The 252,930-nt window shown below is 44.5% G+C and overlaps 2 protein-coding genes across 2 annotated transcripts; both read right to left on the reverse strand.

Moving 5' to 3' along the window:
• Window positions 1-55,486: 55,486 nt before the first annotated feature.
• On the reverse strand, window positions 55,487-242,857 carry OTUD7A (OTU deubiquitinase 7A; the record flags this gene model as incomplete). Its single annotated transcript, XM_082617045.1, has 13 exons — window positions 242,778-242,857; window positions 225,010-225,104; window positions 223,309-223,463; window positions 160,109-160,291; window positions 146,705-146,923; window positions 106,191-106,292; window positions 102,650-102,777; window positions 101,808-101,920; window positions 81,051-81,178; window positions 78,813-78,962; window positions 58,294-58,408; window positions 58,035-58,119; window positions 55,487-56,926 (listed from the first exon to the last, which is right to left on the reverse strand). Exons 3-13 carry the CDS (start codon window positions 223,457-223,459, stop codon window positions 55,487-55,489), a joined length of 2,814 nt encoding a protein of 937 aa, XP_082473171.1. The 5' UTR covers window positions 223,460-223,463; window positions 225,010-225,104; window positions 242,778-242,857.
• LOC309802250 (melanoma-associated antigen B4-like) lies at window positions 112,784-113,863 on the reverse strand (the record flags this gene model as incomplete). Its single annotated transcript, XM_082617682.1, has 1 exon — window positions 112,784-113,863. The coding sequence occupies exon 1, from the start codon at window positions 113,852-113,854 to the stop codon at window positions 112,784-112,786; it is 1,071 nt and encodes a 356-aa protein (XP_082473808.1). The 5' UTR covers window positions 113,855-113,863.
• Window positions 242,858-252,930: the final 10,073 nt, after the last annotated feature.

Raw genomic sequence — 252,930 nt, forward strand, 5'->3', positions numbered from 1 at the left:
TGGAGGTGACTCACATAAAGGTTAAAATTCCAAAGGAACTTCCTCAAAAATTTACACATAGAATTACCATATGATCCAGCAATTCCATTTCTGGATATACACCCAAAAGAATTGAAAGCAGGGAATCGAACAGATATTTGTACACCAACACCCAGAGCAGAATTATTCACAATAGTCAAAAGGTGGAAGCAACCCAAATGCCCATCAACTGATGAATGGATAAACAAAATGTGGTATATTCATGAGATGGAATATTTATTCAGCCTTAACAAGAAAGGATATTCTGAGGTATGCTACAACATGGATGAACTTTGAAAACATTATGCTTAGTGGAATAAGCTAGACACAAAAAGATAAAATATTATATGATTCTACTTACATGAGGCACCTAGAGTATGGAGACAAAAAATAGAATGGCAGTTGCCAGGGGCTGAGGGGAGAATAGGGAGTTGTTTAATGGGTACAGAGTTTCAATTTAGGAAGATGAAATACTTCTGGAGTTGGATGGTGATGAGGGTTGCACAACAATGTGAATGTACTAATGCCACTGAACTGTACACTTAAAAATGGTTAAAGTAGTAAATTTTATGTTATGTTTATTTTACCATAATTAAAAAAAAAGAAACACATACACAATACAGAATGGTATCCAATCCAGGATCACCTATTGCATCTGATTATTATGGCCACTGTATCTCTTTTAATATAGCAAAAGTCATTTTTTTTTTTAAATACAATACTTACTTGTTGAAGTATTGTCCTGCAGAATTTCCCACTTTCTGATTTTGTGTTATTGCTTCCTTGTGCTGTCATTTGTCTGGTTCCTCTCTTTATTTCCTGTAAACTGGAATTAATATCTAATGGTTGATAGATCTACATAAAGTATTTTTTGGCTAGAATAAATAATGACCCTTGATCTTGTGTACTTCAGATTATATCACCATTGAAGACACACAATCTCATTGAAGATTAGTAAACCACTAGCAAAACTCAGATTAATTTCTCACTTAGGGTGGTGACAGCTTGATTCCTCCATTGTACAGTTACTCTTGAATCTAGGAAGTAACCCGTGTAGTGTTGCTTTGCACCTGTGTGACCCTTAACAATTATTAACATAACGGTTTAACCTCGAAGGATAATCCTCGTTTACAAGGGTTTGCCGATTTACGCTTTTTCTAATCCTACATTTTTCCTCCATCCTATAAAGTAGAGCACGCCCTCATCAACTGGGACTATTTGGTTACCACCAGAAAAGCAGAATAAATCTTTAATTTTTTTCGTTCTAGTCGGGAGAGGTTTGAAATAATGGTCCCTTCCCATACAGAGGTGTTATCATACTGTAGGATAAATGTCTTTACCTTTTAGTTCTGTGTGTGAGCAAACGCCACAATTAATTCAATTAATTTCTGAGACTGCGTTAGCTTTTTAATAATCTGCTGTGTGAACAATGAGGCATGGCTTCGTTGAACCACTGTCATGTCGTAGAAAAATGCCAGATACCTCAAAGCCACACGGGGGCTCCCGAGAGGCCAGCCAGCTCTACACATGTGCTTTGGATTCTGATCTTCTTTAGAAGGTACGCAGGACGTTCCTCCAGATCCAGCTGTTGTGTCCGGCCACGCAGGTGTCGAGACCATTCTTGGTCCCCGGAGCGGCAGGGGGTGAGCGCTCTCTCTGCGGGGATCTCGGGGATAAACAGGAGGCACCCCACGTTCACTTCCGTCCTCTCAGCGGGAGTTCAGGGGCGCCTGCATCAGCCCGCTTTACCGCTGACCACTAGAGGGCCATTTAAACATTTATTAAACAGTAAAAGTTTGTGTGCACAGAATCGGAAATGAAACACAATTTTGAGAGTAGTATAAAGCTTTACCAAAAAAAATTATGGGACAAAAATTTAAATACAAAATATAAGTCTTGGAACAAGTTAAAAGAGTCTTATTACTTTGAAAAGATTTAGAAAAAGGTTATTGCTCAACTGCCCGGCTAGCTCAGTCGGTAGAGCATGGGACTCTTAATCCCAGGGTCGTGGGTTCGAGCCCCACGTTGGGCGGTTGCTTTTCTATGTATTTTCCAATTCGCTATTACTTCATATGGTCCATAATAATTGAACTCAATCTGGAGGATCTTACTTTCAAACAATTCAACACATAACTGACTTCAATCCAGAGTTACTTATTTTCAAACAATTCAACACATTAAAAACTATTAAGACTGAACAAGTTAAAAAGAGGGAACAATAAAACTAGAAAACAATTTCATATTATAAATACACAGTTAAAGGTTATCTGTGTATAAAAATATTTGTTACTGAGTGGTCTATTTGAAGGTCAGTCGAATGCCAAAGGTTAGGAGATAGAAGGCATGAAAAATTAATGAAATTGTAGGGTTCATAAATATTGCTGAAGTGATCTCTGTCAAAATGTTTGAAATGTGTAATTTTAACTTTATGCTCTGCGATACTGAAAATTAGTTTGGAGATCAGCTCTGATTCACAGGGTTTACTATGCACATTAATTTCATATCTTTGATTTCCTCTAAGTAATTTACTTTGTGCATTTGGGAAGGGCTAGTGATTATTATGGGCTGTTTAAACCACTGTAAGATTGTTTTAGTGAGGATAGCTATTGTGAACAGACATAGGAGTTTCGTAATCCTTTTTTTCTAAGTCAGTGATCCAAACTGAGCATTTTTACTGTAGCAATTTTGCAGTCTCAAAACATATTCAATATCCTGTGATAAACCATAATGGAAAGTAATATAAAAAAGAATGTGTATGTATGTGTGCACGTGTGTGTGTAACTGAATACTTTGCTGTACAACAGAAATTAACACAACATTGTAAATCAACTCTACCTCAATAAAAAAAACCATGTCTCAAAGCAAGTAATTATTTTTTCCTTCCTATGTTTTCCTAAAAGAACTCAATTTCTTAGGGCAAAACTTTGCTTCTACGTTCACAGCTGAAAATTCTTTCCTTGCTTAAATATTTCCTGTCATTCCCAGCAATTCTCAAACATTCTCCACAATTACCATATGTTATTATCAATTCAAGATACTATTTCAGACTTTGGAAGAAACACATGGAAAATTTTGCAATCGAAAATGAAGACCCCTAAATACTTCTATTATTACAAAGGAATATTTAATCTCTAGGTGATGGGAGGTGAAGTAGAATTTTTAAAAAGGCAAACTCTGTCAGAGAAAAATCAAACTGGTAAATTGATGAGAAGTCAATGAAGATATATTTACTTTTAAATATATATCCATTTTGAATTGAAGGTCAGTGTTATGGGTTGAATTTGTGTCCCCCTGATATTCGTATGTTGGAGTTCTAACCCCTAGTACTTCAGAATGTGACCTTATTTGGAAATAGGGCTGTTGCAGATGTAATTAGTTAAGATGAGGTCATATCAGAGTAGAATGCACGCTTAATCCAATATGACTTGTGTCTTTATAGAAGGGGGAAATATGGACACAGGCAGGCACCCAGAAATGCACATTTGGACACATGGGAAAATGCAACATGAAATAAAGGCAGAGATCAGAGTGATGTGTTTATAAGCCAGGGAATGCCAAAGATTGCCAGCAAACAACCAAAAGCTAGGTGAAAATCCTGGAACAGATTCTCCCTCAGGGCCCTCAGAAAAAACCAGCCTTACCAACACCTTGATCTTGGACTTCTAGCCTCCAGAATTGTGAGACAATACATTTGTTGTTTAAGCCATCCAGTTTGTGGTATTTTGTTATGGTAGCCCCAGGAAACTAATGCAATCAGTGTTCTATGGGGGAGGGTGATTTTAAATTTATTTTAGTATACGTTATATTAAGTAGTTGCCATCATCTCCATTTTATTTCAAACTTATATTAAATAGTTGTCATCATCTTCATTTCATTTCCTTTCAAACTTATATTAAGTAGTTGTCATCATCTTCATTTCCTTTCCTTTCATTTCCAAAGCTGTAGGAAAAGCAATGGTTTGTTTAGATGTGGACCTAAATTCAGCTCAAGTGAGGACGTTATGATCACAGCTCCTTCAGAAGTAACATTTAGAAATAAGTGCAATCTCAAACTATATTTTCTTATAGTTGGCTGGTGATTTATTATGTTGGCTAATGATTTATAATTGTCTGTACTAAAATAATATATTCAAAGATACATTAAGTTAAACACATTTTATTCTCCCATCGAACTCATATTTGGAGGCTTTATATTCAATTATTCAGTAAATAAATCACTTTAAGAAAGTGTGCTAATTCTCAGTGGTCCAGTTTCTTCGACAAATAAATGGCAAGAAAAAGAGTGACAGAGTGAACTCAATCAAATGAAATACATGGACCATGTTTGGATCCTGATTTGAACCAACCAATCATAAGATTATAATGTGACATACACAATACAATCATTAGATTGTATTGGACAATCCTGGGAATTTGAACACTGACTGGATACTTGAAGATATTAAGGAAGCATTTATTTTTAAATGTAATAATGGTATTGTGTTTTTAAAAAGCCCTTATCATTTAGAGATATGTACTCACTTGTTTAGAAATGAAATAGACATATTTGGAATTTGTGTGTATTTATTTTGTTGGGGGAGGAATAATTGGATACCAACGGGGTAGTACCTTTGCTGGGGAAAGGGGCAGATGAGGGACTGAAGTAGGAAAGGGACTTTTCACTATCTTCATTTTTATATTAAAATTTTTTGAGTTATTGAATTTTGAATTATTTTGAAATATTTTGTACTCAAAACGTTAAAAAAAGAAGTGTACTTCAGGGTTTTGGTGTGGTGGTGTGGTCACAAAGAGACCCTTGCCCCTTCTTTTGATGCTCTAAGCAGTACAGACCAGATGCTGTACAGACAATGGAGTGAGGGTTCTCTGGGGGTTTCTGTGGTCAAAGAAGGGGTTGTGTTAAGGGAAGATTGAAGGAGAAGTTGGTGTCAGATAAATGGAGAGGTGTCTGGAATTCACGGGGTGCATAGCATGTTGGGGGGGCGGGTTAGAAAAGGCACTGATGAGACAAGTATAAAGCCTGGAGGACGGCTGGGGACTGTTTGTGGAAGGACTTCAAATGCCAAGCTAAAGACTTTGGGATTTATCCTCCTTAATGTTTCTTAAGCACCAATTCACTGTTCAGCACCACATTAAGCCTTTCCATGCAATTCTTACAGTAAACCAATTGAAAGGTACTATTATTCTTCCCATTTTGCAGCTGAGCAAACTACACACTTTCTGAACAGGGGAACTGACATGAGGAAATTCATTTGTGTGTATATTCAGTAATAGCTCAAAGAAACTAGGTGATAAAAATTTGCACAAATAGGGCAGGTGCAGAACCCCGACCTCGGTATCGTAGGGTATTATTCACGTTGGCCTCTTTCGGAGGTGGGCTGAACTCCATTATCTCGAAAAGCCAGACTTCGACTCCCCCCAGCCTGCCTTGTGTCTCCCTCTCCGTCCTCATTTCAGCAGGACCGGGGCTGGAGAAGGGGAGGAGCAGGACCCGACAGATGGCCGTCAGTCCCACCAAATAAACTGGCAGTGAGCTTGCTAAACAACGAAACTTCTAGACGCAGACTCCATTACCTACCCTCTTCCGGCCAGACTGCTGACCCTAAAGCTTTCCTAGGCAGATACTAGTCGAGATGTTATTGAAAGTAGGCTTCAGAGGTAGCCTTTTCTCTCAGGCCATTTCAAAGCCCACATCTTTGTGGTCCTATATTGCCTAAGGGCCTCCGAAACTGGGCCTTTCCCATTCTTATATTGCGGGTGAGACGCCGCCTCCCTTCCCATCGCCCCAGCAACACACAAAATCAAATTTAAGCTTTAAAAATCCCAGGCATCCCGGGGGTGGGGGAGGGGAAGAAGCCGCCGCCCCTCCCCCACCTCGCGGCGCCTCAAGTGCCTTGGAGCTACCAATCCTGGCTTGCCCCGGGACGGCGCCGGCTTAGAGGCATGTGCGCAGCGGGCTGCCATTGGCTGGAGCAGCGGCTGCGCGGGTCGCGATGCTGTCGGCTCCGCGGGTGCTGGTAAATCCGGCCCAGGATGTAGAGATGGCGGTGCCTGACGGCGCGTGTGACGCGGAGTTGGGTGGGATAGAAAGTAGAGGGCAGTAGTCGGGGGAGGTAGGAGAAGGAGGAGGCGGCTGCGAATTGCTTACAGATGGCTCCGAAGCATGACCTGAAGCCTAAATTCCAGGAGGGTGAGTCTGAGCCCCTGGGGAAAAGGCGTCTAACTGCGTGTAAAGGGAGAGGGAGAAGAATTGTAATAGGGGAGGGGCAGACGCGAGTCCTAGCAGCCTCTCTGCTCCAGCAACCGCCGCTCAGCCATTGGCGGGCGCAGCAGCGGGCCCCTCCCCAAAGCGAGCAACTGTCAGTGAGCCACCGGTAAGTGGTCCCGCTCAGCCATTGGTGGGCGCCACAGTGGGCCTCGCCCCCTCCCTTCTTCTCTATAAAAGGAGCGGGAATTTGGATCGAGGTAAAATGGGGTTTTTTTTTTGAGATGCTTGTCTGCCATCTTTTGGGTCGGCTGGCTTTCTGATTAAAATTGTTATTCCTTGTTCCAACAACTCAGCACCCGATTTATTGGCCTGTCTTGCGGCGAGCAGAACAAGGCTGGGCTCGGTAGCAGGCGCAGGAGAGGGAGGCAGGCGGGCTGGGGTGGTTGAGGTTCGGGGACCGGGGGCGGCAAGGGCTGCGCTGCGAGGAGGCAGCGGGCAGGTCTTTGTGCGGGGAACGCGCATTGAGGCGGGTTATTTCGGTGCGTCATGCGGAGAAAATGCCTTGTGAAGCGAAAGCGTTAGGCAGGCGTTAGAGTAGCAGAGGGAGCCGTTGCCGCGTGGCAAAGCCTTAGTGCAGTGTTCGTTGTTCTGAGGAAGAAGGCCTGGAGAAAGTAGCCTATTGCAGGGAGGCGACGGGTGCGCCAAGGTGGCCGTTAGGGGAAGAGATGTGGCATGAGGGAGGGGAGGGAGCGGCGGCGGTTTCGGGCGCCGGTGCGGGGCCCTCCGGCTGCGGAGGGTGGCCAACGGCTGGTGCTCCGGGGGCGACCTCGAGCCCCGAGGTGGTCGCGCTCGGTGGAGCCTCCGGGCTGCGGCTGGGGGGGTGGGCTTCGCGCCTGGGGGCGGGAGAACTGCGTTGTAAAACGGCCGCTGCAAGATGGCCATCCCATCTTGGCTGCCAACGCCTTGATCCCCCGGCTCCCAGCCGCAGACGCCGCTTTAGGGCAGATGCAGCGCCCCCTTCTTCCACCGCCACCGTCCGGGGACCGGTTCCCCGGTGCTTACCCCAAAGAGGTGGGTGGGGACAGGAGAGAAAAAGCGCTAGCGTCTGGGTCGGCTTTGTGTTGCCCGAAGGCATCCCTTTGCTTTCTGAAAAGCCGAATGCCAAGATCCTATGGGAATGTGAGTGCGCTCTTGCTGTGCAGTTGCTTGTAAAACAATAAATAAAAACTACCTTAATGGTATTCTGTTTCCATTTATAGGTCCCATGGCCTTGGTGTCATCTGTTAAGTACAGCAGTTGTTTGACTAATTGCAATAATATGTGATTAACAGTGATTCGAAAGTTGAGTTTTTATAGCCTTTGATCGACATGCCTTGGCTGACGGTAGAACTTGATTTCCAGTGGAAGGCAGCTCTTTAATTTTCACAATTAACGCATCTATTAATTTATATTAAAGTGGAGGCTTAATAGTAAACTAAAATGGAAGTAAAATTTTGTAAGGCAAGCAAGAACATTTTAAAATTCCCATTCATTATTATGGGTGTATGTGTTAGTTACAATGGATGTCGAGACGTCTGCAAAAAGTTGTAGGGATTTTCAAACTTTAATGTGCGTTAGAATTACTTTGAGTCATGTACACAAAACACAATTATACTGTAACTTTATGGAATATTTAAGAGGTTTCCAAGGGTGTTTCTGCTATAACTGACTCTTAATACCTGCTTTCTCCCACCCTGAGAAGTTGTGTGAGTTCTATGGATTGCTTTTGTCTTTTTTTTTTTTAAACTAGATGTTTTACAGCAGGGATTCTTAATCTAGGGTCAGTGTTTATAATTCAGAAGATCCGTGAACTTGGACGGGAAAAAGTTTTTTTCTATTGTCTCGCTAAAATTTAGTGTTTCAGTTATGAATGTAGATTCCCTCCCCCACAAAAAAAGCAAAGAAAACCCGGGGCTTCCCTGGTGGTCCAGTGGTAAAGAATCAGCTTTCCAGTGCAGGGGACGCTGGTTCCATCCCTGGTGGGGGAACTAAGATCCCACATTCCGCTGGGCAGCTAAGTCAGCGCGCCAGAACTACTGAGCTTGCGCTCCTCAACTACAGAGCCCACGTGCTCTGGAGCCCGCATGCATGCCACAACTAGAGAGAGAAAACCAGCATGCCACAACTAGAGAGGAGCCCGCGCACCACAATGAAGAGTGCGTGCCGCAACTAAGACCCAATGCAACCAAAAAAACAAAAAAAGAAAAAAAAGAAAAAAATAAAATAAAATAAAAGTAAAAAAACAAAAAAACCCACAGTAGTATTAGCTGTATGTTTTCACATCCCAGCGTTACAGTTGTGGGAGATACATTCAGATGTAATGTATGCTCTTCATTACTTCAGAATTGTGGTAGTTATTGGATCAGCAGCTAAATGTTTACATCAGTTAAGGAGCTCATATGATACCATAGAACGTATTTTAAATGTTTTGAAAACTATTTCAGTACAGTCGGTTTCCTCTGTAATACTGTTTTACGTGTTTGTAGAAAAATTCTGCGAAAAGGCCCAAAGGCTTAATCAGACTGAAGGGACCATGGTGCAAAAAATTAATCCCCACTGTAGGACATCAAAGGAGAATCACCCAGGTCTGGGACAGTTAAGGATGGCTTTCTGGAGGAAGTGCTTTAGTTCTAAACTAGAGGGATGGTAGAGTGAGAGGAGATAATAGTGAAGGAGAATCCATGTGCTGCTATAGTGGTGAATTAGATAAGAGTAGGAACCAATGTATCTGCAAGATTTAATTAATTTTTGGCTGCATCCGGTCTTTGTTGCTCCGTGTGGGCTTTCTCTAGTTGCGGTGTGCGGGCTTCTCACTGTGGTGGCTTCTCTTGTTGTGGACCACGGGCTCTAGGTGCATAGGCTTCAGTAGTTGTGGCACTCTGGCTCAGTAGTTGTGGAGCATGGGCTTAGTTGCTTTGCGGCATGTGGGATCTTCCTAGACCAGGGCTCGAACCCGTGTCCCCTGCATTGGCAGGCGGATTTTTAACCACTGTGCCACCAGGAAAGCCCCTCTGTAAGATTCTGAATCTACCCAAGAATCTGCAGTTACCATCACTTTCCAGACATGTTTTCTACTCGTGTCAAAGTTGTATAACCATCTTTAGGAAATTATAATTAGTTATTTATAAGACATTTTCAGAGAATATCTTGTAAGGAAAAAGGAATATTCTGTTGCAACTAAAAATTGTACTAAATCACTGCAGAAGAATTGAGCTTCTGTAATGGTGGGAATATGAATGATCAGAAATAGTTTTTTTCATGATTCTTTTAAACTTGAAAGTTTTTCTTAATTTAATAATGATACAACATATGTTATAAGCAATTTTTAAGCACAGTGACTGGTTTGCAGCAGACTTGGTCTTCCACTTGAAATGTTAAAGCATAAGGTAAAGAAGACTATTGGGCATCTAGCCCATTGTCAGGGGGAAGACTCTTTTGGCTTGTCAGGAGACTGACTGATGCTGGACTTTGAGTAATGTTCCCAGTAAGCAAACCAGTGGGAGGGTGGGGAATTAGAATCTCATCACCCTTGAATTTGAGACCATTGGGCAAAATTACCTTTATAGTTTGATACTAGCAAGGATTAAGGTTTAAAAAAACATATCTGAGACAGTGGTTTGCTCCTTCCCCAATTAACAGTGTTTCCACTTCCGTGAAAAAATAGGCATTTGTTATCTTGGCTCATACTCCTCAACTTACTGTATATTTTTTCTACAGGATGTTAGGGCCAGGTAGCTAGAATGGAGGTCAAAGGGTCTTAGCGTCAGTGCAGTTGTCTTTGGCGGCAGCAGCCGAAAGGAGGGAGAGGGGAGTAAGGCTACTTTCAGGGTGCTTTAAAGAGTACCTGGAGAGTTAAATAAGGCACAGCAGCTGGTGCTGCTGCTTAGGCCCTAAACTTATCTACATCCCCGTGGTCTCATTCTTGTCCACAGTATTCAGCAATGGCTCCAGCCCAGCTTTCTCTTGAGCTCCAGACATATGTACTCAACTGCTTACTAGATGGCTCCAGTTTGGACATCCCGTAGCCACTGTAACTTATTCCAAAACTGATCTGAAACCCCCTCCCTCCATTTCCTTTTCTGATTAATGCTCCCACCACGCTGAAAGTCAGTTTAAACTGTTTCTGCTTTGGCTTAGCTGTCCTCACTGCTTTTGATTCATACCTATTTCTGTTCTATCCCTGTTGGGAAAAGTCTTTGGTCTCCCTGTTTTCAGTCTCCACTTTAAGTTCTGCATAGGCCTAGCAGCCTCAGGCAGTGGTTTCTCAGAGTGGACCACTGCACAAGAATTTATATCATGTTTCTTCTATGCTTTTGTACCAGTTGTTTTCCTCAGCTTGGGCCCTTCCCTGTGACCTTCCCAAGTAGCTTATCAGTCACTCTTCTTATCGTTTATGAGAACAGTTAAAATATGGAATCCAGTAAATTGTGTAAAACTATTTGGTTACATATCAGTGTCACCCGTACTGCTCTATATTCTCTTCAGAACTGAGCTAGTAGGCTATTTTAATTTTAGAGCTAAAAGAGCTGACTGTGTTGGCACTTCTGTTACCTCTGGGTCTGTTGAAACCAAGTGGACTGAAAATAATGTGAGAAATCTATTTCTTCTACAATCAAATGATATTTTGAGGTACTGCCAAGAATTGCCTGCCTGATGTGTCTGATGAGCCGGGATGTCTTCCAGATCTTATTCCAGTCCCTAACATTTTATTTAGTCTTGCAAGTCTTAATGGTAGGTTCAACATAGAGTGTAAGTTCCAAAGGTTAGCATCCTTGTCTGGTTTGTTGTTGTTGTTTATTGAAGCAGCCCAATACCCAAGCATCATTGACCACACTGAAGGCATGAACATAGTGGGACCTCTTTAAAAATAAATAGCTGTATCTGATGCACATTGAAGTTTTTATGTATAGAAAGCTGTATCTGATGCACATTGAAGTTTTTATGTATAGAATGTTTTTCTTAGTTTAATCGGTTTAAAAGAGTTGGAGGCAGAGAAAGAATAAGTAGAGCATAAGGTCTTAAAACTTCTTTAAATCCCAGATGTATATTGAAAAATAAACCAACCCTGCCAGTAGATAGCTATAGTAGATTTTATTTGCTTAGCAGGTTATACATGATTTGACGATTTAAATAGGTTGATATCCTAATTGTTTTTAGTCGTTTACATTAGATGCTAAGGTTTTTTTGTTATATTCAAGTTTGATCTGAAGTGTTGATGGATACATTTCCTTACTCACTTGCCTAATTTTTTGAGAAATATCGTAGTACAAGTGTGATGGCTCTCCCAGATGTGAGTATTCTTAAATATGAAGAGAAGTCACAACTAACCCAGTACTTCTTTTTTCTTTTTTACTTTTACAGGTGAGAGAGTGCTGTGCTTTCATGGGCCTCTTCTTTATGAAACTTGGGTTAGCCAAAAAGTTCATTCGGTTTTCCTGTAAGCTGGCTCTAGTAGCACTTAGTTGTCTTTAACTTCATTCAAAACAACTTTGTTAGATTGTATTGTGACAGCTGTTATATCAGCGTGCATTTAAAAAAACTTATCAAAATTGGTGAATTTTTGTGTGGCCATTTTAATATTGAAGATGGAAAAAAAAAGCAACATTTTCAGCATATTATGCTTTATTATTTCAAGAAAGGTAAAAATGCAACTGAAATGCAAAAAAAGATTTGTGCAGTGTGTGGAGAAGGTGCTGTGACTGATCGAACATGTCAAAAGTGGTTTGCGAAGTTTCATGCTGGAGATTTCTTGCTGGACGATGCTCCACAGTCTGGTAGACCAGTTGAAGTTGATAGCGATCAAATTGAGACATTCACTGAGAACCATCAACATTATACCACGCGGAGATAGCCGACATACTCAAAATACCCAGATCAAGCGTTGAAAATCATTTGTACCAGCTTGGTTATGTCAATCGCTTTGATGTTTGGGTTCCCCATAAGTTAAGCCAGCGGTCCCCAACCTTTTTGGCACCAGGGACCGGTTTCGTGGAAGACAATTTTTCCACAGATGGACAAGGGTGGGGGGTGGGGTGCGGCAGCGGGGATAGTTCAGGCTGTAATGTGGGCAATGGGGAGCGATGGAGAGCGGCAGATGAAGCTTCACTAGCTTGCCTGCCGCTCACCTCCTGCTGTGCGGCCTGGTTCCTAACAGGCTGCTCACTGGTACCAGTCCGCGGCCTGGGGGTTGGGGACCCCCGAGTTAAGCAGAAAAAAAAACAAAACCTTCTTGACCATATTTCCACATGCGATTCTCTACTTAAACGTAACAAAAACAATCCATTTTTAAAACAAATTGTGACGGGTGATGAAAAGTGGATACTGTACAATAATGTGGAACAGAAGAGATCGTGGGGCAAGCGAAATGAACCACCACCAACCACACCAAAGGCCGGTCTTCATCCAAAGAAGGTGATGTGTATATGGTGAAATTGGAAGGGAGTCCTCTATTATGAGCTCCTTCTGGAAAACAAAACGATTAATTCCAACAAATACTGCTCCCAGTTAGACCAACTGAAAGCAGCACTTGACGAAAAGCGTCCGGAATTAGTCAACAGAAAATGCATAGTCTTCCATCAGGATACCGCAAGACCGCACGTTTCTTTGATGACCAGGCAAAAACTGTTATATCTTGGCTGGGAAGTTCTGATTCATCGGCCGTATTCACCAGACATTGCACTTTCGGATTTCCATTTATTTTGGTTTTTACAAAATTCTCTTAACAGAAAAAAATTTCAATTCCCGGGAAGACTGTAAAAGGCACCTGGAACAGTTCTTTGCTCAAAAAGATAAAAGTTTTGGGAAGATGGAATTATGAGTTGCCTGAAAAATGGCACAAGGTAGTGGAACAAAATGGTAAATACGTTGTTCAATAAAATTCTCAGTGAAAATGAAAAATGTGTCTTTTATTTTTACTTAAAAACCAAAGGAACTTTTTAGTCGTTGGACAATACCAGATTTCAATGGTTGGTAGCTTTAGTGAGAGCTGCCTTTTTCATAGATTCATAGTTCCTCATCTTCTCTTTATGGGTGTCTTAACTGCTTGCTTAGTGGGTCACATAAAGCATTGCTATCCTGCCATTCATCTTACTGACCTGCTAAAGGTCCAGTAGTTGGAAAGAGCATTTGAGGGGAAAGATAGAAGATTGACTATTTATGGGAGCAAGATAAGCTTTGTGTAATTAATGACTTGTGAGAAAATACTACCAAAGTCAATTTTATTTGCAAATATAATATGCTGAGTAAGCACTGAGTAGTTATGTTAAAGGTAAAAGCTAACATTTAAAATGAGTACATTTAACTTCTGTTTGTTGGATTGTCTGGCAAAGTTTGAATCCTGGGGGTTCCCTTTCCCTTTTCTCTGTATTAATGTTGTGCTCAGGTAATAAAAACTAATTTTACATTTAGCTAAAGATAAATGGGATAATGCATTACCAAGTCAAAAATGGTTTTAGTATTTTGTTTCTGGTAACTTTTTTAGCACAAATATTTAAGATGCATCAACATTTTTTAACAGTTGTAGTTTTTAAAAAAATGAGCAGTACACTAAATAGAATAATATTTAGTTAAAGGCAATTTCTACATATGTTCTTGGTGAATAGTTTATGTCTGTGAAAATAGCCTTAATGATTGTAAAGTGTTGGGCTTCCTTGGTGGTGCAGTGGCTTAGAATCCTCTTGCCAATGCGGGGGACATGAGTTCAAGCCCTGGTCCGGGAAGATCCCACATGCCGTGGAGCAACTAAGCCGCCTGTGTGCCACTACTACTGAGCCGGTGCTCTAGAGCCTGAGAGCCACAACTACTGAAGCCCGCGCACAGTAACGAAGACCCACGAAGACCTAATGCAGCCAAAAATAAAATTAAATTTAAAAAAAGGACTGTAAAAGTGTTGGTGTGACTAGATAACCATTTTCAGTACTTTTTACTTTTTTTTTTTCTTTTTTTTTTTAGTCCACACTGCAAGGCATGCAGGATCTTCCCCGACTAGGGATCAAACCCATGCCCCCCTGCATTGGGAACATGGAGTCTTAACCACTGGACCACCAGGAAGTCCCTATTTTTTACTTGTTTTGAATACATAGATGTATGTTTTTAAAGTTCTAAAATGGCTGAAATTGGATTAATGGAGATGGTCAAGAACTTTATGTGTGTGTACATATATCTTAATGCTGTAATACCGATACAGTTTATAAGTCTATTTTAAGTCCTATTGATCATTTGTATCCTTGAATGTTATTTTTGTTGTATCAACTTCTGACAAACTCTACCAGACTGGCAGATTTTTCTGCTCTGGCAGCAGAAACACTCTAGTGAACAATTTAAAATGGCTATTGGAATATCTTAAACTATTGTGGTTCTCTTGGTTTGCCTCTGATAAAAACTTTCTTTTTAAAGATTTTTTTGATGTGGACGATTTTTAAAGTTTTTACTGAATTTGTTACAACATTGCTTCTGTTCTATGTTTTGTGTTTTTTTTGGTTGTGAGGCATGTGGGATCTTAACTCTCCGACCAGGGATCAAACCCACACCCCCTGCACTGGAAGGCGAAGCCTTAACCACTGGACTGCCAGGGAAGTCCCCATGATAAAAGCTTTTAAATCCAAAACGAGATAGTCATCACTTTTTCATAGTTAATGATACTTCCTCTAATAATTCAGTCTAATTTGTTTGACTGCAACCCCTATGGAAAACTGTATGGCAGTTCCTCAAAACATTAAACATAGAATTACCATATACTCCAACAATCTCACTTCTGGATGTACATCCAAAAGAATTGAAAACAGGATCTCAAAGAGATATTTGTGCATCTTTGTTCACTGCAACATTATTCACAATATCCAAGTGTTGGAACTAACACAGTATTGTGAAGCAATTATACTCCAATAAAGATCTATTAAAAAAAAGTCTGTCAACAGGAGTGGGTAAAGAAAACGTGGTCTATACATATAATAGAATACTTTTCAGTCTTAAAAAGGAAGGAAATTCTGACACATGCTACAACATGGATGAACCTTGAGGACATTATGCTAAGTGAAATAAGCCAGTCACAGAAAGACAAATACAGTATCATTCTACTTGTATCAATATAAGGGATCTAAAATAGTAAACTTGTGAGCAGAAGGTAGAATGCTGATTTCCAGGGGTTAATGGGAGGGGAAGTGAGGAGCTGTATAGAATTGCCAGATGAGAAAATCCTAGAGACCCTTGTACAATAATGTGGGCAGAGTTAACAATACTATATGCTTAAAAATGTTTAAGATAGTAAACATTATGTTACATGTTTTTACCACAGTTTAAGAAAGTCAGCTTCCTTGGATATTTGTACAACATGCATAGGGATGAAAATGTAAAAATCTTTTTTAGATGTTAAGATATCTAAGTATTTGGTAGAGTTAACTATGTTTTTGGATCGGAAGTCTCAGTATTTTCAATTCTCCATAAACTGATCTATAGATTTAATGTAACCTTAATCACAAAAGCAGCAGTTTTTGGTTTTTTTGGTGGAACTTGAGAAGCTGATTCTAAATTTTGTATGGAAATGGCAACGACCAAAAATAGCCAAGATAGTCTTAAAGAAGTATTAGAGGAAAGTGGGAAGTTTTCAAATTTACTATAAAACTAAAATAATACAATGTGTTACTGGCAAGACTGGCTGTGTAATTTTCAGGACCCAGTGTAAAATGAAAATGTGAGGCCTTTCAAGAATTCCAAGACATTAGTAGGCGAATATTAAATCAAGTGCTGGGCTCTTCTGAGCATGGGGCCCTGAGCAGCTGCATTGGTGGCAAGCCCATGAATTCGTCCTGATTATTGGCTCAAAAATATAAAATAAACCAATGGATCAAAATAAAAACCCAGAAACAGGCCCAGGCACATGAGCTCATTTGACTTACGACAAAAGGTGGCCCTGCAGGAGCAATGGGGAAAGGACAGTCTTTTCAGTATATACTGAGGAGAGAAAAATCCAAGTGCATAAAAGTGTAGGCTTGAAAAGATGAAAAAGTCCTTAAAAAAGGAAGGAAATTCTAACACATGCTATAACATGAATGAACCTTGAGGACATGATGCTATGTGAAATAAGACAGATGCAAAAGGACAAGTAGAGTATGATTGCACTTACACGAGGTACTTAGAGTAGTCAAATTCATAGAGACAGAAAGGAGAATGGCTTCTACCAGGGCCTGGGGGGAAGGGGGATGGTGAATTATTATTTTATGGGTACAGAGTTTCAGTTTGAGAATATGAAAAATTCTGGAAATGAGTGGTGCTGATGGTTGCAGAATAGTGTGAATGAACTTAATAATATGGTAAATACCATGTTATATATATTTTAACAATGAAAAAGAAAGATGAAAAGCAAATAATATAGCTGTAGAAGAAAATATAGAAGAATAACTTCATGATCTTGGCCTAGAGAAAGGTCTTTTAAGCAAGATTCAAAAGACACTAATGATAAAGAAAATGTTTGATGGCTTTGATTCATTTAAATTAAGGAACTTTTCTTTATCAGTGATACCATTAAAAGAGAGAAACATTAAGTCACAGAGTGGAAGAAGATATTTGCAACACATGTAACCAGCAAGGGGCTCATATCCAGAATATATAAAGTACATCTAAAAATCAGTATGAAAAATATAGAACAGCAAGTAAAATGGAAAAATGGGCAGGTATTTCCAAAGAGAGGGCATCCAAATGGACAATAAACATATACATGTCCTTTAACCATGCAAGTTAAAATCACAACAAACTAGCTCCACACAACAAGACTGGCAACGGCAGGGGTTGGTAAGGGTGTGAAATCACAGGAACTCTTAACACTGCTGGCTGTAATCACTTTGGAGAATGGTGTGCCAGTGTCTTCTAAGCTGAAGATTTGCACACCCACGAGCCTGCAGTTCCTCTAGGAGCTACTTACTTACTAGCATGTGTGTGTGTTGCAGCCAAAGACATACGCAAGTATGTTCTTAGCAATATGTTGATCATAGCCTCTGCCATGGACTGAATGTGTCCCCCAGATCCATACGTTGAAACTCAATCCCCAATGTGATGGTATTTGGAAGTGGGGCCTTTGGGAGGTCATGACGGTGGGGCCCTCATGTGGGATTAGTGACCTTATACAAGAGACACCAGAGTTTCTCTCTCTCTGCCATGTGAGATCACACGGGAAGACAGCCATCTTTAAATCACGAAGATGTCTAGATGGCTTTCACCAGAACCCGACCTCTGACCATGCAGTCTCCCTCATCTTGGACTTCCCACCTCCAGAACTGTGCAAAATAAATGTTGGTTTAGCCACCCAGTCTATGGTATTTTTGTTATAGCAGTCCCCAAATGGAAACAATGCAAATGTCCATCCATAGTGTAATGGGCTAAAAAAGAAAGCATATTCATACACTGAATTCTATATAGCAGGAATAGAATGAACTACAGATGCATCCAGCAACGGTGTTAAATCTTCAAAGTACATAATATTGAGAGAAAGAAGGTTGATCTAAAGCTGTGCATACACTGCTTGATTCCATTGATAGACGTTACAGAGACACGCAGCTCTCACTATCATCGCTGGACGCAAGGACGCCTGGTCAACTATAAAACCATTTCAGGAAGGGCTTCCTGCGAATGCCTGGGGGCAGAAATCCAGGCAGGGGGCAGGGGGCAAGGAGGTACCGCTGGGATGTATTTGACAGGTGGTGACACAGGGGTTTGCTTGGCAATAATTTGCTTAGTTGAACACATATTTTAAACATTTTTTCTGGATGTATATTCACAATAAAGAGGAAAAATAGAAATTAGAGCAAGTATGAAAACCCTTTCATGTAGTATTACTGGAGGGGGATGTGGAACCAGACTTTTTTCCTGGTTCTTTTGTGTATTTGATGACCTCTTCCCTACCCCGCCCCCCTCGTCATCCTCCAGCATTAAGAGGAGCTCCTGTGCTAGGAGAGTGGACCCTCCTGACCTCTGCTCCCTCATCGCTGCTGCCCAGGCAGGCCCGGCCTTTGGCCCACAGAAGACGCTCTGTGCTGGCCAGCTGACCAGGCCCAGCTCTCTTCCTTAGGGATGTACTTTCTTGCTTCTTCGTAGGCAAGGTCATTCTTTTTTGTTTGTTTGTTTTTAATTTCTTCCCCTTGGTTTAAAAAAAAAATTTTTTTTTTAATCTTTAAATTTTTTTTGACAAGTCCATTTTATTTGGATGCCAGGTGTTGTAGATTTTACCAGGTTGTAGGCTTGATATTTTTGTATTCTGAGAAATATTCTTGAGCTTTTTTCTGAGATGCAATAAAGTTACTTAGAAGTTGTTTGATCTTCTATGGTCTTACTTTTGTGATTTGTCAGGTGAGTTTGGAACTGTGCTCAGTCTAGATCTAAGAGTCTGGGTTAACCCCTGAGCACTCTTTCCCGATACCCAGTGAATCTGAGGTTCCAGTCTGGCCGGTGGAACCCCAAGTGGGCACAGGGTACTGGTCTCTCCCCACTTACGGCACTCTTCACAGGCACGTGTGAGTACTCTGCAGCTCGCCAGGGTTCTCTCTTGGCAGTTGTCTCTGTTTAGGTCCTCTGTCCTAAAACTCTAGCTTCCTTTATCTCCCTGGATGTCCATCTCCATCTCCTGAACTTGGGGGGCCCTCTGTATTCATCCAGGAAGCCCCCGGTGTGCTCTGCAGCCCATAAACCTCTCAGGCAGGGAGCAGGGCTCACCCCATCCATTTCCCATCTCCCAGGGACCACCATCCTTCCTCACCCAATGTCCTGTTTTTCATTGAGCTTGTCTGGTTGTGTTGGTAGTTTGGGGAGGAAGGGTAAATCTGGTAAATCTGCAACTGCATCCTGGGTGCACCAATGGAGGTTGGGCCGTACCCCAGGTGGGACAGGAGAGAAGGTTCTGAGCACAGGGCTGGCAGGCAGAGGCCTCAGAATTTCTCTCTGCTGTCTCTTTTCTCAGGCAGGAGCTGGGCAGGGAGGAGGCCTGAGGAGAGAGGAGATTGCAGGGGAGAGTAGAGAGCCGGTGGATCAGGGGATCCTGTGGGATGTCTAGCAGCACGGTGGCTGAGAAGCCCCTCAATGGGATGGCGAGGCGAGCCCCAGCTGGCTCTGGCTTTCAAGCCCCGTGCTGTGGCTCACGCCTAGGTGGGGTGACCAGGTCCTCGCTTTTGATCATAAGGGAAACGTGATCCCCTGGGTTCACCCCACTGAGATTCCCCTCCATAACCTTTCTTTGAAAGGTGCCCTTCTTGGGCCCTGGTGCTGGGCCAATCCATCCAAGGCCAGCCTTGCTTGTCTGCGCAGGGCCTGGCACCCTCTTGGCCTTGGTCCTGCAGGCCTCTCTATTTCACAAGCCTGAGAATAACCCATTTGTTTGGGAAGAGCCAGAAACCCTCAACAATTCTCTGTCCCGAAATTCTCAAGAACGACGTGTTTGTTTTAACTTGAGGAACATGAGCCTCCGCCTGGAAAATCTAAGTGACCTCAGCAACTGTGCCCTCAACACCAGTAAAGATATTCAAATGAACTGAGCGGACCACCCCACCTTCACCTTTCTCAACTTCATCAGGATGTGCAGAAGCAGGAGACAGCCCCACAGGGGCCTCTGGCCTCTGCTGGTGGTGGCCTGGCTTCTTGTCCTCAGTGCCTCCACGACATGGGACAGGGCCCAGCCCCTCCTCTCCCTGGACCAACTCGTCCGGCCACCCGTCTCCTTAGAACACACAAGAGGCCCAGTCACCCCGCTCCAGGCCAAGACAGCTGTCCTCTCGGGGTCTCCCTCTGCCTGAGCACGTGCAGGGCACGTGCACGTGCCGCTTTTTGTCCTCCTTACTTCACCGGCCTCTGGAGGAGGAAGAGGAGCCTCCTCTGCCCATCGTCGGCCGCCCCGCAGGCACTGGGGCTGTGACAGCCCAATGCCCTGGTCAGCTCTGGCCTCTGTGGGTGAGTGTGCTTGGTTTCTTCCTGCCTCAGGTCAGGGGTGGGTATGCCCAGCCAGCCTGGGGGCTTGGATTCTAGAGGCTTCAAGGGCCCCAGGAAACGTCAACTCAAAGACACACCCACACTGGGCACTCAGCCTGCAAGATCTTCCCGAGCCCTTGGCCTGGACGTAGCCCGGCCCCTGCCTGGTTGGAGGAGGGCCAACACTGACCAATGTCTTGGGCACTGGGCCGTGGACGTTGGCCCCAGGCCAGTCCCCGGCAGCCGAGGTGTGGCCACCCCAGCTGCTCCTGCCCCTTCCGCAGGGGCTGCTGTTTGCCACCCACTGGCTCTTAGCTGTCCTCCACCGTGCAGGGTCCCCAGACAGCTAGGAGCCACATCCCCTCACCTTTCTTTTCTGATCACATGCTCTATGCAGGGAAGATTCTATAGGCACTAAGGGAAGATGGAGCCAGGACCAATAAGTCCTACTGCAGAGAGATTATGTCTGTCGGAGATGGAAGGCCAGTTATCATCATGACCGCTGGTGCTGACATTCATGGAGCCAGGGGTACCATGCACAGGCTCAGTGCCTTGCAGCCATGATCTTGCCTCAGCTGGCAACTTGATTACCCCCATCCTACAGATGCGGAATGTGGCTCAGAGAGTTCATCGTCTTGCTCAAGCTCACACAGCTAGACACAAGGCTGCTGACATGGTAAAATGCCAGATCAGTCTCAGCAAGGGAGAGGAGGTGGCCTTGAGCTAGGCTCTGGGGATGGGGATGGGCTCTTAGATGGAGGACAGAGGAAAGGCAGAGAACAAACAGCACAGACAAATCGGGGTGCTGGCCACCCACTGAGCCTGGACCTGTGGGGTGGCAGCGGCAGGATGAGCTCAGAGCCGGGTCCTCCCGGGTTGCAGCAGTGTGGAAGGGATTCTACTAGGGAGTGACACCCTCCATAGGGCTGGATCTGCCAGGGCCTGAAGCTGGTTAACGACAAGAAATAAAAAACAGGTTTGTGGGTGAGTCAGCGGCTGGGAGCACATGGAGAAACAGGCTTCTTGGAGGTCTTCCCTCGGCCCTGCAGACTGTGCAGCTGCCCAGGCCTGCCTGCCGGCCCTGGACCACAGTGCTGGCCCGAGGACCAGAGGAAGCAAGTTTGCTTGGGCCCGCTGGGCACCTTCCTGTACCCATCCACCCTCGCTGTTGTGTCTAGAGTGCCGGCGGGGGTCGAGGAGGGGGCACTGGCCAAGGCTACATCTGAAACCTTGTTCCCAACCACAGACAGGGCAGGTCGGTCGGAAAATATTCCTCTCCTGAGACATCACAGCTCCGCCTCTTTGAATCACCCAGCCACTTCCTTCCTGAGTGTATCTTACACACTCTGGCTGAGGGAGGGGATGGGTGTGTGGTGTTGTTGCTTGTTTTAATTTTTTGTCTATGTCTTTTTCCTTTGTGAGTTGCATGCTAGGAGGGTGAGGTTGGTTCTAAGAGGTCTTTGTCACTGTAAGGGACGTTGGGGATGACTTGGGTTTTCTTTGCAAGTTAAAAACCTCTGCTGGTGAGAATGAGAAGGAAGGAGGGTCTCCTTAGGGCCACACATAAGGACCTTCATGTGTACAGGTAAGGCAGGTGAGGAACGTGGAAGATCCGGGAAGCTGGGGTATTGGCCGTGGTCTTGGAGTCGAGGTTTTCTGCCTCCTAAGTCCAAGCGCTTTCCTGCCTCCTAAGTCCAAGCGCTTTCCTGGACATCCACGGGCAATGTCAACATGCCCTCCAGTGCCTGTGGCGGCCAGCCACACCTCTCCTCAAACTTCAGAGCCTGCGCTAAAAACATCTGCTGCCTGTTTCCTGAAAAGCCAAGGGAACTTTGGCTTGTTAGTTTTTCTTTCTCTTTAGGTAAACAGAATAAAAGAGAGTTTCTCAAACTTTCTTGGCTGTGACTCACAGGAGATAATACAATTCACATAGCAACCCCATACACACACGAGTGTACACATGTATATATGCATGTGTGTATAATGTGTGTACATGTGTATACAAAATACAAACATTTAGCTATAATGGATACAATTTTCATAAGAAACACTCTCTGTATGTGCCCCACATTCACCCTACCTGTGATACACGCACATTTTCTGTATAGATGCATGTAAACATACATAAATGTGTATCTGTAACTGATGCAAATTTTAGGAAACAACATCAACTCACCCTAAGTGTGATATACTTGATGTGTGATCCAATCCATTTTCCGCTGGCCACCTCCCACTGATCTATGTCCACACATCAGTGGGTCACAGTCGATGCTTGGCAGGCAGTGAAAAGGAAGGAGTTGTGTGTGTGGGGCCCCACAGTCCCGCACCCAGTCCCCAGGCACCTGCGCTCCATGCAGTCAGGTGCATGGGTGTTTCGGACCTGAGGGCAGGAATGTTTGCCCCTGCCCATGGGGCAGGCCTGGGAGCGCTACCCCAGACTCGGGATTTCCTAGGGGGCCAAGTGTTTGGGGGGGTCCAGGTAGGAGGAACTTGAGGCCACACCTCCAAAGACAGGCACCCACGTGGCCACATGCGGCACTTGCTGCCCCTCCGAGCGAGCCCTGTTTCTTCTAAATGTGGGTGGTGGTGATAATGATCAAAGCACAGCCAGCTCACCTCGTGTGGCAGGAGGTGCTCAGGGTGGAGGTGCTTCTTCCTAATCACGTGGGGATGAGAGGCCTGGTGGCCCTGCCCACCGCAGTGGGTGGGAGGAGTTGAAGGTGAGGGCAGTGTCAGTTCACCCAGGTGCTCCCTGTGTGTGTGTGTGGCGGGGGTGGGGGGAGGATGGGGGGACCCAAGAGGCTGTTCAGAGAGACTTTGTCCATGGTTCCTGTGAGCTCCACGTGGCTGTGGAGCCCCTTTATTCCACGCCAGATGACAATGATGCCCATCTGAGAAAGTGCCCATGGAGCCCTTTCTCATGGGCACTTTCTTGCAGGGCTCTGCGGCCAGCGATGAAACTAGGTATCCAGACACGACCTTCCCGCAGCTCAGGTCCACCCGGGCTGCAGGGACCACAGATGCAAGCCTGCTGCAGGCCGGTCTCATGGGGGGTTAAGCAACCATGGAGGGGGGCGGTGTGGGGGCTTCAGGGCGCAGGCTGCCCCCCCACCAGCTCAGCCAGACGTGTGGGCTCCAGCCCTGTTTCCCAGCCATCCATGGTGTACTGGTGTTCCCCTGGGACCTGACATTGAGTGTGGGCAAGGGTGAGAGGCGGTGAATGTTTATTATCTTTCCATGGAAAGACAGTCACTGGGCCAGATTAGAGATATACCCAACCGTTTAACGGCCCCCAGAGCTGCTGCGAGATTTTACACCATAATTGCCCAGAGTGACTTCATGCACGGAGAGGATCTGCTGGTCAGAGGGGCTTGGCAGGTGACCCTGGTGGGGAATGTGGGTGGGGCAGCTATCTTCCTTCATGCTGGGGTTTGCTCTGGGTGCCTCTGCAGCCATCTCCAGCTCCCCTTGTAAGGGAAGCTCCCCTTGCTTTAGAGCCCGAGTATCTGTGGGATGGGGTGCAGCCCAGAAAACAGAACTGGCAGGAGGCAAGCCTGGGGTCCTTTTTCTATGTCAGCCCTGCTCCCTGCTGGTGCTTCCTCCCACTACTGTTGCCACGTTTAGCAAATAAAAATACAAACTCTCCAGTTATATTTGAATTTGAAATAAACAATGAATACATTTTTAGTATCAGCATGGCCCCAATGTTGCATGGGTGTCCTGTATTTGTCAATTCTACCTCCTAGACCTTGGGCTCCATGGTTGGACCTTTGAACCCGAAGTCTGTAGGGGCTGGGGCTGATACTGCAGGCCTGAGGCAGCCAGGACAGTCCACCAGACAGCAGAGACCTTGTGCAAAGGGCATATGTGGAAAGAACGGGTCAGAGGAGTGAGATCCTGAAGGCCCTGAACAGAGCCTGAGAGACAGAAGCTGTGCGTGTTCCGAGCCCACGAGCCCTCATGTGGATGGCTGTGATCTCCACTCAAGCTCACTGGAAAGGGTCTCTGTTCCCCAAACCCTGTCCCTCACCAGCCCCTGACCTTGCAGTGGGGTATTGGTCCCCAGAGGCTTCCCCTGGGGGAACAGAGAAGGCTTGCTCAGCTGGCCCCTGTGCCCCCTATATCTGAGGAGCTGGGGCTCTCTAGCAGTCCTGGGGGCACCCCATGTCCATCACGTCCTGACCCCTGGAACCACAGGACATGAGACTGAAGAGAAAAGGGAAGATTGGGTGTGAGAGGTATGTCCCAGGGATAAACACAGCCCCAGTAGAAAGGCCTGGGTCTTTCCTGCTCCCACACCCAGGCCAGGTAACTTGCTTTTCTTTCACTAACAGCTTAGCCTTAAAGAAAAGGAGGGCCCTAGAACCCTAGCTTCAGCTGGAGGAGGGATATTAGCAGTACAGCCCAGCTAAGAAGAATTCTGTATTAGGGTGTGGGGCCAAAGGCCATTTAGTAATTGTATTACTCAGGAACTTTTTTTTTTTTTTGTAATTGCTTGAAGATACAGTTCAAATTAGCTTAAACAGAAAGAGGAAATTTATTGGCTGTGTAACAGGATTACTAGCTTCAGGCATAGTTGGATCCAGGAGCTCACATTGCATCCATAGTCAACATGTCAACCTCTCTGTACATAATTCTATTCTGGCCCCCATCCTCCTTTCGCTTCTTCCTGCAGCCAGCTCCCCCACATGGTCAGAGTGTCAAGCTGGCCATCAACAGCTCCATTTAGACAAGCTAGAGCCTCACAGCAGAGAACTCAAGTCCTTAAGGCCACTCTGATTGGTCCCCTTGGTTGTACGCCCAGCCCAGGTGGACCCCTGTGCTAGGGAGGCAGAGCTTGGCCAGCCCAGGGTCATATGCCCACTCCTGTGAGGGCAAGACGGAAGAGTAAGTTGGGCAGAGAGGGCAGTGTGTTCCCCTGCTAAATTCTCTGCTTACCATCCTAGTGCTTGTGTTTCCAGCAGGGACCTCGCCTCGAGAGGAGAGGGGTGGTCCGTATGAGAGTGGATTCAGCTAACCCTAGTCATTTTACCCAAAACTTTGCTAATGTGACGTTTAACAAGCCAATCAGAAGGCTGTGCATTTATGTCGTTGACAGGTGACTCGGGCAGGGCCTGGGGAATGAGCCAGCCTCCTGCCAGAGCAGAGTGTAGGCAGAGTTGGTCCTTGGGGCTCAGGCCCTTTGGATGGAGACTTCTGTTGCCGAACATCTGGTCTCCCTCTGCTTCCAGTTTCTTGGGAGGTGACACTGCTAACTCCCTCACAGTCAAGGGTCATGTGACTGGTGGTGGCTGTGCACTGTGAGTGGAATGCTGTCTGTGACATCCAGGGCGAGGCATGATTCTCCAGGCCTTCTCCCTCTTCCATACACATTGACCAGATAGGAGGTCTTGAGGGGCGACAGAGCCACAGGGTGGGTGCAGCTTGGAGGGCTACCTGCCACTTGGTTAATCACATCCCTGAGAGTGGTCCAGATCTGAAGTGTACTGTGTGTGAGAAATAAACGTACAGAAGTGAAATAAACCTTTGCTGTGCTCAGACTCTAAGATCTGGGGCTGTTTGTTGCTGCAGCACAGGGTGACCTCTCCTGACAAATACACCTTGACAGTCTTTTGGACAATTTGAGACCTTGCTTTGCTCTGAGATGGTCCCAGTCTGTTCATCCTTTCAGTCTCTCAGGATCTACACGCCTGCCTTCCTTCTTCTCTATCAAATATTCCTGGCTGGCTGATGGGGTGATCATTTGAGCTAAGGTCTGAATGGCCTATGCGGGTTAATCTTGCCCATCCAACATTCTCTCAACCTTAAACTCTAACCAAACTGAGCATCCTCCGGAGTCCTCTCCCTGGGATCTTTGCTGTCCGGGGCCTTTCCCTCCTGTTCCTGCCATGGGGCCTCGCTGCCCGCTTGGATGGGTGCGGTCATACCAATCCCTTCATACCGGCTCGTATCAGGCTCCTGGACGACCTTCCCCAGGAGGTCCATGCGGACCCCAGCCTGGACTCTCCTGCAGGCTGAGCTTGTGGCTTCATCTTGGAACCACGTCTGTGCTCGCCTGCCTCTCGACATACTGGGGCTCCTGGAGGGGAGGCGGGGTCCAGCCTGGCCCCCGGCGCCCAGGGACCTTCACCTGCGCACGGACCTCACTTTAGCAGAACTGTCGATGCGAGTTAAGGGCACTAAGACGCCTCCTCCCGCCCAGCTCGCGGCTTCGTGACGGGGTGGGGAGTGGAGGTGCAGAACGCCTGGGGACACACTGAACCCCGCCGCTCGCTCAGTCGCCCCTTCTGTGGCACTTGCGGCCGCCCACAGGCAAGGCAGCGGTTGACCTAACCTCGCCGACATTTCCTGTCCCGGGAAACGCCCCGCTGAGAGAGCGGAAAGCTCAAGTCTGGGCGAGCGCGGCGCCGAGGTCACGGTGACCTGCCAGGGAGGGCGGTACCTGCGGCCCGACGGGGAGACGCCCGCGCCCCCAGGCCCTCTGCCACCCCTGCGCCCCCCCGCGCCCTCAGGTCCTCCGCCGCCTCCGCGTGCCCCTGCGCCCCAGCCACCGCGACCTTCCGCGACCCCGCGGCGCCGGCCCTGCTGCGCTGCTCCCCTGCCCTAGCGCACTGCCAAACCGCGCACCCGGCCTCAGGTAAACCCAGAGCCTATTTTTAAACCTGGAAGCTGGCTGGAGACCAGTTTGCAAAGACAAACCTTTAATAGAAAGAGGTCCATGAATGAAAGAAAAAGCAAGGCACGTCAGTGTGGGGACTAGTCAGTGGCCACAGAAAACCCTTAGTGTCTTTTCTGTGGTTCCAGCGACGGGGCAGCTAATTCCCACATAATACCATTTGCTGAACACTTGCCTGTACTGGGAGAGGCGCGGGTGATGATAGTGATGGCCGCTCCTGTTTACTGCTTGAGTACGTGCTGTGTGCCAGGCGCATCGCCAGCCACTTTATGTACATTGTCTCAGGGGTTATCCCAACAACTTTTTTTTACTGAAGCATAAATTCGTCAGTCCAAGGCACTTACATCTTCACACAGCAGGAGATTCAGACTTACCCATCTTCAATTTCGACATCAATGCACTCTTCCCAGTCACTATGGTTGTGTGGCAAACCATCCCCAAACTTAGTGGCTTAACAATGACATTTATTTTGCTTATGAATCTGCAAAATAAATTCCCCTGGGGCTCAGCAGGGAGCGCTGTTTCGAAAACACCCTCCTGCCCCCAGGAGGCATTCTGCCAGGACAGAAATTTTTCTTTGGCCAGAGCCACCTAGGCTTGGCTGGAGGTGGGCAGGGGGGAGGGTGGGGGATGGAGGAGGGATGTCAGGGGCTGCCAGGGCCTGTGGAGCCGCTCTCTTCCTTCATTCTGTGCCCTTAGATTGGAGAGAACAGAGATCAGGAGGTGAGATCTACAAAGAACAAAGGATCCAGTCTGGTTATCCAGAGTTACTAGGCCATTAAATTAGACAGGACGAATTTAATTAATTAGGCTGACTTAGAAAGGGGGACACATTGGTACCCAGGACTTCTTCATAACGTGGCTCACAGCCGGGTCTTCCATTGCCAGTGCCCTTGGCATCTCTCCTACAGGTCCCAGTCCAGGGTGCTGTGATTTACGCTCAACCTCAATGACCCCAGCTGGCCTGGGGCAGATGCAGGAAGGGATGGGGCTCTGAGAGGCCCAACTGGAGGCCCACAGCTGGGAGGAGGATGCCAGTCCCTGGCCCCTGGCCTGCAAGGATGAGTCTCATCATAGAATAGGCCTTCGTTTTATTTATCAAGACTCGATATTTTTTTTTCTCTTCTAACTCATTTACTTTTGTTTTTATCCTTGTGCATGCCCCAAAACACAGTCCTCACGTCTTATTTCCCTTTTTTGAAGACATCTCATTTCTATTCATTCCTTCTTGCTTGATTATAGAGCAGGTGGTGGCCATGTCCTGGGAGTTTGGGCAGTTTTCTCATCATTCCTGTCTATATTAATTGCAGTTTCCATTTCTTCTGTCACACAACATTTATCTAGGAGAGTGTTTTTATTTTCAGTTTCCAGTGGGTAGATTTTTAGGGTTGAGGTATGATTTGCATTTTAAAAATTAAACAAGTTATTAACTTGTACATTTATTGCACTGAGGTTTTAGGACTTCCGCACACTTTCTGCCTTTTGGTATTTATTGAGATTTTCCTCTATGGCCCAATATGTAATCATTTTTTATAAATATTTCTTGACTGCTGGGAAGGAAAGTGGTCTTTTTAAAAATAAAATTTGATGTAGATATGGCTCACGGGTCACCAGCCTCTGACCAGAAAGTAATAGGCAAGTCCTTCTTATACCTAAATTATACCCAAACTATGAAGACACAGTGCTCCCCCATGTCCCATTGCCAAGGACACAGACCTCTGCAGAAAATGGCCTGTCTTCCCATAACAGTGGAAAGATTGATGGGGTCCATCAGTTCTAAGCCACACTTTGTCACCTGGACCAAGCAGAACTCCCCTTGGGCCCCAGTCTGACCTCCAAGACTGTCCTCAAAGGTTAGGTGACCTCTGACTATAATCCCATGGCTCAGACATTTTCCACATTGCTCCAGAAACTTCTATTCCTCAGCTCCTGCCCTCACTCTCAACACCAAGAGCTCAAACCCAGTCGAGGCACCCGGGAAGGGGCATCTGCCATGGTGTCCCCTCTACTCCATGCACTCACCAGTCCCCCGCAAAGGTTCCTGTTCCTGAAATAAACTCCTCCATTAAAAAAAGTGAAAAGTTCACGTGACCACGGATGTCTCTGAACAAAGCTTTATGGTGCTGAAAGGAGAGGTGGGGGTTGATTCCGAATCACTGCTGCTGATTTTGCAGCCTGTATCAATACTTTATTTTTATTGCCAATTAATATTCTGTTGTATAGATATACCAGATTTTATTTATCCACTCTTCAATTGATGGATATTTAGTTTGTTTGCCTATTACGAATAAGGCTGTTGTGAACATCAGTGTATAAGTATTTATGTCGGCATATGTTTTCATTTTTCTTGGGAATAGACCTAGGAGTGGAATTGTTGGGCCATACAGGATCTCTATCCTTAACCATTTTAAAAACTGCCAGACCATTTTCCAAAGTGGTGGCATGATTTTACCTTCATGCCAGCAGTGTATGAGGGTTCTGATTTCTCCACATCCTTGCCAGCAATTGTTGTGATCTTTCATTCTAGTCAGATCTAGTCTGTTAAGTGTGAAGTGATATCTAATTGTGGATTTGATTTGTATTTCCCTGATGGTTAATGATGTTGAGCATCTTTTATGTCTTGCTTGTTGAAATATCTGTTCATTTTTAATTGGGTTATTTGCCCATTTTTAGTTGGGTTATTTGACTTTTTGTTGTTGAGATGTCATAGTTCTTTATGTATCCTAAATGCAAGTTCCTTATCAGATATATGATCTGCAATTTTTCCCCTCCCATTTTGTGGGTTGTCCTCTTACTTTTTTGTGTCCTTTGAAGCACAAAATTATTTAATTTTGTGAAGTGCAATTTATCTATTTTTTTCTTTTGTTGTCTTTGCTTTTGGTGTCTTATCTAGCCTAACCCAAGGTAATGAAGATTTATTTCTATTTCCTACGAAAAGTTTTATAGTCTTAGGTGTTTCATTTAGTTCTATGATTCATTTTGAGTTAGTTTTTTGTATGGTGTGAAATCTCAACAACAAAAGGGCCTTCAGCTGATTGGATGAGTCCCATCCATATTATGGAGGGTAATCTTCTTTACTCAGGATCCACTGATTTAAATGTTAATCACATCTAAAAGATATATTTATACACATATATATATATAAATATATATATATTTATAGATAGATATAAATATCTATCTATCTATAGAGAGATACTTGTTGTAAGGTATTGACTCATGCAATTACAGAGGCTGTTACAGAGAAGTTCCATGATCTCTCATCTACAAGTTAGAGACCCAGGAAAGTAGGTCATGTAGTTTGAAGTTCCAAGAGCTGAGAGCTCTAGTCCAAGGCTGAAGGCCTGGGGACCAGCAGCACTGAAGGCAAGAAAAGATCAATGCCCCAGCTCATGCAGTCAGGCAGAGAGCCAGTGAAACCTTCCTCTGCCTCTTTGTTCTATCAGATCCTCGCCATATTGGATGATGCCTACCCAAACTGGGGAGGACCATCTGCTTTGCTCAGGCTCCCAATTCAAATGCTAAAAATCTCTTCCAAAAACACCCTCGCAGGTACACTCAGAAGTAACGTTTAGCCAGAGATAGGAGCATCCTATTGATCTTGGATGGCCTTGGCCTGCAGTGGCTTGAAGAAGGATTTCAGTTCCCGGCCAGAGATTGAACTCACAGGCCGAGGCAGTGAGAGTGCTGAATCCTAGCCACTAGACCAGTGGCCAGTGACAAGGCCCTGGCCTGTATGGCTTTGCAGAAAATGAATTTCCACAGAGAAACAGAAAGTAGTGAAACAGGTAAAGTGTTTATTAGGAGGAAAAAGAGTATGTGTGGATAGACAAATGGTAGGGCTCAGAGAGAGAGAGCTGCGCCCTCATGGTAGTTTGAATCACTTATATGGGGCATTTCTTCTGGGCTTCATGTGGCCAATCATCTTGTTTTGCCTCATTCTGAGTCCGTATTTGGTTTATCTCAGGGTCCTCGCATGTGTGCACGTGCATCACTTAGCCAAGATGGATTCTAGTGAAGAGGCCTATGGGTAAGTTGACATCACTCCCCTTTTGACCTCTAAGGAGCCTTTCTGTGCATGTATGGTTGGGAAGGTCTCCTTGACCTTGAGAATGAGAAATATGTGGTTTCTATCTTATATCTGGGCAAGGCTCAGCTCCTCTCTCACTCCTGCTATTTTGGAGTATCTGTCCACAGGGGACAAACCCCAGCTGCTCAGCATGGGACACATCTATCTCCTGCCTCACTGTGGCCAAGTCAAGGTGACACATACAGTTAATCATCACAATTTTCATTCATTTCCATGTATTTTAAAATTTCCAGTGAGATTTCCTCTTTGATGCATGGGTTATTTAGAAGTGTGTTGTGTAACTTTCAGTGTTTATAGATTTTTCTGTTGTGTTTTTGGCATTGAGGTCTAGTCTGATTCCATCTTGGTCATAGGACATCCTCTGTACGACTGTCTGCAAGTTTTAAAAGAGCAGATCGTTCATCTGCCCAACTCCTCGTTCTTCAAATGTGACCAGAGACGCCTGTTCTATAGGAGGAGGTTTCAGGTCCACAGGGTGGGAAGCAGCATTGTCTTCTTGAGGTCCAAGAGCTGTCATTGTGTCCTTTCTAAGTGGCCTCCAGACAGTGCTGGGTGAATGCAGAACCCTGGATGGTGGGGCCCAGGTGAAGGGTCTGATCATCCATGTGGGGCCTGAACCCACCGGTATCAGGACGGGGCTGCTATACCACACGGTGTATCAGACTCAGGCTTGGTCTGCGCCACCAGCCCACACTCAGCAGTGAATTCAGGAGTGGAGGGAGCTCAGCCTGAGTCACTGACCTGGGACCTGGGACCCTTTGCTGCAGTGCTTGCGCCTGGACAAAAGTCTCCTCGAGCAACAGAATACCAAGAAACTATAAGGGACTAAAAATAACTGTGTGCATGTGCAGTTGGGGCAAATTATGGGCAACAAGATACAAAGAGACCAAAAAAACCCCCAACTGCCACTTCTGAAGAGCCGGGAGCAAAAACAGGGTGTGGGGAGCAAAAGCAGAGTACTGCGCATGCCCCCTGCACACAGCACCACCAAGGGGGTGGGCAGATCACCTAAGCCACCCCTCCAGCCTGACCTTGGACACACCCCTTCCCTCACCCCATATTAGGAATCAGCTCGCCCGTCCCCCAGCCCCAGCGAGGGAGCTAGCAAAGGAAACTGTTACTTGTTCTCGCTCGTCCCTGCTGCAATAGGGGCCCCAGTAAAGTCTTGCCTGAATTTCTTGTCTGGCCTCTGATCAATTTCTATTGATTAAGGAGGCCAAGATCCCTGGTCCGTAACAATTGGGTGGCACCCACCCACAGGCCCCCAGGCAGCAGAAGGCACTCTGGGTCCTGGCTGGAGGCCTCCGCTACCCTCTAGGTCTGCAGGTGGGTCCCAGACCCCGATGGCCTAGGAATCCCACTTGTGGCCGCCTCCAGTCCTGGGTGGCTGGGTGGCTTGGCCCAGACAGAGGTATGGAACGTGAGACACAGAAGACAGGCTTGGTTATGGAGCCAACTTTGGGAGGGATGAACCAGAGCTTGAGGGGATAAAGATGGAGGTTGAGGAATCACGCTTAAGCTGGGCCCCACATTGACTCTGCTTGTCTTCTAAGTACAAGAAAATGCCGCTCTTCCCGCCCTAGTCCAGGAGCAGCTTGCCCTCGCCAGCTGCCTCCTGCTCCTCTGGCTGGCGGGTCAGCAGGGAGATGGGACCCGGTGCTCCTCTCAGCCTGGTCCTGGGTGAGGCGAGTTCGGTGGGCATCAACACTGCCTCATCTGGTGCTGAGTGTCTCTCCAGCTCCCCCCAACCCCCGCCCCCAGGGTGGTGTGGGAACAGGTGGCACTTGTCACCTCTCTGGGGCACCCTGGCTCTGCTCCTTTGGCCCCCACTGGGGCATGTGGCTGAGGTTGGTGGCTGCAAGGCTAGTATCTGGCCACTCTTGGCTCTGCCTGCCTCCACGTGCTGTGACACCAGCAGTGTCACTCAACATGTGTTTGCACACAACTGACTCAGTGCTTCTGTCTGGAGGATTGTATCCTGCAAGGTACTCGAAATTGAGTGAAGACAAATGACAAAGTTGGGCTTGTGACCAAAGAAACACCTACTGCTCACTAAATGGCACAGTTTCAGCCTAGGATTGTCCACTCACACAGTGGCCCATGTCCGCTGCCGTAAGGCGGGATTCTGCTTTCGATGCTGACTTTGATGTGTGCACAGTCAGCTCCCACGGGTGTGGAAGCGCTTGCCCAGGCATCCTTCTCCAGGCTCACGTGGGCCTGGACACTCGGGCAGCATATGAGCTCTGCAGGCTACGGCTGTTGCCTGGGTGTCAGACCCCAACTCCCTGCATCACTATTTCCTTTACCTAAATCAGGATTCCATCCCCCTTTTTTTTTTTTTTTTTTTGCGGTACGCGGGCCTCTCACTGTCGTGGCCTTTCCCGTTGCGGAGCACAGGCTCCAGACGCGCAGGCTCAGTGGCCATGGCTCACGGGCCCAGCCGCTCTGCGGCATTCGGGATCCTCCCAGACCGGGGCACTAACCCGTGTCCCCTGCATCAGCAGCGGACTCTCAACCACTGTGCCACCAGGGAAGCCCCCATCCCTTTTAAGTCTGCTTTCCATGTCCTTCTATCATGCATGTTTAAAATCCATTCACAGTTTTATCAAAACATCTCTTTGGGAAAAAGTGAGCCTGGCATGAGCTGCTTGGGAATTTCCTGTTTATTTACTGGGGCTTCCAGACATACCTGGACTCCTGTCCCACATGGCATGGCCAGCAGCCGCTTTGGGCTGAGGAGCCATCTGGACCAGAGCTAAGAGCGACTCACCTCAAACTTCCCACCCCAGTGGCCCCTGCCCATGGTGGACCCCAGGCTGCTGCAGAGGAAGGCACCAGGTGGTTCCAGGCCAGAAGGAAACCCCCACAGGATGCCTTCCAGCAGGAGAGGGGTACCTGCAGGATCTCAGCCTGCAACGGAGCAGGCCTGTTTCCCCCTCTTAGCCTCCCTTGGGCAGAACTGGGGGGACAGCTGTGGAGGAAAAATTGTGCCCCCCCCATGGTCACAATGTGTGCACAGGAGACGCACAGACCCACAGATACCTCACCTTTGCAGACATGCTGCCAGGCACAGACACACACACACACACACACACACACACACACAGAGGCACTCACTCTGCTCAGCCAAGGCCTCCTGTACACTCATCTCCTCTTCTGTGGAGGCTGCATCAGAGCCAGGCTTGCAGCTGCCCTTCCAGGCCCGAGACCAGGGAGCCTCTTCTCTCAAGGGCCAGCAAGGCTGTCAGATGCACCAGCTTCACACCCACGTCCACGCTGGGAGCAGGGAGAGGGTTGGCCCCTTCCCCACCTGCTGCTGCTCTCATTGCAGAGGCCTCCAGAGCTCTGTCTCAGACCCTGCTGTTCTGCTCTGCCCATTGGCCCATTTCTCAGACTCGAGTAGGTGAATTCCCATAGTCAGGAAGGAGTAGCCTCCGTGTTCCAGGGCTGCGGAGGTCTGAGCACTAGATGGTCCCTCCGAACATGGAGCTGAGGGGCCCCTCAGCCAGTGCATCCTGGGCCACCCAGCCCTCTTTCCCCCAGCCCCTCCAAGCCCACTTGGCCAGCAGGTCTGTCACAAGGCCACGCCCTCCGGTGATGGGTGACCAGGAGTGATGGGTTCCCTGCTTTCCTTTCCTTTCTCCCAGATTTGCTTCCCCCTCAAGAGCAGGTCCACGACTCAGGGGAGTCAGACATGGGATCATGAATTCTGGTGATGGAGTTTTCATGATGGTTTAATGTCAGCATAAGTGTTGAGGGCCTTTCTCCCACCTCTGTGCCCAGATAGTTGAAGGGGACATCTGTCCCTCAGGAGTTGCTAGGCTGGGCTTGCCAGAGAAAATCCTTGATGCCCACATGCTGTGGACTCAAAGTTTATGTGGCAGCCCTGCTCCCCCTAATTCTTATGTTAAATCCTAATCTCCAACGTGATGGTATGAGGAGGTGGGGCCTTTGGGAGGTGATTAGGTCATGAGGGTGGGCCCTTCATGAATGGGATTAGTGTTCTTATAAGAGACCTCAGAGAGCTCCCTTGTACCTCCTGCCAGATGAGGACCCAGGGAGACGTTGGCCATATACGAACCAGGAAGTGGGCTCTCACCACGCATGAACCTGCCAGCACCTTGACTTTGGACTCCCAGCCTCCAGAACTGTGAGAAATAAATATCTGTTGTTTATAAGCCACCCAGGCTATGGTATTCTGTTGTAGCAGCCCAAATGCACTCCTACACCAGTTGAATTTGAATGGAAAGTCAATGGAAAATTGTTTTTAGTGTATGTCCCAAATAGCGCATGGGACATACTTATACTAAAAATTGTATTCATTGTTTATCAGAAATTGAGATTTAACTGGTATCCTATATTTTATGTTTTCTTTCTAAACCTGGCCACCCTGCCCAGACTCTTCTATCTGAGGCTCGCGTTCCCTTCACGAAGCAGCTGACTGGAGGGTGCCATGCAGGCCTCTTCCTGCAGGACCAGCCCTGAGAGGAGGTGGCTCCTGGTGGGCCCTCTCCCAGTGTCAGTCCTCCCAGCCCTGCTGGGCTTCATCTTGCCCAGCTTGCCCTCCCCACTCTGTCCCGCCCTGGGCCTCCTGGGCCTTGCCTCCGGTGCTCTTGAAAGGTGCCCACCCCAGGCATTCCTCCTGCCCCTGCCGGGCCTCTGGTCCTTCACCCTCTCCGTGCTTCTCCCCCAGCAGAGGTTCACTGAGTACTTTCTCAGCTCCAGGCCAGGCAGAGGGGGAAGGGGGGAGGGGGGTGGGGGTAGCCGGACCACAGGGCCCTGCCCTCAGGAGCCTGAGTGCCAGGGTGGAGGCTAGGTACTGGGAAGCATTCCAGGGCTCTGCCCCTGGTGATGAGCTGCCAGCAGATATGTTTCCTGGTAAGGGCTTGCTTCTGCGTTTGCAGAAGGCCGTCTTCTTGCTGTGCCCTCCCTGGTGGGGGGGGGTGCGGGGAGGGGGGAGAGAGAGGAAGAAGAAGCTCTCTGGCCTCTCCTTATAAAGACATTAATCCCATCACAAGGCTCCCCCTCATGACCTAATCACCTTCCACAGGTGCCACCTCCAAACACCATCATATTTCAACATATGAATTTTGAGGGGGACACAAATATTCTGTCTATAACCATCTATAACAGAAGGCAAAGACAGGGACTTCCCTGGTGGTCCAGTGAGTAAGACTCCGTGCTCGCAATGCAGGGGGCCTGGGTTCGATATCTGGTCGGGGGAACTATATCCCACATGCATGCCTCAACTAAGAGTTCACATGCGGCAACTAAGGAGCCCGCGTGCCACAACGAAGATCCCGCGTGCTGCAACTAAGATCCAGTGCAGCCAAAATAAATAAATAAATATTTTTAAAAAAGCATGGAGAAGGATGTCCATTTGCAGCATCCTATGCCAAAATAAAAAAAAAAAAAAAAAAGAAAGTAAAGACAAAGGAGCCTTATAACTATTACCAGACAGCTTTCGCAGGACGTGGGTCACGAGCAAGTGTTCCTCACAGCCAGGTTCTGCCCAGGAGCCCTCTGCCCTCGCCTTACTCACTGTTTTCTCTGTCTACTCTTCAGCATCTGGGAGCTCAGCACACCTGCAGGAGTGGGTACCCAACGGGTTTCATCCATGATCACAGAGCACCTGCAATATGGATACCAGAATAACAACACCTGTGGCAGTGGATAATCACAAGCGTTAACCAAATGGGGAAGATCCCCAGCATTCTTGGGGGGTTATTGTTGGTGGAGAGGTGCCTTAAAAATATTCAATGGGATGGCCAGCATCAAAAAATCGAGAAACAATAAATGCTGGAGAGGGTGTGGAGAAAAGGGAACCCTCTTGCACTGCTGGTGGGAATGTGAATTGGTACAGCCACTATGGAGAACAGTATGGAGGTTCCTTAAAAAACTAAAAATAGAACTACCATATGACCCAGCAATCCCACTACTGGGCATATACCCTGAGAAAACCATAATTCAAAAAGAGTCATGTACCACAATGTTCATTGCAGCTCTATTTACAATAGCCAGGACATGGAAGCAACCTAAGTGTCTATCATCGGATGAATGGATAAAGAAGATGTGGCACATATATACAATGGAATATTACTCAGCCATACAAAGAGACGAAATTGAGCTATTTGTAATGAGGTGGATAGACCTAGAGTCTGTCATACAGAGTGAAGTAAGTCAGAAAGAGAAGGACAAATACCGTATGCTAACACATATATATGGAATTTAAGAAAAAAAAATGTCATGAAGAACCTAGGGGTAAAACAGGAATAAAGACACAGACCTACTTGAGAATGGACTTGAGGATATGGGGAGGGGGAAGGGTAAGCTGTGACAAAGCGAGAGAGAGGCATGGACATATACACTACCAAACGTAAGGTAGATAGCTAGTGGGAAGCAGCCGCAGAGCACAGGGAGATCAGCTCGGTGCTTTGTGACCGCCTGGAGGGGTGGGATAGGGAGGGTGGGAGGGAGGGAGACGCAAGAGGGAACAGATGTATATGTATAACTGATTCGCTTTGATATAAAGCAGAAACTAATAAAAAATATTCAATGGGGTCCTAACCTTGAGACCATTAAAACCACTTTTGAAGCATTTTCCTCTGGAGGCAGTGGTTTGTGATTATATCTATTGCATCTCTCTTTGAGGCATCCAGAAAAGGATTTTTTTAACACATGGTGTCAAAAAATCTAACTGATGGAATTGATTATCTTTAAATAAAAAGTTGTTTTTGAAGTGAATGTTTTTTGGTATCATTATTCATTTCTATTTCCCAGCAGGGAAATGGATGGATTGGGCATTTCCCCAATCACTTGTCGGTGGCAAAGAGACTGGGCTTTATTTTATCATAAACAAAATGTTGTGTTGAGTCCAAACTTCTGATTTAGTTACTGTTGGGTGCACCATAGTTATTGTCGGGTGTGATCACAGATCACAAACTGCAGCAAAATCTAGAACTACAGAATCAACCGGTCTTGGATTTCAAAGGAGAAGTAAGTGGTGGATTTGCTAAAGACAATTTGCAGAGTATTTTGTCCCCTTCTGAGTAAAGGAAACAACACGATGAAAACCCTGTTGTGGGTTTCCTGGCCCTCCTGACATCTCAGGAGAGGAGAGCTTGGGAGACCATCCTTCTCAGCCTCCCCAGAGCCTCAGGCCCTGCGTGGAGGCCCCGACAGCCAGGGGGCAGCGCTGGGCTGCTTGTGGCTCCAACGCCCCTGCTCGGTCTGTCTGCTGGCGGGGCGCGGCTGCCGCAGGCAGGCTGGTTACCTTCCCTCTGCCCCAGAAGCAAATACAAAAGTCACCCGTAGTCTCCAGCTGGATTGCGTGTGAAGGGCAGAATTAATACATTTACTACTGTTGAAGTTTAAAATGATTAATCAACAGATTTAGAATTAGTCCCAGATCCAAAGGGCACGTGAGTCCGCCATTTGGGTCAGTGTAATTTACGCTGCCCAGGACGTATAGCCTTCTTCCTTTTATGGCTTCAAATCTATCTACAGAAAACAAAAAGCAGCTAAAAGCCTTCCAAGACTGAGTCGAAGGAAAAAAATTTACTCCCTGCACTTTCTTATCATCATATGGTCTCTGTTTACAACTTAAATGCAGCTTTGCACACCGTAAGGACAAAGCCAAAAGTCCTGCGAATGCAGCAAAGCCTTTTTTTTAGAAGCACAGGAGCCACCAACCACTCATCAAAAGACATCTCCAGATGCAGTTTCGTTGACATTAGTATTTGTTGTGCCCAGAACGTGTGGCCTCCTCTGGCTCTGACATCCCCTTAGTAACACTGCTGTTGGCCCGTCTCACAGGGTGGACACAGTGACTGGACAGGTGTCACGGTCATCACAGGACAGCAGACCTCCTTTGATTGCACTGCACTTTATTGCATTTTTTACAATTGAAGGTTGGTGGCAATCCTGTGTTGAGCAAGTCTATACGCACCATTTTCCCAACAGCATTTCTCGCTTCGTGTCTCTGTCAAAGTTTGGTAATTCTGGCAATATTTCAAACTTTTTCATTATTATTATATTGTTATGCTGATCTGTGATCAGGGATCTTTGATGTTGCCTTCTGAGGGTTCAGATGATGGTTAGTAGTTTTTAGAAATAAAGTATTTTTAAATTAAGGTATGTATATTGTTTTTTAAAAGACATATGCTATTGCACACTTAATAGATTACAGTATACTGGGAACATAACTTTTATTTTTTAATGATTTTTAAATTGAAGTATAGTAAATTTACAACATTGTGTTAGTTTCAGGTGTACAGCAAAGTGATTCAGTTATATATATATATATATATATATATATATATATATATATATATATATTCCCTCAGATTCTTTTCCATTATAGGTTATTACAAGATATTGAGTATAGTTCCCTGTGCTATACTGTAGGACCTTGTTGTTTATCTATAGTAGTGTGTATCTGCTAATCCCAAACTCCAGTTTAATCCCTTCCCATCCCTTTCCCCTTTGTTAAGCATAAGTTTGTTTTCTACGTCTGTGAGTGTATTTCTGTTTTGTAAATAAGTTCATTTGTATAATATTTTAAATTCCACATATAAGTGGTATCATATGATATTTGTCTTTGTCTGACTTACTTCACTTAGTATGATAATCTCCAGGTCCATCCATGTCCCTGCAAATGGCATTATTTCATTCTTTTTTATGGCTGAGTAATATTCCATTGTATATATGTACCACCTCTTCTTTACCCATTCATCTGTAGATGGACATTTTGCTGCTTCCATGTCTTGACTATTGTAAACTGTGCTGCAATGAACATTGGGGTGCACGTATCTTTTCCAATTACAGTTTTCTCTGGATATATGCCCAGGAGTGGGATTGCTGGATCATATGGTAGCTCTATTTTTATTTTTTTAAGGAACCTCCATACTGTTCTCCATAGTGGCTGCACCAACTTATATTCCCACCAACAGTGTAGGAGGGTTCCCTTTTCTCCATACCTTCTCCAACATGGGAACATAAGTTTTATATGCATTGGGAAACCAAAAAAATAGTGCAACTCTCTTTATTGTGGTCAGGAAATGACCCTGCAGATCTCCGAGGTCTGCCTTAGACAGAAGGTTCCAGGTGGAGAAGGGAGAAACAGTGGGGGCACTCAAGAGCCAGCCATGGGTGACAGACCTCAGCTGAGTGCTGCTCCTCAGGGCGCCAGCCTCCTCATCCAAATTCTCTTGTCCAGACAACATCCTCTTGGGTCCAGCACCAAGATTTCTCCTTCCTCACGAATCCAAAAACCTCTGGAGCTGGCCAGTTCCTGCTGTGTGCCCATCCTGGGAGGGTCCAGAACTCACTCCGGCATCGTGGCCAGCTATTTTCCAAGATCCTTGGACTGACAGGCAAGAAGCAGTTTGACCCCTTGTTTGTTCACACCCCTGCCATCCTCTGAGTTGCTTGCTTGTCCTTGGGGCTCACCGTTCTCTCCTCCCAGACCCCTTCCTCGGGCTGCCGAGCTTTCCAGAGACAGAGGGCACGAGGCACGGGCGCTCCCAACCCAGGTCCCATGGTGAGTGCTCATTCCAGCAACTGTGCTGCTTTTACTGAGATCTGGAGGTTCAAACATTCAGACCACACATTTGGACCTGATGGATGTCAGGGCTCTGCCAGGGTAGAGGGGGCCCCAGGAAGGCAGGACTGTCCCCACTTCTCTGCCAGGGGGCCTTGGCCACCACCTCAGGGCTCGTTCTAAGGCACCCGTCCTGACAGAATGAGCGTGGGTGCTGGCCTTTGGTCGAAAGTTCAGACAGTGCTGTGCACATCGTGTGTGTTCTGCTCAGACAGGCAGGGGACAGAAGGCAGGGATAGCTGAGTGCAGTGCAGGGAGGGCTGTGCTGTCTTCCTGGGGGCAGCCTGGGCTGGGGTGGGGACTTGCCTTTGGGGCCCCTGTGTGGGGTGTGTGATTGACAGGGGGAGGTGAAGAGGCCAGAGAGGATGGTCTTCTTGGCCCCCTACCTCTAGTCCTGGACAGCGCCACCAGCTGCTGGACACACGGTGTTCCTGAAACCCTCAGCTTCCCCTCTCTCTGCAAGCATGTCCGGGACAAGCACGAACCTCGGGGCCAGTGGTGCTGTCTGCAGCCCATCCGCTGCTTCTTTGCTGTGGGACCTGGGGAGGAGGTTGTTACTCTCTCTGGGCCATGGTTTCTTGGTCCACAAGCTGCAATGGTGATCCTCCCTGTTGGTGGGAGAGTGACCAGGCTGTGCAAGGATGGCCCCAAGTCCCCTGCAGGGGCTCCCCAAAGCCTTCCCCAGTCCTGGGACCCAGGGCTGAAGTTGCCACGGCCATGGGGCCACTGTCCCTGTCCATCCTCTTCCCAGCAGCCTCTACACTAACCGGTTGCTGCCCCCTTTCTGCCTTCTCCCCTCCCCACCCCCCCACCCCCCGGGGCGGGGGGAGGAAGCTGGTCTGTCGTATTCATGGGCGGGTCCCCAGCACTTGTGAGCCCAGCACAAAGCAGGCTCCTGATCAGTGTTTGTGTAAGGAGTGTTCACTCTGCCTGCTGGACAGCTGTTTATCCCCTTCTCTGTCTGATTCAACTCTCAGCTCTCTGAGAAGTCTTCCTTACCTGGCGATCCCTGCTTAGAGCGGAGCTCAGCCCCAGTGCCCCGCTCCCAGCTGCTACCTGGAAAATGCAGAGCAGGTAGTTGCCCCCATTCCCTGGGCGGCTGCTTGCTGGGCTCACCTGGGCACACAGGGGAGGGCTCCTCTTCTGCACGGAGGGAAAATGTGCCGGTCACACCCATGGTCTGGGCCCCCTGGGCATTGGGGAAATCAGACAACAGTTCCGAAGACCAGGAGCCAAACACCCAAGCAAGGAAATGCACACATGTGAGTTTGGCCAGGGCAGAGGGCAGACGGAGCTCAGCCTCCCAGAGAAAGGCGTGTAAAAGCCTGTGTGTGCCGAGAGCCCACATCCACCCAGGCTGCTCCAGGGAGGGGGGTTGTTGGAAGGCCTTGGGGGCTACTGCATGGGCGCCAGAAAAGAAGAACAGGGTATGTTCATGTCTCAGGTAACCAAAACCATTTGCTGGTGGGATTGGAAAACCATACAACCTACTTGGAACACTGTTTGGAAATTTCTAATAAAGTGAAATATACACTCATTTTGTGAGCCAGCAATTTTGCTTCATTTGTATTTATCCAGAAGAAATGAAACTTTATGTACACAAAACATTCATGAAGGCTCATAGTGACTTTATTCATAATAGCCCCAAACTGGAATCAACCTGTCCATTAACAGGAAAGTGTATACACAAATGTGGTACAGTCACAATGCCCAGCAATAAAAAAGTTACAGATGACCGATGCCGATACCAATGTGGGTGAATCCCCCAAACCAGTGGAACAAATGAGAACTGGCACCAAACAGTACATATATTGATTCCCTTTGTATGTCTGTAAGGACAGAGCAAATTTAGAGCAGTCTGGATAAGAGCTGCCTTTGGGGGTGGGGTGCACTCTGTGTGGCAGGGTGTGAGGGTGATGTTCTGCATCTCGACCATGCTGGTTGTGACCAGGGAGTAGACATTTGTCAAAATACACACAACTGTATGTTTGATATTTGTGCCTTTGGTTGTACATAAAATACGCCTCAATAAAACTGATGTTATAAAAAATCACGTTTGGTTTGAAAGAAAAATTCCTTGCTTAAGTAGCCACACTGTAGAGTCACAGCTGTTCATGGACTGGGCAGGTCTGAGCCACTTCACATGTCTGGAGTCCCTTGGCTCCCCTGAGAAAGCCCAGCTGACACTGCACATCCCCTCCAGATCTCCTCCAAGGGGCCTGAGACCTTTCCTGAGGGCAGCTGTGGCCTGCAACTGACAGACGTGTTCTGACAGATGTCTCTTCCCCTGTAACCGCGGAGAGACAGGGATACTTTGATAATTCAGGGTACTCAGCACTGGCTCTGAGTTGTCACTCATTTCTGGTGACTTCAAAATACCACCGTGGTTCCACAGTCAAAGTGGAGGCTTGTGGAGGTCAGGAGACAAAAAAGAGTTTTGTCGCAAGTGCGGCTGCCCATGGTTCTGGTGGGTCTGTAGTCATCTCCCCAGCTTCCAGTGCGTGGTTGGAGGGGTTACACTTGGCAACTGGCTGAGCCCCCACGTCAGTTCTCCCGCCTTGGAGTGGATGCTACTTTGGTAGAAACGGGACAAAAGTGAAAGTCCTGGCACTTCCCCTCCCTACCATGAGAATAAATCAAAGGTGATTAATTTGCATCCTGGAGGAATTGCAGAGATTCGTGGGGCTATCAATGACTTGAGAAGTTTCCTAATGCATCTCTTTATCGTTCCACAGCGTGGGCGCTGATGGGTGGCTTTGGTTCTTCCTGGGCATCTGCAAGGACCACCAGGAACAGTTTGCTCATGTCCGGGGGTGCCTGGGACTCATCCTGTTTTCCTATCACAGCACAGCTGGCAGAGGCCCGGCAGAACACCATGCTGGACCCCACAATTGATGTCCTCATGCAGATTGCACCTGCCTCCCTGAGACACAAAAGAGGGAGAAACCCCCCCATAAATTTTCAGGGGCCCATCCTCTTGACAAAGCTGTGGGGAGACCATGGAGCATTTCAGGACAGCCCAACACAGTGAAAGAGACATATTATACCTAAAAAAAGCAGGCATGACGTTTGCGGAGACTTTCTTGGCCATTTGGGTGTACCCTCCCAAAGGCTTTACCAAGGAACCTGTTAGGTCACCAGGTGTGAGTGGGGCCCCTGAATCTCATCTCCTAATAGACCCAGTGACACTCAGTGTTTGTGGCCAACAGCAATGCTACCAGTGGGCAGACCACCGTGAAGAGCACCAGAGTTCTGGACAAAGCCATGCCCTCCTCTGCATGTGACTATTCTTCTCTCCAAGAAAGAGGTCCTGGCTGCTACTTGGTCCTGGTGGGGACTGAACAGCTGACAGGACATCAGTGGACTACAGTCCTGAGCTCAGTGCATTATGGGCTGAGTGTGATCTGCCCCGCCCTCCCAGGAAGTCAGGTCTATGTGGCTGCAATCTGTCATCTCATGGAGATGGTGTGTGAGAGCCTAAGAAAACCCAGAAGGCACACGCAGTTGCGTGAACAGGTGGCTCAGACCCTGCAACATGTCCTCTTGCTTGTGGCCTCCTCTCCCGCAATCAATACCTCCTGGGAAGTTCCCAGTAACCAAATGGCGGAGGAGGCTTGCTTTCAGGTGGTTCTCTGTGACATGCTGGCTCCAGCTGAGAGCGAGCTATGAGGGCATTACAGCCCCAGTCTCAAGTGTCCCTGGAAGACGGTGGGGAAGGGAAATCATCCCAGTGGACAGAGCTTGAGCAGAACAAATGTTTATCACTTTTCTGGACTGAAAGACGGCCAGAGGAATTCACCTACACTAGTGATTCTTCCCCTCCCCCCACCGCCTTGGGGATATTTGATTGTCACATCCAGGTGGAGAGAGCTACTGGCATCTAGTGAGTAGAGGTCAGCCAGGGACTTGCTGCACATCTTACCATGCACACAGGACTGCCAACAAGAACGATCTGGCCCCAAACATCATGAGTGTCACTGTCGAGGAATTCTGATCCACCCTGATTTATGGGCAGGGACAAATAGTTGACTGGACAGTCAGGAACTTGGAAAGAATAGGATTCAAAGATCGGTGACAAAGAGGTGTGGTGACGAAGGAAGATGTCTGGGGACGGCTCTCCTGGAGCATGGAGATATCATGTCCCATGTTTATGCTCATTAAATGTACCCTGTGCAGAGGAGGCTCTCAGGAATCGGTTGGATGAGATGGCAGGTCCAGTGATGTCAGCCAACCCTTTCTCCAGCCATCTTGATGTTTGCTCAATCGGCCCCAGTACAGAGGGACCCATTTGCAGCGATGGAGGCTGGGGATGAGCGAAGCGACACGATTTCCCCTCCTCAAGGCCAGCCTGGAGGCTGCCCCTGCTGAGATCGAGTGACATTTGGCTGTGGGGAACGGCGCAGAGCCTCCATGTGGTTTCCTCCCTAGGGTGGCCGGTCAGACGTGGCTGGCTGACTGTGCTGGACCCTTTCCGTTATGAAGTAAATTTCCCTCACTGGAATAGATGTGTTCTGGATTCAGGTGTGCCTTCCCTGCCTGCAACACTTCTGCCAAAAACTACAATTCATGGGTTCAAAGGATGCCTCTCTCACCATGATGGAGCTCCACACAGTGTTGCTTCTGCAGAATTTCAGCTTCATGGCTATGGGATCACACACAGGGGCTTCACTCACTGAATATCCAGCTGACCCGGGAGCAGCTGGCCTGATGGAGCTGGGAACGACCCGCTGGAGATTGAGCAATGGTGCTAGCAGGGAGGCAGCTCCTGCAAAGGCAGGAGCTCGGTCTTACAGATGGACCTGATGAGTTGAATCAGCCATGTCCATACGGTGGGGTCTGTCCCATGGCCAGAACACATGGTCTGGGAGTGGGAGTGGCCCTTGTCACCATTTTGCCTCGTAACCAAGAACCTGTGCTTTCCCGCCCCCACCCCGTTCCCAGGGAGGGAGGGCCTCCTCCAGGAGCCACGCAGGGTGTCACTGGTCCGGAGGCTGAGACCCGGCCATGGGGGCTTCTCAGGCCGCCGCCTCAATGCAGAGGAGGGAGCTATTATTTGTCTGGTGATGAACTCTAATCATCAAGGAAACACGGAGCTGCTGCTACACAGAGGGCTTGATCTGTGACCTTCAGGGGACTCTTGGGGGTGCCTTTTATTATATCCATGCCCCCAATAAAAGTTAATGGTCAACTACAGCATCCAACAGGGGGCTTGTGATGATTCAGACCTCTCGGGAATGAAAGTTTGTGTTATTTCATCAGAAATGAAAGATCCCAACAAGCTGAGGCCCTGGCTGAGGGCAAAGGAAACCAGACTCATTCTGGAAGGAGAAAGTCAGGAACGTCAGCCATGGTCCCTGCCAGTGACAGACACGTGGTTTGTCAGTTCTCATTTTCCTCCTTGCTTGGGGTGTGTGTGTGTGTGTGTGTGTGTGTGCGTGCGTGTGCATGTATACAGACAATATATGTATATGTACACACATACACACATACCTATGCATACATGCACATGGGCGTGCATGCACGCCCATGTGCATGCACGCACACACACACACAGAGGACTTGCTCTTTTCTTTTACTTCCAGTATCTCTCAGCGTTGTCCTCGCAACAGTTCGCCACTTGCCAGCTGCAGTTTGTTCTAATTATGTTTTCCCCCCACGGAAGGTCCTGCCGAACCGTGTCCCCCTCAGAGACACCAGCTCCTCCTCCTCAGAGGCCTGCTTCCAGCCCTGGATGCCCCCCACCCCTCATGCTTGTAGCTCATAACCACCTGGCCCCTGAGCTTTGCCCCCAGCCGTGTGATGAGCTTCACTTTCGCCATGCTGCCCCCATGGGCCCTTTTTGTTCTTTGCAGTCTTCTGATCCTTGTTCAACCAAGTCCCCATATTAAATTCTCTCTGTTAAAATAACTGATATGACTTCTGCTTTCCTAAATGATACATGGATTCCATGACTTGCTGGGGATTTAGAGATCCTTCCCTCAAGTCCCTCATTTTACAGAATATACTGAAATTTTATAGAAAACTGAGACCTGGAAAGGGGAGATGCCTTTCTCAAGGTCACTGTAATTTAGGGGCCAGAATTTCTTTCTTCCTGTGCAGGGCTCCCACCACCATCCTGTAAAACCTTTTAAGCACCTCTCAAAGCTGCCGGTGGAGGAGTGTGCTTTTCACGTGGGATTCTCCACCTGTCCTCCAAGAACTAAGCACAGTCTCCTATTTTCTAGCAGAGAAGAATGTCTGAACCAGAAGTGGAAGGTGGAGCCCTGGCTGGACGCTGTCCCAAAGGCCACAGTGCATCCCACAGGCCAGCTGAGCATCTTTCCTCTCCTTCTCCTTGTGTGTCAAGTCCACCCACGGGACAGGCTGGGAGTTGCCCCTGGGTGGCCCTGCAGCTGGGAGCGTGGGTTCTTCCATCAGGCAAATTAGAGCTGGAATCGTGGTTTCGCCACTTACCTTGCCAAACTTCCCTTCTTGTCTACACAACAGGGATTTTGACATCTAACTCGCAGGGTTGTCGCCTGGATAGAATCCCATGATGTCTATGATGTGCCTGAGGTAGAGCATAGCACGTGGTGGCCACCACCACCGCCACCGCCACCACTGCCCCTGCCCCAGCTCCTGGGAGGTGCTCGGCTATGACTGTGCCGGCGGCCCATCGCCTGCCTGGGACAGGCCCGCAGCCCACAGGGAAACAACTTACTTTCTTTTACAGACACCATGCCTCTCCTGCACAGAAAAACATGCGCAAATAAAAATCCACAGTAAAATCCTCTCATTCTCTGTGCCCTCCCAGTTGCCATCTTGCTGACCTCTGGCAAACACACGTTAAGGGAAGCTCTATTGTTTTCATTTTGACAGAAAGTGTCCTGACCATTTAAAAAGGACAGAAACTCTTGTCTTACATAATAAAACTGTGATACCTAGGTTTACATCTCATCTGATTGGAAGAACACTTAAAATAAAAATGGTAAGGATGGACACCTGTTAGAACCTCTTCCTCCGTGCCATAAAACTTTTCTTAGATGGTGTTTTACCAGGGACACTGGAGTGGGTAAATAATTGGACCAGCCAGTGCTTTACAAACATGTTAATTTTATTGAGTAGGCATCAAAGCTTCTCTCCATGTCAAGTAATGGAGAAGCCGTATCACACGGATTACAGAGCTATTGTTACTTGAAATAATCTTTCATAAAAGAAAGAAATGAAATACAGTTCTTCTATAAAAAGTGCAGTAGTAGTCATTACTGGAAGTTTTCCAAAATGAAAGCAAAATTTACTACATATTGCAAAAATTGGTCTAGTGCTTTAATACTTTACAAAGTAACAACCCAACCACCAAAGACAAGCTCTTACAATGGGTTCCTTCTCCAAGGATAGACCAGATGGAAAAGAATATTTGCATTGAATCAGAAAAGGGTTCTGGACAACTTGGTTGAAGTAACAGGGATTTCTGACCCCTTTCTGACTCAATGTTTTCCTTTGTCCATGGTAACAAGTAAACTGGGGAAACAAAGTCATGTATTTCATCCCAAATCAGTCAAATGAACCAGTAAAAGAAAAAAGAAAGGGAAAGAAACAGAGGAACTACATTCACTTGCCAATGCATGTTGGAAGGAACCAAGCAAATACACATCAGCAATCATCAGTTAAAACGAGACACACTGGTCAAAGCTGAGGGTGAATGGGGTTCAGGTTTTGAGTGCAGACTCAGGGGAGCCCCCGTGCCTCTAAGGGCCCTGTAGGTGGTGGAGGGCCCCAGGCTTCCTCGGGGTGCTGAATGATGACTGGCTCTGGGAGGTGGCGTTTGCCTCGTGTACAGGGGCTCTGGGCCACTTGCCCATCTCCAACTGTGCTCACGGTGGCTTTACTAGTTTGGGTCACAAGTTAGTGGGGACAAGCTGCCCCACTCCCACCTACCAAATCATCACTCCAGGGCAGGTGTTTGGATTCCATTCCAGGCAAGCAGGAAAAACTGGACGGGCTGCAGGGCTCCTGCCTTGGAGAAAGTTTTGCGAGGGCCAAGGGAGCAGCCCTGGAAAGGTCGCCCTCTCTGAGCACTGGCCAGGAGCATGTCCGCCACACCCGCGTGTGTCAGGGCAGCAATGAAAGGGGCCTTGTTTATTTGGCAATTCAAGCGAAGGGACACACGCGTGTGGGCTCACTCACTGTCTGCTCGGCAGCTGCCAAGGGAGTGCTACGAGGGAGCTCCTGGCCCACCAAATGGGGAACCCTAAAATATGGCACCCAGAGAAATGACATCAAAACCACGGAAAGGGAAGAAGAGAAGGACAAAGGCTTTTAACCAGGCCACAGTAGGACAAGTGTCCTATAAGAAGCTTGTAACAGTATTTTGCCAACAACTCATAGAGGAAAACACATTTGGCCAAAGGACCTAGAAGTAAACACCAAGGTTAGGTAGTTGGGAAGATCATCCCGCAGGGGTAGGAAGTTCAGAGGGGGAAGCATCCCTCCCCTGCTGGTGGGCGAGGCCACCAGGGGGCCGGGCCGAGGAGGCTGTGTTGTTTGGCTCTGCTATGTCCAGGCTCTGCCCCTGCAGTACACACACACCTGTGACCAAGGGGCGACTGGGGGCCTCCAAATTTGTCAACGCAGTCCCCCCACACCTGTGTGAGCAGCTCCCCTTCCCTGAAGGCCTGCTTTTGGTGACATAAGAACGGGTCCTGCTAGTGGTCAGGCTGATGCCCTTTCCTGGGCAGGGTCATCTGCTGCCACTGAGTTTGCTCTAGGAAGGAAGGCCTATCTCCCTGGAGACACTGTGAAGGCACAGCGTCCTAAGGACCCATTATCAGGGACTCTCCAGATGGTCCAGGCCCATGACGACCTCATGGAGGGGGTGTGATCACGAGAGGTGCCCTGGAGGAAACTGTCTCCACCTCAGCCTGTCCCAGAGGGCCATCTATAAACAGCGGAGTACCTTCTCTATGAGGGAGGGCCCCGGGGCAGGCGTTTACATGGGAGACCCGCCACCATCAGGTCTGGTGCTCACTGCCGCATCCAGCCTTCGTAAACCACAGGCTGGAGAAGCAGCCAGGCTGCTGTATCAGCTAAAATTCTCCCCATTTAGGGGCAAGAGTAGAATCTCGATTTGATAAAGGCTGCAACTGATACTTTTAGGCTTCTTAATAGCTATCAAATTATTGATTTCATTTTCTTTTTTCAACAAGTGTTTATCCAGCACCTAATATATGTCAGGCGCTGTTGTAGGCACCAGGAGTACAGCAGTGAGCAAAACATACAAAAATTCCTGCCCGCGTGGAGCTTACATTCTATGGGGGCTGGAGGGAGGCATACAAGGAATGAATGAATGAATATTTCACATGCAGCCCTCAGGTGGCGATAAATGCACAAGAGGAAGACGCACAGGGAGGCGGCAGGGAGGGTGGGATGTGTCGGCTTATTAAATAACGAAGTCAGGGAGAGCCTCCTTGAGAGGTGACATTGGAAAAAAGACTGGCAGGTAGTGAAGGGTGGCTGAGGGTGGGTGTTGGGAGAGGACATTCCAGGCAGAGGGCATGTGCAAAGGCCCTGGGGCAGGCTTGTGTCACTGGGGCAGAGGTTGGAGAAGTACAGGGGTGGGAGTGGTCTTTGTAAGAACCTAGTTGTTTCTTTAAAGTCATCCTTCAGTGTCTGTTCTATCACAGATGTTCTCAAGGAGCTGGCTCCACTAATTTATCCTCTTTAAAATAATGGGTTGCTTTGGTCTTGAGCATATTCAGCCTATATTTAAAAAGCCAGTGGTACCTCTCATCTTACATTAAAGAACTGATTGTGCGTGTGTGTGTGTGTGTGTGTGTGTGTGTATTCTTGAGATGCTCTCTTGGAGGAATAAAAAAGGATAAGCAATGGGCCTCATTTTGTACATACATAATTAGGGTGGGACTCTTTTTGCAAGCATCAAACAGCAAAAATTGAAATTTCAGCAAATTATTTTGCAAAATAAAATGGAAATAGTAATATTTTAGCCTTGTTTGGAGATTCTGGTTTCTGTGCTGTTCCTGCGGTGATGTGTGTATTAAGTCAGCCGGTGGGGGTGGGGGTGGAGGAGCACGGCATCTTGACGCAACACAGACTACACACGCACTTGTTCCCGAGAGGTCTGTGCAGGGCAGCCCCCTCTCTATTCTCTGCTGGGGGTGGGCATGGAGTGAAGAGGAAGGACTGGTTTTGGGGAACAAAGTTACCCGCGTGACTGCGAACAGACCATCTCGCACATTGCTCGGAGCAATCATGAAAGTCTTCCTGATCAGGGTGCCTCGGAGCGCTCCCTGCAGGCTCCAGGCCTCCTGAGGGGAGTGTGGGGCCCCTTGTCATCATGTGTGCCCTGTGGGTCTCCCGGGGATGAAGCGCCCTGGGCCCAACCCCGTGTCAGCAGATCCACCATTAGAATCATGCTCTGGGCTGCTGGGACCCATGCTGGAGAGTGGATCTGGGCACTAGGGGGGACGAGACAGAAACAGGAATGAAGCTGGGCACCTCTCCCTGCCCTGGAGCCCCACACCAAAGCGGCCCAGTTCTAGTAGCAAGGAGAACTTATAGTTAGGACTGAAGGGCAAGGTGGGGCCCGGAGGTCTCCAGAGAGCCACCGCTTTAAGGCTTTTTGGAAGGGGGTGCCTGCTCCCTGGTGCCAGGGGTGCCAGCTACCACGGGGCCCTTTCTTGGATGTGCCTGCACTCGGATGACAGCAGAACCAGACTCTGGACAGAGGCAATGTCACAGCGGCCGGGGTCTGACAAGGCAGGGCCCGCTCAACCACAACACATGTTTTCTTCTTATTTATTAGAAGCATTGGAACAAAGAAAAAGAAAAAAGCACTCGAGGAACTTAATTTGTAAAGTCCACAACACAATGAGGGAAACTGAATCGTGTCCTAAAGAAAGAAACCCTCCCAAACGTGCATTACTCCACGTCTCTTAGTAAACATGAAAGACACAGAGAATGGAACACATGGTTTGGCAAAGCCTTTTTTTTTTTCCTCGCACAAATTTCCCACCACTGATGGGTACAGCCCTTTTTTCTTAACCAACATGAAATATATTTTGATCGGTTAAGTTTATTTCTGCAAAGTAGAGTAGTTTGAAAAATAAGCTTGTAGTCGCTAAGCGAGGGGGTGAGAGCCACGTAGCCACGGCCCTGCCCCAGAGGCGGTGGGCACTGCCTGGAGGATTTCACACCTCGAGGTGTGCCCCCTGCTATCTTGAGTCACTAAATTCCTGACGGTAAGCTACCAGAATTAATAAATCAAATCACTTTGGAAAACATAAAGTTTGTAAAGTAACAGATCCCAACTTTTCAGAACATCACTGGAGCCACTGGGTGGTGATAGGTAAGAAAAAGGTCCACAGTAACTTAGTGAATAGAAAGTATTCATTTAAGAGGAAAGATGCAGTACCAAAATCCAGGAGCAGAAAACAAATCAAGCTTTCCATGGAAAAAGAAGAGACATTTACACAGTTCCACTTTCAGAGGGGATATGAACAAATAGCAGAAAGCGTTTCACCCCCAAGAGCCCACAGCGGAGCCCCACCCAACCTAAAGTTAGCCCTCCAAGGGGGTAACCCTGTGACAATATAAGGGTGCAAAATATTGCTCTCTGGCATATTCTGAAAATAATATAAAAATAATTTCTATAGTACAGTTTAAACTTGGCTTGTAAAATATCAACATAACACAGCATAAAATCTACAAACAGAATACACTTAAAAACGCCTTCCTTTCACAATATATTATTTTTTAAAAAGTCATATACCCAGGTAACGCAGTTGCAGGAAGTGTGAAGCAAATGACTGAAATAACCTCCACTGGGGTTTAGAAGTATCTGGGATCCTTCTGGAAATGTGCTGTCACTTAAGAGACATCTGACCTTTCCAGAAAGGGAAGTTTGGCCAGGCCAGACCGGCTGGGGAAGGCGGCCCACAGGTGAGGCAGCTGCTCAGACCGTGTCCAGGACCTGTGCCTAGGTGGGGCTCATGGCCTTTCTAGAATCGGGACTGGCCGTCTTCCTTTTCTCTAGCACCCCCAATCCACTTCCTTTCCCCCCCACTCCACAAAGGGCCCCCAAGTCACAGAAGGGCATTAGAGGACCTCTTGACCCACATGTGAGAAACACAGCAGTTTCTAATAGTTCCCATCCAGCCTGATGAACTCATTTCGCCTGAGAGATGTCTGGCCTGGGACCAGGGCTAAAGAGCTCTTGTGAACACTGGGGCGGGGGTGGGTAGCTGGACCAGCACATTTAAGGGAACAGTGGGCTCTCGCAGTTTTTAACACTGTTTAGAGGAAGGATGGATCCAGATCTCTCACAAGAGGAGACGCCTATTTGTAAATGATGTGGACGGAGGGCATCGTACCAGATGGGAGTGACACCTACAGGTGCCCTGCACATGGAGTGGCCGGTGCAGGGGTCTTCCACGTTGTGGGGGGGGGGAGGGGAGGAGCCTGGGGGTGGGGTCTGGGGTTGGATCTCAGGCTCTTATTTATGGCATATATGTCAGATGTGGGTGTGGTGGTGGTGACTCTGAAATCCAAGGAGCTAGAACAGGTCACTGTTTTTTGATATTACCTACAAATTACACTGCCTGGCTTTAAAGGTTTTCCTTTTTCCTCTGGTACTACAAATGTACCATTTTTATTCTCAGTTTGCCTTTTTTTTTTTTCCTTTTTTTTTTAACCTGGCAGAGAGCATGAGAAAGATAAAATATTTGCACAGCCAGTTTTGGAAATTTCTGGTTGGCTGTTTTCATGTTAAAAAAATTAAAAAACAAACACGAGATTACTTTCTGCCTCCTTGACTTCTTGTGCGTATGTATTTGGCTTCTGAATGCACAGGGGAGCATTTTCCAGGCTGGCTGTTCCACCTTCTGTGAGATGCAGGGCAGGAACTGGCGTCTACACGTGAAGCAATATTTATTTCCTGTGACCTCGCAGCTTTGGATGGCAAAGCAGTTGGTCAGTATGACGTGAAGAATCAGTCCAAAAAGCTGCCACAAACCCTCTTGATGAGAGAATTTTTAAAAACTACTTTTTTTTTAACAAAAGAAACCCGAGTAATATGAAGGACATGAATGTTAGTAATTACCACACACTGAAAGTATTGTTTAGCACGAAAAGTAAAACTTTCGAAAAATTTAAGATCCTATTTAATAAATAATTTTAAGGAACCACTTATGTAAACCTTGAATAAATTACTGAAAACTCCACGTGCTGTGGATAATTAAAAACAAAAAGGAATTACTCACAGGAGATACTCAAATTAGTTTATTATATCAATAATTCTTCAAACAAGTAAAAAAAATCCCCTTCCGTATTTTTTTTTTTTTCTTTTTCTGCTCTTTATCTCGGGGGAAAGCATCCTTTCTGGAGAAGGAGAAGCTGGCGCCAATGAAGAGATGGTCTACCTCCTGTGTTTTCTGAAGATACACCCACAGCGAAGCTGGGTGCTTTCTCCTCTCTTTCTTGGGATTATTAGAGGCTATTCTAAGGCTCTCACAGGTTTTAAAGGATTCTTTTGCTAGTGAGGATTTTACCCATCGTATCTGTATTTCTTGGAAACGAGATCTTTCCTTAGTGAGGCAGGTTTAACGCCTCAGTGTCCTTGGCCAAGAATGGTATTCTCCAGAGGTAATCTTGGAAGGAAGACGCTGCATATTGCTGCTCAGAACAGGGTAGCTAAGGACACATTATTTTTTCCTCAAGAAATGTAAGGAGGCACCAAAATAGGGACCGCTCAGGGATGGGGCTGCCCCTCATGTGTTCTGGAGCCACAGTCAGGGTTACCCGAACCCTGCAGAGGGTACCCCGATGGGAGCGGTGCCCCTCCACCTAGCTGATCCCAGATAGATGCGGGTGGAGGTGGAGGTGGGGGTGGGGTTGGGCTTCCTTCCCGGTGGCCCTCAGCCCCTTCCCTCTGGAAAGAGGCGCAGGCCGGGTTTCAGGGCAGCCTAGAGGGGGCTTACACAGTGACCGCAGGGTCAAGTTCTCGCCTCTCTGCTGGGGCACCGATGGTCGCTTCCTAGGGGCCACTCTGGTGACTGAGCATTGTGGAAGTGTCTTCGAAGGAGAAATGTGAGCAGGCTGTCATCTTTGCTCATATATGGTCAACTCCAAATTGTGAGTTCGGAACCTTTCCTTTGGGCCCCAAGGTGTCTTTGGAAAGCTCCTGTCACCTGAGCTGCCCGGCACCGGGAGCGATCGCTACACCTCACCGCGCCCTGCGAGGTAGGTTGTCCGGTGCCCATCCTACAGACGCCCGCGGCTTTTGATGGCAGTGTGAATGTCGCTCGAGCCGGGGACTGTGGGAGGAGGTCTTGCTTATGAGATGGAGCCGTGTATTCCTAAAGGGTCACAGGGACCACCAGGGCGCCAGTGGGGGGCCAACCGCCCTGTCCTCCAGGGGCCCGGGAGGGGCACAGGTGGGAGCCCGAGGCAGAGCCGCCACCGCGGTCCCGGGGCCGCGCGTTTGCTTCGAAACCCTGGGTGGCAACAATCGCACGCAGGTGACCGCTACATGGAAGAGATCAGTCGCCGGGTTAGGGAAAAAAGCCAAAAAAAAAAAAAAAAAAAAAAGGCATGTAAAACACTCCCTTCTAAAAACAAAGGGCTGCAAATTTCTTTATTTCTCTTATTGAAGAACAAAAATACCCTTGCAATGGCTATTGAGTTTCCACAGGTACGAGGCAGATGCTAGCTAGCACACCCACTTCCAACAGTATGACTTGTTTCCTATCCGTCTACTACCTGAGTGGCGTCAGTGTAGGTTCAGGCACCATTAGGAACGTTTGACCAAACACGTACACAGCACGGACAGAGGATCGCCGGCCTCCCGGTGGACCAGGGCGCGGAGGAGACACCAACAGCGTGGAGAGGACAGACCAGCCGGCGGGGCCGCGGCGCGCGCTCAGGGCCGGGCCGCGCGCGCCTCGCGCCGCCGCCGCAGCTCCTCGCGGTAGCAGTACGAGCAGTAGTGCTCGGTCTCTGCGCGTCCGTAGAACGCGCAGTTCTCGCGCTGGCAGCGCCGCTGCGCCGGCCCCGCGCCGGGGCCGCCCCGGCCGCCCTCACCGTTCGATCGCGCGGCCGGCGCGTCGGCGTCGGCAAACTCCAGGCCGTCGCGCGCCGCGCCGAAGCCGTTGGTGTAGGTCTGCGACTTGGGCTCGGCCGCGCCCGCCGCCCCCGCCGCGCCGGGCAGGGTTATTGGGACGGCGCGCGCCAGCGACTCGACCGTGTTGACGGTGCGCAGGGCAGCGGTGCGCGCCGGGCTGTAGCTCTGCGACGACAGCGAGCGGTTCTGCTGCGGGTACGTGGCGCACGGCCGCAGCGCGCCCACGGCCGGGGCGCACGCCTCGTCCCGCGCGCCCGCCGCCTGCACGTGGATGACGCTCTGGCGCCCCGGCGCCGGGGGGCTGCGGCCCGGGACCGGTCCGCTGGCACCCGCGCGTCGCGCGCCGCCGCCGGGGCCCGGGGAGGCCGCGCCGCCCGCCGCTGCCCGCGCCGCCCGCGTGCCCGCCGCCGGCCCGGGGCTCGGGCGCTCCTTGAGCTTGAGCACCAGCTGCGTGGGAGGCCCGGCCGGCGGGCCCGGCGAGGCGCGCTCGGGGCCTGGCGCGCCCTCGGCCTCTGGCCTGCGCGGCGGCCGCTTGGCCGTGGAGGCGGCGGCGGCGGCGGCGGCGTCGCGGCGCCGCTGCTCCTGTTCGGCGCTGAAGCGCTCCTGCGCGCTGGTCAGGTAATAGCCGATCATCTCCTCGTGGAACTGGTGCCGGTGGCTGGTGAGCAGCAGGCCGGCGAATATGAACTTGCGCTCGCCCTGCATGGCGGCGCGCAGGATGTTGAGGCTCAGCTTGACGTCCGTGCTGTACTTCCAGGCGTCGCCGCGGGGCCCGCCGCCCTTGTCGGCCGGCGACGTGCCCGCCGTCTTGTCCGTGGGTGACGGCGTGGTCTTCTCCGAGGGCGACGTGCTGGCCGAGGCGCCCGACTCCTCCTTGCTGCCCTTGCGCGCCTTGGCCTTCTTCTCCTTTCCGCGCTCGGGCGGGTCGCTGTGCTTGCCGTTGGCGGAGTTGGCGCGGCTCATCTTGCCGTGCACCAGGCCGCCCAGGCCGCCCATGTTCTTCTTCAGCTTGATGCCCAGCGTCTTGCTGAAGCTGCCCAGCTTGTTGGCCACAGAGTCCGCGCGGGTCTTGTCCTTGTCCTTGCGCTGCTTCTCCTTCTCCTTGTCCTTGCCATTCTTGCCGTTATTGCTGTTGGAGTTGCTGCACACCGAGTCGCGGTCCGAGTCCAGCGAGTCGGGCAGGGACTGCACGTCCTCCCCCGCCGAGGCCGTCGGGGACTCCGGCTGCGCCAGAGGGGCCTGCAGGGGAGAGGGAGGGCAGGGACGGGAGGAGGTTAGAGATCAGTTGGCCCCACGCGGCCGGTGGAGGCAGACCCCGCCGCCACGGTGTGGCTTCCAGCCTCACTGCCCCAAACCCGAGCTGTGTCCCAGCCTGAGAGTCTCCTGATTCTTGATCTAGACCTGCTGCCTTCACAGCCCTCGTGGGGGCGAGAAAAGAACATCCACAGCCACGTCATGACATACTCCAGGCAGCTGGACTCTGGAGCCAGACTGCCACCCACTGTCACTCATGCCATCAGTAACATGGGGTATCGGGACCTGCCTCAGGGAGCCCTGTGAAGTTTAGATACAGGTAAACGCTGGAGTACAAAGCACTCTGAGCAGTGCCAGTTTGTCCTGGGTACTGTGTGCCGGGCACTGCCCTCCTTGCTTTCCTCATGAAACTTAAAAAATATTCGTTACGAGCCCCACTTTATGGGTAAGTAAATTTATGTCTGGGGAGGACCAATTATTTGTAATTTTTTTTTTTAAACAAATCCCTTTTCCTGGGACTTCACTACTGAGATCACAAAAACATCAGTCAGATACTTAAAGCGAATCCCTCTTAGCATCTGGAGGCAGGGCCAGCATGGGTCCTCCCTGGGGGAGGGGGCCAAGTGGGGCGCCAGCCCCCCTTCTCACAGCCCTCCCCTCCTGGAGGGGAGAAAAAGGGGAGGGGAGAAAAAGGGGAGAGAAGAAAAGGAGGGGGTGCCGAGGAATGGCGCCCTCGGTTCCCTGCCTTTTCCAAGGACCCACGCACAGTTTTATAGTTAATTCCGCTCCGTGGCAGTACATCGTGTTCCGATCTCGGCAAGAGAAAGTTTTGTGTTGTGAGTTGCCTACGGTTTGTTTTCTGAGTGGGCGTGTTTATTCCTGTCGCTCTGGAGAAAGTAAGGGGACAAAACCTCCCCTAGCCGGAGCGCGCGCCTACGTCCAGACTCGCAGGCACACGCGCACAGAGGCTACGCGTTGCAGCCGAGCTGGGGCGGCGGGGCGGCGGGGCCGCGGGCAGGGCTGGGGATGCACTTCGCCTGCCCGCCCCGGGCCGAGTGCGCCTGCCGTCCGTCCCGGCGCGCGCCAGGCTCACCCGGGTCTCAGAGGGGATCCGGATCCACGTCACATTCATGTAGCTGTGCAGAAGGTTCAGTTTGGCTTCTAGCGACAGGATCAGGCTATCGAGAGAGGAACATCTAGTGAGATGCGCCCCAGCTCACCCTCGCGCACCCCGCCTGCGCAGCCAGCCAGCCCCGAGGAGCAGGGGCGCCGTGCCCAGCCCTTCCCTGGGAAGCCCGGAGACAGACCGCCCCGTAGGGCGCCAGGGGAGGGGACACAGGGTAGGGTCTTACTGGGCCAGCCGGGCGTTATCATTGTCGTCTTTCCCCCACTCCCAGTCCTTCCCGGGGTCCACCGCAAAGTGCAGAGGCAACAGCTTGTGCTCTGAATCCGTCAGGGGGATCACGGCTGGAACGCAAAAGAGAGAGACCCGTGCCAGGTGGACGGGAGGCTCGAAGTCCCCGTGACTCCCAGGGAAGACAGGAAAAGGCCACCGAGACCAGGTGTCTCCATGATTGAGGAAACCGAGTGGAGTTGTACACAGGACCTCTACGCCAGGAGGGGTGTTAAGGCCGGAGGTTTCAAACGTACCACGGACAGTTTAAAAAGTTTCCTCTTTATTGTGGACGCTGAAGAGCATTTGGAGACCTGGGCTTGACCTGGGTCAAAAGGCAGGTGCCGTCCTTGGGCAGCAGACAAAAAACAGCTATTACTGCTTCTGTGGTTTCTAAAGAAGGACCCAGGCCAGACAGCGCACTGAGCAAGGTCACCTGGGAGGGGGCTTGGGGCCAGGCCCGCCCATCTCCTCCCAGAGAAGGGGAGCGAGGGCTGCCTGCCCATCTGCTCTGTGTTGCTGCGGGACCCACGGACCCTGTAGCCCTTGCCACAGGGAGCTCGCATCCTGTACTGGGGACAGGATGACAGGTGACATACAGCTCAGGCTGTCAGGTGGTGATAGCGCCCTGAGGGTGAACAGCAGGCTGAGGGAGCTTTGGCTGAGGGAGCTTTGGCAAGCTTTTCTAGGACTGACCAGTGAGCTTTCTGAGGAGGGAACGTGTAGGTGGACAAGGCAGTGAGGAGAGACGGGCTCCTCACTGCACCCAGGGATGGATTCCTCAAAACACACCCCTGCCCTGGGGGAACCTGGGCCCTCCTCAGAAAGGCTGGGCTGGAGGCTGCTGTTTACAGGTTTGTCTGGGATCTGCTGGGAGCTTCTGGGCCTGGTGAGATCAGCTCCCTAGTGACGGGCTTACTCTTGTTGTCAGGGGGAGAGAATGGGAGCCATCCCATTTCCGCCCTCTGGGCAGCAGCCTTGCGTGGGGACTGCACTAAGCTCCCCTGCAGGCCTCACCTGAGCAGCAGGCCCCAGCAGAGTAGCACAGCCTGGGGCTCCGCCAGGCCAGCTGCTATGTTTACTGGAGCTGGGCTCCATGCCAGTGGTTGGTGGAGAGAGCACTGGGTGCTGCCCTGAGTGCTGCCTGGGGAACCAGGCTGCCCAAACGCTGGGGCTGGTACATGTGGGTGCAGGACCTGGTGCACCTTCAGGTGTGACACTCAGACTCTGCTGCGGCCTCCACAGGGAGGTCTCGCCTCCGCTGTCCCACCGGCTTAGGAGGCAGGTGTGGTCGGGCCCCTTTCTAGAGGGGGAAGTGGGCTAGGAGCTGAAAGTTCATGGATGGGGGCCTCCCTATTTCAGGCTTATCCTTGCCTATTCAGGCCCTGGAGCACCTCTCTCCTGCTCCTATGCTGGCGGCCAGATGTTGCCTGTGCCTGATTGAACACATGGGGCCTCCCACACGCTGCTTCCCTTTGGCACCAAGAGCCCCATCTTTGGGGACACTGAGCCCCCAGGCACCACTCCAGGTTTACCCTACCTTCTCCTTACTCCCCCCGCCCCCCGCCATGCTGGTCATGAATCTGGTGTCACTTCCCCAAGATTCATGACAAGGGAGTCATGGCAAAAACAGAAAAGACAAATCAATAAACAATAAATACATAAAATCTACGATTGAATACCGTTAATAATTGATTTTCTGGTAAGAAATCAGAAACATTGACTCAGTGCTGCCCTCCAGTTGCTAAAGACACACAAATAATCCTCTTCCTCCACCCCAGCCCCTAACCCCTCATAAAAGGGAAACCCAGCTTTGCTCCAGATTTTCCTTTTCATCTCGATGTGGCTGGGTGGCACTGTGCTCTGGTTTGGGAGGTCAGGGGCCGCTTGGTCTGCCTAGGCCACAGACTGCTCAGTCCTGCCTTGATGTGGCTGTGACACAGAGGCTGCCCCTCCCTGGGCTGAGCTGCAGGGTAGTCACACCCAGGGAGGGCTGCAGGATAGCTCAGGACCAGCCTCCCTTGGCCCATACCCAGGAGCTAGTCCCATAGTTCCAAGGGTCACCACGACAACAGAGAGAGGGTTGTCCCGGCTTCCCACCCAGGGGTGGGGGCAGGGGGTAGAGGCTTCCTCTGTAGACAGGGCAGCATGGCTCCCTGCAGGGCTTGGTAAAGGCACCCACTCCAGGCGCCATGCAGATGGCCATGCAGATGGCCAAACCAGTGTCCAGGAAACGGGCCCAAGGACTCTTTTAAATAAGCATCCTCTTTGGGTCTTAAAATCAAGCAAATCTGGGAAACATTGTTCTAGAATAATAACCTGTTAGGAGCAGTTTCTGTGGGTGCAGCGTGGGCGATTTTGGGTCTGGCTGTCCACCTTCCCAGGGGAGAGGTGCCTTGAGGGCGCCTGCCCAGGCCCCCACCCTAGCATTAGGAAAGAGCACATGCTTACTCGCACCCATGGGGGAAGCCCTGGGCAATGTGGTTGTGGGGTGGGTGCGCCTTCTCCCCTTCACGCCTTCCTGCCGTGACGCCTTCTGATGATGGCGGCCCTACAATATATCAGGAATGGGCTCCTGACTCCCCACTTGGAGGGGACCTGCCTGCCCATCAGGAACACCTGTTTTAGACTTTATCTGCAGGAGAACCAAACTATCACGTGAAGCCACTGTGATTTTGGTTTATTTGTTTCAGATAAACCAGCTAAAGTAGTACAGCTGTACAGCCCCCCTCAGCCTCCCTACCAAAGGGCTCCTGGAAATTCCTACACTCAGTAGCTGGGCTGGAATGGACTTCCTGGACTCCCCACCCTGACACACAAAGCAGAAGGTTGGAATCACCTGAAGGTGCTAGAGTTTGACCACCCAGCAGGCTCCTCCTGGCAGCCTCTCAGCCTGGATGTCAGAAGGCGTCTTCTGTGCGGAGGGCACAGCTGTGGCCCGCTGGTCAGGGCTGGGGCTGCAGGGCCCAGGAGCCCCACCTGTATCTGTACAGCCTAGGGCGGCCTCGAAAACAGGCCTTCTGTGAGCCTCAGGTACTTCCGTTGCCTCTGCCTCTCACTTTACACACTTTTCCCTGTTGGAAACCTGGCCTCACCCAGTGAGAGGGGGAGTGATGCGGTGACTTGCCTTCTGGTGGCAAATGTCAGGAACAGCAAATACTTTTCAAAATAAACCTGCAACCTTTTTTTTTTTTTTCCCTTTGAAAAAACTCTCTTCTATCTTTTAACCTGGAAACATATAGGCATCATCTCAAACTAGCCTGGACAAAGGATAACCGAAGCAGCAACCAATTTTCGGTACTTATTTTCCAAAAAAGAGTGGAGACCTCTGGTTTCTGTTTGGGATGTAAAAAGCCAAAGGAGCAATGTCCCACCAGTATAATAACAACAAGCTAGACAAACTGCAGATGCACAACTTTCCTTTAACCCGTCTGAGAGCTGAAGTCACAGGCAACTAACTGGCTAGCTACAGGTGGAAAGACAGGTGCCTTTGAGGAGGGATGGACATGAGCTTAATTGGACCCCAATAAGCTGGACCCCACTAAGAAGAATTCAGCTAAAATTGTTAACAAGTTGGTAAAGGAAGGGTGTAGCCTAGTGAAAGAATACAGAACCTTGGGGGCCACAGACATAAGGGAAATTCACAAGAACTTGCAGGCTCCTCTCCATGGGACCTGACCTGGTGCTCACAAAAAGACTGGCCAGAATTCTGAGAAAGTGTCCTTCACGGAACTTTCCCATCTACTAAGGAAGGAACTGCAGAGAGCAGGGCAACACACACTGTTGGTCTTAGGGCACTGGGCCTTTCCAGTCACTCCTTCCCCCCAGATCCCAGGGACACAGCACCCACCTAAGATAGAGGCTTAATCAGAACAACAGAAACATCACCCTTCTGGGCTCTGCCTCCTGCACCCAGGCTAACAAGCTGTGAGTAATAGCAATCTACTGCTAGAAAAGGGGCAAGAATATGGAGAGAGGCCCTCACCGAGGTGAGGCTCAGCACAAAGGTATAGCAGACAATGAGAAATACCAGCCCCACCGTAAACACAAGATATAACTAGAAGAATTTGAAGGCTGGATAACCAGGGCAGCATCAGATCCTGAGTAGGCTGATCCAAACTCCATGCAGCAAAAGGGAAGGAATCAAAACGATATACCTTAGTCTTTATTGCTCTACTCAAGATGGCTAGCTTTCAACAAAACATTTTTGGCATAATAAAAGACAGGAGAAAACCAACACATTGACAAGAGAAAAGACAGGTGACAGAACAAGACAGATATGACACAGGTATCGAAACTATAGGATGTGATTTAAAATAACTGATTAGGGACTTCCCTGGTGGTCCAGTGGTTAAGACTTTGCCTTCCAGTGAAGGGGGTGTGGGTTTGATCCCTGGTCAGGGAGCTAAGATCCCACATGCCTTGTGGCCAAAAAACCAAAACATAAAATAGAAGCAATATTGTAACAAATTTAATAAAGATTAAAAAAAATAAAACAACTGATTAATAAGTTGAAGACTCTAATAGAAAAAGTAGATACCATGCAGAATTTGATGGTTATTTTCAGCAGAGAGTAAGAAAGAGTCAAATCGAAAAGCTAGAAATAAACACAATAATAGAAGTAAAGAATGACTTTGAGGGGCTGATCAGTAGACTTTACACACCTGAGGAAAGAATCTGTGAACAGTAAGATAGGTCAATAGACATTAATCAGATTGAAACAGAAAGAGAAAAAAGGGGGGAGGGTTGCAGAACAGAATACCCAAGATCGGCAGGGCAGTATCAGATAGCACCAGATCTGTGTAAGTGTAATCCCAGAAGGAAAAGAGAGACAGAAGAAAACCAGAAGAGATATTTAAATAAATAATGGCTGACATTATTTATCTAAATATTTCCAAAATGAATGACAAACTCTACCATAGATCAAAGAGGCTAAGAAAAAAACAAGCAGGAAAAACAACAGCAACAAATCTGTATACATAGTATATTCAAACTGCTAAAATCCAAAGACAGAGAAAATCTTAAAGGCAACAGGGGAAGAAGACACATTACATACAGAGAAACAATTCTAAGGATCACAGCAGACCTCTCATGATAAAACAGGTAAGACAGAAGACAATGGAGTTATATCTTTAAAGTGCTGGATGAAAAAACCCTGCTAATCCAGAATTCTATACATAGCAAAAATATCTATGAAGCACGAAGGAGAACTTTCTCAGACAAAAATGAGAAAACTCATCCTCTGTATACCTGCACTAAGAAATGTTAAACGAAATTCTTTAAGGGGAAGAATATGTTCCCAGTAGAAACTTGGATTTACACAAAGAAATGAAAAGTGATGGAAATAGAATAAATGAAAATAAAATTCAGTTTTCTTCCTTTTAATTACTCTAAAAGAGAAGTAAGGCAAAGAGAGCAATAGTGTATTACATGTTTACAGCACATGTAATAGTAAAGAGCTTGATAATAATAGCCCAGAGGATGGGAGGGAGGGGTTGGGAATACATTGTCATGAGATCTGTATACAACGCATGAAGTAGAATGTTACTTGAAAACAGAGTCTCAGTAATTAAAGATGTTCACTGTAAACCCTAGGGAAATCACTAATAATGAAAAATACAGGTATAATAGTAAATCAACAGTGGAGATAAATGGAACCATTAAGAAGCTCAATTAACACCAATGAAAGAAGCGAAAGATCCTTAAAAAACTAAAAATAGAACTATTGGGTTGGCCAAAACGTTCGTTTGGGTTTTTCCATAAGATGTTTGGAAAAACCCAAACGAACGTTTTGGCCAACCCAATACCATATGATCCAGCAATCCCACTCCTGGGTATATATCCGGAGAAAACCATAATTCAAAAAGATACATGCATCTCAATGTTCATAGCAGCACTGTTTGCAATAGCCAAGACATAGAAACAACCAAAATGTCTATCAACAGAAAAATGGATAAAGAAGATGTGGTACATATATACAATGGAATATTAGCCATAAAAAAGAACTAAATAATGCCATTTGCAGCAATATGATAGACCTAGAGATTGTCATACTGAGTGAAGTAAGTCAGAGAAAGACAAATACCATATGATACCACTTATATGTGAAATCTAAAAAAAGGGTACAAATGAACTTATGTACAAAACAGAAATAGAGTTACAGATGTAGAAAACAAATCTTTGGTTATCAGGGGGTAAGGGCAGGGGAGGGATAAATTGGGAGATTGGGATTGACATATACATACTACTATATATAAAATAGAAAACTAATAAGGACCTACTGTACAGCATAGGGAACTCTACTCAATACTCTGTAATGGCTTATATGGGAAAAGAATCTAAAAAAGAGTGGATATATGTATATGTATAACTGATTCACTTTGCTGTACACCTGAACCTAACACAACATTGTAAGTCAACTATACTCCAATAAAAATTAAACAAAAAAGTAAGAAAAAGGAGACAGGGAAAGAGAAAAAAAGAACAAAAAACAGGTGGAACAAATAGAAAAGAGCTACCATTAAATGTAAATAGTTAAAATGTACCAATTAATAAATGACATTGTCAGATTGGATATAAAAGCAAAACTCAAGTATATACTGACTGTAAGAAATCCATTTTAAATATGAAGACATACATAGGTTAAAAGATACTAATAAAAAAAAACTGGAGTGACTCCAGTGCAAGGCCTGTTACCAAAGATATAGATGAACATTACAATTCTCCATGAAGCTATCACAATCCTACATGTGTGCATGGGCTTCAGAGAACATGAAGCAAATACTAACAAAAATGAAAGGAGAAAGACACATTCATGGATGGAGACTGCCACTTTTCCCTTAGGAAACGACAGAACAATTAGAAAATCAGCAAAGATATAGAAAATGAACTATGTCATCAGAGACCTTGAATTAATGGACATTTATGGAACCCAACAACAGCAGAACACTCATTCTTTTCAAGACCCCATGGAATATTCACCAAGGTGGAACATATTCTTAGCCAACCTTCACAGATTTAAAAGAATAGAAATCATAAAAAGTTTGTTCTCAGACCATAACTAAATAAAACTATGTACCCATAACCAAGAAAGATATTTGGAGAATCCTCAACTATTTGCAATTTAAACAGTGTGCTTCTAGATAATCCTATCGGTCCCTAATCCTTGTCCACCGCTGTGATGGTTAATGTTATGTATCAACTTGCCTGGGCTAGGGGATGTCCAGAGAGCTGGGTGTGTCTGGGAGGTGGTCCCGGTAAAGATTAACGTTGGAATTGATAGACTGGGTACAGAGAACTGCCCTCACCAACATGGGCAGGCAGCATCCATGCCATGGAGGGCTCGAATAGCACAAAAGAGCCAAGGAAGGAGGAATTTGCTCTCTTTGAGCTGGGACATTGATCTTCTCATGCCCTCAGGCATCGATGCTACTGGTTCTTGGGCGTTTGGACTCAGACTGAATTACACCACTGGCTTTCCTGGTTCTTAAGCTCGCGGTCGGCAGATGGTAGAACTTGGCCTCCATAATTATGTAAACAAATTCCTATAATATATCTCCTCTTATATATATGTCTATATGTATCCCATAGGTTCTGTTTCTCTGGAGATCCCTAACAGAACCACTAATCTGTTTTCCATCTCTATAATTTTGTCATTTCAAGAATGCTATAGATCTAGAATCATACAGAATACAGTCTTTGGGGATTAGTCTTTTCCCTTCAGCATAATTCCCTTGAGATCCACCCAAGTAATTGCATGAGTCATAGTCATTCATTTTTATTGCTGAGTAGGATTCTGTGGTATAGACAGTATGTTGAACCATGCACCCGGGAAAGACATTTGGGTTGTTTCCAGCTTTTGGATATTACAAATAAAGTGGCTGTAAACATTTGTGTACAGGCTTTTATGGGAACATAACTTTTCATTTTTCTGGGATAAATGCCCAGGATTACAATTGCTAGGTTATATGGTAAGTGAGGTTTACTTTTATAAGAAGCTGCCAAACTGTTTTCCAGAGTGACTGAACCATTTTTACATTCTCACCAGCAATATAGGAGCAATCTGGTTATTCCACATCCTCTCCAGCATTTGGTGTTGTCAATTTTTAAGATTTTAGTCATTCTGATAGGTGTGTAGTGACGTCTTACAGTGGTTCTAATGTTGACCATCTTTTCATGTGCTTATTTGCCATCTGTATATCCTCTTTGGTAAAATGTCTGTTCATGTCTTTTCCCATTTTTTATTTGGATGGTTTGGAGATTTTTTTTTGCTATTGAGTTTTGAGGGTTCTTTGTATATTTTAGATGTAAGTCCTTTGTTGATATGTGGTTTTCAAATATTTTCTCCCAGTCTACAACTTGTCTTTCCTTCTTTCTTCCTTCCCTCCCTTCCTCTCCCCCCTCTCTTTTTCTCTTTCTCTCTTTGCAGAGCAGAGGTCCAAGTTATTAATTTCATCTTTTTTTGATCATTCCAATCCCAAAAGACTGCATTCTCTGTATGATTCCAGTTATGCAGCATGCTGGAAATGACAAAATTCTAGAGATGAAGAACAGATTGGTGGTTCTATTAGTCAGGGATCTCCAGAGACACAGAACAAACAGGACACATATATAAGAACTCCTGGGGCTTCCCTGGTGGCGCAGTGGTTGAGAATCTGCCTGACAATGCAGGGGACACGGGTTCGATCCCTGGTCCGGGAAGAACCCACATGCCATGGAGCAACAAAGCCCGTGTGCCACAACTACTGAGCCTGTGCTCTAGAGCCTGTGAGCCACAACTCCTGAGCCTGCATGCCACAACTACTGAAGCCCGCACGCCTAGAGCCTGTGCTCTGCAACAAGAGAAGCCATCGCAATGAGAAGCCCGCACACCGCAATGAAGAGTAGCCTCCCTGCGCTGCAACTAGAGAAAGCCCGCGCGCAGCAACGAAGACCCAATGCAGCCAAAAATAAATGAATAAAAAAAATAAATTTACATTAAAAAAACCCAACTCTTCACCTACCTCTAGGTCCATAGTTGTGCATTTTACTTTTACTTTATGGTTAATTTTTGAGTTAATTTTTGTATAAATGAGGCTTGGGTTTAAGGTTTTGTTTTTGTTTTTTGCTTATGGATGTCCAATCACTTCATCACCATTTGTTTGAAAAGACTATCCATCCTCTATTGAATTTATTTTGTTTCTCTGTCAAAATCATATTTTGTGGGGTTATTCCTGGGTTCCATATTCTGTTCCATTGATCTCTGTGTCTAACTCTCCGTCAATACCAGGTACTGTGTCACGAGCTCTATATTCATTACTTACAAGTCTTACACCAGCTACAGGATTTTTGCTCCAATTTTACAGAAGAGGAAGTGAAACTCTGGTACATAAGTGACTCCAAGCCAAAGCTGGAGCTGTGATTGAAAAGCAGGTCTGCCTTACTCCACAGTGTGTATTTCGTTTTCCACTACTGTGTCACCCTGCCTTTTTTTGAATTATCTGAAATTAGTAGATCGTGAGCATCTAATCTCGTTCATTCATTCATTTATTCATTCAACATTTAATTGCCTCCCAGGTGTCTTGGTGCTGGAGACACAAAGATGAGAAAGACAGGACATCTGGCTTCAAGACATCCAGGATCTGGCCAGTGAAGAACAGGAGCCTTTGAAAAGTGGTCCTTGTCATCCTCCTCCTCTCCCTGCTCCCACCCCCCACAGTGGCCTTGGCTCTGGCTCACCAGTGCCTGAGAACAACCTCCAGTGGGCCTGACGAGGAGTCCCTGGCTGGGCGAGAACCTTGCATCCTTGTGCCTCTGGGAAAAATCAGACTTGCTTTATGAGGATTTGCTTCATGAGACCTCGAGGTGCAAAGCAATGGCAGCCCTGTCCCCTCCACAAACGCAAGGAAAGTGGTGAGTTCCTGCTCGACGAGCTGCCCATGGCCTCACGCTCCAGACCACCCACTAGGCTCTGATCAGGATGCTTTCTTTCCCACAGACCCTTTCCCCAGAAAGACGTCCCCAGAGACAATTCTCTGAGTGGACTTAGGTTATCAGGAAGCCGGCCATTTCTTCTGGATACATGTCCTCTCATGCATCAGACGCAGCCCTGGGGGATGGTTTTGAGGGGGGCTTCTCGGAGAGCAGAAGCAGGCTGTCGTGCTGGCTGACCAAGAGTTTTCCTCCCCGTGTCCAGGGGGCAGGACAGGTGCCTGGGGCTTTGTTTCCCTTCTCTTCTGCAGGAGGATTGATGAAGGCCGTGTCCTGTTCTGACACCACCCATCAGAAGCCTGCAGGTCCACGGGGAGCCTGGGGCAGCCTGAGGGAAAGACGGCACTTCATATGGAGATGGGGGCTGGGCTGATTCAGGAGTGGGGGAGATGGCGGCTGGGGGTGCTCCTGGGGCCACTCTTTCTGTGGCTTAGACACCCTGGGGAGGCCTGGAGGAGCCTATGTCTGTGCCTCCTGCTCCCTCATCTCTCCAGGCCCCAATTTCCTCATGAAAGACCCTTGGCCAGTTCTTTCCGTGTAGCTGAGCACAGCTGGCATCCCTCTGGAACTGAGTCTCAGGCTCCAGAGCTGATGGTCCTTGGGGTGACACAGGTGTTGGTGGACAACTGGACTCTTGGGCATTTGATCAGCGAGACCCAGCTCTCTGAATTGGCATCCCCCCGCAAGGCCAGGACAGAGCTCATGGCCTTGAAGTTCCACACATGGCTCCTGGTCACATAGGGGCCCTTCGAGATATTCTTGGGTCAAGAACCAACAATGTCAAAGATGACACCCCTTGTCTGGTCCCTAGGCCCTAGGGTGCAGGGTCTGAGCTAAGACTTTGGACGCCCCGAGAGACTCTTCCTCTTCTCCAACAGTGAGGGGCCTTTGCACGTGTGGCCCAGGCCTCCAGGGGCCATGCTCGAGGCTACAGCAGGAGCAGCAAAGGAACGGGGCGAGCAGTCCAGCAAGGCTGCCTGCAGACCACGCGGGGAGGCAAGTTGGCTCTGCACGCCCACGCCGAGTGTCTCTTTTAGTGGCAAACTGCAAGCCTAGAAAGTGGCTTAAGAGGAAGGAGGCTGATTGCAAAGACAGTGCAGGGAATTTGCATTTTTTAGGCACTTTCTGGTTTCTACAAGCCTTCTTGCTACCATGAGTTCATCTGATTCTTATAATGTCCAGTAACAGGTGGGTTGGTACGTAATTCCTCCCATTATTGTATTCAGACAGGTCCACAGATGGGCCAGTTTGATTAGAATACGATGAAGAAGTGATTTTTAAGTAAAAATTTTAGATAGCTATATTAACAAAATTATATTATAAAATCCATTTAAATGGAATATTTAATAATATTCATAGCCTGTTAACACCAATTTCTACTTAATAGGAGATAGGTGCTGTTTATTATAAATCAATCCTGTAAGAAAAAGCACAGTTTGTCGTCAAATAGACTGGAAATGAAATGTCACATTATATGTGGTTCGGGAAATCATAAAATATAGATTGGCATTTAATTTAACTATGAGCTGTGCATAAAATACAGATTGAAGACAGAGTTCATGTCCTGTAGTGTGGGGTTATTCTGTTTGGCTCCACAAAATTCCCAAATTGCTCAGTTCTGTAAACGTGGGGTGTTGTTTCTAAGTGGCAAGAGATAAAGTTTCAGGCTGCTCTTGGCAAAAACTTTTTTTTTTTTTTCAGATATCATATTTTGGGTGTGTTGAGTCTGTTTCCAGTAAATAAACTACAAACTCTGGTGTGATCATCCGTGGATGTCGGTCTCAGCCTTCAGAGCTGACTGACAGCTGCGTGGGCATCACTGTCCAAGCCCCTTGTTCACATCAGCATCCCCTCCTCCGTCTGTGACCAGTTGGCTCTTTAAAGGCTGCAGAACACGGCTCTCTGGGTCACCTGAGCGGGAACCCCTAGGGAAGGCACAGGGACACCGTGAGGGCACCTTGACCCCCATGTGGCCCCTGGATGTGCCCCAGAGGCTCTCAGGCTGTTTGCATTTAGGAGGAAAAGCTATTGAAATCATTACCTTATATATATAAAAAATATATATATATATTTATAAAGAATAGAAACAGATGGTACTAACATCTCCCAGGAAGCGAGGCACCCCTCCCCCACCTTCTCCCATCCTGAAGGTCCCTAAGTCACCAGGTGTGAGTTGCCGTTATATCCCAAGCAAACTTTGGCTTGGGTGCCACTTCCCGGACCTTGTCTCTGGGAGATGCCTGTTCCCTGATTATCACCCTCTTTGGCCAAGTCTCCTTTATGGAAGTCGCACCATCCACCCTACTAACCTGCCCTAGTGACCCTTCACCAGCTGTGACCATTCCCTGGGGATGGTCCTCCTTCCTCAGTGTCCTCCTCTGTCAAGTGGGCACAGAACATGCAGAGGGTCAAGTGTTGCCCTTGGAAAGGACCTAGACCAGGCCTGCACGCAGGAAGTGCCTGCAGGTACTGGCGTGACTGTGGGGTGCAGACTCAGCCCAGGTCTGAGTTTTGCAGCGCCATCTGAGGACGTGGCACAGGGAGGCCACGGGCAGCATGCTGTGGGCATGGGAGGATCCTTCCTGCAAGCTGCAGAACTAGGGTCCAGGTGTCCTGGGGGCAAAGGACTAACATCCTCCCCGTGGAGAAAGCAGGGGACCATCAATCATCTCTGGAAGTTACCACGAAAGTACGGGTAACTCTTATTTACAAAAAGTCCCAAAAGGCACTGGCAAAGCCTTGCCCACTCAGCTTGCCCACACCTGACCAATCCCTCCAGCCCAAGCCTGCCCACTGCAAGCAAGCCCTGCCTTCTCCCCACGGGCACCCCAGCCTGCAGGACACAGCGGAGTTCTTCCTAGAAGCTGGCCAACCTCAGCAGCGGTGGGTGACGGGCGGCGAGGGAGGCAGAAAGAGCTGTAAGGGAGCAGTGGGTTCTTTCGCAACATAGTTTCAACACAGGGAAGGACGAGAGGTTTAAAGGACACCTTATGGAATTTTTAAGCCGCCAGGAGCTTGGACACATTCAGGTGAGACGCACTGGGCCAAGCAGAAGGAAGGGAGTGGTGGGAAGAAGGCAGTCCCATGTCACATCCTACAACACATTTTGTCTCGTTCTGAGGCTCCCAGAACATCGTTTCTCAGATGCAAGAACAAGACAGCTGCTCTCTCTGGGCCTGTGATGACTGTACCTGTCAGCCTCCATCCCAGGGTGCTGGGAGGTCCAGGGTGGGGGGGCACCCTCCACAAGGTGTCCTTTGCTTGGGGCAGGGTGACGGCTCTGCTCGGCAGTGGGGGACCAGCAGGTGCCCTGGGCCTTGATGCTCTGTGTCCCACACCCCTGCCTCCTCCCCAGGTTCCAAGACCACAGGCCTGGTGGCTCGGTCCTGAGCCTGGGCCCAGCTGTGGTCTGAGAGTCTCTTATCTTGGCTTCAGAGAATGATGCCCGGTTCCATCCTAGAAACTGGTGTTACTGTACTTTCTTAGTCCCTCTCCTAGCCGAGCTGAGGGCACAGGCTGGGACTCTGTTTTCTTGTCTGCTGCACTGAAGGAGGGCTGCAGGCAAGAGAACCGATGGGGCCAGCAGGTGCATGACAAAGAGCCCCACCGCCCCCCGGCCCTCCTTCCTAAGGCCTCCAGTCTGAGGACACCAGTCCCTGAGTTTGGGGCACCTGGTAGCGGAGCTTGTTATGGCCACTTATGAGCTGTGTCTGGGGCCCAGCTCACCTGGTGAGACTCAGCTCTGCTCAGACCCATGCCTGAGGCCTGGCTGACCCCGGGAAGGAAGGAATTCAACTCCAAGCTCTTACCATGCCAGGTGTGGGCCGTCCGGTCCTGTCACTGTCACAAGTGTGCTGTCACAGTGAATACTTGTTGAATGAACCTCCCCGTGGCTCAGGCCCGTGTGGGTGTACACAAGAGAGCTGGAGCCCGCCCACAGCCTGTCCCCTGGACCACGGGCCAGCTGCTCATCCCCAGACCCAGACCTTGCTCTCAGATCAGCTGGCACCCACAGCAGGTTTTGGGGGCTCTCGACCATGCATACAGTGGTCCTGCTGTTCTGCTGGGCCTCCCAGTGGGACCACCCCCTCCCCTGGAGAGGAGTTGTGAGACTAGCCACGTTCCAAACATCTGCTGGGACCTGGATCTACAGAGCTTGCAGAATATTACTTTGTAAAAAATCCACCACCAGCTACGACAAGTCCCAGGACCCCCACGCATGAGCTGCTGAGGGGTGGGGAGCTCACACACACTGACTAGGCCCCTGATGGATCTGAACGCAGCATCCGCTGGTCAAGAAGGTGACAATGATGAACTGAACCAGAAATAATGAGAAATATGGCAGTTTCTTATTCATTCCCATGGGCTTGAATAACCTGGTATTCTCATTCTGTCTGAATTGGTTTGCTCGGGCGGCCATAACAGTGGAACACAGAGTGAGGGGCTTAAAGAGTGGACATTTATTCTCTCACAGTCTGGAGGCTGGAATTGCAAGGACAAGGTGTCAGCAGAGTCGTTTCTTTTTGAGGCCTCTCTCCTTGGCTTGCAGGTGACTGTCTTCTCTGTGTCCTCCTGCAATCCCCTCTCTGTGTGTGTCTGTGTCCTAACCTCCTCTTCTTATAAGACCACCAGTCACAGTGGATGAGGGTCCACCCTAATCACCTCATTGTATTTTAATTACTCCTCTGAAGACCCCATCTCCAAATACAGTCGCAGCCTGAGGCCTGGGGGTTAGCTCTTCAACACATGAATTCAGCCCTTACCAACACCTCTCCATGACAAGCCAGGGTACCTGAACTCAGAGAAAGTTCCTGTCACTAGTTCACCAAGGAAACGCAGGATCTCGCCTGATACTTTCCTGCTTTTTATGTTTCCAAGGTGGTGGACCTGAGCTTCCTGCAGAGCTGATGAGGGAGGCTTTCCCAGAGCATCATTATAAATTCATGGACTGAAGCAACTTCATCATGTTTCTGCTCCTTCCAGTGATGGTCCTCACTGTCCCTCTTGTCCTGTGGGAGCCTCGTCCATCAGCCCAGAAGCCCTTCTGACACTACCCTCGTGGTCTTTGAAGATGCCTTGTTTCTTCCAGGGCAAGATGCGATAGGATCTTTGTGTATACTCCCTGCCCCAGATCTGGCCGTGCTCTTAGACACCGGAGTTTGGGGGCAAACAGGACCTGCTTGCAGCAGGGGATGGCGGCAGGGGCTTGCCTGGAACAGAAAGTGAGGAGGCTGCAGGTGGGATGGAGGGGCCTGGTCATCTCCAACATTCCTGAAACACCCCACCTGCCCCGGGGGGCCTGCCTGCCCCACAATGTTGAGAGTGTGGGTGTGTGTGACAACCAGCCCTCTTCCTGTCTTAGCCATGTCGAGTTGGGTTTTGGTGACCTGCGGTCGAAGGGGCTCTAACCTGCAACCAGGAAGCCCTGTGAACGGATGGAAGCCCCGCATGGCAGGGAAGGGCAGGAAGGAAGAGGATGGTTTCCCACTACCTTTCCGCTCACTGAGCATCCGTGGTCCTCGTAGGCAAGGATGCTATGGGGGTGGTGACCTTAGTGTTTGTACAGAGCTCCCTGGGAGGCTCCCTGGGGGCAGAGTGCAACGCAGCTTGAAGGCACAGAGCTGGAGACTTTCTGGAAGGCGGAGTGAAAAGCCCCGGGCCAGGCCGAGGTCTCAGTTCAGCAGGGTCAGAAGGCTCCTGCCCACTTTGGGGTGGGGGGTGGGGGGGTCCTGGCACAGAACCAGGGCTCTAGGAGAGAAAGCCTCTGAGCATGAAACTTCATGGTGGCGTTTAGATGGGAGTGGGGCACAGGAACGTGCCATCAAGTCAGCCGCGAGGCGCCAGGTCTGTCTCTCAGCAGGACCGCCCCCGCCCTGGCTCGTCCTCTTGTGGGGGCGTGGCCACGGCCAGGACCGCAAAGCACATGCGCCACCCTCACCCGGGCAGCCCGGAACCTGACATCCACGGGCGGTACCCAGCGGCCCCGAAAGCAAGGCTGTTTCTCTCTCTGCGTTGAAAGAGAATGGATTTTCTCCTAAGGAGCACCGCACTGATAGCCTCACGCACCACCGCTTTTTAGGGGATTGAGAGCCTAACAGCCAACGTGGTTTATTTCCAGATGAGGACCCAAGTTGGTAAAGAACTCATTTTTGCACTTTTGCCCTTCCCCAGATGAGTGGTCATTGCTGGTGAAATAAAGAGGAGAGTCCAGATGGAACTGCCTGGAAACATCACATCCCCTCCCTGATTCAGAGCTGGCTTACTGAACCCCCACCCACCACCTCACCCCCTTCTTCCTCCACTGCACTGGCTTCTCAGGCTGCTCTGGAGCCGGGAAACTGCAAGTATGGAGCTCAGCCTTAGTAAGATGCCAGCACGAGTTGAGGGAAGGTGTTCTTCCCAACTGAAATGACAAAGTTTCAAGAAGAGAGGCATTTGGTCCAGTCTGGAATACGGATGTGATGCCTGGAGCTGCAGCAACTGTTCTGTGACCATAAGGCTGAAACCACACGATAAAGATGGTGGAGCAGGGAGAGGCTGGAGCCTGAGTACCTGAGAATGTCTAGAGCTGATGAACCAGCCCTGGACCACCTACCTCAGGACTCCCTGTTAGAGAAGCAGCAGCAGCAGCCATTTTCTCCTTTGAGCCCCTTGCAGCCCAATGCTATTCTGAACTATCTTCTTTTGGGGGCTAATATCATGGCCTTCTGTGGTTGCTTCCATTTTCTTGGCATCATAAAAGCTGAGAAGAGAGGCCGAGTCTGTTCCCTGAGCAGGTTCCTGACGTCTTCTCAGCTTCCCCCCACCGTCCTCAACCACCAGGTAACAATGGCAGAATTGCTAGGATCTGGTATTTGCAGAAAGCCCCCAACAGCCTCTACCGTCGGGCTGGAAGGTAGGACAGTGCCCCACAGGAACCCTGGGATAGGCTTCCTCTGGTGATGGCTCCACGGACAATGTCTGCTCTGTTCCTCCTGCCCATGGCAGGTCCTTTCAGGGAGATGCTGGGCACTAATGGTGGCCAGAAAGGGAGCCAGTCAAGGCCTTTAGGTTTATCTTTGAAGCAACATTTAAGGATCAGGGGACAGGCCTGGCTTTGGGACAGGCAATGTCATTCCCAGGGGTGACTGAGGACTTCAGTGTGTGGAAGTGACCATGGTGGTCACTTCATAATTAAGTGGTGATGTCCTTAAATATGTCAAATGAAAAGACACCAACTGGGAGAGTGGGCGGAAAGGAAGAGAAAGGGCAGAGGACAGGGGAGGGGGAAGGGAATGAGGGTGAGGAAGGGGAGGAGAAAGCATTCATTTCCAGGGAGATGGGTGTTATTTTACAGGCAACAGATAAGGGGACAGGCTGGGAGGGCACATGGCGCCCCTCGGGCCACGCAGTGAGGACACGGCAGCACCCAGGCCCAATGCCGTCATGCTCCTATGACATGTGCTTGCTGGGCCACACCAGCAACATGCCAGCCACCCACAAGCAACATCCCTGCATCAGCCCAGCACTTCTGCTCAGGTCTATCTGTCTGTTCTTCTCAGTCAGAATAATTGCTCCCCTGCTGAATGGAGCTCGTGCCTGCTCGGGAAACATCCTGCCTTGTATAGTATGTGGCTTGATGGGGTTGCCTGTCTCCCCTACAAGGTGTTAAGGGCCCCAAGGCAAGGACACTGTCATCTTTGGGTCCCCAAACCTGGATGCAACAGGTGCTTCACTGAATGGGCCCTCAGACCCCCAAACAAATACTGCATGCAGGAACACTGGACTTCAGGCCAGTGGGAGGAGCAGGAAGCAGGGTTGCGCCTACCAGCACCCACCAGCTCAGTGAGGGTGGCATAGGGGATGTGTCGGTAGCAATACTTAAAGCCTCAAAGTCTGCAGAACATTTGTATTCTTTCCCAATGTGTGAGGGCCTGACATGTAGCACAGAGGTTACCCAGCCAGTGGGAGCCGCTTACATGTGCTTTGCTTCTGTTTGTGCGATGGTCTTGAGGACTGAATGGGTCAACGTGCAGCCCTGCACATTGGTCACGTGAGGGCTGTGGAGGCAGGGACCACACTGCTATCAGGAGCAAGCCAGCAGGCGGAGCTGCAGGAGCCCACAACACAACTTCTCAGAACCCACACTGGGACCAGAATCCACTTATGGGAAAAACAAGTTTTAGAGGTGAAACCACCTGCACCTCTGCAACACTCCCTTGCTAGGCGGTAACCCCTCCACATTTGTCCTTTTATTGAAGAGCACCTTCATATTGGCCTTGAAAGCATCCATAAGCAGTATCTGGAAGGCCTGAAAGAAAGCTCAGTGCCTCTGTGAGGAGGGAGCCAGGCTCTGAAGGCCCTGCTCAGCAACTGGAGATGCCAGCCCTGGGACTTTGATCTCTCCCTGACCACAGAGTCTCTGGGAGACTGGATGAGAGGCCCCGCACCTGGCCTGGATCCCTGGTCCTTAGAAGGGCTCTCTTTTAAAAAATTTCTAAATGAAACACAGCCAATTGTATTCAAATTCTCCAAAATTTATACTCGATATGTTAATTGTTTCTAAAATGTTTCACCTTTATATAATGGTTTTATTATTTCACCCTTCTTTTATAGTTTTTTTCAGTTTTTTCTGTACAGTTCTTCTATAGAAGCCGAAGTCCTGAGTTGCCCAGTTAGGAGCCTCTGACCTACTATCCTGATTAAGTTTCTTCTTAATATTCATGGCCAACATCTGGCTTCTAAATGAAAGGCTTTTGGTCTTTTCAATCACTTGCTGATAGCGTGAGGCTGCAGAGAAAGGGCCCTCCTGTCTCTCAAGAGCCGCGGTGAGCTTTGAGAAGAGCTGGAAGCCGTGAGGGAGGTGCCAGCTCTCACTGGCCAAAACGCAGAGAGACAACAGAAAAGGCAAATGGCACCAGGCCTTAATGATGAAACATGTCTTCTATGGCTAAAGTGAGATGTCTGTAAATAGCACAGGAAAAGGACGTGATAGTCCCCTTACAGCCAGTGGCAGCCCTGCTCCCTCTCCTTCTGGACTCACAGCACCACAGGATGAGCCGCCATGGATTTCCTGGGACCACATCCTATGGCAGGGACCCTGAAACTGGTCACTCTTTCCTTCTTTTAGTATCCTGGGAGTTCTCTGTCTAACCAGACGCAGAAGTGAAAAAGGATGAGTTTCCCTTTCTTTGCTCAGTTAGTCACACATCCATCAGCAGTTAACATTCCAAACAAAATCCCACCATTTCCACAGCAGACACATAATGCATTGACTGAAGACAGGCCCCACATGCGTCTATGTGACTGGTGGTTGGAGTTGTGCAGTGCACAGCCTGTGGGCCCAGCCCGGCAAGGCTCTCTGCAGCACTGAAATGGCTCCTGGCAGGAAACTCCCATGTAATGATTTGAATGGAAAAATCCATCTTTTGATTCAAAAGCTTACTTTAGAGCAGAGGCTGGCAAACATTTTCCGTAAAGCGCTCATTAGTAAATATTTTAGTCTTTGCAGGCCACACAGCCTCTGGGGCTGCTTCTCAACTCTGCTGTCAGGGCACAAAAGCAGTAGCCACAGACAATACGTCTTTGAGCAAGTGTGGCTGTGTTCCGATAAAACTTTATTTACAAACAGGCAGTGGGCTGTAATTTGCTGACTCTCTGCACTAGACGGGCTTTTAATTAATTATTTATTTATTTATTAAGTGTAAGTTTATTACTAGTCCAGAGTTTTAATATTTTGATCGTCTGGTTGGTCTAACAAAGTAGACGGGCTTTTAAAAATTACATCTGAGATTAATTACATCCATATAATATATGCGTACATGTGAAAGGGAACCACAGTGAAAGTTATTTAAGGGTGGCTTGATTATTAATTTGCTTCATATTTTAAATTAAAAGTTGTCTGTGGCATTATTTTCTTTTTTAAAAAACAAGTATAATTGATTTACAATGTTGTGTTAGTTTCAGGTGTACAAGCAAAGTGATTCAGTTATACATATATACGTATATATTCTTTTTCAGATTCTTTTTCCTTAGAGGTTATTAGAAAATATTGAGTATAGTGCTATATAGTAGTTCCTTGTTATTCATCTATTTTATATATAATAGTGTGTATATGTTAATCCCAAACTCCTAATTTTTCCCTCCTCCCCTTTCCCCTTTGGTGACCATAAGTTTGTTTTCTGTCTGTGAGTCTGTTTCTGTTTTGTAAATTAGTTCATTTGTATCAATTTTTTTAGATTCCACATATAAGTGATACCGTATGATATTTGTCTTTGTCTGACTTCACTTAGTATAATAATCTAAGTTTCTTAGTATGATAATCTATGATAACGATAATCTAAGTCCATTCCATCCATGATGCTGCAAATGGCATTATTTTCAATGATTTTTTTTTGCATGCATATGGTAGTTTTAGGCAAAACCTATCATTGCTGAGTGCGCTTCCCAGGGAGGTCTCCATATTCCACCTCTTGCCCCTCCCGGCCCACCCCTTCCCCACCTTGCACTGTTAGGTGGCAGCGGGCGTACCTTGTTCTCTCTGCTGGTCTCTCTGCTCCATGGACACAAGGGCAGAGAAATGCGCTTGGTCGTAGGCAAGAACCAGAGGTGAGCAGTGGCATCTGTTGGGAGGCACCTCCAAGGGCAGGTAAATCCCTCCGAAGGGGATTGGAGCAAATGCTGCAGACACAAACAAGGGTGAGGGCATGTGGAGCTGGAGGGGACGTGGACAGCATCCCTCACCATCCTGGGGGAGGTGACAGGGCAGAGGGAAGGGTGGGCGGGCTCAGGCTGCAGCCCCGGGTGTTGTCATCTGTCACCTACTCCACAGCAGAGGGGCCTCCACCCACCTGGCAGGAGTGCCCTGGGAGCTAGGTGATGCTTGCTACCGATGGATGAGGAAGCCCAGGCTCGCAGGGGCCAGGCCCATTAGACCCCAAGTCCTGTACCTGACCAGGGCACCCTGCTCCACCTGCCTCCTTGGGCAGAGTCCTCCTGGCTCGTTTGTCCCTGTCAAGCTGCACTCTAGGAACAAGCAGGGCTGAGGGGATTCTGCTGTGACCTGCGGGCCTGCCTGCTGCCCTGAGTCCCGCCAAGGTGATCAAAACGCCCACCCCAGATGGTCAGCCAGGACGTGTGCTGATGGCCACCTAGAAACCCGTGTTTTCCTGAATGTACTTATTCCTCTCCTGTGTTCACGAAAGCATCTGCATACAGAACAACATATGTGCTGCTTGAGAGCTTATTTGTTCTAGGTTTTGAGAAGCTCAATGAGAGCACTCCAGGCCCAAGTCGTGAGTCAGATGGGAAATGAGGGACGGGGATCAGCTCCTTTAGCAACCGGGACACAGCCTTGTTCATTTCCTTACCAAACGGGGGAAAAAGCCTTAATCCTCACTGAAATACAGTAAATACTGGAAATACCTGCCCTGACACGGCATCTGTTTTTTAATTACAAAGAACCTTTTCTCTTGGCCTCAGACTCAGTGACTCACTGCCCTTCTGTGGCAGGAAAGGACAGTCGACGTCAGGGATGGCTTTGATGAGCTCAGGATTCCTCCCCACCCTCGCTTTGTCTATATCAGTGACCATGGCTCTGCCCGCCTCTCTGCTGAGAGGCAGGATGGGTCCACCTTTGAGAGGGCTGCACCCTCCAGGACAGGTGCAAGGGAAGGAAGTGTGGACCCAGCTCCGTGGGATCTGATGAGTACAGGGAACCCGATGGGAGGCCGGGCTCTGCACCCAGAGAGCTGCAGACCCCGGCAGGCCTGCGTCACTGGGAGTGACCAAGGTACTCCCAGCTCCCTGCCTTCTGTGGTAACCACAGCCACGAGAGGCAGGGCACCATCCTGGCCCCTCCTCTATCCCTCCTTTTCAGAGAGCATGGTGCCCTGTGTGCTCCAGCAGAAAGGCTAGAGGGAGGACACGCGTGGAGCCCTCCCTGCCTGGGTGGACCCTGCTTCCTCAAGGCCTCAGCCGAGGGCGGGGGCGCATTGTGTGGCCTCTCTGGGCTTCGGGCTCGTCGTCTGTAAAGCGGGAGGCAGCGTCTACCCTGGGAGGTGGTGGCCTGGCCGAGGGCGAGGGTGCACGTGACGGGCGGTGCGGCGGGTACCGGCCCTGGGAAGCCCTCCATCCCTTCCTCCTTCTCCCCCAGCCCTGGTCCCATCACAGCCTTGCGGATGACTTTGCATTTTCTGCCTTTCTTGTTTCTTCTTTAAGACCCATGCGAGGGGCAGGAGGGGACTGGAGTGGCGGAGTGGCCAAGTGGCCCTGGGATGAGGCCGGCACTGCTGGAGGGTGTGGGCAACGGGTGGGGCCTGGAGCCCCTCAGGGTTCATCCCCGCCCCCACTCAGCCACATTTCTCCTGCCGTGGACACACAGGGTGGATGGACGGCCAAGAGTAATCTCTCCTGGGAATTCCCTGGCCGTCCAGTGGTTAGGACTCTGCACTTTCACTGCTGAGGGCCCGGGTCCCAATCCCTGGTCGGGGAACTAAGATCCCACAAGCTGTGTGGTGCGGCCAAAAAAAAAAAAAAAAAAAAAAAGATAAAAAAGAAAACAGAGTAATCCCTTCTCTACGGGGAGAAGCAAGAAACATGTGGAGTCGAGGAGAAACGAGGAGAAATAAGATCTTTGTCCAGGCAGAGTAAGGCTCTGTGTCCTTCTGGAGGCTCAGCCATTACGCTGGACTGTCCCTTCCTTACTCGGGATGTTACGCTTTCTGGGTGATGAATAAAATACACCTGTTTCATTCTGCGTAAACTTACCTTCCCCGCCTGAGTCCCTCAGCATCGTATCTGCTACAACGACGATGGGCCTCCTTAATATGTGGGCAAGGACGAAAACGTGGAACTCCTCCAGACTCTCGTACACGGGGTCCTCGGCGTTGTCCATGCTGGGGACACAGCGAAGCAAGCCTGTCACTGGAGCGAGTCGGGACAGGGAGTGGAGGACAAAACACCTCCCTGTGGCCCTTCCCTGCGTGGACCCTGGCCGTCGCGGCCATCTGAGGCCACGGCCCCCCTCCACGCCGCTCGATGTTGGCAAGCACACTGAACCCAGCTCTCCACCCTGACCCTGGGGTGGGTGGTCTCAGGAGAGAAGCCGAGGCAGAGAACCTGGCAACGTGGGCAGCCAGCTCCCTTTACGATGCAGTCTCCCTGGTGGCAGAGGCGCCCAGAGTGTGTGACAACATGGGGGCTGGTTCTCTGGGTGGGTTGACAAGGATGCAGTTGGGGCAAGAGGCATGGTGGCTCCCCCTTGGGTTCGTGCTCACACCCAGCAGCTTAGGCTGAAGCTTTACCCTCAGGGGGGCAGGTATGCCTGGGCACGTCTGATGGGCCGGTGGGTCCACTGCTACCAAGATCTGTGGGCCTTTCTAGGGGATACCCCGACTGAAGATGGTGGTAAGAAGGCTGCCTTGAGCGGTAGTGGAGGGAGTGACAGAATGCCCAACCCAGGCCACTCGGACCCTCCCCAGCCGTCCCCTGGCTCTTCTCCGACGCTCAGGGGAAGAGTGGGCTCCAAAACCTGCATCACTCATGACTGTAGGACATGGGCAGAGAACTGTAGCCTTGATGTCTCTCAACAACCAGGCCAATCCAAAGGGAAGAAGCAGGGAGAGAGGAAGGCCAGTGCCCCGAGGTTGATGGGGCCTCTTGGGCACTCGAATGGGGCGGGGCACCCAGAATTAACTGAGGGTGGTCTATGAGCAGGTGGGGCAGAGTTAGCAAGTGTGGCCCTGCTTGAGAATTCTGGGGTGGGGTGGCCTGGGGAAAGGGTTCTATGTACATAGCGTGCAGCCAACTGCTTGTGTGGCTTCTAAAACAAAGGCTCTGAATCCTTGGGGATGCCTCATAATCACCTGGGGAGTTTTGTTGTTATTGTACCAATAGTTTTTTCTTGTTCTTTTTTTGGTGACTCAATATACCTTATTTTAATACTTAAAAAAAATTGGCAGCACCTAAATGCTCACAAAAAATTTGCAGAGTATAAATAACTTGTTTTTCCTTCGGAGCCATTTGAAAGTAAATTGCCAACCTGAAATCCCATCACCCCGGCAGAACTTTGTGTGCATTTCCTGTGAGTGGGGTTATGTTCCCGCAGATATATTCTCCTACATATCCATTAGAATTGGGAATTCGTCTAATCATGAATGCAACAATGCATGTCACCGTGAAAGACCCCAGTCACCACGTGCCATCTGCCCCAGTTCTGGATGGTATACTGCATTCAGCTGTGGTGTCTCTTTAGCCGTCCTCAGTCTGGAACATTCCTCAGGGTACTTGACGTTCAAGACCCAGGCTGTTTTGAAGACCACAGGCCCAGTATTGTGTAGAATGTCCATGGTCTGGGTGTGTGTTTCCTCACAATCAGAGCAGATTGGGTTACACTGCATCATTCTCGTGGCGTTCAGTTGGGTGGATCTCTCTCGTGGCCATGGGCCAGGCTCCCCCTTGCAGAGCTGCTCACTTCCTCTCCGTAATTAATAAGAATTTTATGGGGAGGAACTTGGAATCTACAGACATATTCCACTCCTCACCAAGCCTTGATACATTTACTGATATCCCTCTGGATTCCAGGCTTCTATTTGATTCACTGGGTTATAATCCATCCATGTGATTATTTTGATGCTCAGATACCCGCCCTGGTCAGTGGGGCTTGTTCAAGTGGGATCTGTGTCTGTGTGACAGCCCCCATCTTTTTTTAGAGCACATCCTTGCTTTCCAGCACAAGAAGATGGTCAAGGTTGTGAACTAAAAACGCCGCCTGCCATTTCAGTAAACAAAGGCTGTTGCAGCCATCAGCCACTACAGGTGCCCTACAGGTGAGCCCTGAGGGAACTCAGGTTGGAAGCAGGATGCCCCCCCGCCCCATCTAGCAGTCAGCTGTGGCAGCCACCCCCGACGGTGCACACTGAGGGGACTCAGGATGAGAAAACACAGGATACTGGCCCCAGAGAGCTGAGGTACATATTGACAGGAATGATTTCAGTGAGCCCAGACTCTTGCATCTTCCCATACACAGAAAAGCACTAAATTCCTTAACTTGAGACGTCTGGTTTTCTTTAATTAACAGTAATCTTTTGATGTTCTGACCACCCGGTCTTTGATACAAAAATGCCTATGTATCCTGGTTCCCCTCCTTCCCTCTTTGGAGCCGTCCCTCAGAGCTACCTGACAGTATGTGTCCCAGGCTTAAGTCCTCAGTTCTGTCCATCGAATAAAACATAACTCTCAACTTTTAGGTTGTGCTTTTTTTTTTTTCAGTCAACAAGATTCATCTTGTATCTCTTCTGCTTCAGCCCTGGATTCAGCCATTTCTCCTGTTTTCTTTTTTTTTTTTTAAGATAGTGGATAATGGTGTTTAGAAGCCAAAATATGATTATTGCTGATGTCATTGCTCCTAGACTCAGTAAGTAGAGCTGGGGAACGCGTGTGTGCATGCGTGTGTACACACCCACATGTGTACACAGACATTTTCATCTGTCATCTATCTATCTATCCATCCATCTATTATCTATCTACCTATCACCTATCTATCTGAAACTTTGAGTCCTCTGATACTCCCAATTCCAATCTAACACCCAGAGTTCATTCTATGTGTAACTCCTTTCTCCAAAAGTGAGAAACCTGGTTTCTACCAATCTTAAGCTATTTCCTTATTTGATCCTGGTATGTAAACAGCCCCCAACCAATGCTGCTTCCCTTCCCCTGAGTTGCCCTCTTCACTCTGTCTGGCTCTGACACCCTGACCTTGGTCTCTGTGTCCTGCCACCCCCCACTCTGCCCACTGCAGGTGCCCACCTTGCTTTGATGAACCTATGGATTTAGGACTGAATTTTTCAGGGAGGGAAGGGAAGTGGAAGAGGAGTGTGTTAAATACATACACACATGCCGAGTCTAACACAGTGCTCTCCGGTGTGCATTTCCAAACATCCTGGGTAGTTATCCTGTCCAGCCACAGCTCAGAGGGTACATGAGGTCAAGGGCTCTGAGCGGGTGCTCGCTCACCCCAGTCACACAGTGAGTGCTCACAGGCAGGTGTATGGCTGAACAAGACAAGCAGCAGCATGGAGAAGACAGAACACAAACTTATAGCCTGCATACTCAAGAGAAAAATACCCCACCAGCTATGCAGAGGGGACCCACAACAACCACGGTGCAATGACTAAGTATTAGGCACCACTGTAGTGGCGTGGCTTTCTGCTCATGCAAAACTCAAAGCAGGGCCATTGTATTTCAAACTGAAAAAACAGCACATATTTATTGAGTACTTGCTACAAGCTGGCACCATGAAAGGCACTGCAGAGGCCCCCAGGTAACATCTGTCCATCCAGCCATCTTTTATCCCTCCATCCACTCATCCACCCACCATCCATCCGTTCACCTGTCCATCCATCCATCCAATCATCCATTTGTCCATCAATTCACCTATCTACCCATCCACCCATCCATTTATCCATCCATCCATCCATCCATCCATCCATCCATCCATCCATCCATCGACCCATCCACCTGCCCACCTGTCTGTCCATCCATCCCAGATCTGTGCTAGGGCTGGAGCATGCAGTTTCACCACATACATCTGGAGGCCTCATGGCCAGACATGGGCAGCAGTGATGGGGGTATAGGCCCAACTGGGAGGGGGTTATGGAGATGAGCCTGGAGCAGAGCGACCTTTCTTCACTCTTGTTTTGGTGTTGAACATGAGAGCCAAAAGTCAACTGTGATTCTGCTCAGTGGCCCAGGAGGTTGCAGAGAGGGTCCCAGCTCTACCCTGGGTGTAGCTGGAGAATCCCAATGTCCTTCCTTACTTGCTCCAGCTCCTTGCTCCCAGGGTGCAGGGAGCAAATTTGAACTGGGTGTGGGTCCTGGTTCTGTGCTCTCCTTTCAAAACCATAGCCATGCCCTTGTGCTTCAAAAGCCTCAGGGGCTATTCCTGTTCATTAAACGCAAGCTGGAACACTGGCTCAACAACTCCTCAGGCTCCTCTGAGGGGCAAATGGGCTCATGACTGGGACAACACTTTGGAACAGTGACCTGCGCATGTGAGTTACTGTGATGGAGCCCGTTGGTAGAAATCAGCTCCAGCAAAACCAGTCCTGAATATTAATGTCCACTTCTCATCCCAAGGCTTCACATCATCTTCCTGTGAGTTTACTGAGCAAATGCTAGATGCGGGATTGTATATAGGATCTCGCCTCTGGGAAAAAACACTTAAAATCCCTAAAATACTTAGTAATTGGTGTTGACTGTTAAGAAGACTAACACGCAATATAACTGCTTCATCCTCACATCTGGGCATGTCTGAGAGCTTCCTCACATGCTCTAGGCCACAACACACCTGTTCCCTCTTCTTCAGTGTGTACCTGGGGAGGGGGAATCAGGAGCATAGGGATACTCCACCCACCCAGTGAAAACCCCCTGAGGAAGACAAGGGGTGACCTGGACAGAGGCTGGGCCAGGCCCCCCCTCCTGGTGGGACCAAGAAGCAAGAGCGGTGGAGTGAGGTCCAGATGGCATGGAAGTCGGTGGCAGGAATGAAAAGGCACAGTGCAGATTTGGGGGTGTCTTGGCTTAAACGGCAGCCACAGCCTTAGAGGCCACCCCAGCAAGAGCCCATGTCATGGACAAGGAAGCCGGTCTGGGCAGCCGGTGGGGTCTTGCCCAAGGGCAGTCACCCGGCCACACAGAGGCACAGCTTGGGTGCAGAGCCCCCAGGACACTTCCCCTGTCCCCCTCCCCAAGGTGAGGTGACCACACCTCCTGTTTTGCTTAGGAAAGTCCTGCTTTATGGGTCACCAATGGCCAGTGGCCACTCTCCCTCCCCAAAATGTACCAGTTTGGATGATAAATTGTAGAGTCATCATCCATGGTGATTATCTATGGTGACATAGTTATCAGTTTCTGGTGTACCCTCCCATCCAAACATATAAGCATACATGGATGGACCTAGAGATTATCATACTAAGCGAAGTAAGTCAGAGAAAGATAAATATCATATGATATCACTTATGTGTGGAATCTAAAAAATGATACAAATGAACTTATTTACAAAACAGAAACAGACCCACAGACATAGAAAACAAACTTATGATTACCAAAGGGGGAAAGGGGGAGTGATAGGAGTTTGGAATTAGCATATACACACTACTATATATAAATCAATAAACAATAAGGACCTACTGTATAGCACAGGGAACTATACTCAGTATCTTGTAATAACCTATAACGGAAAAGAATCTGGAAAAGAATATATATATACGTACAACTGAATCACTTTGCTGTACACCTGAAACCAACACAACATTGTAAATCAACTATATTTCAATAAAAATTTAAAGGATTTAAGCATATATGTGTTTGTATGTGTGTGCATATGTGCACATATATAGGAATATGAATGTATGTGCATATTTAGATTCTATACACATACCCTCTCCCTACCTCTAGGTGAAAGGCAGGGCACTACATGGGCTATTCTGACCCTTGATTTTCCTCTTAACAGTACATCCCAGAGAGGCCTCCGTCATAGTATGTGGGTCTCCTCCCCTCTCACAGCTGCACGGCAGCATTTCTGCCAGTGGTGGGACTCGACCCCTTCTCCCAGGCAGGGTTTGGAGCCATGACGACATCTTTGATGAGCTGGCACATAGGTGCAGAGGGGGGCTGGAGAGTCAACCTGAGGGGCTCACAGGGGCTGAGGCCAGCTGGTGCCCTGCTGTGGGCCTTTGTATCCAGTCAGGAACTGCGTCTGCCCAGACAGGAAGCTTTTCAAAAAGATTTCCTAAGGCACAGTGTAGGCTGCTGGGGCCTTGCTAAACGCTATGGCTTGGGGATCCAGGATGGAAGGATGGTGGCACCCCTGAGGGGACCAAGAGGGTCTTGGGCTCTGACAGGAGCTTCTCAACAGTGGCCAGGGTAGCCTGGGGGTGAGGACTCATTTCAATGCTTAAAATGAATACGCTGGGGTCATTTGTGTGACAAATATTTATTGAGTATCTGCTATGGGTATAGCACTGTTGCTAGGTGTGTGTGTGTGTGTGTGTGTGTGCACGCGTGCATGTGTGCACATGTATGCAGGTCTAAGCGGTAGAGACAATTAACAGATGATCAAACAAATAACTATCAGGTGTTAATAAGCATAGTAGTAAAAAGGGGCTGCTTTAAACAGGAAGGTCAGGGAAGGCTCCTGACAGATGAAGAGCTGGCTTCAATCATATTTTCAATTAGCAATGTCTTTAAAAATTTGACCTGGATTCCACATTTGCAAATGTGAGAACTCGTTAGGTGAACAAACATTCTTCCTGCTTGGTTCACTGGTAAAAGTCACAGCACCTTGAGGAATATTTGTAAGAAAGCCTCCTTTTCCACAAGGGGCCAAGCCCTGACCCTGCGGGGTGGGCACCTCCCAGCAGTGGCATGCCACTCACCTTTCCTTAAAAGACTGACTTAAGTTCATATCTCTGAGACTGTACATCAGGTAACCATTTAGGATTCTAGTTATTTCTGAAAAAGTCCAATAAAAAAGAAAGGCGGCAAACATATTATGAAATTATGTAGACACAGCAATGAAATTATGGAAAGTCAGTTACAAAATGAGCAGCACACAAGAGAAATAGGGGCCTGGGGTGTCAGTCACTCTGTGGGGGCTGCCCAAGAGTCCTTGAAACGGCCCCCCTCTCTCAGCCTCTTTTTCTCTTTGTTCAAACAGCCTCTCAGCCTCCATAACCTGTCTCATCCAATGGTGAGCAAGTAAGCTTTTCTTTTATAAAAGGTTAAAGAACAAAATTGATTATTTTCACCACAAATCTCAGGATAAGTTCTTGATTCTTGCTTTTCACGCCTGTTTTGCATTTGATAAGAGCATGGGTTTATGTGTGTGGTCAGTTCCAAGTTCAGATCCTGGCTCTGTCTCTTCTGGGCTGTGGGATACTGGGAACTGACTTAATTTTCTGAAACTCAGGTTTCTGTCATTGACCATGATAAGGACAGCTTTGCGGCCCTGCTTGACGCAGAACATAACATAACACATGTGCTCAGTAGACAACATGACTCTAATTCCTGCCTGATGATGCTATTCTTCCCCATCTCTAGGGAATCCTTATCCTCTAAGAAGGCCAGCCCTCCCTGCATGAGCTCCCAGTCAAAGGCTGTGTGGGAAAATGGTGTGAGTACTCATCCCACGAGGGCTGGCCTTTGCTCCCCGCCTGCTAATGGCTCAGTTCTGGGCACTCGCGTCATGGGCTCCAGGCAGGAATGCCTCCCCTGGGGGTGTTTGGAGGCACAAGTGCTTAGCTCCGTGCCTCTGCTCCTGGATCTGGCTTTGTAGGTACACAGAGCCCCAAGTGGTCAGCACTGAGCTAGGGTTTGGAAAAGAATCAAAAAGAAGCATTGGGTTGGCTGCACCAACAGGATACTGCAGTCTGAAGGGGAGACAATATAAAATATATACAAGTCCTGCATGAGCAGGGTGCAGGACAGGGCTATGTGCACAGTGGTGCATTCTGGCTGGAGGACAGAAAAGGGAATCCCAGGGAACCAAAAAGTACCTGGAAGATTATAAAAGGAGGGCTTCAGAAAACAATCCCATGAGGTTGTTTATGAACTCCTGGACTCCCCTCTCCCCAACTCTGAGCTGTGCATGCGTGCATCTGTCCTAATCAGTACACCAAAGGCTCTGATGATTTACTGAAGAGACCCCTGCCCAGGTCACAGACTACATAATGTGAAGCTTAGCCAAATAGGACAGCAAAGGCTTTGAAAACCACAGCCCAGAGAAAGCAGATTGAAATTTACAGTATGAACCTACCTGAAAGAATTAAAAAGTCAACATTTTTCATAGATTATAAACAAGACTCAGAGTCTCATAAGATCCAAAATGTCCAGGATGCAATCCAAATGTACTCGACATATGAAGAACCACAAAAATCTCAATGCCCAAGGAAGAGAACTATCAAAAGACACCAACTCTGAGTTGGTAGATATCAGAATTATCTGACAAAGATTTTAAAGAAGTCATTATGAAAATGCTCCAATAAGTGCTGGAAATTTTAGAACCTAAATATACAACAATTGGAAGAAAAAATTCACTGAGTGGACTCAACAGCAGATTGGAGATGAGAAAGAAAAAGGGTCAGTAAATCTGAAGATGGATCAACAGATGACCCAATTTGAAGAAGAGTGAGAAGAAAAGATTGACAAAATGAGGATTTCAGTGACTTGTCAGACAATGCCAAAGGTGTAATACTCATGTCATGAGGGTCCCAGAAGGAGAAAGAGTACAGTGCCCCTAAAAAGAAAAACAATATTTAAATTAATAATGACTGAAAGCATCCTAAGCTGTGCAAAGATACAAACCTATAGATTTAAGAAGCTCAGAGAACTAAAGAGGATAAACCTAAAGAAACCCATGGCCAGACACAACAAAATCAAATTGCTGAAACATAAGCACAGAGGAAAAATGTTGAAAGCAGCCAGATAAAAGTGACACTCTCAACAGGGGAACAATAATTCGAATGACTGTAGATTTCTCATCAGGAACCACTGGAAGCCAGAAGAAGGGGAAACAAGATTTTTAAAGGATGTTAAACTAGAATTCTATATCCAGTAAAAATATCCTTCAGGTATAAATAAACATATTCTCAGATGAAGAAAAGGGGATTCATAACCACCAAATTTCCCTAAAAAAATTAAAGGAAAATGTTCAGATTGAAAGAAAATGATACCAGAAGAAATGTTGGAATATCAGAAATGAAGGAAGCACAACAGAAAGAGTCATGATCTGCATACATATTAACAGACTATCCTTTTCCTCTTGAGTTCTTTAATATATATTTTTAAACTCACATTAAAATTATTATATTGGCTGGTGGGGTATTTAAAGTATGTAGATGCAATACATAAGAAAATTATAACATAAAGGAGAAGATAAGGGACCCATATTGTGACAAGAATTTTGAATTTCACTTGAATTCCAAAAGGGATTGCTTAAAGTATGTATATTGTAATTACAAGAGCCACCAGTTAAAAATTATATGAAGAGATGTTAAAATCACAAAAGTTAAATTAAAATAGAATCTTAAAAAATTCAAATAACTGAAACAAGGAAAGGGGAACATAGGAACAAAAAAAACACAAAGGGAAAAAGAGAACAAATAATAAAATTAAAAACCTAAATTCAAGAATGTCAATCATTACATTAAATACAGATTGTTTAAATGCAGCAGTTAAAAGATAGAAATTGTTAGAATCAATAAAAACTATTTGCTGTGTTGAAGAAACTCACTTCAAATATAATGATATAGGTTGGTTAAAGGTAAAAGGATGGAAAATTACAGATCATGAACATTTTAATCAAGAGAAAACTAGAGAAACTTTATCAATATCAGGCAAAGTAGACTTCAGAGAAAGAAAATTGCCCCAGATAAAGAGAAATACTACATAATGATAAAAGGATAAAATTCAGTAAGAAGATAGAATAGTCCTAAATGAACGTGGATTTAACTGTAAGACTTCAAAATACTTAGAAGAAAAAACTGACAAAACTGAAAGGAGAAACAGAAACAGCCACAAGTATAATTGTAGGGCTCCAAACTTCTCTCTTGGTAACTGAAAGAACAAGTAGACAGAAAATCATCAAGGGTATAGAATATCTGAACAAAACCATCAGTCAATTGGATCTAACTGACATCAACAGAATACTCCATCTAACAAGTACAGAATACACGTCTTTTTATTTTTTTTATTTTTTATTTTTATTTTTTTATTTTTTTTCTTTTTGCTGTATGCGGGCCTCTCACTGTTGTGGCCTCTCCCGTTGCGGAGCACAGGCTCCGGACGCGCAGGCCCAGCGGCCATGGCTCACGGGCCCAGCCACTCCGCGGCATATGGGATCCTCCCAGACCGGGGCACGAACCCGTATCCCCTGCATCGGCAGGCGGACTCTCAACCACTGCGTCACCAGGGAGGCCCAGAATACACGTCTTTTTAAAATGCACATGGAATATTCACAAAGATAGACAATATGCTTACTCCTTAACAAAACTGAACACATTTAAAATAATTTAAATCATACCAATTATGTTCTCAGACCATAATGCAATGAAACTAGAATTAGTAAAGAAAGACAACAAAAACATATTACACAATACACTTTTAAATAATTCAGTGGTAAAAGAGAAAGTCTCAAGGGAAATTAGAAAATATTTTAAACAGAATGAAAATAAAAATGCAACGTATCAAAATTTGTTGTATGCAGCTAAGCAGTTCTTAGAGGGAAATTTGTAGCCCCAAAATGCATATATTACAAAAAACAAAGATCTCAAATCAATAATCTAAGCTTTCACCTGAACAAAGTAGAAAAATCAGTGCAAAATAAACCCAAAGCAAGCAGAAGGAGGGAAGCTCTAAAGGTAAGAGCAGAAACCAATGAAATTAAAATCTAAAAATCAATAGGGATAATCAATTGAGCCAAAACTGGTTCTTTTAAAAGAACTTTAATAAAATTGATAGAACTTTAGCAAAGCTGACCAAAAAAAAAAAAAAAAAAAAAAAAGAGAAAGACACTAATTGCTGAGTCTGAAAAGAAAGGGAATATCATGAAAGTCCCTCCAAGATATTTATAAGTTAAAAAAGGGAAAATTACAAATAATATTATGCACATAAATTCAACAACTTAGATGAAATGGAACAACTTCTCAAAAACAACAAGCTACCCAAACCTACTTATTTCTGTTTTCTGTAACTATTAAAGAAATTGAATTTATAGTTAATAACTTCTGAAAAGGAAATGTTTGGCTGCAGATGATTTCATAGGTTCATTTAAAGAATAAATATTACCAGTTTTATACAATCTCTTCTAGAAAATAGAAGAGGAGGTAATAGTTCCCAACTTGTTTTATGAGACTAGCATTACTCTGATACCAAAACTAGACAAAGACAGTAGTATATAAAAAGAAAACTACATTCCAATAACCTCCATGGCCACAGATGCAAAAATCCTCAACATAATATTGCCAAATTGAATGAACAAAATAAAAAAGTTCAGTATACCAAGAGAAAGTGGAATTAATCCCTGGAATGCAAGGATTCCCTGCAATGGAATCCCTGGTTCAATATCCAAATATCTTTCAATGTAACCCACCACATTATGGTCTAAAGACAAAAAAAATCCACATGATCACATTAATTGATGTAAAAATGTATTTGATAAAATTCAACTTTCATTAATGACAGAAACTCTTGACAAAAGGAATAGAAAGAAACTTCCTCAACCTGATAAAAGATACCTACTAAAAACCTATAAAAAACATCACATTGATGAAAGATTTCTGACTAAGACTGTTAACCAGGGAAGGGTGTCCTCTCTCACCATGTCCACTCAACATCATACTAGAAATCCTAGTTAGTGCAATAAGTCAAGAAAAAGAAATAAAAGGCATAGAGATTGGAAAGGAAGAAATATAACTATCCCTACTCATAGATGATATGAATGTCTATGTGGAAAATCCCAAGGAATCTACAAAAAACCTCTTGGAGCTGATAAATGAGTTTCATAACATCACAGAATACAAAGTCAAAACAAACATCAAATCACATTTGTATAACTAGCAATGAATAATTGCAGACCCAAATGAAAACACATACACATGTGCATGTACACACACACACACACACACATTTACAATAGCTCCAAATGAAATATTCAGGTATAAATCTAATAAAACATGTATGGAACTTGTGTGATGAAAATTATAAAATGCTAATGAAACAAATCAAAGAAGATCTAAATAAATGAAGAGACATATAGTGTCTCCCTAATACATGGAAAAAGATGTGTAGGTAGACTCAACATTTTAAAGATTTCAATCCTCCCCAAATTCATGTATAGATTTAATGCAATACCAATAAAAATCCTAGCAGGATAGTTTTCAGATATAGATAAGGTGATTCTACAAATTTGTACGGGAAAGCAAGAAAAAAAAAACCAGAAATATTGAAAAAAGAAAATAAAGTTTGAGGAATGATGCTACCCAATTTTAAGACTTATTATAAAGTGATAGTACTCAAGAGGGTGATATTGTCAAAAGCATTGACACATATTTCAATGGAACATAATAGAGAAACTCCTCTCAAAGCCCATATAAATATTGCCTATTCGTTTTTGAAAAAGGTAAAAGCAATTCAGTGATGAAAGAATAGTCTTTTCAAGAAATGATATTGGAAAGTCGGACATTCATGTGTAAGTAAATGAAACCCTGATCTGTTCTCCATCACTATAGTTTTGCCTTTTGGATAATGTCATATAAATGACATCATACATACAATATATAACTTTTTGAGACTTGATCCTTTCATGCAAGTTGTTGCATGTATCAATAGTTTGTTTTAAATTCATGAATAGTATTCCATAATATTGATGTACTCCAATTTGTTTATCAATGGACATTTGAGTTATTTCCAGTTTTTGGCAATTATAAGTAGAACTGCTATAAACATTTTACATAGAACTTTGTGTGAATGTACATTTTCATTTCTTTGGGGCAGATTTTCTCAATCTTGGCACTACTGACATTTTGGACCAGGTAATTCTTTGTTTTGGGGGGCTGTTCTGTGCATTTTAGAAGGTTTAGCAGCATCCCTGGCTTCTGCTCTTTAGATTCTAGCAGTATCCAGCCCACCCTCCAGTTGTGTCAAGCAAAATATCTCTAGACCTTGCCAAATGTCCCATGGGAGCAAAATCATCCCTAGTTGAGAACCACAGCTCTAGGGTAAATACTTAGGAGTAGGACTGCTGGGTCATATGGCAAACGTAGTTTTTTTTTTTTTTTTTTTTGCGATACGCGGGCCTCTTACTGCCGTGGCCTCTCCTGTTGCGGAGCATAGGCTCTGGACGCGCAGGCTCAGCGGCCATGGCTCGTGGGCCTAGCCGCTCCGCGGCATGTGGGATCTTCCCGGACCGGGGCACGAACCCGTGTCCCCTGCATCGGCAGGCGGACTCTCAACCACTGCGCCACCAGGGAAGCCTGGCAAATGTATTTTTAAATTTACAAGAATCTGTGAAACTGTATTCCAGAGTGGCTGTGTCATTTTACAGCACCAACAATGTGATGTAAAATTTGCTTTGCATTTTCACCACCACCTGGTATTGCCAGTATATTTTCTTTTCGACCTTCTTACAGGTATGTAGTGGTTTTAATTTTCATTTCCCTAATGGGGTTTACATTGTATTCTTCAAACTGAGAGGGTCTTGGTTTACCCCCTGCCTCCCAGGAGTATAGTGATTGTTGGATATTGCTTGGTAATTTAAAATAATTCCTCTCATTAATTCATCATGGAACTAATGCTTACAAAGGTTTTCAATATTTGGCAAGGAGGAAAGGGAGACTCAGGGAGGCTGAGTTGGAAAATGCCTTTCTATACATTCACAGAAAAAGACAACTGATGGTAAAAGTTTAGTCTGTTGTTAATGAAGGCTGGGATCTGAAATGATACTCCCTTGAAACACATCCTGGAATTGGACTAGAAAACAAAGAGGCCTTATTCTATCACTCACAGAAAAGAGCAAGAACCCAATTCTCTATAAACAGAGACAGAGGCTTCTGAGCCAAGGGGTAGGAGGAAAAGCAGGGACCAGGGAACCTGGGAGGCAGAATACCTGAATTTGAACTATGGCTTTCCCAGTCAGTAGATTACCCTGGACAAATCATTTTTATCCTGAATCCAAGTTTCCTCATACTTTAAATGAGAGTTACAATCCGTATCTCACAGGGTTACTGTGATGGCAGAATGAGATAGTGTGTGTGCAAATGCACAGCACATAGCAGGCAATTAATACATGTTGAGTTAATGAATAAATCTTTTTCAGAGCCTATAAAGACAAAGTAAGAAGTTGAATATATTTAGTCTTTGATTTCATATAATTGTTTTATTTCAAATTAGCCAACCTGGACTGAGTGCCAGGAAGCTGATAGCTTTCTGTCTGATTTATTTCCTTTGATGACATCATTCATTCCATGAATTTAAAGTTAGAATTTTATACCCAGACAAACTATCCACAAAGGGTGAGACAGAATAAAGACAGATTCAGATACACAAGGACTCAAAAAAGTCTATCTGCAAGTGCACTCTTTCTTGAGAAGCTATAAAGCTTGTCACAGGGTATGCTCTGGGAAACTGCAGGGTTCTGGACTCAGGTCTGGGTCCACATTCTAGCTCCACCAGTTACAAACTGGGGGTAAGTCAATTAATCTCTCTGAGCATTAGTCTTCCAATGTACAAAGGAGGATGATGCCTAATTTATAAAGTGGGGATAAAGGGTATAAGGTGGTGACACTTAGGTAGTATGTAAGGCAGGTAGGTGCCCAGCAGAGGTTCATGTCTTCCTCTCTTCAATCCTCACTGTGTCCAGTGCAATCCTATAAGCTGTTTTTGTGTTCCATTCCCAGAGGTCCAGGCTCTGGAGGTCAGGCTTCAGAGTATACAGTGCAGTAACCCTGACATATAAGCTCACGGGAAGGATCTGCTCTACAGTCAGAGACTCCTGAAAGCCCCTAAAAGCTCCAAAGTTTTCAAGACTCAAAGGAATGAATTTCTAAGGGTGGAATACCAGACACTGAGATGAGTGAGTGTGAGGTGAATGTGATAACCACTACACTACAGAAAGTGAGATGAACCAGTGGAAAGTCAGGAAGAAGGAACACATTTCAAGTATTTGGGGTGGGCCTTTACAGCATACCATAGAGGCAGCAGGCAGGCCAACTCACAGGCTGAGTGTGACAATGTCTTAATAAACATTATTTTTACAGTTGGATAAACTTCTTTCCAAACACTTTCAAACCCATGATTTCACCGCCCCATCCCAACAGCATCAGAGAATGTGGCTGATTGCTTTCATGGCCACAGAGCCTTCTTACTGCTGTGTACTTGTCTATTTGCAATGTGACCTTGCCCCTCCTCTTATTAAGGATGGAGTCTCTTTCTCTGCCCAGAGGCTGGCTCAGCCATGGGACTTGCTTTGGCAAGTGGGACATTAGTAAACACGATGCAAGCAGAGAGTTAAGCTGCGCCTCCACAATGGTGGCTGCCTCCTCTTCCTGCTCTGATCCATATTGTAAGGAGCCTGAGTCTTCTCAAGGATGAAAGTCCATCTGGACGAGGCCCAGTGAGAGCCAGAGCTGTGAACCAGGCCATCCTGGACTATGCAGCCCGATCCACACAAACTGCCAGATGCTGCAGCCCCAGGAGCAGCTCCAGGCAATTCCAGACCAGACTGCTGACCCCCAGAATACGAGCAAATCCAGTGGGTCTGCTTTAAGTCACCCAGTTTTGGTGTGGTTTTCTCCACAACCATCAAAAACCAATACAGCCTGGCTGTATTTGTCTAGTTTTGGTATCAGAGTAACGCTAGTCTCATTACCAAGTGAATTTTACATCTGAACAACACGGATGCTCAGAGAGCTTGGGGGACAGGCCTGAGATCACATGCCCAGCCTGGGACTCTAACCCAGGTCATCTGAGTCTGGGCCTCTGGTCGGGGTCCACCAGGCATCCCCCATTCCTAGTACTCAGTTGCCTTGAAACCAGGTGAAGCACCCAGAGGCCACCACTAACTACCTGCTTTCAGAGATTTTACCAGTTTTGGAACAAGTAATGGATTCCTCCCGTTGCACACCCCCTCCCTTCCCACAGCGTCCGGCGTGGGGGGCAGCACTGCACGTGCCAGCCGGTGACGGGTAACTTCACCTCAGCACTGCTTTCCCTGCAGACCTGCATGACTTAGGGTGGACTTATTTTCTTCTCTCCTCCGTGTCTTCCTTTTCCTTCTGGGGAGCAGCCCCCTTCCCCATGGCCCCACTTGCAGCCCTGGTGACGGACGAGCCTAGTTCACCTTTGGTGGAGGGGCTGTAAACCCCAGCAGCAGTGTGAAGGAGGTCACACTTCACACGTCGTGCCTCAGAGGGTCTCTGGAGGAGCAGCAGCACAGAACGTCTGATTTCTCATTTTAGCCACAGAGAAACATACACGTTTTTATTTGCAAGTAGGAGCAGCAGAGAGAACGGGTCCTGTAGTTCTGAGTGCTCTTGCGTGGAAGCCCCCGCCTCTGCCTGCCTCGGCTCTCATCATGTTTGCCGCGTCTGCGGGTGCAGGTGCCATCCCATTTTTCTCACGCATCTGAACTCAGCAGGGAGCTTACACTGGCCTTGCCTTCCTGAGGTCTTGGAGGGCATCTTGCTCTGTGGTCACCAGTCCTGAGCAGCCTGTCCACGGTGGCTCTCTGGCTGGTGGACCGCCCTGCCCAGACCCTAGCCTGGTCTCCATCCTTCTCTGTGGGCAAGTCGTGGACAGGCATCCCTGCCTCCAGGGTCTCCTGCTGGGGCTTGGCCAGTGAGCCTGGGGACCGGCCACTGTGAGTCGTGCAGGAGGAAGGCAGGAAGCAGGCCAAGCGCATCCTTGGGTCTGGCCCTTGGTCCCTTCCGGCCTCTTCAGATACTTAACCTGGCTGCTTTCTGGAAAAAAAATGATACTGGGCCAGTGTCCACGCTGGGAGCTGCAGTGTGGTGTCCGTCTCCATCTGTCCCAGGGCCAGGCAGCCAGGGGCTGGCTGGGCAGGAGCAGTGCTTGTACTTGTCACTCACCATGGGGGCCAGGTTCCCAGGGTGTGAGGGGAACACGAGGAAAGCCACTGTAGTTTTTCTTGCCATTGTACCTGCAAATGCACTCATTTGCCCAGCTCTCTCCTTTCCTCAGGATAAACTCTGGGAAGTCTGTGTGGCCTTTCTGGTCACTTTTCCTAGTTCTGCTCAGGGGGCTATCACATCAGCCCTGAGCCAAGCCCACTGCAGGCCTAGCCGGTTCTTCACTGTTTTTCGCTTCACCTCCTCCCTGTTCTCTGGCAGCACCTGTGCCCGAGGGGCCAGCGCAGGCCAGACAGGAGAGGCCAGAGGGCAGCCAAGGCCATCTTGGCTCTCCTCCTTTGGGTGCCTGCTGGGCTTGGGGGAGGTCCTAATGCTGACTCCATTTCCAAGGACGTGCTTTTGCAGGTCTTCAGACCTGCCCCCAGCTGAGGGTCTCTGCCCTCCATTCCCCGGACAGAGGTAGTGGTGCCCCAAGCCAATGGCTGCGCCCGCCCTTCAGGCCTGGCCTCTGGGCTTCTCCCTCATAGGCAGAGTCCTGAAGACAGCGTGGCTCAGGCCTCCTCCCATGATTTGTGCTCAGTCTCCGCAACCCTGGAGCCCCAGGGATGCTCCCCATCCCTCAGCTCAGCATGAGGAGGGGACCCTCTTCTCCTCGCCAAGAGAAGACAGAGGCAAAATGCAGAGATGCTGACAACTTGCTCAAGAAAAGTCTCTCTTTTGGACTTTTGCACCCTAAGAGAAGGTGGACGCCCCAGCAGGGGTACACCTCCTGGAAGGAGGAAACAGTCCTGTTCTCTGTGGTGTGACCCCATAAGAGCTCTCCAGGGAGGAGGAAGATGTGGGGAGGTCCCGTGAGAGTGACTAAAAGCCTCTGTGAGGTCTCTCTCACAGAGCTCAAATGTTACCATAGTAATGTTGTCAGAACAAAAACAGCCTTGGTTCTAGAAGCTCCCCACCTGCGTCTGGGATCTACCTGCTGCTGTGGGTCCAGGTGACCACCACCTGTGCAGGGCAGCCCACACACAGCCCTGCAGGCTGCAGTTATTGGGCCAGAAAACCCTGCACCCTCCACATATATACAATGGAATATTACTCAGCCATAAAATGAAACAAAACTGAGTTATTTGTAGTGAGGTGGATGGACCTGGAGTCTGTCATACAGAGTGAAGTAAGCCAGAAAGAGAAAAACAAATACCATATGCTAGCACATATATATGGAATCTAAAAAAAAATGAAAATGGTCATGAAGAACGTAGGGGTAAGACGGGAATAAGGACACAGACCTGCTAGAGAATGGACTTGAGGATATGGGGAGGGGGAAGGGTAAGCTGTGACAAAGTGAGAGAGAGGCATGGACATATATACATTACCAAACGTAAAATAGATAGCTAGTGGGAAGCAGCCACATAGCACAGGGAGATCAGCTCGGTGCTTTGTGACCACCTAGAGGGGTGGGATAGGGAGGGTGGGAGGGAGGGAGACACAAGAGGGAAGAGATATGGGGACATATGTATCTGTATAACTGATTCACTTTGTTATAAAGCAGAAACGAACACACCATTGAAAAACAATTGTACTCCAATAAAGATGTTAAAAAACAAACAAACAAAAAAACCCTGTGCCCTGGCTTGGGAGGGCATGGGGTGGGGGAGGATTGGAGCCCCTGGGACCATTTACAATCCAGGAGAAAACAGACATGGGGCTGGGACACCACGTGCAGAGCATTTCTGTGCCATGATCTGTGCAGAGCGACAGGCAAGGGGATGCTCCTGAGGCCCTGGCAGGTGTCAGAATCCTGCCTGCACCCAGGGTTGCCCACCAAGCACCTCTCACGGAAGAGGACACTAGTGGCCAGCATGATGCTTGCCTGCTCCCCAAACATTCTGGTCCAAGTTGCATGGAGGGAACTTAAAAAGACCAGGGTGGGAGTTCCCTGGTGGCCTAGTGGTTAGGATTCCAGACTTTCATTGCCATGACCCGGGTTCAATCCCTGGTCAGAGTTGCATGGTGTGGCCAAAAACACTTCCATCTTTACAACTGAAACCAAACTAATGGTGAAGGGGTCCTGCGAGGAGGGGGACATTTGGAGGCACAGGGCAGCTACCATCGGGTTGGCAGGTCTCAGCAATGCCCGAGGGCCGGGTGAGTGGTCAGCTGGTCCAGCATCTTCTCCCCCGACCCCATATCCTCAGGGCTTAAGGAGTGGGAGAAAGAGGAGGGGACAGTAGGGGACACAGCCGCTGCCCATCAGCTAGGGGCCTCTATGTGGTGGTCCTGCCTCGACCTTGGCAAACCCGAGTCCCTGTGAGGGGCGACAGGGACAAACAGATGTCGTTTGCTGCCTGCCTCCACTCTCCTGCTCTGAGTCCTCTGGGGTCCCAGAGAGCAGCAGCAGTGCCCAGGCCATGGCCTTAGGAGTCAGATGGCCCAAACCAGCCATGTGACTGTCAGTCAACTGCCTCCTGGATGGGAGGACTCGGCGGTGGGGGGACACAGTATGTGGCGACTGTGACCTGTTATTCGTATCATTACTGCGTCATGCCCCACATCTTCCCCACCCTGGAAGAGTCACCAGTGTCTACAGAGCAGCAGGGGCTGGAGAGACCATGGGGAAAAGGATGGTGAGGAACCCTTTAGACGCATCCCAGGCAAGCCTCAGCAGTGTGGAAAAGTAGAGAGCAGGCTTTCAGGAATGGATTGAGTCTTTAGGATATTTGTCCCAAAATGTCCTAAACAAGACAGACTTCTGGTGTTGACAAGTCTCCCGATTAAAACAAAGTGACAGGGACTTCCCTGGCTGCCCAGTGATTGAGACTTTGCCTTCTAATGCAGGGGGTGTGGGTTCAATTCCTGGTCGGGGAATTAAGATCCCACATGCTTCGGGGCCAAAAAACCAAAATGTAAAACAGAAGCAATATTGTAACAAATTCAATACAGACTTTAAAAGTGGTCCACATAAAAAAACACAAAAAAACGAAGTGACAAATTTAAAAGTGGTCCACATAGAAAAACACAAAAAAACAAAGTGACAAAACAACTCTGTAGGAATAGTGTTTACGAGCTTCGTTATCATCTCTAAGCCTCGTCTTTGAAGGGCCTCTGTCTGGTGCCGGCCTGGAAAGCGCTAGGTCCTGCTGCAGAGGCTGAGGACCCAGATGCAGAGATGCATGAGGGCAGGGTAGGGCCTGGGATGCACTGCCTGCAGGGGCTGTCCAGAGCCTCTGATCCTTTCTTGGGTCTCCTCGCTGTCAACAAGCATCCTCTCTTGTGTTTGGCTGAGACTTTTTCTGGGGGGTGACAACCTGGCCCTCGGTTTCAAAAAGCTGGGGCCAAAGGGGCTGCAGCTGCCCTGTTGGCTGCACCTTCATTCCCACATGGGGACGGTCCAGCCGTGTCTGCAGGAAGAACAGCCGCTGCCCACATGTGCAGAGCAGTAGAGCCTGGGTGCCAGGAACACGCTGGATGTCCCTGGAGCCCGTCTGGGAGACGCTGGGCTCGCCTAACCATCTTTTGTTTCGCTGTGAATTCTTAAAGCCAGAAGTTAGATGTTCAGAAAAACCCAAATCAGCAGCCTGAGGCTTCAGAGCCTGGTGAGTGCGTGGGCGGTGTGGGCCCTCCCGAGGCTGGCTGGGCGGTGAGTCCCTCCCTGCTGGGGTGTCGGGGGGCACACGTGAGCTCATGAGATGCACATGGGGACTGTGCACACTTTCCCCCAAACATCTGGCAGGGTCCTGCTGTCCCCCCCCCACCTGCCTTGCATCCTCGGTAGAATCTAAGGTCTGAAGGTGGGAGTCGTCCTCATGTCGCCCCCAGCTTGGGGGTCCCACATCCTCCCCAACTTCCCGTGCCGCTGGGGGTGGGGCACGGCCGGGGCAGCACTTACCCCCCGCCCGAGCCGCCGTGCTTGCTGACGTGCGTGCGTGGCTCGCTGGAGGCCAGCTTCAGCAGCTCTGTCCACTCCCGCTCCCACTCTTCCTCCGTGTACACCAGCCCTGACTGGCGCAAAGTGGGGCGGGCTCAGGAGGGGGCGGCCACTCCTTACCCCCCACCCAGGCGAGCCTGGCCGAGAGCCTCACCTCCCGGTTTCGTCAGCCCCTGGGCCTGGGGCACCTGTTAGTGGCCGAGGACCATCCCCATTTGCTCTGACAGAATTTGTTCAGAACCCCCAATCTCCAAGCTCCATGCCATTGGGAGTCCACCCAGCAATAGAGGTCATTCCCAGGGGTGAGAACGACCTGTACGCGCACGGGGCAGGGCGCCGACCACTGACACGTGTGCAGGGACCCGGGCAGACCCATCTTCAAGGGCTTCCAGGCCAGCAAAGGGCCAGTGCTCACCCAGGTTCAGGGAGGAGAATTCCCTTTGGACTGAGCACACACACTGGGGCTGGGGCCGTGGGCCGTGCCAGGGCCAATCTGTGGCTGCACCAGCAGTGACCTGACGGGTGACCATCTAATTCACCATTCAGGTCGGGACAGCCTTGCGAGTGAAGGCGATTGGTTTTCATAATTTTACCAGGACGGGTGGGGGAAATGGACGTCTGGTCTCTGTGGGCAGGGCCTGACTGTGGCAATGGGCTCCTCTTTAGTGGGTCTGAGTGGGGGACGGAGCCATTGTTGCTGATCTCACAAGACAGACTTGGCCTCGGGGCCCAGATCCGGACCCCGCCCTGGCTTTGGCCACGCGTGGTGTGGTCCCGGCTCTGCCACGCCGACAGGTACCTACCTCCTTGTTCTGCTGCGTCTGCTGCCACCTCCATCTTCGCTTCAGGGCCTCCCTCTCGGCCCCCGTCCTCATCATGGTGTAGAGAGCTTTCCGCAAAACCAGGTCCCGGTCGTGAAAGCCCCACATTCCTGCAGCCGGGAGGCCCATGAGGGGCAGAGGAGAGAGGAGGGACGTGAGGAGGAGGGGGCAGGTCGGCAGGCACTGAGACCACCACCGCCTTCCAGCCTTGGCCCCCGCAGCTGTGTGAGCAGATTGGCTCAGTAGCCAGCTGTTCAGTTCTCACGATTAGCAAGCAGCTGCCCTCTGTGCTCCCTTGTGATGTTTCCCGTGGATGCAGGCAGCGGTGAAGGAGCACGGCCCCTCCTTAGAGCAACAACAGTTTCACTAAGTGCTGCCTGTCTCAGGGGCCCTTGGCAGGCTGCCGCCAACCTCTCAGGTTTGCTCTGAGGGATATAATGTTTGTGGTCCTGGCTTTGTGTTCGAGTGGGAGAGAGCCTGTGGGGACAATCGGTGATGTGCCCTCACACAAGGCCCAGAGCCAGGATGGCAGTCAGACTCCGGCTTCGTCGGGGGTCTGCCGCATCTGATATCTGTAGCCCTGAGGCATTTCAGCACACATCCGGGGCCCGCGGGGAGCACCTGCTTCTGAAGGAAGTGCCCCTCCCGGCCTGTGCTGGGTGCCCAGGGGTCAATAAAGACAAACCAGCACATCTCTGAGTACGCCTTTGGCGCAGCTCAGAAGTGGCCAAGAAACCCAAGCAATGGAAGAAGCATCGTGAAAGAGGGATGCAGCTCTGGCTACAGGGAGAGAGTGGGGGAATTCATTCATTTGTTTAATTGAATACCATTAATTCCACACTTATTTCACAATAGGGGTGAGGCACCATTCTAAGTGCTGGGAATATCCACAGCAGCAACAAGGACAGACTAAATTCCTAAAATCTCACGGAGCCCACATTGAGGGGAGGAGAGGCAGTCATCAAATTAGCATGTAACATCCTATGTTGCGGACAGTAGCACCATCGGGGGGATGAAGCAGGCCAAGAGGGCAGAGTGGTGGGTGGTTTGGTCACGGCGTGAGTGGAGACATTGGAACAAAGACTTGAGTGGTGGAGGACGGGGCGGAGTCACAGGAAAAGGCCAGGGCTGGCCCCGAGGAGGCCCACGTGGCATACTAGGGAGGGAAAGGTGGCTGGAGCTGGGATGGAGGGGAAGAGGTGGAGACTGGAAAGGTGGACTTGAAGTGAGCTGAGACCCCCTGGAGAGCTTTCAGAGAGCACTGACTCGCACTGACTGATGATCAAAAGCCCAAACTGGTGTACATCCTTTAGTGCAAAGACATGCGGATAACCTTGGGCTGCTGCGGGCTTTCTGTCCAGGGAGGCTTTGGTCTTTTTCTGCAGCACAGACGGAGGGAGGTGGCTATCAACCCTCCTTTTATGAACAGGCTGAGCTGAGCTTTCTCATCCCTCAGACCTGCCTGCAGCCTCCACCCAGGCAGGGCAAGTCCCGGGTCCAGTCTACAGGCCATGGCTCCTTGTTTGGGTCTCTCTTGCAAAGAGGGTCTCCTTGTCCCATACATGTTTGCCCACAAGCCTGACCCCAGGATTACCATCATTTCTATGTGTGCCCCACACCCTAGGTCAATGCCAGGGCTGGACAGCAGGTCCAGTAAGTACTGCTGGTGAGTGTGGCATGGACACTTTGGGCAGTCCTGCTCCTGTGGGGTTCAGCAATTTAAGTACAAAAGGGGAACAAAGTATTGGGAGAAAAGAACCAACAGGCCACGAGTCAAAGGCTCAGTCTTGGCCCAGCCTCTCTTGCAGCTGGAGTGAGGGCCACCTGCAGAAGGCTTTCTCTTCCCAGGCAGACCTGGAGGGCCTGCTGTGCTCACGGGGAAACACATGCCATCAAACAGGACCACAGTGGCGTGTGGCCATCTGGTTTGTGGCCTTATCCACCCATGGTCATGCCGGGGACAGTGCCTCTGCATGCTGCAGTTTCAGAAGGACAAAGGCATTTCCATGCCTGAAACCTTTGCAAAGAGGCTGCTGGTTGACACAGAGGAGAGATCTCTTCTTTCATTTTCCTTCTCCAGGTTTTATACAGAACAAGGTAAAATAAGTTCCATAAGAAGGAGATAGTGAATACATTGCGATGGAATAGGACACAACTAGCAAAAATATGTTTTTGAAGAACAGCATGGAAAATTCTCAATACAATTTTAAGGGAAAAATGTTGGATTCTAAACTGTGAACACCGTGAGATCCTAATTTCACTGGAAGAATAGACAAAATGTGGAAGACAATATACCAAAATGTTAAAAGCAGCCATCGCTGGGCAGCGGGATTGCTGATTGTTATTTTACTATGATGAATGTGGAGTCAACAGACAGAAATGTGTTAGTTTTGAAAGGGAGGAGGTGGGTGGGTACCCTTGTCTTCCCCATCACCCGTTGTCAAGCCCATGGAATGTGGGATGTTCCCTTTGCTCTTGGGCTCCATCATCCTCTGGGCATCTTGGGGCCCTTTCCAGGTCCCCTCATTACCCTCTAAGCCTTTTCAGGCTCATCTCAGCCCACCTCTTACAGAATAGGCCTCACTACAGGTCTGAAGCAAGGTCTGGGGCGTCCTTGCTCTGGGACACAGCATCGGGTTAAGGTCATGTTTACCTGGGGAGGCGAGTTTGACCAACAAGGACCATACTCTCGTCGGAGGGGCCCATCCCTGGAGAGGGTCCTCATACTGCAGGACTGATAAGGTGTCACTGGCACTGATACTGGGGTCCCCGGCACAAATCCAGGTCTGCCTGTGTTGTAAGCCTGGGTCCAGAGGGGTTAAGTGAGCTTCCAGAAAGTCTACCGTTTCCTTCCATCATCCAAGTATTGCCACCCACACTTGTGCATTTGCTGGTGTCGCTTTTTGTAACCAGGAAGCTCACATCTCTGTTGGAGGAGGTTGCTGACCTCTCTGTGGTGTATTCTGACTGTGCCATGTTATTTACCCAAGCACTACCTATGTCTGTCTTTTTGTCAGTCTGAGTGCATCAGCTGCAGTCAGTGTGGTGGCCCCAGACCTACCCAAACTCATGCACAGCTCCCCAGACTTCCTGCTCGAGCCCAACAGGGCTTAGCCCCGACCCCAAACACCACGTTAATTTCTGCCTTTCTGCTTTATCTGTGTGGTCTCCCTGCCTGGAAGGTCCTTTTTTATAGTCTTTCGAGTTCTTCAAGTCTCAGTAAAATCTAACCTCCTCCAGGAAGTCCTCTTTGATTGCTCTAGATCACGATGTCTAATGCCCATCCCTGCAGCTCTGCTCAGGCCTCCTTCTATCAGGACAGATCTTTTCTCGTGTGTGCTCTATGTCCCCACCAAGCCTGCCAGCTGCTTGACAAGAAGGGCAGGGGTTGTTGGCTCCACCCCTTGGGGACTCTTCCAGATGACAGTGATGCACGTGGCTCTACTTAGTATATGATTGTCCTTTAATGACGCACAGAGCAGGCCTGAGCACTGCCACCCTCTGTCTACACTGTGGGGCTTACCCAGTGAGGCAGCGTGTAAAAGGCAGTTCCCGTCCCCTGTCGTGGCCAAAGGAAGAAGCCGTTTACAGCTCGTGCACACGGTGGACCACCAGTTCAGGCGACCTGGAACAGAAGTTCATGTTTAGAATCCCAGGACAGGCAGGGATGTTTGCTAAGTAAGCTTAAACATTGGTGGATGATTTTCTAGAGGATTCTAGAGAACTTCATTGGTAAGGTGGAGGGTTATGGCTACTTATTCTAAAAAAATATACAGATTTTTTCCTCTCTAAGATAAAAAACGGCCAAATTCTCCCATCAACTAGCAAGAAACTCAAGACTAAAGCCTTCTCTCCTTGAATCTGGGAACACATTTTACACAAAATGTAAAATTTTTCTTTGTGTAATTTCCTTGAACACAGTTTCCCCTCCCAAAAGTTATTTTTCTAAAAAAATACCATCCTTCTTTGCTGATGCATACATACCTTTGAGAGTATGGTTTACATTTATTTTTTTAAATTGATGTATAGTTGATGTACAATGTTTCAGATGTACAGAAGGTGGTTCAGTTATACATACATGTGTATATATATATATATATATATATATATGTTCTTTTTCAGATCCTTTTCCATTGTAGGTTATTACAAGATATTGAATATATTTCCCTGTGCTATACAGTAGGTGTTTGTTGTTTATCTATTTTATATATAGTAGTGTGTATCTGTTAATCCCAGACTCCTAATTTATCCCCCCTTTCCCCTTTGGTAACCATAAATTTGTTTTCTGTGTCTGTGGGTCTATTTCTGTTTTGTAAATAAGTTCATTTGTATTATTATTATTTTTAGATTCTACATTCTATAAGTGATGTCATGTTATTTTTGTCTTTGGCTACATTTAATTTTATACATCAAAACTATTGTAGCTATTTTGGTAGAGTCATGTTAAATTTCATCAACACATCTCGAGACTTCTGCTTGCAGGAAGACAGAGTAGACATCCTCTCCGCTACCCTTTCTACTAACTATAACTAAAACCCCTGGACATTACATATAAAACAACATGGGAAGACTGAAAGGTGGAGAGAAGAAGGTAGACTGGCTAGGAACCTCAGGACTTGAGGCACAACCTGGTGGTAGGTGCCCTGGGTTCCTCTTTGCCTCACAAACCCCAGAGTAGATGCTAGAGAAGGTTACAGTCTGGAAATAATGGAGGCTGTCAAAAAAATCATGCTCTCTTTAGTCAGAACACCAGGAGAGGGGCAGCTTAGCCAGACAGCCACTGCTTAGAAAACAGCTGTTCTATTCCAGCCACACCCACAGAACAAACTGTAGCCCTCCCACCACTCTTCTAGCAGAGGCCGAGTGGGGAGCTGAGACTTCATCCTTGCCAGGCTGCCATGAGTCACTCTCTACCCCCTCTCCCACTGCCAGGTGGTGCGGAGTCAGCACTTCAACCCTGCTGGATGGTAATGAGGATTCTACCCTTACCATATGGAGAACATATGGGGAGCCTGGACTTTCACTCCCATCTGATGGTGATGAGGTTCCCCCACTACCTCCCAGCAGTACCAAGAAGCCCATGCCACATTAGGTTCCAGCAGAGGCAGTGTGGAAAACCTGTATGTCCACCCCCATCTGATGGCTGTGAATCAATGGCGTCCTACACCTAATGGAATGGTGTCAGAGAAGGTCTGCTAAAACACAAGATTTAAATGATTCAGAGTCTTATAACTTAATACCCAAAATATACAATTTTCAATTGAAAATTATTTATACCAAGAACCAGGAAGACCTCAAATGGAATGAGGAAAGACAACTAACCAACACCAACACAGATGACACAGATGTTAGAATTATCTGAAAGAGATTTTAAAGCAGGCATCATAAAAATGCCTCAACAAGCAATTACAAACAGGCTTGAAACAAATGAAAAAAAAAAAGAAAAATGTCAGCCAAAAAAAGGTCTCAACAAAAACAACAAAAGAAGATACAAAGAAAGGCCATATGAGGATTTTGGAACTAAAATAATCCAACAATTGGTTAAAAAAATTCAATGGATGTGCTCAATAACAGAATGGAGAGAATAGAAGAAAGAATCTGTGGATGACAAGGTATAACATAGAAATTACAGAAACTGAATAATGGAGAGAAAATAAACTAAAAAAGATCACGTGACCATAGTCCCATAGGAGAGGAGAAATAGGGTAGAGCTGAGAAAAGTATTCAAAGAAATAATCACTGAAAACTTTCCAAATTTTGTAAACAAACAAACATATAAATATATGAATTCAAGAAGCTGAGAAAATTCTAAATGGGAAAAACCCATGGAAATTCATGCCAAAACATATCATAGTCCAATTTCTGTGAACTAAAGACAAAGAAAAAGCCTTGAAAGCTTCTAAAGAGAAATAACTCCTTACCTATATGGGAAAAACAATTGTAATGACAGTGAATTTCTTATCAGAAACCATAGAGATCAGAAAGAAGTGGAACAATGTTTCTCAAGTGCTAAAAGAAAAGAGCCATCAATCAAGAATTCTATGTACAACAGAAGTATCCTTCAGAAATAAAGGGGAAATCAACACATTCTTAGATGAAGGAAAACTAAGAGAATTTAGGTTTCCAGTAGACCTAATTTAAAAGAATGGCTAAAGGAAGTTCTCTAGACAGAAAAGAAATGACAAAAAAGGAAATCTTCAAACATTAGGAAGGAACAACATGGAAAGAGCAAAAATATGAATGAATACAGAGACTTTCCTTCTCCTCTTGAATTTTCTAAATTATGTCTGACAGTTGAAGAAAAAATTATAACATTGTCTCAATGTGTGTAGAAGAAATATTTAAGACAATTATAGATGGTGGAGGATAAAGGAGCATAAAAGCAGGTAAGGTTTCTATGCTTCATAAAAGTGGTAAAGTGTCGGCACTTTATGTGTATGCTTTGATAAAGTATGTGTATATAACATAATATCTAGAGCAACCACTCAAAAGACTATACAAATAGACACACTCAACAAATCCTATACAAACTTCTGCAAAAAATGGCCAGTATTACCTTGATACCAAAACCAGACAAAGAAAATACAAAAAAGAGAAAAGTACAGATCAATACCTCTCATGAATATGATACACAATTCTTAACAAAATATAAACAAGTAGAACTCAGCATTTTATAGAAAAATTATACACTATGTTTAAGTGGGGTTTATTACTGGGATGCAAGGCTAGTTTAATATTTGAAAACCAATCAATTAATATAATTCACAATATTAACAGTTTACAGAAGAAAAATCACTTGATCATATCATCAATGAAGAAAAAGCATTTGACAAAATTTGATACTCATTCATGACAAAAACTCCCATTAAAACTAGGAACAGAGGGGAACTTTCTCAACTTGGTAAAGAACATCTACAAAAACCATACAGCTAACATCATACTTAAATGTTAAAGACTGAATTCTTTCCCCTTAAGACTGGGAAAAGGTGAGGATGCTCTCTCTCAACCTGCTATTCAACATAGTACTGGAAGTCCTAGCCAGTGAAATAAGTCAAGAAAAAGAAATAAAAGTAACACAGATCAGAAAGAAAGACCTAGCACTGTCCTTATTTGCAGATGACAGGATGGTTTATGTAGAAAATCAGAAGGAAGCTACAAAAAATACTATAACTCATAAATGATTTTGTCAAGGTCACAGAATACATGATCAACATACACAAATCAATGGTATTTTGACATACTAACTCTGAACACATGGGCCTCAAATTTTTAAATATCATACTATTTACAATAGCTCAAAAATTAAATACTGAAGTATAGGTATAAAATAACATCTTCAGTACTTGTATGCTAAAAACTATAAAATGCTGATGAAAGAAATCAAAGAAGATCTAAACAACTGGAGAGACATACCATATTCACGAACTGGAAGACTCTCAACACAGTAAAGATGTGAATTCTCTCTAAATTGATGCATAGATTAAATGCAATTTCTATTATAATCTCAGCAAGGTGTTGTGAAGAAAGGCGATTATTACCAACTTAGAATTCTATACCCCAGAAAAATAGAAAGAAAAAATTCATCACCAGCACACCTGCAGTAAAGAATTCTAAAGGGAGATCTCCAGACAGAAGGAAAATGACTCTGTGGGAGGCAGGATATACAAAAGGAATAAAGAGACTTGAAAGGGCAAATATGTTGGTAAATACTGATTGTTTAAAGTAATACTAGTAATGGCTTTTGGGGATTAAATTATATGTAGAATTAAAACACATGACAGCAACAACACAAAATATGGGAGTGTGTAACAAATGACATAAATTCTAAGGTTCATACACTGACCAGAAAGAGGTAAAAGTGCTAACTTAAGATAAATCTAATAACTCAAAAATGCATGTGGTAAACTCTAGGGTAACCATGAAAAGAATAATAAGAAATGTATAACTAACAAGATAGTAGAGGGGAAAACAATGATAAACATCCTTAAATAATTCAAAAGAGTAAAAGAAAGAGAAAATAGAAACAGAATAACAAAAAACAAACAGCAAGGTAACAGATTTAAACCAAAAGAGCATTTATATTAAATGTGGATGGACTAAATATTCCAATTAAAAGACACTGTCAACCCTCCTTAAAAACCAGCTATATACTGTTGACAAAAGAAACCATAAATATAATGACACAGAAATTTGACAGTAAGTAGGTAGAGAAGGATGTATCATTCAAACATAAGCAAAAGTAAAGCTGGTAAAGTTTTACTGCTATCAGATGAAGTAGACATTATTAAGACATGAGATAAAGAGGGATATTTCATTGTGTGGTCTGAGCACATACTCTGAATGATTTCAAATCCTTTGAAATTTATTGATACAAACTTTATGTCCCACCATGTAGTCAATTTGGAAAATTGTTTACTTGAAAAGAATATATATTTATTCTGCAATTGGTAGGTGCCATGTGGTATATATGTAAATTAGGTTAAGCTCTTTATTTATGTTCATCTAATCCCTAATGATTTTTTTGGATATTGATTCTATCATTTATCAAGAGAATTCTGTTAAAAATCTCCAGTTTTGATTTTAGATTTGTCTATTTCTCTTTCGAGTCTGTCTTATATATATTTTAGGCTAAATCTTAGGTGTATACACATTTAGTACTGTTATATTTTCAACTGACTTGACTGTGTTGGGGTTTCCTAAGCTTGGGGATCTGAGCTTGGACACAAATCCACTGTGTGCACAGTATCCCCCCATCCCTGCTTCTGCAACACCCATGGGGTTTGGAGGGCAAGGGAAACTGACGTAAACATGGAACTCGTGCTGCTTGCTATGCTGTGAGTGATGAAGTCCTCTGTCTCTGATCCAGGAGTCTCATGTCTTTTGCCAGCATCCTTGAACCTGTGTTGGGCTAACTAGCTAGCTTGCAAGCAGAGTAGGATCTTCACAGTTCTGGACAGTTTTTTTTTTCTTTTTTTTTTTTTTTACATCTTTATTGGAGTATAATTGCTTTACAATGGTGTGTTAATTTCTGCTTTATAACAAAGTGAATCAGTTATACATATACATATATTCCCATATCTCTTCCCTCTTGCATCTCCCTCCCTCCCACCCTCCCTATCCCACCCCTCTAGGTGGTCACAAAGCACCGAGCTGATCTCCCTGTGCTATGTGGCTGCTTCCCACTAGCTATCTATTTTACATTTGGTAGTGTATATATGTCCATGCCTCTCTCTCGCTTTGTCACAGCTTACCCTTCCGCCTCCCCATATCCTCAAGTCCATTCTCTAGTAGGTCTGTGTCTTTATTCCTGTCTTACCCCTAGGTTCTTCATGACATTTTTTTTTCTTAAATTCCATATATATGTGTTAGCATACGGTATTTGTCTTTCTCTGACTTACTTCACTCTGTATGACAGACTCTAGGTCTATCCACCTCATTACAAATAGCTCAATTTCGTTTCATTTTATGGCTGAGTAATATTCCATTGTATATATGTGCCACATCTTCTTTATCCATTCATCCGATGATGGACACTTAGGTTGTTTCCATCTCCTGGCTATTGTAAATAGAGCTGCAATGAACATTTTGGTACATGACTCTTTTATTTTTTTTTTTGAGCTAAATCAGTCAAAGTATCTTTTATTTCTACCAAAAGAAAGTTTCAAAGAAATAAGGCAAACTACGAATTAAATACCTTTTACTCTGTTTTCTCCATTTTTTGTTTCTAAATATTTTCTGTGGTCGCCTTTCACATTTCCATGAAAATCTCTATTGCACTGCCATGTTTTCTACTTCTGGATCATACAGAAAATATAGATGGTCGTGAATTTCTTTTATATATACCAAAACTGTAACTTTAGAACTCTTTGAACAGCAATAAGTATGCAAGCAATGTCATTCACGAATTCGTATTAAGAAAACACACTATTACAAGAAAGAAAACATTTGAAAAAACCTAAATAAATCAATAAATAATATATAGAAGTTACTAGTGTAAAACAGGAAGATAAATGAGATCTATACTTTGTTCCCTCCACCCCTACTACTCTGCACTATTTAGGAGCCTGACTGCTCTCTTTCAAAACAAAGTGAGCAATCTACCTGCGGCCTCCCTCCCTACATGTGGGAGGAGCTGCAGGCCTTGGCCCTGGAACGTGCTCTGCCCTTAGCAACAGCTGCAGCCCTGGCCGCGGCTCTCACTCTTGCTCTCTCTTCCTCATCTTTCAGAGCCTCCTCATAGAGATCTGGTAAGGCCCTGGGGACGGTATCATTGATCTTGGCCATATACTCCAGCACTTCCATCTTGCTGGTTTCATTGTGGGCTCTCGGGCCCCACAAGAACTCACAGTGCGGAGGATTGCTGTTGGGCACCTGGCAGTACATCAGATACTTCCGCTGCAGGAAATACTTGCTGATGAGCCTCCTGGGCTCCCCAAAGATCAAGTGGCTCCTCCCAGCATACAAACCCAATGAATTGAGGAAATCCCAGATCTCCTCCTCGGTGGCACGGTTGCCGTTCTCGAAGATCTTGTCCAGGATAGCCATCAGGAGACCGGACACGGGCAGCCCTGACTCATCACTCGGATTTCCCTCGCTGCGCAGGCCCAGCTTGCTGATGAGGGCGTAGGAGTGACTGCTGGGGTCGACTTCCTTCAGATCGAGGCCAAAGACCAGCTCCATGCACTCAGAGGCTCTCCTGAGGATCTCAGGGAAGTGCTTCTTGGACTTCTTGTTGACCACCTCCAGCAGTGCTGCCTGCGAGATGAGCTCCTTCATCTTGTACTTATCCAGCAGGAACTGCCCCAACTTCTTGGCCTGCCTGGTCAGACGATCTCTGTAAGTGCTGTGAATGGAAGGTGCTGCCTGGGCGGTACTTGCACTTTTCTCATCTTGGCTCTGGGCACCCTCTTCAGATCCTGGGCATGAAACCCCTGCAGCACGAGAGCTCGTGGCTGGGGCTCCCTGAGGCTCCTGGCGAGTGCCAGCAGCAGGAGAGCTCGGGAGAGTACCCCGAGAAACAGAAGCGGGGGAGGAGGGCGACTCTTCTATCTCTGCCACCGCCGCCGCCTCAGTGGCCTGGGCACCCTTGAGAATCTGAGTCTCCCCCCGGGCCTGGCGGCGTTTCTTCTGGGCACGGCGCTTGCTCTTCCGGCCTCGAGGCATTTTGACACAGGTCAGGGCCAGCATGCGGGAGTGTGGGCAGGAAGGCAGGCAACGAGGGCACCTGAAGAGACATGGGATTCCTCCTGCGGCTCACCCTCGCCGGACGGCAGCTCTCAACAATGGCCTCGCCCCCACCGCGTGTGTAGGAGGACGTCACATCCGGTCATGCGCATCTGGGCTCCAGGAGGACAGCAGGGGCGGGGCCGGTCGGGACGGGAGGTGGCGGGGGGTGGTTCCAGGGGAGCTTCCCGCAGGCCTGGCACGAGGGCCTTTCATTGACTCTTGGCAGGTCCTGGGACTTTTCCCTCTGCTGAGCTGAGTCAGCAGGCGTCACACCTTGGCTCTCATTTCTGTCGGCACCCCCAGCCGGAAGTATCTGGGGGCCTGAGCCTCACAGCCATGCCTGGGTCCCCCGAGACTGACAGTGAGGGCTCTTTGGGGCCCCCTCTTCTATGGTGGATGCTGCTCTCAATCCTCTCTCAGTGTCTTCTCTTGACTCCCTGTAGGTGCTGGGCTACCTCCCGTCTGCTGACCTGAGGCCAAGGCCTCACATCAAAGACATCAACTCCCTGAGACTGCTGGTGTGAAGTGCAGGCACATCTCACCTGGACACTTCTGCCTGGAGCCTCCCAGAGATGGCTGCTGCAGGTAAGATGAGCTGAGGGGAAAGGAGGCGAGACTCTCTTCTGTGGTTCGGAGCCCATCAGGTCTCACTCAGGGTCCTCACGTTGACTGCTGGCAGGGCCTGCGATTCCTTCCTTCTCTGGTATGAATCCATCCCTGTCCCCAACCATGCCCCTCAGAATCCCAGAGGAGTTAGTGAAGGGGCACCTTAGCCTGACAGTTCTCACTGTGGTCTCTCTTTGTTGACATCAGGGGCATTGCCCAGAAGTTCAGAAATGAATTTCTGTCCTTTTGTACAAGTACTGTGTTACTTGCTTTTCTCTTTTAGTCCGTGTGTGATAGTCTATTAAGATGATCATTTAAAAAGGCCAGTCGTCATCCACTAACAAAGCTTCAGATGGTTATTTCACAGCCTGTGGACCATACTGCCACATCCAGCCCAATCTTTGGTGTCCCATGCTCCTGGCATGCGGGCTCTGAAATGCTGCCTCAGATTCCTTCAGTGAAGCAGTAGAGATTCATGGTCCCAGAGCACAGTGGAAGAATCAAGGGCTCAAGTTTAAAGGCTTTTCTCTAATCAATCCTGTCATCTGCCTCTCTTGCAGGCTACAGACCTGTCTCGAATTCAGGGCATCCCCCTACCTGCCCACACTCAGGTTCTAGTTCAGTGGAGACTTATTGTCCCTCAGGGATTATTTAGTTTTGTGTTTTCGCGTTTGTTAATGTTTTTTCTTTATTTCTTCTGTAATGTTTCCATGGTTGATTTTGGGTACAGGAAAAAGTAGCCCATGTTTGATTGTCATCAGCTGCTATGGAAAAGGTACTAAATCTGTAAATGAATTAAGGAAAATCGATATTCTTACAATATCTGTGCCTCACAAATACGCATAACATACTATTCTGGTTGAGACTTCTTTTTCCTAAGTCAATCAGGAAATTCTTATTGTTGCCTCCATGTAGATTACATAGATTTATTTTTTATTTTTTGCTTTATAACAAATTTAATCAGTTATACATATACATATGTTCCCATATCCCCTCCCTTTTGCGTCTCCCTCCCACCCTCCCTATCCCACCCCTCCAGGTGGTCACAAAGCACCGAGCTGATCTCCCTGTGCTATGTGGCTGCTTCCCACTAGCTATCTACCTTACGTTTGGTAGTGTATATATGTGCATGCTGCTCTTTCACTTTGTCACAGCTTACCCTTCCCCCTCCCCATATCCTGAAGTCCATTCTCTAGTAGGTCTGTGTCTTTATTCCTGTCTTACCCCTATGTTCTTCATGACATTTTTTTCCTTAAATTCCATATATATGTGTCAGCATACAGTATTTGTTTTTCTCTTTCTGACTTACTTCACTCTGTATGACAGACTCTAGGTCCATCCACCTCATTACAAATAGCTCAATTTCATTTCTTTTTATGGCTGAGTAATATTCCATTGTATATATGTGTCACATCTTCTTTATCCATTCATCCAATGATGGACACTTAGGTTGTTTCCATCTCCTGGCTATTGTAAATAGAGCTGCAATGAACATTTTGGTACATGACTCTTTTTGAGTTATGGTTTTCTCAGGGTATATGCCCAGTAGTGGGATTGCTGGGTCATATGGTAGTTCTGAAGATGGGGATGAGATTCCAACAGAGACCGGGCTTTCTAAAAGAGACAGGACATGGGACCACTTGGGCTAGGTTAGGAGATGGGAAAAGATGCCCTAGGATCCTGTAGGGAACTCTCTTACCCAGGTGATAGGCAAAGGGCCAGTGACTAAGGGCCTAACTGTCCTATCAACAACTGTTTAGAGGTGAAGCAGTGAGAGGTAGGGCTGAATGGGGGCTGATGCTCACTCCCTTCCTGTGTGACTCCAAGGAGCCCCCAAAGTTGATACAGGGCTTCTGGTGGACCAGACCATGGAAAGTTCATTTGGCTGAACTGCAAAAGTGCTCAGATGTGAAAGAACTGCACCTGGCTCTCTCCCTCTGAACCTCCTGGTCCCTCCCTACTTCTCTACCCTGATATCAGCTGCTTTCATGAAAGGTCGTAGGGATGGGTCCCAGGTCTCCCTGCCCCAGAGGAGGACCAGAGGTCACATGTATCTGTCCAAGTGAGCTGGGACACCTCTTGGAGGAGAGGAGCTCAAACTTTTATGGCTCTGTTGGAGAAAGGTGCCAAAGTCACCATCCCACACAGTCACAGGGGGAAGGGGCATCTGAGTTCAACTGATGGGGGGTTGGGTATGCTCATAGTGGGGAACGGAAGCTCGCGGGATCCTGTGAGCGGTAGTGCCCTTGGGTCTAATCCAGGGCAACCTTGTTGCTGCTTCTACACTTGAATGTACCACAGGGATTAAGTCCACATGAATGGACATCCCATCCCATAAGTGCCAGAGGGAATTCTCCTGATCAGAAGAGTCACAGGTAGAGAAGGGCCAATGGGGAAAATGCTCCTGCCATTTACTCCTCGTGGATGGGTCAGGGTTGCATGTGAGGGCTCTACCCACTGTGTCCAAGCTTTCACCTTGTAGATGGTGACTGCTGGCCTGCACATCAGAAGCTCAGCCTTGGGGCCTGGACTGTGTGATATCACACCTCAGCCAGGTGGTGGCTAAGTCCCCCAAAAATTCAGGGGCCTCCTTGCCAAGTCAAGTCCCTTGGGATGCTGTTGGGGATTCGCAACGCTCAATCCCTCTGGCAGTCAAGGAAAACTGCTGTATCTTCAGCCCCCACACCCCACTGCCAAAAGAAGGTTCCTCCTTAGGCTCTGGGTTGAAGGTGCAATATGCCTCAGCTGGGCATTCTAGTTGGTCTGTTATGACCTCCAACTTGCAAATCAGCCTCCTGTGAGTGGAGCCAGCCTATCAGGCTATGTTGGAAGTGGTCCAGCAAACTCTGGGCATATTTGCTACTTTTGGGGCCCTTTGAGTTCCAAGTGTCTGTGGCCAGTGCTCTTGATGACTGGAACCTCTGGCAAGGGGAGGCGGCATCCACCCAGAAGTGCCCCTTGGGGTTTCAGACTTGTCACATCCCTGACATGGCTACCATGTTCATCCCTTTGGGAAAGCTGCAATTAACCTGCTACTGGACTCCGGCCAAAACTGGACACCTCCCCCGTGGAGGCCCGGTGACCCTGGCCTGATATTCCCATTTTGGGGTGGTCAACTCAGCTTCAGTGCAAAACAAGGTGAGAAGTGCCCAATGAGCATCACTCGTCAGATGCAAATGGTGTATTCAAGCACACAGCAGGCCTGGTCACAGCAGCCTCTGGGTTTTACATGAAAAAGTGGCAGCTGCCCCTCTGGAAGAAACTATCCCCCACTCTGAGCCTGAAGCAGAGCTGCTGGCTCAGCAGGGCCCTGGACGCACGGAAGCTCCTGAATGCCTGGGCTGTGCACTGATGCATCAGCTAAGCTGAGCCTGGTAGTGGTGGCTGGACCATGGTGGCTGTGTGGTCCCAGTGCCAGCTCTGCAGATACCAAAGTGGACTTGGTCATTCTGTCCAGTGGGCAGGGCTCAAGGCTGTTCTCATAGCTCTGGCCAGCACTCCCTGGAGGAAGTTTGTTATATCTTTACTGACCCTTGGGCTGTTTGGCCTACTCGCTGGGTCTGTTACTTGGAAAACTACAGACTGGTAGATTAAAGACACACTTTTTTGGAGCCAGGAAATGTGATGAGAAATCACACATGCTCATCAAACTGTCTGGGTCAGTCTTGTCCACGGGCATGGTGAGGGCCCATCCTCCAATGAGACTAACTGGAATCAAGCTGCTTGTTGAGGCTGCACCTCTCAGACCACCACCACTGCTGCCTGGACCCCTTGCTGCACTGCACACGGTGACTGCCACCACACAGGGCCAATGAAGGAAGGACTCCTAGGTCTGATGCAGAGGCTGCCACTGCACACCACACCTGGGACTCCTGCCAAGAGTCAACATGTTTGTCTTGTGGTGGAGGAGGATGCCCTGCCCCTGCCTGCTCCTGGCGGGCTGTCAGCTTCGCCTCACCGCTGTTGACACTTTCAACAGAGTTAACTCAGGCCACACCACTGTGACCCTTGAAACTAATCCATGATATGCTTTTGGCTTTCCAGACCATGTTCAGTCTGACAATGAGAAAAGGGAACACTCTTGCACTGCTGGTGGGAATGTGAACTGGTACAGCCACTATGGAGAACAGTATGGAGGTTCCTGAAAAAACTAAAAATAGAACTACCATATGACCCAGCAATCCCACTACTGGGCATATACCCTAAGAAAACCATAATTCAAAAAGAGTCATGTACCAAAATGTTCATTGCAGCTCTATTTACAATAGCCAGGACATGGAAGCAACCTAAGTGTCCATCATCGGATGAATGGATAAAGAAGATGTGGCACATATATACAATGGAATATTACTCAGCCATAAAAAGAAATGAAATTGAATTATTTGTAGTGAGGTGGACGGACCTAGAGTCTGTCATACAGAGTGAAGTAAGTCAGAAAGAGAAAGACAAATACTGTATGCTAATACACATACATGGAATCTAAGAAAAAAAATGTCATGAAGAACATAGGGGTAAGACAGGAATAAAGACAGAGACCTACTAGAGCATGGACTTGAGGATATGGGGAGGGGGAAGGGTAAGCTGTGACAAAGTGAGAGAGTGGCAAGGACATATATATACTACCCAATGTAAAATAGATAGCTAGTGGGAAACAGCTGCATAGCACAGGGAGATCAGCTCGGTGTTTTGTGACCACCTAGACGGGTAGGATAGGGAGGGTGGGAGGGAGGGAGATGCAAGAGGGAAGAGATATGGGAACATATGTATATGTATAACTGATTCACTTTGTTATAAAGCAGAAACTAACACACTATTGTAAAGCAATTATACTCCAATAAAGGTGTTAAAAAAAAAGAAAGAATGAGATGGGTTTCCATGTGCTGACAATAAAAAACCTTCAAGATATATTAAGCAAAAAAATAAATAAATAAATAAAAAGGGCATTCAGTGATGGGCTAATAGTCGAGATACGCAATGAGCTTTCCACATTCCCTACCATGCCCGGGCATCCGGTACAGCTAGCCCTCTACAAAAGAGACTCAAATGACTTCTGGCTCTCCCTCTCTCCTCTTCTGGGTGTGCACCTGTTTTAGTCAGCTCATGCTGCTATAACAAAACACCATAGACTGGGAGGACTAAACAGTGGAAATATATTGATCACAGTTCTGGAGGCTGGAAGTCCAAGAGCAAGGTGCTGGCGAGGGCTCTCTTCCTGGTTTGCAGACAGCCGCCTTCTCACTGTGTCCTCATATGGCAGGAAGAGAGCAAACTCTGGTTTCTCTTTCTCTTCTTAGAAGGACACTAATTCCATCATGAGGCCCCACCCTCCTGACATCATCTAAACTTAATTATCTCTCCAAGGCCCCATCTATAAATAACATCTCATGGAGGGGGCGTGTTAGGGCTTCAGCATGTGGATTTGGGGGAGACACAAACATCCCATCCATAATGGTACCTTAGTATGGCAGTTTGTTCACTGTATGTCTGTCCTAGAAAGGGATCATCCCCATTCAGCTCTTCCCTAGTAATGATCAGGATGAACAGTGTAGGGGGTTACACAGAGCTGGCTGGAAAATTTAATTCCATCCTGACCATTTCTAGGTTATATTAAAATTGCTTGTAAAATTGCTTCCAGTTTATGAATGGTTTTATCTTACATTTCTAATGTTATGTGAAATTACTAGTGACATATTTGGGAATGAAATCTAATGGTCACCTCTTAGGGCCTTCAACTCCTTGTGAAATTTCAATCAAGTGAGAATGTTTATGATACCTATTTTCAACAAGTTGTGAAAGTAATTAAAACTTTTTTTTTTTTAGGAAAGAATAATACTAACAGGATTGGAACAGTTGGAGGGGCATCACATTATTTACAATAAGCCATCTGTCATTATTAAGAATACATTTTAATAAAGGGTGTTATTGTTTCAGTAAATAAATAATGAAACATGAAGGATAAGAACTGCAAGTAATACTAGAAAGTTAAGGCCCTCAAAAGTACATTTAGTTCAGAGTCAGAGAGTCAGAGCCTAACAGATTACCACATTAACAAAGTTTAATATAATAAACCTTGCCAGGGTTTCATTTAAATGGGGTACTTATCAGCTCTACAGTGCATTTTTGACTAAGATTCAGTAATTGCATTTTAATGATAAGTGGGTTTATTAATATAAAATAATGGTACCCTTAATTCTAAATGAGAACGTATTAAAATTAACATTACAAAATTAAATAGACCAGCATCTATTACATGAAGACACTGATGCTTATGCTAACAAATTGGTAAATTCTCGCCATGCACAAGTCATCTTATTAAGGCTAAATGAGAAATGCAATCAAGGGCCTCACATGACAGTGCCCCTGGATGGCTGGTCAGAGACATAATTAGAAACAACATGTCTGCACTTAGTAATTTTCTTTTTTCCAGACTGTGAATTAGCAACCTGTTTCACCTTACTTTTATAAAGCCTTTATATAAATAACCAGGCTGGGAGAAATGAAAACTGGGTTGCCACGAAGTGAAAGAAAACAAGATTCTTGCTTATAAGGTATGAAACTCAACAGAGTGGCTGTCACACCTAAGAGCCCCACACATCAAATATGAAAGTGGCTGGACCCCATCCATTCTCTGAATGGGATCTGAGCTGGCAGTGGCTACTCGCAAGAGCCAGTAGGTGCAGCGGACAGGGTGGGGGTGGGGGCCTGCCAGGGAGATGGGGGGAGCAGGAGGGGACATGCTAATGAGGCCTGTGGTCTGCATTTATGACCGACTTCCCGTTCTTACTCACAAACCCCCAATCTGTCTGGTGTTTCTCAGGTGAGAGGAGATTCCCTGCCTGCCCCTGTGGAGAGCCAAGTCTGATGTGTTCAAGACAATCTGTGCAGCTCCATGCCCCTTGGCAGGGACGGGCGTTGGCGTGGCCACAGGCTGCCACTTGGCCCATGAGATGTAACAGGAAATGTGCTGGGCAGCTACTGGGAAATTGTTGGTCACCCTTCAAAAGGGAACATGGGGCCTCTCCCTTGCTGCCCTGGATGATGCTGGGTGAGGATGTGTCACTGGGTGCATCTACAGCCACACTATACCCGAGTGGAGGCAGCACTGACCTGCCAGCCAAGGGCAGGAGGGAGGAGGAGAAAGGGGGGTGTGCCTGGGTCCCCACTCCCCCTCACCCAGGACACTGCGGAGCTGCCAGTCCTGCCCCCAGACTTACTGTGTGGGGGGTATAAAAATGTGGGATGGAAAGGTAGAACTCCCGCAGGCTGTGTTAGGGTCTCTCCTGCTCACAGCAGGACCCACGGTACACCCGCCAGCTCTGTGTGGGGTGCATGTTCCCATTTTACAGACAAGGAAACAGACTCAGGGAGAGAAATAAACCTGCCCAGGGTGCACTGACTCTTAAAGGAGCCCTCTCACCCATGGCAAAATCAGATCATGAACAAAGCTGGTCTAATTCAGTCGGACATGGTTGAGTTTGAGGCGAGCAGTTTTAACTTCTCTGAGCCGCTATCATTTCAAAAAACAGATTCTTCACCAAGTAGCAGAGCTGCAGCTCAAGCGAAGTAAAATTCCACATGCCGTGCAGCGGAGCCAAAATATGTGTGTGTGTGTGTGTGTGTGTGTGTGTGTGTGTGTGTGTGTATGAAGTCGCAGACCAGTCCTTCTACCAGGCTTCTTTGGAGAGACCAGGGGCACCCAGTCCCCCTTTCCGGTATGCTCTTGCTCTCTCTTGCTGGTTTCTCTCATTCTGTTTTTTCTTTGGAAGTTTTGAAAAGGGCTGAGAGCAATACTCCCATCCCTCAGGACCAAGCAAATGCCAACTCTCTGTCATAATCTGCTTCAGCTCATGCCTTTCAATGTACTGAATAAAAGAAAACAACACTAAAGATCAAGGTTAAGTTCCCTTTATGTGCCTCCCCAATTTTCATTCTCATTCCTCCCTCCCCAGAGGGACCACCACATGAATTTGGTAACTTTTTCATTATATAACACGAAGATAATGTCTTTTAAGTTATGTCATAAGCAACATTAATATACCATTAAATGTTGAAAAATGTGTGCTGTGCACAAGGCTCTGCCTCTAGTTTCCACATCAAAACCATATTATCTCCTTCTCTCCCATGTTCCTTCCCCTGTGGTCTCTGTCTCCCTCCCACCCCCACTCTCTGGGATCACCAGTGTCCAGGCAGAGCAAGCTTATAGAGGAATGGAATATGGAATAATTGGCTGGGACTCAAAAAATTATTAGCACAAAAAACAAAAGAAAAGAAAAGATATGGGACATTCTTGTAGAGAGACTAAAGAGCCATAACCAAATGCAACATAGAGACTTTGGGTCTTGGAATGAAAAACAAATTAAAAATGAGATTTGGGGGCTAATTGGGAAAATATGAATATGAGCTCTGTATTAGATAGCATATTAAGTGAATGTTATCTTTCTTAGGAGTGATAGTGTTCTGGTTTTATAGGAGAATTTTCAGAAGATACATATTTGCAATACAGATTCAAATGGTTCAGGAAAAGTTTTATATACTTATGTATAAGTTTTTTATATATATGTGTGTATATGTATACACACACACACACACACACACATATATAGAGAGAAATAAAACAAACGTGACAAAACTGAAAATTGGTGATTCTTGGTGCAAGATTTATAGATACTAATCTTACAACTTTCCGTAGATTTGAAAATGAATGCCATGTGAGTCTGTCCCAGAGTTTTACACATATGAGTGGAGACATTCTATTCTGGCCAAAGACAATTCCTCACTTGTAAAGGAATTGACTCACTTGTCTAAAGTTTTAAAAGATTGGTTGAATTCAGTTAAACATATTTGGGGGGAACCTAACTGATGCTTGTTGGACTGAACCTAACTGATACTTGTTGGACTGAAATTTTCTCCTCTTCAATAGATGAGTTGGAATTTTAACAGTTTGGTTATAATGTTTTATTTTTTCAGAGGCACAGAGCCCTGAAGCTTACAGGTGATTCCTCTGACACATAACATGTCCATGCCCTTTCACACCCATGCAGACAACATTCATAAATCACCATCCTTTTCAAGGCAGACATGCTAATCAATCATCACTCTTCCCACAAAGGAGACAGAAGACCTGATCATCCTTGATTCAGAGCTTTATGTAATAATGGCCAAAGTTGACAATGATGCTGGAATGAATTATTCACCCATAAAGTGGGCTTTGGAAAATCTGTATTTGAAGAACTGAGACCCAAGGGTCTAAGATAGTGAAGGGCTTGGAGAGGCAGCTGTCAGAGTGGTTAAGTGCAGGAACTCTGGGGGTAGACTTCATGAGTTCAAATCTCAGTTCCACTGCTTCTTAGTGGTGTGACCTTGGGCAAGTTACTAACCTCTCTGTGTATGGATCCCCTCTTCTGAAAAATGGGGATAGTAACAGTATTGACCTAATAGAGTTTTTACGAATAATATATTATTTAACATTTGGAAATCATTTAAAACAGGGCTTGACGTATAGAAAGGATCGTATATGTGTTTTTGTTAAAACAGGTCCAAAACCCTTGGTTAAATCAAGGAGTGTATTTACAAATAAACCAACGGTAAATGAATGAATGAACCAATACCCTTTGGCTTAAAAAGTACCTTCACATACTAAGGTCCTTTTGGGAGTAAGCAGGGTTGCTTTCGCATTCACAGAGGAAACATCTAAGAAAAGGAAGCTCTTTTTGTGCGGACTGCCTGGTGCTGCTCAGTAAGGTCCATTGGTGCACAAGGAGGTGAGGAGCCATCTAGGAGCTTCTACTGGGCTTCGCTGCAGTATTTTTTTTTTTAGAGGTTTTGCTTGTTTACTTGTTTCACCTCATTGCTTCATCCAAAGCTTCACATAATGGAGTATGGCCATCTGATTCTGAGAGGTGAATGCCAGAAAGAGAAGACAGTTCACCATTTCTTTGGGTGTGAACATAGGTGAACCTTGTTCATTTTCTGATTGACTCACAACTTTGTTCACTTTTGGTTAATTCCTCCCTACCCCAACCCAAGAGTGACCCTGCCTCATCACCCTCCTTGCACCATCAAACTTCACCCAGGCAACAGTACCACTGGCCACTTAAAATGATTGCCTGTTTATTAATTTTATTTTGCTGCAGTACTTTTATTGAATTTTATAGAAGTATCAGTTCATAGCACATTGGGAATTAAAAAAAAAAAGTGGCCCTTCGGTACACATGGCTTGAGAAGCACTGTCTAGGGGTCACTGGAAATGCAAATTACACTCTTGAATCAAGTAGGTGTCTGCAAATAGCATGACAATTTTTTTGCCTACCTTCATTGTTTAGGTTGTGGTATTTGGAGAAAGAGACTTTAAAGAAAAAAGTTGAGTAGGTGTAAGGGGAAAGGAATTCTGTTAGGAATATAAGGGAGGAATAGGAACTCAGCTAGCCTTATAGGTACCAAGTCCAAGGGACCAAAGAAAATGACTCTAAACACTCTGAACTATTTCTTACATCCCTATAAACTCCCATGATTTTTACTTTTGTTATTCTCTATTTAATTATTCTCAATTTCTCTGTAAGGCTTAACAAAAAGTAATTTAAAATACTAAATTATTTTAAATTGTGTGCATGTGTGTAGAACAGCAAAGAAAGTGGGAGAGGAAGGCTTTGTCATCCAATGTTAGAAGAGAGAAGCCCCCATCTCTGAGGCAAGGGGGAGGACATAGGTTTAAAGAGAAAAAAGGATCAGAGAAAATAAAAGTCCTCTGTGTCAACAGTCCTTTGAAACATATATCTAAGATTGAAATAAAGTGTGGTAAATCCCTAATGACCAAAAAATAAATATGGAATGGAAATTAGAAATATGCTCTTAACCTGCAACTACCTGTGGGTGGAGACATTTTGCCCATTTAATCACTACACGAGAACCAGAAAAAAGGCCTTGAGGCCTGTGATGTGGGGAACTGGGATTGAGGACCCCTTCCCTACTTCCCTAAACATAAAGTTAGGACCCTCAAAAACTATTCCTTGAGTCCAAGGATTAGAAGTAAGTTTCCTACTGCCAAAGGAAGCTAAGAAGTACATTTGTCTCTTCTAGACTGGGATTAGCACAGGAGAAAAAAAAAGAAAGCCAAAAACAACTTCTTCCAGAAATGTTGTAACTATTAACTTGGCTCTGATTTGAGCTAAAATTGATTTGTGGCTTGGAACCCCTAAGCCAAGAAATTACCATAAAAGTTGGTTATAGGATGGTAATTTCCCTTGGGAGTCTGGCAAAAACGATCAAACAAATATATCGCTCAACGTCACTTAGTACACTTTCAACACAGACCATACAAGATTCCCACAGATAAATGCCCTGCTCACAACCCCAAATTACAAACCTAACAGGAAACAAGCTTTGTAAGAGCCACAGACACAAAATCAGCTATTCATAGATATCTATGAACTTGAGGTTAAGAACTGTCAGCTAGAGACTATAAACAAGTATATTTAAAATGTTAAAGACATAAAAGAATGAAACAGAACATGACCAAAGAATAGGAGGTAGGTTTGGAAAACAAAAATAGAAGTTAAAAACGGAAGATGACAATTAAGATAAAAAACTCAGAATCAGGGCTTCCCTGGTGGCGCAGCTGTTGAGAGTCCGCCTGCCAATGCAGGGGACACGGGTTCGTGCCCCAGTCCGGGAGGATCCCACATGCCGTGGAGCGGCTAGGCCCATGAGCCATGGCCACTGAGCCTGTGCGTCCGGAGCCTGTGCTCCACAACGGGAGAGGCCACAAGAGTGAGAGGCCCGCATACCGCAAAAAAAAAACCTCAGAATCAGTTTAATAACAGATTAGACATCACTGAAGAAAAAAATTAATATACTTGAAGATAAGTCAGAAGACATTATCAAGAATGCAACTAAGAGGGGAAAAAAGAGAGAGAGAGAATACGTAAAAGAGGTTATGAGACAAGAAGAACAGACTGAAAAGTTCTAACACTGTCTAACTGAAATTTGGAAAAAAATGAGGCCAAGGCAATAGTGAAGAGATTTTGACTGAGGATTTTCCAGAAGAAATATATAGAAATAAATTCACAGATTTAATAAGGCTAAGACAGTTCAAGTAAGACAAACAAAACTAATATGTTCCTTATCAAATCCTTGTGAAACTGCAGAATATTAAAGACAAAGAAAAGATCTTAGAGCAGAGTTTAAAAAGATTATTCTCAAAGGAGTGGCAGACTGACAGCTAATGTCTCAAAAGAAACAATGGAAAACAGAAGTCAATAGAATAATGTCTTCAATGTGCTGAATGAAAATAACTGGTAACCTAGGATACTATTTCTAAGAAAAATGTTTTTCAAAAATGGGGGTAAAACAAACACATTTTAAAACTAATAAAAACTGAGAGAGTTACACAGCAGACACTCATCCAAGAAAATTCTAAAGGATGAACTTTAAATAGAAGGAGGATCTAATATGTAAGAAGAAGTGAAGAGAAACAGAAATGGTAAATATATGGGTAACTCTAAATGAACACTGACTGCATAAAACAATAATAATAATGTCTGATGAGATTAAAAACACAGAACTAAAGTATTGATAAATGACACTAACTTATAAATCAGGAGGGGTGGTGAATAAAATGAATCCAGTGTAAGCTCTTGGTATTATCTGGGCATAGGTTAAGATGTTGATTAATCTGAGATGTGATTCATATGCATGTTAGATTTTTTTAAGGCAACCTCTCAATAACAGATAGAGAGTGTATACCTTCAAAACTAGTAGAGGAAAAGAATAAAATGATTAAAAAATAATCAGAAGATTTAAAAGAAGGCTTGTAAAGGGAGAAAAAACCCACATAGAACAGGGATAAATAGTAGTTACACTAAAAATTACTGCATTCACTAAAAGATAAAAGTTGTCAAACTGATTTTAAGAATAAAGCAACCACAGGCTGTTTACAAAAGACACATGTAAAACATAGGCATCCAAAGTGCTAAAGGTTAAAGTATGACAAATGGTGCAAATTTTAACATAAAGAAAGCTAAGATAATTGTATTAATATCAAAGGCAAAAAGCATGACTAGAGTTAAATAGTCACTTCACAATGTTAAGCAACTCAATTCATAAATATGTAACTTTAGTTGCTGTATCTAATAACATATCTTCAGATTTAGACATGATTAAATATCTATAAAAATAAAAGAAGATACGGACAAGTGTACAATCATAATGGGAGATTTTAAGGCATCTCTCTCAGTAATTAAAAGAACAAGTATAAAAAATAGATATATAAATTTGAAAAATACAGTTAATGACAAAATGGACATATGCAAAACAATGCAGTCATAACAGAAGACTATATTCTTTCCAAGCACACATGGAAAATTAAAAAATGAACCATATTTTGGGCTATAAATCAAAAGTATGTACACATATAGACCATGTGCTCTGACCACAGAGCAATTAAGCTAGAAGTCAATAACAACAGTAACTAGGAATATTTCAAAGATTTTCCATATATTTAGAAATTGAGAAACAGTTCCAATAATTCATGGGTCAAAGAATAAATCAAAGTGAAAATTAGAAAAATTTTGGGGGCTGTATAATAGTGAAAACACTACATTTCAAAACTTGTGGGATGTAGCTAAAATAATCAGAGAGAATTAATAACTTTCAATGCTTATAAGAGAAAAGAAGAGGGGTTAAGAATTAATGAATTAAGCATTCATCTTAGGAAGTTAGAAAAGAAACATTAAAAATGTAGAGAGAGACCTTCAAGATGGTGGAGGACTAAGACGTGGAGATCACCTTCCTCCCCACAACTACATCAGAAATACATCTACATGTGGAACAACTCCTACAGAACACCTACTGAACACTGGCAGAAGACCTCAGACTTCCCAAAAGGCAAGAAACTCCCCAAGTACCTGGGTAGGGCAAAAGAAAAAAGAAAAAACAGAGGCAAAAGAATAGGGATGGGACCTGCACCTCTGGGAGGGAGCTGTGAAGGAGGAAAAGTTTCCACTCACTAGGAAGCCCCTTCACTGGGGGAGACGTGGGGTGGGTGGGGGGGGAAGCTTCGTAGCCACGGAGAAGAGCGCAGCAACAGGGGTGCAGAGGCCAAAGCAGAGAGATTCCCACACAGAGGATTGGTGCTGACCAGCACTCACCAGCTTGAGAGGCTTGTCTGCTCACCCGCTGGCCGGGATGGATGGGAGCTAGGAGCTGAGGCTTGGGCTTTGGAGTTCAGATCCCAGGGAGAGGACTGGGGTTGGCTACTTGAACATAGCCTGAAGGGGGCTAGTGTGCCACAGCTAGCCGGGAGGGAGTCCAGGAAAAAGTCTGGAACTGACTAAGAGGCAAGAGTCCATTGTTTCGGGGTGCGTGAGGAGAGGGGATTCAGAGAACTGCCTAAATAAGCTCCAGAGACAGGCATGAGCTGTGGCTATCAGCGTGGACATCAGGATGGGCATGAGACACTAAGGCTGCTGCTGCATCCACCAAGAAGCCTGTGTGCAAGCACAGGTCACTATCCACACCTCCCCTCCCAGTAGCCTGTGCAGCCCACCACTGCCAGGATCCCGTGATCTAGGGACAACTTCTCCGGGAGAACACATGGCACGCCTCAGGCTGGTGCAACGTCATGCAGGTCTCTGCCGCTGCATGCTTGCCCCACATTCCATACCCCTCTCTCCCCCACCCGGCCTGAGTGAGCCAGAGCCCCCTAATCAGCTGCTACTTTAACCCTGTCCTTTCTGAGCAAAGAACAGACGCCCTCAGGTGACCTACATGCAGAGGCGGGGCTAAATCCAAAGCTGAACCCTGGGAGCTGTGTTAACAAAGAGCAGGAACCCACAGGAGCAGAAGATTAAACCTCCACAATCAACTTGATGTACCTGCATCTGTGGAATACCTGAATAGACAACGAATCATCCCAAGATTGAGGCAGTGGACTTTGGGAGCAACTGTAGACTTGGGGTTTGCTTTCTGCAAATAATTTGTTTCTGGTTTTATGTTTATCTTAGTTTACTATTTAGAGTTTATTATCATAGGTAGATTTGTTTATTGATTTGGTTGCTCTCTTCCTTTTTTAAATATATATATATATTTCCTTTTTCTCTTTTTCTGAGTGTGTATGTGTATGCTTCTTTGTGTGAGTCTGTCTATATAGCTATGCTTTTACCATTTTTCCTAGGGTTCTGTCTGTCCGAGTTTTTGTTTTGTTTTTAGTATAGTTTTTAGCACTTGTTATCATTGGTGGATTTGTTCTTTGGTTTGGTTGCTCTCTTCTTTCTTTCTTTTTTTAAATTACTTTTTAATTATTATATTTTAAATATTTTTTTATATTTTTTATTTTAATAACTTTCTTTTCTTTTCTTTTCTTCTTCCTTTTATTCTGAGCCATGTGGCTAACAGGGTCTTGGTGCTCCAGCCAGGTGTCAGGCCTATGCCTCTGAGGTGGGAGAGCCAAGTTCAGGACACTGGTCCAACAGAGACCTCCTGGCTCCACGTAATATCAAATGGCTAAAGCTCTCCCAGAGATCTCCATCTCAATGCTAAGACCCAGCTCCACTCAACAACCAGCAAGCTACAGTGCTAGACACACTATGCCAAACAACTATCAAGACAGGAACACAACTTCTCCCAATAGCAGAGAGGATGCCTAAAATCATAATAAGGTCACAGACACCCCAAAATACACCACCGGACGTGGACGTGCCCACCAGAAAGACAAGATCCAGCCTCATCCACCAGAACACAGGCACCAGTCCCCTCCACAAGGAAGCCTACACAATGCACTGAACAGACCTTAGCCACTGGGAGGAGACACCAAAAACAATGGGAACTATGAGCTTGCAGCCTGTGAAAAGGAGACCCCAAACACAGTAAGTTAAGTAAAATGAGAAGACAGAGAAACACACAGCAGATGAAGGAGAAAGGCAAAAACCCACCAGACCAAACAAATGAAGAGGAAATAGGTAGTCTACCTGAAAAAGAATTCAGAGTAATGATAGTAAAGATGACCCAAATTCTTGGAAATAGAATGGAGAAAATACAAGAAACATTTAACAAGGACCTAGAAGAACTAAAGACCAAACAAACAATGATGAACAACACAATAAATGAAATTAAAAATACTCTAGAAGGAGGGCTTCCCTGGTGGCGCAGTGGTTGAAAGTCCACTTGCTGATGCAGGGAACATGGGTTCATGCTCCGGTCCGGGAGGATCCCACATGTCGCAAAGGGGCTGGGCCCGTGAGCCATGGCCACTGAGCCTGCATGTCCAGAGCCTGTGCTCCGCAACAGGAGAGGCCACAACAATGAGAGGCCCGTGTACTGCAAAAAACAAACAAACAAACAAACAAACAAAAAACTCTAGAAGGAACCAATAGCAGAATAACTGAGGCAGAAGAACAGATAAGTGACCTGGAAGATAAAATAGTGGAAAAAACTACCACAGAACAGAAGAAAGAAGAAAGAATGAAAAGAATTGAGGACAGTCTCAGAGACCAATGGGACAACATAAAACGCACCAACATTCGAATTATAGGGGTCCCAGAAGACGAACAGGAAAAGAAAGGGACTGAGAAAATATTTGAAGCAGTTATAGTTGAAAACTTCCCTAATATGGGAAAGGAAACAGTCAATCAAGTCCAGGAAGCGCAGAGAGTCCCATACAGGATAAATCTAAGGAGAAACACACCAAGACACATATTAATCAAACTATCAAAAATTAAATACAAAGAAAACATATTAAAAGCAGCAAGGGAAAAACAACAAATAACACACAAGGGAATGCCCATAAGGTTAACAGCTGATCTTTCAGCAGAAACTCCACAAGTCAGAAGGGAGTGGCAGGACATATTTAAAGTGATGAAAGGGAAAAACCTAAAACCAAGATCACTCTACCAAGGAAGGATCTCATTCAGATTCGATGGAGAAATCAAAAGCTTTACAGACAAGCAAAAGCTAAGAGAATTCAGCACCACCAAACCAGCTTTACAACAAATGCTAAAGGAACTTCTCTAGGCAGGAAATACAAGAGAAGGAAAAGACCTACAATAACAAACAAACAAATAGGAACATACATATCAATAACTACCTTAAATGTAAATGGATTAAATGCTCCAACCGAAAGTCATAGAGTGGCCGAATGGATACAAAAACAAGACCCATATATATGCTGTCTAAAAGAGACCCATTTCAGACCTAAGGACATATACAGACTGAAAGTGAGGGGATGGAAAAAGATATTCCATTCAAATGGAAATCAAAAGAAAGCTGGAGTGGCAATTCTCATATCATACAAAATGGACTTTAAAATAAAGACTATTACAAGAGACAAAGAATAACACTACATAATGATCAAGGGATCAATCCAAGAAGAAGACATAACAATTGTAAATATTTATGCACCCAGCACAGGAGCACCTCAATACATAAGGCAAATGCTAACAGCAATAAAAGGGGAAATCGACAGTAACACAATCATAGTAGGGGACTTTAACACCCCATTTTCACCAATGGACAGATCATCCAAAATGAAAATAAATAAGGAAACACAAGCTTTCAATGATACATTAAACAAGATGAAGTTAATTGATATTTATAGGAATTCCATACAAAAACAACAGAATACACTTTCTTCTCAACTGCTCATGGAACATTCTCCAGGATAGATCATATCTTGGGTCACAAACCAAGCCTCAGTAAATTTAAGAAAATTGAAATCATATCAAGTATCTTTTCCAACCACAACGCTATAAGACTAGATATCAATTACAGGAAAAGATCTGTAAAAAATACAAACACATGGAGGCTACACAATACACTACTGAATAACGAAGTGATCACTGAAGAAATCAAAGAGGAAATTAAAAAATACCTAGAAACAAATGACAATGAAAACATGACGACCCAAAACCTATGGGATGCAGCAAATGCAGTTCTAAGAGGGAAGTTTATAGCAATACAATTATACATCAAGAAACAAGAAACATCTCAAATAAACAACTTAACCTTACACCTAAAGCAATTAGAGAAAGAAGAACAAAAAAACCTCTAAAGGTAGCAAAAGGAAAGAAATCATAATGATCAGATCAGAAATAAATGAAAAAGAAATGAAGGAAACAATAGCAAAGATCAATAAAACTAAAAGCTGGTTCTTTGAGAAGATAAACAAAATTGATAAACCATTAGCCAGACTCATCAAGAAAAAAAGGGAGAACACTCAAATCAATAAAATTAGAAATGAAAAAGGAGAAGTTGCAATTGACACTGCAGAAATACAAAGGATCACGAGAGATTACTACAAGCAACTCTATGCCAATAAAATGGACAACCTGGAAGAAATGGACAAATTCTTAGGAAAGCACAACCTTCTGAGACAGAACCAGGAAGAAATAGAAAATATAAACAGACCAATCACAAGCACTGAAATTGAGACTGTGATTAAAAATCTTCCAACAAACAAAAGCCCAGGACCAGATGGCTTCCCAGGCAAATTCTATCAAACATTTAGAGAAGAGCTAACACCAATCCTTCTCAAACTCTTCCAAAATATAGCAGGGGGAGGAACATTCCCAAACTCATTCTATGAGGCCACCATAACCCTGATACCAAAACCAGATAAAGATGTCACAAAGAAAGAAAACTACAGGCCATTATCACTGATGAACATAGATGCAAATATTCTCAACAAAATACTAGCAAACAGAATCCAACAGCACATTAAAAGGATCATACACCATGATCAAGTGGGGTTTAACCCAGGAATGCAAGGATTCTTCAATATATGCAAATCAGTCAATGTGATACACCATATTACAAACTGAAGAATAAAAAACATATGATCATCTCAATAGATGCAGAAAAAACTTTTGACAAAATTCAACACTGATTTATGATAAAAATCCTCCCGAAAATAGGCATAGAGAGAACTTACCTCAACATAATAAAGGCCATATATGACAAACCCACAGCTAACATCGTTCTCAAAACAGAAAACATTTCCTCTAAGATCAGGAACAAGACAAGGTTGCCCACTATTATTCAACAAAGTTTTGGAAGTTTTAGCCACAGCCATCAGAGAATAAAAAGAAATAAAAGGAATCCAAAGTGGAAAAGAAGAAGTAAACCTGTCACTGTTTGCAGATGACATGATACTTACTATACATAGAGAATCCTAAGGATGCTACCAGAAAACTACTGGAAATAATTGATTAATCTGGTAAAGTAGCAGGATAGAAAATTAATGCACAGAAATCTCTGGCATTCATATACACTAATGATGAAAACTCTGAAAGAGAAATTAAGGAAACACTCCCATTTAGCACTGCAACAAAATGAATAAAATACCTAGGAATAAACCTACCTAAGGGGACAAAAGACCTGTATGGAGAAAACTGTAAGATGCTTATGAAAGAAATTAAAGATGATACAAACAGATAGAGAGATACACCATGCTTTGGATTGGAAGAATCAACATTGTGAAAATGACTATACTATCCAAAGCAATCTACAGATTCAATGCAATCCCTATCAAACTACCACTGGCATTTTTCACAGAACTAGAACAAAAAATTTCACAATTTGTGTGGAACCATAAAAGACACCAAATAGCCAAAGCAATATTGAGAAAGAAAAACGGAGCTGGAGGAATCAGGCTCCCTGACTTCAGACTATACTACAAAGCTACTGTAATCAAGACAGTTTTGTACTGGCACAAAAACAGACATATAGATCAATGGAACAGGATAGAAAACCCAGAGATAAATCCACGCACATATAGTCACCTTGTTTTTGATAAAGGAGGCAAGAATATACAATGGAGAAAAGACAGCCTCTTCAATAAGTGGTGCTGGGAAAACTGGACAGCTGCAAGTAAAAGAATGAAATTAGAACACTCCCTAACACCATAGACAAAAATAAACTCAAAATGGATTAAAGACCTAAATGTAATGCCAGACACTATAAAACTTTTAGAGGAAAACATAGGCAGAACACTCTATGACATAAATCACAGCAAGAACCTTTTTGACCCACCTCCTTGAGAAATATAAATGCAAAGAAAAATAAACAAATGGGATCTAACGAAACTTAAAAGCTTTTGCACAGCAAAAGAAAGTATAAACAAGACGAAAAGAGAACTCTCAGAATAGGAGAAAATATTTGTAAACGAAGCAACTGACAAAGGATTAATCTCTAAAATTTACAAGCAGCTCATGCAGCTCAATATCAAAAAAACAAACAACCCAATCCAATAATGGGCAGAACACCTAAATAGACATTTCTTCAGAGAAGATATACAGATTGCCAAGAAACACATGAAAGGATACTCAACATTACTAATCATTAGAGAAACGCAAATCAAAACTGCAATGAGATATCATCTCACACCAGTCAGAATGGCCATCATCAAAAAATCTACATACAGTAAACACTGGAATGGGTGTGGAGAAAAGGGAACCCTCTTGCATTGTTGGTGGGAATGTAAATTGATACAGCCACTATGGAGAACAGTATGGAGGTTCCTGAAAAAACTAAAAATAGAAGTACCATACGACCCAGCAATCCCAGTACTGGGCATATACCCTGAGAAAACCATAATTCTAAACGAGTCATGTACCACAATGTTCACTGTAGCACTATTTACAATAGTCAGGACATGGAAGCAACCTAAGTGTCTATCGACAGATGAATGGATAAAGAAGATGTGACACATATATAGAATGGAATATTACTCAGTCATAAAAAGAAATGAAATTGATTTATTTGTAGTGAGGTGGATGGACCTGGAGTCTGTCATATAGAGTGAAGTAAGTCAGAAAGCGAAAAACAAATATCCTATGCTAACACATATATATGGAATCTAAAAAAGAAAAAGAAAGAAAAATGGTCAGAAGAACCTAGGGGCAAGAAGGGAATAAAGATGTAGACTTACTAGAGAATGGACTTGAGGATACGGGGAGGGGGAAGGGTAAGCTGGGACAAAGTGAGAGAGTGGCATGGACATATATACAGTACCAAATGTAAAACAGATAGTTAGTGGGAAACAGCCACATAGCAGAGGGAGATCAGCTCGGTGGTTTGTGACCACCTAGAGGGGTGGGATAGGGAGGGTGGGAGGGAGGGAGATGCAAGAGGAAAGAGATATGGGGACATACGTATATGTATAACTGATTCACTTTGTTATAAAGCAGAAACTAACACACCATTGTAAAGCAATTATACTCTAATAAAGATTTTTTTAAAAAGGAATACTTATACTAGAATAAAGTATTAGTTGTTTATCTGAAATGCAAAAAAAAAAATTAAAAACCTAATGAGAACATTACAGGAGATGAAAGATCAATATTTCTCGTGAACATCGGTGTCAAAATCCTAATCAAAACACTAGCAAATCAAATTTAATGATATACAAAAGGCCTGATATCATAACTAAATGAGGTTTACTCTAGGAATGTACAAGTGGGTAAACATTTGAAAATCACCAATATAATCCACCAGTGTACTGAGAAAAAGGAGGAAAATCATATGATCACTTGAACAGATGACGAAAAAGCATTTGATAACTTTCAACATCATTTATGAATGATAAAAACATAGTAAACTAGGAATGGAAGGTAACTGCCTTAATCTGATATGTAGTATCTACAAAAATGCTACAGCTAACATCATATTTAATGGTGAAATAGTACAAATTTCACTCTGAGACTGGAAACTAGCCAAGGATATCTGCTATTAACTCTCCAATTCAAAAATTTCCTGGAGGGTCTACCCAATGCAACAAGACAAAAAGAACCACCCCCCACCAACTGGAAAGGAAAAAGTAAAACTATCATTCTTTGCAGTTTATAGGTCATGAACCTAGAAAGTCCAAAAGATTCTACAAATTACTAGAATTTATAAGTAAATTTAGAAAGGTTCCAGAATACAAGATCAATAAATAAGAAGAAATTGTATTTCTATATCTCAGCTGTTGCTGGCATTTGAAAGATGTTTTTTACAATAAAAAAATACATTAAATGCATAGAGATAATCTAATGAATAACAGTCAAGCCCTTTACTTTGAAAACTAAAAAATATTTGTGAGAGAATTAAGGAACATACCATGACCATGACTAGGAGATTTAATATTGCAGAGATATCAGTTTTCTCTCAATTGATCTATAGATTAATTTATATGTAATTAACATATAGGTTCCATATTAAATATATAATTATTCTATATAGAGTTCATATACATTAATTTATATAGAAATGCAAAGGCTGTGAATAGCAAAGACAAATCATAAGAAGAAAAACAAAGCTGGAGGACTTACACTACATGGTAAGACTTAAACTGTGGTCATTTTGTTCCAAGGACAGAAACACCAATGGAACAAAATAAAGCCTGAGTCAGACCACACATATACAATCACCTGCTTTATGTCAAAGTTTACCTTGCAGCATAATAGAGAAAGAATGGTTTCAACAATGGTACCAGGGCAGGTATGTAAACATGTGGGAAAATGGACTTTCACCACATGTCACACCATATATAAAAGTTATTTTTAGGTGGGTTGTAGATTTAAATGTGAAAGGCAGGAGTTTTTATCTTCAGAAACCTGGTGTAGGCAAAGATTTCTTAAACCAAAATAGAAGTTCTCAAAGTAAAGAAAAAAAAGGTAAATTTAACTACTTTAGTATTAAGATCATCTGTTCATTAAAGTGTATCAGAGAGTAAAAGGGCAGCCCATAGAGTGGGTGGAGGTATTTGTGATACACATCTGATAAAGGACTCATATTCAGAATGTATAAGGAATTCCCACAAATCAATCAAAAAGACAAAGGTAAAAATGGGCAAAATCCTGAAAAGGCACCCAACAAAAGAGGATATCCAAATGGCCAGTAACATGAAAAGGTACTCAACTTTATCAGCCATCAGAAAATAAAAATTAAAGCCACTATGGGACTACCACACTTCCAACACAGTGACTAAAATGGAAAGACAAAAAATACGGACTATCCAGAACCCTCAATAGTGGAAGAGTGAATTGGTACATCCACACTTCAGCAAACTATTTGAAAAACTGTTATAAAGCTGAATATATGTAAATCCTATAATCCAGCAATACTGTAATAGGGAAGAAACTTTGTATTCTATTCCAAGTTAATCACTAAAGGGATGTTTCCTCTAAGCTTAAATTATACATAATGGCCCATCTCTGTGAACCCTGCCTCCCAGGTAATGAGCATTAAACTAAAATACCTCTGTTTAGCTCACAAGAAACATCTGACCAGGCCCACCTGTGAATAACTGCTGGAGGAAGAAATTAACACCTCCCCTCTGGAGGCTGATGGGAACCAGGAAGTGTTTGACTTTACTCCCTCCCCTTTTAGTATAGAAGAAGCCTGAATTCTAACTCAGGCAAGATGATTTTGGGGACACAAGTCCACCATCTTTTTAGTTAGTTCCAAGTAAAGTTGTTATCCCTTGCCCCAACAATCGTCTTTCAATTTATTGGCTATTGTGCTGAGAGCAGTACGAGCTTGGACTCTGTAACAATACCACTCCTAGACATGTATCTTCAGAAACATATTCATGTGTTCATTGAAAACATGTACAAGAATTCCATAATGGCACTCTTTACAATAATCAAGAATTGGAAACAACCCAACTGTTATGGACTGAATGTGTCTCCCCATATTCGTATGTTGAAGCCCTAACCCTGGTGTGGCTATATTTGGAGATGGGGCCTCTAAGGGAGTAATTAATGTTAAGTGAGGTCAGAAGCGTGGGACCCTGATCTGAACAGGATCAATGTCCTTGTAAGAGACACCAGAGAGCTCATTCTGCCTTCCTTTCTCCCCCAAAGGTCTTTCACAGGAAAGACCACATGAAGACAAAAAGGTGCTTGTATACAAGCCGGGAGGAAAGCCTTCACCAGGAACAGGATCAGTTGGCACCTTGATCTGGGACTTCAGCCTCCAGGACTGATAGAAAATACATTTCCGTAGTTTAAGCCACCCAGTCTGTGGTGTTTTATTATGGCAGCCCACATTGACCATGACACCAAATGTCCATCATAATATGATGGATAAATAATTTGTAGTATGTGCACATAGGCACATCTTGTTTTATTGTGCTTGGCTTTAGTGCGCTTTTTACAAACTGAAGGTTTGTGGCAACACTGCGTCAAGCAAGTCTATCAGCATCATTTTCCAGCAGCATTTTCTCTAACTGTGTCTCTGGGTCCCATTTTGGTAATTCTCACAATATATCAAAATTTTCATTATTATTATATTATTACAGTGATCTGTGATCAGTGATCTCTGGTATTACTACTATGACTCACGAAGACTCAGATGATGGTTAGCATTTCTTTAGCAATAAAGTATTTTTAAATTAAGGTATGTACATTGGTTTATTAGGTGTGCTGTTGCAGGATATAGTATAAACATAACTGTTATATGCACTGGAAAACCAAAAAATTCATGAGACTTTCTTTGTTGCATTATTCGCTTTACTGCAGTGGTCTGGAACCAGACCCGAAAAATCAGAGGTCTGCCTGTACATTGCAACACTAATTATGAGAAAAAATAAACTATAATTACACTTAACAACATGGATGCACCTCTCATACCCCTCAGGGACCAGGAGCGCCCCTGCTCCCCCTGTCACTTCTGAGCCATCTCTCCTCCCTCCAGACTTGCACCCTCCTTCTAGGGACCCACACCAGCGACATGCCGGGCATGCTTAGCAGCATCAACTTTCTGTCACTGCCCCTCAGTCCTGGAGATGTGGGACCTTGGTGCAAGGACTGCCGGCCACCTCATCCCCAGTCACTTCCAGGGATTTGAACGAGCACTTCTTTTCAGTGGTGTCCCCAAGCATGCTTAATCCTTGCCCCCAGGTATGTCTGTATGTCTGTACTGCATCATGTACTCCATGGGCTCTCTGCAGGTGTGTCCACCTCTGGCAGAACTGCATCTCTGTGCCGGGCTTGGGCTCAGGGTGGCTGATACACACTAGCAGATGGGGTCTGGGGGCCCCAGGCCTCCCGTGTGCTGATGGGAGGACAGAGAGAAAGTGTGACTTGAGCTTGAGGGAGACACAGTGTCATTACACGAGGCCAGGTGTGGGGCTGTCCTGCCCAGAGGGTAGGGAACACACTTCCGTAACTTACAGAAGCCGCTTTATCTGATCCCACTCTCATCCTCTAGAACACAGATTTCTTCTTTTCTTTCCCGTTCACCTCACGATCTGAGATCGTAATGTAACTAGCGCTGTCTCCCCGCAATTATTCAAGGCTCTCCCTGGGGCTTCTGAGAAATCAGGGAAAGCACGTACATTTCGGGGTGGGAATGCCACCTGAAAAGGTGCCCCTTTGATACAATTCAGACAGTGTTCTTGCCCAAATTCTCATTCTAAGCCCCCTCCTCTTTACCACCACGCTCACCTTCTAGAAAATATGTCCCAGGGTTGGTCACCAATGTGTTCCCAGGTCAGGGAGAGGATGCCTAGGAAATCAGCATGTGTGTCAGATGACACTTCATTATCTTCAAAAACTTAAGCACTAATTAACTGCTCATATATGTCAAATAGGGCACCCCATGAAGCCAGGCTTAAACAGACAGAATCTGCTCCCATCAGACCCTAAGCCCCCTCCTTCAGGGGGGCTGCTTCCCCACCTTGCCCAGGACTCTGGACACAGGAGGGGAAGCATGGTGGTGTGAATTCGCCAGCACCGCATCTTTCATCTCAAAGTAATCTTGCACACTAGAAGTTGTCCTTCATCTAGAAGGAATCTCCTACACCTAGAATTAACCTTTTGTGATCTGAGAATTAATGCCATCTTCAACAAGGCATCTTCCCTAGACATGCTACCTTTCGTTCACATTTCTTATGGGAAACTTATCATTTTCTAAGTATCAATTCAGCCCACATATTCACTTTTCACATAACTGAATCACAACAAGACTTAGTTATGTGGCTAGGGGACGGAAGGCAAGATTTTACTGGTTTGATTTAAGTTTGGTCCTGGAAGTTAAGACTCTTACCAAGTTGAGAGCATTCCTGGGGCTGTTAGTCAGCTGTGGCTACTGTGGAAGATCACCCAGCTATGGTAAATGCCAGCACCTTCCAGCCTCTGGAGAACCAAAAATGGCCCAGTGCTATTCTAACATCTCCAGCTGGATCCAGAATGGGATGCCCAAGATAAAGATTTTTTGCAGGAGCAGTGGGATTGAGAATACGGTTCAAAGTTCCTATTCCAAGCTTGGACAGGGTGGTAATTCACATCTCCCCACACAATGACTTCAATTAAGAACAGAAAAAAAAAACATGGGAATGAATACTGTGAATGTTAAAAAAACAAAAAAGAAATCTTGAGCTCCTCCAGAGACGAAAATCAGATGAACATCACTAAGGGAAGGCTGTGGTATTACGTAGTGGTGAGGGGCCATTAATCACTTATTCAGCCTTTTCCAAGTAACATGATAACAGGACCACTTAATTTGGGTGGTTACTGCACAGTTTAAAATAAGATGTCATATGTATCACAATGTTCATTGCAGCACTATTTATAATAGCCAGGACATGGAAGCAACCTAAGTGTCCATCGACAGAGGAATGGATAAAGAAGATGTGGCACATATATACAATGGAATATTACTCAGCCATAAAAAGAAACGAAATTGAGTTATTTGTAGTTAAGGTGGATGGACCTAGAGTCTGTCATACAGAGTGAAGGAAGTCAGAAAGAGAAAAACAAATACCGTATGCTAGCACATATATATGGAATCTAAAAAAAAAAAGAAGAAGGTTCTGAAGAACCTAGGGGCAGGACAGGAATAAAGACACAGACGTAGAGAATGGACTTGAGGACACGGGGAGGGGGAAGGGTAAGCTGGGACGAAGTGACAGGGTGGCATGGACATATATACACTACCAAATGTAAAATAGATAGCTAGTGGGAAGCAGCTGCATAGCACAGGGAGATCAGCTCGGTGGTTTGTGACCACCTAGAGGGGTGGGATAAGGAGGGTGGGAGGGAGATGAAAGAGGGAGGGGATATGGGGATATATGTAAACGTATAGCTGATTCACTTTGTTGTACAGCAGAAACTAACGCACCTTTGTAAAGCAATTATACTCCAATGAAGATGCTAAAAAAGAAAAGATGTCATTTTGCTTGTCACCCACGAAGACACTTAGATGAAAGAAAACAATGGGACAATTCTCTAGCAGAAAGACGAGCACATTTTTGCCCTAAACATGACCCTGTGATTCCCTTTAATATCCCTGCCCTTCTGCAGCCACCCCACACACCCAGGGCCACTGACCTCCCTTCTCTGGGCATCACTGTGCTGTGCACGTGCTTCTGAGATTTCCTCCAATGGGACTGTGATGATTTGCTCCTGGTCTGTCTCCCTTATGTTTCTGCCCATGCTCCAGACTCCCTCATCCACCTGGTACCCAACAGTGCACAGGGCTGTGTCAGGGGTGCTGTGGGAGGCCCCTACGATGGGTGCATCCCTCCTGCAGATTTCATCCCACACTAACTCCCATATTTGCGTCCTTAGCCCAGACTGTTCCTGAGCTCCACACCCACATGTTCAACTGGACAGCAATTTTCCAAGTCTCACCAGGACCTCAGAATTTGCTTCTCCAACCCCTCCTCCAGGGGTCTGCATCTCTGCACGGCACCACCATCTACCCATGTGTTAAAGGCAACATTCTCAGGGTCACGCTCGACTCCTCTCTTTCTACCATTGCCCCATCCAATCCATCAGCGAGACCTGCAGGTCTTTCCTCAAAACAGATCCTGCCTTCACATCTAGCTGCTCCTTATCACCTCCACTGTTGCCCCCATGGCGCTGGGCTAACGCAGCAGCTGCCCGCCTCGCTGTTCCTGCTCCTTTTTCCTCTGCGGAGTCCACTCTCAACACGGCAGACAGGACGTGTCAGTGTGAATCCAAACATGTCACCACCCCTTCTCAAAGCCCTGCCGGGGCTGCACAGCCTCCCTACTGTGAATCCCAAGGCTCAGGAGCGCTCCCTGGCCCCTGCTACCATTCTCTCACCTTCCTTTCCAACCCCTCCAGCCCTTACTCCACCTGCTCCCGTGTCCTGCCTTACTTAAATGTGCCAAGGTTTTGATGGTGTCCCATGGCTCGTTCCTCCCTGCCCTCAAGAGCCCTGCCTTGTGCTCCCTCCCTCCACCTCAGAGCCCTTATTTCGTGGCCTCACGCCATATGGATGGCCTACCTTATCACCTTTCTTCCCCACTAGAACTTCATCTCCATGAGGGCAGCAATTTCACCTGCGTTGTTCGCAGTGATGGGACACCCAGCACCTGGATGGGGTGTCTGTGGGAGTGCAGGTCAAGCTTGGCTTGGCTGAATCTGTCTTGGCAGCTGTTCTGCCTCCGACTTTAAGATGGAAGGAAGTGAGGCTCCAGGGGGCCTCTCAGCTGACTTGGGATAAGGCGGGGCTGGGCTGACTCGCATGAAAACCTGCACATCTTAGGGCTTCTCTGCCAGATTTGCTCCAACCCAACTCTCCTCCCGTGGAGACAGACTCAACACCACAACTCAGAGGTGTCCCCACACTTGCTGACATCTAGACCTCAGTGTCCCGTGTGTGCAGTAACTGCTGTATGCAGACATGCCTCTGCCTTTGGATCCATGAACTCGCTGGAGCATCACACCATCTCATTTACACTGTGGGGGTGTCCCAAAGGGATGCCAGATGTTACTTTCCAAACTGAGAGACCCATGATCTCTGCGTCTTCTTACGTGTGAATGCAGCAGGATAACCCGGTTGAGAAACAAATGCTTTCTTGCATTCTCATCTTCCTTCCTCTCTCAGGTCAGTGGTTTTATGTCCTGAAAATGTGGCCCTCCTGTTGTCCCCGACTGTCATGGGGTGGGAGTAGGTCATGCCCTCCGGGGTGTTAAGGCCCGAGGAGAATGGCACTCCCTCTCCTGTGGGTTCTGTGGGAGGTGAAGCTTCACTACTTGATACACAGACTCCTCAAACAGGTGGGGCTGCCCACGTGCCTTCAGGAGCTGGGGGACCATTCTGGACACCTGCCCTATGCCAGGCTCCGAGGGAGTGGAGCTGGGTCCCTGGGAGGGACAGCTGGACCATAGGCAACACAGGCCATCTTCTTGGCCCATTTTCTTTCTTTTTTTAAAATAAATTTATTTATTTTATTGTATTTTTGGCTGTGTTGGGTCTTCGTTGCTGCATGCGTGCTTTCTCTAGTTGCAGTGAGCAGGGGCTACTCTTCGTTGCTGTGCGTGGGCTTCTCATTGCAGTGGCTTCTCTTGTTGAGGAGCACAGGCTCTAGGTGCGTGGACTTCAGTAGTTGTGGCGCACGGGCTCAGTAGTTGTGGCATACGGGCTCTAGAGTGCAGGCTCAGTAGTTGTGGTGCACGGGCTTACTTGCTCCACGACATGTGGGATCTTCCCGGACCAGGGCTCGAACCCGTGTCCCCTGCACTGGCAGACGGATTCTTAGCCACTGTGCCACCAGGGAAGTCCTTGGCCCATTTTCTGGACCACATGAGCCCTGGGTTCCCGTCCAGCCCCCGGGGAGGGGGAAGTCCCCCACCCTGAGGCCCTGGGACAGAGTTTACATTTCCTTCCAAACACAACTTGAATTATGTCTTGAACAAGTGGATTTTTTTCTCTAAAATTTTTTTGACATCCGTATTTCCATCTCCCATGAACACAGTAAATAATATTGATTATCAATGGTTGATTCACAGCGATCCGAGCACTAATTATTGGACGGAGGAATGGACACGCTACACCTGGCCACAGCGAGCAGCTTTCTCCCCACTGTTCCTCGGTGGAGCTCTGTCTGCCCCACAGAGAGTGACAGCAGGGCCCAAGGGGCACAGCCTGGGTCACCTCCCAGCGCCTGGCCTCCTCACTCAGCCGGGGTGGGGGGTGCTGAGCGGGACTCGCTGGCCTCAGCCAGTATCTCCACCAGGATCCGGGCACGGAAAGAGCCTGAAGGATGATCGGGTCTACTGCTTAAAGAGGAGTGCAGAGAAGTTGGTGGACGGTGGTGGTGGCGGGGGGAGGGGAATGAACGTTTATGCTGCCCTCTGTGATTTTCCAGTCCTCACCTCCCTGTCTTCGTGGAACCCTGACATTCAGACCCTCCCTGCCCGGGATCACATTCCTGAAGGCCCGGGCACCAGTCGGCCTCCCCAAGGCCTCCCGCGACAGGTGACGGGGTGCTGTCCGCAGCCCCGGGTGGGCCACCCTGCTGTCCCTTTTCTCCATCTTCTTGGCACATGACGGAAATAAGGAACCGTGGGCGAATGTAGCATCTTAACTCCTTAAGTTTCGGTTTTTAAAAGGTGTTTTCCAAAATTGGATAGTTAGAGTCAAATAGCACCCTTTGAAAATGCTGGTCTGGAAGGTAAAATGTAAGTGATAAAAAGTAATACGTGATCTATGGGAAAAAATAACAGAAAAGACCTTCCAAAGGAGCAAGGGCTCTTGTTGAGCATGACAAAGCTGGAGGAAAAGGCTGGCACGGTGGACTCCATGCCCTTTACCAGGACTCGAGCTTTAGTTTTTATTTTTTTAAATATTTATTTATTTATTTGGCTGCATCAGGTCTTAGTTGAGGCATGCAGGATCTTTTGTTGTGGCGTCTTGGCTTCTCTCTAGCTGTGGTGCGTGGGCTCCAGAGCGCGTGGGCTCTGTAGTTGTGGTGCGTGGGCTTAGTTGCCCTGTGGCATGTGGGATCTTAGCTCCCCCACCAGGGATGGAACCCGTGCCCCCTGCATTGGAAGGCATATTCTTAACCACTGGACCACCAGGGAAGTCCCAGGACTCAGCTTAAATGAGGCAGCAATTACCGGTGCTACTGGCAACACTTGGGGCTGAACTTTGTCAAGGGCTCGGCTGCCGTACCCTTCAAGAGAAATTAGCTCATGAAATTTTTTCTTTCTTAACCTATACCAATTTTCCCTTCTCTATGAATAGTGACTCTTTGGTTTAAAATATCTCATCTGAATTACTCTCAAAGAGTCATCTTTAAAATAACCAGCCTCCAGAGAGAGGGCTTTAAGGTTGTGGGTAATCTAGAGAGGCTGTTTTATGTTTGTCGATCAGTCAAAGACCTGGAGGTAAGACAGAGCCAGGTGTGGGTGTCGGTCTCTGGGTTGCTTTTGGCAGCTGTGCAGTAGCCGAGAAAATGATTCTTCCCTGGTCACAACATCAGATCCAAAACAGTTATCAGGATTGCGGATCCTGTTCTCAAAGCAAACACGCCACGGGTGAGGCCCCTGAGCCCTGCACTGAGACCTGACCGCCAGGTTGCCTCGCACAAGTAAGGCCCCACTAACCACCGTCCCCTCTTTACCTGTGTGGATTTTGTGCCCCCATGGGAGATGCACAGGGGCCTGAGAGGAAGGGCATAGAATCCTCTACATGCATGTCTGAGAAACCCCTGAACATGTGACTGTGCAAAGATTTACAATGCAAATGATTATGAGTGAGAAAGGGGCCGCGCTTCTCAGGAAGAACCAACATCTGTTGCAGAATTTGTTTGGAACCAGTTATTTTATCCTTAGGTGCTCCAAAGAAGACAAGTTTTGGTTTGCTCTCTGAATCTCATCCTCATCAGAATGTCAGAGAAACATTAAGGAGAGGGAGGAAACCAAAGTCAAGTTTTATGTTTCCTTAACCTGGAGGCTGGGGTGCCTGTGAGGGTGGGAGTGGGGCTTGGTGAGGGCAGGAGAGGAGCAGCTCCGTAGGGCACGTGCCATCTAATAGCTCAGCCTCACCAGGCCGGCATCCATCTTCTCCAAGTCTTTGCAGACTGGAACACTGAGGCTCAAAGAGGTCACCTAACTTGCCTGTGTCCACAGGAATTGACAGGGTCTCTTATTTCTCTCCAAGCACAGGGTCTTTCTTATCTTTTGTTCCGCACCCAACTGGGGGGCAGGGATTGGATGGGAAAGGAGAGCAGTAAGGCAAAGCAGCCTGGGGTTCTCTTTGTCGGGGGGCTGACCTGGCCAGGCTGTATTAGCGACAAAGGGAACACTCAGGAGATCTGGGCACCACGTGGTCCTCGCCCCACATCCACCGGCGCCAGGCTAGGGCCAGGCAGGGCCCACAGGCACCGGAGCCCGACAGCGTGTGGAGCCCGATTGTGCATCCCTCTCGCCCCTGCCCCTCTTCCTGACCAGGCAGACCTGCCTGGGGGGTACTTACCCGCCTGCTCCAGAGCCACCATGGTCGCTTGCTCGATCAAGTCTCGCTCCACGAAGCTCCGGAAGTCCTCGCTGTACACACTCAGGTCCGGCAGCTGGAACGTGTAGATGGGCATCTCCAGTGGGAACTGCTCGCTGCTGCACTCGCTCGCCACGTGGGACCGCGCCAGGGACACGATGGCCGAGCTGGCGTGGGAGATCCCGCGCGAGAGCCGCTTCTCTGCAGGGGTGGGGGAGGGAGACGAGGGGGGTTGAGAGATGCGGGCCTCTGCATGCACATACAACACACCCCACACGTGTGCACAGGACACACACGCACACATGCTCACACACACGTGCATGTACACACGACACACATCCCACATGTGACCATATACACATGACACACCCACCCGTGTGCACACATACACGTGCATGCACACATGACACACGCACGTGTAAACACACATGACACACTCATGCGGCACACATACACATGTACACACACACACACACGCCACACACAGAGGCACACCCATGGACACCCATACACCCATTACCCCCCGCACAAGCCCTGCCACCCTCCCAGTGTTCTCTGCAGGTCTCCCTCATGCTGGGCTAACGTCACCACAACCTGGCACGTGGCACTCAGTCATGAAACCACTTAGAAGGAGGCCAAGGGTAAGTCCACCACACAAATACTCAGCAACCTAAAGATCACCAGACTTGCTTCCTGGGTCTTAAGTTACACGGAATTCAGCTCAGCAGAGCTGCCCTCCTCTGGAATGAAATGCTACACGGGGGACTGCCTTTGTTTTTATGCATTTACATTTTTTAAGTGAGAAGCAATCCACTCGGCTTCCTCCACTGAGGCTTGTATTTTAAGATAGGTCACCTTTATTAAAGTTACTCTGGGAGACAGGAGAAGATGGCGGAAGAGTAAGACGCGGAGATCACCTTCCTCCCCACAGATACACCAGAAATACATCTACACGTGGAACTGCTCCTATAGAACACCCACTGAACGCTGGCAGAAGACCTCAGACCTCCCAAAAGGCAAGAAACTGCCCACGCATCTGGGTAGGGCAAAAGAAAAAAGAATAAACAGAGACAAAAGAATAGGGAGAGGACCTGCACCAGTGGGAGGGAGCTGTGAAAGAGGAAAGGTTTCCACACACTAAGAAGCCCCTTCGTGGGCGGAGACTGCGGGTGGCGGAGGGGGGAAACTTCGGAGCCACGGAGGAGAGCGCAGCAACCGGGGTGTGGAGGGCAAAGCAGAGAGATTCCCGCACAGAGGATTGGTGCCGACCAGCACTCACCAGCCCGAGAGGCTTGTCTGCTCGCTCTCCGGGATGGGTGGGGGCTGGGAGCTGAGGCTTGGGCTTCGGAGCTTAGATCCCAGGGAGAGGACTGGGGTTGGTTGCATGACCACAGCCTGAAGGGGGCTAGTGCGCCACGGCTAGCCGGGAGGGAGTCCGGGAAAAGTCTGGAGCTGCCAAAGAGGCAAGAGACTTTTTCTTCCCTCTTTGTTTCCTGGTGCGTGAGGAGAGGGGATTAAGAGCGCTGCTTAAAGGAGCTCCAGAGACGGGCGCAAGCCGCGGCTAAAAGTGCAGACCCCAGAGACGGGCGTGGGACGCTGGGGCTGCTGCTGCCGCCACCAAGAAGCCTGTGTGCAAGCACAGGTCACATCCACACCTCCCGTCCCGAGAGCCTGTGCAGCCCGCCACTGCCAGGGTCCTGTGACCCAGGGACAACTTCCTTGGGAGATCGCATGGCATGCCTCAGGCTGGTGCAACGTCACGCCGGCCTCTGCCGCCACAGGCTCGCTCCGCATCCGTACCCCTCCCTCCCCCCAGCCTGAGTGAGCCAGAGTCCCCGAAGCAGTGGCTCCTTTAACCCTGTCCTGTCTGAGCGAAGAACAGACGCCCTCAGGCGACCTACACACAGAGGCGGGGCCAAATCCAAAGCTGAACCCCGGGAGCTGTGCGAGCAAAGAAGAGAAAGGAAAATTTCTCCCAGCAGCCTCAGAAGCAGTGGATTAAAGCTCCACAATCAACTTGATGTACCCTGCATCTGTGGAATACCTGAATAGACAACGAATCATCCCAAATTGAGGAGGTGGATTTTGGGAGCAAGATAGATTATTTTTTCCCCTTTTCTTCTTTTTGTGAGCGTGTATGTGTATGCTCCTGTGTGAGATTTTGTCTGTATAGCTTTGCTTTCACCATTTGTCCTAGGGTTCTGTCTGTTTTCTTTTTTTTTACTTAAAAATTTTTTTTCTTAATAATTATTTTTATTTTAATAACTTTATTTTATTTTATCCTCTCTTTCTTTCTTTCTTTCTTTCTTTCTTTCTTTCTTTCTTTCTTTCTATTTTTTCTCCCTTTTATTCTGAGCCATGTGGAGGACAGGCTCTTAGTGCTCCAGCCAAGAATCAGGGCTGTGCCTCTGAGGTGGGAGAGCCAATTTCAGGACACTGGTCCACAAGAGACCTCCCAGCTCCACGTAATATCAAACGGCAAAAATCTCCCAGAGATCTCCATCTCAACACCAACACCCAGCTTCACTCAATGACCAGCAAGCTACAGTGCTGAACACCTTATGCCAAACAACTAGCAAGACAGGAACACAGCCCCATCCATTAGCAGAGAGGCTGCCTAAAATCATAATAAGGCCACAGACACTCCAAAACACAGCACCAGATGTGGACCTGCCCACCAGAAAGACAAGATCCAGCCTCATCCACCAGAACACAGGCACTAGTCCCCTCCACCAGGAAACCTACACAACCCACTGAACCAACCTTAGCCACTGGGGACAGACACCAAAAACAATGGGGACTACGAACCTGTAGCCTGCGAGAAGGAGACCCCAAACACAGTAAGATAAGCAAAACGAGAAGACAGAAAAACACACAGCAGATGAAGGAGCAAGGTAAAAACCCACCAGATCTAACAAATGAAGAGGAAATAGGAAGTCTACCTGAAAAAGAATTCAGAATAATGGTAGTAAAGATGATCCAAAATCTTGGAAATAGAATAGAGAAAATGCAAGAAACATTTAACAAGGACCTAGAAGAACTAAAGAGGAAACAAGCAATGATGAACAACACAATAAATGAAATTAAAAATACTCTAGAAGGGATCAATAGCAGAATAACTGAGGCAGAAGAATGGATAAGTGACCTGGAAGATAAAACAGTGGAAATAACTACTGCAGAGCAGAATAAAGAAAAAGAATGAAAAGAAATGAAGACAGCCTAAGAGACCTGTAGGACAACAAAAAATGCACCAATAGTCGAATTATAGGGGTCCCAGAAGAAGAAGAGAAAAAGAAAGGGACTGAGAAAATATCTGAAGAGATTATAGTTGAAAACTTCCCTAATATGGTAAAGGAAATAGTTAATCAAGTCCAGGAAGCACAGAGAGTCCCATACAGGATAAATCCAAGGAGAAACACACCAAGACACATATTAATCAAACTATCAAAAATTAAATACAAAGAAAACATATTAAAAGCAGCAGGGGAAAAACAACAAGTAACACACAGGGAATCCCCGTAAGGTTAACAGCTGATCTTTCAGCAGAAACTCTGCAAGCCAGAAGGGAGTGGCAGGACATATTTAAAGCGATGAAGGAGAAAAACCTACAACCAAGATGACTCTACCCAGCGAGGATCTCATTCAGATTTGATGGAGAATTTAAAACCTTTACAGACAAGCAAAATCTGTGAGAGTTCAGCATCACCAAACCAGCTTTACAACAAATGCTAAAGGAACTTCTCTAGGAAAGAAACACAAGAGAAGGAAAAGACCTACAATAACAAACCCAAAACAATTAAGAAAATGGGAATAGGAACATACATATCGATAATTACCTTAAATGTAAATGGATTAAATGCTTCCACCAAAAGACACAGACTGACTGAATGGATACAAAAACAAGACCCATATATATGCTGTCTACAAGAGACCCACTTCAGACCTAGGGACACATACAGAATGAAAGTGAGGGCATGGAAAAAGGTATTCCATGCAAATGGAAATCAGAAGAAAGCTGGAGTAGCAAGTCTCAACATAATAAAAGCCATATATGACAAACCCACAGCCAACATCATCCTCAATAGTGAAAAACTGAAACCATTCCCACTAAGATCAGGAACAAGACAAGGTTGCCCACTTTCACCACTCTTATTCAACATAGTTTTGGAAGTTTTAGCCACAGCAATTAGAGAAGAAAAAGAAATAAAAGGAATCCAAATAGGAAAAGAAGAAGTAAGGCAGTCACTGTTTGCAGATGACATGATACTTACTATACATAGAGAATCCTAAAGATGCTACCAGAAAACTACTAGAGCTAATCAATGAATTTGGTAAAGTAGCAGGATACAAAATTAATGCACAGAAATCTCTGGCATTCATATACACTAGTGGTGAAAAATCTGAAAATGAAATTAAGAAAACACTCCCATTTTCCACTGCAACAAAAAGAATAAAATATCTAGGAATAAACCTACCTAAGAAGACAAAAGACCTGTATGCAGAAAATTATAAGACAGTAATGAAAGAAATTAAAGATGATACAAACAGATGGAGAGACATACCATCTTCTTGGATTGGAAGAATCAACATTGTGAAAATGACTCTACTACCCAAAGCAATCTACAGATTCAATGCAATCCCTATCAAACTACCAATGGCATTTTTCACAGAAGTAGAACAAAAAATTTCACAATTTGTATGGAAACACAAAAGACCCCGAATAGCCAAAGCAATCTTGAGAATGAGAAATGGAGCTGGAGGAATCAGGCTCCCTGACTTCAGACTATACTACAAAGCTACAGTAAACAAGACAGTATGGTACTCGCACAAAAACAGAAATATAGATCAATGGAACAGAATAGAAAGCCCAGAGATAAACCCATGCACATATGGTCACCTTATCTTTGATAAAGGAGGCAAGAATATACAGTGGAGAAAAGACAGCCTCTTCAATAAGTGGTGCTGGGAAAACTGGACAGGTACATGTAAAAGTATGAAATTAGAACACTCCCTAACACAATACACAAAAATAAACTCAAAGTGGATTAAAGACCTAAATGTAAGGCCAGACACTATCAAGCTCTTAGAGGAAAACACAGGCAGAACACTCTATGACATAAATCACAGCAAGAACCTTTTTGACCCACCTCCTAGAGAAATGGAAATAGAAACAAAAGTAAACAAATGGGACCTAATGAAACTTAAAAGCTTTTGCACAGCAAAGGAAACTATAAACAAGACCAGAAGACAACCCTCAGAATGGGAGAAAATATTTGCAAATGAAGCCATGGACAAAGGATTAATCTCCAAAATTTACAAGCAGCTCATGCAGCTCAATAACAAAAAAACAAAGAACCCAATCCAAAAGCGGGCAGAAGACCTAAATAGACACTTCTCCAAAGAAGATATACAGATTGCCAGCAAACACATGAAAGAATGCTCAACATCATTAATTAGAGAAATGCAAATCAAAACTACAATGAGATATCATCTCACACCAGTCAGAATGGCCATCATCAAAAAATCTAGAAAAAATAAATGCTGGAGAGGGTGTGGAGAAAAGGCAACACTCTTGCACTGTTGGTGGGAATTTAAATTGATACAGCCACTATGGAGAACAGTATGGAGGTTCCTTAAAAAACTACAAATAGAACTACCATATGACCCAGCAATCCCACTACTGGGCATATACCCTGAGAAAACCATAATTCAAAAAGAGTCATGTACCAAAATGTTCATTGCAGCTCTATTTACAACAGCCAGGACATGGAAGCAAGCTAAGTGTCCATCAACAGATGAATGGTAAAGAAGATGTGGCACATATATACAATGGAATATTATCAGCCATAAAAAGAAATGAAATTGAGTGATTTGTAGTGAGGTGGATGGACCTAGAGTCTGTCATACAGTGTGAAGTTAGTCAGAAAGTGAAAAACAAATATTGTATGCTAACACATATATATGGAATCTAAGAAAAAAAAAAAGGTCATGAAGAACCTAGGGGTAAGACGGGAATAAAGACACAGGCCTACTAGAGCATGGACTTGAGGATATGGGGAGGGGGAAGGGTAAGCTGTGACAAAGTGAGAGAGAGGCATGGACATATATACAGTACCAAACATAAAATAGATAGCTAGTGGGAAGTAGCCACATATCACAGGGAGATCAGCTAGGTGGTTTGTGACCACCTGGAGGGGTGGGATAGCGAGGGTGGGAGGGAGGGAGACGCAAGAGGGAAGAGATATGGGAACATATGTATATGTATAACTGATTCACTTTGTTATAAAGCAGAAACTAACACACCATTGTAAAGCAATTATACTCCAATAAAGATGTTAAAAGAAGAAAAAAGTTACTCTGATAAACACATCCTGCACGAAGATTCCTGGGACACAAATATTAAGCCATTACATGCTTCTCTGCCTGGATTTTCTGTTGTCGTGGCAATATCAAAAAATGATGGTCTTATTCTGCATGGTACATCTCAGAGACAGTGTCTGTTTATCAAACGGATTGTTTTGATTCACCTTCAATTTCATTCTGAGATGAATTCAAGGTGTTTAAGTATGTTGTATTTTGAAGAAGGACGAGAAGAAAGAGCAGACCAAACAGGCCATGGGGAAGAGGAGCCGCAGAGCACGTGGGCCAGCCGGTTGTCCTGTGCCTGGTCCAGTTCCCCCAGTGCTGGTCAGAGGAGAACCCATTCCCCTCTGCCCCTCACAAGTCTTGCTGAGGTCACACCTCTTGCTTTCTGGAATGTGGGAAAGTAGGAACTGCCTCATCCTTCAGGACCCGATGGGTTGCTCTAACACCCGAGGTGATGTGAACCCGCAGTACTCCCAACAGAGGTAATGTGCTAGGCGGGGTCATCCATACGCCTTCTTGGCTTATCAATCAGCACCTATTGCCAATTGATGAGGACCTTTGAAACCTTGTGACTCACAGTGTTATATGATGCTATTAAGCCATTCCAAATATTAAATATTTGGCGTCTTCACATGAAGACTTCACATGAAGGGAAAAAGTCTTTTTGAACTAAAAGTGAATTATGTTAAAGATCATATAACAAGAAACATACACTCCTAATTCTAACTCCTCCCAACTACCACGTCCATGAATGCATATATGTAATCACACACACACACACACACACACACACACACACATACACAGACACACTCACAAACTGATTCTTTAAACATGAACGCAACAATCCTTCTTTTGGAAGTATAATTAAAATAAATAAAACAGGAATTACCATGTTCAAAGTTATGCCCCAGAGAAATACAGAGAGCTGTTAAAAAAATAGTGAGGGAATATACAGAATTTCCCAAGCCTTGACAAAACCAACTCAAACATCTATGATTTAGTGTAGCAGAGGGAACTATATTCAATATCCTGTGATGAACTATAATGGAAAAGAATATAAAAAAGATGTATACATATGTATAGCTGAATCACTCTGCTGTATAGCAGTAATTAACACATTATAAATCAACTATATTTCAATTAAAAAATAAATTTTAAAAAGCCAAAACAAAAACAAACAAACAAACAAACAAATCTATGATTTAGGCCAGGGGATGTGTATTAACTCTGTTTTCTTATTTTCTGTATTCTTGAGGCTCTGGCATCCAGGGCCTCCGTGAATGGGGAGAGGATTTCCCTACAGAATTAGCCAATTCTTAGAGATACCAAAGGACTCACGCAGGAGCACATCTTTCCTATGCAAACCAACCAACTCAGAGCCCATACTCTGCATCACTTCCTCTATCTGGTTCCTACACCAGCAAGCCGTGTTCCTGCCCTAATTACCCCAAGCCCAGGTGCCAGACAATGAGAGATGGCCCCTATGCCCCAGAGAGTCACAGAAATTACTCAAACTGCCCAGTCCTAAGTCTGTTTACCCCGCCTTATCTTTCCCACAGAAACACAATACAGGCTCCTGCCCTTGTTTTCCTCTGTCCCCTCGGCCTCCTGATCAATGCTGGTGCTTCCCTGTGTGTCCCTTCAGGGTGTGCCATGCCGCCTGTTTCTAGGGAACTGTGAGTATAAGAACCTCTTCCCCTAAGATAGCCATGTCCATGTCTGCGTGTCTCATTATACCTGATTAAAACAAATCCTGGGTATATTTTAAAGCAGGTAGACAAAACTTTTCTAAAAGGGACAGATATAAATATTTTAGGCTTTGTGGGCCATACAATTCTCAGTCACAGCTACTCAACTCTGTCTTTGTAGCATTAAAGCAGCCATAGACAGTGAATAAATAATAAATAAATAAAGCAGCTATAGACAGCCATAGACAGCAAATAAATAAATAAAGTTTTATGGGTTCCAATAAAACTTTATTAAAAAAACAGGCAGTGGCCAGATTTGGTTCATGAATCGTTGTTGCTGATTTAGAATTTAGAATATGGAGGGCTTTATTTTCCATTTTAGGGCACTGTGATTTCAGGAAGGATTCAATTAAAGAATATATAGACCTAATGAAGAAATTACAATTTCTATTTTATTAAAAATACATATGTTGTTCACAAGGCTCAGTTAATGAAATTATCTTATGATAGAGTTCTCTTTTTTTTTCTCCTTAAATAATATCTGATAAAAATCAGATAGCAGCAGGTATCAGTATAAGGCCCTGATTCTGGAATCTGTGTGAAAGCAGAGAGAAGGATCCTTCTAGCCCCTTCCCTGGGAGGGTGAGATAATGGTTTAGATTGTTTGCCACTCGAAAAGGGCAGGAACTGCCAAGTTGTCAGCTGTCTGGATTTCCACTGCATGAGAGATGTCAGGAGGCGGTCCTGTGTGGTTCTGAAGGAACACACAGTCACAGAAGGCCTGGGGGAAAGACTGAACCAAATGATTAGAAGAGGTGGTTCCATCAGAGTCAGATCTAAGGGCAGAATGAAGGATAACTTAAGAACAATACAACAAGATCGACAAGTCAGTGACCACACCTCAGCACCTTCTTCCTATCCCACCCAGGAAGCCCACAGGAGCAGAACAGTGGGAGTGAGCTGGGTTCCATGGGTGGGGGCTGAGGGCAGGTGTTCTGGCTGTGCCTTTCCTCTCACCAGCTAGCCCTTGGTGGCTCACTGCCTGAACCATCACCACCACAGTGTGGGCCAGCCCCACCTTGGCTAAAGCCAGCTGGAGGAGCGTCAGGGCAATGCTCATGCTCAGCTGGGACGGGGCACCAACCACAATGGGAACAGGTGGGCCGGCCAGGCCTGGAGCCTTCCCTCTTCTCTCCTACACCCACTGTGAGCTGACAGTTAGCATAGAAGGTGGTAGCCCCTGCAAATTAGCAATTTCTAGAACAGATGAGCTGAGAGGTTCCCTAAGGAATAAAGCCAACTGTGGGGAAGAGAGCCAGTGGAGAACATTTTGAGCCCATATTAAAGCATTTAGAACTTGCCAACTTGAGTGTGCTTCCCCCCATGCTCTCATTCACAGGAAGGCAAACCAGAAACCATGCCTTTGTCCCTTTCCCCTAATACCACGAGCTAAGATGGCTGGTAACTGCAAGGTGCTGTGTGTTCACAGGGAAAACTTAGGAAACATCTGAACAGTGCAAACACAGTTACAGAAAGTCCACAAAGTACCCGGGGCTGGAATGCACAAGGAGGACATGATTTTAAGGTAAGCCTAGTAGATGGGACTTCCCTGGCGGTCCAATGGTTAAGACTTTACCTTCCAATGCAGGGGGTGCAGGTTCAAGCCCTGGTCAGGGAGCTAAGATCCCACATGCCTCATGGCCAAAAAACCAAAACATAAGACAGAAGCAATATTGTAACAAATTCAATAAAGACTTAAAAAAAAATAAAATAAGCCTAGTAAATATGTTCAAAGAGAGAGAATATGAGAATGTGAAGTAGTAATAATAATGAGAAAGGCTAATTTGGAATGAAATAATGTAAATGCTGATTAACAGAATGGATTCATGTGAAGAATAAATTAGGATGCTAGAAGAGCAAGTCAAGGAAATCTCTTAGAAGATGTGAAATTAAGATGCAAGAAGATAATGGAGGAATGGAATGGTTTTAAAGGAAAATAATTTGGACCCAGAATTCTTATTCCACTAAACAAAAATTTAAGTATGTAATGTAAACTCTTTTAGGTACTGACAGCGTTAGGAGATTGATCGTGCGAAAATTCTTTTAGAAAATAGTCTTTGAAAAATTATTCTTTCAGCAAAAGATAAATGTGAGTAAATAAAGAAGTTGACTGTCATCTAAACAAGCAACAAAAAGAAACTAAATATGTTTGAGGGCACATGGAGGCTGGAGGGAGAAGATAAAAACAAAGACACATGTCTTTTTCAGGGTAAAATATAGTTGTTGATAAGTTTTAAAAATTAATAAGGAGAGAACCTAGATATAGGTTTTGATAGAACAGGGGTAAGTATAACATAAGGAGAATGTATAACTTTCAAACCAGTTGGAAAATTTAATTAGCCAGAAAAGATAGAAAAGGAGAAAGATACATACAAAAAGCATGGTGAATAAAACACACAACATAAAGCAGCACAGATACAACAATAATAAAAATAAAGTAAGTGGATTAAGTCCACTGCTTAAAAGACAGAGACTCTTGGATTGGATAATAAAATAATACCTGATGATAAATTACTTCCAGGAATCACATTTGATATAAAAGGATGAGGAAAGGTTGAAATAACGGCTGAAAAAATGTTATTCCAAATATGAACCAACAGAAAGGCAGAGTAGAGGTTTAACATAAACTAAAACAGATTTAAAGATAAAAACAGGGACTTCCCTGGTGGTCCAGTGGTATAGAATCCACCTTCCAATGCAGGGGACACGGGTCCAATCCTTGGTTGGGGAACAAAGATCCCACATGCCACGGGGCAACTAAGCCCGCACACCACAACTACTGAGCTCATGCACCTCAGTTAGAGCCCACATGCCTCAAACTACAAAGCCCACGTGCTCTGGAGCCTGCATGCCACAACTAAAGAAGAGAAACCCCCCACACCACAACTAGAGAGAAGCCTGCTTGCCACAACGAAGAGCCTGCATGCTGCAACTAAGACTCAATGCAGCCAAAAATAAAAATAAATAAATAAATAAATAAATACAGATAAAAACAATTATGTGGGACAAAGAGACACTCTATATATTGGTAACAAAGCATATTAGAGCCAGATGACCTAACAGTTATGGATACATATGCACCTACCAATACAGCCCCAAAGCATAGTGGAAAGGATGAAGCTAAGAGAAGAAACAGGTAATGAGTATTAAACTTTCTAACTCAAGTGTGGCTTTTCTAGACAACAGAGTAAGCATAGAAGAATAATCCAAGATAGAGATTCCAATGTAGCTTGAATAATAAGGCTGAGCTAACAGAAACAGACAACATTGACTCACAACAGTTTGGGAGGGTTGACCTAATGCAATAGGAGAAGTGGAATTCACTGTGTAAATATTAAGAGGACTATTAAATTATTTCAGATCCTATGATTATATATTTAGAAAGCCCAAGATATTCTCTGAGAACAAACAATTAGTATTAATAAGAGAACTTATGTAATGACTGGATAAAAGATAAATATACAAAAAGTAAGTTGCTTTTCTCTGTGCCTAAACTCTTAACAGAATGTGAATAAATGTAGTGGTATATGCAATGTTCTTGAATGGAAAAACAATATTAAAATATGCTAATTATTCCTAAAATAAAATAAAAATCCAATCCAATTCCAATCAGAATTCCAATCTTAAGGTTACTATGGCAGAATAAATATCCAAAAATAGTGAAAAAGTTTTGGAAAAGAACAGCAATAAAGGAACTTGCCTTTGCAGACAGTAATACTATATGAAACTACAAGAGTCAAGTGTAACAGGCTGGGTGGGCACACAAACAGACAGAGTCCATAAACAGAGCCAAATGCATTTTGGGGAAGTTAATGTACAACAAAGTTGGCATTTTAGTTCAGTGGGAAAGGAATGCTTTACTCAATAAATGTGCTAGAATACCTCATTCTCAATCCAGAGAAGCAAAACTAGATCCTTAGCTATTATTTGTAAAAATTTCAAATTGATTATAAGACCTAAGAACAAAATTTAAAAACAAATATAGGAACATATGCTAGTAACTTTGCACTCCAGGAGAACTTCTAAAGTGAAAAAGGACACCCATTAGCCATGAATGTATAGTAACGTAAACATTCTGTAAGGCAGAATACTCTGTGCAGAGTCATAAGGCAAATAATACAGTGGGATGTATATATAGACATGTGTATGCATATATATATATATACAAAATGTTTGTAGTCTTCATTATAAAGAATGCTACAAATTGATAAGAAAAATGCAAACAAATCAATAGAAAAATGGGCAAAGTATGTGAACAAGCATGTCACAGAAGGGGAAATCCAACTGGCTAACAAGCAAATGACAAGATGAAAGTTAAAATACACAATTTTTTGCCCTTCGGAGTAGAAAAACAATGTAAAACCATCATGAGAACACCCAGTCCTGGCAAGAATGAAGGGAAACACCCATTTTCACACATGGCGAACAGAAATGTGTTTAGGAACAAAATCTTGAAGTTATTAAATAAAAAAACACATGTGTTGGCACAGCAAATCCACCTTGGAAATGCCAACCTATAGAAATGACAGCACCAGTGCATATACGTTACAGGCAGGGAGTTTATTTTAGCAGGTGCCTATCGTGTCAAAAGCCACCGCCACCAACCAAATCCAAGAAGAAACAGAATCACAGTGAACAGGCATGGTTTAAAAATGATCGTATGCTGTGGAATAAAATAGAGAGAATATTTGTGATTTATTGTTCAATGAAACAAGCACTCTGCCAAGTGCATCATGTGCATTCGACTCTGACGTGTTTGCACTTTGAACAAGCAAAGTAAGAAGGAGCAGAGAAGACAGAACAAGCTGGGGCCACTGGTCAGTCTCCCTGAGGTTTGGGAGGTGTGGAGAAGAAAACTCTTATGTTGCTTTCATAGATCTTTGCATTGTTTCCTTTGTTACAATGAGCTCTTCTCATTTCTGTAATTAAGACATGGAAAACGAAGCACATGGGATGATGAACATCCATCTTGAACAGGTTTGGAGGCTTCTATGCTACTCGGGAAATAATTGCAGGGAGCAGAGATGTTGGGTCTGGAAAAACCAGGACTCCAGGAGGAATGTGGGGTCCCAGAGAAGTGGACACACGCTCCTGTTTTTCTCAGGCGGGAACGGAAGCTGTAAAGGAGTATGAGGTGTGGTGCCCAGAGAGCCCCATCTGCCTGCAGCTGGGAGGCGATGACCTCGTCCTTCTGTGTACCCCCAGCCCCCTCGCAAGCCAGGGCATGCTGGCCGGGGAGCTGGTGCGGGGTGGGTCCCTCAGCCGGTACCTTGGGCGATGTCGTCCTGCCTGGGCGGGCAGGGCCGCTCGGCTGTGTGCGCAGGTGGGGGGTGCTCTCGCTCAGGCTGCTTGGGGCACCTGCCCTCGTTGAACACAGGCGGCAGGTTGGCTGTGTGCACCTGTCGGAGCTGCTCATAGTCACTCAGAGCGGCCGTCAGGTCCCAGTTTTTGCCTGGAGACAAGAAATGACAAGACATTACAATACTGATGCATGGTCACATTTTAGGAAAGAATCACGGAAAGAAGGGTCTCTGTTAGCACGTGTTCACTCATGAACTCCCCACCAGTAGTTCTCATTTTTCTTTTTGTTCTTTTCTGTTTTTGGTTTTTCACCCAATGCTTTTTAGTATACTCACAGAGTTGTGCAACCATCCACACTATACGATCCCAGAACACTTTTCATTACCCTGAAAAGAAACTTTTTTTTAAAATTGAAATATAGTTGATTACAATGCTTCAGGTGTATAGCAAAGGGATTCAGTTATACATACACATACATAGATCTATTATTTTTCAGATTTTTTTCCATTATAGGTTATAACAAGATATTGAATATAGTTCCCTGTGCTATATAGTAGGCTCTTGTAGTTTTAGTTCTAGTTTTCGAAGGAGTAAAATGGCCTGATGCATACTCTCTAAGAGTGGAATTTCACACCCATGCCTGAGATCCATCCCTCTGAAGTACGTGATGTACCTACGGTAGTACATCACGTAGTACCTAAGGATGCTGGCCTTAGATTCACACACCCTGCAGAACATTCCACGCCTCTGAAAACCAAGTCATCGAGCTTAATTTCCAAGGGGAGCAAAACATTGAGTGCAAAAAAAAAAAAAATGGAAAAGAAGTTCCCAGTGGGGAAAAAAAAAGGAATGAAAAGAATTCTCATGTTTTCTTTGGGCTTTTGCTCAGTATTTCACCTTTTTCTTGAAGCTTAGCTTGGAGAAGGCAGAGGCTCCAGGGGGCTCGCTGTGTGGGAGCCTCGGTGGGAGGCGACATCAGAGCTCAGGTGCTGAACTGGGTGAGACTCCAGGCAGGACAGCTGTGCCCGTCCCAGGCAGTGCTCAGCAGGGGTGGGTGCTGGGGGTTCACAGCATGAGGGGTAGCTCATGGGGGCTGGACTCAGTGTGGAGGCTCTAATCCCTGACTCTAAGACTTGGTGGACTTCTAACAGAAGGAAGGAGGTGGCACACACCACATCCGATTCCATTAGGAAACCATGTGCTTCTTAAAGATTTTATTTTTGGTATGGACCACTTTTTAAAGTCTTTATTGAATTTGTTCCAGTTTTGCTTCTGTTTTATGTTTTGGTTTTTTGGCCAGGAGGCACGTGGGATCTTAGCTCCCTGACCAAGGATTGAACCCACAGCCCCTGCATTGGAAGGTGAAGTCTTAACCATTGGACCCCCAGGGAAGTCCCAACCATGTGCTTTTTAAAGACAAAGAATTAAAAGCTTAGCTCTAATTTTAAAGAGCAAATAAAATCTTATCCTCTCCCGATTAACTTCAAATTGCATAATTCACTATATCGACTAACTATATGATGAATTATGTGGTGTAGACAACAGAATGAGGGTCTGAATGTCTAAAATAATATCTGAACATCTTCCTCTGGTCTTTCTACTTTTTTCTGCTGCAGACTTGATACTGTCAATCAGAATGTTTAAATTCTATCACATGGACATGTACAATTTAATCATACTTTTTTCCTCCACAGTCGGCTAACAAAGACACCACTGAAGCATCTTTGCACATCTCAGTGGGGAAGAAAAGCAAATGAAACCATCCGGGTTATTCAACAAAACCCTAGCAGGGTCTGGGGGCACTTTTGTAAGTGGTGACAGGTGGGGACATGGGTGGAATGCAGCCCCACTACTGTTAGTAGTTGTATCGTGCAACGTGGCGGTGATGAGAGAGTCGTTTTAGGGGAACCGGTTGAAGCAGAAATTCAAGCATGCACTTTCTCTTACACGCAACTAACAATCACACACTGCTTGTGTGATTGCAAACGCACTTTCGAGTCTAAGTGCTTGTGTCTATCAAATGGGCATCCTCGTTCCAGGGCGCAGACCAAGAAGGGCAAGACAAGGCCCTGCCTTAGGGACATTATTCCTTAGCAGGGGCGATGACCTGGGTGGGCACCTTGCCCTAAAGTAGGGCCAAGGGTGGCAAATGCCCCAGGGAGGGCCAAACCTGTGTCCGGGAGGAAGGTCAAGGAGAGGGGAGGTGGAGGAGAGGTACCCGGATTGCAATCCTATCACGAAATGCAAACACGTTAAATATGGGAGTGTGTATTAGCAATGACACCAGCCCCACGAATCTTGGCTGTGAAGGGAAAGAACCTACATGGAGCACCCAGATGTAGCCGGGGGAGTCATCGTCTCCGAGCCCCACAAGGAGCAGGCACTGTCCTGGCTCCTCACAAACAGAAAGTGAGGCTTAGAGGATTGCTACACCATAGTGTTTGCATATGAACCCTCCGTTCTGGATCTGTCCACCAAGCTGCATCTCCCCTGCAGGGCTGCCATGGACATAAGACCCAGTTCTGGAAGAGCTGTGGCCCCCCAGCTCCTGCTCTCAACAGCCAGCCCACTGTGCTTCTCCCACCAACTGGAAAGAGCCTGTTCTGCTATTCCTGTCTGTTCCCGACAGGAGACCCTTTCAGAGCCCCCTGATCCACGTTCCATGACAGGTGATCAGGCCCGAGTATGAAGGCAGGACCACAGCGCTCACGTGTGGCTTCTGTGGACCAGAACTCCAGGGTGGGGGTGTGTTCCCACCACGTGCCTCTGTTAGAGCATCAGCTGGGGCAACGCTGAGAAGCACATGTCCAGCCAGCAGCAAAGGCCGGTCCGCTCTGCTCTCCCACCCGGGGACCTCTCACTCGCTGACTTTTCCCACTTGCTCTTGCCTACATTGTCTTCTCCCATCACTGCCCTGGGCTCCTGCTCACTTTGCTGCACACCTGCCCGTATCCTTAACTGGCAAGCATCCTGGTTCTAACCTGGGCCGCACCTCTTAGCAAACGGGGATCCAGTGTCAGGTGAGAGCGAAGAAGGAGGAGGGGGCGGCACTGTCCACAAAGCCCAGCTCCCCAACGATCCCCAAATGCTTGATTTCAGATTTTAGAGAACTCCTCAAGGATCCAGGACTCCAGGGTCTGTGCACTTGGAAAGGGTCCAAGAGGCCACTGAGAGGGAAGCAAGCAAGACGGAAGGAAGACAGACACACTCATCAGATGTTTAGGGGGTCAGAGCCCCTCGAGATCTGCTTCCTGCTCTGCACAGTCCCAAAGACTGCAGCTCAGGACAACCAGGAGTGCCAGTGGTGACTGACAGATGCATGGACAGGGGATGCCCCAGGGATGAGCTTGACACTGGCGGGTTGTACAAGTTGTATCTAAAAGCAGGAAATCTAGAGGAGGGGGACAGGAGTGGGCCCCTGGTGGCCTGGGAGCTCAAGAGAGCATACACTTCAAGATCCCCTTTCATCTTCTCCACTGTAAGTCTTGGAGAGTCCCAACAGGTGTCACATGGAGGGAGGATGAGGTGGAAGGGCACAGAGGCCCACCACGGTGACACCACCACAGTGATGCAACGGGCTGAGGCCAGACGGAATCCATAGCCGGGTGATTGGGGAGGCCACAGGCTGTGAGCCCTGAAGCCAGCACACTCATTAGAGGGGGGGATCGGTCCAGCAGAGCAGTAAAGAGCTCAGGCTTTGGGCCTGGCCCTACCTCCCGGCTACTTCTGTGACAGTGAATACAGAATACCACCACGTGAAACCTTGGGTTACATTTCTGAACAATTGGGATAATAAAATCCACCTAATGAAAATTCCTAGGAGGAGTAAGTGAGACGAGCAGACTACATTTGTAAAGTTCTTAGCACACGGAAAGCTCTTAGTGTTACGACCATTCATGATAAGTTTTCACTTATGCCTAACTTCCGTCATTTATGCTTGAGATCCAGCTGGTAGGTGACAGAACTGAGATTCAAATCCAGGTCTGTCTTGATCAAAACCTAAGCTTTTGGGGCTACAGTTCCTTTGAACCTGACCTTGTTTTGGGCGTCACGGCTCCTGGCTGCTGACCACCCTTGAAACCTCCCTCTCCTGTGGCCGGCCATCATGACTCTATAACAGGACTTGCCCTACTTCCCAGATCCCTCCATCCCCACCTTGACACTGTTTTCACCTGCTGGGTCCTTGCTCTATTCCCCACAGATTCACCTGTACTATGTGAAATTCTCATTCAGGTGTCACTTGTGCCATCTCCCAAACTCCAGCAAGCCACCAGGCTGCTGGGAGGAAACCAGAGGCCTCTCTCCAACATGACATCTTAACAGACCCCTTTCCTATGACTCTAAACACTCCATGTCCCCTTTTCTGGCTGCTTTGCTTTTCCCTGTCCTTAAAGCACATGGATTTCCTCCACTTTTCTTCTTGTTTTTCTTTTCTTATCTTAATTTATAATATATTCTCTTTTGAAGATTAAGTCCATCTCTATGGGAATAATCATAAATCTAGTTACAGTTTGTATCCTAAGCTTCAAGGTCAAATGCTCAAAGATGGCAGATGCTAGTCAACTATCCAATCTCTATTCCTGTCTGATTCTATACGCACAGAATCCTAATCTATTTGCAAGAGCAATTTGCACAGTTAGAAATACTCATTTTTCTCCTGCAGCCGACCTGAGGGTTTCCAGTGATGTTCCAACAGTATTTCCCCAAGGACAGTATTTCTGGTAGGACAGTATCACTGTCTGGAAGACCTCAAGGAGATGGAGACAGTTGCCTGATAAATGTTTCCTTCCGGATGCTGCCTCAGTTTGTTATTGTCACATACAGCAGGTGACTGGGGTACCAGCAGGTACAGGTTTTACCCTCTAGCACAGTTTACTGGTGATGTGCTTGTGCTTTAAACTTTTAGTTCATTTTATTTTTTATTGTCTTAAGCGGAACATCAAGCAGGGTCTGATCTCAGGTTAAACAACTTATTTTGTTTTGTCTCTAAAGCTTCACATCCATTAAGGAAAATGATAAAGCAGAGATATATGAGCCCACAGGAAGATGTGAAATAGGAACTGACTAAACTCAGGGAAAAAAGAAAAGAAAAGAGTTAATTTCAGAGATGAAGTCCAGTTATAAGGACCAGACAGAAAACAAGTACAGATAGCATAGTAAGGACCAAAAAAATGAAAATTAGTAAAGTGAGCAAAATGAAATAGAAATAAAGAAACAAAGGGTTACAGGGAAATGGTACATAGAGATTATAGGTGAAGGAAATGCCACGTACACATCACTGGAGTCCAAAGTAAGAAATCTAAAACAATGGAAAAGAAAAAATAATTTAAAAGCTATGATTAAAAGAGAAAACCTGGGCTTCCCTGGTGGCGCAGTGGTTGAGAGTCCGCCTGCCGATGCAGGGGACACGGGTTCGTGCCCCGATCCCGGAGGATCCCACATGCCGCGGAGCGGCTGGGCCCGCGAGCCATGGCCGCGGAGCCTGTGTGTCCGGAGCCTGTGCTCCGCAACGGGAGAGGCCACAGCAGTGAGAGGCCCGCGTACAGCAAAAAAAAAAAAAAAAAAAAAAAAAAAAAAAAGAGAAAACCTTTTTTTTTAACCATATGGAGGTACTTTATTATTTCCTTATAATCAGGCAAGCTCAAAAAAATGATATGCTAACTAAATTTATAAAATGCTGTGGTAATAAAGTTTCACGAAATTTTAAGACAAGGAAGAGCGTTTGTCACATGAAACCACATCACATTGGACAGGCACTGTGGTTCACATTCTGTGTGCTTGTGATTCCCTCTTCTGCTGATTCTCAAAAAGAGAAATTAAAAAAATACATGGTACCATGCATATATATTCTGCTTTATCTCATCATTTCAGAAAAAATTATTTGCACACAAATGTAAATACTAAAATAATTTAAAACATACAGTCTCCTCAATACCCTTTCATTAATTAAGAAGAAACAAAAATGGATAGCCATCATAGAGTGATCTTGGGTATCCAATCAGGGAAAAGTGGAGGCAAATCAGGAGCAGAGGAGATGGTAGTTTTTGGAGAGAAATCTAAGACCAGCAATCACAGATTTAGCCTTTCAAAAGAGAGAACTTCTGACATAAATACTTGATCCTATACACTGAAAGGGCACATTGTATATAAGGAAACTGTCCTAGTATAATCAATACAATGACATAGCCTTATAATATTATGATGTTTTGAAGATAAAGAGAATTATTTGAATATTTCAGCAAAAAGGAAAAACAATCAGGCTGGTAACATACTTCTTGGCAGCCAAATTCAATGCCTGAAGATAATGTGCCACATTTACAAGATACTGAAAGAAGTAAAGAAGTGCAAGTTAAGAAATGTTTATACCCATATAGGCCATTCCTTCATGGATAAAGGCTACAGACAAATCATTTAAAACAGGTCTGAGTTCAGGAAATATTAGTCAAATGGATCTTTCTTGAGAAAACTACTAGAAGATGAGTTCCAGCCAATCAAGAATGAATGGAAAAAAAAAAGAATGAATGGAGGTTTGGCAAAGGGAAATTGAGGCAGCAGTAAATGTATTTAACTGTACAGCTAAGTAAAAGCAAAGGTACAGATACAAATGACAGAGGAGAACATTCTGCCAAAACAAAAATGGTAGAAAGGGGCTTCCCTGGTGGCGCAGTGGTTGAGAGTCCACCTGCCGATGCAGGGGACACGGGTTCATGCCCCAGTCCGGGAAGATCCCACATGCCACAGAGTGGCTAGGCCCGTGAGCCATGGCTGCTGAGCCTGCGCGTCCGGAGCCTGTGCTCTGCAATGGGAGAGGTCACAACAGTGAGAGGCCCGTGTACCACACACACACACACACACACACACACACAAAAAAAAATGGTAGAAAGTAGAAAGTAAAGTCCACTTACAGTTGCTTCGGCTGTACTACATGGGAGTACAAAATAGTACTTAAAGTCAGCAGATCAAATATAAATATGTGAACATACATAATAGTACAAAGGAAAACACTAGAAACATGTGAACAACATACTACTAACTAAACTGGATGATAGAAGAGAGAGAGGGAGGAGGAAGAAGATATAAACTAGTTACATTGAGGCAGATCATTGGAACCAACTATAAGAAAAAGGGAAAGAGGATAGTACATCAAGGTAGCAGTTTTAAAAGTAACCACTAGATAAAAATATAACTTTTAAAAATAAAAAGCTAACGGATTCCATTGATCTATATGTCTGTTTTTGTGCCAGTACCATACCATTTTGATGACTGGCTTTGTAGTATGGCCTGAAGTCAGGGAGCATGCCACCTCCATCTCTGTTCTTCTTTCTTAAGATTGTTTTGGCTATTTGGGGTCCTTTGTGTTTCCATACAAAGTTAAAAATTTTTTGTTCTTGTTCTGTGAAAAATGCCATTGGTAAGTTGATAGGGATTGCATTGAATCTGTAGATTGCCTTGGGGAGTATGGTCATTTTAACAATATTGATTTTTCCAATCCAAGAACATGGTATATATTTCCATCTGTTTGTGTCATCTTCAATTTCTTTTATCAGTGTCTTATAGTTTTCATAGTACAGGTCTTTTGCCTCCTTAGGTAAGTTCATTCCTAGGTATTTTTTTATGTAATGGTAAATGGTATTGTTTCCTTAATTTTTATTTCTGACCTTTTGTTGTTAGTGTATAGAAATGCAAAAAATTTATGTGTATTAATTTTGTATCTAGCAACTTAACCGAATTCATTGATGAGCTCTAGTAGCTTTCTGGTAGCATCTTTTTCTATGTATAGCATCATGTCATCTGCAAACAGTAACAGTTTTACTTCTTCTTTTCCAATTTGGATTCCTTTTATTTCTTTTTCTTCTCTGATTGCTATGGCTAGGATGTCCAAAGCCCAGAAATAAACACATGCACTTATGGTCAATTAATCTATGGCAAAGGAGGCAAGAAACAAGGGAGAAAAGACAGTCTCTTCAATAAGTGATGCTGGGAAAACTAGACAGCTACATGTAAAAAAAATGAAATTAGAACATTCTCTAGCACCATATACAAAAATAAACTCAAAATGGATTAAAGACCTAAATGTAAGACCAGATACTATAAAACTCCTAGAGGAAAACATAGGCAGAACACTCTTTGACATAAATCTCAGCAATATTTTTTTGGATCCATCCCCTAGAGCAACAGAAATAAAACCAAAAATAAACAACTGGGATCAAATTAAACTTAAAATATTTTTCACAGCAAAGGAAACAATAAACAAAACAAAAAGACAACCTATGGAATGGGAGAAAATATTTGCAAATGATGTGACTGACAAGGGCTTAATTTCCAAATTACACAAATAGCTCATACAACTTAATATAAAAAAAACCCAATCAAAAAATGGCAGAAGAGGCATAAGCCTCTCAGATAGCCTCATCCACCAGAGGGCAGACAGCAGAAGCAAGAAGAACTACAATCCTGTAGCCTGTGGAACAAAACCCACATTCACAGAAAGATAGACAAGATGAAAAGGCAGAGGGCTATGTACCAGATGAAGGAACAAGATACAACCCCAGAATAACAACTAGATGTAGTGGATATAAGCAACCTTCAAGAAAAAGAATTCAGAATAATGATAATGAAGGTGATCCAGGACCTTGGGAAAAGAATGGAGGGAAAGATCAAGAAGGTGCAAGAAATGTTTAACAAAGACCTAGAAGAATTAAAGAACAAACAAACAGATATGAACAATAAAATAACTGAAATGAAAAAAACACTAGAAGGAATCAATAGCAGAATAACTGAGGCAGAAGAACGGATAAGTGACCTGGAAGACAGAATGGTGGAATTCATTGCTGTGGAACAGAATAAAGAAAAAAGAATGAAAAGAAATGAAGACAGCCTAAGAGACCTCTGGGACAACATTAAACGCAACAACATTTGCATTATTGGGGTCCAAGAAGGAGAAGAGAGAGAGAAAGGACCAGAGAAAATATGTGAGGAGATTATAGTTGAAAATTTCCCTAACATGGGAAAGGAAATGGTTACCCAAGTCGAGGAAGCACAGAGAGTCCAATACAGGATAAACCCAAGGAGAAACATGCTGAGACACACAGCAATCAAATAGGCAAAAATTAAAGACAAAGAAAAATTATTGAAAGCAGCAAGGGAAAAATGACAAATTATATACAAGGGAACTCCCATAAGATTAACAGCTGATTTCTCAGCAGAAGCTCTACAAGCCAGAAGGGAGTGGCATGATATAAGTAAAGTGATGAAAGGGAAGAACCTACAACCAAGATTACTTACTCTAACCGGCAAGGATCTCATTCAGATTTGATGGAGAAATCAAAAGCTTTACAGACAAGCAAAGGCTAAGAGAATTCAGCACCACCAAACCAGCTTTACAACAAATGCTAAAGGAACTTCTCTAAGTGGGAAACACAAGAGAAGAAAAGGACCTACAAAAACAAACCCAAAACAATTAAGAAAATGGTAATAGGAACATACATATTGATAATTACCTTAAATGTGAATAGATTAAATGCTCCAACCAAAAGACACAGGCTTGCTGAATGGATACAAAAACAACACCCATCTATATGCTGTCTACAAGAGAGCCACTTCAGACCTAGGGACACATTCAGACTGAAAGTGAGGGGATGGAAAAAGATATTCCATGCAAATGGAAATCAAAAGAAAGCTGGAGTAGCTATACTCACATCAGATAAAATAGACTTTAAAATAAAGAATGTTGCAAGAGACAAGGAAGGACACTACATAACGATCAGGGGATCAATCCAAGAAGAAGATATAACAATTATAAAAATATATGCACCCAACATAGGAGCACCTCAATACATAAGGCAACTGCTAACAGCTATAAAAGAGGAAATTGACAGTAACACAATAATAGTGGGGGACTTTAACACCTCACTTACACCAATGGACAGATCATCCAAAATGAAAATAAATAAGGAAACAGAAGCTTTAAATGACACAGTAGACCAGATAGATTTAATTGATGTTTATAGGACATTCCATCCTAAAACAGCAGATTACACTTTCTTCTCAAGTGCACACGGAACATTCTCCAGGATAAATCACATCTTGGGTCACAAATAAGCCTCAGTAAATTTAAGAAAATTGAAATCATATCAAGCATCTTTTCTGACCACAGTGCTATGAGATTAGAAATCAATTACAAGGAAAAAAACGTAAAAAACACAAACACATGGAGGCTAATCAATACGTTACTAAATAACCAAGAGGTCACTGAAGAAATCAAAGAGGAAATCAAAAAATACCTAGAGACAAATGACAATGAAAACACGATGATCCAAAACCTATGGGATGCAGCAAAAGCAGTTCTAAGAGGGAAGTTTATAGCTATACAAGCCTACTTCAAGAAATAAGAAAAATCTCAAATAAACAATCTAACCTTACACCTAAAGGAACTAGAGAAAGAAGAACAAACAAAACCCAAAGTTAGCAGAAGGAAAGAAATCATCAAGATCAGAGCAGAAATAAATGAAATAGAAACAAAGAAAACCATAGCAAAGATTAATAAAACTAAAAGCTGGTTCTTTGAGTAGATAAACAAAACTGATAAACCATTAGCCAGGCTCATCAAGAAACAGAGGGAGAGGACTCAATCAATAAAATTAGAAATGAAAAAGGAGAAATTACAACAGACACTGCAGAAATACAAAGCATCCTAAGAGACTACTACAAGCAAATCTATGCCAATAAAATGGACAACCTGGAAGAAATGGACAAATTCTTAGAAAGGTATAACCTTCCAAGAGTGAACCAGGAAGAAATAGAAAATATGAACAGACCAATCACAAGCACTGAAATTGAAACTGTGATTAAAAATCTTCCAACAAACAAAAGTCCAGGACCAGATGGCTTCACAGATGAATTCTATCAAACGTTTAGAGAGAGCTAACACTCATCCTTCTCAAACTCTTCCAAAAAATTGCAGAAGAAGGAACACTCCCAAACTCATTCTATGAGGCCACCATCACCCTGATACCAAAACCAGACAAAGATACTACAAAAAAAGAAAATCACAGACCAATATCACTGATGAATATAGATGCAAAATTCCACAACAAAATACTAGCAAACAGAATCCAACAACACATTAAAAGGATCATACACCATGACCAAGTGAGATTTATCCCAGGGATGCAAGGATTCTTTAATATATGCAAATCAATCAATGTGATACACCAAATTAACTAACTGAAGAATAAAAACCATATGATCATCTCAATAGATGCAGAAAAAGCTTTTGACAGAATTCAACACCCATTTATGATAAAAACTCTCCAGAAAGTGGGCATAGAGGGAACCTACCTCAACATAATAAAGGCCATATATGACAAACCCACAGCAAACATCATTCTCAATGATGAAAAACTGAAAGCATTTCCTCTAAGATCAGGAACAAGACAAGGATGTCCACTCTTGCCAATATTATTCAACATAGTTTTGGAAGTTTTAGCCACGGCAATCAGAGAAGAAAAAGAAATAAAAAGAATTCAAATTAGAAAAGAAGAAGTAAAACTGTCACTGTTTGCAGATGACATGATACTATACATAGAATCCTAAAGATGCTACCAGAAAACTACTAGGGCTAATCAATGAATTTGGTAAAGTTGCAGGATACAAAATTAATGAACAGAAATCTCTTGCATTCCTATATACTAATGATGAAAAATCTGAAAGAGAAATTAAGGAAACACTCCCATTTACCATTGCAACAAAAAGAATAAAATACCTAGGAATAAACCTACCTAGGGAGACAAAAGACCTGTATGCAGAAAACTATAAGACACTGATGAAAGAAATTAAAGATGATATCAACAGATGGAGAGATATACCATGTTCTTGGATTGGAAGACTCAGTATTGTGAAAATGACTACACTACCCAAAGCAAAATACAGATTCAGTGCAATCCCTATCAAATTACCAAAGGTATTTTTTACAGAAGTAGAACAAAAAATCTTAAAATTTGTATGGAGACACAAAACACCCCTAATAGCCAAAGCAGTCTTGAGGGAAAAAAACGGAGCTGGAGGAATCAGACTCCCTGACTTCAGACTATACTATAAATCTACAGTAATCAAGACAATATGGTACTGGCACAAAAACAGAAACATAGATCAATGGAACAGGATAGAAAGCCCAGAGATAAACCCACACACCTATGGTCAACTAATCTATGACAAAGGAGGCAAGGATATACAACTGAGAAACGACAGTCTCTTCAATAAGTGGTGCTGGGAAAATTGGACAGCTACATGTAAAAGAATAAAATTAGAACACTCCCTAACACCATACACAAAAATAAACTCAAAATGGATTTGAGACCTAAATATAAGACTGGACACTATAAAACTCTTAGAGGGAAACAAAGGAAGAACACTCTGTGACATAAATCACAGCAAGATCTTTTTTGATCCACCTCCTAGAGTAATGGAAATAAAAATAAAAATAAACAAATGGGACCTAATGAAACTTAAAAGCTTTTGCACAGCAAAGGAAACCATAAACAAGATGAAAAGACAACCCTGAGAATGGGAGAAAATATTTGCAAACGAATCAATGGACAAGGGATTAATCTCCAAAATATATAAACAGCTCATGAAGCTCAATGTTAAAAAAACAAACAACCCAATCCAAAAATGGGCAGAAGACCTAAATAGACATTTCTCCAAAGAGGCCATAAAGATGGCCTAGAAGCACATGAAATCTGCTCCACATCACTAATTATTAGAGAAATGCAAATAAAAACTATAATGAGGTATCACCTCACACCATTTAGAATGGTCACCATCAGAAAATCTACAAACAACAAATGCTGGAGAGGGTGTAGAGAAAAGGGAACCTTCTTGCATTGTTGGTGGGAATGTAAATTGATACAGCTACTATGGAGAACAGTATGGAGGTTCGTTAAAAATCAAAAATTAGAATTACCATATGATCCAGCAATCCCACTACTGGGCATATATCCAGAGAAAACCATAATTCAAAAAGACACATGCACCCCAATGTTCATTGCAGCACTATTTACAATAGCCAGGTCATCGAAGCAACCTAAATGCCCATCGACAGATGAATGGATAAAGAATATGTGGTACATGTATACAATGGAATATTACTCAGCCATAAAAGGAAAGAAATTGTGTCATTTGTTGAGACATGGATGGATCTAGAGACTGTCATACAGAGTGAAGTAAGACAGAATGAGAAAAACAAATATCATATATTAACGCATGTATGTGGGACCTAGAAAATGGTACAGATGAACTGTTCTGCAGGGCAGAAATTGAGACACAGATGTAGGGAATAAACGTATGGATACCAAGGGCGGAAAGTGGCGGGGGTGTGGGGGTGTGACGAATTGGGTGATTGGGATTGACATGTATACAGTGATGTGTATAAAATTGATGACTAATAAGAACATGCTATATTAAAAACATATATTATTCAAGTGAAAAATAAAATAAAATGAACATATTGTTCCAAAAAAAATGGCAGAAGACCTAAATAGATATTTCTCTAAGGAAAACATATAGATGGCCAACAGGCACATGAAAAGATGCTCAGTATCACTAATTATTAGAGAAATGCAAATCAAAACTACAGTGAGGTATCTCCTCACACCAGTCACAATGGCCATCATCAAAAAAATCGACAAACAATAAATGCTGGAAAGGGTGTGGAGAAAAGGGAACCCTCCTACACTGTTGGTGGGAAATAAATTGGTACAGCCACTATGGAGAACAGTATGGAGGTTCCTTAAAAAACTAAAAATAGAGTTGCCATATGATCCTGCAATCCCACTCTGGGCATATATCTGAAGAAAACTCTAATTTGAAAAGGTACATGCACGCCAGTGTTCATTGCAGCACTATTTACAATAGCCAGGACATGGAAGCAACCTAAATATCCATCGACAGATGAATGGATAAAGAAGATGTAGTATATGTAATACAATGCAACATTACTCAGCCATAAAAGGAATGAAATAATGCCATTTGCGGCAACATGGATGGACCTAGAGATTATCATACTAAGTGAAGTAAGTCAGAGAAAGACAAATACCATATTACACCACTTATATGTGGAATCTAAAAACATGATACAAATGAACTTATTTATGAAACAGAAATAGACTCACAGACATAGAAAACAAACTTATGGTTACCAAAGGTGATAGCAGGGTAGGTTCGGAGAGATAAACTAGAAATTTGGGATTAACATATACACACTACTCTCTATAAAATAGGTAAACAATGACCTACTGGATAGCACAGGGAACTATATGCAATATTTTATAGTAACCTATAATGGAAAAGAAACTGGAAAAGAATACATATATATGTATAACTGAATCACTTTGCTATATACTTGAAACTAACACAACATTGTAATTAACTATACTTCAATAAAAATAATTACATTAAAAAAAGGAAAAAGGGAAAGAGGATAGTACATAAAGGTAGAATTTTAAAAAGTAACCACTAGATAAAAAACATAACTTTCCTAAATATCAGAAAAACACTTAAAAATAAAAAGCTAATAAAATACAGTGAAAGTCATTTAAATATTTATATACAAACAGTAAATATAATATGACAGAATTAAGACCAACCATATCTGTCATAGCAATAAATTTAAACAGGTTTAATGCAGCTATTTAAAGAATTTTCATATTACCTCAAAAACAAAGATCAACTTGTGCTGTATATGGGAGATATATTCAGAAAAGTGATTCAGAAAGGTTATAACTGAAGGGGAGGAACCATGGTTTATCAGGCAAAGATAAAACAATAGCAACAATAAAAACAACAAAAGGCAATATAGGGATCATAATCTTATATCAAACAAATAGAATTTAGGTCAAAAGGCATTAAGTAAGATGCGGAAGGCCACTTTATAATGCTAAAGGGTTCAGTCCACAGTGGAGATGAATTAATCCTACGTTTTTATTTTCTGTAGTTTTGAGGTCTTGCTGACCTGGGAGAAATCGCCCTTCTCAGAACTCTCTAATTCTTGGTGATGGCAAATGACTCCCCTGCAAGCATGCCTTTCATATGAAGAAGGAGCCAATCCAGAGTCCACACCCCCAACCACCTCCTCTGTCAGGCCCTCATGTTCTGGGCCAATGTTCCCTTGTGCTAAACACCCAAGGCCAGAGACAGCACATGGCAGCCCCTCCACCATGGAACCTGCTGCAGTGATTCACACCAGCCAATACTAAATCCGCCTACCCCACCTTGCGTATTCCTTCTTGCAGAAACCATAGTAAATCCTAGCCCACATGTTCCCCTCAGCCCCTTTGCCTTCTGACCCTGGTGCTTCTCCAGGTGGCCTTGTGTGCCATGCCTCCTGCCTCTAGGGAACTGGGAGTAAAACCTTCTTGCTTCATGACAGTCATTTCTTTGTGTGTGTCTTACCAGACCCGGTTAAAACAAATCCCCAGCACATATTAAAACAAGACATAAGAAATACAAATATATGCATATTAAATAAAAAGTAGAAACCATATAAAACAGAAGTTACCATGAAATGCTAAGATAAACACACTGACATGGACTATTAACAAAAGAACACCTGCTGTTTATGGCAATAGCTTCTAAACCCGTGAGACCACCACAACAAAGGTTTGCTTTTTGCTCAGCCCACGAGTCTGCTGTGGGTCGGCCCCAGATCTGTGTCACACCTTCTCACTTCAGGATTCAGTCTGACAGAGCAGCTGCTCTTAAAAACCGCCCATCAGTGTGGCAGAAGGACAGAGATCCCTGGAGCATCTCCAACTAAGGATCAAACACTGGCTCAGAAGTGACACCTCACTTGTGTTCACAACCCCGTGGCCAGAACTAGTCAAAGGGACCATCCAACTACAGGGGCCAGGAGGGGCAATGCACCCATGGTCCCACTAGGGGGAGGCGGAGAGCCAGACATAGTCTGTGAACAGCCTTGACGCAAAACTGACATACATGAAAAATAGCCTTCTTATATAAACAAAAATAAGTTAGAATACATAACGGAAGAGAACATTCCATTTATGATGGCAACTAAAAAAATACCAAGAAATGAACTTAAAAGAGATGTGTAAAACACATAGGTGGAAATATTATAATATCCCTGAAAGGCACAAAAGTAGAACTGCACACACTATGTTCTTAGTTTGGAAGACTCAATATCATCATTTCTTCCTAAGCTAATTTGTAAATTTAATATGATCCTGTAAGAAATATAAGCACTTTCTTTTTCTTCTTGGAATCAGACAAGCTGAGTTTAAAGTTCATTTGGAAAACTAAGCAAGAATAACTAGAGAGGCTCTGAAACATAAGAGCAGTAAGGGTGGAGGGGCACTTGCAGGCACCAAACCCACTCCACTGCCTCAATAACTGGTATATGAACAATCAGACAAAACCATGGAATGTAAGGGGAAGTCCTGGAGAGACTTAAATATATACAAAATGTCAAAAGGCAAATGTCAATCTGGGAATATGTTTGCAACTCCTATCACATACAAGACGTCATCTCTGAGGCAGTTCTGTTCCCAAGAAAATCTGAGGAGGGGGCATGCTGTGGGGGATGAGGTGGCAGGACTGGACGGGAGCAGCAGCTGACGCACCAAGAAGGTTCAGTAGGGCCTTGGCTGAACTGGCAGGTGGCATGGGAGTGGGGGTGTCCCTTCAGAGGTGTCCGCACTGTGGTAAGGGGCCAGGCCATTATACTCAGACATAAAGAAGGCACCACATGGAGGCACCCCCAGGAGGGGGAGAGTCTTGGGTGAGGTGATATTCTCTGGCTGGGATGTCACCTGCAGAGGCCTCAGCTGTGAGCCACAAGCAGCTGTGGCTCCCCATCTGGGCACACAGAGCAGACATGACACCCTCTGTTTTCTCCTGTGTGGTTGTGTGTGCATGCATGTGCATGTGTGTATGTGTATGTGTTTTGCCCAGAAACCAATAAGAAAAAAAAAAGATTAACTACTCAAAAGACACACAGGCAAAGGACATGAACAGACAGTTCACACAAAAAGGAATTTCGTATGTCCATGAAACATACGGAAAGATGCTTGATTTTATTCACAAAAGAAATGCAATTTACAAATATACTAGAAAAAAATCTGAGAAGTTATTTCACACATATCAGAGGGGCAAAATGAAAAGTTGGCAACCACCTGGCTACCAAGTTAGTGTGTAAACCATCTTGCTCAGCTGCTGGCTGGTGGTATCCCCCAAGCAAGACAATTTCCCAGGATTCACCAAAATTACAACACCCTTATCCTGTGATTCAGCCATCCCACTTCTGGTAATTTATCCTATAGAAATACCTATACACATAAATATGAAGCATGTACAATATGGTCATTGCAGCATTGTTTACAACAGCAAAATAATGGAAACAAGCTAAGTGTCCATCTATAGAAGAATATTTAAGTAAACCACCGTCCACTCCCCTGACATAATGTTCTGTTGTTACATGAAGGAATGATGTGGGTCCACGGGAAGGTGTCCAGCATACACTAGGTGTGAAATAAGCAAGGTGGCAAATATTCATAATGCCACATTTTGAGTAAGGATAGAAAAATTCATATATGAATGTTTACTTGCATCTGCTTACACAAAAACTGGAAGGGTAAATAAGAAACTAACACAAGTGGTGACCCAGGGGTCAGGGAGGAGTCGGGTAGAGGGCACAGAAGGGGGTACACTTCCTCTTTTAAGTTTTGAACTGTTTGAATACATTAGTTATCTAAAACAAACAGTAAATAAAATTTTAAAAGGATTTAAATTACCCAGTATTTTAAGTATTTTAGAGTGAGAACTTTTCCATAATGTTTCATCTGCCATATTGCTATAAGTGGAATATCTCATTTATGTTTGCAGGCAACAATGTCAAATTTCTGGGCTATTAAATGCAGACAGAAATAGAACCAATTGAAATAACCAGTCCTCTAAGCTAGCTGGTAATTATAAGATCAGTTTTAGTTAATTTTTATAGAAATGTGTAGAAGGAAATTAGTCCAAAGGCCGCCTCAACTAATCTTCCAAGTGATCATAGTTCACCAGATGCTTGTCCAAATATAAAAAAAAATCATAATATAACCAAATTATATGACTGATATTTTGGATATAGAAAACTTAAAAAACATTAGTATTATTTTGTATTCCATTGCCAACTATAGAGAGGCTAGTATGTGCAGACAATTTAAACAAAGGTTGAAGGTCAAGAGATGTTATATTTGTGAACCTTCATTCTCTGACTCGCTGCAGGATGGCTTTTGTGATCACTGCTCTATGAAGCAGCTCTTTTCAAAATGACCAATGACTTTGATGTAGACAAATCCAAGGTCACTGATCTGCCCCCATTCATATAGCTGACCTCTCAGACTCCTTCTTGATTCACTCTCTTTTTTGGGGTGGTGGGGGAAGCAGTATCTAATGCACAGCTTGGTGTCTGTCACTCTCACTTCTTTCAAGACACTACATTCTCTTACTCCAATGGCTGCTCTATTCCTCTCCTTTAACAGCACCTCTTCCTCCTTCACTAAATCTCTAGATGTTGTCATTCCTCAGTGCTCACATCTGGGCCAAACTCTGTTGGGAGGTGTCTGAAAAGAATTTTTATTTCTGATTTAAAGGAATGTAGACTTAAGAGGAGATTTGCCTTGTGCTGTTATTCCCCATTCTTACTGACTGGAGCACAGATGTGAGACCTGGGGCTGTGGCAATCATCTTGCAAACATGAGGTAACAAGCATGAACATGAAAAGGACAAGAGCTAAGAATAGCTGAGTGAGGGGAAAAAAAGAGGCTGAATAAGAGTTTGGATAGATTACTGCCAGCAACCAGCTAACTAGTATAGAGAAAAGAGACAGGAGGCCAGAGGACTACAATGAGACCTAAGTGTTGTGCATGAGTACAGGGTCTGACAAGGGACCTAGGAGGACATCTAACTCAGACTTGGAGGATGATCAGAGGTGCTCTCTGGAGGATGTCTCATTTAGGCTAAGACCTCACAGCAGAGTAAAAGCTATTTTGGCAAAAAGTCAGGAGCAGGTGAGCAGGGAGAGGATAGCACATGAATAAACCTGGAAGTATCAACACCTGGCACATTCAAACACTGAAGGCAGTTATGTGTGAGTGAAGCCCAGAGGGGAGAAGACAGGAGAGGCCTGGTTAGGGAAACTGAAGGATGCAGGGAGACGGAGATGCTGAGAGAGAGCATTCCCTGAAGGGTCTTGTGAAGTTTGCCATGAAGTCTGGACTTTATCCCAGGGCAAAGACCAGTCACTGAAGCACTCCCCAACAGAAGTGGGGCTGGATCAAATTTTTATTGTAGAAAAATTAAGTGTCTGCATTTAAGAACAATCACTCTGGTGAAACAGCAGAGACCGCATTAGAACTGGGCCAAGCTAAAGGCAGAAGGAACGTTAGGGGGTGTCTGTAGCAGTACAGATGAGAGATGAGATGCCCCCCCAGAGAGAGTGAGGATGGAGAGGTGGGAGTTCTCCCAGTGTTTGACACTCGGGGAGGGAGTGGGGAAGGAGGCATCCAGGACCAAGCTGACTGGTCGAATGGCTGGCTGACTTACGGTAATCCACATGTGGAGATGACTCAGCCACTGAAGAGAATGAATGTGCACATACAACTGATGTGAAGGGGTTTCAGTGAAGGATTGTTGACTGAGAAAAGCACTACGATGAAAGTGTGTTCTACACAATCACCTTTGGTGACAGAAGGACTGGCCCTGCCTGGTCCGTGCCCAGCATCCACGTGCTTTCCTGCCCCCGCTGTCTTTGCACACCCTGCCTGCAATGCAGGAGAGGAACCCACGGAGCCGTTCCAGAATCCCCTTCCTGGTCATTGTTCTGGGGACGGCCTCCAGTGATAGGTGTTCATGCAAGATTTGGAGGAGCACCTCAGGCCAGTTTTCTACAGAGGGTGGCGAGCAGAAGCCTGGGCAGAGAGCAGGCGTGAGGCTGGCTGGAGGTTTGGGGCCATGCCCCGAGAAGCTCCTGCTTTGGTGATCCAGCCACTGGGTGGTTGGTGGTGGAGGTGCCTGGGACCCCTGAGGCTGCGAGGACTCCCAGTGAGTGCCGGCGACCGCCCTGCACAGCAACCTGTCCTGAGCACAATTTCCTCCAAGGGTACACACTTCTGCGGCTTCCTAACCCTCTAGCTCCCATCTCCCTTGGGAACACTGGAGTAGCTTCCATCTTCCCCACCCAATGCTGATGCATACAGGTGGTACTGGACGCCAAGAATGCAGAAGTACAGAGATGAGACTGGTTCTCTGCCACTGTGGGAGAACCAACAGGTTCCCCTTCCCACTGCACCGGGCAGCATGCTGGACAAAAAGGCGCGAGGGGCTTGGCTCCAGGCACGGCTGTGGAATCAGAGCCCTCATGACCTCCCTTTAGGAACCTCTGAGCTCATATAGCTATGCTGTTGATTCCAAATCCAGACCTTTTTGATGCTGCAAGTGGCTGAGTTGTGCAAGCTTAATTCAAAGCCTTGCCAGGTTTCCCATGAACGAGGTAGGACAGTGAGCAGGAAGGATGAGGGCTTGACAGCTGCATGGGGTCCTGAGAACACAGAGGTGGGTTCTAATGAATGTGGGGGCCTTGAGTCTGCTGAGCCAGCAGAAGCACCCCTCCTCCCTTGACTGAGGCTAGCCCCCTGCTGTCTGAAGACCCAGCAATGACCTTGTCTGTGCAGATGCACTACAGGGAGATGCCCAGCTCTTTTTAGCTTTCAGAGTTGTAACTAGGAAGATGGCCTGGGAAGAGGTCTCACACACATCAAAAGAACTGCAAGAATTTTGCCAGCAGAAATTTGAAGCAAGTGCAGAGGAGTAGATTTTACAACTGTTAAACCAGGACTTGCCCAGCATGCGAATGGCAGAAAAGGATCCTGAGTTAATGGCGCAGACTCTGGATATGAAGGTCTGGGAGCTGGGTGAGGGCAAGTAGAGCAGGGCAAGTGCCCTGGGGAAGGCATTACAAACACCCAAACCAGAGTTAGCTAGGGGCTGGGTTCAAGACCACAACGGTTTGCAGATTTTCCCCCTCACTTTGTTATTTATCTATTGGTAAGATGAACCGAGTACCCTTCTCCCTTCCTTGTCATAGAATATAAGGAAGGGTAAGCATAAGCTCTTAATTCAGTCCTCAAGTTACAGTTTATCAAAGATGGTCACAATCCAACCAGGTGAGGGATGAGCAAAATTCAAGATGGGTCCAGTGCCTCGTGGACTTCCTGTCTCCACGGTTGGTGGGAAGTGAAGCATTTTTACCTGCATGGTGGACGGTGTGGAGTAGGCAGGATGTGACATTAATGTGCTGCTTGTTCATTTAGATATGCATCAAAGGATGTATATGGATGGGGATTGGACAAAGGGGTGGAGAGTGCCAGAGAGCCCATTGCCAACTCAGTGGCTGCCTCCCCTGCACCCTTCTTTTTCATTCTCTGGAAATGGGGAAGAAGCCTGCAATGACACTTCCCAGATTGCTTTCCTGACAGGTTCCAGGTTCCCAAACGAGAAGCACTCATGCAAGGTTTGCAAGGCTGCAAGAGGAGCAGCAGGGACACACAAATCCCGGAGTGGGGGGGCTCTGGGGAGTCCTGTCCTCAGTAGCCCCTGAGTCACAGCTGCTTCCAGAGGAAGCCCTCCAAGGAGGGCTTTGGTGCTTTGATGCAGGAGGTGGTGACAGCAGCCCGACCTCGGTGACATCCCTGAGGGTGAGGGTGACTCCCTTCTCACCTGCTTCTCTCGGTGGTTTCCCTGGCCTTCACTCTCCCAACCCTTCAGTGGTGATGTGAGCATCTAGGTGCCTGTATTAAAATCCATCACACTTGCAAAACTCAAGTTTTCCTGACAGATTCTGACTGTATTCATATGTGTGTGCACACATACATGTACATAAATATGTGTGTATGTATATATTATACATATATATTACATACATATCTGTAGATAATTATTTGAGCTTGGAGGAAAATACAAAAGTACACATATAAGGTTGCTAATATGGGTTTCTAGTAGTAGAGAAGAAGAAGGTATGGGGAACCAAGCAGAAAAGAAATAAATGATATGTACGTTATAATCTATTAATGCAATATTACACATGTATGCATATATGGATGGACATAATAAAATACAGAAAAAATAGAGAAAGGTAGGTGGGGTCTGGGTGGATTCTTGGCAGACATTCTGAAAGGCAAGGACATACTGGTCCACCCTATGCTGTCCCTGGGGGGAGGCTCCTGGCCAGTTACTATTAGGTGCCTGTCATCCAACCCTTAATATTACTCTAGGAGCAAATGCATTAATCCAGCTTCTTTCCTCTAAGATAGAAGGACCATGGAGACATGGGGCTATGGATACAGACCACAAAGGCCACACAGAGAGGGGAGATTGATAAGTGGCACCCATCAGCCTCAGCTGAGACAGTCCATTTCTCTAAAATTAACTAAATTTTTTTTTTTTTTTTTTTTTTTTTTTTTTTTTTTGCGGTACGCGGGCCTCTCACTGTTGTGGCCTCTCCCGGTGCGGAGCACAGACTCCGGACACGCAGGCTCAGCGGCCATGGCTCACGGGCCCAGCCGCTCCGCAGCATGTGGGATCTTCCCGGACCGGGGCAAAGAACCCGCATCCCCTGCATCGGCAGGCGGACTCTCAACCACTGTACCACCAGGGAAGCCCAATTAACTAACTTTTAACTTGAATGAATGTCTATATCCTAGACAAACAATGTGAATGAGTCAAATATCTCTAAATTCGAAACACAGCTCTGCTGCAGTAACTGGCAAGCCCTCCAATGACTGGGAGCTGGGATTTCTATGTGAGAGCCTCCCAGGGCCGTGAGGAGCACAGGTGTTTGCCCCAGGTGTCCTGCATACTAGCCCGTGTGAGTCCAAGGCCCGTGAGAAGAGCAGCCAGCATTGGGCACCGTGTTCTCACCACAGGCCTGCCTTGACTTTGTTCTGTGACCTTGGGAATCTCTGTCTCCTCTCTGAGCCCCAGTCTTGGCAACCTTAAGGTGAGATGGTTGAAAGTCTAAGGAGTACTCTAAGTCTTAAGATTCTAAAAGTTAGGAAACAGCGTAGTGTAGAGGCTTCTGCTGTTTAGAGGCGCGGCTGGAAAAAACATAAAGGCGCTGGAAGCAGGTGCTCAGTGGATTTGGGAGCAGGAACCAAATCCACACTTTTTAACATCTATTAGAGCTGCTTAAAGAAACTTGACAATACCAAGTGCAGGAGGGGATGAGGGTCAACTGGAAATTTCATACATTGTCATGAGAATGCAACAGGAATGCCTTTGAAACTGGTTTGTCTGTTCCTTATAAAGTTGAACATACATTTACTCTGTGATTTAGCAATCTCCTTCCTAGGTTTTCACCCAAGAGAAATGAAGACCTATGTTCACATGAAATTCTGTGATTGTATTCATAAATACCAAAGTGGGCAACTGCTAATAAAAACCCCTGTGGCTCACCCATACAGTGGATACTCCTCAGTAAGGATAAACAAACCACTGATTCATGGAAAAACATGAACGGATCTCAAATGCATTATGCTAAGTAATTGAAGCTCTATACTGTAAAAAGGAAAAAACAAGATAAAAGTGCTAATAACATATACACTATGAATTTCAGACACAAGAGACCAAATCGACACTATTATGGGAAACACTGGCCACAGAGACAAAGGAATGGGAGATCTGGAATGACCCCAGGGACACAGGCACCTGAGGCTGGACTCTAGACTTGTCCTCTGCACTCACTGTTGTGACCCGTTCCCCACCCATCACTGCCTGAGCCCTGGTCCCCATTCCCACCCCCCACTGATGCTACCCTTGTGACCTGTACCCATGGCTCCCACAGACCCTCAGAGGCAATCACTCCCCTCTTTGACCACATCCTGTGTGTGGCACTGGGACAGGACACCACGCTCTGTTTGGCCTCCTTCCCACTCATGGTCCTCCTGGGTCTCCTTCTGGATCCTTCTCAGACTCCTGACCTCTGCCTGCTGACAGGCCTCCAGCCCTGGGGCCCCTTCCCTTCCCCATCTGTACTCACACTCTGGTTGTCCTGTCAGCCTCCTCCCTCTGCGTGCTGACCTCCCCTGGATCTTTGTCCCTGGGTCAACTCCTGACTCAGCATCTCACCTTGGAGGTTGCTGTGCACCAAACTGTGTCTCTCCAAAATTCATATATTGAAGCTCTAACCCCCAGGGTGACTGCATTTGGAGAGAGAAATGAAGGTTATATTAGGTCATAAAGGTTGGGACCCTAACCTACCAGGGCTGGTGTCCTTATAAGAAGAGAAATCAACCTCAGAGATCTCTCCCTTTTCACCCCGTGAGGGCACAGAGGAAAGGCCATGTGAGGACACAGCCAGAAGTCTGCCAGCCAGGATGAGAGCCTTCACCAGAGGCCGCATCAGCCTGTGCCCAGTCCTGGGACCTACCAGCCTCCAGAATGATGAGAAGAAGTGTCTTGTTTAAGCTGCCCAGTCTGTGGCCCTCGGTTACAGCAGCTTAGGCAAATGAATCCAGGCATCCAAGGGCAGCCCAGGCCTGACGCAGCCCAAGCCCAAGGCTTGAGCTTCCTCTGGACTCTGACCTCACAGAGATTGACTTTGACATGAAAATCCATGCTGTCAACTTCCAGTCTGTTCTCACTCTCACAGCCCACATCAGCCAATCCTTTAGGCTTTACTTTAAAATATATTCTCTCGATCTAATCCCCTCTCAAAATCTCCACCCTTCCTGCACCTCTTGCCTGAATTATTGCAAGAGGCCCCCGGCCCCTGCTGCTCCTGTGTGCCCAGCTCACCGGGCAGCCAGAGTGGCCCTTTGAAAATGGAAACCTTGTCATATTCCTCTCCTTTTAAACCCCAGAGACTTCCAATAACTTTCCAAATAACTCCTCTCTGTCACCCTCAGGTTCTTTGCTCTCTGGCCCCGGGGCACCTGTGACAACCCTGTGATGTCACCTCCTCCTCTTGGGGATGCAGCTGCTCTGGTCTCCTAGCTAGGACTGTCTGGCCACAGGGCCCTGGCACTTGCTCTTTCTTCTGCTTGGAATACTCATGTCCCAAAAACCAGCACTGTTTTCTCCTTTAGCTCCTTGAGGTCTCTCCTGAGGTACCACCTCATTAGCGAGGCTGTTCTCGGCCATTCCCTCTAAAATGCCATAGACCCTGGGCTCCATGGTCCATATATAGGAATTCCTATATCGAGAGATGCCTCTGCACACACCACGTGCCCAAGGAGCCTGTGAAAAGCGTGCATGGCGGCCTGGGTCATAACAGCAGAAACAAGAAACAACCCAAATGTCTATTGAAAGTAGAATGAACCAATGAACATTTCGGTCTCTTCAAACAATGGAGTGCTATGCAGCAAGGAAAAGTCAATTAAACTTCATACAACAGCCCAGAGGGATCTCAGAGGCATACTGTTGCAGGAAAGAAGCAAGTCCCTAAAGATTCATATAGTCTCGGTCTATTTATGTAAAGTTCAAAACATGCAACTTGAAACAGAGTATTGACTAGAGATACAGACACAGTGGGTAAAACCCTGAAGATGCACAAGCGATGCAAGTGAACCCACAACCCAGGTGGTGGGGACCTTGGTGGGGAGGGGCAATGAGATGCAGTTGGGGAGAAACCCACAGAGGGCTTCCAAGTTCATGACAAATTCCACTCCCCCATTTTAAAAGCTGGGTGCTTTAAAAGTGCATTCTTTTTATAATTAATTCTGATAAATATGATTATGTGTTGTCTCAGTATTCAATAAAAATAATGTACTAGTTAGTGTAGGTTAAGCTGCGGTAAACGGCAGCCCCCCAACCCCGCCCCTGTTCAGTAGCTCACAGAGGAAGGTGTGCTCCCTTCACACGCAGACTCCATATGGTCCCCCTGAGATCCAGGGGCCGCCTGTAACACGTGGCCCCCAAGGCTACCCTGGGGGCCCTAGCCCCTCAGCCAGAGGGGTTAGAGCCCAGAAGCTCACACATTTGTCCCCTGCTCCACCGCGGTCGCCCCTCAAGCCTCATCCCCTCAGATGGGCTGTGCTGGCCGTGACTGTCATTGTCACGGCCCTTCTATGGTGGTAACCAATCACGTGACTGGTCCAAGTCCAGGGGCCTGGGGGATGGAGGTCCCTCTCAGGGAGAAGGGGCGGACTTTGGCAAACCACTAGATGTCCCTACTGCAAACATTTGAAAAAATATGTCTATATATACACAACAAATCCTGGGCATGTATATGTGTTTATTACATCTGTACATATGTGTATGCATACATATGTATAAGAAGAACTGAAAGAGGAGATGGCAAAACATCGTTGGGATTCTCTTTAAAGGGTATGATCATGAGTGATCTTATTTCCTCATTTTGTTGTATTTTCTTAATTTTCTTTGAGGAATTCATACTAATGTTTGAATTAATTTAATTAACATTAAAATGCAGGCCTCAGTTTACCTGAATGTTGGGTAAACATGACGTGTTTGTCTAGGTAATTAATTGGCTCCCTTTTGGTTTTGTTTTGAACAAATATGCACATATTCAAACACCAAAATGAATTTTGAACTCAACCACTTTGGGCAACTGGTTAAATAATATAGAAAAGTAAATGAAAACATTCAATTTTAGCATCAAGTGATGAGTATTTTGTGTTAGCCTGTAAAGTAAGTGATGAGTATTTTGTGTTAGCCTGTAAAGTAAGTATTGAAACTACCAATGTCATAGTGATGTGAAATATAATCTAGTTAGTATATTTTAAAACATACTAATAAAATAATTCTGAAAAGACAACTTTCAATTTGGTCATGCATATACAGCAACTGAATGAAAGAAAGACAATTTCTATATACACAGCAGATATTAACTCATTTGTTGAATTACTCCACAAATGAAATTATTACATTGTTGTGTGAATACATAAATGACTATGAACTTACAGTCTGAGAAGTTCTATTCTGGGGTCTCACACACTCCAGAGCTTATAAACAAAGCATAACTTTCTAGCATTTCCAGGTGCTTGGGCTCTGTACACTCAGGACACAATTAATCTAAACAATGATGCAAGTGCATGATGAAACAGCTTCAGAGAAGCTGAAGCAACATCTAAACCGAACAGCCAGAAGCTCAGGACAGGGACTGCCCCGATGCTGCATTACGAGGAGTCTTCAGCAGACCCCCAGCTCCTGAGACACCCCGAGGTGCTGATGATATAAATGTAAGGACCCATGTGTACCTTTTTTTTTTGGCTACATTGGGTCTTTGTTGCCGTGCACAGGCTTTCTCTAGTTGCGGCGAGCGGGGGCTACTCTTCGTTGCGGTGCACAGGCTTCTCATTGAGGTGGCTTCTCTTGCTGCAGAGCACGGGCTCTAGGCGCACGGGCTTCGGTAGTTTCAGCATGCGGCTCAGTAGTTGTGGCACGCGGGCTCAGTAGTTGTGGTTTGCGGGCTCTAGAGCGCAGGCTCAGTAGTTGTGGCGCACGGGCTTAGTTGCTCCGCGGCATGTGGGATCTTTCCGGACCAGGGCTCGAACCCGTGTCCCCTGCATGTTGGTAGGCGGGTTCTTAACCACTGCACCACCAGGGAAGTCCCCTCATGTATGCTTTTAAGAGACCACCAGGGCAAAGGTAAGACAGCTGTGAGCTGATGCTGTGGACTGGGATGGCTGAGAGGTGTGGACAGAGAGCCAGAGGAGGGGTCTGCACAGAGGCTGACACCCCCATTATTCAAGAGTGGGGAGTGCAGACTTCCCAGAAAAAGAGGAACAGCATATACGAAGGCTCAGAGGCTTCTAAAATCACCCTCTGCCAGAAAACTGCAGAGGTGTTAGGGGCTCCAGAGATGTGGCGGCTGATCAAGGGAAAAAGATATGAGCAGCAGGCAGCCGGGGCACAGGCGAGTTTTCCTGGGCAATGTGCATTGCCAGGTGTGCATCTCCCAGCAGGAGACCGTTCAGAGGCTACCTGGGAGTCTCTACTCAGAAGGGGAGGAGTGCAAGGGGACTCCCAGGGAGACAGGGATGGAGTGGAGGCTTCGGTGTCGGTGTCGGGTGATATCGCTCAGCAGCCGGGGAAGTCTTGAGGTCAGGGAGGTGTGAAGGACAGCAGTGGCTTGGGGTCTTACAGCCTCAGGCTCAGTCTTATCAACAGTGAGCAGATGCTGGGGGAAGGTCTGCAGGGAATGCAAGCAGGCAAGCTCTCAACGGCTAACGGTCTGCTCAATGGGGCTGTGTTTAAAACAACTGGATGTGTAAAAACAGGAGTTTGGGCGGGCAGGCTTTGGAGCTCCGGGGTCTCAGCCTGCCGTGAAGAACCAACCAACATCAGAGGCTGTCCTTGGCTCACTGATACAACAGGAGTCAGCGGGGCTGGGCTGCAGGCTGTGACCAGAGAGGACCAAAATGATACTCTCCAGTGAAGTTTAAAAAATGCATAATTTGATTTCAGTCTCAGAAGGATTATTTTAAGGATCACTTGATTTGGAAGACAAACAAATGAATTCCGTGGGCATCTTGTACCCAGTCACACACCCCGCCTGCCGTTCTGCCTGGTGTCTAAGCCACACTGTCCCTACTATCACTTCAGTTAAGATGGAGACCTGTCCAGATAAAACCTCATGCTGCAGACAGCATCCTTGGAGCTCAGTCTTCTCACCTTGTCTGCAGCCAGTCTCATGCTTCTTACTGAAATCATCAGCAGCAGCAGCAGCTTCATCAACTAAAGTAAGATTTCCTGGCCTTTAATATTTTTTTTTTTTAAATTTATTTTATTGAAGTATACTTGATTTACAATGTTGTGTTAATTTCTGCTGTATAGCAAAGTGATTCAGTTATACATATACATATAGATATATCCTTTTTCAGATTCTTTTCCATCATAGATTACTAGAGGATATTGAATATAGTTCTCTGTGCTATACAGTAGGACCTTGTTGCTTCTGGTCTTTGATCTTGAAATCAAACTCTTAGAGGAAAACATAGGCAGAACACTCTATGACATAAATCACAGCAAGATCCTTTTTGACCCACCTCCTAGAGAAATGGAAATAGAAACAAAAATAAACAAATGGGATCTAATGAAACTTAAAAGCTTTTGCACAGCAAAGGAAACCATAAACAAGACCAGAAGACAACCCTCAGAATGGGAGAAAATATTTGCAAATGAAGCAACTGACAAAGGATTAATCTCCAAAATTTACAAGTAGCTCATGCAGCTCAATAACAAAAAAACAAACAACCCAATCCAAAAATGGGCAGAAGACCTAAATAGACACTTCTCCAAAGAAGATATACAGATTGCCAACAAACATATGAAAGAATGCTCAACATCAGTAATCAGTAGAGAAATGCAAATCAAAACTACAATGAGATATCATCTCACACCAGTCAGAATGGCCATCGTCAAAAAATCTAGAAAAAATAAATGCTGGAGAGGGTGTGGAGAAAAGGGAACACTCTTGCACTGTTGGTGGGAATGTAAATTGATACAGCCACTATGGAGAACAGTATGGAGGTTCCTTAAAAAACTACAAATAGAACTACCATATCACCCAGCAATCCCACTACTGGGCATATACCCTGAGAAAACCATAATTCAAAAAGAGCCATGTACCACAATGTTCATTGCAGCTCTATTTACAATAGCCAGGACATGGAAGCAACGTATGTGTCCATCAACAGATGAATGGATAAAGAAGATGTGGCACATATATACAATGGAATATTACTCAGCCATAAAAAGAAATGAAAGAGTTATTTGTAATGAGGTGGATGGACCTCAAGTCTGTCATACAGAGTGAAGTAAGTCAGAAAGAGAAAAACAAATACCCTATGCTAACACATATATATGGAATCTAAAAAAAACATTCTGAACAACCTAGTGACAGGACAGGATTAAAGATGCGTATGTAGAGCATGGACTTGAGGATACGGCGAGGGTGAAGGGTAAGCTGGGACAAAGTGAGAGAGTGGCACGGACATATATATACACTACCAAATGTAAAATTGATAGCTAGTGGGAAGCAGCCACATAGCACAGGGAGATCATCTTGGTGCTTTGTGATCACCTAGAGGGGTGGGATAGGGAGCGTGGGAGGGAGACACAAGAGGGAGAAGATACAGGGATATATGTATATGTATAGCGGATTTACTTTGTTATAAACACACCTTTGTAAAGGAATTATACTCCAATAAAGATGTTAAAAAAAGAAACAAACCACATTCAGAAAAAGCCTGCAATGATGTGACCAATAAGGGCTTAATTTCCAAAATACACAAACAGCTCATACAGCTCAATAACAAAAACTCAAACAGCCCAATCAAATAATAGGCAGAAGACCTAAACAGACATTTCTCCAAAGAAGACATACAGATGACCAACGGACGCATGAAAAGATGTTCCACACCACTAATTATCAGAGAGCTACAATGAGATATCACCTCACACCAGTCAGAATGGCCATCATCAAAAAAATCTACAAACAGTAAATGCTGGAAAGGGTGTGGAGAAAAGGGAACCCTCCTACACTGTTGGTGGGAATATAAATTGGTACAGCCACTATGGAGAACAGTATGGAGGTTCCTTAAAAAACTAAGAATAGAGTTACCATATGATCCAGTAATCCCACTTCTGGGCATATATCCAGAGAAAACTCTAAGTTGAAAAGATACTTGCACCCCAACGTTCGTTGCAGCACTATTTACAATACCCGAGATATCGAAGCAACCTAAATGTCCAACAACAGATGAATAGATACAAAATATGTGGTATATATACACAATGGAATACTCACCATAAAAAAGAATGAAATAATGCCATTTGCAGCAACATGTATGGACCTACAGATTATCATACTAAGTGAAGTAAGTCAGACAGAGAAAGACAAATATCATATGATATCATTTATATGTGGAATCTAAAATATGATACAAATGAACTTATTTACATAACAGAAACAGACTCACAGACATAGAAAACAAACTTATGGTTACCAAAGGGGGAAAGGGGTGGAGGAGGGATAAGTTAGTAGTTTGGGATTAGCAGATACCAACTACTATGTACAAAATAGATAAACAACACTGTCCTACTATATAGCACAGGGAACTCTATTCAATAGCCTGTAATAAACCATAATGGAAAAGAAATAAAAAAAAGAAAAAAAACAAAAAAGCTTGCAAACAACTGCCAGAGCAGCATGTAAAGGAGAGCTTTACCTAAGGTGCACGGAGTCAGGAACTGGCTCATGCAGGTGGCCAGAAACATGGGTTGGGAGAACAACATGTGGCTCCCACTGGGGAATCCAGGGGAAGGCGCCCAGGGCCAGGTCAAGCACCAAGCCCAGACAGACAAAGCCTCGCCCCTCGCCTCCACTTGTTGGGCTTTAGATGGGCTGGTGGACTGGAAAGCAGGTCCTGCCTGAGACTGTCAGGCCCGAGTGAGCCTTTGCAGCAGCCAGAAGCTTCTGTGAGCAAGACCATGAGGAGCAGGGCAGCACAGGAGGGAGGCAGCTGAGGAGTGCTGAGGACGGGGCCCCGGCCTGGGGGTTCAGTGTGGCTAGAATGTACTGTCAGGTCAGGAGAAGGCCCAATCTTCTATATTTGTCTGTTTCTTTGCTTTTGAGTTTGTTTGTGATGGGAGGGATTTGCATATACCTACCATGTGTCAGGAATTGTGCTACTTTACACCTGACATCTCCTTTAATACTCATGACAGTCCTGCTGTAGATGGGATGATGATGGTGATGCCTGCTTTGGCTTTGAGGAAAACCAAACAGCTTAAAGAAATCAAGCAGCATGGTAAGCTCACACAGGTGCGAGGAACGTAGCCCCACCTGGAACCCAGGTGTGTAAAATGCTCACTCTCTGGACCACAACTTCCTGTTGCCTGGGAAGTGAGAAGGAAGACAAATGGGGCCCCAGGGGCCAAAGAACAAGAGCCAGTGTGGACAAGTTTTATGTACATATTACATTCAGATTTTATATTCTATGTTCTGTGTGTTTCCCAAATTACCTGTCACTATGGTAGAGAGACACAAATTGAATTCTTAAGGTCCAGAAACAGCAAAGTGTACATAAGCACAAAAGTTATGTGTGTGTATTATTTTAAAATATACATATGAATACATTATATATTTATAATATATATACATGTTTTCAATCCCAACTGAAACATTTACAAACTATTCTTTTCCTCTTTCTGTCCAGATGAGGCCCTTACTCTGCTCTTGTTCACACAGGGCCCTCGGGGAGTGGTCAGAGGGGACAGGGAGGGGCCAGGACACAGGATCAAAGGCAGAGGCAGAGAAAGGGCTGACAGACTCATGGTGCAGAGTATGCTCGTGTGTCCTGTGTGTGTCTTGTGTGCATGGGGTGTATTGTGCATGTGCGAGTTATTTGTGGGGTGGGGGTGGAGTGGGTATGGGGTTCTGTCTATGGCATGTGCATGTGCAGTGAGTGTATGCCATGTGTTGTGCTGTGTGGCATGTGTGAGGTCTGTGTGTACACCCTGCATGCATTTGTGGTGGGGGTGAGGGGGTGTTTTGCATGTGTGGTATGTATGGTTTGTATGGTGTGTGTGGTGTATCATGTCCTGGATTGCATAGCATGTGTGGTGTGACTGGTGCATGATACTTATGTTGTATGTTGTGTGTGCACATTGTGTGTGGTGTGCATGTGAGATCTGAGTGCACAGTGTGTGTGCACAAAGGGGCATGCGCACCCATGTAAAGTGTGCATGCATGTGAGATATATGTATGCACATGAGATGTGTGCACGTGTCGTGTGTGTGATGTGTATTATGTGATTAGCGTGTGTGCTGTCTGGCAGGGGTTGAACGGTGGGTGTGCAGGGTGAATATGTTGTGTGGTGTGTGTGTGTGTGTGTGTGTGGTGGGTATGGATGGTGACTCTGCAGTGTGTATGTGTGTGTGTACTGTTGCATGTACACACAGCCTCCTGGGGGGCAGCTATTACTCTGTCTCCCTCAGGGCAGCCACAGACACAAAGGGTCCCTGAATCATGAAGGATGTGGGGGATGCACTGGATGCACAGGAGTGCGCTGGGGACTGCAGCCATGCAGGCATTCAGTTGCATGGGGCTGCCTGCATTTGAAACCCAAGCTGTCCTCCTCTGAGTGCCCCACCCAGGCCCAGATGAGCAGATGACTGATGCTCCTTGGTAGCCTCTGAGCCTGCATCCTGAAGGGGCGGGGCCGGGGGCAGTTCTAAATGTGCATGCACACCAGCAGTGTGGACCCTGCACGGCTGGGGCACCTTCATGCTCACCCACCCCCATCACCAATCTGCTGGGAACTGAGGCCTGAAATCATGGAATGAACTGTTGAAAGTGGAGAACGATCAGTTAGTTTTTCAGATTCGTTTTCTGGAAGGGCTTAATCTATGCCTTGGGCCAAACATTCCATTACTTAAGTCAGGATCTCCGATAGCTACACTCCCGTGTGGTTGCCCCAGTGCTGCATGAAGAGTCTGCCAGCCTTGGTTCTGGAGTAGGGCCCTCCTCCCACCCCACTGCCTTTCTCCAGCCACGAGAAAGACTGTGCTGGCTGCACATGGGTAGGAAGTGATGAAGGATGAGGCTCACGCCCCCAGTACTGAACTATCTCTGTGGCAGCTGTGGGGAACCCACGAATGTCACGCCATGGGAGCAGCGCCAGTATCAACATCAATGGGCCTTTCTGGATACTCTTGGAGTCCAGTCTCCATTACAGGAGAACATTATTAAGAACACAGCTCATTTATCTCAACCAAAGTTAAACATCTAGATAAGCCTCCACCAAAATCACCGGTTTGAATCCAGTGATCCGCATACATCCTAATATTCCAGTCATGGATGCTCTTGGCTTGCAATGTTTGGCCCAAGAAAATGCAGAATAACCTAGATTTCACATCAGCATCTCTTGCTAGATCCACAGAGTTATTGTGAAACTTTACTATTTTACCATCTTCACTTGCAAATCCCTGGCAAGTTGATTTTAGCCTCAGAGAGATACAAAGTGTTGCAGACCTGGGGCAGGCTTTTAGAGGCATCCAGTTATAAACACACACACACAGACGCACAGAAGTAGAGAGCTGGAAACATGTCAAATTCCTCTCAACATGGGAAGTCACTTAGTACTGTTGGTACATGGAGTTCTTTAAAATAAATTGGTCAGAATGTAGATGGCTAACAAAATTAACTGAATTTTCTAACATTACTTGTAAAATATAAACCATGGCAGACAATCTGCATTCGTGGTTTTGAAGAGTTCCCTTTACTGCCAAAATGTATGACATCTAACAACAATGGAATTATACAACCTGTACACAATTCATCTGTGTAAACAACGATCCTGTAAAGCTACAGAGCTGATGTTGACATCTGTCACATTAACTGTCTAATGTACAACTTCTGTTTTGGAAGGCAGTAGTCCATCTGGAGATTAAATAAGTAATATTTACAACCACCCTTTTCCACATGTGAGTTAAGTAATACTATTCTATTTCAAGACTAGCTATATAATGCTGACATCAGCCAGTTTGGGATTCTTTGATTAAAAAATATCATATACAAAACTACTGCATGCTTATTCTAATATTGAAGCATTGATCAGTGATATCACAGTAAACAAACTCAAACCATACTTGGGAGTTTTGTTTCTGGAAATGGAGGACTAGGTTGTTTCAGACCAACACTCACATTGGAATAACTAGAAAACATGGCAAAATGTAAGAAAGAAGGCTGTTAGGTGACATCAGAGAATACAAGGGCAGTGAGGAATTTTAAGGCTAAGATCTAGGAGGAGACTGAAGATAGGAGAGGTGAGCCTTGCACTTAGAGCCACTTTCCCCACTGCGGGTATCACCAATGATGAGAGCAGGGGCTAAGAGGCTGAAAAGGTGAGCAGAGCTTTCAACAAATCTGGATCTGGGAAGACAAAAACTAGAATTCAGGGCCCATGGAGAAGAACAGACCCCGGTCAACACCCTGGGCTTTCAGCTGGGAATTGAAAGGATGGTATCCCACGAGTCAGAGTGAACTAGAAGTAGAGCGGTCACAGTATAGAAATAAGTCCAACTTCAGATCACTTAAATCTCTGATTCTCTCATTAAAGTGGTCTTGCATTGCTAATACCCCCATCCAAACTGCCTGAAATAAACAAATTGAATCACCTCTGGAAAATGATAAACTCATCCAGAGCCTAAATTTGTATCTCAAAATTTTAATATCTAATCCAATATCCAGCATTTGTTAAAATGATCAGGATTATGAGAAATTAAGACAGGACAGAAAAATAACAGAAAATCAAACAGCAGGAACAGAAAAACAGTAGATCTAGACAAACATATATTTTAAAATAATTATAACAAATATGTTGAAATTAAAGAATTTTGGCAGAGAACTGGGAAATAAAATAAGCCAAGTGGACACTCTAGAACTGAAAAATAGAATAACTAAAAATAAGAACTCAATGGGTATGTTTGAGAGCTGACTTGGTACACACGTAAAGAGAATTAATAAACTGGAAGACAGGTCAGAAGGAAAACTCTAGCCTGAAGCTTGTGTGTATATGTGCACATACAGACACACACACATACACACATGCATGCACAGTCAGAGTGTGGGTGGGAGGGTGGTGGATGAGAAATATAAGTGTAAGTGCATAAGCATAAGCACAGACAAGGAGCATCAGATCCAAAATATATATAATTGAGTCCTAGAAAGAAAGAATACAGTATGGAGGATGGGACAGAAGCAATATTTTAAAAAGGATAATGACAGAATTTTCTGAAATTAATGAAAGATACCAAGCCACAGATTCAGAAGCGGTATGAACCCCAAGGAGGAAAAACAGAAGGAAAACACAAGTAGGCACACTTTAATAGAACTGCTGGAAACCTAAGATGAAGAACAGAATTTTAGAACCAGGAAGAGAAAAAAAGACACATTACCTTCAAATGAGCAATAAGGAGATAGACATTGACTTCTCAATGGAATAATGAAGTCCAGAAGAAGATGGAATTATATATTCAAAGGGCTGAAAGAAAACAAATGCCAGTCTAGATCCTTATATCTTGTAAAAATTATCTTCCAAAAGTAAAAGCAAAATTTTAAAAAATCCAGGTAAACAAAGTCTGAGAGCATTTATTGCTAGTGGACCACAGTAAGGAAAATACTTAAGGGTGGTCTTTAGACAGAAGGAAATGATCCCAGATTGAAGCCCAGAGGTACAGGAAAGAATAAAGAGCAGTGGAAAGTTTCTAAATGTCTAAATGAGTACTGACTCCATAGAGAATAATGTTTGCTTTATGGGGTTTAAAATAGAATCAAATTATGGGACAGCATTAGCATGAAAGACAGGAGGGGGTAAATGGAGTTAAATTCTAAATTCCTTGAACTATCTGAAGTGTCATAGAGGCACTAATTTAAGGGGAACTCTGTTGTCAAGGATGCATGTTATAATCTCTATAGTAACTGCTAAAAGAATAGGAAGGGATGCATGGTTAATAAACTAGAAGGGGAAAATTGATAATAAACATTTTAATTTATACAAAATAAGCCAAGAAGTATGGAAAAAGGGAACAAAGAACAGATTGGAAAAACAGAAAACAGTGCGATGTTAGATCTATAACCAAATATATCAGTTATCACATCCAGTGTAGGTAAACGAAATACTCCATGTTATAGATAGATTATCAGACTGGATGAAAAAAAAACCTTAATTATATATTGCTTAGAAGAGCTACATCTTAAATACAAGGTGTCAGGAATGTTGAAAGTAAAAAGATAGAAAAACGTATATGTGCAAACACTAACCAAATGAAAGCTAATGTAGAAATACTCATTTCAGATAAGTAGATTTTAAGGAGAATAAAACTTTAATAAAGTTAGAAGAAAAAGTGTTTATCATTCTAAAAGAGTCAGTCCAATAGGAAGATGTGACAAGACTGAATGTACTTAACCTCAAAGTATACAAAGCAAAAGCCAACAGAAAATAAAAGAGCAATATACACGTCCACAATCACAGTTGGAGGTTTGAACAAAGTGCTTCTTCAGAACAAGCAGATGTAATTAGTATAGATTTAAATGAAGCCTATAGTCGGCTCCTCAGCCATGGGAATCCCATGGCTCACACTGTAGACATGTGGCTCCAGTGTTTCAGTGTTGCCCTTTTTGGTGTGAGTGATGAGGACCTAGGGCCTGGCACCTCTGGCTACTCTTCCTTTCACTGTCTATATAAGTAATAAACTGAATCCAAAGGTGGTTTGTTGTATCTTTACCAGATGAGTCAGTCAGTGCTTGCCTTGTTTTGTGTGTGTGTTAGAAATCAATGACAAAAAGATAAATAGAAAATTTTCAAAAGCTTGGGAATTTAGCAGAAATGTCTAGACTTCAATATAAATACATGAAAAGAAAAGAGGTTGAACTGAACATCAATAAACTAAGTTGGGGACCGGCAAATTATGGCCCATAAGCCAATTCCAGCCTGCCTGTTTTTGTGCGATGCACGGGGTAAGAACAGCTTTTACATTTTTAAATAGTTAAAAAAGAATATGACGGAGACCATACATGGTTTGCAAAGCCTAGTGTGTTTACTATCTGTCCTTTTGCGGAAAAATTTGCCAATCCCTGATGGAAGTATCCATGTTAATTAGTTAAAAAGAATAGCAATTTAAACCAAAAGATAACAAAGGAAGAAAAAAAGGAACAAAAAATGGTTAAAACAAAGAAAAATCAGTGAGTTGATAGAACTATAACCAAATATACTAAGCATTTATAAAGATAAGACCAGAACTTCATGAACTAGACAACTAACAATAGAAAGAATTAATAAAGCCAAAAGGTCGTTCTTTGGAAAGACTTAACATAATCAATAACCCTGGAAAGACGGATCTCTCTCTCTCTCTGTCTCTATCTCTCTCCATCTCCATCTATCTGCAAAAGAAGCCAGACACACAAGAATATATATTGTATGATTCCATGTATACAAAATTCAAGAACAGAAAAAAACTAATCTAAGGTATTAGAAGCCATGGTTGTGGTTACCTGTGGGGAGAAGGAAGGTTAGTGAAAGGAAGAGGGAAAGAAAGGGACTTACGGGCTAGTGATAATGTCATAGTGGTTTTTTTTTTTTTTTTTTTTTTTTTTTTTGCGGTACACGGGCCTCTCACTGTTGTGGCTTCTCCCGTTGCGGAGCACAGGATCTGGACACGCAGGCTCAGCGGCCATGGCTCACGGGCCCAGCCACTCCGCGGCATGTGGGATCTTCCCGGACCAGGGCACGAACCCGTGTCCCCTGCATTGGCAGGCGGACTCTCAACCACTGCGCCACCAGGGAAGCCCCTGTCATAGTTTTTGATTTGTTATCAATGATGGTTATCAGTGATGAAGTACGAGAATTCATTAGACTGTATACTTATAATTTTTGTAATTTCTATGTGCATACAATACTTCAATAAGAACCTTTAAAACATTATTTTTTTTGGTTTTAAATTGCAAATACTTTGTAACTGACTTTGTACCAGGTTTTGCACAATGTGACATGTTAGGTGGCTACTTAGAATACATTTGATTTTAAAAGCATCTGGGGATAGAAACTAGAAGAATGGGAGGAAGGGGAGGTGGAGAGGCTTTCCACTGGACAGCATTTTGTCCCTATTAGGGTTTGCATTATGTGCATGCTTTACTTATTAAAAAGAAATGAACTATTAAAAAGCGGGGAAAATGTTATTAACATGTAACAAAATATAAATAGCATATTTATAAATACAAATATAAAAATATAAATAAGTATGTAATTTTATATACTTGTACCTTTTAAATTAGTCTATTATGATTCATTCTTAGTCCAAGTTTAATACCAAATTAAAAGCAATGGTATTTATTCTTATAGGCCTGATTATTATCACCAAAATAATTCTGGCAAGAAGAAGAGGGAAGTATGCTAATAGTTCCAAAATCACAACATAAGCATTGACAGTTCACAACAAACCATTAGAGGAACAACCATGACTAATAAGGCAAATAATACACAGTGATAGAATAAAACTTCCTAAATATCAGGAAATAAAGAAAATGAATCTGAAATTGGTCTTTTCCAAGGGCTTATCAGTAGTCCATTGGGATCTTTCCAGATGGACTTTGGCACATCTAGTCCTCAACACTGAAATGAGATAAAATTACATTGTGTGAAGGGCATAAAACTGCCATGTGTATGAAGTATTGATAATTGCCCTCTACTGGGACCCTTTTATGTGCTTGGTGCTGTACATACATGATTTCATTTAATCACACCACCATTTTACCTCAGTAGAAACTGAGGCTCAGATTTAAACTCCTTTGTCCAGTGATCCTAGCAGGCCAGGAAGTGGTGGACTACAACTTGGATACAGGATAGTCTAACCAGCTTCAGCAAATTTCACAGAAACACTTCAGCTGATTGATATTCCAATCAGCCCTGATGACAATTTCCCTCCCCTGCCAGTAGCTGCTTCTATCTTCTTCCATGTATGGTAGCCAGACTCCAAGACAGCCCCCAGAGATCCCACCTACTGTTACTTACACCTTTGTGCCATCCCCTCCACATTCTGTCAGGGCTGGTTTGTGTGCCCAGATGTGGCAGAAGTGATGGGATATTTCATCCAAGATTACATTGTGAAATACTGTGGTTTCCACCTTGGGGTCCCTCTATCCCTCTCCCTCTGTCTCCTTTCTAAATCAACTCACATCTTCTGAGGATACTCAGGCATGTAGTGAGACACTGATGTCCCCCAATAAGTGCCAGTGAAGAGTGGAGACCTGCCGGCTACCATGTGAGGAGCCTGGAGCAGATCTCCCAGCCCCAGTCAAGTTTCAGATGACATAGCCCCAACTTGACTGCAACCTCATGAAAGACGGAGCCAGGACCACACAGCTAAGCCATGCCTGGGTTCTCAGTCCTCAGAAATGGTGTGAGAAGATATATGATTGCTGGTTTAAGCTGCTAAATTTTGCGATTATTCAGTATGTAGCAATGCATAACGAATACACCATGACACTAGACTTTGATGACGTAAACATTCCTAATTTTAAGAAGAAGTGCTGCAGGATATAACTACATGTGCACCAGAATGGCTGAGGTAAAGAAGACAACAGTACCAAGTGTTGGCAAAATTATGGAGCAACTGGAACTCTCATGCACCATCACAGTGGGAGTGTAAAACAGTACAAACATTATATGAAAAGGTCCTGCAGCTTTCTCTAAAACTGAACACATACCCATCTATGATCCAGCTATATCTACCTATGATCCTAGATATCTACTCCTATGTATTTATCCAAGAAAAATGAAATCACATATCCATAAAAAGACTTGTACAAGAATGTTTGTAGCAGTTTTATTCATAATAGCCAGATCTGGAAACCACTCAGATGCCCATCAAACAGTGAACAAATAAATGAACTGTGGTATATACACATAATTGCAAGACCACTCAGCAATGAAATGAACTACTGATACACAACATGAATGAACCTCAAAATCATTCTCAGTGAGATTAACAGACACAAAACAGCACATACTGATGATTTGATTTTTGTGAGGTTATGGAACAAGCAAAACCAATCAAGATGGAAAAAAGTTGGAACAATGGTCACTGGGGGTTGGGGAGATGTGGGGATGAGTTTTGACTAGGAAAAGGAGTGAGGGAACTTTCTGAAACCATGGTAGTACTTTATATTTTGTTAACAGTTTGGGTCACACAAGTGTGTGCACTTTGCAAAATTTGTTAGTGGTACACATAAGGTTTGTGCATTTATTGCATGGATTTTACTTAAAAAAGAAGCGTAAACAAATATTGTACCCTAGTCGATGGTATTTAAGGTAAAACGTAAGTGACATATCTGCAACTTATTTCAAAATACATGAAAAATTAGATGGATTGATGGGTGGAGAGAAGAATGGATAGAGAGAAAATACATGTGAAAAAGCAAGTAGAATAAAATGTTGATTGTAGAATCTAGGTGGTAGGTGCATGGGCATCCACTGAATAAGTCTTTCAACTTTTCTGCATGTTTTCACAATGTAATCTTGGACGGGACATCCCATCACTTCTGTCATATCTGGGCACACAAACCAACCCTGGTAGAATGTGGAGGAGACAGCACAAAGTTTACTTTCATGTAAACTAGTGCAGGGCATATGAGAGAAGTGAGGTCTGTCTGTATGAAACTGTTTATAACTTGGGGGTGCTAGACAGTGTCTATTTTGACAATGTTTTCATGGACTTGGAATATAATATTTATACTTGCTTCATGTCAGTTTTACTCTCTACCTCAGAAACAGATGAGTTCATCAGAGGCCATTCATGTGGAGCCCTCATCAGCCCTACCCCGGATATGCATTTCCAGGGTGGTTAATGTTAACTGGACATTTCAAAAAGGAGACAGTGGGGTGTGTACAATACTTTGGGAAACACTGGACCAGGGACTATCTCATTCAACCTAAAATAATGTAAATGTTACAATTCTAAGGTTTAGAGCATGAGTTGGGCTTCTAAAAGTTGATTTAGCTGAAGGTTAAATGTGAGACTCACAAGCAAGTGAAGATCTGAAAACTGTGACATTTGTTCACTTTAGGCTGTCTGGCATTTGCAAGGACAGCTGTGGCTACACATGGAGGTCCTTTGGGAAGGGCACTCTCCTCTCAGTCACCTTTCTTACCCAAGCACAGGAGGAACAGCCTCTGCCCAGATGCTTGTTGGTCTTCCCCGAGCATAGAGAAGGGGAGCATGGTCATTTCAGCCATAAGTGAGGACAACGATACCCCATATCCCAGATTCCAGGTGCTGTCTTTAATAGCTTTATATAATTGACATGGAATAAAATGAACATATTTGAAGTATACAATTTGGTAAGTTTTTACATGCGTATATACTACAAAACCATCACCACAATCAAGATAGTGAACATATCTATCATTTTCAAAAGATTCCTCAGGCTGCTTTGTGATCCCTCTGGCCTGCTCCCCCTCGTGCTGTCTGAGGCTATCACTGATCTGTTTTATGTCATTATGGATGAGTGTGCGTTTTCTGGAGTTTTATGTAAGTGGAATTGTACAATATGTACTGTCTGGCTTCTTTCACTCAGCATAATTATCTTGAGACTCATCAATGCTGTTGCATGTATGGATAGTTCCAATCCTCTTGATTGCTGAGTAGTATTCCTTTGTATGGCTATACCATATATTTTTTATCTATTTATCTGTTGATGGACATTTGAGTTGTTTCTAGTTTTTAGCTGTTACAAATAAATACAAGAATATCTTTGTACAAGTTTTTGTATGGACAAATGCTTTCTGTTCTGTTTGGTAAATAAATACCCAAGGGTGAAATTGATGGGTTGCATGCTAAGATACATTAATTTTTAAGATGCCACCAAATTGTTTCTGAGTGGCTGCAGCATTTCACATTGCCACAAGTGTATGAGGATACCAGTCCCTCCATGCACTTGCCAAAACTTGCTACGGTCAGTATTTTTGGCTTTAGTCATTCATTAAATGTGTAGTAGTATCTCATTCTGGTTTTCATTTGCATTTCTCTAATGACTAATGAGCTCCTTTTCATGTGCTTATTTGACACTCATTTATCTTATTTGGTGAAGTGGCTGATCAAATCTTTTGCTCATTTTTTAACTGGGTAGTTTTATTTTTAATTGAGTTTTGAGAGTTCCGTACACACATTTTAGAAACAAAACCTTTATTAGATCTATGGTTTGCAAGTATTGTCTTCCAACGTGTGGTTTATCTTTTAGTATTCTTAACAGTATAAAAAGCAGTTTTTAATTATTATGAAGTCCAATTTATCATTTTTTCTGTTATGAATCATGTTTTTGGTTTTGGTCATATCTAAAAAATCTTTGCCTAGGTGAGTTAACTAAGATGGCAACACAGGAGTCTTTGGAGCATCCCCCCCCCCCTTCCACAGATGCACTGAAAGTACAACTAAACACAGAGCGATGCCCTTTGAGAGAGACCCAGAAATAAGTCATGTGACTCACATATCCGGTGAACAAGAAAATAACCACATTGAAACAGGAAGAAAAGGCTGAGACACAATCTTGCCATAAAACCTACCTTAGCACTGTGTCAAACATTTGGGAGGGGAATCCCTAACCCCCAGCTTCTTCCTGAGAAGCAAAGGGTTTGGACCCCACATTTAGCTCCTCAAATTTTAATGCTCCCATCTGAGAAATGGACCCCCCCAAACACCTAGATGTGAAAGCCAGTGGGGCTTGTATCCAGGAGACCCACATGACTATAGCAAACAAAGAAGCAGTTCTTAATGGGCACCTTACTGTATATATCCCCTCACCACCAGGACTCAGTGCAGAGGGAGAAGCAAAAACGTCCATCTCCCAGTCTTTGCCTGAAAGGGGTCTGTTTATCTGTGTACTTTAAAAGCTGCTGCCTGAGGGCCAGGCTTCTAATTTAGCATGCATCTAGGGGCCAGCTATGATGCTTCCTGAAGACCTAGGAAGCTGGCAGACACCCGATCCATCTTCTCCCTCCAGCCCACTCCAAGTCACCAGTATCTCCGTGGAGGAGCTTGTAGCCTCATCTGCACCCCAGCTTCTATGGCTGCCACCTGAGGGATAGGTCCCTGGACTGTCTGGATCTGAGAGCCAACAGGGCTTCCACTCATGAATTCCATAGGACTAGAGAAAGTGAAGTAGTTCTTAAAAGGTTATCATCCCAAGGCCCAGTACAGAGGGAGTAAGCTAAAATGCCACTCTCTCAGTCTTTCCCTGAAAGGGGTTTATCTGCATATTTTAAAAGCTGCTACTTGAGGGAGAGAAGGTATCTAGGGGTTGGAAGTGATCTTCCCCAGAGACTGGGGAAACTGATGGACACCTCCCCCACCTTCTTCCTCCAGCCTGCTCCAACAATAAAACCAAGACACCAATATTTCCCTGGAAGGGACTTGTACACATGCCTAGAGCCCCATATTTTGTGGCTGCTGACTGAGGAATGGACCCCAGGATCTCCTCACTCTGATAGCCAATAGGACTTACATTCATAAGTCCCACAGGACTGTAGCAACTGAAGAAACAGTTCTTAATGGGTACAGGAGCACCTCCACCCCACCCTAACACACACACACACCATAGCTATATACCCAGGCTTGGCACAGAGGGAGCAGGAAAAAATGGCTCTTCTCTAAGTTTGTCCCTGGAAGGACCTTAACTATATACTTCCCCAGCAGGTGCCTGTGGGTCCAGCTTCTAATTGGCCTGCATCTAGGTGCTAACTATGATCCTTCCCTTGGAACACTGACAGGTCTTGGCACATTCTCAACTTCTGGGAGCCACTAAGAACAAAAAAGACAGCTTGGAAAAATCACAAAGTTTTGAGAGACAATTAAAAGCTTAGGCTGGGCTGAATGGTAAGATTCATCTAACTACACAAGACCACCCTGCCAAGACTGGGGGAGGTGGCTGTCTTATCTAATGCACAGACACTAACACAGAGAGTAAAGGAAGATGAAGAAATAGAAGAATATGTTTCAAACAGAAGAACAAGATAAATCTCCAGAAACAGATCTTAATGAAATGGAGATAAGTGATTTACATCATAGAGAATTCCAAATAATGGCCATAAAGTTGCTCACCAAGGTCAAGAGAGCAACACCTGAACAAAGTAAGAATTTCAGCAAAGAGAAAATATAAAAAAGTACGAAGCAGAAATCACAGATCTAAAGAATACAGTAACTGAATTGAAAAATTCAGTAGAGAGGGTCAACATCAGACTACATCAAAATAGAAGAAAGGATCAATGAACCAGAAGACAGAGCAGGGCATTCATCATATCAGAGGAGCAAAAAGAAAAAAGAATGAAAAAGAGTGAAGAGATTTTTTTGGGACACAATCAAGAGGATCAATTACACATTACAGGGGTTTGAGAAGAAGAAGGGGGAGAAAGGGGCAGAAAGCATATTCAAAGAAATAATGGCTGAAAACTACCCTAATGTAGGGAAAAGAACATCCAGATCCAGGAAGCCCAGAGAGTTCTAAACAAGCTCAATCCAAATAGACCCACACTGAGACATATTATAATGAAACTGTTAAAAGTTAAAGACAAGGAGAGAATCTTAAGAGAAGCAAGAGAAAAGCAATGTGTTATGTACAAGGGAATCTCTATAAGACTATCAGCAAATTTTTCAGCAGAAACTTTGCAGTCCAGAAAGGGGTGGGATGGTATTCAAAGAGCTGAGAGGCAAAAACTGCCATCCAAAAATACTCTACCCAGCAAAGTTGTCCTTCAGAATTGAAGGAGAGATAAAGAGCTTTCCAGACAAACAAAAGTTGAACACTTTCATTACCATTTGACCAGATTTACAAGAAATGTTAAAGGAAATTCTTCAAGATGAAACAAAAGAATGCTAATTAGTAACATAAAATATATGAAGTATAAAACTCACTAGTAGAGGTAAATATAAAGTTAAATTTTGAATACACTAATTTTGTAATGGTGGTAGTTAAACACATATAATTCTATCATAAAGGTTCAAAGACAAAAGTATTAAAAATAACTACAACTATAATAATTTGTTAATGGATACAGAATGTATAAAGAAATTTTGACAAAAAATATGAAATGTGGAGGAGTGTAAAAATGTAGAGCTTTTGCATGTGTTCAAAGTTAAGTTGTATGAGTTTAAAATAGACTATTATGAATACAATAAGTTTTATGTAAGCCTCATGGTCACCACAAAGCAAAAGCCTACAGTAGATACGCAAAAAATAAAGTAAAAAAAAAAAGAATACCATTATAGAAAATCATCAAATCACAATGGAAGCCAGAAAAAGAGGAAGAAAGGAACAAAGGAATTTTTTTAAGAAACCAGAGAACAATGAACAAAATGGCAAAAGAAGTCTATATCTATCAATAATTAATTTGAATGTAAATGGACTAAGTTTTCCAATCCAAAGAGTAGTTGAAAGGATGAAAAAATAGCACCCAACTATACGTTGCCTATAAGAGATTCACTTCAGTTTTAAGGACACACATAGTCTGAAAATGAATGGATAAAGAAGATATGCCATTCAAGTGGAAACTAAAAGAAAGCTGGGGTAGCCATACTTAGACAAAAACCACTTTAAGTCAAAAATGGTAACAAAAGACAAAGAAGGTTATTATATGATGATAAAGCGGTCAATTCATCAAGAGGATATAACATTTGTAAATAACTATGTACCCAACATAGGAGGACCTAAATATATAAAGCAAATATTAACAGATCTGAAGGGAGAAAAATACACAGCAAAACAACAATAGCAGGGCACTTCAGTATCACATTTTCGAAAGTGGATAAATCATCTAGATAAAAAACAATAAAGGAACATCTGGATTTAAACATACTTTAGAACACATAAGCCTAACAGACATATACAGAACATCCCATCCAACAACAACAGATCACACATTCTTCTCAAGTGCACGTGGAACATTCTCCAGGACAGATCGTATGTTAGGCTACAAAACAAGTCTTAAAAAATTCAAAAAGACTGAAATTATGCTACATATCATTTGTGACCACATTGGTATGAAACTAGAAATCAATTACAAGAAAACTGGAAAATTCACAAATATGTGGAGATTAAAAAACATGTTCCTGAACAACCAGTGAGTCAAAGAAGAAATCAAAAGAGAAATAAAAAAAATCTTGAAACAAGTGAAAATGGAAACACAACACACCAAAACTTAAGATTTGCTGTAAAAGCAGTTCTATGAGGGACCTTTTTAACGATAAGTGCTTAAATTAAGAAAAAAGAAAGATCTCAATTAAATAACCTAACTCTACACCTCAAGGAACTAGAAAAGGACTAAAAGTAAGTCCATAGTAGAAGGAAAGAAATAACAAATATCAGAGTGGAAATAAATATAATAGAAACCAGAAAGACAATAGAAAAAGATAAATGTAATTTAGAGCTGTTTTTAAAAAAGATAAACAAAACAGAGAAATCTTTAGCTAGACGTAAGAAAGAGATGACTCAAATAAATAAAATTATAAGTTAAAGAGGACACATTACAACTGAGACCACAGAAATTCAAAGGATCATAAGAGGCTGCTATGAACAATTATATGCCAACAAATTGGACAACCTAGAAGAAATGGAAAAATTCCTAGAAACATAAAACTTATCAAGACTCAATCATGAAGAAATAGAGAACCTGAACAGACTAATTACTAGTAAGGAGATTGAATCAGTAATCAAAAACCTCCCAACAAAGAAAAGTCCAGGACTAGATGGCCTCACTCATGAATTCTAGCAAACATGTAAAGCAGAACTAATGCCAATCCTTCTCAAACTCTTCCAAAAAAACAGAAGAGGAAGGAACACTTTCAAAATCCTTTTATCAGGCCAGCATTACCCTGATACCAAAGCCAGACAAGGATATTACAAGAAAAGAATATTTTTGGCCAATATCCCTGATAAACATAGATGCAAAATTCCTCAACAAAATATTAGAAAATTGAATTCAATAATACATTAAAAGGATCATACACCATGATCAAGTGGGATTTATTCCAGGGATGCAAAGATGTTTCAACACCCACAAGTCAATCAATGTGATACATCACATTGATGCAATGGAGAATAAATATCATAACATGGATATCTATATCACCAATGGATCATCTCAATAGATGCAGAAAAAGCATTTGACAGAATTTAACTTCATTTCATGATACAAACTCTCAACAAAATGGGTATAAAGGAAACATACCTCAACATAATAAAGGCCATATAGGGCAAGCCCACAGCTAACATCATACTCAATGGTGAAAAGCTGAAAGATTTTCCTCTAAGATCAGGAACAAGACAAGGATGCCCACTTTCACCACTTTTATTCTGCATAGTACTGGATGTCCTAGCAAGGGCAATTAGACAAGAAAGAGAAATAAAAGGCATCAAAATCAGAAGGAAGAAGCAAAATTGTCTCTATTTGCAGATTACGTGATCTTACATAGAAAAAATATTATATTTATAAAGACTGCACCAAAATGCTGTTGGACCTAATAAACAAATTCAGTAAATTTTCAGGATACAAAATTAATATACAAAATCATTTGCAAGTCTATACACCAACAACAAATCATCAGAAAGGAAAATTACAATAGCATTTATTTAGGAATAAATTTAACCACAGAAGTGAAAGATCTGTACACTTAAAACTATAAGACTTTGATGAAAGAAACTGAAGAAGACACAAGTAAGTGGAAAGACATTCCATTAAGTTGGGAGAATTAATATTGTTAAAATGTCTATACTACCCAAAGCCATTTATAGATTCAATGCCATCCCTATCAAAATTACAAAGGTATTTTCTACAGAAGTAGAAAAAAATCCTAAAATGTGTATGGAATCACAAAAGACCCTGAATAGCCAAAGCAACCCTGAGAAAGAACAAAGCTAGAGGCATCCCACTTTCTGATTTCAAACTATATTACAAAGCGACAGCAGTATGGTGCTGGCATAAATGCATACACATAGGTCAGTGGAACAGAATAGAGAGCCCAGAACTAAATCCGCATGTATAAGGTCAACTAATTTCAACAAGAGTACCGAGAATACACAATGGGGAAAGAATAGTTTCTTCAATAAATAGTGTTGGGAAAACTGGACTGCCACATGCAAAAGTATGAAACTGGACCACTATCTTACACCATATACAAAAATCAACCAGAATGGCTTAAAGAGTGGAACCTAAGACCCAAAGACCTCTCAGAAGAAAATTAGAGAGTTGGCTCTTTGACATTTTTCTTGGCAACGATTTTTAGATTTGGCATGAAAATAAAAAACAAACAAGTGGGACTACATCAAACTAAAAAACATTTGCACGGCAAAGGAAACCATCAGCAAAATAAAAAAGCAACCTATGGAATGGGAGAAAATATTTGTAAACCGCATATCTGATAAGGAATTAATATTCAAAATATACAAAGAACTCCTATAACTCAGGAGCAAATCCCCCAAATAATCCAATTAAAAAATGTGCAAAGGGCCTGAATAGACATTTTTCCAAAGAAGACATACAAATGGCCAACAAATACACGAAAAGGTGCTTGACATCACTAACCATCAGGGAAATGCAAATCAAAATCATGATGAGATATCACCTCACACCTGTTAGGATGTCTATTTTAAAAAAGACAAGAGATAACAAATGCTGGCAGGGATATGGAAAAAAGAGAACGCTTGTGAGCTGTTGGTGGGAATGTAAATTAGTATAGTCACTATGGAAAACAGTATGGAGGTTCCTCAAAAAATTAAAAATTGAACTACCATATCCGGCAGTTCAATGGGATCCGGCAATCCCGTTCCTGAGCATTTATCCTATGGAGACAAAATCATTATCTCCAAGAGACACCTGTACTCCCGTGTTCATTGCAGCATTATTCACAATAGCCAAGATATGGAAACAACATAAATGTCCACTGATGGATGAAAGGATAAAGAAAATATATATACACAATAGAATATTATTCAACCTTAAAAATGGAGGAAATCCTGTCATTTGCAACAGCATGGATGAACCTGGAGGCCATTATGCTAAGTGATATAAGCCAGACAAAGACAAATAATGTATGATCTCACTTATATGTGGAATCTTAAAAAAAAATTTGAACTCATAGAAACAGAAAGTAGAGAAGTGGTTTTCAGGGGTTGGGAGGTGGGGGAAATGGGGAGAGGTAGGTAAAAGGGTACAAACTTTCTGTTATAAGATGAAAAAGGTCTGAGGGGTTAATGTATTATGTGGTTCCTATAGTTGATAACACTGTATTGTATAACTGAAATTTGCTAAGAGGGTAGAGCTTAAATTTTCTTACAAAAAAAAGGAAAAAGGCAAACTGTTGATGGATGTGTTAATTAACTTGGTAAGGAAATCCTTTCACAGTGTATACATATATCAAATTATCATGTGTGCACTTTAAATACCTTGCAATTTTATTTTTCAATTAGATCTCAATAAAGCTGGAAAAAAAACTTTGCCTAACCTAAGGCCATTAAGATTTTCTCCTATGCGTTTTTCTAAAATATTTTTGAGTTTTAGGCATTACATTTAGGTCTATCATCCATTTTGAGGTAATTTTTGTATATGTGTGAGGTATAGCTCAACGTGGGGTTTTTTTGTACATGAATATCCAATTATTTCACCGTCATTTATTGAAAAGATTATTTTTTTCTGCACTGAATTGCCTTCGTTTCTTTACTGGATTTCAGGAGTCAATATATATGAGATCAATGTTTCATTGATCTCATTGATCTATTTCTCTATCTTTATACCAATTCCACACTCTTTTGATTATGGACCTTCATAATGATTCTTAATAACAGATATTGTTAGCCTGCAACTTTGCTCTAATTTTTCAAAGGTCTTTTGTTTATTCTAGGTTTTTGCATTTCTCTTTGAATATTAAAGTAGCTTGTCAATTTTTACAAGAAAATGCCTGCTGAGATTTTGACTGGAATTGTGTTGCACTTAAAGATCAATTTGGGGAGAATGACATCTCAACAATATTGAGATGTCATGGATGTGCAACATCTCTCCTTTCATTTAGGTCTTTAATTCTCTAAGCAATGTATTGTAGTTTCAGTGTATAGGTCTTACACACTGTTGTCAGATTTATCCCTAGTATTGCATATCTTTTGATGCTATTGAAAAAGTTATATTTTGAAATTTCAATTTCCATTATTCATTGCAGATATACAGAAATGGAATTGACATCTGCATATTAATCTTGTATCCTGTAACACTGCATTTATTAGTTCCAATAACTTTTTGTAAATTCCACTGGATCTTATACATAGGTCATTATGCCTTCTGTGACTAGAGATAGCTTACTCTTCCTTTTCAATCTGGATGGTTTTTGAAATTATATTTTCTTGCTTGACTACACTGGCTAGAATCTCCAGGGAAATGTTGTATATAGTGGTGAGGGTTGGCATCCTTGTCTTGTTCCTGGTCTTAGTGCGAAAGCATTCTTTCTTTTACCAGTAAGTATCTTGGTAGCTGTAGGGTTTGTTGTTTGCTTATTTGTTTGTTTTGTAAATTCTCTACATTAGATTGAGAAAGTACCCTTCTATTCCTAGTTTTCTGAGAGTTTTAATTTATTTTTTAAATCAGGAATGAATGTTGGATTTTGTCAGACTCTTTACATTCCTATTGAGGTGATCATATAGTTTTCTGTGTTTTGGTTTGTCAATATGGTAAATTACATTGATTGATTTTTGAATGTTAGTTCTGCTTTCTTGGGATAAAACCCACTTGGTCATGATGTATTATACTTTTTATATATTACTGAACAATTTGCTAAAAATTTGTTTAGAGTTTTCATATTGATCTTCATGAGGAACATCTGCTCTGGACCGCTTGGTTTTGTATTAGGTACCATGGCCTCATAGCATGGATTGGGAAGTATAGCTCTTCCTTGATTTTCTGGAAGAGTTTGTGTAAAACTGCTATAATTTCTTCTATGTGTGGTAGAATTTACCAGTGAAGTGTCTGTGCCTGCAGTTTTCTTTGAGTGAAGGCTTTTAACTCCAACTTAAATCACTTTAAGAGATAGAGAGATATCCAGGTTATTTACTTTTTCTTGCATCGGCTTTGGTAGTTTGCACCTTTCAAGCAATTTGTAAATTTCACCTAAGTTGTTGTAATTATTAATATAAACTTGTCCATAATATTCCCTTATAATACTTTTAGTGTCTATACAATCTGTACTAAGGTAATTTCTCATTCTTTATATTGTTAATTTATCTTCTTTTTCCCTGATTATCTGGCTAGAGGTTTATCAGTTTTATTGATCTCAATGAATTTACTCTTGAGTTCATTGAGCTATTATTTTTCTCTGTTCTGTTTCATTACTTCTATTCTGATATTTATTGTTTTATTGCTTCTGCTTACTTTGGGTTTAATTTACTCTTCTTTTTCTAGTTTTTAAGGTGGAAACTGAGGTCATTGATTTGAGGCCTTTCTTTTTTTCTAACAAGATTAGTGATAGAAATTTCCCCTACGTACTGCTCATTTCTTCAGTTATTTTTTTCTGTTCCTCACACCCCTCTTCAGGAATTTCAATTACACATATTTTAGGTTGACTGCACTTCTTCCACAACTCACTGACATGTTTTAAATTTCTTTAATTTTATTTTCTCTGTCTCATTTTGGATAGTTTCTATTGTTATGCCTCTATGTTTATTAATCTTTGTTTTTCTGTAATATTCAATCTGTTCTTAATCCCATTGAGTTAATTTTTAAACTCATGTAGTTTTCATATCTGGAAGTTTGATGTGGGTCTTTAAAAATATCTTCTACATCTTTACTTAAATTTTTGAACATACAGAATACAATTTATTCAACTCTGCTGTTTTTACAATTTTTAATAACTCTTAATGTCCTTGTCTGATAATACTACCATCTATGTCAGTTCTAGGTTGGTTTTGATTGAATAATTTCTCCTCATTATGGGTCATACTTTCCCACATCTTTGTATTCCTGCTAACTTTTGATTGGATGACAGACAATGTGAATTTTATATTGTTTGGTGCTAGACGAGTTTATATTCCAATAACTATTACTCAGCTGTGTTCCGGAATGTAGTTACATTTCTTGGAAACAATTTAATCCTTTCGGGTCTTGCTTCTATGGTTTGTTAGGTGTGACCAGGGCAGTTTTTATTCCAGGGTTAATTATTTGACATCTGAGGCAACACCCTTCTAGAAATCACACTCGGTGCTTTTCCTATTTGATGGGTGGGCACAAACACTGTACTTAGCTCTGTGTTGCTGGTGGGCACTGTTCCCTCTAATCTTAGTTGGTTCTTTCCCCAACTGCACATAACTTCCTTACACACATGCCAAGTAGCAGAGGCAAACCCTTGGTACATCGCTGGCGTTCTCCCTGTGCATCTCTCTCCTCTCTGTGCTCTGATCTCCTTCACTCCCTGACTCTCAGCTCTGACTCCTCATGACAGGCAGTCTGCTGGGCTCCATCTCGGATTCTTCTCTCCACACCACATCCTGGAAACACTCTCAAGGCCATGAGCTCGGCAACCACAGGACTATCCTTGTATGTTACCCATCTTTCAGGGATCACTGTCCTTCACTGTCTAAAGTTCTGTGGCTTGTTTCTTACACACTGCTCTCATCTCTTTTCTCAAGCATGAGGGTAAACCCATTTCCTAATGCTCCATCTTGGCTGGAAGCAAAAGTTCCTGATGCTGTTTTTAAACTATTGTTATGGAAAGTTGTATAAGCATCCAGAAATATACAGAAGATTATTATGAACCCATGTGCATCCATCACCCAGTTTTAATAAATAACCAGCTCATGGCTAATCTTGTTTCATTTCTAATCTCACCCATTCCCCCACCTCCCAAATCTCAGAGTGATATCATTTCATCCATCAATATTTCAGTGTGTGTATATTTCTTAGCATAACCTCAGTAACAATATTACACCTAAAACTGACAATAATTCTTTAATATCATCAGGTATTGAGCACTGAGCTGCTTGACTAGGGGGCAGGAAGAGGCTGGGAGAGTGGCAGTGAGGACACTTGGAGGGGGTTAAAGGGGCACAGATCCTACTAACTGCATCACATACTCCATTAAGAAGTCCACCCACAAGCTGCTGGGGATGCCTCTTCAATGAAATTCCATTTAGTCTGCATTACTGAGTACACGGGGCTAGGAGCCCTGGAGGAACATGCCTATCAGGGGAGCAAGGTAGAAGAACACAAAAAGGTGGGTAGCTCAGGTGGAGACATCCTCCAGAAAGACTGCAATGGATGTGGTTGGCTTTCCAGAGAGGAAGCATTTAATTTCAAGCAGCCAGTGATGGTACCTGGGGTTACAATCTTCCCTAAGGGAAAGGAAACAAGGGATCTCCTTAATTGATGAGCGTGCCAGAACAGAACTACCACACATAGTCCTAATGGTCTCAGTTTGTTTTCACAGGTATTTAAATACACTCACCCGTCTAAGGAGAAAATGTTTCCTCCTGAATGGGACCATGCCAGAGGAGGTGTCTTGGAAATTGGATCCTGGAGAGGACTTTTTTTTTTTTTGGTATTTCAAATATGACTAATCTAACGGCAGAGCTGCCCCCACTGGGGACAGGACAGTAGGGGGAGGAACCTGTGGTTTCATTTCAGTAATCATTTCTAGATTCAAAAGTAATCCTGGATCTGGCCAGAGGCCATCAGACCTTCTCTAATTCCCACTCAGGATTCACAGTCACCAGGCTGCTTTTTTCTTCCCACTCAGGGACGTGGGACTTGCTCACGGCAGCCCTCTAATCATGCAAATTTGAAAAAAGTTAGAGCAGTGAATTCTCCTGGTAAATCAGGTGACGTGTGTTCAAGACTGGGTTTCAGATCTAGCTTGACTGCAGAGAAAGGATGCTCTGGGTAAATACATGTGGTGAGTCTGGCCTTGGGAAACTTTTATTTCTCACTGTAATTAAAAGTGTGACCATTCTGGAGCCCACTTTGGTTTCCTGGGTGTTTAATAAGTTAGTGTGGCTCCTGGAGCCAAAGCAACCTGGGTCAGCCACGGCGACTGGCCAGGCTCCAGGCAGAGGGCCTTTGGGCTCCTCCCACCTGTGAAATGCTCCATGGCAGCCTTGTGGGTTTGCTGTGGGTGGATGACCAGCTGTCAGGCTAAGGAGAGACTTCTGCTAAACACATAGTCCTCTGAGTTGCCTCCATCTCTCCCCCATTTCTTGGATGTATGCTTTGGAGCATTACTGCATTTATCCAAGCCAGCAGCTGCTGTCCCTGTATCATAGGAATATTTTCAAAGGCCAAACGTAAAGGTTAATGGAATTACCTGTCAATATGACTGGCAGGTGATTGGGAGTTGCCTCTCCATACGAGCTGGACCACCATTTGCAAATTTCCAAACTAAATATACTTCAAACCCAAGGAACCCAGTATTGGAAAAGGGTATATTTCCTCATAAACAACTTTAGAAACTTTGGTTATCAAATCACTAACTCAACTGGTAAACATACATGCATTTTAAAATACGTGGACAGCTTCCCTACATGCATATATATTTTTGAGAATACAATTTAACTCACTTGTCACCATTGTCCTTAATTTTGAAAATTCCACAAAGATTCTGAAAAATTAGACTAGGGACATATGAGATGTTAATTTCCAGTTAATGTTTTTTCTAAATGCAACCTGGCTTCTTTGCTCAAGGATATTTTGCCCCCATGGATAGCAACATAAATGAGGCATGGAAATAATATCTTGATAAAGCTTCAAGGCCTGAAATTCACAGTTATTGTAAAAGTGTGAGAGTTGCTTTCTCTTTAAGTAGGGAACTGACACTTTAAGAACTCATGTGTTTGGCCTCCCACTCGAAAGTCTTTTTAACCAACTTTTAATATATGTCAAGTGGCCAGACAGCACCTGGCACATGAATGTTAGCTATTAATTCTAGTTTTTGAATAGTCTTTGTGGTCTCTTGAAGTGGTATTTTATTTGAAAAGTTAATTAGTCACATCATAAAATGGGTTACTCAAACATTCCTCCAGTGATTCATTAAAATTCTTCCGAATGGACATAGCATACGAAATGCTGCTATACTCTACAAGGACACAGTGGGTACAGGAATCAATGGTAGGTGATCCGGTTTTGCAGAGAAAAACCTGGTATTTAGTGTCACAAGTGGATTCACGTGTGGTTCTATGTCCTGACTGTGTAACTTCAAGGAATTTTCTTGGCCTCGGTTTTCTTGCCTATACAATGGGAAAGCTAAGACTTTGTTAATGTGTTGCATGGATTAAATGAGGCATCACATTTAAAGAGCCTAGTGTCTGATATAGAACAATGCCCCATAAATGCTAACTACTGTCATCAATGTTACTGCCCTTGTTTTTAAGAACTTCTTTTTCTTTATATTTTATATATCCCTTTAATTTAATCAGGAAAACTCCCTTTAGATTGGTTCCATTATTATCTTTTTTTAAAAACTGAAGTATAGTTAATTTACAATGTTGTGTTAATTTCAAATGTATAGCAAAGTGATTCAGTTATACATACATACACACATATATATGTATATATGTATTTTTTCTGTTTCAGATTATTTTCCAAAGAACTTCTAATTTAATGAGGAAAAAAAGTATGTGATCAATTATCAAATAAGACACAACCAAATATCTGTTGTAATAGAAGTCTACAAAGTTCTGAGGAAGGGCAAGGAATGACCAACTCATTCCAACTCTTCCTAGAAACTGCTTTCCCGGGTAGCCACTCTCTCATACCTCAAATCTTTGTTCAGATTCCATTTGTTTTAGTGAGGCCCTCTCTGACAACCCTAACTTAAAATTGCACCCATACCCACACCCAATACCTGCTCCCCTTATACGGGTTTCTCCATGGCATTAACCACTAAAATACCATCTAACTCATTTATGTTGTTTATTGTTTGTCTCCATGCACATGAGGATTCCCATCTGGTTGCTTGTTCCTGGTTCCCAGCAGCCAGATCACACTACTGAGGGGCTAGCATGTGCCAATGGTGGGGGGACAAAGTGGGCAAAACCTGGAATGGTCCCTGCTGTCATGGAGCTTGTGGTCTAACTTGGAAGAGGAGCAGAATAAAGAGTGAGACAGAGTGTGTGTGTGGGGGAGTGGGCAGCACTAGACATGAGCTTAAACACAAGCACAGAGGTGGATGGTGTGTCTGGGGAGAAGGATGGTGAAGGGATGCAGTGGGAGATGAGGTAGAAGGGATGGAGCAGAGCTGGATGCTGAAGGGACTTGAGTGGCTTGTGAAGGAGTTTATTCTGCAGGTAGCGGGGATATCAGAGGAATCTGGGAAACAAAGTCACCCAACCTGACCTTTGTTTCAGAAGGACCACTTGACCAACTGGCAAAGGGAAGCCCGCGGCCAGGTAAGGACACACCCTTCCACCCAGAGGCTGATTGTTGTTCACTTCCTCTGCCTTTGTCTCTGCTTATCCCGTTGTCCCTATCCTGCCTTTTTTGCCAGATTTCTATCAGCCTCTGCTACTCTTTCTTCTCATTGGCCCTCCTCTGCTGTACTGTGATTCCCATCACTGTGTGTTTTTAACTTTTTATTTAAAAAAATAAATTAATTAAAAACACACAATTTTTTTTACTTTACTCTTTTTAGAAATTGAAGTATAGTTGATTTACAATGTTGTGTTAGTTTCAGATGTATAGCAAAGTGATTCAGTTATACATACACACACACATATATGTGTAGGTATATATACATTTTTTCAGACTCTTTTCCCTTATAGGTTATTACAAAATGTTGAGTATAGTTCCCTGTACTATACAGTAGGTCCTTGTTGGTTATCTGTTTTATGTATAGTAGTGTGTATCTGTTAATCCCAAACTCCTAATTTATCCCCTCCCACCTTTCCCCTTTGGTAACTGTAAGTTTGTTTTCCATGTCTGCAGGTCTTTTTCTGTTTTGTAAATAAGTTCATCTGTATCATTTTTTAAGATTCCACATGTAAGTGATATCATATGATATTTGTCTTTCTCTGTCTGGCTTACTTCACTCAGTATGATAATCTCTAGGTCCATCCATGTTGCTGCAAATGGCATTATTTCATTCTTTTTTATATGAAAAATTGAGTAGTATTCTATTGTGTATATATATATACCACGTCTTCTTTATCTGTTCATCTGTCGATGGACATTTATGTTGCTTCCATAAAAACACACAAATAGTTTAAAAAACACTACAGAGAGGGTCCATGTACCTTTCACCCAGCTTCTGCCATCACTGAAATTTTTTTACCCTTAGAAAGATCTGAGACCTCACAATGAAAATAGTTTGTTCTTTGAAACACTGACTTTTAGAAAAATCTTGACCCAAATAACTTTGACAATTTAAAGAACCCACCATACGTAGGTAACCATGGCCTTCCCACTTGTAAAAACAAGACAGGTTCCAGGGTATATGAAGGAAGGACACCCCACTGCGTCTCTCCTACTGAAAGCAGCTATTCACCTGCTCCTATTACTTCATTATTACTTCACCTATTACTTCATTATTCAGAGAAGTAATGAGAGCAGGCAGACTGAGGAAGAAGACCACAGAACTGGTGGTGAGTTTATCACTTTTTATTTCCAGTCTCTCTGATGTGAACTCAGTGCAGCCCAGAACTCAGAAGTGGGCATTGGTTCCAAGAGGAGACCTCTCTCTTCTGGCTCAAGAAGCAGGAGGGGGATCTAAAATGTTCAGAGAGAGTGTAGAAGCCCCTTATTTATCTTTTTTTTTCTTAAATTTTTTTCCTCAGTTCTCTTGTGCCCCAGACCTCAAGCAATCCTGTGGCAGCAATGGGAGATGGCAGGAAATCAGAACAGGAAGGCAGAGAACCTTCCTCTCTAATCAGAGGAGCTGTGGATCCCAGCGGGTGTGGTGAGCCCCACTGCTGTTGCTCTCTCTCTGGCCTCTGCTCAGCTCTGAGATGGGTGCAGTCAAATCAAGTGTGCAGGAGTGCGGGGCAAACACAGCCTCAGGGTGCTGGCTGAAGGGCTGGAGAGCAGAGTCCCAGGGACGCAGAACTATCGAGGCAATTATGGTAAGGCAGGAGCTTGGGAAAGCAACCCCTTAAAGTTGTTTATGAACTCTTGGGCTTACCCCTGAACTGCACATGTATGGATCTGACCCTAACTAGACTCCAGAGACTTGGAGCAGTAAAATATGGGACAGACGACTTGCCTAGGTCCCAGACTGGCCAGTAGGTGGTACATACACCAGACAGATCCAACAGCACTTCTCAAAGACTTGAAGTCGAAACCACGATCCACAGAAGTCTTGGGGAAATGAGGACTTGTGGTCTGAACCCTACTGGGTTAATTACTTCCTAAAACAAAAATAACAATATCTGCCATAAGATTTAAAAAACAACGAAAGTCTCAAAACATAATATTCAAAATATCTAGGATACAATAGAAATTTACTCACTATACCAAAAAACCCAGGGAAATCTCAATAGCAATGCTGGGATGCCATAGATATTGAAATTATCTGACCAAGACTTTAAAGCAGTTATTATATCTTCTAACCAGTAAGAGAGAGCAAACACTCTTGAAAAATACAGAAAGTCTCAGCAAAGAAACAGAAGATATAAAGAAGAATCAAGTGGAAATGTGAGAAATGAAAAAATTCAACAACTAAAATAAAAAGTCATTGGATGGGCTCAGTAACAGAATGGAGATGACAGGGGATTCAGTAATTTTATAAGGAGATCAACAGAAGTTATCCAATCTGAAAAATTGACAGAGAAATGATTGGAAAACAAATTGAGTAGAATTGTAGGGATCTGTAAGACAATAACAAAAGGTCTAACCTTTATATCATCCAAGTCCCATTAAGAGAGGAGAAAAATGTGCAGCAGAAAAAATCTTTAAAGAAATAATGGCTGAAAGGCTGGTTTACTATTAGAAGGTAATCAATGCAATACATTATATTAGCAGTTTAAAGAATAGAAACAACTCAATCATATCAGCTGATGTAGAAGATGCATTTGGAAAAAACTTAACAACTGTTCATGATAAAACTTTCAGCAAACTAGGAACAGAAAGGTATTTCCTTCACCTGACAAAGAACATCAACAAAAACCCATTCTATATAAAGCTGAAAGACAGAAAGCTTTCCCTCTAAGATCAAGAACAAGGCAAGGATGTTCCCTTTCACCACTCTTATTCAACCTTTTACTGGAAGTCTTAGCCAGTGCAAAAAACAGGAATAAGTGAAGAATAAGAGTAAGGTAAGAAAAATAAATAAAAGGCATACATTGGAAAGGAAACAACATAATTGTTTACATAGAAAATTTCAAGGAGTACACACACAGATACACACTCTTGAACAAATAATTGAGTTTAGTAAGATTGCAGGATATGAGGACAACATGGAAAAATCAATTGCATGTTGATTATAAATGAGCAATGAACAACTAGAAACCGAACTTAAAAGAAATACCATCTACAGAAGTTCAATTCCTCCCTAGATATATATCTTACAAAATATGTACAGGATCTGATATGCTAAAAACTACAAAATGTTCATGAAATCACTCAAATAAGGCCTAAATAAATGGAAAATATAGCTACACTGACTTCATGGGTTGGAAGACATAACATAGTTAGCATTGATTTATAAATTTAACATAATTCCAATAAAAATTCCAGCAGGAAACTTTATAGATAGAGGTAACCCAATCTTCAAGTTTATATGGAGAGGCAAAAAAATAGGATACTTGAAACACTTTTGAAAAAGAAGAATAAAATTGGAAGAATCATGCTGATTTTAAGACTCACTACAAAGCTATGGTAATCAAGACGGTGTAGTATTGGCAAAGGAATGGACATATTGATGAGTGGAACTGAACCAGCGTCAATAAATAGTTTCCTACAAATACTCTCAGTTGGTTTGTGACAAATGTGCAAAGGCAATTCAAAGGACGAAGGATAAGCTTTTCAAAAAATGGTTTGAACAACTGGTCATCTATATGCACAAAAATGAACCTTACCCTAAATCTCACATGTTACACAAAAATCAACTCAAGATGAGTCAGAGATCTAAATGAAAACATAAAAGTATAAAACTTTTAAGAGTTCACACAGGAGAAAATCTTCATGACCTGGTTATGCAAAGGTTCTTAGACATGTCATCCAAAGCATGATCCATAAAAGAAAAAAAAAAGATAAATTGGACTTCATCAAAATTAAAAACTTCTGCTCTGTCAAGGGCATTGCAAAGAGAGTGAAAAGTCAAGCACAGACAGGGAGAAAATATTTGCAAATCACGTATCTGACAAAGGATTTATACGCAGAATATATAATGAACCCTCAAAACTCAACTATATAAAAAAATAGCAACCTAATTTTGCTGAGAAATAGGAAAAAGGCTTGAACAGATATTTTGCCAGGGAAAATACACAGATGAAAAATTATAACATGAAAAAAATTCAGCATCATTAGTCACTAGGGAAATGATAACTAAAATGATGAGGAAATACCATTCTAAACCTACTACAATGGCTAAATTTTTTTTTAAAAAGCCAAGAGCTGGTGAGGATGTGGAGCAGCTGGCACTCTCACATGTTTCTGGTGGAAATGCAAAATGGTATTGCACTCTGGAAAACAGTTTGGCAATTTCTTTTAAAGTTAAACGAATACTTACCATGTGAACCAGCAATCCCTCCCCTGTGTTTACCCTAGAAAAATTAAAACTGTGTTCACAAAAGCCCTGTTCTCAAGTGTATCGCAGTTCTAGTCTAACTGTAAAAACTGGAAACAACTGAATGCCCCCTACAGGTGAATGGCTAAACAGTCCGCGGTCCATTCTCTACAATGGGTACCACTCAGCAGAACAAAGGAACAAACTATGGATACGCACAACAGCTCAAATGAATCTCAAAATAATTATGCTGAGTGAAAGGAAGCCTGTTTAAAAAGATTAGGTTCTGCGTGACTGCATGTATATAAAGTTCTCGAAAGAGACAAAACCAAAGTGATAAAAAACAGAGGAGGGGTTGCCAGTGCCCACGGCTGGGGAAGGCACAGCGTTAAAGAGAGCAGGAGGGGTACTTGGGGGTGATGCGACCGTTCTGTGTTCTGAGAGTGGTCATAATAACACAAATCGATATACATGTTCAAATTCTTAGAACTGTACACAAAAAGTCATTTTCCTGTATTTTCCCTTAAAAAATAAAATTAAAGAAAAAAGAAAAGAGTTGACAACTCTTGCTTCCAATTGAAGCCTAACCAGATATCAGCAGCAAGGTCAGTACTAGTTGCAAAGAGGGCAACCACAGACAAGATCTTCTGCTACTGTCTGAGCATCTCTACACGCTGGTCACTCCACCTGAGCATTTACATCACAACTCCTAATGCTTACGATCACCCTGGAAAGTGGGTTAGGCTCATTGTATAGAAAAAAAACTGAGGCCTAAGGGGAATGAAATAATTTGCCCTACATCTTGTAGCCAGTAAATGTTGAGTCTGGACTTGACCCCAGCCCTTGTTGCCAATCTCACTGTAAACCTACTTCTCCATATGACTGCTCACTGAAATTAAGAAAAGCAGTGAAAGCTATCAGGGAGACATTAGAACAGCACTTTGATTCACATATATCACAAATATTTTCTAAGCATATTTTATTCTAAACCCCGAGTTTGTTTGAAATTCTGGGAGGTTCAGGGAAATTTAAAAACTACTCCCATTTTATCAGAATCCCCCAATAAGCGGCTAATTTTCAATAGGATTGAATAGTTACCTCCAGTCATACAAATCTACAGTAATTCATGTTTTTCCCTAAGTGAATGAAGGAATCATTGTGACTTAACACTACTTGACCAAGTATTTGCTAATTTCATAAGTAGGAATTTATACATATAAAGCAAAGAGCAACTGTTTAAAAATTTTCCCCTTTCACACACAGGACTCTCCTAAGAAGTTGTAATTGGTTCTTCCCACTTCTTCCCTTCACCCCACCACAAAAAAAGAAATTTCAAAAATACACGAAGTAAATCCATTTTAGAGACTGAAACTAAACATTACTTTTTATTTCATTATGATTATAGCTGAATAACTATCTCAAAACATTCTAAATATGGACTATGCACATTTTTCATGTAGTGAATGATATCTACTCTAAAAGCTTGAGGATGAATTTGCTTCTTGCTTGTGAATTATTTTCAACTATTTTATTGGCTATTAGGTGTTTTTTCACCAAAACCTTTGGCCTAAAATATTTTTGTCTCAGCTAAGACAAAGATAAGAAGCTAAGGTCTCCCATAAAAGTGTTTTATTGTTCTCTAATTTCTGCTTTACTAAATATATTTTCTTTAAAAAATAGGTATTGGTAGATTTTGACTCAGTATGTGTAAGCTTCAATGCAAAGCAAAGCTTAGCTAATGCCTTCTGCTCTTTTACTGTAGAGAGTTGGGTGATCTATTCCATTCCCTAAAGAAAGACAAGAATAACAAAAGTAATTTCATCATCCACACCTTCCAAGTACCACCCTTGTCAGGTAGGAGAAACCTTCTTATCTTTTGTCACTGGGTTGGGGGGTGGGCTGGAGGAGGCCTACCTTCCAGCAGGTCTCTGGCCAGACCAGGTTCTGCCCCCGTGGACCGAACAAAGTCTGACAGGACTGCGTCCATATCAAGAGTCATAGGATCGTGTAGAAGGGCCGCCCAACACTCAGCCGAGGTGGGGTTTGGAAGCAGGCTAGAAACCATCCATCTGCAGGAGAGAACAGAGAGGCAAACATGATGGAGAGAAGACACCAGTTCTGCTTGCTGTGCCATATATTTGAGCCAATGTGGGATACTGCCTGATTGCCTGATGTGCGACAGTAAATAATAAAAGTCAGACTCAAATGCCATCCCTTTGTAGCTGCCACAGGTGAGAGGGGGCATTCCCAGCTCAGTGCTTCCTACTTTGCGTTCTGTCAATTTCAGTGACTACTGATTGAAAAGAAGATAGACTACGTTGGTCTAGAAAAATTAAACACCTGATCTTAAGATTCATTTGGAGTCTCTAGATTTCTAGTCCTCTTCCAAGTTATGCAGACATGTAACACTTCCACAAATGTAATTGTGTTGCCACTATATCCCACCTACGCCTTTAACAATGACCCATCCCTGTGCCCACCTCAGCCCACCCCCTCACTTGGTTCTCAGGAAAGACTCCATGTCAATCCAGAGTCGACAGAAATACTACACTTGCTGAAGAGGATAAACCATTCGCCAACTTTCCGGGAGTTGTCATACTCACAACAACAATCCAACAAAATTCATAAAGCTCTCAGATTTCCTAGGCAGAATAATCCCAGTTAGGGGGATAAAACAGCGCCCTGCAGCTTGACCACAGGCCAACTGTGCCAGCCGGTTGCTGGGGAAAAACAACCAGCACACAGCATGTGAGGGTGACTCCCACCAGTGAACCAGGGCCACCAGTGGTAACACGGTCATGCCTGATAAAGCACAAATGCACCCTCTGTCTCCATCAGTAAGGGGTTGGCAAATTATGGTCCACCACTTGACTTTGTGAATAAAGTTGTATTGGAACCAGCCACGCCCACTCATCGTACTGTCTGTGGTCACTTGTGCATGTGGCTGAGTCGAGCAATTAAAACAGAGACCATAAGGCCCACAAAACCAAACATACTGGACTTCCCTGGAGGTCCAGTGGTTAACAATCTGCGCTTCCACTGTAGAGGGCATGGGTTTGATCCTTGGTCGGGAAACTAAGATCCAGCATGCCATGCAGTGTGGCCATAAATAAATAAATAAAATAAACAGATCAAATTAAAATAGAAAAACTAAACGTATTTACTATTTGGACCTTCACAGAAAGTTTGCTGAGTAAAGATGATGGAAAATGTTATCCTAATGAGCATGTAATTAACTTTACATGTCGTGGGGTGAGTTTAAATTCCATGCTATTGATGCGTGTCCCATTCCTTTTTCAAGATAAGTACTTGGATGGGTTCTGCTCAGAAGGTTAGGTCTGTGCCGACTGCTGCTGCTTCAGAGCCCTGGCCTAATCTCAGCCCCAGCTCTGCCCCTGTGATGAGCTGTGACATGCTGTGTAACTTCTCTGAGCCCACCTGAGCATTTGTAAGAGTTGGAGAAATAAGCTCATCGAAGGTGCCAGGATGGAGGAACGAGACAGTGGGGCCTGTGACCTCAGAGACATTCACTGTTACTACACCAGCTTGCACGTGGCTCTGATTGGGGTGTGATTTTTGAGTTGGTGTGGATCGAAAATAAGAAAATGCTTTGACCTAATGTATATGGTTCCAATTAGAAGATTGCTGTCTTCCTTCTCTCCATGTACTGGGGCCTCGGCCAGGAGAGCCTCTTCTTTGGTCACTGCCACCTGGGGGCAAAGCAGAAGATAAGAGCATGTTACTCTCCTGACAGTCAGCCAGAGGCTGAGGCTTTGCTTCGTGTCACAGGAGGTGCACCTGGGGCTCGGCTGACTGCCTGCATCAAGCCCGCTGCCTTCCTGGGCCCTACAGGCACCTGCTTACTGGGCGGCCATCACCTCCCATGTCTGGGGGCTTCTGCAAGGGGGGTGGTGTCTCAAATTTCTTCCTTGTAGCAAGTACTTATATTTCAGTGAGGATCCCTTTCCCATTATAGAGCTGTTTTTAACCTTAATAGTAAGCACCCCATCAATACATTGAATCTTGAATGTTTTTATTGTTGTAACACATACGCATGAAATTGACCATTTTAACCATTTTAAGTGTGCAGTTCAGTGGTATTAGGTACATTCTGCATTATTGTGCATCATCGTCACCACCATCATCTTCAGAACTTTCTCATCTTCCCCAACAGAAACTCTGTCTGCATTAAACAATAACTCCCATTTCCCCCCTCCCCCAGCCCCTGGAAACCATCACTCTACTTTCTGTTTCTGAATTTGACGGCTTCAGGAGCCTCCTATCAGTGGATCACATAATATCTGTCCTTGGGTGACTGGTTTATTTTGCTTGGCATGGTGTCTTCAAGGTGCATCTGTGTTGTAGCAGGTGTTGGGATTTCTTTCCTTTTTAAGGTTCATCTTAGTTCAGGATGCTGTCCCCAAATGCCACAGACTGGATGGCTCAAACAAGAGACATTGATTTCTCACAGTTCTGGAGGCTGGCAAGTCTGAGATCAAGGTGCCAGCAGCTCCGGTGTCTGGTGGGAGCCCACATCCTGGCTTGTAGATGCCACCTCCTCCCTGGGTCCTCACGTGGCAGAGTGAGCAAGCGCTCTGGTGTCTTCTCAAAAGGGCACTAACTGCATCATGGGGGCTCCATCCTCATGACTTCACCTAAACCCAATCACCTCCCGCAGACCCCACCTCCTAATACCATCACATTGGGGGTTAGGGCTTCAACATATGAATTTTGGGAGGTCACAGCATGCAGGCCACAACAAGGCTGAATCATAATCCACCCTATGGATGGATCACACCTCGTTTAGCCATTCATCTGTAGCTGGACCCTTGGTTGTTTCCAACTTTTGCCTGTTGCGCATAACTCAACTTAAATCATTTCTACACTTACACCAGGTCACCACCCTGGGACCAAGACCGGCTTTCACCAACGCTACAATGCAGATTCATGCCCACACCTCCTCCTCTGTGCCTTGTCCTCCGCACAGACAGAAATTAAAGGGTGGGCTTCAAATGACCTTTTCGCCACATTCAAGTACAAACATTTGCACACAAGAGGCTAATGTGCACGTCTCCTTGAAGACTTATTTCTTAAACCTAATGCCACTGAGGCCACACATTCATGCACTGTGATGACACAGGAGGAGCCAGGCCAGTGGGGACATGGGCTACCGGCCACCTTGGCCGTCCTCGCCCCCGCTGCCCCATGCCAGCCCTCCAGAGAGCACTGCTGGGCCCCTCGACCTGCTTTGCATGGCCAAGGCACCCCTTGCCCGTTCTAGCCCTGTGAGGGCCAGGGTGGCCATATCCCAGCTCTGTATCTTGGCCCTTGGACAGAACTTCTCTGAGGGTCTTGCCTCCTGCCCTGGGGACAGGGGTGTGTCAAGCTGTTCCCGCTGTGGTTTTGCCTTAGGAGAGACAGTGCAGTCTGGGGATGGCGCTTGGCCCTGGAATCAGTCTCTCAGTGCCAAAGTGGCTCCACCACCACTGCCTGTGTGGTGTTTAAGTTTACTCATTGGTGGATTAAAATCATAATAGTACCTCTTAGCCGATCTAAAGTTTGAAGGAGTTAGTGCATGAAACACACCGGCCCACAGCACATGCTCAGTAAAAGTGAGCTATTATCCAACCGGTGATGATAAGGACAACACTCTCCTGCCCAGGTCTCCACGGAGGAACAGAACTGCTGCCTCTGGAAGCGCTGAAGAGCTAGCCTGGATGATGGAGGGGATGCATGTGTTCTCACTGCTCTCGCCCAGTCCCGCTGGAAATACCAGCAAGTTTGCTAATTGATTACGTGTAGGCATGGATGCAGACAGGCAGGTGCCTGTTCCCAAGAGCACCAGAGGCATGTTGGGCCCCTACCTTTCCAAGTATCACTGTTCAGACACAGGCAGGATGACAGGCACCCTCCTTCCTGGCTGTGCCCCAGTCCCTGAGTCCAGGGCAGATGGATGCGGAGGCCTGGAAATGCACAGTGGGACGCTGTGGAGAGCCCAGGCAGGGGGGTCAGGGGAGATGCTTCTGCACCCACCATCCAAGCTCATCCTGGAGCCTCCATCCCCTTCCCTGCAAAATACAGCGCTTTGGCTAAGTGAGCTAAGGACCCCTTCTGTTGTAACATCCTGTGGTTTGAATGTCTCAAATAAGAGAGAAGAGCAGAAGTTTCTGGTTGTTATGTGAAAATTGATAAAAAATGAAACCGAGAGTCCCTCCCTCCATTTCTACATAGCCATGAACTTGCCTTTCTCCTGCACCCAGCTGCCCTGTGAGGACGACTCCACATGGGCGGGGGTGTCTCTGTGGCTTATGCAGCAGGTACAGTGAACACAGCATTGTTCCCTTGAGGCCATGGTGGGGGGCCGCCAGCTGCCAGCTCCCTTCCCGAGGGCCACCTATGTGCCTATAAGGGGGCTGTACCCTTGGCTCTGGTCACAAACCACCTGTATGGGGGCAACTCTCTGAGAATCAGAAGAGCCACTAACCACGTCCTGAGGACCAGGCCCCTGGCTAGGCATTTTCCTAAAAACATTCTTGGGGACACGCTCTTTATCCTTGAGTAGGTATTTTAAAAAATAATTTACATGCTCTTTCAAAATATATGTTATACATTTTAGTATATGATTTTATTTATTTTTTTAAATTGAAGTATAGTTGATTTACAACATTGTGTTAGTTTCAGGTGTAGAGCAAAGTGATTCAGCTTTACATATATATAAATATATACATATATATATTCTTTTTCAGATTCTTTTCCCTTATAGGTTATTATAAGATACTGAGTATAGTTCCCTGTGCTACACAGTAGGTCCTTGTTGGTTATCTATTGAGAAGGTATTTGCATGATTTCTCTCTGCATGTGAGGTGATGGAGGTTTGAGAAGGGAGAGCTGGGCGGTGCTGAGGGGATGTGCCCTGGTCTTCCTCTTGGGACAAGAGCTGTCCTCAGCCTTTTACCTTCCCCTCAACAGGCAGTGAGACTGGGGTGGCCGCTCTTCTGCTGGGAGCCCTGCGAGGGTCACCTGGGAGCCCAGAGCACAGAGGTCCTTCCCATGCCCTTCTGTCTGGGCAACTGTAGCCTGGCCTAGCCTGTCACAACCCCTGGCTCCCTCCCTCCCTCCCTCCCGGGCCCCTGATTCCCTGAGGCCACAGTCCTGGGAGGGTGTCCTGCACACTCACAGGTGCTCTGGACTGTCTGTCACATCGAGGATGTCTCTTGTGAGGCTCCCCTCAGCATCCTGCCTGACTCCTGACCAACCAGCCACAGTCGTGCTCGGTCCCAGCAGTGCTGCCCTAACCCCTGTGACAGTGTAAACTCTGTCACGCTACACAGGGACCCCAACTAGATAGGACAAAAGCTATTGCCACGGAGACACCCTCTTAACATGCAGATCTCTCTTGCGCACACACACATACACACACACACACATACACACACAGAGGACTGTGCACGTCACATGTGGAGGCTGGGGGCCAGGCTCATCCACAGGCTGGGCTATTCCACACTTTGGGAAATGTTGCTAAAATGGAAATAATGCAAAAAATGCACTATCCTCACTTTTTATTATGCATTAGGCTTTTGTTCCTTATTAAATCAGCAAGTTGATGTCAAGTTTAAATGATAAGCTCCTTAAATGATAAGGTTTATATAACTAAATAGAGTAAAGAACCATCCAACTTCCTAGAAAGCACTCCACACATTCATTTGTTTGCTTCTTTCCTTGGGTAAGTTAGTTTCATTAAATATGAGAACATGGGCCAGTCCTGGATTTCTCCCTGAGAACTCCCAAGGTTCCGAACCAACAAATGCACAACACCAAGAGTGAACCCTGATGTACATTATGAACCCTGGTTGATGAGGATGTACCAGTGTAAGTTCATTGATTGTAACACACGTATCACTTTGGTGTGTGATGCTGACAGCGGTGGAGGCTCCGTGTGTGGGGACAGGAGTTATATGGGAACTGTCCACACTTTCTGCTCAACTTTGCTGTGTACTTAAAACTGTTCTAAAATTTGTCTGTTAAAACTAGTTTATATATAGTGTCACTATAAGCTTAAAGTAAATTTCTAGGTCAAGAGGTAGAACACATTTATTTTGTAATATCGAAAGTCATAAATAGCACTCCTTTTTCTTCCTTAGAAAATAGGGTTCTTTAGGAAATCAACAGAAAAATAGGACAAATGAATATTTTGCAGTCAGTGGATTATGGTTGACTATTCCCCCCCAATATTTTATTATGAAAAATTTCAAACATACAAAGAACTGAAAGAATTATACCCACTAGCTATAATTAACATTTTGCTATATTTGCTTTATCACATAATGTGTATTTGACGAAGTAACTCATAATCTTAGGGTAAAATATAATCTAAAATGACATCTAGATTGAAATTGTATCTGAACTAGCAGATTTTGGCCAAATGACTATCAAACAAAAGTGCCTAAGAGAGTTTTATATCATAATACATTAGAAGTCATTCAAACAGTATTCTAGTAAAAGGTTAAAAAGAAAAAAAAAACTAGTTTATATATAGTTTTCTATTTTTTCCTTTAATGCTTCTGGATTCTGACTCTTAATCTGAAAAAAAAATTCCCATTACCAAATTATAGAGGAATTCACTCATGTTTCCTTCTACTAACTGAAGGGTTTTATTTTTTTATATTGAAAGCGCTGATGCAGTTGGACTTGATCTTGGTGCATCAAGTGAGGAATGGATCCAATTTTATCACTTTCCCTGTCTATCCAGCTATTCTAATACCACTTAGGAAAAAAAACCATCAGTGGGGAAGGCCCTCTGATTTCAGATGCCTTCATTTCTATATGGTAGGTTTGCATATGCAATTGGGTCTATTTCTCTATTTTCCTGTTATATTTATGCCTAGGTATCCATAAAAGGTATCTTTTCTCCCATATGTGTGTTAACTGGTTATCATATTTATAAACAAAGCTATTGACTTCTGGCTGTTAAATTTATATCCTGCTCTTTTACTAAATTCTTAATTAATGTTTGTAGAAATTTATCCATAGGGTCTTTTTTTTTCACTTATTTTTGGTTTGCTAGATATACAATCACATCATATGCAAATAGAGATTGTGTTACTCTGAATTTCCAGTTCTTAAGCCTCTGTTTTCTCTTACCTGATGAAATTGACTAATTCAATATAATATTAACTATTCACAGAGGTAATGCACATCTTTGTTTTGCTCCTAACTTTAGTGGTATTGCCACACTGAGTAAGATGCTGGCTGCTGGCTTTTGGGCTATACACACATGTGTACATATGTTTAGAAAGTACCCATATACCTTACTGAATAGTTTTATCATGGATGGATGTTGACTTTCACATGACATTTTTCTTCAGATCTATTAATAAACTTCTAATAGTAAACCTTACTCATACTTCTGGACTAAATCTCCTTTAATCATTCATTGGTATTTCTTTTCTTGTGTGCTTTTTTCTTTAGTTTGCTAGTTTTTATTTAAAATTCCTATGTTGATATTAATGCATTAGCTTGATACATGGTTTCTATTTTTATGTGCAATCTTTGTCAAGTTTCACAGTCAACATCCTACACACAGAGCAAAATCAGAAGTTTATCTTCCTTCTCAATTCTCTTGCAATAACCTAAGTATCATTGGAGTCACCTAATATTTGAATGTTTGGTAGATATTCCCTGTGAATCAATCTGTTACTGATGCTTCTTTTGGAGGGAACCCTTTACAACCTCCTCTATTTTTTTTCCTATGGAAATTACTCTGTTTAGACTTTCTATTTCTATAGGATTCAGTTGTGTTAGACTGTACTTTCCTACAGATTTATTCCATTTCATCTTGGTTTCCAAATTTATTTGAAAGGAGTTGGACAATGAAAAACATTCTTCCCATGGGTACAAATCCTCTCTATAGCTAAATGAGGAAAATAACTATGATTTGCCAAGGGCCCAGGATGATGTTGAGTATACTAAGGGCTTTATGAGTGGGTTAACTCTCATTCAGACAACAACTCCGCAAAGCAGGTGGCTCTGTTCCATTTTACTGAAGATCAGAGAGCCCAGTAGCAGAGTAATGATTCCCACAAAGACCCACTTAGACCTAAGGTCACCATTCACCAACCCTTTATAATGGTATGGGGTCTTCAAATGTTCTCATGTCCAAACGTATGGTGCCTTTGAAACACAATATGTGCATCGATGTATGATCAGAAGTAAAACATTTCCTCAGCAGACACTCAATCACACCTTTTAATGATTTTTATCCCAGGAGGGAAAGATGGAAAAAAGTCTCTCCTAAAATTTATATTTTTGGTAATAGTACTGAGTGTAGGATCTACTGAGGTTTTCTATTGTGTGCATGGAAATGACATGTTAATAAGTGAAATCTCTAATTCTTCAACAGTTCTTAACATGAGAACAGATGTACAGCTGTCATCACACTCAAGGCTCAAGATCCCCAGAGAGTTACAGACTGCTTTTTCCATGCTGCTTCCCACCTTGAACTCAAATTAAAGACAAGACAATTCTTAGAGAATCCACAAGAAATAATAATCACTCATTTTGAAGATAATACTTGAACATGGAAGTACATTTTTAAGACCATGAGACATGGTGGTACTTATTCTGACCTGTAGAGGACAGCGACATCCCTGCAACTGTGGAATGTGCCCACGCCTAGGAATGATCACCTTCCAAGGGTACTTGGATGTCAGAGCATAACTGCATCCTTGCAAATCTCCAGCAGAGTTTCCCTGCACAATTCAAGCCTCCAGCACTGGAATGCTTGCAAGACTCCCTCGCTTTGAAGGATTTATGCTTTTATTCTCCAGCCTCACAAATCTAGCTGTTACACCGGCATAAAATCTATGTCTGAACCAGACTAACGTGGCATCAACAAGGGTTTAAAAAGATCCAAACAACTCACTAAGCAGGTTTATACTTCTACTATTGATTTCAATCATTTTATTCAGATCTTCTGGGAAAAGATGTACTTGCTATCGCGTTAAGAGTCTAAAAAAAAGCCTAAAGGGTCAGGCTCCTTCCATGGCCTCATGACAGGAGAGGAACACTTCAAGCAGGTGTATAGGTCCTGGGCTGCCACTGCTGACCTACTTGCCTCCTTCTCTCTCTGAGCGTTGTCCTGGAGGGCAGGGTTTCTATATTTTGCATTAACATCACCATAAGCTGGAATATATCAGATGTTAAATAAATCTGCTGAGTGAACAAACAAAATAAAAACATTAAATCCAAGTTCCTACTCCATTCTGATGGGTAGACATGAAAATAACCATAATTCAACTCAGACTGGTATAAATACTATAATATGATTTATAAGCAAAATCATTAGGATACTAGAAAGGGGGCAATTCCTTCTGCCTGGCAGAATGAAAAAGGCCAAATGTAAGATGAGTTTTTGAGGAGGATTTAGAAAGGCTGAAAAGACAACATTCCAAGCTTGGTGAACACCATGAGCACAGGCCAAGAGGCAAAAACACACTTGTATGTCCCCAGATCCAGGAATACCACGAGCAGGAGAGCTGTGGGCATGGTGACTGCATGTAAAGGTCAGGGTCAGACCCACTGGCTGTCAGGGTGAGTATCTGGACTCTAACCTGAGGCCAGTGGGAAACTGCTGGGAGTTTCTGAGTAGAGAATGGATAGGTGCTGTGCTAGGAAAACAAAGACAAAAAAGTTTGGTAACAGAGTGAAAAATGGATCAAGAGTGTAGAGAGAAATGGAAAGGTACTCATTCATTTTCTTAGTAGACTTTACCAGCCTACTGTACCAGCCTACTGCTGGTAAAGTCTTGGTTTATCAGGTCGCAGTGGAGAACCCTTGAGTTTTGGAGACCGACAACATTCCTAGTACCAGGGGATGAATCAAAATGGGTCAAAGCCAGTTGCTGGTAATCTCTCCCCCTTGACCTGGGATCCACCAATCTGGATGCAGCCACACTGAATGATTCTGGTCTATGTGATGGAGACAGGAGTCAACCAGGTTGAGTTTATCAGAAAGCTTTTGCTTCCCTGATAGAAGGGGTCAGGCTTAACTGATAGTCCTTTCCCACTTGCCTTTCCTCCTCCTTTCTGCCTTAAGCAAGGAAATACCATCTCCAAGAATACCCGCCGTCTTGGGTCTATGAGGTATTGTAGAAAGTCAGAGGACAAGACCCAACGTGCAAGGTTGGTGGAGTTACAAGTCCATCCCTGATGGTATCACTGAACATTTGCCCAGGCCCTAGACCTCACCCCTCTGGACTTCCCATCATTCTTCTCATATGAATACCTATTTGTTCAAGCCAAAGAGGTCAAATACTTGGTGATTTATAGCGGAACTTATTCCTAGTTGCTACATGAAGAGGAAATGATTCAGATGTCAGAATTAGAAAAGAAGCAACAGAAAAGAGAAAGTCACAGGCCAATGTCATTTATAAACATAGATGAAAACCTTAAAAGATTAGCAACTGAATCCAACTGTGGAAAAAGAAATAAAAAGACAAAGAAGGGCCCTGGAGTCTCAGCCCCATCGAGGGTCTTTGATATTGGAGCAAGGGTACAGGGAGATTCAGTTGGCAGGAAGGCAGTCCTGGGGATTTGTGGAGTTGCCATCCCTGAAATGCTCACCCCAGACTCATGAAAGAGAAGCAAATTACCCTCTTACTAAATCCCCTATTATTTCATCTCTCTGTTACTAACAGCCAAACACAAGTTTAATGCTAATATGCTATATTAACACTTTCCAGAAGAAAAACCATATGGTCATCTCAAAAGATGTCGAAAAGCTCACATCCTTCATTATACTAACTCAAAACAAACCAGGAATAGAAGAAAGCTTCCTTTACTTATTAAAGGCTATTCCAAACTTATAACAATTATCCTACCTAATAATGCAAACTTTAGAAGTAATGCCATCAAAGTTCAGAACAAGCCCATGACCAAGTCTTAGAACAAGCGAGAACATTTTAAATGGCTGGAACAAGACCAACACACAAAAACCAATACCTTTTTTACATACTAACATTAGCCAATTAATCATTTTTATAAAAAACAAAAAAGATCCATTTCATTAAAATTTCTATGATTAACTAGGGATCACACAACAAACATGAGAAAAACTTTTTTTGGACAGAAAACAATCTTTATTGAAGGAGAGAAAGAAAAATAAATGGATGGGAAGACTATATTTTTAAGATTCTAATTCTTACAATAAATTCAATGCCATCACAACAGAATTGTTATAGAATTTGACAGTTTCTAAAACTTAGAAGAATAAAGAAGCAAGAAATTCCAAAGCGCTTTTGATAAAGTTCAAAGTGGATGCAGAAGTGTGTTCCACCACATGTCAAACATAAAGTACTTGATTAAAGTAGTGTGGAAAGGGTCAGACAGAGACCAATGATAGAGGATGGAAAATGTGTGTGTGTGTGTGTGTGTGTGTGTGTGTGTGTGTGTGAGAGAGAGAGAGAGAGAGAGACAGAGAGAGAGAGAATGGGAGAGAGAGCTCTCCATGCTACCCACACTGGGCTGACATATGGCAAAAAATAAAACTGTACTTTGTTAAAGCACCAGGATTTGGGGAATGTTTGTCGTAGCATTTAGCCTGCCCTGACTCATACAGAAAGCCTTCTTAAGATACAAAAAGCAAAAGCCCATCACAGAAAAATTTGATGAAACGAATAACAGCAAAAATGCCAAATCAATAAACAAACTTCTGAATGACAAAAAAATCCTGTAAAAACTTCAAAATTAGATAGAACAGGAGAAAAATTTGGAAAATATATAATAAACAAGGGATTGACATTCAGAATAGATAATGAACATATCCGAATAATTAAAGACACATGGAACAAGAAAAATTTGGCAAATTTTATGAATGTGCAGTTTACAGGAAGCTCACATGACAAATCAGTATATGGAAAGATAATCAACCTTAGTAATAATGAGGGGAATACAAATTAAACAATAAGATAACCATTAACCATGCCCACCCAACCCCTACCCCACCAGAATGGCCCCTCAAAAAATAAGTTTGAAAAGATCAGCTCTGGTGAGGTGAAATGGGTCCTTTTATACACCATTAGGGGGAATATATGGGCTCATGGTGAGGTCAGTAGAGGACATTTTGTTCAGTATATAATTTTTTAAATGTGAATAACCTGTAGCTCTGTAATTCTGCCTTTTGGTATCTTCCATAGAGTCAGCCTTGCTCAAGTGCACAAGGATGTGTGAATAAGGATGTTCCTTGCAGCATGGCTGGAAATATCCAAAATGACTGTCAAAGGGGAACAGCTGCATCACCTATGGCACCAGGACATGACCTGTCTCAGAGGTGTCAATATGAAAATTTCTCTAAGGCACATGAGAATGTCCATGTATTATAGAGTAATTAAAAGTATTGAAGGGAAAAACAATCTCATGTGTAGGAAAATGTCTGAAGGAGGCACAGCCCTCCTTTTACTTTCTGGTCTTCTGAGCTCTCTGCCCTTGTGCTCATATAATACACATTACTTGAAGCATCGTTTTCCACAGAAACTATTCAATTAGGTAAGCAAGAAATGACAGGTGGGCTCAAGTATGGAAGCAGAAGGGAACAAGAGAAAGGAAAGGCTCAGATTTGTCAGGCAGTGATGGGAGTTGGAGAAGCAAAGAAGAAAGGCCGGGCCGATTGGACCTGGGTGCTGTCATTCTCTTCAAGAATGACCTTTGGATGATCACTAAAGACCCTTGAATCTATTTCCTCATCTATACAGGGGGGAATATACCACACCTTCCTTAGAATTTTGTTAAGATTAACTAAAATAAAAATATTATCCCTCCCTCCCTCCCTTCCTTCCTTCTCTATTTCTACCCACCTACATATCTGCCTACTCACCTATCTACCTACCTATCTGTCTACCTTTCAATCTCTCTCATTTTCTGTTTGGCTACCTATCTGATTATGTGTTTATCTATCTCACTATATATTCATATAAATATCTGTCTTTCTCACTGTCAGTCTACCTCCCCTTTTCCTGATTTTCTATCTTACTACTATCTGTCTATCTGACTGTTTATCTAATCTAGTAACTGTCTGTCTATCTGCTGGTCTCTATGTCTGTCTGTCTTTCAACCCATTTGTCTATCTACATATATATGTCTGTCGATGTATTCATCTGATTTTCTGCTTTTATCTGTCTTTCTGAATGTCTGTCTGTCCACCTTCTTTTATCTTTCTCTCTCCCTCTACATCTTTATAAGTCTATCTGTTTTACTGTCTTTCTGTCAATCTAATTTTTCTTTATCAATCAATCTATTTATCTATCTCTGCCCTGCACAGTGATTGACACAGACTAGAGCCTCATTAACTGTTAGATTATCTTCCCCCTTCATTTCCCTTCATTTCTTTATTTCTACATTTCCATAATCAACTGCTGTTAACTGAGCCCTTTCTCTGTGTTATGTGCCAGGCACACAATCCAAAATCAGGCCTGGGCTCTGCCTTCAAAGAGTATTCAGGCTGGTGGCTGAAAGGAACAAATTAAAGAAGGAGTGACATTATGTGGTGCTTAGTGCTATGAGAGAGATAAGCCTGTCCTACGTTGGCATGGAGGAGAGAATTAGGGGGGCCTGAGGGAGTTACCTCTCATCTGCAAACCACAGAAGAACTAGGAATTTTGCAACTGAAGAGGAAGAGACCTGGTCTTCATGTGAGTGTGGGTGGAGGAAGTATGGACAGAGCCAGAAAGATAGAACAGGATGTTTACAGGCCTGGAGATCAACAGAGCAAGTACATATTCCAGGACCAAAACTGTAGGGAGCTCACAAAACTCAGACAACAAAAGAGACCAACCATGGCCAAAATAAATGGTGAGATGTACTGTTTGCATGGATTGTAGAATACAATATAGTTGTCAATTAGCCTCAAATCATCTACAAATTTAATGCAATCCCATTCAACATCCCAGCAGGATTCTTTGTAGACATGGACAAGCTGATTCTAAAACTTATATGGAAAGATGAAGGAACCAGATTAGCCAAAACAATTTTGAAAAAAGAGGAGAAGTTGGAGGGTTCACGCTACCCGTTTAAAAATGCATTATAAACCTACTGTGGTCAAGACAGCGTGGTATTTGGGAAAGGACAGATACACAGTTCAATGAAACAGAACACAGACAACTGAGATTTTGTATGGGGATGGGGAGGGATGGGGAGGGATGGGGAGCGATGGGGAAGGATGGGGAGCGATGGGGAGGGATGGGGAGCAGCAGATGAAGTTCGCTTGCTCGCCCGCCGCTCACCTCCTCCTGTGCGGCCAGGTTCCTAGGGGTTGGGGACCCCTGGTCTAAGGGACATTTAGATAGAGGTTCCAGTGAGCTGGACATTTACACTTGGAAGTTTCCAGCATACTTACAGTAAGTGAAAAAAAGGGAATAGATGTCATAGTTCTTTTCCATTAAAACATAATTAAATTTCACAAGCACAGGAGCATTTCAGCTTTTGGGCTTTTTAACAGGCTCCTATTAGTTGAATATTCACTTGTTAGTGACTGGTAAAATTCAGCCTTATCTAAGTTTCTATCTCTCCTAACAGAACAAGCCAATTTACCTAAACAAAGGAACAAACAAATAAAAAGGAAAAAGACATTTATAGACATCCATCAACCTGGATGGCTCTGAACATTTTATAATAGCTGACATCGAGATAGGTAGATTTTTAAGAATCCAACCAGCTTCCTATACTAACCTGACAAATTTATGACCTGAATGTGTTTAAGCTACTAATTGTGTTCTTTGGATACCTGAGTTCCAATCTTTAGTCACTACGAACACTTATCTTAAAATACAAATGCAAACAGCCCTGCACATAAACTGGGACAATCAATTTCGTCCCCGGCTCTCACTGCTTCACCTTTGAAATGAGGATAGCAATTCCTGTTTTACACGGTGATTCAGTTATACATATATATATATCCTTTTTCAGATTCTTTCCCTTTATAGATCATTATAAGATATTGAGTATTGTTCCCTGTGCTATACGGTAGGTCCTTGTCATCTATTTTACATACAGTTGTGTGTATATGTTAATCCCAAACTCCTGATTTTATCCCCCACCCCCTTTCCCTGGTGGTAACTGTAAGTTTGTTTTCTATGTCTGTGGGTCTATTTCTGTTTTGTAAATAAAAAAGAACTCATAATTTTTAAAAGGTTGTTTCTATACTTAAATGGATGCATATGAAGTTAAAGATATGGGATCAACTGTTTGAGTTAAGAAAGAAATGGCATTTTTAAGCAGAAAATATATATGTCCAACTCCCCCGAGGAAAGAATGGTGAAACCAGTTTCACTCAAACACGAAGCATTGGCTCAAGACCAAATAAGAAGCATCACAGCTTTGGAGGAAATGTCAGAGCAAGTTTGAGGCAACTGATTTCAATAATTCTTTCTCTTTTTGCTGCGAGGACAACCCCCCCAGGCACTGCTGACCCCCCCGGACAGCTGGGGGGTCGTGGCCACCCTGCTAGAGAGTGGAAGTGAACACCTGACCCTGAGACCCTAGAACCTCGGAGCCCACAGGCTGACGCTTCACATGGGTGGAGCACAGCACCCCCACCCCACGGCCCTACAGTTTGGCACCCATGGGCAGAGCCTGGTCCCCCAAGTGGACCTCAGGCCCCCAGCTCCGCCCCCTTCCTCACGGCCTGGATATGCCAGCTAGCCCAGGGCGGTTACAGGGCCCATCCTTCCTGGGGAGGTGTGGGTGTGTGTGACACAGACACATACAGTGCCCTGCTCGCACTTGCCCCAGAAAAACGTGAGCTCCTATAGGACTCAGGCAAGAAGCTGAAGGAGAGGACTCCCCCTGCCACCCAAACCGCCGCAGCTCCCGTCAGGGGTGAGGAAGTGGAAAAAAGGGAGTGGGAAGAGAGGGACTCAGGGTCCCGGCCCAAGGCTGCCAGGGAGGCCCCCCATGAGGCCCAGGACCTGCCAAGCTCTTGGAGGAGGCTTCTCCAAGAGGGGCTTCTCCTTGGCTTCAAGCTGCCTCCGTGTCATCCTCAAGCACACTGGTTGGGAGTGTGCCTCTTACACAAAACCAGGTAACTCAGGTTTCCAAGTGGGCAGAAATTCCCCAGGGTGCACTTTAGGAAATGGAAAAAAGGCAGCCCTGATATTTCTACCCATGTGTTCAAATGAAACTCAAGTAACCAACAAGGACCTCCTGTACAGCACAGGGAACTGTATTCAATGTCTTGTAATAACCTATAACAGACAAGAATGTAAAAAAAGAATATATATATTCATATATATATGTATAAGTGAATCACTGTGCTGTAACCTGAATCTAACACAACGTTGTAAATCAACTATATTTCAAAAAAACAAAGAAACCCAAGTGATTTCTTCTGTGTTTCTGCAGAAGCAGAGATTTGATTTTCGACTGAGCTTCACCCATCCCATCAAGTATTATGTCACACCTGCACCTTAGTCCCTTCCACAAGGAGCTCATCCCAAGGGGACACAGAGATAGGCAGAGGGTCCCTGGCTCGTGAACGGCTAAGAAGGAGGAAGATGGAAGGAGGAGGTGGGAGACTTCAGGGGAGCTTTGGGCTGGGGTCCATGCCCCACACAGAGGTGTCACCCCCGGGTCTGCAGGACCTAGCCTTTGCCCTGGCTAACCACAGGCCAGCCAGGCTGGTATTATCCCAGGAGGCAGGAGAAGAGGTGACACCACAGAGACATCCCGCAAGCTCAGCCTGACAAGCAGGAAGCACGCTGGACGCAGCCACAGGCATCCTTTATCAGAGCAGCCCTCATCTGCTTTTAAGAATTGTGGGGAAGGGTGCCAAGGGGGAGGGTGGGGTTAGCAGATGTAAGCTTTTATATAGAGAACTGATAAACAACAAGGTCCTACTGTATAGCACAGGGAACTATATTCAATAGCCTGTGATAAACCATAATGGAAAAGAATATAAAAAAGAAGGTATATATATGTATAACTGAATCACTTTGCTGTACAGCAGTAATTAACAAAACAGTGTAAATCAACTATACTTCAGTCAAAAAAAAAAAGAAAACAAAAGCATTGCAGGGAAGAAAACAAGACAAGTAAAATGTACAGAGGAAGCATTCTGAAGATACTCTAGCTAGAAGTGTTCTCCAACGGCCATCTTTTTTTCCCTCCTTAAGACCCAGTCTAATCCATGTCCATGTGTAGCTTATAAATCACATGTATATTCACAAGCTATTTCCTTGGTAAAATTTCTAAAATATTCTCAAGGAAGATTCCATGGCCAGAGAGCTCAATAAAACCATGGGGACTTAATCTAAACAGAAAGAAATCTAATAACCTTCAGACAAGAAGTCCAATTAGTAACCTGTGACTGAAACGCAAACAGACAGCAGGCCAGGGAGGTCCAGGAATGGGGCAGAGAGGAGGGGAGTGGGACGGAGAGCGTGAGAAGTAACCAGAACAGTGGGTGGAGGCACCTCACTGGGACATTGTTCGCTGATGGATGCTTCCTGCCATGGTGAGTTTGCTTCTCTAACCGCAGGACTTCTCTAACCGTAACCTTCTAACCACAGGGACTTAGATTATGAGCACTCAGACCAGGGGGATCCTCTGCTCTGTTGTTCAGGTTCATCAGCCTTTTGGCCAAAGGTCTTAATCAGCTTTCATGGCTTACAAACCATCTCAGGGGTGGTGCAGTACCCAATGGGCACTTAGCCATCCTCCCTGCCTCTGTAATAATACCCGGTGAGCACCAACCATGGCTCCAGACCCTCCGGACAGCTCTCGCAGGACTTACTCTTGTCTCCAGAGTTAACGACAAGGGCACTGAGGTTTTATGAGGTGAAGCCTTTGCCCAAGGTCATCGGGTCAGTGTATGACAGAGACAAGGGGCACACCTTAGATGGTCTGATTTCAGAGCCCTTCTCTTGACCACCCAGATACTCCCTTGTGTGATATCTCACAGCCGTGGAAAAAGCAAAAAATGAAGGACTATGTGGCAGGAAAGAAAGTCTGATGCACTGATTGAACAATTGGGTGAAAATTATCTGGGAAAGGGAATATTCCCATGGCCTGAAAAATCATAATACAACCAGCAATGGATGCTAAAGCCACTGGGTGAAAATTATCTGGGAAAGAGAATATACCCATGGTCTCAAAGCTCACCTCACAGACTACTTATTAATTAGAAAAGAATAAATACGGTAACATCATAAAGGAGAGCTCTGGCAGAAATCACCTTAGCCAGGTAAACTGGTCACTACCAATACCGGGTCATGATGATGTGGTGGGACCACTGATGTGAGGGAAATACACGAGATGTCTACCTGGAGCTAAGCATGAGGGAAACAGTCAGACAACTGTGAGATACTCTATAAAACAAACGGCTTAGATTCTTAAAAAAAAAAAAGTCAGCATCACAAAAAACAGTTTTGGTTCAGGTTTAAAGAGGCATAACCAGATTCAGTGCATGTCATGTAACTGAATTCTAGATAAGGGAAAACAGCTATAAGAGTACTTTGGGCAACCAGGGGTATTTGAATTGGGACTATATATTAGATAATATTACTTTATCAGTGCTGACTTCCACAGTGATAATGGTATCATAGTATACTTTTGAAGAAGACAGTCTATGAGCTTAGGAGATATATGCAAAGTATGTCATGATGTCTGCAACTTACTTTCCCATGATTCACATGATTCAGAGACAAAAACTGAACACACATCCATAACATACAAATCCATATTTACAATCTCTCCATGTGTGTATCAGTTCACATGTGTATTTGGGTAAACATCTGGTAACTCTGAGTGAAGATTATATGTATTCACTATACTATTTTTCCATTTTCCTATAAATCTGAAGTTTATCAAAAGAAAAGTAGGCAAAAAAGTAAGTGAAGATATTTGTTTGAAGAGTCATAAGGCAAAAGAATTGCTATGCTCTGATATCAGCTAGATAATTCTATTTTTGGACAAGAACAAAGAACATTAAAAATAAAAGCAATTAATATGTTAGGATGAGACTTTTGTCTTTTGTTTAAATTACTCTTGTAATATTTTAAAAATCAATCATGATAGCTACAGATGGCAACAAAGTTGCTTAATAAATTTTGCATTAGTGTAAATCAAATCACCTGTTGGTCATTCACTACAGACACATTCTTTTTAAGGGTAATGTTTACTATTCTAAACACAAATCTTAATGTAACATGAAATTCATTTCACAATTTCCTCTTGATGGACTTTAGAGGATAAATTAACACATCATTCCTCCCTGGATTTAAACCTGATTTTCAGGTCATTTGTTCCCAGGACCCCTACAAGCTCTGTTGTTGGAGATGTTGACTGCACTTGCCCCCCCAGCACGGTCCCAAGGGACCCCATGAACACGGGACTTACTTTTCAGACACTGAGATTCTCTGGAGGTGGGTGGCAGTTAGGCACCGGGGGCAACGCGGCATCGTCCCTGCTGGAAATGGCCCATTATTGCCCCAGTGAATGGCGTGAGATCACAGCCCCTGAGAACTCTGGAAAAGACAAGAATAAAAGAGAATATTCACATTCCATTAAAAGTGAGAATTTAAAGTTTAAGAATTTTTAAAATATTTTAAAATTTGTATATTTCAAATTTTAAAATGATTTAAAATATTTGGTATGAACTTGAAATGCTCTTTTAAAATTTTTTAATTAACTATTGAGAAATAATTTACATACAATAAAATACATGTATTTTAAGTATATAGATTTTGACAAAATGTACACAACTGTGTAACCACTATCACAATCAGGATAGAATTTGAACTTGAAATGGTCTTGATAGTGAATCTCCCTCCTTCACACACCATCCCACCCTTTAATTTTTTTTTTTTTTTTTTTTTTTGCGGTACACGGGCCTCTCACTGTTGTGGCCTCTCCCGTTGCGGAGCACAGCCTCCGGATGCGCAGGCTCAGCGGCCATGGCTCACGGGACCAGCCGCTCCGCGGCATGTGGGATCTTCCCGGACCGGGGCACGAACCCGTGCCCCCTGCATCGGCAGGCGGACTCTCAACCACTGCGCCACCAGGGAATCCCACCCCCCTTTAATTTTTAAATAAATACAGGCATTGGGAGGTAGGTCAGGATAAATGGAAAAGTCTCCCAGGCGGGTGTCGACTCACAGAAGTGACTGTGGGGTCAGAGCCATGAGGAGTTCACGGGCTATGCTGATGTTCCAGGGCAGGTGCACAGAGGGGCTCACAGACAGAACCCCGACTTCTGACATCCCAGGAGAACCTCAGGTGGCACAGTCCACGGGGAATCGCAAAGTTAGGAAGCTGTTCATCATCCTTGCCGGGATCGTGGTGTGATCCTCAGGGAATTTGAGAGGTCAGGCTGATGACCACTCCTCATTCCTGGTGGGGTTCACCAGGCTCCAGTGTGGGTTCAAACTGTCATCGATAGCATCCTGAGTCAGGAGGGTCCCTGTGGACCATACCTCAGTCCAGGTGAGTGCAAGGTGATCCCCAGTGGTGATGGGGGCAAGCGTTATGAACAGCACCTGATGCCTGAGATCCACTTGCTTATCTGCAATGTGGGGTTTTCTTGCAGGCATCAGACTCCCAGGATGCTTGTGAGCTAGGAGGGCCATGACTGCACAGGTCAGAGGAAGGAGCTTGGTCACCTCTGTGCACCCTACAGAGACTATACCACATGGGGTACAGGGACCCTGCTTTCCTCCATGTTAACACCTAGGTTCTGGGTGAAGTCTGAGGATCTCAACTGCATCTAGGGATTTCCCCTGTCAGGGGGTGTGCCCAGAGCCTGGGGATGGCCTATCCTGTCCCTGCAGGTCCTGAGATGGATGGTTTTTATCTAGTTCCAGTGAGATGGAGGGAGGGCTGTGATGCTGAAGCTGGTCTTGTAGCAATAATGTGCCTATGTGACTGGCGGGGTATAAGAAGTCCCAGCTGAGACTCCATTTGGGCTGCCTCATTTTGAGGTGTTCTTGCATCCACCTATTATTCCAAGAGAGAAGTTACATCTGGCCTCTGCTGCAGGGGAGGCCATTTGGAGGGAGCTTCTTCCTGGTAGGCAGCCTTTGGCTCCAAAGCAGTCCCAACCTTCATGTTTGTTGCTGTATTATATCCTTTCTCAGCAATAACCTGTGGACTCGTAAGTATTGTCGTTTGGGGCCTTATGAGTCTTCTTTAGCAACAGAGTGCTGTCTGGCTGCCACTGTTAGTATAGGTGACATTACAGTTATTTTTACTTCTGCCACGTTATCAAACACAATTCCTTGTTGAACTGCTCACAAGAACTGTTGTACATTGCTCTCTTCATCCCTTCCTCCATTCTCTGCACTCCCATCTCCCCTACCCAACTCTGGATCTTGTCCCTACTACCCAACCGAAACCAGAGTCACAAAAGTTGCCAAGTCACTAACCTTTCAGCCCTTAGTTTACACAACAGAACACAGCTGCCATCTGGAACTATTCTTTATACACAATACCATCATCCTTCATGATCTGATTCCTCCTCATCTCCCCTCTACTTCAGTTTCTCTCAATGATCTCTTTTTCCAACAAACTATGGGTGTTCTCCCAAATCTGTCCCTGGCTCAGCTCTCTCCTTCAGATAACTGATCCATTCAGATGACTCCCAAGTTTCTTGTCTTGTTTTCTTTTCTACCCTTAAATTCACAACTCCCTGAAAGTATGTCCACTTGTATACCTCATTGGTACCTCAAAGTCAAGAGAACTTATCTTCCTTGTAAAACGTGCCTGTTCACCAGATCAATCAAGATTTAAAAACTGGATTCTCCCTTCCCTTCTCCCTCTCCATCTCCATGGGCCCTTTACGTGTCTCTCTTTCTCTATGAGTTAGTCTTTCCTCTCTTCTCTCTTTTCTTCCTTGTCTCTCACCTCTCCTCTTTTCTCCCCAACCTGGGCAACCATAAAATCCTGACATTGATAGAGAATGGCCTTCTTCCATTTTCCCTGCTTATTCTCTTGACACCACCATCACTGGGCTACCCGATTTCATGCAGTGGTGTAACAGGATGGCTTGAAGAGTTGCCTCTGAGACCTCACACCTTGCCAACTTGAAGGTATAATGAGAAAGAAGATATCTCCATCGTAGTCTCAAATGTCTCCAGGAAGACGTTTATTAATTACAAATGGTAACTTTATACTAGAGACACTTGGCAGATACAAACTTAATCAAATGATCAAGGTTAATGCAATGGACTAAATATCATGTTCCACTCAAATCATATGTTGAAAATCTAACCCCCAAGGTTATGAGGAGGTGAGGCCTTTGGGAGGTAATTAGGTCATAAGGGTGGAACCCTCATGAATGGAATTAGTGTCCTTATCAGAGACCCCAGAGAGCTCTCTCACTCTCTTTCAGCCATGTGAGGATACAAGGAGAAGCCGGCAGTCTGCAAAATCTCTCATGAATATGGATGCAAAAATCCTTAACAACATATTAGCCAACAGATCAAGCATATATAAAAATAACTATACACCATGATCAAGCAGGGTTTATTTTAGGGATGCAACGCTGGTTCAGTATTTGACAGTCAAGTAATGCAGTCCACCATATTAACAGACTAAGAAGGAAAATTACATGATCATATAAAGTGATGCATAAAAAATTTGACAAAATTCAACACCCCTTTAAGGTAAAAATTCTGAGAGAAATAGGAATACAAGGTAACTTCCTCAATTTAAGAAAGAGTATCTATAAAAAACTACAACTAACATACTTAATAGTGAAAGTCAGAATGCTTTTCTTCTAAATTGGGAACAAAACAATGACACCTACTTTCATCACTCTTATTCAATATAGTGCTAGGTGTTCTAGCCAGTTTAACAGGTAAGAGAAGGAAATAAACAGCGTACATTGGTAGGAAGGAAAGAAAACTTCTGCTACTTCTAGATGACATGATGTTCTATGTAGAAAATCTCAAGGAATCTACAAAAACTCCTAGAACAAAGAAGTGCAGAAGGCAAGGTCCCATGATACAAAATCAACACACAAAAATCTAGTGTATTTCTCTATGTTATCAATGAACATGTGGACACTGAAATTAAAAATACAATAGTATTTATAATTACTCATTTAAAAATGAATATTTAGTTTATGTATAGGACTTGTATTTTGAACACTACAAAATAATGATGAAGGAAATCGAAGATCTAAATAAATGAAGAAACACAATATGTCCATGGCTTGGAAGACTCAACATGCTAATACTAATGTACTAATATGAAGGTGCTAATACTCTTCAGACTGTTATACAGATTTAGTGCAATTCCTGTCAAAATACAGCAAGTTTTTTTCGTAGATATAGATAAGATTATCATAATACTTATGTGGAAAGGCAATGGAATGTGAATAGTTAAAACTATTTTGAAAAAGATGAATAAAGTGGGAGGAATCAATCTACACAATATTAAGGTTTACCGTACAGCTACATGGTGAGAGAGACATAGAGACTGATGGAAAAGAATAGAGAGCCCAGAAATAGACCCACACAAATACACCCAATGGATTTTTGTTTGTTTGTTTGTTTGTTTTTGTTTTATTTTTCTGATACGCGGGCCTCTCACTGTTGTGGCCTCTCCCGTTGTGGAGCACAGGCTCCGGACGCACAGGCTCAGCGGCCATGGCTCACAGGCCCAGCCGCTCCGTGGCATGTGGGATCTTCCCAGACCAGGGCACGAACATGTGTCCCCTGCATCGGCAGGCAGACTCTCAACCACTGCGCCACCAGGGAAGCCCTACCCAATGGATTTTTATCATGGATAAGAGAACATGCAGTAGTTTTCCTTTCCATTTCTTTTTTTTTTTTTTTTTTTTTGCGGTACGCGGGCCTCCCACTGCTGTGGCCTCTCCTGTTGCGGAGCACAGGCTCTGGATGCGCAGGCTCAGCGGCCATGGCTCACGGGCTTAGCCGCTCCGAGGAATGTGGGATCTTCCTAGACCGGGGCACAAACCCATGTCCCCTGCATCGGCAGGCGGACTCTCAACCACTGCGCCACCAGGGAAGCCCTCCTTTCCATTTCTAATAGAATCTCCCAGGTATCCGGAGATTACTTCCTTCTAGACCTTCCTTGCTCAGGTCAAGAACCCTTCAGACATGATCTGGCCCACAGGATAGAGAAGCCCACTGTCTTGAATAGTTAGGACCCATTTCTCCCATTCTGTTTACTGTAGCTTCAGAAATTGGCATGAAGCTACTGGTTATGAGACAGCTCTTCTTAAAAAATTTATTTATTTAAACATTTTTTAACTTTACATTTTTAAGAATTTATTTAATTTTATTTATTTATTTTTTATTATTTTTTTTGTGGTACGCAGGCCTCTCACTGTTGTGGCCTCTCCCGCTGCAGAGCACAGGCTCTGGACGTGCAGGCTCAGCGGCCATGGCTCACGGGTCCAGCCGCTCCGCTGCGGAGTGGCATGTGGGATCTTCCCGGACTGGAGCACGAACCCGTGTCCCCTGCATTGGCAGGCAGACTCTCGACCACTGCGCCACCAGGGAAGCCCTCAACCTCATATTTTATACAAAAATTAAGTCAATGGAGCATAGATTTATATGTAAAACAAACCTATAAAATCTTCAGAAGAAAACATAGGAGAAAAATCATTGGGACCCGGGGCTTGGCAATATCAAAAGCAAAATCAATAAACTGGACTTCATCAAAATTTAAATCTTTTTGGTCTGAGAAAGACCCTTAAGGTTAAGAAGATAAAATGACAAGCTACAGAGAAAATACTGGGAGAAAATACTTGTAAACCACATACCTGACAAAAGACTCATATCTAGAATATATAAAGAACTCTCATAATTCAACACTATAAGAAAAACATTACAGTTGGAGCATGGGCTAAAGCCCTGAAGAGACTAGATATAAAGAAAGGCTCCAAAGAAGATGAACAGATGGCCAAAAAGCACACGAATAGATGCTCAATATTGCTAATTATTAGAGAAATGCAAATCAAAACTACAATGAGGTATCACCTCACAGTAGTCAGAATGGCCATCATCAGAAAGTCTACAAACAATAAATGCCAGAGAGGGTGTGGAGAAAAGGGAACCTTCTTGCACTGTTGGTGGGAATGTAAATTGATACAGCCACTATGGAGAACAGTATGGAGGTTCCTTAAAAAACTAAAAACAGAACTACCATATGACCCAGCAATCCCACTCCTGGGCATATATCCGGAGAAAACCATAATTCGAAAAGATACACGCACCCCAGTGTTCACTGTGGCACTATTTACAATAGCCAAGACATGGAAGCAACCTAAATGTCCATCGACAGATGAATGGATAAAGAAGAGGTGGTACATATATACAATGGAATATTGCTCAGCCATTAAGAAGAATGAAATCATGCCACTTGCAGCAACATGGATGGACCTAGAGATTATCATACTAAGTGAAGTAAGTCAGACAGAGAAAGACAAATATCTATATCATTTATATGTGGAATCTAAAATATGACAAAAATGAACTTATTTACAAAACAGAAACAGACTCACAGACTTAGAAAAAAAATGTATGGTTACCAAACGGGAAAGGTGGGGGGGTGGGGAGGGATAAATTAGGAGTTTGGGATTAACATAGCCACAGTATTATATACAAAATAACTAACAAGGACCTACTGTAGAGCACAGGGAACTCTACTCAATATTCTGTAATAACCTATATGGGAAAAGAATCCAAAAAAAAAACAATGGATATATGTATAACTGAACCACTTTGCTATACACCTGAAACTAACACAATATTGGAAATCAACTATACTCCAATATAAAATAAAAATTAAATTGAAAAAGCCAACAATTAGAGCTAATTAATGAAAAAATTAAAAAGTAAAATAAAGGCTTTTATGTTTAGAACCATCACTGCTACTGCAGCCAGTATGTAAATGGGGCTCAAGATGATTAAACAGCAACACCCAGGTCCTGTGCCCAGAGAGGTTTGTGGGTGTAACCCAGAGAAGACCACAGAGAGGGACACCCAAAAGGGACCAAGGTCAAGGTGTTTAGACATGGGATCTTCCCTGTTGCTGAACAGAGAGGGGAAGGGATTCAAACCAACCTTTCAGCACTGCCTGCACCAGGGCATCACCAATAGGGACAGAAAGAGTCAGCCGTACCTACTTGAAGCACCTAAATTTGAACTTGAGCCTGTCTTTGCAGTTATGGCATCTGCTCCAGAGGACTTCTGGGTAGAGTGGACAGGCTGTCCTTGGAGGTCCTCAGTGCCCAAATCACAGGTTCCACAATGCCTTTTAAATGAGTTTCTTATGGTAGTGCAGTGCCAGGCAGGGTTAAGCTGCCAGGAGCTCCTCTGGAGACCTGTGACATTCAGGAGAGGGCCAGCGGGTGACCAACACCCAAGTACAGAAGGGTGTAGCCGGCAGGGCAGAGGTACCCCACCTCAGCGATTCCATCTCCTTTGGGAAGGAGGGGTCACCATGATCACAGGACCACATGTCCAGTCAGTACTGCACTTCCCCCGAAACCAAGCAGGACCCTGTGGGGCTCCTGGGCACAAAGCCTGTATCGGTGTCCCCCATTTCTTGATTACAGGAAATAGGCTTCATTCAGCCTCCACAACCTTCCCTTAGTTCCAAGAGGCAGGTTCAAACAGTTGCTAATCAGGGAAGGGAGGGGATGCAGTGACAAGGGAGTATCAATCGAGAAACAATAGTGCAGCCTTGGGGTAGGGTCCTGGTTCCCCCTCAAGGGATATACATAACAATATCTTTGAGCTGTTTTGCAGCTACTGAAACCCCCACCAGGTTCAAGTTAACTGTATGCTGCCCACAAGCACATAGACACCAGACTGGTTGGAACCAGAAGGTTGATCTCCCCACCAACCAATCAGAAGAATGTCCACGAGCTGATCACGCCCTCTTTGAACCATTACTATAAAACTTCTCACTACCCCCTCCAGGTCAGGACAGTTTTGAGGGCATTAGCCCTCTGTGACCCCCTTTGCCTGGTAAAGCAATAAAGCTATTCTTTTCTACTCCACCCAAAACTCTGTCTCCAAGATTTAATTTGGTGTCGGGGTACAGAGGCTGGATTTGGCTTCACTCCCACCACCCCCAAATGAGCTGGCACTGCAAAGGAGTTGCATTTGTGAATGAACCATCTTTTTTACCTATATTTGATGCTCTGGCAACTTGGGGCCTTGCTGATCCTGGAGAAAAAGCCTCTCCCAGGGCCAATTCCTAGAGATGGTAAAGAACCCATCCTCAAATGTCCCTTCCTATACAAACCAACCAATTCAGAGCCCACATCCCCAACTACAGCCTCTGCTGGGTTTCACACTCCAGGCCACTGTCCCTGCTGCCCTAATCACCCCAGGGCCAGGAACCCAATAACTAGGGACACCCTCTAGGGCCCTGAACCTACTGAAACTATTCAGACCAGCCAATCCTAAGCCTGCTTACCCTGCCTGGTCTGGTCCTTCCCATGGAAACCACAGTAATGGCTCTTGCCCACATTTTCTCCTCACTCCCTTTGCCTTCTGACTTCCTGGTGCTTCCCCCTGTGTCCCCCTGTGGTGTGGTGTGCCCCCTCCTCCAGGTAACTCTGAGTCACAAACTATCTTTCCAATGGCAGTCATCTCCTGATCTGTTGCTTTACTATGCCTCAAATTATCTATTAATTCACTGTATTTTAAAGTATTGGATTGGCCAAGAAGTTCATTTGGGTTTTTCCATAAGATCTTAGGAAAAACCCAAACAAACTTCTTGGCCAACCCAATCATTTGTCCTTGAGGTTATGACTATTAAACTTCACATACTCAACCTCCCTTTCTATACCATGTGGCTCCATTCTTCACAACAAGACTTTTGGGTTGCTTCATCAAATCCTGAGTTAAAGGGGACCCTTTAGAATACTGATAGAGATGGAACCAACTCCCAGCTTGGTTTACAGAGTGCAAAGGAAGTCAGCAGCCTGTCCCAGGGAATGAAGCCCACATGCAGGGTGAGACCCTGGGCACCACAGCAACAGGGGTGGTTAAGTGAGGTGTGAATGGAAAAATGTTGCCTGCCATCAGGAAACAGAGGATGTTGCAGCCATCAAGCCATCACATTACAGCCTCCCTGGGGTCGTGAGCCCTGAGGGAACTTAGGATGGAAACAGGATGCCCCCATCAAGCAGTCAGTCACTGCAGCCACCCCTGATGGTGCACCCTGAGGGGACTCAGGATGAGAAAACACAGGATACTGGCCTCAGGGAGCTGAGGTGCACATCAAAGGAATGATTTCAGTGAGCCCAGACTCTTGCATCTTCCCATACATAGAAAAGTGCTGAATTCCTTAACTTGAGATGTCTGGTTTTCTTTAATTAACAGTAATCTTCTGACGTTCTGACCACCTGGTCTTCTTTGTTGCAAGAACTCCTGTATGTCCTGGCTCCTCCCTTCCCTCTTCAGAGCCGTCCCTCAGAGGTACCTGAGAGGCTGCCTCCCAGGCTTTAGTCCTCAGTTCTGTTCACCAAATAAAACATAATTCTCAACTTTTAGCTTGTGCATTTTTTTCCATTCAACAGAGGTCTAGGTCAGAGTCTGGGGGCACTGAGTTTCTTCCCTTTCTGATTGTAGTTTAGTCAAGGGCACACACAGGAGGGGAGTGTTACTGTGACCAAAACAGAACGAGAAAGGGCAGTGAGGGAATGAGCCTTATGCTAAACCTTGCTAATTGGTTGGTTTGTGAGCTGATGAAAGTTTGATTTCCCAAACCAGTAATGGGAAGCATTCCAACCTAAAAAGGTGTGAAGGATGAAGAAGGCAGATTATCCAGCAGGTCCTGGACTTAAAGGGGATGTGAAGTGGGCGGCAGGCTCTCAGTTACTACATCAGGGTGTAGCCCAGAGTGATGTCATTGCTTTCCCTCCACTCCCATGGAGCAGATCCCCAGGGCAGCAGCCAGTGCTTCTGGCTATAATATGTTGGGTCCCAGCATCTCATTTTTTCCCTGTGCTTTAAACTACATCACCTGGTCCTAAATCCCTGCTCAAAATTGTTTTCCTTCCTTTCTTTCCCTCTCTCTCTTGCCTTACCTTAATTCTTTTATTTATTTTATTTTATTTTTTATTGAAGTATAGCTGATTTACAATATCAACTATAGTTGATAGTATAGTATCGTTGTTAGTATTGGGTATACAGCACAGCAGTTCCGTTATATATACATATAAATTGGGTGGACCAAAAGGTGCCTTTGGTTTTTTAAGTAAAAATAAAAGACATTTTTCACTTTCACCGAGAACTTTATTGAACAACGTATTCACCCTTTTGTTCCACTACCTTCTCCCATTTTCCAGGCAACCTCATTATTCCATCTTCCCAAAACTTTTATCTTTTTCAGCAAAAAACTGTTCCAGGTGGCTTTTACAGTCTTCCAGGGAATTGAAATTTTTTCCATTAAGAGAATTTTGTAAAGACCGAAATAAATGGAAATCCGAAGGTGCAATGTCTGGTGAATAAGGTGGATCAATCAGAGCTTCCCAGCCAAGCTGTAACAGGTTTTGCCAGGTCAT

Source organism: Mesoplodon mirus (assembly GCF_964341445.2).
Source record: "Mesoplodon mirus genome assembly, chromosome: 4".
NCBI classification, from domain to species: Eukaryota; Metazoa; Chordata; class Mammalia; order Artiodactyla; family Ziphiidae; genus Mesoplodon; species Mesoplodon mirus.